A 266,142-nucleotide genomic window follows, 5' to 3' on the forward strand; every position below is an offset into this window, starting at 1 on the left:
TAGCACTGTTTTCATTGTGTCCCATAAATTTGGGTATGTTGTGCCTTCATTTTCATTAAATTCTAAAAAGTCTTTAATTTCTTTCTTTATTTCTTCCTTTACTAAGTTATCATTAAGTAGAGCATTGTTCAAGTTCCACATATATGTGGGCTTTCTGTTGTTTTTGTTGTTATTGAAGTCCAGCCTTAGTCCATGGTGATCAGATAGGATGCATGGGATTATTTTAATTTCTTGTATTTGTTGAGGGTTTGTGACCAAATATATGGTCAATTTTGGAGATGGTACCATGAGGTGCTGAGAAGAAGGTATATTCTTTGTTTTAGGATGAAATGTTCTATAAATATCTGTTAAATCCATTTGGTTCACAACTTGTGTTAGTTCCTCTGTGTCTCTGTTTCCATGATCTGTCCATTGATGAGAATGGGGTGTTGAAGTTCCAACTATTATGGTGTGAGGTGCAATGTGTGCTTTGAGCTTTAGTAAGTTTTTTTTTTTTTTATGAATGTAGGTGCCTTTGCATTTGGAGCATAGATATTCAAGGTTGAGAGTTCAGCTTGGTGGATTTTTTCCTTTAATGAAAATGAAGTATCTTTCCTTATCTTTTTAAATAACTTTTGGTTGAAATTTGATTTTATTTTATGGTTACTCCAGTTTGTTTCTTGGGACCATTTGCTTGAAAAATTGTTTTCAAGCCTTTTACTCTGAGATAGTGTCTTTCTTTGTCACTGAGGTGTGTTTCCTGTATGCAGCAAAATGGTGGGTCCTTCTTATGTATCCAGTCTGTTAGCCTATGTCTTTTTATTGGGGAATTGAGTCCATTGATGTTGAGAGATAATTAGGGACCAATGATTATTGTTTCCTGTTTTTTGTTTTTGTTTTTTGTTTTGTTGTTGTTGTTGTTGTTAGTGGTGGAATTATGTTTGGGTGGCTATCTTCTTTTGGGTTAGTTGAAATTAGATTACTTTCTTGCTTTTTGAAGGGTGTAGTTTCCCTCCTTGTATTGGAGTTTTCTGTTTGTTATCCATTGTAGGGCTGGCTTTGTGGAAATATATTATGTAAATTTGGTTTTTCATTGAATATCTCTGTGTCTCCATCTATGGTAATTGAGAGTTTTGCTGAATATAGCAGCCTGTGCTGGCATCTGTGTTCCCTTATGGTCTGTATGACATCTGCCCAGGATCTTCTGGTTTCCATAGTCTCTGGTGAAAAGTCTGATGTAATTCTGATAGGTCTTCCTTTATATGTTACTTGACCTTTTTCCCTTATTGCTTTTAACATTCTTTCTTTGTTTTGTGCATTTGATATTTTGACTAGTATATGACGGGAGGAATTTCTTTTCTGTTCCATTCTGTTTGGAGTTCTGTACACTTCTTGTATGTTTATGGGCATCTCTTTCTTTAGGTTAGGGAAGTTTCTTGTATAATTGTGTTTAAAATATTTACTGGTCCTTTAACTTGGGAGTCTTCACTCTCCTCTATACCTATTATCCTTAGGTTTGATCTTCTCATTGCTTCCTGGATTTCCTGGATGTTTTGGGTTAGAAGCTTTTTATGTTTTGCATTTTCTTTGACAGTTGTGTTAGTGTTTTCTATGGTATCTTCTGCCCCTGAGATTCTCTCTTCTATCTCTTGTATTCTGTTGGTGATGCTTGCATCTATGTCTCCTGATCTCTTTCCTAGGTTTTCTATCTCCAGGGTTGTCCCCCTATGAGATTTCTTTATTTTTTCTATTTCAATTTTTTGATCCCGGATATTTCGGTTCAATTTTTTCATCTGTTTGGTTGTGTTTTCCTTTAATTCTTTAAGGGATTTTTATGTTTCCTCTTTCAGGGCTTCTACCTGTGTACCTGTGTTGTCCTGTATTTCTTTAAGGGAGTTCTTTATGTCCTTCTTGAAGTCCTCTAACATCATTATGAGTTGTCATTTTAAATCAAAATCTTGTTTTTCCAGTGTTTTGGGGTATTCAGGACTTGCTGTATTGGGGGAACTGGGTTCTGATGATTCCAAGTGACCTTGTTTTCTGTTGCTTAGGTTCTTGCACTTGCCTCTCACCATTTGGTTATCTCTGGTATTAGCTGGTCTTGCTGTCTCTGAGAGTGGCTTGACCCTCCTGTAAGCCTGTGTGTCAGCCTTTCTAAAATACCAGCTCTCTTCCAGTGGGATTTGAGTACGGAGAGCTGTGGCAGAGGGTCAGTTCCAGGTGTAGATGGAAACTGGAAGGATTCTGTCCCAGACTGCTCCTTGATTTCTGTGTCCTCAGGGCTCTAGGTGGTTCCTCTGAGCAGAAGTGGTGGTCTTACCTATGCTCTCAGGTGTGTCAGCACTGCTGGGAGACCAGCTTTCTCCCTGTGGGAAAGGTCAGTTCCAGGCACAGGTGGAAACCAGAAGGATGAATTTTATTTAAAAGTTTTCTCATTTTTCCTTACTGAGGTGGTGATCATTTTTTCCCATCAGTTTTGGTACTACAGAGATTTTGGAAGTGATGACATTTGTACAGTACCTTACAGTTTCTAAAAGCTTTTCTAGGTCCTGTATTAAACAGAACCATATGCTATCCACACTAAATAGTTAAATAAACCTAGGGTCAGAGAAACAATATAACTCCATATGTAAGGGCATAACATCAACAACCTAAGGCTTCTGGTTCATAAAACAACTAGAGGTCTGAGAAGATGCAGAGACTAAGTTTAATATCCTGTGTTCACCATGCCACAGTCTCAGCTGTGTATTGCTGCAATTTAATGCTCCTTATGAAAGAGCATTTCAATCTCCCCTAGGAGCACTCACATATCTGTCTTTTTTTAAAAGATTTATTTATTTTATGCATACGAGTATACTGTAGCTGACTTTGGACGCAACAGAAGAGGGCATTGGATCCCATTACAGATACAGATGGTTGTGAGCCACCATGTGGTTGCTGGGAATTGAACTCAGGACCTCTAGGTTATAAGCAGTCAGTGCTCTTAACCTCTGAGCCATATCCCCAGCCCTCAGTCTTATTTTTTTATACCTCAGTCCCGGCCTCCAAACCCCCCAGGGTGGATTAATTCATACCCACTCTGATGAGATTTCCTTCTCAGACTTTGGAAAATGCCCAGGCTCCCATCCTTTACTGCTTTTAAAAAATTGTGTCTTTTCTACATCTCCTCAAATTCTTGGTTGCCAACAGCATAATCTATTCTAGCTATGTTGAGAAGAAAGGGAAATCTTAGATTGTGTTGGTTGAATCTCAAAATTTCCAGCAGAACCAGATCACTGAGTTGTAGGCCACTTATACAGGAATAGCCAGCATCCTAGCTGCAAGGGAGTCCAGAAAAATGGATTTATGGTTTCCACTTTTACCAGAAGAGACAAACAAATAACAACAACAACATTAAGGTATTTTTGTATAGCCTGACTATTCTGTTACTCAATATGCAAACTAGGCTGGCCTCAAAGACGGTGTGTTTTTCTGTGCTGGTGTTACAGATATGTTTTACCATACCTGACCTAGGAGAGTCTTGGTATGGAAAGAAAGGGTGCATTCACCTATGTGGATGAGCATGTATCTGCATGTGCTTGCAGAGACCAGAAGTCACCCTCAGGTATCTTTCTTTAGGAGCCTTCTACCTTGTTTTTGAGACATCATCTCTCACTGAAATTCATGAATTAAACTAAACTGGCTGTCCAATGAGTCACAGAGATCTTTTTGTATCCACATCCCCAATGCTGGAATTCCAAGCACATACCAAAAGGCCTAGTCTAGAATAAAGCAGTCAGTGCTAGGCTTAAGTTGAACTAACTGCAATGGAGGCTCATGGATGTAGAGAAGTTTTCTACCCTGTTTGACTGCCTAGGAGAAAAGTGTGGGAAACCCTCTAAGGAGCTGTCCTACTTTACTATGCAAAAGAACAAAGGGCTACAGTTCTCATTGAAGACAGGACCAGTACCAGGATGAAGCTATAACAACTGACTTTAATGGAACAGCCCTCATACACCCAGTGTTTTAGTTACTTTTCCATTGTTGTGAGGAGACATAATGACCGAGGCACTTATAAAAGAAAGCATTTAATTTAGGCCTCCATGACCATCATGGCAGGGAGCAAGGCAGCAGGCAGGCAGGTGCTTGAGCACTCAAGTGTTTACATATGATCCAAAAGTATGAGGCAGAGACAGACAGACAGACAGACCGACCTGAAACCTTTAAGTCTACCTCCAGTGACACACATACTCCAACAAGTCACACTTCCACCAACTGGGACCAAACATTGAGCCTATAGAGGGAATTCTTATCCAAAGAGCCACCTTTACATATTTCCATACTTCCTACTAAAAGCCAGTGCCAAAACCAAAATTACTATGAAGTATGTTGGCACACACCTTTAATCCCACCACTTGTGAGGCAGAGGCTGTCCTGTGGCAAAAGTGAGCTGCTGGCAGGGGCCTCACCCACAGTGGGGGATGGGACCTGGGTAGACAGGTATGCAAAGCCAGAGAACCCAGGAAATAAACTGCTCTTGATTTTCAAGTCTTTCTTGAATCTTTCCTGCTGGGTATGAGGGACAGTTTCATTGCTTTATCTCAACACACCCTTCCCTCTCCCTCCCTCCCTTTCTTTTTCTTCAACACACTAACATGCTCAAGTCTCCCTCATCTTAAGACATCTCTCTTTACCCACCCTTGCTCTTCTCCCATACCCACCACCCTACATTCTCCATAGCCCTGGTCATCAATCTTCTATCCATTGGTTTATGGCATGGCTTCCCAGGCCCAAAGTTATTCATGATCTTAACTCAGATATTCAGCCCTCTTTTAGGTTCTCTAATCCTTTGAGTATGCAATAAAAGTGATGGGTTTTCTTTCAAAAAACAAACAAACAACCCCCCCAAAAAAACAAAAAACAAAAAACCCCCTCAAAACTCATTTTTGTCTCCTGAATTTGATTTGTGCTGCTGGCATGAGACATAGGGTGAGGGTGGAAGGGGGATGTTCACTTGGGCAAATGCCAAGGACTACACACCGAAAGGAAGTGACTGCCTTCCAACAGCCATTAACTGCCTATAACTCCAAAGGTCTTCTAACCAGCTTTGATAAAGAGCAGGGGATACGGACCAAATTGTTTATTGTAAATCCAGCCTCCACCTTCCGAGTCACTGGAACTTAACTGCTCTGTACCTGTATTTCCCAGCATATAAGAAGAGAATAACTGTGGAGGGCATGGGAATCTTGTGCTTCCAGATAAGCACTAGCAAAACCAGGAATGTTAAGGACACAAGTTGTCTCTTCAACAGGAAGGATGTAGACCTGTTTAAACCAGAAAGCAGGGAGTGGATGTTGTTATTAGCCTGTATCTGTGCTACCTGTAAGGTTGGGCTACACCTGAATCCCCAGACTTTCCCTGCTAGACCTTCATGTTCAGTTTTGTTTCTCAGTCAATAGAACCAGTACCTAATGAAGATGTCACATAGACTTTGTAGCTTGGTGACCTCTGGGATGACCTAGACCACCCCAGATCCTCCCCTCAGTCCCTAAGCTATAAAACCCATTCTTTTTTTTTTTTTTCTTTTTTTCGGAGCTGGGAACCGAACCCAGGGCTTTGTGCTTGTTAGGCAAGTGCTCTACCGCTGAGCTAAATCCCCAACCATAAAACCCATTCTTATGGAAGAGACTACATGTACTTTGCAAGTGTTTCCATGTAGTCAATCTTAAGCTTGATTGAGATAATTGTCACTGGGAGGACTTTTTCCCCAAAGTTTTGCTGTTCTTTAATATGTCTGGAATAATCTGCCTGGTGGCAGAATCTAGACGTTTGAACTAGCACGGGCTAAGTAAGTTGTATTGAACCGGACTTCCTTGCCTCATCCAGATCATTTCTCTGTTGGTGGTAGTGCTTGCGGAGACCACCCCAAATAATGTCACCCAATCGGTAGGATTATTACAAAACCTGGGTTGATGTGGGTCTCTGTGCAGCATGTGGTGACAGCATTAGCCTCATAGGAGCATCATCCCCTTATTGCTTATGTTAGCTTGGTTGTTTCTTCCTTTTGACCTTAGCAATTCTGGATCTAATATGATTGCACATTAGACTTGCAGATGAGCCTTGTGAGCTACATATTACACCTTTTAGAAGCAAATGCTACTGATAATTCTGTTAGCATTCTTACACTGCTGTGACACAATACCGAATGTGAACAATTTAAAAAGTGAGATGCACGTTAGCTCATGGTTTCAAGGGCTTCAATGCACAGTTCTTGGCTGTCTTGCTTCTGGGCCTGTGGTGAGACAGCACATACAGCATTCAGAGTGTGTGATATTCAGAGTGTGTGCTTGCCTAATGCTGGCGAGGATGTGGAGAAAGAGGAACACTCCTCCATTGTTGGTGGGATTGCAGACTGGTACAACCATTCTGGAAATCAGTCTGGAGGTTTCTCAGAAAATTGGACATTGAACTACCTGAGGATCCAGCTATACCTCTCTTGAGCATAAACCCAAAAGATGCCCCAACATATAACAAAGACACATGCTCCACTATGTTCATAGCAGCCTTATTTATAATAGCCAGAAGCTGGAAAGAACCCAGATGCCCTTCAACAGAGGAATGGATACAGAAAATGTGGTACATCTACACAATGGAATATTACTCAGCTATCAAAAACGATGACTTTATAAAATTCATGGTTGGAACTGGAAAATATCATCCTGAGTGAGGTAACCCAATCACAGAAAAACACACATTGTATGCACTCATTGATAAGTGGCTATTAGCCCAAATGCTTGAATTACCCTAGATGCATAGAACACATGAAACTCAAGACGGATGATCAAAATGTGAATGCTTCACTCCTTCTTTAAAAGGGGAACAAGAATACCCTTGGCAGGGAATAGAGAGGCAAAGATTAAAACAGAGACAGAAGGAACACCCATTCAGAGCCTGCCCCACATGTGGCCCACACATATACAGCCACCAAACTAGACAAGATGGATGAAGCAAAGAAGTGCAGGCAGACAGGAGCCGGATGTAGATCTCTCCTGAGAGACACAGCCAGAATACAGCAAATACAGAGGCGAATGCCAGCAGCAAACCACTTAACTGAGAACAGGACCCCTGTTGAAGGAATCAGAGAAAGAACTGGAAGAGCTTAAAGGGGCTCGAGACCCCATATGTACAACAATGCCAACCAACCAGAGCTTCCAGGGACTAAGCCACTATCTAAAGACTATACATGGACTGACCCTGGACTCTGACCTCATAGGTAGCAATGAATATCCTAGTAAGATCACCAGTGGAAAGGGAAGCCCTTGGTCCTGCTAAGACTGAATCCCCAGTGAACGTGATTGTTGGGGGGAGGGCGGCAATGGGGGGAGGATGGGGAGGGGAACACCCATAAAGAAGGGGAGGAGGAGGGGTTAGGGGGATGTTGGCCTGGAAACCGGGAAAGGGAATAACACTCGAAATGTAAATAAGAAATACTCAAGTTAATAAAAAAAAAAAAAGTGCTTGCCTGGCAAGCATGAGGGCCTGAGTACAATTCCTAAGAACCCACGTTCTCCCAAGCCAACATTGCCTGGAGATGCAGCTCAGTGGTAGAGCATTTACTTAGTATACTTGGGGTCTGGGTTCAATCCCCAATACTGAGATGGGGGAAAGGCCTGGCGTGGGGACAAACTGTTGTAATCCCAGTATAGGGGAGGAGGAGACAGTTGGGTCCTAGTTCAGCAGCCATAAGTCTACCCACTTGGCAAACTGCAGGCCAGTGAGAGACCCTGTCTCAAGAAAAAGGAAAGGTGAAAGACATCGGAGGAAGGACACAAAGGTTATCCCCCAGCCTCCACACAGGTACTCATGCACTCATGAACACACACACTCTCACCATGCAGTCATGGATTCACATACACATGGAGAACTTAATGAACATGACTCATTCTCTTATTGGGTGACCTGGCATTTGCAGGCTTTCACACTGCTCATCATGGCCCAACAGGTTATGTTGTTGTCCTCGCCCCTCCACCGTCTCCCAAGCAAGTCTGTTTTCTTCTCAGTCCGTACTATGGTAGCAAGATAGCTCCAGATAAAATTGTAACAGCAGTCACATTCCTGTTCTTCCTGTCACCAGTGGCCTTTGGTCTCTGGACTCTGTTCAGGCCTCTCTACTTCTGTCTCCTATGTAGAGCTTCCCAAGTCTGCCTAGAAGTTTTAAATCTCCATAGTCTGTGGTCTGTGGTTGGAAACACCTCCATCCAGGCAGGATCAAGCTATTCTAAAGACAGACCTTTATGTCTCTTCCTGTCTATCAGACTACTGAAACAACAGGCTCCAAAATGTTAGACTCACACTGGGAGAAATATAATGCTGGGCTCCCAGTGCTAGCCATAAGGGGAACTTGTCTCTTAGAAAGACACCCCAGAAAGAGATTTCATATTGTTCCAACAACCTTTCAAAACACCTGGAGCCTGATTTGTCAATAATAGCAGGGAGGACTATACCTTGACCAGTACTGCTTAACTATGAAGACATCTAGCCCTGTACTTAATCCTAATCTTCATTCAAGGACTCCAAAGATGGACTTGGGGAATCCTCTGTCCCTCTTCCTGATGTGGTCATATTGAGTAAGCCTTGTCCTCAGCTTCTTGCTGTCACTTGTCTGTGTAGTTGGTCCTATTGAGCACAGTGGCTGACCTTGGCTTGGGGGCAGAGGGCCCAGACTATGACCCAGACAACTCCAAAAACAATATACTGTTCTTTCAGCGCTCAGATTACTTTTCTAACTTTTGTATTTCATTGTGTGGTGGTTTGAATGAGAATGTTCCCCCATAAGCTTACATATTTGAATGCCTGGTCCCCAATTGGTGGAACTATTTGGGAAAGATTAAGGGATATGACCCTGTTGGAAGATATGTGTCACTAGAAGTGTGCTTGGAAATTTCAAAAGCCCAAGCCATTCTGAACTCTCTCTCTCTCTCTCTCTCTCTCTCTCTCTCTCTCTCTCTCTCTCTCCCTCCCTGTGTGTGTGTGTGTGTGTGTGTCTGTCTGTCTGTCTGTCTGTCATTGTCTCAACATATAAGCTTTTAGCTACTGCTCCAAAACCATGCCTGTTTGCTGCCATGTTCTCTGCCATGATGGTCATGGTGTTCTGTCATATTAGAAAACTAACAAAACACTGTGTGTGTGTGTGTGTGTGTGTGTGTGTGTGTGCGTGTATGTACTACGCACATGTGGAGGTCAGAGGACAACTTGAAGAAGTCAATTCTCTCCTTCTACTGTGTAGGTCCCAGAGATCAAACTCAGGTCTTCAGGATTGGCAGTGATTCTCTTTACCCGCTACACCATCTCCCAGGCTCTCGCCTCAGATTGTGTCTGAGTTTAGCATCAAGACCTTTAGAGAAAATGCTTCACTTTCAAGATGTGGCTCTAACAGTGGAAATATCAGGGGGTTTGGCAGGCCAGGGAAGGGGATATTTTTAGATCAAGCCCTGCCAAGCGTCTGTGGCCTTCAGGTCCTGCCAGTCACCTGCCATGCTGAATAGCAACAAGGGATTTTTCATTTCCTATTTGCTGCCATAACACATTACCACATGTTTAGCAACTTAAACCCACACACATTAATGATGTCATATTCCTGGAGGTCAGAAGTCCAGGGACAACAGAGTTACCTGCTCAGAGTCTCATGAGCTTATACTCCTTTGGGGAAGCTCTAGAGATGGCCCGTGTCTGAGGTCCTTGGTTGCAGGCTGAATTCCCTTCAAGCAAGTGTAGGATTGAGGTCCATTTGGCAGCTGAAGGCTGGTTTCCAGGTCTCCTCCATTCTGACAGGCTGCTCCATTGCCTCCCAAGCTTTCCCAGTAAACTCTGCAACAAGAACTCAAGGACTGTCACTCACTCCAAAGCCTCTGACGTTTTCTGCTAACCCCCTCTGGCACCAGTCACAGAATATTCTCTGCTTTGGGGAGGGGGGTTTGTTTTATTTTTAAGAGTGTCTGGGAATGGATCTAAGATCCCATGTGTGCTAAGTAACCACTCTACCACTGACCTACACTCCAGCAAGCATTCTCTGCTTTGCAGGAGTTCCTGTGAGTCTTCTGACCCGGAAGGGTTATCTCCTTAAGACCCGTAACCTTAACCACACTGCAAAATGTTTGCCATGGAATACAACTTCTAGGTTGATTTAAATATGTACATATTTGGGGTACCTCCCCCCACGCCTACCATACCCAGCTAAGAGGCCAAATGTTGGGATAGACTTGCACTGCTGCTCTGTACTGTGACTGTGGGCAAAGCTGTTTACTTGTCTATCTCCACTGATGAGGACTGGGAGGCAGGGCTTCAGAACCTTGTCACCATCCAGTCTTACACTTTGATTGTATATAAACCTAGATGCAGAAAAGAGAGTCATTAGGTTCAATAGACACGGATGTCACTGCTGCTGCTCTGTACCACAGGGTACTTGGAGCACTCAAGTTGTGTACATTCCCTCTCTGCCGCCCTGGAGAATTCTCTAGCAGAAGGAAACAGCTACAGAGAATCTGGCTAGTGACATGGGCTCTGAAGCCAGTTGCTTGGGCTTTATTCCTAATCCCTCTATTTATTTGTGGCCCTGGGCAAATTATTATGCTGCATTTCAGATTCATCCACAAACTGAAGAGTAACGATGTCTGGGGCTGGTGATGTGGCTCAGTTGGTGGAGTGCTTGTCCACCAAGTATCTAGCCCTGGGATCACTCCCATAGCACAGAAAGTGGGTGTTGTGCTCCACACTTATGATCTCAGAGCTTGGAGAAATAGGTAGGAGGATGAGAAATTCAAGGCTACCCTCCATCCACAGCTGCATAGTGAGTTTGAGAAAGCTGTGGTTGGTGAATGAATGAATGAATGAATGAGTGATTGGATAAATAAATCAATATATTAAGAGTGAAGAAGAGGGCTGGAGTGATGGCTCAGCGGTTAAGAGCACTGACTGGTCTCTGCTCCCAGACCTGGTGAGAGAGAGACCCAACTGCCTGGTCAGGTGGGCACTCCTGAGGCTGCAGAGCGGAAGAGACCACCAACTCTGCTCACCCCTGCCCACATCCCTGGCCCAAGAGGAAACTGTATAAGGCCTCTGGGCTCCCGTGGGGGAGGGCCCAGGAGCGGCAGGACCCCTGCCTGAGACACCGCTGGAACCTGAAAGAAACAGACCGGATAAACAGTTCTCTGCACCCAAATCCCGTGGGAGGGAGAGCTAAACCTTCAGAGAGGCAGACAAGCCTGGGAAACCAGAAGAGACTGCTCCCTGCACACACATCTCAGACACCAGAGGAAAAAGCCAAAGACCATCTGGAACCCTGGTGCACTGAAGCTCCCGGAAGGGGCGGCACAGGTCTTCCTGGTTGCTGCCGCTGCAGAGAGCCCGTGGGCAGCACCCCACGAGCGAACCTGAGCCTCGGGACCACAGGTAAGACCAAATTTTCTGCTGCAAGAAAGCTGCCTGGTGAACTCTAGACACAGGCCCACAGGAACAGCTGAAGACCTGTAGAGAGGAAAAACTACACGCCCGAAAGCAGAACACTCTGTCCCCATAACTGACTGAAAGAGAGGAAAACAGGTCTACAGCACTCCTGACACACAGGCTTATAGGACAGTCTAGCCACTGTCAGAAATAGCAGAACAAAGTAACACTAGAGATAATCTGATGGCGAGAAGCAAGCGCAGGAACCCAAGCAACAGAAACCAAGACTACATGGCACCATCGGAGCCCAATTCTCCCATCAAAACAAACATGGAATATCCAAACACACCAGAAAAGCAAGATCTATTTTCAAAATCATATTTCATCATGATGCTGGAGGACTTCAAGAAAGACGTGAAGAACTCCCTTAGAGAACAAGTAGAAGCCTACAGAGAGGAATCGCAAAAATGCCTGAAAGAATCGCAAAAATCCCTGAAAGAATTCCAGGAAAACATAAATAAACAAGTAGAAGCCCATAGAGAGGAGACACAAAAATCCCTGAAAGAATTCCAGGAAAACATAAATAAACAAGTAGAAGCCCATAGAGAGGAGACACAAAAATCCCTGAAAGAATTCCAAGAAAACACAATCAAACAGTTGAAGGAATTAAAAATGGAAATAGAAGCAATCAAGAAAGAACACATGGAAACAACCCTGGATATAGAAAACCAAAAGAAGAGACAAGGAGCTGTAGATACAAGCTTCACCAACAGAATACAAGAGATGGAAGAGAGAATCTCAGGAGCAGAAGATTCCATAGAAATCATTGACTCAACTGTCAAAGATAATGTAAAGCAGAAAAAGCTACTGGTCCAAAACATACAGGAAATCCAGGACTCAATGAGAAGATCAAACCTAAGGATAATAGGTATAGAAGAGAGTGAAGACTCCCAGCTCAAAGGACCAGTAAATATCTTCAACAAAATCATAGAAGAAAACTTCCCTAACCTAAAAAAAGAGATACCCATAGACATACAAGAAGCCTACAGAACTCCAAATAGATTGGACCAGAAAAGAAACACCTCCCGTCACATAATTGTCAAAACACCAAACGCACAAAACAAAGAAAGAATATTAAAAGCAGTAAGGGAAAAAGGTCAAGTAACATATAAAGGGAGACCTATCAGAATCACACCAGACTTCTCGCCAGAAACTATGAAGGCCAGAAGATCCTGGACTGATGTCATACAGACCCTAAGAGAACACAAATGCCAGCCCAGGTTACTGTATCCAGCAAAACTCTCAATTAACATTGATGGAGAAACCACGATATTCCATGACAAAACCAAATTTACACAATATCTTTCTACAAATCCAGCACTACAAAGGATAATAAATGGTAAAGCCCAACATAAGGAGGCAAGCTATACCCTAGAAGAAGCAAGAAACTAATCGTCTTGGCAACAAAACAAAGAGAATGAAAGCACACAAACATAACCTCACATCCAAATATGAATATAAAGGGAAGCAATAATCACTATTCCTTAATATCTCTCAATATCAATGGCCTCAACTCCCCAATAAAAAGACATAGATTAACAAACTGGATACGCAACGAGGACCCTGCATTCTGCTGCCTACAGGAAACACACCTCAGAGACAAAGACAGACACTACCTCAGAGTGAAAGGCTGGAAAACAACTTTCCAAGCAAATGGTCAGAAGAAGCAAGCTGGAGTAGCCATTCTAATATCAAATAAAATCAATTTCCAACTAAAAGTCATCAAAAAAGATAAGGAAGGACACTTCATATTCATAAAAGGAAAAATCCACCAAGATGAACTCTCAATCCTAAATATCTATGCCCCAAATACAAGGGCACCTACATACGTAAAAGAAACCTTACTAAAGCTCAAAACACATATTGCACCTCACACAATAATAGTGGGAGATTTCAACACACCACTCTCATTAATGGACAGATCATGGAAACAGAAATTAAACAGTGATGTCGACAGACTAAGAGAAGTCATGAGCCAAATGGACTTAACGGATATTTATAGAACATTCTATCCTAAAGCAAAAGGATATACCTTCTTCTCAGCTCCTCATGGTACTTTCTCCAAAATTGACCATATAATTGGTCATAAAACAGGCCTCAACAGGTACAGAAAGATAGAAATAATCCCATGCGTGCTATCGGACCACCACGGCCTAAAACTGGTCTTCAATAACAATAAGGGAAGAATGCCCACATATACATGGAAATTGAACAATGCTCTACTCAATGATAACCTGGTCAAGGAAGAAATAAAGAAAGAAATTAAAAACTTTTTAGAATTTAATGAAAATGAAGATACAACATACCCAAACTTATGGGACACAATGAAAGCTGTGCTAAGAGGAAAACTCATAGCACTGAGTGCCTGCAGAAAGAAACAGGAAAGAGCATATGTCAGCAGCTTGACAGCACACCTAAAAGCTCTAGAACAAAAAGAAGCAAATACACCCAGGAGGAGTAGAAGGCAGGAAATAATCAAACTCAGAGCTGAAATCAACCAAGTAGAAACAAAAAGGACCATAGAAAGAATCAACAGAACCAAAAGCTGGTTCTTTGAGAAAATCAACAAGATAGATAAACCCTTAGCCAGACTAACGAGAGGACACAGAGAGTGCGTCCAAATTAACAAAATCAGAAATGAAAAGGGAGACATAACTACAGATTCAGAGGAAATTCAAAAAATCATCAGATCTTACTATAAAAACCTATATTCAACAAAATTTGAAAATCTTCAGGAAATGGACAATTTCCTAGACAGATACCAGGTATCGAAGTTAAATCAGGAACAGATAAACCAGTTAAACAACCCCATAACTCCTAAGGAAATAGAAGCAGTCATTAAAGGTCTCCCAACCAAAAAGAGCCCAGGTCCAGACGGGTTTAGTGCAGAATTCTATCAAACCTTCATAGAAGACCTCATACCAATATTATCCAAACTATTCCACAAAATTGAAACAGATGGAGCACTACCGAATTCCTTCTACGAAGCCACAATTACTCTTATACCTAAACCACACAAAGACACAACAAAGAAAGAGAACTTCAGACCAATTTCCCTTATGAATATCGACGCAAAAATACTCAATAAAATTCTGGCAAACCGAATTCAAGAGCACATTAAAACAATCATCCACCATGATCAAGTAGGCTTCATCCCAGGCATGCAGGGATGGTTTAATATACGGAAAACCATCAACGTGATCCATTATATAAACAAACTGAAAGAACAAAACCACATGATCATTTCATTAGATGCTGAGAAAGCATTTGACAAAATTCAACACCCCTTCATGATAAAAGTCCTGGAAAGAATAGGAATTCAAGGCCCATACCTAAACATAGTAAAAGCCATATACAGCAAACCAGTTGCTAACGTTAAACTAAATGGAGAGAAACTTGAAGCAATCCCACTACAATCAGGGACTAGACAAGGCTGCCCACTCTCTCCCTACTTATTCAATATAGTTCTTGAAGTTCTAGCCAGAGCAATCAGACAACAAAACGAGATCAAGGGGATACAGATCGGAAATGAAGAGGTCAAAATATCACTATTTGCAGATGACATGATAGTATATTTAAGTGATCCCAAAAGTTCCACCAGAGAACTACTAAAGCTGATAAACAACTTCAGCAAAGTGGCTGGGTATAAAATTAACTCAAATAAATCAGTTGCCTTCCTCTATACAAAAGAGAAACAAGCCGAGAAAGAAATTAGGGAAACGACACCCTTCATAATAGACCCAAACAATATAAAGTACCTCGGTGTGACTTTAACCAAGCAAGTAAAAGATCTGTACAATAAGAACTTCAAGACACTGAGGAAAGAAATTGAAGAAGACCTCAGAAGATGGAAAGATCTCCCATGCTCATGGATTGGCAGGATTAATATAGTAAAAATGGCCATTTTACCAAAAGCAATCTACAGATTCAATGCAATTCCCATCAAAATACCAATCCAATTCTTCAAAGAGTTAGACAGAACAATTTGCAAATTCATCTGGAATAACAAAAAACCCAGGATAGCTAAAGCTATCCTCAACAATAAAAGGACTTCAGGGGGAATCACTATCCCTGAACTCAAGCAGTATTACAGAGCAATAGTGATAAAAACTGCATGGTATTGGTACAGAGACAGACAGATAGACCAATGGAATAGAATTGAAGACCCAGAAATGAACCCACACACCTATGGTCACTTGATTTTTGACAAAGGAGCCAAAACCATCCAATGGAAAAAAGATAGCATTTTCAGCAAATGGTGCTGGTTCAACTGGAGGGCAACATGTAGAAGAATGCAGATCGATCCATGCTTATCACCCTGTACAAAGCTTAAGTCCAAGTGGATCAAGGACCTCCACATCAAACCAGACACACTCAAACTAATAGAAGAAAAACTAGGGAAGCATCTGGAACACATAGGCACTGGAAAAAATTTCCTGAACAAAACACCAATGGCTTATGCTCTAAGATCAAGAATCGACAAATGGGATCTCATAAAACTGCAAAGCTTCTGTAAGGCAAAGGACACTGTGGTTAGGACAAAATGGCAACCAACAGATTGGGAAAAGATCTTTACCAATCCTACAACAGATAGAGGCCTTATATCCAAAATATACAAAGAACTCAAGAAGTTAGACCGCAGGGAAACAAATAACCCTATTAAAAAATGGGGTTCAGAGCTAAACAAAGAATTCACAGCTGAGGAATGCCGAATGGCTGAGAAACACCTAAAGAAATGTTCAACATCTTTAGTCATAAGGGAAATGCAAATCAAAACAACCCTGAGATTTCACCTCACACCAGTGAGAATGGCTAAGATCAAAAACTCAGGTGACAGCAGATGCTGGCGAGGATGTGGAGAAAGAGGAACACTCCTCCATTGTTGGTGGGATTGCAGACTGGTAAAACCATTCTGGAAATCAGTCTGGAGGTTCCTCAGAAAATTGGACATTGAACTGCCTGAGGATCCAGCTATACCTCTCTTGGGCATATACCCAAAAGATGCCTCAACATATAAAAGAGACACGTGCTCCACTATGTTCATCGCAGCCTTATTTATAATAGCCAGAAGCCGGAAAGAACCCAGATGCCCTTCAACAGAGGAATGGGTACAGAAAATGTGGTACATCTACACAATGGAATATTACTCAGCTATCAAAAACAACGAGTTTATGAAATTCGTAGGCAAATGGTTGGAACTGGAAAATATCATCCTGAGTGAGCTAACCCACTCACAGAAAGACATACATGGTATGCACTCATTGATAAGTGGCTATTAGCCCAAATGCTTGAATTACCCTAGATCCCTAGAACAAACGAAACTCAAGACGGATGATCAAAATGTGAATGCTTCACTCCTTCTTTAAATGAGGAAAAAGAATACCCTTGGCAGGGAAGGGAGAGGCAAAGATTAAAACAGAGACTGAAGGAACACCCATTCAGAGCCTGCCCCACATGTGGCCCATACATATACAGCCACCCAATTAGACAAGATGGATGAAGCAAAGAAGTGCAGACCGACAGGAGCCGGATGTAGATCGCTCCTGAGAGACACAGCCAGAATACAGCAAATACAGAGGCGAATGCCAGCAGCAAACCACTGAACTGAGAATAGGTCCCCTGTTGAAGGAATCAGAGAAAGAACTGGAAGAGCTTGAAGGGGCTCGAGACCCCAAAAGTACAACAATGCCAAGCAACCAGAGCTTCCAGGGACTAAGCCACTACCTAAAGACTATACATGGACTGACCCTGGACTCTGACCCCATAGGTAGCAATGAATATCCTAGTAAGAGCACCAGTGGAAGGGGAAGCCCTGGGTCCTGCTAAGACTGAACCCCCAGTGAACTAGTCTATGGGGGGAGGGCGGCAATGGGGGGAGGGTTGGGAGGGGAACACCCATAAGGAAGGGGAGGGGGGAGGGGGATGTTTGCCCGGAAACCGGGAAAGGGAATAACACTCGAAATGTATATAAGAAATACTCAAGTTAATAAAAAAAATATTAAAAAAAAAAGAGCACTGACTGCTCTTCCCAAGGTCCTGAGTTCAATTCCCAGCAACCACATGGTGGCTTACAACCATCTGTAATGGGATCTGATGACCTCTTCTGGTGTGTCTGAAGACAGCTACAGTGTACTTATACATGAAATAAATGAATAAATATTTAAAAAAAAAGAGTGAAGAGTAACATCTACTCCATGGGTGTACCTGAGCCTTCACATGTAAAGTGTTTAGAAGTCTGTCTGGCAGCTACTGCAGACACCTTCATCCACCTGACTGTTGACATCTGCACTGTTGCCCCGTGGCCCCTCACAGACCTCCTTACATTAGCAATCGTGACCCCGAACGTCTGGGTTAGCAGGTGTATCTTCCTCCCATGATAGATGAAAAAGTGCTCAGGCTCCTGGGTGGAAAGGCATTGCTTACAACCCACTGTTCATTGCTTAAGTCATGAAAAATTCATTTCATGAGCACATGGACTGGCTGAGGATGAAGGGTGTCTCCTCAGGATGCCACACTCCCTTCCTGCTTGCTCCTTCCCCAGAGGACTGAGGGCTGACCATATCAAGTGTTGCTGTCGGTGTGGAGAAGTGGAAATGCCCAGCCCTGTAAGTGGATATGGCCTCCCCGAGTGCAGTGTGGGCAGGAGCTATTAAAGTCAGGAACGAGCACATCTCCTGACTCAGAAGTCTCACTTCTCTGAACACACTCTCCATGTGTATGTCCAAGAAGTCAGGGAGAAGGAAGGACAGCCATAGCCATGTTCTCCATGAGCACCCTACCACATCAGAGACCAGTGCTCCTCAGGCGTGGTGCAAGAAGCAAATATGGGACTTGTGTCTGTTTTTAATTCCCATGTTTTACATAATTTTATTTGTACTTTACAAGGTGTTAGAAATCTGTGTATGTGAGCAGACTCATGCACACACATGTATGTGTGTGTATGTGTGTTGTGTATGCATATAAGTTTAGTTGCACAGATGGGAATGGAGGTCAGAGGTCGACATCAGGTCTCTTTTCTACCTTGTTTTTAGAGACAGGGTCTTTCGCCCGGAGCTTGCTGCCTAACCTAGACCGACTGGTCAATCAGGGAGCACCAGGGATGTACCTGTCTAGTCCCTCAGCCCTGTTGAAGCATGCTGCTACGCCTGTTTTTTTACACAGATGCAGAGAACCCAAACTTAAGCTCTTTTCCTGTCAAGCCATCTCTATAGCCCCTGCACTTTTCAATTTTTAAAAAGAACAGCAAGTTTGCTATTTTTGTAAGCCCCGTTTTGCATTCTGATGTGGGTACTGTTGTTATCCAAGAGGAAAGTGGTCCACAAAGAAGTTTGGTAACTTTTTCAGAGTCACCCAGTGGCTTTAGAATTTGGACCAGGCAGTCTGAGTTATGTACATGGGGTTAATCAGCTGTTCCTTTTCTGGAATGTTGATGAGATAGCAATGTAAAAGCTCGCGTCTTAACTTGTAAAAATAAAATTCAGGTAACTTGATCACAAAAGTTGTAAGCTGGCTTGGAACAGTGTACAGCTCCATTCCCTTGGCTGTCAACACACTACAGTCCAGCTTGATCTAAGGGAGGCTCAAGAGGTGAACTTCCTTAATCTAAGTGGCCCGTGTGGGCATGTCTGGGAGACATTTTCTTGATTGTTGATTGGCAAGGGAGGGGCCAACCCACTATGGGCAGTGCCACCCCTGGGGCAGGTGGACCCGGCCTGTATGAGAAAGCTGTTTGAGCAAGCCAGGAAGGGGCATGCAGGAAGCAGGCTTCCTCTGTGACTTCTGCTTCCTCTCCTCCCTCAGTGATGGACTGCAACCTGAAAGTGTGAGCCAAATAAACCTTTTTTTCTCAGTTGTTTTTTTTTTTATTTTTGTTTGTTTGTTTTAAGTCAACAAAGAAATGAAGCTGACCTTCACAGTCTTGTCCTTCAATCTCAGTCCCTTTGTGTTCCAGGTCCAGCAGGGAGGCCTTGATAGCCTTCATGTAATGCTTGCCCCAGTCTGACTACAAGTAGGAAAAAGCCCTAAGGTATGTCTTTAGGCTCCTTGCTCCTCCTTGCCAGGCTCTGTGACCACAGGACACTGGCTAGGCAGGTGCAAGAAGCTCAAGTGTCCTAGAGCCGAGATAGAGACCTGTAGAGCTGAGGAACAGAGCTGAGATCCCCAGAAGAGCAACGAGAAACCTTAAACATAAGAAACAATTCCTAGAGCTGACAAATATCACTGGACACCACAAGACACAGGACCAATACACAAAATTCAATCGTGTCCAAGTGATCCGACTTGTAATCAATGAACAATTAAGTCCAAAAGGAAAATTATAATGTCATTTATAATCACTCAAAACCTTAAGGTATAAACCTAGTAAAGCTAATACAGACATTTTTTTTTCTTTCTTTTTTTCGGAGCTGAGGACCGAACCCAGGGCCTTGCACTATTCTAGGCAAGCGCTCTACCACTGAGCTAAATCCCCAACCCCTAATACAGACATTAAAATGAAAACTGTAAACACTGGTGAGACTCAAGGGGCACTAACCAGAGATGAGTGAATACCCTGTTCATGAAGCAAAATAACCCAGCTCCCTACAGACAAAAATATGAAGCTCAAATACAAACCTTGACTCCTAATGAATCACAGATATAAGTGTGAGATATAAAACTATAGAAATTTTTAAGAAAGTGTAAGAGAAAGGCTTTGCGGCTCATGTTAGCTGAAGCTTCCTGAACATAATTTCAAAGCACAGTCCCTAGGGAAGGAAGATGGCAAGGTGGATATCATCAAACTTTAAAACCTACACTTTCTAGAAGGACCAGTTAAGAATCTGGAAATACAGTGCTATCCAGTGATATTCAGTTGAGAAGCTGGAAATAGAGCCTATGAGGAAAACAAAGACAAGCAAACAAAAAATTGGTAACATGTAAAGAACTTTTAAAACTTAAGTGAACCCCCAAATTCCAGGGCCATAGCGATGACCCTGTGGGTAAAGACACTTGCTACTGTACCTAGAGACCTGAGTTTAAGCTCCAGGTCCCACATGGTGGAGGGAGGGGATTGACCTCTGACCTCCACGTGTATACTGTGGCCTACACGCACTCATGCCCGCGCACGTGGGCCTCAAATAAACATACAATTTTTAAAATCCCTTTCTAAAATGGGTCAAAGGTAGAGAGAGGCACATTATAACTAGGTAGGCCTTTGGCTATGAGAGAAATGCCAAAATAAAGCCACAATCATCAACTGTTAGTCTGACTCAAAAAAACTTTCAGATGTAGTAAGTGTTGGCATAATCATGTGTTTCTTCAGAATTGCTGATGGGAATCTAAAAGGATACATCAACTCAGAGCACATTTGGTAGCTTTTCTTTTAGTTTTTTTTTCATTTGATTTTATGTATATGAGTGTTCTGTCTGCCTGCCTGCCTGCCTGCCTGTCTGTATGTATGTAGTACACCACATGCATGGCTAGGTGCCTCAGAAAGTCAGAGGAAGGCATCTTATTCCCTGGAAATAGAGTGACAGGTGGTTGTGAGCTGCCATGTGGGTGCCAGGTTTGGGCCCTCTCCAAGAGCAGCCAGTGTTCTTAATCACTTGACTCTCCAGTCCCTGGTCGCTTCTTACAATGTTAGATACACAGAGACTGCATAGCTGACTCAGCAGGTAAAAGTGCTTGCAGTGTCGTCTGATGGCCTAAGCTCCATTCCTGGAATTCAAGGCTGAAGGCGGAAGGAAAGAGTTGTGCTTGCTGGAACCTCCACACGCACACTGTGCCATGTGCACAGGCACATACAATAACAGTAACAGGAATGAGACTTTTAGAGTGTACATGCTCCCTGAGGCCCAGCCCTTGCTTTCCTGTACATTTCTATTGAACATGAAAGAGAATGTTTGTGCTGAATAGTGTTCATGAACCCTCACAACAGCTTTATTTGTAATAGCTCCAAACCAGAAACAGCCCAAATGACCTTCAAAAGACAAGTGGGTGAATCAGCTTTTATTTGGCCACAAGAAGGAATGAATGCTGATAATATTCACCCACTTGGCCAGCTCTCCAGGACATTATGCCAAGAGAAAAAAATCCAATCAAAAAAGGATAAAGGCTGCATGGTGGCATTTAAAAGAATACCTCAAAATGACAAATGATAGAACTTGTCAACAGGTCAGAAGTACCCAGAGCTTAAGGTTGGGAACAGTGTGACTAGCATGACGGTAAAGGGACCCAATGGGAATGAGGCCACAGGAATACAGTGGTGAAATCTTGGTGGTGGCAGAACAAATCCGAGTCTCAAACATGACAGCATCAGTACTAATGTCTCTGCAGGATACAATTCCAGGGTATGCTCCATTGGAAGAACCACGATTGCATGTGAACACTGGTGCATCTGAGTAAGGTGTGGGTTAGAGATGCTGGTATAGTTTCCTTTGCTTAAAAAGGCTCTACCTTTGTAGGCTGTTTAAGCCCACATGAGCTGGGCAAAGCCACATGGGGACTCTATAATTTCAGGAGCTTCTAGTAAGTCTAAATTTATTTCAAGATACAAGAGCCTTCAAAACTTTAAGGTAGCTTATTTATAAGAGTTTGGGGACAATGACCTAAGTATGGTAATTGAAATGGGCAAGGTGTCTTCATGAACCAGTCTTCCTTACTAGTGCTTACTAGTGTTTCTCCATGCTTATCACCATGCACAGCAAATAGCATGGAACTCATGGATAAATGGAGATCCTGTGTGTGCTGGGGTACAGACAGGATAGAGCAGACGTAGGTGGTGCCTTCTCTAAGCCTGTGACCTTGGGCCCCTGGCTAGGCACGGCTACTGTTTCTTGTCACAGGTAAATGAATGGCAGAGCTGGAAATTCCTAGGAGAGTCCTAAATAGGTGGTGGGGTATCAGGCATGGGCTGGCACTGGCTAGCCCAGGTTTGACAGCTGATAAGATCTTTCCAGGGTTCCATTCTGACCTGGGTTGGATATACAGCCCCTCTGCAAGCTGTTGTGGACTCTGAACTCATTGCCTTCTCAAGAGCCCCTTAGGTTTGAGTTTGGCTGTCTTCCTAGTTGTATGTTTGGGGGACGTCACTTCATCCTATTGGATCTTCTTCGTCTGCCAGAATCTTGTATCATTCAGGTCAAGGGCACATGACATATCTTGCCTTCTTTCTGTGAGGTGCACACCAGGTGCCAGTGAAAGAGCAGGCTCTAGCACTGTGCATGGATTTACTCTCCTTCCCGGTCTTTGGCTGAGTCCTCCTTTGTACCCAGCTTAAGGCAAACCACACCAGGGCCCAGCCTTACAACTGAGGGGTACAAAAACCTGAAAGGGTCATGATCAGGGTGAGATACAGCCCACTGGTAACAAGTCAGGCTTCCAAGGATTGATGTTCTAACTCCGTTCTTTGCCCTCTAAAGAGCCCTTAGCCTGCTCAGTTTGTATAAGCATCTTATTTAAGGTCTATTCTAAAGTGGAGATGAGATTCAGACCCAGTAGGTCTGAAGTCTCCCACTGCTTAGAAAGCTGAGGCAGAAGGATCAGGAGTTCAAGGCCTGTCTGGGCTACAAAGTGAATGCAAGGTAAGTGTTCAAGCAATTTAGCGGAACCTCTCAACATTTAGCAACAAAAAAGATGGGACAATAGCCCTGTGGTAGAGCACTTGCCCAAGCGTGCATGAGTCTCTGAGTTTTACCTCCAAAACAAAGCCCCTTTCTCACAGGACTGAGTATTAAATATGATTATGAGTATTAAATATGATTGTGAATTCCGTGTGAGAATCCCTCAGCATCGTGTTGGGGACACCATCATCATTGTGATGTCTGTACAAGTAGAGAAGGACACAGAGCATTTGCAGATGTTTTTAGCTTCAGGAACTACTTCTGCAATCCCCAGTGCCATCTCTGGGAATCACATTCACATCAGGGTGAGGTGACTGTCCTTGCCTGGGTCCCGTGGGAAGTACCCTCTAGGGACAATGCCAACTGCCTGTCTAGGTTACCTGCAGCCTCACCAGATGCATTCCCTGGAAACTAGGCCTCAGTGACCTAGACCCAGTGGCTTTGTCAGGCCAAGATAACATCCTCTGTGTCCTCAGATGCCCCAAGAGTCGAGTAGATGCCCAGGCGTGGGGGTTGGGGGGAGTGAGCATGCCTGTGATTGGTCAGCAGGTCAACCTCACCTGACATAGAGAGCAAAGGAACTCAGTCTGAGAGGGTAGTTTTCTGTTGCCTTCTGCTCTGCCCAGATTCTGAGTCTCATCAAATACCCAAGACTCCTAAGCTACTAGAAGACACACAAAGCAATTGGTCCAAAGCCCAAAATCTTCTTTAAGGATACTAAAACCTACTACAGTTAGCCAGATCACTGTACAGTCTGTCAACTTCCTGGTGTCCTCTGTCCTTTCTCCCTCCACAGCAGTCAGAGATGTTCAGGTCAAGCTCTGGTTCTGCTAGTTTCTGGTTGTGGGAACTATGTGTTGCCCATGTGTCCCCTCTCTGCCCTCAGTTCATCATCTGTGAACTGGCATAACACAAACTTCCCAGACTGCTTGTAGGATGCCTTAAGGTGGTGCAAGGATAGTGGCTGAACCCAATAGGCAATTCAAAGGAGGGGGCTCAGAGAAGTCAGTCAAGTCGTTTGCCTGCTATAAGCCATAAGCCAGTTATAGGCCTAGTACCCATTAACTCTCAGTACCTTCCCACCAGCCTCTAGAGGTAGAAAGTACCTCCCATCTTTACTTCACAGAAAGGAGATGGCCATAGACTAGCCAAGAAACTCAGATTCAGCAGTCTGGATCCTGAGATGGTAATTTAACTCTTTTTATGAGGAGACCTCAAAGTCACTGAGAAGTCAGTGATCCCCTCAGAGCACCCGATGGCACACGAGCACACACAAGTAATAGTAATAGTTCAAGAGCAGGGTTTCTGTGTGTGGGACCTGGGTCAGGGGTCCTTCACCAGGAATCATCCTAGAAGTGTAACCAACCATATGGGTCTGCCCTTGCCTTCTACCTTGTTTGAGACAGGGTTTCTTGTTTCCCACCACAAAGGCCTGACTTGCTGGCCTGTGAGCTTCTGGGGACTGTCTCTCATCTCTGTAGAGATACTGGGACTACAGATGTACATGACCATGTCTGGCTTTATTGTGGGTTCAAATTCATGTCTTGAATGTTTGTATAGCAGGCACTTTGCCACTGAACCATCTTCCCTGCCCTCAGCTTGGCTATTTGAATATGGGATCAGAGTTTGTGCCATTTTGATTCCAGAGACCCCACTGCTGGTGTATAATGACAGGCAAGTTGCATGCTCAGAACGCACTCAAAGATTCACCCTACCCTCAGAGGCCAGCAGCTCCTTAACTGATAAATTGATGCATTAAGAAACATCCAGGGAGAATCTGGGCAAATGGCTGGCTCAATTGATAAAGTACTTGAACATGATTCTCAAAACCAATGGGAGAGGGCATCTGGATGTGGAGTATGCACTTACAATCCCACTATTGGGGAAGTGGAGACAGGAAGATCCCTGGCTTGCTATATGGCCAGTCTGGACTACTTGGTGAGCTTCAGACCCCTGAGAGATACTAACTCAAAAAAAAGGAAGGGAAGGAGGGAGGGAGAAAGGGAGGGACAGAGAAAGAGAAACAGTAAAAGAAAAACAAGAGGGCACATCACCTGTGGAATGACACTCAAGTCTGTCCACACACATATATACCTGTGCACACATGAGGTCACACACACACACACACAATCTTCTGAGGACAGACCTCCTGTCATCTGTAGACTTCAGGTAAGGCTCATTTATGTAGCTATATACAATAAAAGAATGCGCTTCAATTAGATCCATATTCTCCAAACTTTGGAAAATATTCATCATTTTACTAATAAAGCTTAGTGTGAATTAAACATCATATGCCAGATTCATGATTGAATAAACATTATTTCTCTAAGATATAACCGAAGAAAGTGAAGTTGTCCCTGGTGTCTCTGAAGGGTACTGGTTCCAAGGACCCCCCATAGACACCAAGAACAACTGAGGCTCAAGCCCTTGATGTAAAGTGCTGTGGTTCTTGCGTGTAGCCTACATATCCTCCCATGCACTGCTAACCATCCGTGAGTGCTTATAGCCAACAAAGGGCAAACACTTATAATCACCATAGTGTATTGTTTAAGAAACAATGACCGAGGGCTGGGGATTTAGCTCAGTGGTAGAGCGCTTACCTAGGAAGCACAAGGCCCTGGGTTCGGTCCCCAGCTCCGAAAAAAAGAACCAAAAAAAAAAAAAAAAAAAAAAGAAACAATGACCGAAAAAGAGGGGGCCTGTATAGATAGAACAGATGTAACTAAAATATTTTCAATTGTAGAGTCACAGATGTAGAATGTAAGGAGAAGGCCAGCTGTATTTGCTTGCTTTTTGTTTTTGTAAGTAGACAATATTATCTAATATGACCAATGATAAGTTGGAATGATACTGTAATGATACACATAATATATTTATTTACTAATCAAACATCCATCCATAATCAATTCTTGATTATATACTAAGCAATCATCTATTTATCTAATTATCTGTGTTAATTAGCTCTGTTGATCAAATATCAATATATTTACCTATTGTCAACCAATCACCTGTTCACCTATGTATCATCTTCTAAGTAATGTCTATCAACTTCCTAGCTATCAATCATATATCAGTCACCCATTTATCTCTCATTTATCTATATCTCTAGAAAGTGCCTCTATCTATCTGTCTGTCTGTCTGTCTCGTTCTTCATCTCTTTGTCCTGATTTGACCACCACTCCTAAAAAACTTATACTCTTCCTAAGTGATAAGAATGAAATGATTACATCTACATTTTATTTTATATTTATTAATATTTTATTTATTTACATATTGCCCCTTCTGGTTCCCCCTCCACAGGCCCCCCAACCCATGCTCACTCCCCTCCAACTCTAAGAGGGTTCTACCCCACCCACCCACTCCCACCGCATCCCTCTAGGATGCCCTTTCTCTGGGGCATCAAACTTTCACAAAACCAAGCACATCCCTTCCCACTTAGGCAGGACAAGACAGTCCTCTGCTACATGTATAGTGAGGACCATGGACCAGCCCATGTATGTTCTTTGATTGGTGACTTAATCCCTGGGAGCTATGAGGGGTTCAGTTAGTTGATGCTGTTGTTCTTTCTATAAGGTTGCAATTTTCTTCAGTTCCTTCAGTCCTTCCTATAACTATTCCAAAGGGGTCCCCCAGCTCAGTCCAATGGTTGACTTTAAGTATCTGCATTTGTCTCAGTCAGGTGCTGGTAGAGCCTCTCAGAGGACAGCCGTGCCAGGCTCCTGTCTTCAAGCACATCATCTTGGCATCCACAATAGTGTCAGGGTTTGGTGTCTATGCAAAACATGGATCCTAAAGTGAGGAGCTCTCTGGATGTCCTTTCCTTCAGTCTCGGCTCCATTTTTTTGTGCCTGTGTTTCCATGTTTTGGGTCTGGGTTACCTCACTTAGGATGGTATTTTCTGGTTCCATCCATTTACTTGCAAAATTCATGATGTCCTTGCTTTTAATAGCTGAGTAGAATTTCACTATGTCGAAATGTACAACATTTTTCGTATCCATTCCTCTGTTGAGGTTTCTTTCCAGTTTCTGGCTATTATAAATAAGGCTGCTATGAACATAGTGGAGCATGTGTCCTTGCTATATGTTGGAGCATCTTTTGGGTATATGCCCAGGAGAGGTATAGCTAGGTACTCAGGTAGAACTACTTCAAATTTTCTGAGGAATCACCAGATTGATTTGAAGGAGTTATACTAGTTTTCAATCCCAACAGTAATGGAGGAGTGTACCTCTTTTCCACATCATTGTCAGCATCTATTGTGCTCTGAGCTTTTTTTTTTATTGGATTTTTTTCTTTACATTTCAAATGTTATCCCCTTTCTGGATTTCCCATCCATAAACCTCCTTATTTCCCCTCCCCCTATTTCTTTGAGGGTGTTTCCCCCACCCATTCACCCACTCTTTCTTGCCTCCCCGTCCTGACATTTCCTTCCACTGGGGAAGTCCAGCCTTGGCAGGACCAAAGACTTCTCCTACCATTGGTGCCCAACAAGGCCATCCTCTGCTTCATATGCAGCTGGAGCCATGGTTCAGTCTATATGTACTCATGGATGGTGGTTTAGTCCCTGGGAGCGCTGGTTGTTTGGTATTGGTGTTCTTATGGGGTTGCAAGCTCCTTCAGCTCTTTCAATCATTTCTCTAACTCCTCCAATGGGGACCCTGTTCTCAGCTCAATGGTTGGCTGCAAGCATCCACCTCTATATTTGCCATGCTCTGGCAGAGCTTCTCAGGAGACAGCTATACCAGGTTCCTGTGAATATGCACTTCTTGACATCAGCAATGTTGTCTAGGTTTGGTGACTGTATGTATAAGGGCTGGATCCGCAGGTGGGGCAGTCTCTGGACAGCCTTTCCTTCAGTCTCTGCTCTAAACTTTGTCTCTGTATTTCTTCCTATGGATATTTTTGTTTCCCCTTCTGAGAAGGACTGAAGCATCTTCACTTTGGTCGTTCTTCTTGAACATCATGTGGTCTGTGGATTGTATCTGGGGAAAACCGAGCTTTTTGGATAATATCCACTTATCAGTGATTGCGTACCATACGCGCTTTTTGTGATTGGGTTACCTCACTCGGGATGACATTTTCTAGTTCCATCCATTTGCCGATGAATTTCATGAAGTCATTGTTTTTGTTAGTTGAGTAGTACTCCATTATGTAGATGTACCACATTTTCTGTATCCATTCCTGTTGAGAGACATCTGGGGTGTGTCCAACTTCTGGCTATTACAAATAAGGCTGCTATGAACATAGTGGAGCATGTGCCTTTGTTACATGTTGGAGCATCTTTTGGGTATATGCCCAGGAGAAGTAAAGCTGGGTCCTCAGGTAGTGGAATGTCCAATTTTCTGAGGAACCTCCAGACTGATTTCCAAAGTGGTTGTATCAGCTTGCAATCCCACGAACAATAGAGGAGTGTTCCTCTTTCTCCACATCCTTGCCAACATCTGCTGTCAACTGAGGTTTTGATCTTAGCCATTCTGACTGGTGTGAGATTGAAATTCAGTGTTATTTTGATTTGCATTTTCCTGGTGACTAAGGATGTTGAACATTTCTTTAGGTGCTTCTCAGCCATTCAATATTCCTCAACTGAGAATTCTTTGTTTAGCTCTGTACCCAACTTTTTTTTTTTTTTTTTTTTGAGCTGGGGACTGAACCCAGGGCCTTGCGCTTGCTAGGCAAGCGCTCTACCACTGAGCTAAATCCCCAACCCCTGTACCCAACTTTTTAAACAGGGTTATTTGATAATCTGGAGTCTAATTGCTTGAGTTCTTTGTATATTTTGGATATTAGCCCTCTATCAGATGTGGGATTGGTAAAGATCCTTTTCCAATCTGTTGGTTGCCATTTTGTCCTAATGACAGTGGCCCTTGCTTTACAGAAGCTTTGCAATTTTATGAAGTTCCATTTGTTGATTCTTGATCTTAGAGCATAAGCCATTGGTGTTCTGTTCAGGAAATTTTCCCCAGTGCCCCTGCGTTCGAGACTCTTCCCCACTTTTTCTTGTATTAGTTTGAGTGTTTCTGGTTTTATGTGGAGGACCTTGATCCACTTGGACTTGATTTTTGTCCAGGGTGACAAGAATGGATCAATTTGCATCTTCTACATGCTGACTGCCAGTGAAACCAGCACCATTTGTTGAAAATGCTGTCTTATTCCACTGAATCGTTTTAGCCCCTTTTCAAAGATCAAGTGACCATAGGTGTGTGAGTTCACTTCTGGGTCTTCAATTCTATTCCACTGATCTACCTGCCTGTCTCTGTACCAATACCATGCAGTTTTTATCACTATTGCTCTGCAATGCTGCTTGAGGTCAGGGATGGTGAGGTGATTCTCCCAGAAGTTCTTTTATTGTTGAGGATAGATTTGCTATCCTGGGTTTTTTGTTACTCCACATGAATTTGCAAATTGTTCTTTCTAACTCTATGAAGAATTGAGTTGGAAATTTGATGGGGATTGCAATATGGCCATTTTTACTATATTAATCCTGCCAATCCATGAGCATGGGAGATCTTTACATCTTCTGAGATCTTCAATTTCTTTCTTCAGAGACTTGAAGCTATTGTCATACAGATCTTTCACTTGTTTGGTTAGAGTCACACCAAGGTATACCATATTATTTGTGAATATTATGAAGGGTGTCATTTCCCTAATTTCTTTCTCAGCCTGTTTATCCTTTTTTTTTTTTTTTGTTCTTTTTTTCGGAGCTGGGGACCGAACCCAGGGCCTTGCGCTTCCTAGGTAAGCGCTCTACCACTGAGCTAAATCCCCAGCCCCGTGTTTATCCTTTGAATAGAGGAAGGATACTGATTTGGATGAGATGATTTTTTTATATCTAGCCACTTTGCTGAAGTTGTTTATCAGGTTTAGGAGTGCTCTGGTGGAATTTTTAGGGTCACTTAAGTATACTGTCATATCATTTGCAAATAGTGATATTTTGACTACTTCCTTTCCAGTTTGTATCTCTGTGACCTGCTTTTGTTGTCTAATTGCTCTGGTATAAGTAGGGAGAGAGTGGGCAGCCTTGTCTAGTCCCTGATTTTAGTGGGATTGCTTAATGTTTCTCTCCATTTACTTTAATGTTGACTACTGGTTTGCTGTATATTGCTTTTACTAGGTTTTGGTATGTGCCTTGAATTCCTGATCTTGCCAAGATTTTTACCATGAAGGAGTACTGCATTTTGCCAAATGCTTTCTCAGCATCTAATGAGATGATTGTGTTTTTTTCTTTGAGTTTGTTTACATAGTAATTTACGTTGATTAATTTCTGTATATTGAACCATTCCTGCATCTCTGGGATGAAGCCTACTTGATCATGATGGATGAGTCACTTTGATGAGTCCTTGGGTTCAGTTTGGGAGAATTTTGTTGAGTATTTTTGGGAAAAGGGAAATTGGCCTGAAGTTCTCTTTCTTCATTGGGTTTTTGTGTGGTTTAGGTATAAGCTTAATTGTGCCTTCATAGAAGGAATTGGGTAGTGCTCCTTCTGTTTCTATTTTGTGGAATAGTTTGGACAGTATTGGTATGAGGACTTCTATAAAGGTCAGATTGAATTCTGCACTAAACTCATATGGTCTTGGGCTGTTTTTGGTTGAGAGACTTTGAATATCTGCCTCTAATTTTTAGGGCTTATGAGACCATTTAGATGGTTTATCTGATCCTGATTTAACTTTGGTACCTGGTATCTGTCTAGAAAATTGTCCATTTCATCCAGATTTTCCAGTTTTGTTGAATATAGGCTTTTGTAGTAGGATCTGTATTCTGTTGTTAAGTCTCCCTTTACATTTCTGATTCTGTTAATTTGGAAGCACTCTCTGTGCCCTCTGGTTAGTCTGGCTAAGGGTTTATCTATCTTGTTGATTCTCCCAAAGAACCAATTCCTGGTTTTGTTTATTCTTTGTATAGTCTTTTTGTTTCTACTTGGTTGATTTCAGCCCTGAGTTTGATTATTTCCTGCTGTCCACTCGTGTCTTGGATGTATTTGCTTCTTTTTGCTCTAGAGCTTTTAGGTGTTCGGTCAAGTTGCTACTGTATGCTCTTTCCACTTTCTTTTTGGAGGCACTCAGAGCTATGAGTTTTCCTCTTAGCACTGCTTTCATTGTGTCCCATAAGTTTGGGTATGTTGTGCCTTCATTACATTAAATTCTAAAATGTCTTTAATTTCTTTATTTCTTCCTTGACCAAGTTATCACTGAGTAGAGCGTTGCTCAAAGTCCATGTACAGATGGGCTTTCTGTTGTTTTTGTTGTTATTGCAGACCAGTCTTATTCTGTGATGATCTGATAGGATACACGACATTATTTCTACCTTCCTGTATCTGTTGAGACCTGTTTTTGTGACAAATTGTATGGTCAATTTTGGAGAAGGTACCACCAGATGCTGAGAAGAAGGTATATTCTTTGTTTTAGGATGAAATGTTCTATAAATATCTGTTAAATCCACTTCTAGTTTCTGTTAGTCTGTATTTAGTTTCTGTTTCCATGATCTGTCCATTGATGAGAGTGGTGTGCTGACATCTCCTACTATTATGGTGTGAGATGCAATGTGTACTTTGAGCTTTAGTAAGGTTTCTTTTATGAACGTAGGTGCCTTTGTATTTGTAACACAGTTATTCAAGGTTGAGAGTTCATCATGTTGGATTTTTCTTTCGATGAATATGAACTGTCCTTCCGTATCTTTTTTGATAACTTTTGGTTAAAAGTTGATTTTATTAGATATTTGAATGGCTAATCCAACTTGTTGCTTGGGACCATTTGCTTGGAAAATTGTTTTCCACCTACTCTGAGGTAGTTTCTTTCTTTGTTCTTGAGGAGTGTTTCCTGTATGCAGCAAAATGCTGGATCCTTCTTTTATATCCAATCTGTTAGTCTATGTCTTCTTTCTTTCTTTCTTTCCTTCTTTCTTTCTTTCTTTCTTTCTTTCTTTCTTTCTTTCTTTCTTTCTTTCTTTCTCTCTCTCTCTCTCTCTCTCTCTCTCTCTCTCTCTCTCTCTCTTTCTTTCTTTCTTTCTTTCTTTCTTTCTTTCTTTCTTTCTTTTTTTTTGGAGCTGGGGACCGAACCAGGGCCTTGCACTTGCTAGGTAAGTGCTCTACCACTGAGCTAAATCCCCAGCCCCTTAGTCTATGTCTTTTAATTGGGGGAATTGAGTCCATTGATGTTGAGAGATATTAGGGACCAATGACTGCTGTTTCCTATTGTTTTTTGTTGTTCATGGTGGAATTATGTTTCTGTGGCTATCTTCTTTTGGGTTAGTTGAAATTAGATTACTTTCTTACTTTTTATTACTTTTTATAGGGTAAAGTTTCCCTCCTTGTGTTGGAGTTTTCTATTTCTATTTCTATTTCTATCCCTTGTAGGGCTGGATTTGTGGAAAGACATAGTGTCAATTGATTTTGTCATGGAATATCTTGGTTTCTCCATCTATGTTAATTGAGAGTTTTGCTGGATACAGTAACCTGGGCTGGCATTTGTGCTCTCTTAGGGTCTGTATGTCATCTGTCCAGGATCTTCTGGCTTTCATAGTCTCTGGTGAGAAGTCTGGTGTAATTCTGATAGGTCTGCCTTTATATGTAACTTGACCTTTTTCCCTTACTGGTTTTAATATTCTTTCTTTGTTTTGTGCATTTGGTGTTTTGACTATTATGTGATGGGAGGAGTTTCTGGTCCAATCTATTTGGAGTTCTGTAGGCTTCTTGTATGCTTATGGGCATCTCTTTCTTTAGGTTAGGGAAGTTTTCTTCTATGATTTTGTTGAAGATATTTACTGGTCCTTTGATCTGGGAGTCTTCACTCTCTTCTATATCTATTATCCTTAGGTTTGATCTTCTCATTGTGTCCTGGATTTCCTGTATGTTTTGGGCCAGTAGCTTTTTCCATTTTACATTATCTGTGACAGTTGTGTTGATGATTTCTATGGAATCTTCTGCTCCTGAGATTCTCTCTTCTATCTCTTGTATTCTGTTGGTGATGCTTGTATCTATGGCTCCTTGTCTCTTCCTTTGGTTTTCTATATCCAGGGTTGTCTCCCTTTGTGCTTTCTTTATTGCTTCTATTTCCATTTTTAATTCCTTCACCTGTTTGATTGTGTTTTCCTGTAATTCTTTCAGGGATTTTTGTGATTCCTCTCTATAGGCTTCTACTTGTTTGTTTATGTTTCCTGCATTTCTCTAAGGGAGTTCTTTATGTCTTTCTTGAAGTCCTCCAGCATCATGATCAAATGTGATTTAAAATCAAGATCTTGCTTTTCTGGTGTGTTTGGACATTCAGTGTTTGCTTTGGTGGGAGAATTGGGCTCTGATGATGCCATGTAGTCTTGGTTTCTGTTGCTTGGGTTCCTGTACTTGCCTTTCACCATCAGGTTGTCTGTGGTGTTACCTTGTTCTGCTATTTCTGACAGTGGCTAGACCGTCCTATAGGCCTGTGTGTCAGGAGTGCTGTTTTCCTGTTTTCTTTCAGCCAGTTATGGAAACAGAGTGTTCTGCTTTCAGGCGTGTAGTCTTTCCTGTCTACTGGTCTTCAGGTGTTTCTGTGGGTGTGTGTCCTGAGTCCACCAGGCAGGTCACTTGGAGCAGAAAAGTTAGTCTTACCTCTGGTCCCATGGCTGAAGTTGCTCCTGGGGGGGCTGCTTTTGAGCTCTCTGTGAGGGTGGCAACCAGAAGGGCCTGCCCCGCCTTTTCCCGGGGCTCCGGTGCACTGGGGCCTAGATGGAGTTAGGTGTTTTCCTCTGGAGTCAGAAATGTTGGCAGAGTGTAGTCTCTTCTGGCTTGCCAGGTGTGTCTGCCCCTCTGAAGGTTTAGTTCTCCCTCCCATGGAATTTGGGTGCAGGGAGCTGTTGACCAGGTCTGGGTGGTGTCTGGACTGCCGGGGACCTGCTGCTGAGTCTTGCATTATCTTTGATGGTTGAGTCAATGTTTTCTACGGAATCTTCTGTCCCTGGGATTCTCTCTTCTATCTCTTGTATTCTGTTGGTGATGCTTGCATCTATGACTCCTGATCTCTTTCCTAGGTTTTCTATCTCCAGTGTTGTCTCCCTTTGTGATTTCTTTATTGTCTCTATTTCCTTTTTTCAATCCTGCATGGTTTTGTTCAATTCTTTCACCTGTATGGTTGTATTTTCCTGTGATTCTTTAAGGGATTTTTGTGTTTCCTCTATAAGTGCTTCTACTTGTTTACCTTTGTTGTCCTGTATTTCTTTAAGTGAGTTATTTATGTCCTTCTTAAAGTCCTCTATCATTATCATGAGATGTGATTTTCAATCCAAATCTTGCTTTTCCAGTGTGTTGGAATATCCAATATTTGTTTTCATGGAAGAACTGTGCTCGATCGTGCCAAGTAGTCTTGGTTTCTGTTGCTTAGCTTCCTGTGCTTGACTCTCGCCATCAGGTTGTCTCTGGTTTTAGCTTGTCTTGCTTTCTCTCACAGTGGCTTGACTCTCCTATAAGCTCTGTAACAGCACTCCTATAGACCTGTTTTCTTTCAGCTAGATTTGGGAACAGAGAGCTGCTCCTGGGTTGGTGTCCTAAAGCCTCCAGACAGGTCACTTGGAGCAGAAGAGTTGGTCTTCCCTTTGCTCTCGGTTGTGTCAGTGCTCCAGGTGACTGTCTTTCAGCTTTGGGGTCAGGCAGAAACCAGAAGGTTCCTGCCACTGACTGCTCCTAGGTTCCTGTGTCCAGAGGGCACTTCGCAGGTTCCTCTTGGGCCAGGAGTGTGAGCATAAGTGGCAGTCTTTCCTAAGTTCTCAGGATTGTCCACACTTCTGAGAGTCCAGCTCTCTCCCCCACAGGATTTGCATACAGAGAGCTGTGGGAGTGGTTCAGCTCCAGGCACAGCCAGAGACTGGAAGTCCCAATTTTCTCTAGAAATAGTAATTTACACTCTCACTCTAGTAAGAGTCTCTGTTTCTCCACAACATCACTAGTTGCTGTTGCTATATACTGTAATTTTCACAATCCTTTGTTTTTGTCATTGTTTGTTTTGAAGTCTTTTGGCTTTTGCATTTTTTTTTTTTACTGTTTGGAGATGGTCTGAGGGTTTTGCTGTATAGTCAGGCCTCATTTCAAACTCATAGTCTTCCTGCCTCAAACTCTTGAATTATAGAATTATAAGTATGCACAATGACAACTGGTTCAAGTTTTGACAATTTGATGGGTAGAGAAATGATATTTTATTTTATTTTTTTAGTCAGAGTCTATGTCCTTTTACTCAATAGGTGCCAGAAATGACCTTAAAATTCTGGTTCTCGGGGTTGGGGATTTAGCTCAGTGGTAGAGCAAGGGCCTGGGTTCGGTCCCCAGCTCCGAAAAAAAGAAAAGAAAAAAAAATTCTGGTTCTCCATCACCTGAATGCTAAGATTACAGATATGATTCATCACACCAAGTTTATGCAGTGTTGGAGACAGAACATGCCACTTTGTGAACAAGCAAGCCACCAATTAAATCACACAGCTGGCCTGTAAGTATTTTTAACTATTTTTCAAAAATAACACAGATCTCCCTAAGCCCCCACAGTCAATGCTTTCTGCTGTGTGAGTTCAGCTTTAGAAACTTCACATAAGCAAAATCATGCAATCTATATTCACATTTTGTACCTAGTTAGTTCTTTTTATGCACAATGTCCTCAGACTCCATGTAGGCGGTAGGATGGAACCGGATTTCCTTCTCTGGAGGCACCTGCCACACTTCCTTGATCTGGTATTTGGTTTGTCTCCATGTGTCACCTATTGTACACAACAGTCCCATGAACACAGGTGCTCAGAAGTCTTTCAATTGTTTTGTATACATATATCCAGAAGAGGGTTGCTGGATTATGCAGTAATTCTATTTTTAATTTCTTGGCAACATCCAATACTGTTTTCTACAGCACTGCATTTGTTTATATTCTCATCAACAATGAGACAAGAGTTCTAGTTTCCAGTCTAAGATATAACTCAGTTAGTAGCGAGCCTGCCTAACATTCATGGGTTTGATTCTCAGCATTGCATAAATTGAGTGTGGTGGTTCGCACCTATAACCCCTGCACTCCTGAGGTGGAAGCAGGAGGATCAGAAATTCAAGGACATCCTAGGCTACATAGTTCAGGACCAGCTTGAGATACATGTCTCAGAGAGTTGCAGTTTTTTTCACCTGCTTAATGGTAATCTTTTTCCTCTGTAATTGTTTTTGACAATGGCCAGTCAATACCTGCATTTTATCCCTCCCTACATTCCCGTGAAATTGGGCATCTCTATGCTGCCCCACTTAAATGAGGAAACTTGCAGCTCTGGAAAGTTAAAACCTTCATGCCAAAGCCCAGGGCTATACAGACAGTGGCAGAGCCAATGCAGGGTGGTGTGGTCCAATTAATGGTGCCCTTCCCAACACGTTGTCCTGCCTTAGGGCTTTCTGTGTTTCTTCATGAAGAGAAAGGAGAGAGAGGATACTGGGCCTGCTTCTGAAAGCTACTACACACACTGCAGACAAGTGAGGGATGTGCACGACACTGTTGTTCCTGGACTTGGAGGCCAAGTGGCCTCTGTCTTCAACCAAAAGGAAGCAAGGGACAAGCTAATACCCTGGACGGGAAATGTGTGCCCAGAAGATTATAGCTCCATTGTGTGTGGCTGGATGCCTTCCACTGGCTTTGTTTATAGGACAGATTGTTTTTGCTAAGTTGTTTGCTCCAGTAAGTCTCCAAGCTCTTGAGGCCCCTGGCCATGGAGAGGGTCAAATTTACAGGCAGCACTAGACACAGGCAGGAAAGGTTTACAAAGAAGTTAGGTCCCATGAGAGGCCCCCAGAGCTCCTTGGACAAAACAAAAGCTGCTTTTACTTTATTTTCCAAATGTTGTGCCATGGGTGTTGGTCTTCTTTCCCTCTTGGCTGTGGGAGCTGTGATATTTTTGTGGTATCTTCCACACAAGGACCACTCACCTCCACACACTCCCATTTGTGCTACAGGAATTTTTAGGCATTTTCTTTGGTTTTTCTAATTCTTCCCTCCAGAAGTACCATGACTCAGTAGCCCAAGCTTTCCTACACCATTTGTTCCAAATCAAGGAGAAGACAAAGCCTGTGTAGTGTAAGGTGAACACGCCCCACTCAGAGGCCAGGAGGGGTGTCTCTCCTCGGGTGGTCCTGGCACTGTGTTCTTCTGACAGGGAACACATTGTATCTGGCTTTCAGAACAAATGCTAGCTGCTAACATGCAGTCCTTCACCATTGTTCTATTGTCCCACCCATGGTGACACCTAGACCTTCCCATCTCCCAGCATTTCCCACTCTTCCCAAACCTCAAGAATCTAGGCCAGTCAGTCTAGAAAAGAGAGATGTGGAAACAAGGCAGGAGGATTGAGCATCTCACCTTGGCTGCATGTGCTCAGGGGGCCAACCTGGAGCCTCAGACTGCCAGGAACAGGAACAAATAAAGCACTAAGCATCCTGCTGAGATCCTTGGAGCAAAGAAGAAATGGTTCCCAGGACTGAGGTTTTCATGTCCTTCAAATTCACAAGGTCATGAGTTCAATTCCAGCACAACAACAAAAACAATGTAAGTTTTTTTTCAGTTCATCATATTTGTAAATTTAGATAAAGTATTCTATCATCTATACTAACTTAAAGAAGTTACAATTCTGTGCCTGAATTATGTTGATTTTACCTGTATTACCATCTGAGATCCATCCTTTCAAATCCGTAACATCTTTAATGCTAAACAACAAGTTCGGTTATGGGACTATTACCTGTTTTCAACCCCATCCGAGATCTAAAGAATTAAATATTACCTGAATATGTAGGAGGTAGAAGCCATACCTTCCAAAACTATACAATTTGTAGAAACAGCTGCCTGGAGAGTCCCCTAAGCAAGTAGGACATTGTCGCACAATTTCCTCGAATTGTTGCCGACTGATAGAGTAGCCTTCCTGTAAACATTTACTGTTAACATGGCGTTTTTAAAAATGGAATTCTGAAGCCTCTAGTGTACTTCCTGTCAATAGCTGATCAATTTCATCATTACCTTGGCCTGGCAGACCAGGATTGGATCTTTTTTTTTTCTGGATCTTGTTTGCATATCCAGTCTGATAGCTTATGTATTTTTTTTATTAACTTGAGTATTTCTTATTTACATTTCGAGTGTTATTCCCTTTCCTGGTTTACGGGCCAACATCCCCCAACCCCTCCCCCTCCCCTTCTCTATGGGTGTTCCCCTCCCCATCCTCCCCCCATTGCCGCCCTCCCCCCAACAATCACGTTCACTGGGGGTTCAGTCTTAGCAGGACCCAGGGCTTCCCCTTACACTGGTGATCTTACTAGGATATTCATTGCTACCTATGAGGTCAGAGTCCAGGGTCAGTCCATGTATAGTCTTTAGGTAGTGGCTTAGTCCCTGGAAGCTCTGGTTGGTTGGCATTGTTGTACATATGGGGTCTCGAGCCCCTTCAAGCTCTTCCAGTTCTTTCTCTGATTCCTTCAATGGGGGTCCTGTTCTCAGTTCAGTGGTTTGCTGCTGGCATTCGCCTCTGTATTTGCTGTATTCTGGCTGTGTCTCTCAGGAGAGATCTACATCCAGGTCCTGTCTGCCTGCACGTCTTTGCTTCATCCATCTTCTCTAATTGGGTGACTGTATATGTATGGGCCAATGTAAGTCTTTCTAATTGCCTGAATGCCACCTTCACCCAGACCTTCTGTTTCAGACGATCATACCAGTGTGAACCACAATAAACTGACTATAATTTATTGGTTACAAGGCAGATACCTAGACCCAATTGCGAGCATCAGAAAATGCTTCCTAGAGGAGGGGATGTCTAAATTGAGACTGAAAAAGTGTTTCCTTCTGCTATTTAGGCAATCTCACCAAGAACATTTGGAGTCTTGAGAGTTGCCATTTGTTATCAATGACAAGTGTCTAGGTCCTTATCTATTCCTCTATTCATTCACTCATTCAATCAATCTTCAAAGTGTTGGGATCACCTAGTAACAAGATAAACCTAGGTCCCAGGTGGCTTCAGCTATTTCCCACGACGGTGTCCATGGGAAGACAGTTAAGATGGAGACATGTTCAAAGGTCCTATGCCTAGCAGTTGGCCTTCCTCATGACAGAATCCTAATTGATTCTGATGCTCATCTCTGCCTTTATAAAGCTACAAGATGGATTTTGTTACCATATTAAAGGGAGGGCACTAGTGTGCATGGACTGTGCTGTCAGAATTTGGAACATTGTAATGAACCCCTGAGAGATTTATTTTCACTCAAAGTTTCAGTCAATGGTGTTTGGTTCTACCGAAAGTCATGGAAGGAAGAAGGGGGTGGAAACGAACTAACCTAGTGGCAGGAAACGAAACAGGTTAGAATATAGCCTTGGGCAAGATAGAGTCCCCCAAAGACACACCCCTAGTGACTGCCTGCTTTTTATTCAGCTAGACACCCACCTTCTAATTTTTCCAGAACTTCACAAACTAGGACCAGCATCTAGGAACTAAACAAGCCAGCCAATGGGGTGCGTGTCTTATTCAAGCCATAATGGGGGTGGCGTGTACACTTTCCTTTGTGCTTGTCTGCAAACTCAGAAGTAGGAAGCTTCCACAGGTCAAAGGATGAGTACTTTCTCCCTCTTTGCAGCTTGTGTGAAGCAAAATGGTGCCCCAAACCTGCTTTGACCCCCCTTCTCAGGCTCTACCCATCACTGACCCTTAGCCAAGAGGTATTGGAACTTCACCCAAAGACTCCATCATCTCAGAATCCCACCTACTTCCCATGTCTCACAACACAATGGGAGGATGGATACATATGGAAAGGAGCCTTGTATGTCATGGTACTGCTCTTTTGGGCCCCATGGCTGGGCCTTTTTTGTCCATGGTCACTTTCCCAGAAGACTATAGTTGTTGAGCCTGTAATTTTGGGAGTCTTGAATAGTGACCAGTCAGTTCCAACCACTAGAAGCAGCTCCCCACTGACCAGCCCTGTGGTCGATGCTTTGTTCTCTGAGAACAATCCTTTTTGCCCCAGGTCATCTCTGATTTCTGTCTCAGGGATACACTCATATGCCTCCTACAATGACTCCTATTTAGTCTTACTTCCTACCACCAGCTTTTGTCTCTATCCCTCCACAGGATACATAGAACCTTCCAGAAACTTCTAGATGAATGATCTAAGACAGCCTTCCCCTACCTAAATGTGTTGTTTGCCAGTTTATTTGAGTATTATGTCCTTCCAGAATCTCACACAGGAAATTATGTAAAATCATCTCAGCAGTTGGATCATTCATACCAACAACCCCACCCCAACAAGTTCAGTCCAAGTGGACATCTAAAGGCTGATTGTTTCCAGCCTCTCCTCTCTTCTCCATGCGAGTTCCACCATGCAGTAAAGGCCTAACTTTAAGAGTGGAGAGATAGGTGGGTTAGGGAGATGGCTCCGACAGTAAAATATTTGCCTTGCATTCATGAAGACCTGAGTTTGATCCCAGAACCAAAGGCAGTGCTGCATGCTTGCAATCTCAATGACGGGGAGGCAGAGACAGGTGGATCTCTGAAGCTCGCCACAGCTAGGCTTTCCAATCAGTGAGTTCTACATCATAGAGCAAGTTACTCCTGGAAATGACATGTGGCTATGGTGGCCAGCATCTGAAAACCTAGCCTGCTACCCTAGCGTGCAGCAGGGTGGGGGTAATGGGAGGAGAATTTGCAAGTAGGAAAGACCAGAGGGTTCAGAAGAGGATGGGTTCTGAAATCACTCAACACCTACAGCCAGAAGCTGTGTGACCTTTGGCAACTCAATCTATCTAAACCCCTGTGTACTGAGCTTTAAATTGGGGATGACATTAATCTCTATCTCATGGGACTGTGGGAAGTAGATGAAAACGTGTCACTAGGTCACTAATACCTGCATCTGGATGCTAATAACAGCTGAGTGCCAGCATTATGAGGGCAGTTATGCTTCTTGGCACTTGACAATAAAAGTGAGATTTATTTATTTATTTATTATTTAGTACATGTGTGTGCTTATGTGACATGATGCATGTTTGGTGGTCAGAAGACAATGTTTAGATGTGACTCTCTCACTGTGGATCTGGGGATCAAATTGGGGTCAGCAGACTTGGCAGCAGATACCTTTATCACTGAACCATCTCACTAAATGTGGTCTAAATGTGAAGGACTGTTACTGAGTAGGTGCCCAGCACTTGATCTTAACCAGGGCTGAATGACATCAGCATTGTGTCAACTACTGAGTATGTCCTGGAGAACTGCAGTTATTAACACAATGGGGCCTGAAACCTTGCCTTACTAATGACTTGATTGAAGATTGTGGAGGGAAGACTTAAAGTCCTCAGAATCACCAAAGCATAATGGGTTCTTGTCTTGATTGTTTTAAGACAAGTTCGCATGTATCTCAGGCTCACCTCAAGCTTGCTATGTTTTAGTTAGAGTTTTATTACCTTGAAGAGACACCATGACCTCTCTAAATCATTATAAGAGACTCTTATAATGGAGAACACTTCACTGGGGCTGGCTTACGGTTTCAGAGATTTAGTTCATTATCATCATGGCAGGAAGCATGGTGGCAGGCAGACATGGTGCTGCAGAAGGAGCCAAGAGTTCTGCATCATGATCCACATGCAGCAGGAAGAGATAGAAACAGAGGGCTTGAGCTTCTAAAACCTCAACAACCCTCCCCATGAGACGTTTCCTCCTATAGTGTCACTCCCTAAAGCCTATCAGGGGCCATTTCCATTCAGTGTGCCAACCCACCCAAGGTGATCCTCCTGCCTTCACTTCAGGTGCTGAGATGACAAGCATCTATCACCACACTTGGTTTATGTGTCACAGGGTATCTAACTCAAAACTTCATGTGTGATCTACACTCCAGCCTGGCAGATTATAAGACTTTCTGTCCTGCAAGATTCATCTCTCCAGAGTAGGTAGTAGGTAGTTGATAAATATTTTTTTGAGGCAAAAAGGGTAAGTCTCTTGGGTTCTGGTGAACTTCAGCTTCCCCCACCACTGTGGTGGGACCTCTGAGTGGCTTTCAGGAGCAGCAGTTACAACGAACATGGAGCTCCATCCTTCCCATAGTGCACAGCAGCAAAGGCGAATTTCCTTTCCAGCATTTCTTGGCCTGTACATGAAGTATACCAGGATTTGTGCAATGTCTATCTCTCACCCCATACACCAAAGTGCTAACCTGGCAGTTCTCAAAGCCCAGAGTGAATCTCTATCTACCATAGTCATTTTTCCTAATCTCTATCCTGACTTGTTAGCAGCAAGTAAAGAGAGCTTAGAGCAGAAGATAAGAAGCCAAAGCAAACTGCTGCAAAAGCTTATGAACAACAAACAGATTCTTCCGTCCATGAATGAATCTGATCACAACACCAAGGGCAATAACAATTTCTGAGCAGGGACTACACCCCAGACATGGCTCTAAGTGCCACACATCCATTGACTCCTTTGATCCTTGCACTATTTCAAGGTCCAGTGATGATCCCTAGTTTATACAAGAGGGAAATAGAGAGCAGACAGCCCAGTGGTTATTGGACTTGATCATGAGTCAGTCCCAAACCTAGAGGACTGGACACGGAGTCATGGAGAGAGGATGATTGGTGAATCCAGGGGTGAACTTGGGTGGAGGAATAACTCCTTTTTTGTAACATGTTAAGTAACTGGCTGGCGCTATTTAGTTGTATATTACAAAATAACTAGTGAGAAGGATTTTGAATGTTCTAATACATGATAAAGGTTGGCAGTGATGGGCAGACGTGTAGGCTGATCCTGTCTACGTGCATGTTATGTGCACCTGTTTAAATCACACTGGGCCACGCAAACGTGTTTGTGTTATGTATCAGCAAATATAGACACATGCACGAAGCAAAATTCACACTGCAGTAGAATAAGACCATAGAAGGGAATGCAGCAGCAGATTGCACAGGGGCATTCAAACAGGGATCCAGGTGATAGATGCTTTCTGTTATGGACGGCAGGACACACTCACAATTTAAGAAGTACAGAATACCCAAGATACAGTCCACGGAACTCAAGAAGGTCAGCAAGCTGAAGGGCCCAAGTGAGGTTGCCTCAGTTCCACTTGGGAGGGAGAAGAAAGCAACCACAAAGTGGGGGGTGGGGGAGACAGGGGAGGGAAAGGGGCTGGGGCTGGGGAGAGAGGGGAACATGATTTGGTATTGGGTGGGGGAAAAGGACTGAAGCTCTAAGGTCCAGCAGAAAGAATGGAAACAGGTGACCTCGGGAGGAAGGAGGTTGGAAGGACCCTGTAAAATGTACCAGAGACCTGGGAAGTGCTCAGGACTCAAGGGTGGGGGAGGACCTTAGATGAAAGGCCTTACATTGGGGAGAGGGAACTTATTGAATCACATCCAGCAGAAAGACAGGGCATCAAGTGAGGGATGGGGTTGCTATCTCACAGCCAAAGTTCTGACCCATAATTCTTCCTGTCTGAAAGAAATGCAGTGACAGAAATGGAGAAGAGTCTGAGGAAAAGAAGGTCCAGCAGCAGGCCCAAAGTGGAACCCAGCTCAAGGGAGGCCCCAAGACCTGACACCATTACTGAGGCTATGGGGTGCTCACAAAAAGGGACCTATCATGACCGCCCTCCAAAAGACCAATGAGCAGCTGAAAGAGTCAGATGCAGATATGTGCACCCAACCAATGGACAGAAGCTGCTGACCCCTCTGGTTGAATTAGGGAAAAGCTGGAGGAAGTTGAGGAGGAGTGTGACCCTGTAGGAGGACCAGCAGTCTCAATTAACCTGAACCCCCAAGATCTCTCAGACACTGGATCACCAACCAGGCAGCATACACCACATGAGATGAGGCCCCCCACACCTATACAGCAGAGGACTCCAGGATCTGGGTTCAGTCAGAGAAGATGCACCTAACCCTCAAGAGACTGGAGGCCCCAGGAAGTTTAGAAGTCTGGTGGGGTGGGTGGAGTGGGGATATCCTTGTGGAGAAAAGGGGAGTGGGCAGGGAGGAGGTATGCGATGTGGAACTGTCAGGGGGTAGACCAGGAGAGGAGTAAAATCTGGAGTGTAAAAATAAAAAAAAAGACCCACAGCTCACTGCTCCCAAAGCCTGTGAGAGAGAGAGCTCACCGCCCGGACAGGTGGGCACTCCTGAGTCTGCAGAGCAGAAGAGACCACGAATACTGCCACCCCTGCCCACATCCCTGGCCCAAGAGGAAACTGTATACGGTCTCTGGGATCCAGTAGATAGGGGCACTGGAGCTGCAGGTCCCCTGCGCCCGAGACACTGCAGGAACCTGAAGGGACCGGATCAACAGTTCTCTGCACCCAAATCCCGTGGGAGGGAGAGCTAAAACTTCAGAGAGGCAGACACGCCTGGGAAGCCAGAAGAGACTACACGCTGCCCACATTTCTGACTCCAGAGGAAAACACCAAATGCCATCTGGGACCCTGGTGCACGGGGGCTCCTGGAAAGGGCGGCGCAGGTCTTGCTGGTTGCTGCCCTTGCGGAGAGCTCATAAGCAACACCCTACGAGCAAACTTGAGCCTCGGGACCACAGGTAAGACCAACTTTTCTGTTCCAAGTGACCTTCCTGGTGAACTCAGGACACAGGCCCACAGGAACAGCTAAAGACCTGTAGACAGGAAAAACTACACACCCAAAAGCAGAACTCTCTGTTCCCATAACTGGCTGAAAGAAATGGGAAAACAGGTCTATAGCACTCCTGACACACAGGCCTATAGGACGGTCTAGCCACTGTCAGAAATAGCAGAACAAAGAAACACTAGAGATAATCTGATGGCGAGAGGCAAGAGCAGGAACCCAAGCAACAGAAACCAAGACTACATGGCATCATCAGAGCCCAATTCTCCCACCAAAGCAAACACTGAATATCCAAACACACCAGAAAAGCAAAATCTAGATTTAAAATCATATTTGATCATGATGCTGGAGGACTTCAAGAAAGACATAAAGAACTCCCTTAGAGAAATGCAGGAAACATAAACAAACAAGTAGAAGCCTATAGAGAGGAATCACAAAAATCCCTGAAAGAATTACAGGAAAACACAATCAAACAGTTGAAGGAATTAAAAATGGAAATAGAAGCAATCAAGAAAGCACAAAGGGAGACAACCCTGGATATAGAAAACCAAAGGAAGAGACAAGGAGCCATAGATACAAGCATCACCAACAGAATACAAGAGATAGAAGAGAGAATCTCAGGAGCAGAAGATTCCATAGAAATCATCAACACAACTGTCACAGATAATGTAAAATGGAAAAAGCTACTGGTCCAAAACATACAGGAAATCCAGGACACAATGAGAAGATCAAACCTAAGGATAATAGGTAAAGAAGAGAGTGAAGACTCCCAGCTCAAAGGACCAGTAAATATCTTCAACAAAATCATACAAGAAAACTTCCCGGGATGGAGAGATGGCTCAGCGGTTAAGAGCACCCGACTGCTCTTCCAGAGGTCATGAGTTCAATTCCCAGCAACCACATGGTGGCTCACAACCATCTGTAAAGAGATCTAATGCCCTCTTCTGGTGTATCTGAAGACAGCTACAGTGTACTTATATATAATAAATGAATAAATAAAAAATTAAAAAAAAAAGAAAACTTCCCTAACCTAAAGAAAGAGATGCCCATAAGCATACAAGAAGCCTACAGAACTCCAAATAGATTGGACCAGAAAAGAAACTCCTCCCGTCACATAATAGTCAAAACACCAAATGCACAAAATAAAGAAAGAATGTTAAAAGCAGTAAGGGAAAAAGGTCAAGTTACATATAAAGGCAGACCTATCAGAATCACACCAGACTTCTCACCAGAGACTATGAAAGTCAGAAGATCCTTGACAGACGTCATACCGACCCTGAGAGAACACAAATGCCAGCCCAGGTTACTGTATCCAGCAAAACTCTCAATTAACATAGATGGTGAAACCAAGATATTCCATGACAAAACCAAATTTACACAATATCTTTCTACAAATCCAGCACTACAAAGGATAACAGATGGTAAAGCCCAATGTAAGAGGGCAAGCTACACCCTAGAAAAAGCAAGAAACTAATCATCTTGGCAACAAAACAAAGAGAAGAAAAGCACACAAACATAACCTCACATCGAAATATGAATATAATAGGAAGCAATAATCACTATTCCTTAATATCTCTCAACATCAATGGACTCAACTCCCCAATAAAAAGACATAGATTAACAAACTGGATACGCAATGAGGACCCTGCATTCTGCTGCCTACAGGAAACACACCTCAGACACAAAGACAGACACTACCTCAGAGTGAAAGGCTGGAAAACAGCTTTCCAAGCAAATAAGCGGAAGAAGCAAGCTGGAGTAGCCATTCTAATATCGAATAAAATCAAGTTTCAACTAAAAGTCATCAAAAAAGATAAGGAAGGACACTTCATATTCATCAAAGGAAAAATCCACCAAGATGAACTCTCAATCCTAAATATCTATGCCCCAAATACAAGGGCCCCTACATACATAAAAGAAACCTTAGTAAAGCTCAAAGCACACATTGCACCTCACACAATAATAGTAGGAGATTTCAACACCCCGCTCTCGTCAATGGACAGGTCATGGAAATAGAAATTAAACAGAGACGTAGACAGACTAAGAGAAGTCATGGACCAAATGGACTTAACAGATATTTATAGAACATTCTATGCTAAAGCAAAAGGTTATACATTCTTCTCAGCACCTCATGGTACTTTCTCCAAAACTGACCATATAATTGGTCATAAAACAGGCCTCAACAGATACAGAAAGATAGAAATAATCCCATGCGTCCTATCAGACCACCACAGCCTAAAGCTGGTCTTCAATAACAATAAGGGAAGAAGGCCCACATATACGTGGAAGTTGAACAATGCTCTACTCAACGATAACCAGGTCAAGGAAGAAATAAAGAAAGAAATTAAAGACTTCTTAGAATTTAATGAAAATGAAGGTATAACATACCCAAACTTATGGGACACAATGAAAGCTGTAGTAAGAGGAAAACTCATAGCGCTGAGTACCTGCAGAAAGAAACAGGAGAGAGCATATATCAGCAGCTTGACAGCACACCTAAAAGCTCTAGAACAAAAAGAAGCAAATACACCCAGGAGGAGTAGAAGGCAGGAAATAATCAAACTCAGAGCGGAAATCAACCAAGTAGAAACAAAAAGGACCATAGAAAGAATCAACAGAACCAAAAGTTGGTTCTCTGAGAAAATCAACAAGATAGATAAACCCTTAGCCAGACTAATGAGAGGACACAGAGAGTCTGTCCAAATTAACAAAATCAGAAATGAAAAGCGAGCCATAACCACAGAATCAGAGGAAATTAAAAAAATCATCAGATCCTACTACAAAAGCCTATATTCAACAAAACTTGAAAATCTGCAGGAAATGGACAATTTCCTAGAGAGATACCAGGTACCGAAGTTAAATCAGGAACAGATAAACCATTTAAACAACCCCATAACTCCTAAGGAAATAGAAGCAGTCATTAAAGGTCTCCCAACCAAAAAGAGCCCAGGTCCAGACGGGTTTAGTGCAGAATTCTATCAGACCTTCATAGAAGACCTCATACCAATATTATCCAAACTATTCCACAAAATTGAAACAGATGGAGCACTACCGAATTCCTTCTATGAAGCCACAATTACTCTTATACCTAAACCACAGAAAGACCCAACAAAGAAAGAGAACTTCAGACCAATTTCCCTTATGAATATCAATGCAAAAATACTCAATAAAATTCTGGCAAACTGAATCCAGGAGCACATCAAAACAATCATCCACCATGATCAAGTAGGCTTCATCCCAGGCATGCAGGGATGGTTTAATATATGGAAAACCATCAACGTGATCCATTATATAAACAAACTGAAAGAACAAAACCACATGACCATTTCATTAGATGCTGAGAAAGCATTTGACAAAATTCAACACCCCTTCATGATAAAAGTCCTGGAAAGAATAGGAATTCAAGGCCCATACCCAAACACAGTAAAAGCAATATACAGCAAACCAGTCGCTAACATTAAACTAAATGAAGAGAAACTTGAAGCAATCCCACTAAAATCAGGGACTAGACAAGGCTGCCCACTCTCTCCCTACTTATTCAATATAGTTCTTGAAGTTCTAGCCAGAGCAATCAGACAACAAAAGGAGATCAAGGGGAGACGGATTGGAAAAGAAGAAGTCAAAATATCACTATTTGCAGATGATATGATAGTATATTTAAGTGATCCTAAAAGTTCCACCAGAGAACTACTAAAGCTGATAGACAACTTCAGCAAAGTGGCTGGGTATAAAATTAACTCAAATAAATCAGTAGCCTTCCTCTACACAAAAGAGAAAAAAGCTGAGAAAGACATTAGGGAAACGACACCCTTCATAATAGTCCCAAATAATATAAAAAACCTCGGTGCAACTTTAACCAAGCAAGTGAAAGATCTGTATGATAAGAACTTCAAGCCGCTGAAGAAAGAAATTGAAGATCTCAGAAGATGGAAAGATCTTCCATGCTCATGGATTGGCAGGATTAATATAGTAAAAATGACCATTTTACCAAAAGCGATCTACAGATTCAATGCAATCCCCATCAAAATACCAATCCAATTCTTCAGAGGGTTAGACAGAACAATTTGCAAATTCATCTGGAATAACAAAAAACCCAGGATAGCTAAAACTATCCTCAATCATAAAAGGACTTCCAGGGGAATCACTATCCCTGAACTCAAACAGTATTACAGAGCAATAGTGATAAAAACTGCATGGTATTGGTACTGAGACAGACAGATAGACCAGTGGAATAGAATTGAAGGCCCAGAAATGAACCCACACACCCACGGTCACTTGATTTTTGACAAAGGAGCCAAAACCATCCAATGGAAAAAAGATAGTATTTTCAGCAAATGGTGCTGGTTCAACTGAAGGTCAACATGTAGAAGAATGCAGATCGATCCATGCTTATCACCCTGTACAAAGCTTAAGTCCAAGTGGATCAGGGACCTCCACATCAAACCAAATACACTCAAACTATTAGAAGAAAAAGTGGGGAAGCATCTCGAACACATGGGCATTGGAGAAAATTTCCTGAACAAAACACCAATGGCTTATGCTCTAAGATCAAGAATCAACAAATGGGATCTCATAAAACTGCAAAGCTTCTGTAAGGCAAAGGACACTGTGGTTAGGACAAAATGGCAACCAACAGATTGGGAAAAGATCTTTACCAATCCTACAACTGATAGAGGGCTTATATCCAAAATATGCAAAGAACTCAAGAAGGTAGACCACAGGGAGACAAATAACCCTATTAAAAATGGAGTTCAGAGCTAAACAAAGAATTCACAGCTGAGGAATGCCTAATGGCTGAGAAACACCTAAAGAAATGTTCAACATCTTTAGTCATAAGGGAAATGCAAATCAAAACAACCCTGAGATTTCACCTCACACCAATGAGAATGGCTAAGATCAAAAACTCAGGTGACAGCAGATGCTGGCGAGGATGTGGAGAAAGAGGAACACTCCTCCATTGTTGGTGGGATTGCAGACTGGTACAACCATTCTGGAAATCAGTCTGGAGGTTCCTCAGAAAATTGGACATTGAGCTACCTGAGGACCCAGCTATACCTGTCTTGGGCCTATACCCAAAAGATGCCCCAACATATAACAAAGACACGTGCTCCACTATGTTCATAGCCTTAGTTATAATAGCCAGAAGCCGGAAAGAACCCAGATGTCCTTCAACAGAGAAATGGATACAGAAAATGTGGTACATCTACACAATGGAATACTACTCAGCTACCAAAAACGATGACTTTATGAAATTTATAGGCAAATGGATGGAACTGGAAAATATCATCCTGAGTGAGGTAACCCAATCGCAGAAAAACACACATGGTATGCACTCATTGATAAGTGAATATTAGCCCAAATGCTCAAATTACCCTGGATGCACAGAACACATGAAAGTCAAGAAGGATGACCAAAATGCAAATGCTTCACTCCTTCTTTAAAAGGGGAACAAGAATACCCTTGAGAGGGAATAGGGAGGCAAAGTTTAGAACAGAGGCAGAAGGAACACCCATTCAGAGCCTACCCCACATGTTGCCCCTACATGTATAGCCACCAAACTAGATAAGATGGATGAAGCAAAGAAGTGGAGTCTGACAGGAACCGGATGTAGATCTCTCCTGAGAGACACGGCCAGAATACAGCAAATACAGAGGCGAATGCCAGCAGCAAACCACTGAACTGAGAATAGGACTCCCGTTGAAGAAATCAGAGAAAAGACTGGAAGAGCTTGAAGGGGCTCGAGACCCCATAAGAACAACAATGCCAACCAACCAGAGCTTCCAGGGACTAAGCCACTACCCAAAGACTATACATGGACTGACCCTGGGGCTCTAACCTCATAGGTAGCAATGAATAGCCTAGTAAGAGCACTGGTGGAAGGGGAAGCCCTTGGTCCTGCTAAGACTGAACCACCCCGGGGAAAGTGATTGTTGGGGGGAGGGCGGTAATGGGGGAAGGATGGGGAGGGGAACACCCATATAGAAGGGGAGGGGGAGGGGGCTAGGGGGATGTTGGCCCGGAAACCGGGAAAGGGAATAACATTCTAAATGTAAATAAGAATTACTCAAGTTAATAAAAAAAGAAAAAAAAGAAAAAAAGAAAAAAAGGAAATATATATTCTAAAAATCACCATGTTAAAAAAATTAAAAAATAAAAAATGTTATTGGGGCTGCAGAGTGCTGGGAGGCAAAGTGCTCTGAGAAGTGATTGCAGCTGAAGGTGTAATTCTCCCCACTACCTTCCTTTTGGGTTTTCCCTCTTGGAAACCCTTATTTACTTCCCTCTCCTTTTTATGCCAGGGCAGCTTCTAGAATGCCTGTGTCCTGCTCACCCCAAGACCTTGTGCGGGGCCAGGCTTGATGGAGACACTTGCTAAGCTTGAGCATAGTGCCTGCTCCCACCTGCTGCCACTGGCTCTGCTCATGTTTCTGGCTGGAGCACTGACTCTTGGTGGGTGGTTCTGCTTCCCAGGGGACATTTGGCAATGTTTGAAGACACATTCTGCTGCTGCTGTAATTAGAGAGAAGCAACCATGCTGTTTCTGTTTCCTTGCAGTGCACACGGTGACCCACAGCACAGAATGACCTGGTCCCAAATGCCAGTGGTTCTGAGGCTCAGAAGACCTGCACTGGATCTAAATGTCTGTTGGGACACTCTTTCCCTAATATTTTCCTCTTAATTAATTCCTCTTTTCATTAGCACATATTAATTGTGTCAAATAATGGGTTTCATTGTGACATTTTCATACACCGTGTAATGTACTTGGATTAGCTTCCCCTCCCTCACTCCTCTCCGAAATGCATCTCCGAAAATGAGTTCACTCTTTAAATAACGACCAAAAGAAAGGAAGAAGGAAAGACAGACTGTGGGTATGGTGCTTACCAAGACAAAGTGAACCCCTGTGCTCCATTCCTACCCCTGCAAAAACACACAAATAAAAACAACAAAACATAAAGTAAAATTAAAACTACGACCACTTATGGCTCCCTACCGAACCATAACAAACCAATGTGACTTCTGATAAATAGAAGGAAGACTGCTTGAAGATAAATTCTCATAAAAGAAAAACCAGTTACACACTTGCTGAATGTCAGTTTGACCAGCCTCATGAAGACCTGAGGAATTAGGTTAAAAGAAAAGACAGGTAAATGTAGTATGATTCTGAATCAGAAAAAGTTACGAAAATTACTTAGGTACCCTTGCTGGGACACTGACCAGCTGCACATGTGGACTGTGAGTTAAGTCACTGGGAGGCATTTGCATTGCAGGACCCTGTGGGTCTAGTCAGATGTGTCCTTGCTCTTAGCAAACACAGAAGAATGGAATAAACCACACTGCTGACAAGTCATTGTCAACTCATTTAAAACGTGGTTTAATTGTAGTGTATTATTACTGCTTATGACCAGGGTGTGCAAATGTGGAGGCCAGATTACCCTCCTGGGGAGTTGCTCTCTCCTTTCCCTGAGACCCAGGATCCACCTTAGCTCACTAGGCTTCCAGGCCAGCACTTTTACCTGCTCCAACATCTTGTTGCCCACAGATGCTTTTTTTTTAAAATGGAGATATAGTTGCATAATAAATAAATAAATAAATAAATAAATAAATAAATAAATAAATAAATAAATAAAAAGTAAACATGGGAAGAGAGGCACCCAGAGAAGAGAAATACAGTAAAGTATAAAACTTAGCTATAGGGGCTGGGGATTTAGCTCAGTGGTAGAGCGCTTACCTAGGAAGCACAAGGCCCTGGGTTCGGTCCCCAGCTCCGAAAAAAAGAACCAAAAAAAAAAAAAAAAACAAAAAAAACAAAAAACTTAGCTATAGCACAAAAGAGGAACCGTTGCACTGCTTTCATAACTTTGCTCCTTTTTTATTTTTTATTGTCTTTTGTTGAGGCCGAACCTCAGCCTCAGGTAGAATAGGCTGGCCTAGAACAGATTAGAACTGAGGATGAAGATGACCCAGACTTGTAAACCTTCTGCCCCCGGCCTCTCCAGTACTCAGATGACAGTCATGTACTACCATCCCTGGTTTACACTGTGCAAGGGTGGAAGGCCGGTTTCAGGAATGTGAAATGGGAACTCCACCCAACCCCCACCCCGGGCCTCACATTTATCCAAAATAAAAAGCTAAAGGCAGGGTTGGCGCAAGTTCGAGAAATAGCTCAGGGGGAAAAGTGTTTGCCTTGCAAGTACAAAGACCCAAGGTAGATCCCCAGGCCGTACATTAAAAACAACAACAACAACAACAACACACAAGCGTTTAAATCCTTAATGCTGGGAAAACAGAGACAGTTCCTTGCAGCTTGCTAGCTGCCTAGCCTACCTGACAAACTCCAGACCAGTGAGACAAAAGAAGGAAGGAAGGAAGGGAGGGAGGGAGGAAGGAAGGAAGGAAGGAAGGAAGGAAGGAAGGAAGGAAGGAAGGAACAAAGGAAGAGAAAAGATGGATATTACTAAGGAGTAACACTCAGGGTTGTGCCTTGGCCTCCATATGCTTGTACACATATCCATCTGCCCACCACCTGGAAGCACATATGTGTATGCACACACACACACATGTGTATGCACACACTCATAATCAAGCAAGTAAAAACCTCCTGACTCTGCCTCTCAAATAACAAATGCCCAAGTTTTAGGAGGTCAGGAGAATTAAATGGTTTCTGATGAATTTAATACTTCTATTTTTTCCCAAAAGTTGATAACAAAATCTGAATGTTAATGAACAGAGAAGTGAGGCCTCCATGCTGTCATAGCATCACACATATGTAAATGGGACAGGCAGATCAGCTGCTGGGGGCAGGGTGTGGAGCTAATGTTATGTCAGGAGTCCTGTATGTGGCTCAAGTATGGTGCATCTCTGTGGGAAAGCATGTCCCAGCTTGTGCAGTTTCCTGGAGACACTATAGTGCTGGTGTGAAAGTGTGAGAGACACTCTCCGGACAGAGAGCAACTGGGAAAGAGAGGGGACTCTGTCACTGCCCCTCTGTGTGCTCCAGTCTGCCAGATGCCTCTGCTGGCTCAGCACTCGGCAGCTCCTCTTCAGCTTATGAAGATATTACCTGTGAGAGACAGTCTCCACAGCTGTGAAACGGCGAGGAATCATGCAAGCCGGTGCCAACACGCCCTGAGTTCTCTAGAAAGCACCGACTCTACTTGCCACCCACACCCTGTTCTCAGTCTTGGAGAAATTCCAACAACAACGCAAAGAGGTCATTGGATCCTGAGAGCCTTCCATTCCCAAACAGTGCTCTGTTCCCTCCTATCTAGGTTGACTCCTTGCCCTCCCTCTGGCATGCGCAGAAACTCAGTTATCTTCTCTCTCACTGAGATTCCGAATCTTCAAAGACTTCCAGCATACACACAAAGGCAGAGGCATACAGACATTCTGGACACACACATATACATATATACACACACACGCACACGCACATGCACACACACACACACACACACACCCTCATAGACATAGCAACACACCTACACTCAGAGGGGAAAGACACACACAGAGGCAGACAGATGCACACATGCACACAGAGCTGGGATATTGCTCAGCAGTTGAACACTTGCTTATAACTTGTAAGGCTCTAGGTTCAACCCCTAGTACTAATAAATAAATGGTGGCTTATGTCTGCAATCCTAGGATCTTGAGAGGCTGAGGCAGGTGGACCACTATCAGTTTGGGGCCAGTCTGGGGTACATAGAGAGTTCCGGAACATCTTGCATTATCAAATGAGGTCTTGTCTCAAGTCAAATAAGCAATTTTATGTCTGTCACATGACACTGAACAACCCTGATATTGTCTGATCATCAGAACTAAGCAGTCAGACTTGGTTTGTACTTGGATGGGGGAGATAGAGAGAGTATATTTAGACACAATATACACATGTGTATATGCATAAATACATACATGCAGATGTGTAGACAAACCCCAAATGTGGAACTATGTATAAATACAGACATACTCTCAAAGAGACAAAAACACATGGATACACACACACACACACACACACACACACACACACATGCACACACACATACACATACTCACACCTGAATGTGTGGACAACTTGATGAGGTCTGGAAATCTGGAGTCTTGTGATAAATCAGGTTCATATGCTACTGTAATCCCAGCACTCAGGAGACAGAAGGGACATGGTTACAAGTTCAAGACCAGTCTGTGTTACATTTTCATTGTCTGCCTCAAAAGAAAATAAGTAAAAGAATTGTCAAGGTAAAGTGAAATATTAAGAATCTTCCTTTTAAGCCCCCTGAACATTCTTACTCTCTTGACTTCTACAATGTTTCTCAAAATATCCTCCTTCATTTTTGTTAACATTAAAACTGGTCATTTTTTTTTTTTTACCCTTCTTACTTTGATCCTGCTCTGGATTTCCCTCCGTATGCCTCATGCCCAAGTTCTGCCTGCTCCTATTCTGCTCCCACAAGATTCTGTGAGAGCAGGCAAACAACAGGGAGGCTTATTTCCCGTCGATGAGGCATGCCAGCTCTTAGACTGAAGATAGTGCCATAATCACAATGTTCCTTGTTCCATGTGTTGACGGCCTGTTTCCTTCTCCTATACCTGGAGGGCTCGTTGGAAAGATGTTGGAAATGTGGCAGTACCGGCAAATACGTAAGTCAACTTAAAGCCCATTGTTCATAGTGATGGGCACTACATCTCTTCAAATGCATTGCTGTTTTCGGTAGAGTCTGAGTTTGTCCCCTAAAAGCTCACACCCCAGAAGTTCGGTCCCCAGAAGGGCACTGTTGAGATGGAGGAACCTGTAAGAGGTGGGAGCTAGTGGGAGGAACCTAAGACAATGGCTCTCTCGGGATACTCTGAGGAGAAATGTGTAGTTCTGACAGGAGCCCAGGTTATCCCTGAGAGTGTAAATTGCTATATATAAAAGAGAGCAAGGCTTGAGGTCGAGGGTGGGGCTGGGGAGATGGCTCAGTCAGTAATGTTCTTGTTGTATAAGCATGGAGACCTGAGTCTGGATTCCCAACACCCGGTACCTGTATTTGTAGCACTGAGGAATCAGGAGCTCTGGAGCTTGCTGGCCAGACAGTCCAGCTTCATGAATACTGAGAGACTATATCTCAAAGCTGAGGAAGAGCTGATGTCAACTTCTGGCTTACACACACACACACACACACACACACACACACACACACACACACACACACACACAGACACACACACACACACACACACACACACACACACAGAGAGAGAGAGAGAGAGAGAGAGAGAGAGAGAGAGAGAGAGAGAGAGAGAGCGAGCCGTGACTGGCCTCCATGGTTTCATAGCTTTCTGTCACAACATGTGACCTCCCTCTTCCTACTGAATATAGTCCCATCGAGATGTCCTCCATCACATACGACACACCTAGACAGGCTCTTACAAGAGGCAGAACAAATGGGGCTGCCTGATTCTGAACTTTTAGTCTTCAAAACTGTGAAGCTAAGCAAAATGTTTTACTTTATAAATCTCCCAGATTCTAGCATTCGCTTGTAGCAACAGAAAATGAATTAAGATACACACCTAAGTCTTTCCTGAGAACTGCCCACCTGCCTGGCATTCTCATATTTATCTCTGGGTTGATTCAGCTCATTCCTGTTCAAACGCTCAAGCCTTAGTGTCAGCAGTTCAGAAATTTCCCAGGCCTTCCTGCTGACTTCCTGCATCTGCCGTAGTTCACAGTTCTGGATTTTCTCTACTTAGGTATTTTTTTTAAAAACTGATTTATTTTACGTGTATGGGTGTTTTGTCTGAATGTATATATGTGTGCCACGCGCATGCAGGGGCCGGAAGATGGCATCGGAACCCCTGGAATTGGCGCTGCAGACAGTCGTGAGCCTCCACGTAGGTGCTAGGAACTGAGTCCAGGTTGTCTGGAAAAACAGTCCGAGCTCTTAGCGTCTGAGCATCTCTCTGGTCCCTTCCTTTATTTTCTGAAAGATTCCATTTTTATTTTTGTGTCTATGCATGTCTTTGTATATGTGCACATGTTAATGCTGGTGCCTGCGAAAGTCAAAAGGAACATCATGTCCCCCCTTGATCTGGAGTCACAGCAGTTGTAAGCCACCCAACATCGGTGCTGGGAGCCAAACCTGAAGCTCTGAGAGAGCAACAATCGTGCTCATAAAGACAGAGCCAGCTCTTGAATCCTCGTTCTTCCATTTAGTCCATTTTCCTAGGTGAGTCCTTAGTGAGGATGCCTACGTGTTCAACTTCGTATCTTCAGAGTTTAGCACACCACTACATACATGGTGCTGAATGAAGGTCCCCTTTGAAAGCTTCAGCACAAGGTGTAGATAGTTCCAAAGTGCTTCACTTTATGCTGCTCTGCTGTGATTTGGGGATTTCTTTTCTTCTCTCTCTCTCTCCCTTCCTTCCTCCCTCCCTCCCTCCCTTCCTTCCTCCCTTCCTTCCTCCCTTCCTTTCTTCCTTCTTTCCTTCCTCCCTCCCTCCCTCCCTTCTTTTCTTTCTTTAGACAGTCATACCATGTATGCAGCACATACTCGTTTCAGACTTGCAACCTTCCTGCCTTAGCTCAGGAGTCCTGGGACTCTGGGCCTCTCTACCACATCCCGCTAGTGCCCTCCTTCTATTACCAGCTTTTGAATATTCAATTTTCAGGTTCATAATGTTTTTAGGAAACTGAAGAAATGTGCTTATCAACCATATGGATGGTCAGCAAGGGCTGTAAACTATGCCAAGCATGCAGCCCTGGTATGGCTTATTAGTGGTGATTGTAACCTGAATCACTTGATTAACGTGGTGCCTGTTTGGTTCAAAGGCTTCATTCTTAGAAATTAATGCTGTGGTCAACAGGGACTGTTCTGATTCTTTCGTTTCTTCCTCATTTGCTAATTATAAGTCCTCCTTAAAAAAAAAAAAAGAATCACTTCCTCCCTCCTTCCTGATTCCTATCCATATGGATTGGTGGCATCTGTGGCATTGTATGACTTAGAATCCAACACTACCATTGTTTTGTTGCTGAAACCATCCTAGATTTGGTCATCGTCCTCCTTCCTGGATCCTTTCAAGTGCCTTCTGTCCTCTGGAATCCTTGTTCCTTTCCTGGATAGCATTTAGAAACTGAGATTTGGTGAAATGTATCGTTCAGCATTACAGTTTGGGACCCTGTGTCACTAGGACTTAATGTTTTCTTTCTTTGTAATTGTGAGGTAAAATTTCCTTCCAATTGAAGGAATAATACTTAAATCTTGACAGAGTTGTGAAAAGCATTCCCTCTCCCGCTTCCCCCTTTCTCTCTACTCACCACATGGCTTGACACCAGAGTACACCTTGGAGTGCCAGACCTTGTTGGAAGCTGATGCTTGCTTGTCTTCCTTCTGCAGTGAGCACTGAGCGTGGGTGCAGGAGGGTCAGCAGGGCTCTGGAATGTGAGCCAGGCAAACGGCTCAGATGGAAATGGAGTGCATCTGAGCAGTTCCATGTCAACGCGGTACTGGGAAGGGAGGAGGGGCCTGTTTCCTCCAGGGTCCTTTGAGATCCCTGCAACAGTAGCTTTTCTTTCTGTCTTCCTTCCTTCCTTCCTTCCTTCCTTCCTTTCTTTCTTTCTTCCTTCCCTCTTTCCTCTTTCTTTCTTTCTTTCTTTCTTTCTTTCTTTCTTTCTTTCTTTCTTTCTTTCTTTCTTTCTTTTAAGATATACTTATTTATTATATATAAGTACACTGTGGCTGTCTTCAGACACACCAGAAGAGGGCACTGGATCTCATTACAGATGGTTGTGAGCCACCATGTGGTTGTTGGGATTTGAACTCAGGACCTCTGGAAGAGCAGTCAGTGCTCTTAACTACTGAGCCATCTTTCCAGCTCCCAACAGTAGCTTTTCATTTTGGCCCCTGGCTTCTCTCCTAAAGGCACTTGTCACCACCCCTTATATTATGTCTGCTCTCATCTTCTCCCAGGAGAACAGCTATTTTATTTCCATCCTTATACCTGTGATTTTTCACCTCAGAGTCCCAGTGGCAACCTTTCATAGCTGGGTCCTCCAAAAAATTTCCATCAAGAAAGCCAAGCTTACAATTGTCGTCATCGTTGTCGTTGTTGTTGTTATTGTTGTTGTGTAGGGCTTTGTTGTTCCTCCTCTGAGGTTCCTTGGTTTCTAACACATTGGGCATGTGTGGGGTAGGGGAGAGGTGGTGGTGCTGGGCAGATGGTCTGGCTTCCATCCTTTCATAACAACATAGCTGTATTCAACATGAAACCTCAAAAAATGCTTCCACCAAAAAATCCAAATGGTGCTCACCATATTCCCAGATGTGGGAAAGTTAGGGAAAGCAGCCAGAAGGTGCTTTCTCTCTGATGGCCTACAGCAATGGCTCTCAGCCTTCCTAACGCTGCACCTCTTTAATACAGTTTCTCACGCTGTGGTGACCCCAATCATAAAAGTGTTTCGTTGCTGCTTCATGACTAATTTTGCTACTGTTATGAATCCTGGTATAATCTGTGTTTTCCAAAGGGGTTGAGATCCACGGGTTGAGAACTGCTTGCCTGAAGGTTTTGGTATTGCAGACCAAGAGGCCCACTTCTTTAAGCCTTTACTAGAAATAAGAAGGGAACACCGTGCACTGCTCACTGTCATGTTACCAATGATGCCTGGACCCTGACCCTCCACTTCCACCAGGAATAGACTTCAAACCCCTACCATGCCACAGCCAGATGGCAAGGCACAAAAGAAAGAGACTAGGGTGAGTGAATATTTTCTTAGCTGACTCTAGGAAGTCTGGAGAGAATGTCACCAGGCATAAACTTCCCAAGGACCCGCTGGGACTTCCTGTGAGGGACGGGGTGTCTGAATCATTGCTTGTACCCTGAACTTTCCTGAGACAATGTAGAACTCATGTGGAGAGTTCCAAGAACACTCTCCATCTTTGAAAGGAATGTTTAGCAAAGCTACTTTCAGTTGGCAGGAAGGGACAGAGGATGTGGTGAGTCACATCCAGGGTGATGTCCTCAGGGACATGTGAGCAGTGGTTCCAGCTGAGACAAGGAAGCAGTCATGACGTGAAGGTGGCTGGGATCTCACTGCCTTCTTCGTAGTTTGCAATGTTCTTGAGTTGGTGTCTTCCTGGATTCACACTGTATGAAGCAAGTGCTGTCTTCTAATACCAGTTTACATCAGAGGAACGGAGGTTCAGAGACTACACAGCGGCCACAAAGCCACGGCGGGAAGCCCTGGAAGAAAACTCCGAATGGCCTTTGGTTAATATTCACTGTGACCTGTCTTATTAGAAATGTCTGTCATGTAGGTAGTCAGGCTTAAAAGTGCATTAGTGTCCCGTGTGCATACTAATGTCTGTGCACAGGCGTGAGGGGCCACATGTGGGCATCACGTCTTCCTCATTTGCTTCCCACCTTGTTTTCTGAGACAGACTCTGTCATGAAACTGGAGCTCAGTGTCAATGAGCAGGTACTGGAGGTGTTTCTGCCTGCTGCCTGCTGAGTACTGGGATTATAGATGTGTGCCTCGATGTCCATCTTTTCATATAGTCACTGGGGATCCGAACTCAGGTCCTCATGCTTGCTCAATAACCATTTCATGGAGACCCAAAGCTTTGGTTTCACTGAACCAAGTACTGAGGTAGCCCAGGCTAATGTTCTTAATGTTTGTCACATAACTGAGACATGTGACAAGGCTCTGCTCAGCCCCTACATTTGCAGTCTGATGACTGAAGCACCTAAGTGGCAGGGTCAGGACCACCCAGGGGAGCATGGTCACAGTACTACCCAGCCTTCAAGGATCTGGCCAGGGATTCTGCAGACACACCAGACCGATCCCGGAGTGGGAGCCAAAGTGTGGATGTTGTTCGGTGTAATGTAGGGTTCAAGGAGAAAGCATTAAGTCACTACAGCTAAAGAGATAAGGGCCTAGTGCAAAGTAGCTATGCATCTGGAAAGCAGACACAAATAATACCCCATCTTAGGTTGGTAACCTGTGTGCCTTGTCATCCCTTTGGTAACCGATGTTGCCAGTGACCTTGTCCCACCTGCAAGGCTTTGTCACTTACAAAGTGCCTGTATGCTCCTACTTCATGCTGTGTCTTTCAGATGCTTGCCTTCTTCCTATGTAATTTAATTCTGCATCTCTGTTTACTCAGTCCATGTGGCACTCAAGAGTGGAAACCAGGTTCTAGACTTGCAGGGATGGACCACAGCTGAGTAGGAATCTCAGTTTGACAGTGGTAGGAGGCTGGCCCTAGAAGTTTCAGGGCTTCGGTCTAAGCTTTCATACAGTCCAGCTAGGCAGAACACTTTGAGTCAATGGAAAGAATCACATTGCACGTGACAGTCATTCCTAAAGATCCAGGGCCCCCAGGGATTTCTAAATCATGGATGCTCAAATTGTTTATATAAAAGGCATAAAAGAGCAGGGGAAATTGCTAAGTGGTTAGTGTATCAGCCAGAAGTAAGGACCAGGGTTTAGATCCCCAAAACCTACATAAAAGTGGACACAGGGGCTCCCTAGATCAAGCTGGGCATCAAGACTATACATATCAACCAGCTCTGGGTCTGACTGAGACATTGCCTCAGGCTTCCACGTGCACATGCCCACACATGTACTCACACATATGCAAACACATTCACACACACACACACGTGCATATAACATACACACATGTGCATATAACATACACACATGTGCATATAACATATACACAATGGGATATTAAAAAGCAAGATGACATAATATTTGCACACAATATTTGTAACTTTCAGTAGACTAGGCATTTTTGGATTGCTTTAATACACTACAGAGTAAACGTGATATAAAGAGTTGCCATGCTGCTCACTTAGGTTCTCCCCTCAGTAGAGATGCCATTTAAAACATCATTTCCTCAGTTGAAATGAATTCATAAATACAAGACTAATACCTGTGGAGGAGAAAACAGTCAGTGAGACAGACCAATGCACACTAGGATATCCATCAAGGCCCAGTTCTAGATGGCTTAGAACCAGAGCGCTCATGCTTAACTCATATTGTGTGGGCTAGGGACTCTGCTTGGCAGAGCCACCGCTGTCCAGAGCACTGCTCTGCTGGACAGATAGAACCCTGTCTCATTCTAGCTTTTAATATTTTGTACCAGAAACTGTTGCGTTCTCCCTCTATTCACAATCTTTGAGCAGACCGTGACCTGACCGAGAGAACCAGAAGTTCCATCATGTGTGCACTGACATAGTGGGGAGCCAAACACCTTTGTTAAGCAGCACCGACGATAGTCAGCTTCCAAGAAGGTGGTCCTGTCAACTTCATTTCAGAGTGGGCCTGAAGACTGGTGTGGTGAGCACCTGTAATATACCTACAATCTTAGTACTTGGGAGGTAGAGGCAAAAAGATCAGGAGCTCTCTGAGGTTGGCCTTGGCTACATGAGACCCTGTTTCAAATAAACAAAACACAACAGAAAGTATGATCATGAACAGAGAGTAAGAGACCAAGCTGGATTTGTCCTCTGCAGCAAAGCGAGGGAGCTGGTTCAAAGCTACAGATTCTACTTTGCAATGTAATGAGGTTGGGTAGCAATGCCATTAAACACAGTGGATAAAAGCCTGGAATCTGGGCATCCTTCAGCTTCCCAACTTAGTAGTTGTGTGAATTGAGGCAGGAGATCACTTTGCCCATCAAAGGGCAGGGAGGAACAGGGAGAGGGTATACTTTACAGAATGAAATGTGTGTATCCCAACAGGGTTGATGTGGATAAGGCTGATGGAGAGAACAGATGCATACAGAGCATGCACGGCAGTCAGAGCAGCTTAGGCATGGCTGGGTATGTGTGTGTCTACACCCCAGAAATCATTGCCTTTGTCTCGTACAGTGTGAATGCTTGGGTTGCTGGGGATAGAAACCACATGAGTTGGTTATTAGTTCAGTGATGGGACTGTCCAGGGCTCTGTGGGGCTAGAGCCCTCCCAGCAGTGTGCTGATGTCACCAAGAAGCCAAGGTATTGTGGCTTTTCTGTTCTCTGCCTTGATGCCTCCCATCCCACATAGGCAAAGCACTAGTGAGCACAGAGGCTGCTGACTTCTAAGAGAGGCTCAGTACAGTGGAGAAAGTTGCCTTTGCCCTGCAGTCAACAAGCCAGTCCTCCAAGTCTTCCAGGCTCCAGCTTGCTTTGGTCTCTGTCAGAGTTCTTGAGTAGAAATCCTAGCTGCTTTAAGCTGAAAGGTGAAAGGGTGAAAGATGTTAGGGGCCCACAGAGGCACTGGAGGAGGGGACCTTTCCAGTAAGCTTCTAAGAATAGTGCCCCAGAGCACACTGTAGGTCTGACTCAGTGAACTCACCAACCACCACTGAAAGATGGGCTAGCAGCCCTCTACCATGTCCAAGTCCTGGGTGTCAGGGGCTCACCGTGGCTGCTACCACTGCTGTCGTCAGCATCCAATCAGGGCTGCTGCTCTGCTGGCACCAACGTCAACAGATGAGTTTCATATAGGGGTACAGCCTTTGTGGGACTAGTAGCTGACAGGAGACATCATGTCCTTTGTCCTGGTAGCAAGGAGGTGGACACTTTGCATCTAAAGGTTGACTATGAGATGCCAGAATTGGTCCTGGGACATTTCCTTGCCCACAGATGCAATGTCTGTCTATTACAGGTGACCTGTCTTTGCCAATTGCTTTTTAACTGTCAGCCTAAAATCATCTAAGAAAAGTCTTACTGAGGGATGGCCTGTGGGTTGGTCTGGTGTGTTGTGGGTGTCTTGTCTGTAAATTGAGGTGGGAAGACCCACCCTGAAGGAAGGCAGTAAGTACCATTTCCTGGGACAGACCCTGAGAGATGGAGTGGAGAAATCTAGCTGACAGTGAGCAGGGAGGCAGCATGGGTGTGCTTGCTTCTCTCTGGTACTGACTGTGGAGACGGTGTGATGTTAAGATGCCTGTCCCTAACTTCCTCCACAACAATGGACTCTAAACCAAATAAACATTCCTCTCTGTGATGCATTTTGTCAGAGTATTTTTATCAGAGCACAGAAATAATCAAACCACCTTTGATCAAACCCTTAGGCAGAGATCTAGGGCTCCACAACAATAAGATTGGGCTGACCCGACCTACCTCTGAGGACGTTCCTGATTCAGTCCAGTCTCCTCCTTTCTGGTGTCTCTACATGCTCATGGCAAGTGCAGATCTTTCTGTGGTTGAAGTAGGGTCTGATCTGGCTGTGTAGCTCAAGCTAGCTTAGCACTAAAAACAAAAACAACAACGACAAAAAACCAAACAAAAAACAAAACAAAATCTTCCTGTTTCAGGCTCCCAGTGCTGGGACCAGGTGTGTGTCACCACACTTGCCTGCAAATATGGCTTCTGATACTTCCCAAGGCACAGGTGCCGTCTTCCCAGCCATCCACAGTATTTCTTGCTGATCCTTGTTGTCCCTGTCTAGAATGCTATTCTCTTTCCACCTTGTCTACTACAGGAGTTTAAATAATATTGGCTTCCAAGGGATGGATATATATATATATATATATATATATATATATTATATATTATATATACATATATAATTGCAAGTTTAGTCCCCAGTTGATAGACTATTTGGAACCTTAGGAAATATGTCCTTGTTGAAGAAGGTGTGTCACCAAGAGTGGCTTTGAGGCTTCAGAGGCCCATGCCTGGTTGCTCTCTGTCTTCCACTTGCTGTCAGGATATAAAACTCTCAGCTACTGCTCCATACCCTTCTGCCATACCCCCACCATGATGATCATGGACCAACCCTCTAAACTGTAAGCCCCCCCCCATTAAATTCTTTATTTTATAAGATTTGCCCTGGTCATGGTGTCTCTTCACAGCAAAAGAACAGTAAGTAAGACACCTACTATCTCTGATGTATCCTTAAAAACTCATTTCAATCATGTTTTTCCCCTACCCTTCCAGCTATTAAAAAATTGTGTGTGTGTGTGTGTGTGTGTGTAAAAGAGAGAGAGGGGGGGAAGAGGAGGAGGAGGAGGAGGAGGAAGAAGAGGAAGAGGAGGAGGTGGGGAGAGAAAACCAGGTATGACAGAATAGCTGGTCCTTGAGTTTCCAGCCATTTACTGGTCTCTTCCTCCCATCTGGCTATAAGAGCGCTGGGATTACAAATGTTGGCTACTGTGTCAGACTTTATGTGGATCCTGAGGATTTGAATTCTGGTCCTCACACTGGTACAGGCAAGAGCTCTAACCATTGAGCCATCTATCGCCCCAACCCCTTTTTAGGGGGTTCATTTGTTCTTATCGACCCCTCCTTCCATCCTTCTAGAACACGAAATGATGGTCTCGTTCACAGCTATTTACACAATACTTTTCAATTACTGCTTAAAGTGTTTTTTGGGGGGCCTTAAGCAAACCCTATTACTGGTATTTATAATGTCCCGTGTGCATCAAAAGACATTTTTGATACCTTGCATCTTTAATGATACCATTTACTGTTTAGTATACCAAGGCCCTTTAAGACCACACATGTAGTTGTCACTTCCCATGTCACTTTGTCAAACAAAGATGCCCTTGTTGCTACTTCTTCTGAGGGTCAGTTCAGTAACAGGCTGTTGATGGAAACAAGAGACACAGCTTGTATCAGGATAGAAACCTGAATTTGGTAGTGACAATGTGATAGACAGTCCCTATAAACTATCTCTCTGTTCACATTGTCACCAATGTTAATCCCAGTCCCGCCACAACTTTGTTACAAGTTTCAGCTTTATTAGTCTTTCCTTTGCCCTTGTTTGCTTCCTGCACACGAGTGTGTGTGTGGGTTCTGTGTGTGTGCACACACAAGTGTGTGTCTGCTTTCCCTCTAGTGACTTCTAGAGTAAGATATTTTAAACTGTCTGAGTAGATTTTCCTATATAAGCGGGGGAGAGCCTTAAAAACAAATAAAAACAAAAGACAAAACAAAGAAACAAACACATGGCTCCTCTTATAGGAAGCTGGGAAAGCCCTGGAGAAGGACAGTTTCTTCCATGACCAGGACATATACTGTTCTGGGAGTGCAGGTCAATGGCGGAGCTGTTCCCTACTCTGTATGCAACTCTAGATTCACTCCCAAACATCCCACAAATCAACTGTGGGCACTTAACTCATAATCCCAGCACTCAGTAGGTAGAGGCAGGGGATCATCAAGGTCATTTTCTACTCTGTAGTGGATTCAAGGACGGTCTGGATTATGTGAGACCACTATAGTTTCGTGTTTTTCCCCATTGTGTTAGAAAGTGCTTGTGGTTGCACACCCAAGCACATCCTCCGATATGATTTGGAGTTTACACTGGAAAAAGAGGAATGACACAGATATTACAGAGCTCTTTCCTCATGTAAGAGTGCCCCACTCTGTGTAATGTACTTTTACACATGCACCACATATATTACCTTAGTTCATCCTTCAAAATCTATTTATCCCCTTATTTTCTATGAGACCACTGACAGTATGGTCCACTCAGAAGCATGGAACTTTAGGTTGAAATCTTGATCTCAGGGAATTTGTAGGGTGGGAGGTCAGAGGACAACTTGTGAGGGTCAATTCTCTCCTTCCACCATGTGGATCCCAGCGATAGAACTGGTTGGCTAGTATTGGCAGTACATAGTACATGCCTTTACATACAATAGGCATGTACTATGTGGTAGGAAACCAAAGCGGTTTTGTAGGTTTGGAGTCAGTGACCTAGAATGGGATTCCTAATGGCCACTTACCAATTGTGTGTCCTTAGGCAAGTCCACTCATCTTCTAGACTCTTTCTGTATTCATCTGTGAAAAAGAAACAACACCCACTTCCACTGAGGTGTGTGACAATGTGAGGCAAGCCGGGAACGGATTTGAGTCAGTGGGCTGAGTAAGCCTCAAGAGCTGAAGACAAACTTGTATAGTCCTCTAGAGTCAGAGGCACCAGTCTTCTGGTCTTTACCAGGAGAACTTCAAACATTCTGATTTTCAGACTCTGAGACTTAGGCCAATTCCCTCCCAACCCCTTGCATTTTCTTGGGCCTTCAGCCTAAAACTGAGAGCTATATCCTTAGTAATTCTGGCTCTCAGGTCTTTGGACTTATGTCACAGATTTCCATGGTTGCTAGTCTGCTGGCAGCATATAGTGGGTCTTAGCCTCCATGAAAAATCCTCTCATGCATCTATAGGGTATCTATTGGTTCTTTCCCTGGAGAACCTGCCTCTAGGGGACTCTGGGAAAACTGACCAAGCTAACAGACAATGCTTGAACCAGTGGCGTCCAGTTGGACGGGATCTCCTTTCTTCACCCTATTTTGTTGAGCTGTGTTGTCACATTCAGCATCCATATGCTCAGTCTCTGTAAGAGGAGTCGTTTCCAGGCAGCATAAGTTAGAAAGGTTGATGTGGGCCCACATTTGCTGACCCAAGATTGTCAGGATGGGCTAGCTTAGCAGGCCTCAGTGTAGTTTGCAGGGATGAGCTAGAACCTTCCAGGCTCTTGATTCTGCAGAAGTTGTCACAGAGGGGCCAGCTCACAGGAATATACAAAACAAGACTGAATAAAAATGGCCCCCATAGGCCCACAGGGTGTGGTACTCTTAGGAGGTGTGGCCTTGGAGGAAGTGTGTCATTGAGGTGGGCTTTGAGGTTTCAAAGGCTCAAGCCAGGTTCAGTGGCTTATTCTCTCTTTCTGCTGCTTGAGAATCCAGATGTAGAACTCTTAGCTGTCTTGATAACACCGTGCCTGCCCACACTCTGCCATGCTTCCCATTGTGACTGTACTGGACTAAACCTCTGAACTGTAAGCCAGTTCCAATTAAATGATTTCCTTTATAAGAGTTGCCATGGGCAAGGCCCTGGGTTCGGTCCTCAGCTCTGGAAAAAACAAAACAAAACAAAAGAAAACAAAACAAAAGAGTTGCCATAATTGTCACCACAATAGAAACCCAAACTAAGATAAACACTTTCTCACAAGGCAATGCCAGGTCCTAGACACTAAGACCATATGGGTATTTTCTTCATTGCAGGCTTGGGAGGTGTGATGGTTTGTAAATGTTCAGCCCAGGGAGTGGCACTATTAGAAGGTGTGGCTCTGTTGAAGTAGGTGTGTCACTGTGGGCGTGGGCTTTAAGAGTCTCATCCTAGCTGCCTGGAAGCCAGTCTTCTCCTAGCAGCCTTCAGATGAAGATGTAGAACTCAGCTCCTCCTGCACCATGTCTACCTGGATGCTGCCATGTTCCTGCCTTGATGATAATGGACTGAGCCTCTGAACCTGTAAGCCAGCCCCAATTAAATGTTGTCCTTATAAGAGTTGCCTTGGTCATGGTGTCTGTTCACAGCAGTAAAACCATAACTAAGACAGGAGGTTATGATACCCACTTTGATTTATCCCACTATGCCAGCCTCTCTTCCTTAGAAACAATTACTATAAGTTTTCTTTTGGGAATAAGTAATGCAGTACTTCTCAACCTTTCTAATGCCAGGATCCTTTAATATAGTTCTTCATGTGGTGACCCCCAACCAAAATTAGTTTGCTACTGCTATGAATCTTAACGTGAATGATCTGATGTGTGACCCCTGTGGTAGAGAACCGCTAACCTAAGTCCACGTATGCTTTGGTTCTATGTCCATGATCCATTCTATCCTGGGTTCTCTCACTGTTTTAGCACATATTTTACTTTTAGGGCTCTATGGAGTTGGTGAAAGTGTGAAAAGAATTCTATTGTCTAGTTGCATAAAGCTGGGTTGCAACAGACCACGTGCCAGGGTCACCTCCTCCTTTCTGGAGAACTCTTGAGGGGTGGGGAGTGAGGCAGGGCTCAAGAGGAGGGCATCCTACAGGCGCGGGTGGGGCATCAGAGACGCACCTACTCCACAGGCCGGTCTGCTCGTCCACTGTGATCTCCTTCTGGAATGGGAAGGGGGCAAGAATGCACTTAGTGGGGCAGCATGAACTGTGAACTTGCTAAGGGTTGCAGACGCATCTTACTGTGGGCGCAGCCAGAGCTTAACCAGCAACCAAGGAGCTCCTAGGTCCGCAGCCCGGCTGCGCATGCGCTCCGGGCCAGCCAGGTGAGAGCGCGGTGATAGAGGCCTCGCACCTGGGCTTTCGCTTTTCCGGGTTAGGAGCGCGGGCGGATGCACGGTGAGAAGAGAAGCAGGGTGTAAGCCACCTGGTGTCCGCACGACGGTACCTGGATCTTCCAGGACGGGATCCGCGCCCGCCGCGTTCAGGCGGGAGGGTAAGCACGGGGCGGAGCGAAGTATCGCGAGATCTGGTGGTAGCTGCAGCAGCAGCGGCGGCGGCGGCGGCGGCGGCGGCGGCGGCGGCGGCCGGGGAGGTGAGCGGCGAACCGGCGAGAGGCGTCTGTTGGGGCTGAGGCAGGGGAGGGCTGTGGAGGGCAAGGCCGGGCTCTGGGAGAGGGGCGGACGGAAGGTCCGGGTCCTCGGTGGCCCCTCGAGGCTGCTGCTGCGCCGCCGAGTGCGCGCTGTCCCGGGACTCGCGCGGGGCGGGGCGGGGCGGCCGCGGTCTCCGGGCCACCGACTCCGGGTTTCCCTGGTCGGGGTTCCCTGTGTGCGGCAGCGGCCCGATCTTCCCGGGCAGCCTTGGCTTGGTACCAGGCGCTTTGCTTGCGCGCTCCCACGCTGGAACTGCAGTGAGGTGCAGCGCCCTGGCCGAAGCCACTCGACCGGGACATGGTGGGATGGGGACGGCCCAAGTCCGGGATTCAACTACCATCCTCCTCCCCAGCCAGCCCTGCTCGCGGCTTCTCCTGTGGTCCCTGCGGGGCTGCAGAGGGTGTGTCTGCAAGCCCTCCTGAAATTGCAGGCAGCGTCCCATGTTTCTAGGGAGAAAGTTTTCCACCGCTTTTGTTCTGTCCCTGAAAGTTCCCTAGTTCTCAATGTTCAGAAGCCATCCTTTGGCCCTGTGTGTGAGCAGAGGCCGTATGAGAATGAGGAGGGGGTGCGCTGGGCTTGGGGGGTCTCAGGTCGGGAGGATAGCCCAAGGCTTGCCTTAGGCAAAGACACCGAAAAGTTTGATTCTTGTCTGACGCACGAGATCGCACTCTTCAGATGAATAGTTGTGAAGTTCAAAATCAAGGCCTCTTGCTTCTGTGGCAAATGTTTGTCACCCTGACACGAAGTTCATAAATAATATATCTTCATATACATGATCCAAGGCCAGTGGAGTGCTCTCCTTTATATGTGAAGAAGAAATAAAGGGCAAGATACGTGCTATGACGTTAGTACAGCCCAGACGCTGCCCTGCTAGGTAGGACGTAATGCCACGGACCCTGGGGCTAGTGAGTATGTTTGGTTGAGCGCGCGCGCACACACACACACACACACACACACACACACACACACACGTACGTACGTACGTATGGGCACATGTACTTGTGGGACTGTGTGTCTCAAAGTCAGGAACAAAGATTGGGACTTGAGATAAAACCGTGTTACTTGGGGTAATTGTTGCTAATGACAAAAACAGCATAGGCTGACTAACAGCATAGGCTGACTGACAGCATTCAAGATAAATCACAGCCTGTCTCAGGCTAGGCTCAGATAATACAGCCCTCCAGAGATGCTGTATTCCAGGCTACATTGTAACCAATACAAAGTCTGAGTTCTCAACATTTAAGGGAGTACACTGAATCCCTAATGCTTATCGCTGGCAATAAGGAAATAGAAGATTGAAATTGTTGCACTTGGCAGTAAGGGCTCCATGTGCACCTGGTGGATTCAGGTGTAATGTGCTGTGTGAAAGTTCACACAGTTCCCTTTTCCCTCACCACATTGGCCTACGTAATTGGGGCAGGGTGGTGGGTGTTTCCCAGAGTAACTTGCCAAATGGTTCAATATTGAATCCTAAAGCAATGTTAATCTGTAGTAAACAGCTTATGGGTCAGAGTAGCCTTGATCATCACTTCTACTGCCCATGTGTTAGATGGCTCTAGATCCTGGGCCCAAAACACTGCAGGTGCTTTCCGCTGCCATCTAAGAGTCTCTTCGGTAACTAACAATGTGCCCTGGGGACAGTTCTGCCCTCTTGAGAACCACTATGTAAAGCACATGCTCCACTATCTAGCTAATTATAACAGCAGGATCTAATACACTTTTCACTGGCAAGTAAAAATAAAATTCTCTCTGTAAGTCTGATGCATAAAAAGGCTGCCTCTTTGGCTAGCGACTCTTAAATGGATTATCTCCGGCTCTCAAGAGCCAGGGTTGGTTCCTGTTCATCTGCAGCTGTTTCTCTTTGCTGGGAATCCTTGTTGGAAATGTTGGTCACATTGGAACTGCTAAGCAGTATGAGGTAAGAATGGAGCTGGAAGTGTCTGAAGCCTCATGAATGGTGATAGGTAGCTGGGAGTGTCATTGAGTACCAGTCAGTGTGGCCTGAGGCCTTTTCTACTTAGTGATAGTAGTGCATTTGGAAAATACAGATGTGCTCAAAAGTGAAAACTAAAATTACCTATCTAAGCAGTTCTAGAGGTTGGCTCACAAACAAACTTGCCTTCATTGGAAACTTCTCGATGCTAGAAGAAAAAAACAAATCAAGAAAAGTTCATCTCAGTCCATTTGTAGCTACAGCAGTAAATTTCAAATTTTAAATCTGAAAAAGTTTATTTTTGCCTTTTTTCCTTTAAATATAAGTTGTTTCTTGCTATAGAAGGTTTATTCTGTGTTGCTTGTTACTTTAAAAAGGCACTGTGGAAATTAACATCTAAATAAAGACTTGTGAAAATAGGATGCTACATTTAAAGTTGTCTAGCCATAGATACAATGAATCCCTGTGAGTTGAAAATTCATCTAAATTAAAGTAATTCAGTCTTACTTCGTTAAGCAAACACTATCCAGACCCAGGATAAAAAAAAAAAGGCCAATTGTTTTGGTTGTTTTTATTAATCATTATTTTAAAAAACACTCCTGTTCTAGTTAGGATTTCTCTGTCATGGTAAACATCATGACCAAAAGAAGAAGGGAAGAAGAGGGCTTATTTTGCTTACATTTCCAAATCAGTCCATCATTTTAGAAAGCCAGAGTAGGTACTCAGTGCAGGAATCTGGAAGAAGAGCTGGTGCAGAGGCCTTGAAGGAACACTGCTTACTAGCTTGTTCATCCTGCTTGCTTACAAAGACCAGGACCGCCTTCTAGGGGTGGTACTGCTGGGCCTCCCACAGCAGTCACCAGTCAAGAACATGCAGCCCAGGCTTGTATACAGCTAAACTCAGTTGAGGCTCTCTCTTCTCATATTACTTCAGCTTGGGTCAAGTTGACATAGGACCAGCCAGCATAACCTACCTGTTCTTAAATGAATTAAGTATCAATTATGAATTAAGAGTGTGTCTTGATCATGCCATCTCAGGGAAATAGGGACTATACAAACATATTCACACATTGGTTGATTTCTAACAACAAAAACTGAATCCAAAGAATAACTTGCAAAATGAAGCCTCTCACTTTTCTAGGTCCTTCCATCGTGATTTCTTTATACCGAAGATTTAGAAGTCACAGTCACTCTCAGAACTGTGATTTTCTTTAAAATGTTGATCAGAAAGCCTCATGTTGGGCAGTGGCCTCTGCAGCATTAGGTGAATGAGTTATTTTGATCTGCTGCTTCATTTGCTTTTCCATTCTGCAAAATTTATCCTTTTCTTTATACCTTTCTCACATGGGTCGTGCTTAGATTAATCTCAGTGATTCTCAGTTATTACTGCTTTGTAAGAAATGTGTTTGAAAACACTGACTGTAGGAAGCAGGCCCTGTGTATGGAAAGCTGTCTCTTGGTGTCTGAGCCATGTGACACCAGGGTGGGCTCACAGGAAATCCAACTGCACAACTGCTTGAGCACCTTGTCCCCAGGTGGACTTCATTTCTTTGCTTTTGTATTTGGTGATCCCCAGCTAGCAGCTCTTCATAAGGCCCCGGGGCTCATTTGTCATGCAGACAAATGTGAGCTTAGCCTGGGGAAGTGCCAGATGAGGGACTGTGGAGATGGCTCCATAGTTAGTGCTTAGGACACAAGCCTGAGGACTGGAGGGCCAGGAAAATGCTGGGTGGGTGTGATGGTCCACCTATAATTTCAGCCTTGGAACTCAGAGCTGGCACATGCAGAGCAAGCTGACTAGTGAGACAGGCCATGTCAGTGAGCTCTGGGTTTGATTGAGAGAACCTCCTTGATGAATAAGGTGAAAGAGAAACTATGGATGATTCCTGATGATGCATCTACCTGAGGCTTCTGTATGCATCTGTGCGCGCGCGCACGCACACACACACACACACACACACACACACACACACACACACACATGCATGTATACACAATGCGCATCACATATACATGAAAACAGAAGCAGCAGCAGAGTAAAGCATGTATCCCCAGGACAACTGGCCACCCCTAGAGTCTGGGTATGTAAGGGGACATTTTGCATTTTACCAAGCCATAGCTGTGGCTGCTGCTCCAGAGACTTTTAACATCGTCACATGCTTTGCTGGACTGGGAGGGAGATGCTAACTCTTTGTGATGGTTGTACTAAAATTTCCATTCAATATAGAATTTAAGAAAAATATTTACTAATCATTTAATTTGGACTCTGGCTTATAGGCAGTACTCTTTGTGAGAGTATTGTTTCAACATTTAGAATCCTTTTTATATGAACAAAGTATTCTTCTAACTCAAACACTTAAATAATGTGGGCATGTTCAGAAAGCCAAGTTTCTAATTCTCTTGGCTCCCCCCATAGCCTTTGTCTGTTTCCTATAAATACATTCATCATTTCTCTCTATGGATAAAAGCAAATGTCAGTAGGTTGTAATCTTTCTCTTTGTGGAAAGTGCAGTGTACTGTAGCCTACCTTCCCTGGCTTTCCATTAGTTACATGGGCAATTTACATGCTCATGTATATAAAACACTCTTTAAAAGTTCTATTAATATTTTTATATATGTATGAGTGTTTGGTTGCTTGTTTGTCTGTGTGCCACATGCATGCAGTGACCTCAGAGGGCAGAGGTGGGTATTAAAGAGTCTCTGAGACTGGAGTCACAGTTGGTTGTGAGCCACCCTGAGTGTAAAGAATCAAAACTAGTCCTTTGCAGGAGCAGCCAGTGCTCTTAACCTCTGAGACAACGGTGTCTCCAACCCCAGAAAACATTTTTAAATAGCTAGGCATCCTCTGTCCTGGGTCTGCCTAGCCAGCCCCACTAGGAGACAACCACGTTGTCTTCAGTCTTACAGACCATGACATAGTGAAAACTTGGGTGTTTATGATTTTTATACAGACAAGCATGTTCCTGATGTATTCCCACAAGAGGAGCTGCTGGGCCAGTGAGCTGTGTTTTTATTGTCATAAATATTTCCTTTCTCCATGAGTTATATCACTTTGAACTTAGACGAGTATAGTTGTTCCCCAGTTTCTATAGAGGATTCTGTGTAGATGATGAAATCCAGTTTTGCTTGGGTCTTATACAGTGAGATAGTGTTTCCATTTAACCCAAAAACATACTCCACAGGCTGTGAAATCATCTGTAGATTACATGCTGTGCTGGCTAGGTCTATGTCACAAGCTAAAGTCATCTAACAGGAGGGACCCTCAAATGAGGAAATACCTCCAGTAGATCCGGTTGCAGGCAAGCCTGTAGGGCATTGTCTTAATTAGTGACTGATTTGGGAGTGCCCAGCCCCTGTAGGTAGTACCATCCCTGGGCTGGTGGTCCTGGGTACTATGTGAAAGACTGAGCAAGCCATGAGGAGCAAGCAGGTAAGCAGTATTCCTCCCTGGCCTCTGCATCAGCTTCTACCTCCATGTTCCTGTCCTGTTTGAGTTCCTGTCTGACTTTCTAAATTGAACAGTGATGTGGAAGTGTAGCCAAATCAGTTCTTTTCACTCTAATTTGCTTTCCATCATAGTGTTTCATCACAGCAGTGGTAATCCTAACTAAGACACATGCACTGCCCAAATTTATGTGTGCATTGTGTCACTTTTGTTTGGGGACTGTGCATGTAGAGGTCAAAGGACAACCTTGGGCATCAGTCTTCACCTTCCACTTGAGACAATCTCTGTTTTGCTGCTGTGTACCAGGCTACCTCCAGCAAACTTCCCAGGTATCCTCCTGTCTTAGCTTCCCATCTCACTGTAGAAACATGCATGCTAGATGCAAACCTGGGTCCTCATGCTCACACAGCAAGCCTTTACCTTCTGTACCATCTTGCCAGCTCTGCATTTTTCTATGAACCATGTGTCCGTGCCCTTTGCATTTTTCTTTTCTAGTTTCTAGCACTTCATAGGTTACCAAGGTTAGCCCTGTGTCCCTGTAGTCTCAGTCCTCACCTTGTCCGTGGGTATTCATTCACCTTGGTGCGCTGTGGCAAATAGAAGGCTCACATTTTTTCTTTCCTTCTTAAAAAGATTTTTAAAATTTATTTTATATATGTAAGTGGTTTTGCCTGTATGTATGTATGTATGTATGTATGTATGTATGTATGTATGTATGTATTCCATATGCATGCCTGCAGAGGTCAGAAGAGCATATTGGATCCCTTGGAACTGGAGTAATAGATGGTTGTGAACCACCAAATGGGTGTTGGGAACTGAACCTGGTTCCTCTCCAAGAGCAACAAATGCTCTTAATCATTGAACCAACTCTCCAGCCTCATTATTAAAAAAAGAAAAATAATCTGTAAGAAAACAATTTATTTATGTCTATAGATATTTTGCCTAAATGTGTACCACAGCATACAATATCTGCAGAGGGAAGAAGATGGTGTTGCATCCCCTAGGATGAGTTATAAATAGTTGTGAGCCACCATGTGGGTCCTGGGACTTGAAGTCAGATCTTCTGGAAGAGCTCCAGTGCTCTTAAGCACTGAGCCATTGCTCTGGCTCCTCCTCACCGTTCCCTTAAGGTTTCCATGCTTTCTGTCCGCCTGCTATGGAGCCTGAATTTGGAGGAACTACCTGAAAGGCTTTCTCATTCTATGTCTGTTAAGGTGTCTGTGGGATTACATCTACTCGTCAGTCTTTGGTCTATTTTGGATTTCGCCTTGTATTTGGGGTCACACACTCAGCTTCATCTCTGCAAATAACTGCATTTGCTCCAGAGCCTGGCAGGGAACTCAGTGCTGTGCATATTGAGCCATCTTTGTACTTTGTTTCCTACAAGAAAAGTAAAATCACATTAAAGAAATGACTCCAAAGTCTGTTTAGCCTTTTCCAAGCTGGAATTGGTTTATCTATAAAAGGAGCAACATGGAGGACACTGACAGACATCTTGAGGTTGAGGGGGGCTTACACTTACGTCCTCCACCTTCTTACCACTTCGTTTTCCTACTCCCTGACCTTTGTTTTGTTTTGTGGTTTTGTTCTGTTTTTTTTTTTTTGTTCTTTTTTTTTTCGGAGCTGGGGACCGAACCCAGGGCCTTGCGCTTCCTAGGCAAGCGCTCTACCACTGAGCTAAATCCCCAACCCCTTTTGTTTTGTTTTGTTTTGTTTTTGAGACAGGGTTTCTCTGTGTAACATCCCTGGTTGCCCTGGACTTGCTTTGTAGACTAGGCTGGCCTCAAACTCACAGAGATCCACCTGCCTCTGCCTCTCGAGTACTCTGATCAGGGGCTTGCACCACCACACCCAGCTATCCTTGACATGTTTGAAAGTGAACAAGAGAAAACCCACAGGAATATTAGATCTTAGACTGAGAAGGGTCAACTTTTTAAAAAAAAATTTTTATTAGATATATTTCTTCTTACATTTCAAAGGTTATTCCCCTTCCTAGTTTCCTGTCCATAAGCCTCCATTTCCTCCCCTCCCCCTCCCCCATACAGGTATTCCCTCTATACATCTCCCTTATTCTCCCCCTCCCCCACCCCCATATTCCCCTGCACTGGGAGTCCAACCTTGGCAGGACCAAGGGCTTCCCCTTCCCCTGGTGCCCCAACAAGGCTATTCTCTGCTACATATGCAGTTGGAATTCTGGGTCAGTCCATGTATAGCTTTGGGTAGTGGTTTAGTCCCTGGAAGCTCTGGTTTGTTGGCATTGTTGTCATCAACTTTTTTAAAAAATGACTTTGCTGTAGTGGTGATATAGCCCAGGGTCCCTTGTATGCTAGGGAAGCACATACCACTGTGCTTACAGTTTCAGCTTCTCCCTCCTTTTATTGTTCAATTCTGGAATGTACTCTCACTAAGTTTTTCAGAATGACCTTGAATTCATTGTGTAGTTCAGTTAAGCCTTGAGTTTGTAATCCTCCTGCCTTAGCCTCCCAACCAGCTGGTATTATACAGGCTTGCCCTGGTATACTCACTAATCAGTACATTTGAGAATCGATCACAAAGTGTGGTCTGGCATTCAAGGCTTCCTTCTTGCTTTCTAGCCTTGCATTACTTAGTCCTCTCTTGCATACACTGTGTCCATGATGCTGCTAGACATTTCCCAAAGACCTGGGGTTTCTAGGGTGCTATCTAGAATGTTCTGTTGCCAGTCAAGTATGGCATTCAGTAAAAACAGTGTCATATCCAGTAGCTTGTTCAGCTGGTGATTCATACCTCAATTATGTTGGAAACCAGAGAGATATGACCATCCTATGAAGAATGCCTAGCACCCAAGCAAACACCTGATAGAAGCAAACCAGATGCTAAACAAGTGAGGGAAGACTTAACTCCAGTCTTCCTTTTTGTCTTGCAAGTTAGGAGACTCATCTTCTCTCTTACCTGTTACATTCTTAGCACCTTGAAGACAGTTATAGGAACCATAACAAACATTAGGAAGTATGGTGAGAGGCAAATTCTTCTTTGTAAGAAGCCATAAGAACAAAGCATGAATGTTTGTTCACATGTATGTTCAAGAGACACCAAGGAGTTCCTGGCTGGGTCATATAATGTGACCTTTGACTCTTGTGTCCTTAGTTGTGTGCTGTTGGTAGACAAAAGAAAATGGTTCCAGAAGTGTGATGACTCACTGAGGATGTCCTGATTGGAGCAGGAGCTCTTTACCCAGCCCCTAGACTGCTGCAAAGTTCCCATCATCTGTGGATTCCTGATTTAGAAGCTTTCCCTTCTGTCAGGGTTTTGTTTTTGTGGTGGTCCCTTTTTGATGACTTCAGTGCTCTGTTTGTAATCAATCACCTGCCGGCATGTGGTAGATGGTCAAGAAAAAGTAGTTTGTACTTTTTTTTTTCAGGTTCATAATAAAGGTGCTAAGAAAGAGAATGTAAGAGAGGAAAATACATATTTTTACTGAGGTAAGTCTTTTTATAATTTTAAAAATTTTCTTTGAAAACATTTTAAATTCTTCATAACCTCCCTTTCTCATAATGAGTGGTTGTCTTAAGAGTGTTCATGCTGTGGAAACTAGGGGTTGTTTGGTGTGCAAGGGACCTGCATTTTAAATTTGTGCCATCTCAAGGCGAGAGAGAAACAAAGACAAACACAGAGAGGGAGAGAGTGCACATATTAATATCAGATCACAACTTTTGGGAGTTGATTCTTTCCGTTCATCATGAGATCTAGATTGAAGTTGGGTCTTTAGGCTTCTGGGTTAAGTTCTTCCCCAGCTGAGCCATCTTGTCTACCCTAACAGCTCTTTAAAATACATAGCTCACAGTTCAGCCCAGGTGGACTTGACAGCAGCAGTAGGTTCTGAATGAAGGAGGCTTTTCTGTGCCTCCTCTGATACCCCCCTGGTGTCCTACTGAGAATAATAGAATAACCCCCCTATTTTCTCTTTCAATTGGATCTCCTGTTTTACCGGTCTTGAAAGCAGTTCTGAGTTACCTATGGGAGTGAGGGGTAAATGGATGTCAATGCAAAATCAGTAGCATTGGTGAGGCACTGCAAGCTGACTACAGGGCCCACTTACACAATGGATGTGGAGACACCCATCTCTCCCCATTGCAGGTAGTTTAGGTAGTTAAACTGGCCTGCTCAGGGGTTGCTGGATGGAAAGTTGGGCAGAGGTGGGAAGTTGAGCCTGAGTATTCAGGGTTGCTGACTTTCCAGATGAAGCTGCTTTGCAGTGAGGGAGAGAAGACTGATTGTGTTGGGGGAAATCACCACACCAACTGTTGTGTGGTAACAATAGCTGGTCCCCAGAGTCAGTCCGATTCATTTTCTTCCGTTCTTCTTAGCTTAAGGTAGAGCTTTTAATAGGGGGAGGGGAGAGCAGTAGCCTGGGCCACAAGTTATTTTCTAGGTCCTATATCCCTCAGCTCTGTGTTCCATCCTCCTCCCTGAAAACTGTACTTCCCTGCCAGCCCTGGAAGCTGTGCCTTTTGTGGCATGATGGAAATTCATCTGAAGCTAGACAGAAGAAGACTACAGCAGCAGAGCCTAGCTGCTGACTGGACAGTTCACCTGAGAATACGGTGCAAACTGGCCTTTCATCTATAGCATAGATAGACACAGCTTCACCCACAATCTTTCCTTGTCCTCAGAGAGATGGTGGGGAAGGCTAAGTGTGTATGTTAAACCCAGTAAGTTCAATCAATTCTAATGTGACAATTTCTTTTCAGTCTGAGCTTGTTCTAGCAGCCTTCAGTCAAATGAGAATTGCTGTCAGAGGGAAAGGACACCCTCCCACACCTCCCTCCCTGAGTGCTTGAAGCCATCCCACTTCCTTTTTCTTTTACCTTAAAAACTGACTGCTGACACTTGGGAATTATAATCAGATTGCATCAGTCTTAGGGAAAGGTTACCAATTACTGTTCTGCACAATATGCACTTCAAATGTCTCGGTGCAGTGCTTTTAACTGCCTGTTAGGTGAATGAAGGCTTTGTGTCATGCCCTGATTTAATACAATTGAGAGGCTTTATTGATGGCTTTTTGTCTTCAGTACCATGGCGGGGGGCTGGATAGAGGAGGGAGATCATTCAGTATAAATGATCCTCATGGGGTCTGTCAGTGGTTGTCCCATGAAGATAGGTCCAGGAAGAAGCATGGTTGGTGTCAGCGATGGGAACTGAGGACAAGCTCTGCATGGGGTATAGCACTGAGTAGGAAGATGTTCTGTGGTGGGCCATTCTTTAGCACTGTGCCCTGTTTCTCATACCTTGTTCTGTTCATTCAGCACAGATAGAAGGACACAGTGAGTTGTGATACTTATCCTTGGGCATGTAGCCAGTAGGTTTTCAAAAGCATGGTTGAGCTCCTCTCTTCTGTCTGCATGTGTATGCGCACAGAAGGTTAGGAATGGTTAGAGTGTTTGTGGTAGAGAGCCTGCAGTCTTGAACAGAATGATGGTTAAGCGTTTCTATCCTCCCAGTGCTGTTTTCTCTTGATCCCCTGCATCCTCAACCATTGCCTGTGGAAGTCTCTCAGCCTGCCAGGAGGTCTGGCTATGTTCGGTACAACATAGACTTGTTTAATTTAGCAATGCTCTGAAGTGGAAGGCCCCTAGTGGCCAAATACCAATAGGCCTTCTGCAAGGTGTTGCTGTAGTCAGAGGAGAGAATGCTGCTTGCCTCATTCTACCAGTCCGAGGCTGCAGATGTTCTCCTCCTGAGGCAGAAGGTCAGACGTGTTGAAGTCGCTGCGATCAGCAGGAAGTGAGCTGCACACTCGGAACACTTCTCCTTGTGCAGCTTTGAGTCGGTTCCATCCTGTACCTGCTGGTTAACTACAGATTGTATACACCTTTGTTTTTGCTTCTGTTTACCTTGGATTTGATTTTATGGCTGGTTACTATAGGCATTTATTGGTAGGAAAATAAATCCTTTCCTCATTTGAACAGGTTGTGTGTTCTGAAGATAGATATTCTGTTGTAGGCTGTTTCAAGCAGATCCCTCAGCAGAGGGACTACGATATTCCTCTATGCCATTAATTCTTAAAATAATAGTTTTTCTTATATTTAACTCAATAATACAATGTTCATAAAACTAGTCTTTAACATATTCATAAAGTTCTAAACCAGTCACTACTGTCTTAAGTCCAGAATACTGTGATCACTCCATGAAGAAATGCCCTCTCCCCAAAACTCCGGCCCCCATCGTCCTGTTCCTGGCAGCACTAATCTTTGTCTTCAGGAATTTAGCTAGTCTGGATATGTCATATAAATGTAGTTATTCAGGATATGGCCCTTTTTGTTAGGGTTTCTGTTGCTGTATAAAATACTGTGAACATAAACAACTTGAAGGAAAGCATTTATCTCAGCTTACAACTCTTATGTCACACACCGTTACTCAGTGAGTTCAGGACAGGAACTCAGGCAGGGCAGGAACCTGGAGGAGGCAGGAGCTGATGGAGAGGCCATGAAGGGGTGCTGCTTACTGGCTTGTTACTTAGCCTGCTGCTTTACAGAACCCAGGACAACCTGCCCAGCAGGCAGCACTGCCTACAGCAAGCTGAGCCCTCCTACAGCAATCATTAATCAAGAAAACACACCATAGGCTTCTACAGGCCAATCTGGTGGGGGCATTTTCTCAATGAAGTTTCCCCTTTTCACGTGACTCTGGCTTATGTCAAGTTGTCACAAAACTATCTAGTACAACATGTTATTGAGGTTCATTTACATTGTAGCCTCATTTTTACTCCAGTGTAACATTCTGTTGTGTGGATATACATTATTTTATCATTGGGTGAACATTTAGGTGATTTCTACTTCTTAGCTGTTAAAAATAATGCTTTTGTGAATTTCTGTTTTATTTTGTTTTGGTGGTGGCTTTTTATTTGTGTGTTTGGGTGGGGTCTGGAGGCGCACAGATGCTCAGATGCTAAAGCTAGGTGGGGACAAGAACTTGTCATTATTTCCAGTGACTGACGTTTTTGTCCTTGTTGCTGAGTGTGCTGTACACAGGGCATCTGCTGTCCATGATAGCCTTGGTTAAGCTGTGTGCATAGGGTACTCCACTGACACTTTGTTCTTTGACCAGTTGTAAGTTTCTGTAACCACCATCCACTGCCCAAAGAAATGTTGACGAATCCTGACAGATGCACTAATGTATGGGGAAAAAAACCTGAAATTAGGGAGAAGTTTGATGCTGTGTCCATTTAGCAGATTAACAGTAGTAGGTTCAATGAAGTGCTTAGCCACAAATGGAACCTCTGTATTGTTCCCCAACAAACATCACAGACAAGTAGGAAGAAAAACTGAAAGAGCTAGAGGTTAGCGAGCAATATTGTCTTCTGGGCATGACAGGGACCCCTGAACTCAGGAGCTCACAGAACCTGGGGCTACCTACACAGGATCAAGCCAGTCAACATTTTAGTATGGAGTGGGGAGGGGTCCATGATCTCCCCACCCCAGCTGAGGGGCTTCTGGGGAAGAGAGAGTCTGCTGTTTTAAGAGGAGTGGTAGTTGAACCACTTATGACCCAATACCAGGAATCTATGGGCAGCACAAATTGGACTCTGTCTTATAAAAATAGGAAAAAGAAGACATGAAGTTGGAGGGAATGGGGAGGTGAGGCTGGATCTGGCTAGAGTTAAGCAGAAGAATTGAATGAATATGATCAATACAGGGTGCATACAATTACCAATGAACAAATAAACAAATATTATGCTAAAATAGCTTTTCAGTTAGTCATAGTAAAACGTAGATTTAGATGTAATGACTTTGATGCCTAGGAATAAGCTCAAGGGAAGCCTCTTGGCCTGAGCTTCCTCCCGTTTGCAGGAAAAAAATCTTCCTCCTAGTAATGGGTTCCATATGTTTTGTGGGAGGTCTGAGCTCAAGCTCAGCTCCAGCATAATCCAGTAACACACTCTGCAGCTGTTTGACTGGAGAATATTGATTGTGGGGGGTGGGGGTGGGGGGTTGGCTGTGTCCTGGTGTGCAGTTCACATTTTGTCCTTAGCAGTAGGTGTGGGCATTGAGGTATCTAGCAGAGAAAAAGGGATGAGACAGTCATTGTAGTTACTGTTCTTTAGGACCTGGTGTGAAGATAACCACTGGGCTCTTGCACGGTTGTATCTGAGAGCTGGTGAGATCTGAGCTGGGTGCTAGTGGTACAGTGCTGGAAAAGCAGGAGCTAGTCATGGAGTCTGGCTGCAGAAACAGGAAGCTCAGTCATTACTTAGAAGATCCCTAGAAAAGGTCATACAAACAATACAGTGCTGTAGGAACAGGAGGATTGCAGGTACCCTGGGGAAAAAGCAGTGGGCCAGCTCAGCGGGCAGGGCTGCCAACACTAAAGCCAGAGAGGGATGAACCTTTCCTCCCAGCTGCCATTTCCGGAATCACAGCAGCACTATGGCCTTGAGTTTGTGCCCTATGTGCTGGAGCCTCACTAGCCACAGAGTTCTCAGCAGAAGGGAAGGTGTCCGGGAGGTTCATCTGGTGCACATCACTCTGGAAATGTGAGCTGGCCCAGAATCTGACATGAAAGGGCAGCTCAAGGAGACCTCACAAGTTTGTGGCTTTGGAAACCATTTCTTGCCCAAGAGTAAGGAGGTTCCAGTATGGGCAAAGCAGAATGCAGGATGTCAGCTGAACACTTTTAGACCAGTGTAGTCTAGGTGAGACACTTCTGGATATAACATCTTAATAGTTTAATTGACTTAACTTCTTTCACTGCTAGAAGCTAGAGAATGCTTTCTTCGCAGTGCCTCTCTAGAGCCTGTATCCTGTGCTTGCCACATGCTAGTTGTTTGGAGCAGTTCTTTAGGTTGATCCTCTCTTGGATGGGGAAAGCACACAGAGATTTGGGAGTTACTGCATCAGGCCAGATGGTTGAAAAGCTAAATGGCAAAAGGACATTTCTGGTTCAGATACTTTGTAGTCTGTGATTTCCATGTCCAAGTAATATCATCGTGCCTAGTTTGTTCTTTCTTCATCTTTTTCTTTCCTTTTTGTTTTACCCGATGTTTAATGTCATTAGTTACCTGTTGACAGTCCTGTCAAACTAAAAATATTTTTTTCCCTAAAATTAGACTTAGGGAATAAAGATAATAGAGACAGAGACTTTCCCTTTCAGAATAATTGAGTCAAAGAGTGGAACCCTGGTTGCTTCCAGATCTCTTCTGTAAACTCAAGATGTTTATGAAACACTTGGAATGATACAGATTGCACTTAGAAAACGTGCCGTGATCAACCATGGAGATATGAAATAGGGTTCTTAGTAACTTAGGACCTCCGAATCTGGAAGTTCACTCTAAGGGTGTAGTTAATGGTGATATTTTAGATTTCAATTTTGTATTCTAAATAGCAGATGTTAGCTTCATTTCATCTATTATGTAAAAATAAAGCGACTTGCAGGTTTCAAACCTTGGCATCCTGAAGGCAGACTGTGTCTCTTAATAGCCATTGCACAGCAGTCCAGAGGTGGGGTTGACCTTGATGTTTGCCATTTAATGTGGAAGTGTCTTTGCTTCCAGCTCCATCTTCTCTCCATATCCAAGAAAACCAAACATTGGTAGCTCGGGTGTGCTATTATTTTTAGTATTTAAAATTTATAAAAGCATACTTGTATGTATAATGCATATATAAGCAATATTATGTTTTTACTTGGGCAAAGTGTTTTTGAGGCAAAAATACAGTTGTGTTGCTTTTGAGGAAACCATGTTTGCCCTACCACCCTGCCAATGGCTTGGTATTACTGGTATCTACATATTCAGCCTTCCGTAAATTCCATGGCTGTTGTTTCTAAACACCCTGTAGGTACCAGAATTGAAAGATGTTCAAGGCCCTCCCGTAATGTTTACATCTAACCTATACACATTCTTCTGTTTACTTTAAAGGTTTATTTTTAGTTGTGTGTGAGCCAGGATCTATGCATGAGGCCTAGGTACTCTCCTGGAACTAGAGTTGGTGGCAGTTATAAGTGGTCTGGTGAACTGCTGACCCTTCTCTCCAGCCCCTTCTGTCTACTTTAAAAAAAAATCTCTAGATTACTTACTATACCCAGTATAGTGTAAATGTTGTGTAAATTGTGGTACTGGATAGTTTAGGGGAAAGAGGCCAATGTACAGGATAAATACAGGGTTTGTAAAGATGTCTTGTATATGCACTTGGCTGAATCCATAGCTGCATAGCTGATGGATAAAGAAGGCCAATTGTATTTTTAATGTTGTTGCTTATTGCCGAAAACCTTTTCTTTTTACCTTACAGTAGAGACAAGATCTATTTTTATTTAGTGTTTTGTTCGTTTGACTCTTCACTGTTTTTAAAGTTATTTTTTGTTGTCAGTGCATACCACAGCAGTTTCCACCATCCCACCATTCCGTCAATGGCCCTAGGTCCTGTCCTCCATTTCCCTTCAGAAAGAGCCAGGCCTCACAGGGATGGTTTTGGTTTTGGCTTTGTTTCTTTGTTAGTTTTAAATTTTAACATTGTTTAAATTTTGGCTGCAAATGCAGGCTCTTATCAAGTTGTAATTTTAATAGACATTTCTTGGCAAGAAGTCAGGTTATAGCCTTTTAAATTACTATAAGATATATTCTACACTTGTTTTTAAAATAGCTGATCAATTTTATTTGAACTATAGATAAATGCTTGTTGTGTTAGAGTTTGTATCAGGTGGATTAAGGCCTTGAATAGGCTGAATTTTTACAAAGATACTCAAAGACTTCGAGAAAACAGTACATTCTAGGATAAACTCTAGAGTATATTCTAGAGTAATCTGGGCCAGGAGTGGTGGCTCAGGACTCACCTGTCATCCCAGCACTCAGAGGCAGGACTGCTTTGTGTCCTAGGATACTCTAGGTTACTAAAAGAGTTCCAGGCCAGCCCAGTTACAGAGTGAGACCCCCACCTCAAAAAAGCAAAACTATGAGTTGAGGAGATTACTCATTGGATCAAACACTTGCTGCATAAGTGGGAGCAGAGGAGTTTAGATCCCCAGCACCCATATAGAGCTGTGGTGTCTTTTGTAATCTGCACTGTGGAGAGAGGGACAATCGGGCAAACTGGCAAGTGAGGTAGCTGATCATGGAGCTCTGGCTTTTAATTGAGAGAATAAATAAATTGCTTCAATAAATAGTGACTGAGTAGAACACCAGATATTAACTTTGGGCCTACACACACATGTGCCTGTCTGATAAACTCACATACATGCACACACATACCAACATGCATACATACATGCATGTACTACATACACTGGCAAATTAAATAAATAAATAAATAAATAAATAAATAAATAAATAAATAAATAAATAAATAAAGGTATGGAGTTTGCCATGTAGGTTAAGTAGTCACACAGGAAATCACACTGTAAATCAGCTATGGAACTGCAGTGGAAGATTATTGACTTGAGATACACTTACCAGCTTCTGCAAAAAGTAACCAAAATGTACCTGATACAGTGCAGTTTATTCTTTTTCCAAAGTGATAGTTATCCTTTAAGAAGTAGTTAGTGTTGGTTTTTACTAATTAACTCTTTAAAGGTAGTGTCATTTAAAATAGAACTTTCACAGCCCCAGTGTTGTAAATGAGTTAACATCTCTTATCCAGACATGTTAAGCACAGGCTTTGCTGAAAAGAGCCTTGGCTCGTCAGGGCTGCTCTCTGCTGGGTGCACCTTGTACAGTAAGACCACTCTTCACACGTGCTTGAGAGTTGTTGATTTTTTTATTTTGTTTTATTTTACTTGTAGATTTTTATGTAGATGATATTAAGAGGGTGTGTGTGTGTGTGTGTGTGTGTGTGTGTGTGTGTGTACATGTGTGTGCATTCCTATGCTCTGGCATATGAGTGGAGGACAGCTTTGCGGAGTCCTTTCTCTCCACCTTTACATGAGTTCTGGAGACTCAACATAGGCCATGGGTATTAGTCAGGGTTCAGCAGAGGAACAGAAGCAGTGGTGTGAATACTTATTTTTTATGTTATATTTATTAAGTCAGCTTCTGTTAAAATAGTAGCATTTGTCCCACAGCTAAGAGAATAAGAACCTGGTAATTTTTTGATCCTTTAGGTGGGCACCTCAGCAGTTGGAGGCATCCCATAGTAGCTGTCTGTCACTGCAGAGGCTGACTACCCAGTAGCCAGCTGACCAGTTCATAAGGCTAGGTGCTTCACCAAACCCAGTTTGCTGCCCAAATGGAAGATTCTTGATGGCCCCTGGTCCTCAGCCCTCAGTGGGAGTCTGGGAACTCTGGTTCTGATATCATTGAAGGAAGCAGCAGCAACCACAAAGCAGATCACCTCAGTATCAAGAGGAAAAAGGCTAATGACTTACCCTGTGCTGTAATCTTTCATTGGGGTTGCTACTAGAATGTGCCAACCATAATTGGGGTGGACCTCCCACCCCATGTCCATTAAGGTAATCAGGATGGTTCTTCAGGCGAGGCACCTTGTTAACAAGCATGTAGGAGTTAAGTTGGGGGGCTGCAGGAATACAGGGATATGGAATAATATAGTCCCTGCACTTGGGAGATAAGGAAGGGGAGTTAGGGATTCAGTACCTGAGTTCACATAAGATTGCACTTCAAAAATACAAAAAAGAAAAGACACAGAAGAAAAGTTAGGCTGTTGGGTAGCTAATCTTATGTCAGTTTGACATACAAACTAGCGTTATCTGAGGGAACCGTAACTGAGAAAATCCTCCCATAAAATTGGACTGTAGGCAAAGCTGTACAGCATTTTCTTAATTAGTGACTGATGGAGGAGGACCCAGCCCAGAGTGGGGTGGTGCCATCCCTGGGCTGGTGGTCCTGGGTTCTAGAAAGCAGATTGAGTAAGCCACGAGGAACAAGCCCTTAGGCAGCACCCCTCTATGGCCTCTGCATCAGCTCCTGCCTCCAGGTTCCTGCCCTACATGAATAGCAATGTGGAAGTGTAAGACAGATAAACTCTTTACTCCCCAAGTTGGTTTTTGGTTATGGTGTTTCATTGTAGCAATAGAAATCCTAACTAAAACAGACTATAGCACCCATAAGCGGGAGGTGACAAGAGGAAGGGAAGGAGGGTATGTATGTAAACACACATTTCTCAAGCACATCACTTGTAGCTGCTATAGCTTTATCCATAACAGGTCATGTTCATGCTGTCTGGACTTTTCCCATGAACATAGGGGCTATAGTGCTGTTCAGGTCCTTCTTACTCCTGGGCAGTAAGGTCTGAATTTCTATTTTTGTCTTCATCTCAAAGACAGCAGAAGTCTTAAAAGGTTGGGAACTGCTAGCTCCTTTTCTGGATGCAGTTGCTTGTGACCCAGACCTCTGCAAAAAGCAGTGAATGCTCTTTACCCTAGAGCCACCTTTCCAGCTCCGTGCTCAGCTGATTTTTTGTAGGAAGGAGGTATACAGGGAGGTGGGGGAGGTACTTGAATCAAAGTTAAGGCTTCATGCTTTTATAGCAAACACTGTATCCATTGAGCCATCTTACCAGAAAGACCTGGCTTCATTACATATAGTCGTACAGGCTGTGTGCTTTCCTTAGAACATGCAGTGAGGTATACATTCAGCCCTGCTGTCATATTACATGTCTTCTATGCTAAGAGTAAGGCAAATTACAGAATATTGACTCCACTGAGAACAACTAAACTGTAGGTGTACATGGTGAGGTGAGTCCACATTTTCAGCACACAGTACACACACAGTACAGGTGTCCTGTGAGCTGTTAGTAATGAGAAGTAGCTCTGTGCTTATGACATGGTTACCATCATCAGAGCGCTCCCTAGCATAGTGAGGTTGATGGGACTGTGGTGCGTGAAGGGCCGTATGATTAGTAGCTGGCAGCAGAGGTTGGGCCATGCCATGGAGCAGTGTTTCCTTTGGAAGTAAAATGTCATTAGGATTGTATTTGACAGTGGAGATGTCATGTGGAAGCACAGATCACTCTGGAACTTAAATGGCACTCACATAGCAGCCGTCTTTGTACCACCGTGACAGAAGTCAGGACAACATAAGAAGTGAAAGTCTAGATCTTTCATATGTTGTATGCTTCTCCTTTTCGGAAAATGTTTTGTTGTTGTTACTGTTTTATGTAATACAGAATAGTTTCATTTTAAAATCGAAACAAAACCAAAAAAAATCAAATGAGTTTCTAGGTCCTGTTGTTTCCATGTTAGTTGTTTGTTTGACGGCTGCCACTGCTCCCCAGAACAGAGTCTGTACTCCAGACTGTCATTTTTCCTGAACACTGACAGGTGAGCAGGAAGATGATGTGGGGGCTAGCTTAGGGCATGGTGCATGTGGCATGCTGCAGAGAATCCTTCTGTTGGGCAAAGCCACTGAAAGCCTGCTGTTTGTAAAGTTGTTCCTTTGAGACGTTAGAGCATGGTATTTCCGAGGTAACTGAAAACATTTACTTATGAGAACCTTGCCCAAGGGAACCTGAAGCTTGCTAGTAGCACATTCCTATCTCCAGGAATACATTCTTTTTTTTTTTTTTTTTGTTCTTTTTTTCGGAGCTGAGGACCGAACCCAGGGCCTTGCGCTTCCTAGGCAAGTGCTCTACCACTGAGCTAAATCCCCAACCCTTCCAGGAATACATTCTTACTGGTTCTGTCTTCAGTGTGCTTTTAGAGAAAAAGCTTAAAACATTATCACTATAAAGAACAGAAAAGAGTAGTTTTCAAATGGATGCTCTTGGTCAGTTGAAAGATATATGTCTTCTGGACTTTACTGAATATTAAATAAAGCACATGTACCTTCTGTATAATACAATTATTGTACTAGATCCAGAGCATAGAATTCTCTAAAACCAGGAATAGAGAATTTTTTTTTAAGTCCAAGGTGGCACATATCTGTAATCCTAGCACTCAGAAGGCTAAGAGGCCGTCAACTGCTCTTCCGTGTCAGCCTAGGCTGCATTGTGAGTACCAGCCCAGCCAGGGCAAAAGCCTCTCTGAAACCAGAAAATTCACAAATATACCCCCTGAAAACAGAAATGAAAATGTATGGTATAGAATATTATCTTTGATGTAATCTCTAAGAACTTAATCGAAAATGTCAGTAATTACTAGTTTCCAAGCCTTGGGTCTAGTCACTGTTAGCCTACTGTAGTCAAAGTAGGAAGGACCTCTTTAGAGCCTTCTAGCTCCATTACAAGAGTAGCTGGCCTGGGCTGGCTACTGTGCATTTTCCCACTGCCTTCTTTCACTGTGTGCTTAGTACAGTAGCTAAGTCCATCTAATAGAAGATGCAAAACAGCTCTGTAATGTGATCCTGGGCCTGCGGCATGAAGTCCAGCACTTCAACAATGTCAGACACAGAGAGCATGTGTAGTGAATGCTTACCTGAATTAATGAACTGCTAGAGGGTGGGTCGTAGTAAACAGAGCAGTGTTCATGGCTGAGCTAAACATTCAGGCTTTCTTCAAAGCCAGTCAGCAGACCACTGCACAATCCAGGGAGACCAATTAGTTCACTTTTTTACCCAATAGTCATTTACTTTTACAGTTGTGCATATGTAAAGGTCAAAAGGAAAGGTGTGTTGAAGGTAGTAACATTAGTACTTTGCCACAGCAAAAGTCTAAGTGTGCTGGTAAAAGCTGCAGAACTCAGGCAGCTGCTCTTTCCTTTCCTTTCCTTTCCTTTCCTTTCCTTTCCTTTCCTTTCCTTTCCTTTCCTTTCCTTTCCTTTCCTTTCCTTTCCTTTCCTTTCCTTTCCTTTCCTTTCCTACTTTTTCCTTCCTTCCTTCCTTCCTTCCTTCCTTCCTTCCTTCCTTCCTTCCTTCCTTCCTTCCTTCCCTGTGATGGGGTTAATGTACAGCTTTGGCTGGCTTGGAACTTGCTTTGCAGACCGGGCTGGCCTCATGCTAGGATTAAGGGTGTGCACCTCTTTATTTTTAATAGTAGTTGGTATGTGACAGGGCCTCCTGTTGCTAGGCAGGCCCTTCCCACTGAACTCCAGTGTACCCTTACCTTCTGTTTTACCAGTTGTGATAAAACACTGACCAAAACCAACTTGAGAGAGGAAGGGTTTTGTTTTTGTTTGTTTTTAAGTTTGTACTGTATACCCCCTCCTTGAGGGAAGCTAGGGTAGGGACTAAGGGACGAACAGAGGAGGGACACTGCTTACAGGTTTGCTTTCCAAGGTTTGCACACCCTACTTTCTTACACAACTCAGGACACCTGCGCAGGAGTGGGCTGGCCACAGTGAGTGGGCCCAACTAATCAGTCGCAGTCAGGAAAGTGTCCCACAGATTGCCCACAGTCTAACCAGTTGTGTCAAGTTGACAAAACTACTGAGCACACCAACTAACTCATAATGCTTTTAAATTTACTTTTTATATTTTTAAAAATAGTGATGGGGGTTGAACCCAGGGCTTCACATTGTGCTGGTCTCTACCACTGAGCCTCTTCTTGAAGTGAATTGACCATGTCAAACGTGCAGTTTAATCAGTTCCAATACACTTATATGCCGATGACACCATCAATAGATAAGGAGAATGAATGTATCTGTCCTCCCCTAAGGCTTTTGGTCCCACTCAACAGTCTACCCTCATTGTGCTTTGCCTGTCTCTAGGCAACGGCTGATGTCATTTCTATAACTTTAGATGTGTTTGCATGTATGTACATTGCCCCATATGTGCGTACAGGTTTACATAACAGAATCCTGTGTGCTGCCTTCACGAGATGCTCTGAGATTATGGGTGTGTCGGTGCTTTCCCCTTCAGTGTCATCGTGCTATGTGGGTATCCCAGCTTTGTGTGCCTGCTGGCTGCACACTACTGTTCAGATGTATCCGAGTTTGGCTCTGATTAACACTTGACCATCTGAACACTTGTATACTATGAGCACATGCTCTTTTCTTAACATACCTGGGAGGGAAGTGGTGGGCCCTGTTTCTTGCAGCTGCTTGCTTTTAAATTCTGACCACCAAGTGCATAAGAACTAAGCTGTTGTAAGTGTCTGTCAGTCAGCACCTTGCTAGGAGCAGTTCTTTTTCCTTTTAGTCATTATTACACAATGATCCTCCATTGTGGTTTTAGTTTGTATTTTTCCAGTGACTAAAGGTTGAACGTATTTTCTTGTGTTTGTCATTCTTTGATAAAGTGTCATATAATTTTATGTGTTTACTTATTTGGATAGTTCTCTTGTTTTTTGTTTTGTTTTTTTTTTTCCCTTGGTTCTTTTTTTTTTTTTCGGAGCTGGGGACCGAACCCAGGGCCTTGCGCTTCCTAGGCAAGCGCTCTACCACTGAGCTAAATCCCCAACCCCAGTTCTCTTAGTTTTGAGAATTGTAGAAACAGGTTTTTAATCAGAATCATGATTTGAAATATTTTATCCCAATCTGACTTGTCTTTATATTGTCTTAGCAAGAATAGATGTTCTGATATCAGTGAAGTAAAGTTTATCAATTTATTTTTTTAAGTCTTGTGCTTTGGGTGTCATATCTAAGACCTGTTTACCAAGCCCAAGGTCACAGAGGTTACCTCCTATAGTTCCCTGGAGAAGCTTTATAGCTTGAAGTGTTTCACCTAGTGTGGCTATAGGTAGTTTGGTGGTTGATGTCTGTGGTGCTATGTTTCATATGTATTAAGCAGGTGTTCTGACTCTGACTATAGCCCCAGCCCATAGTTAGTATTGTATCCAGGACAAGATGTGAATCAAAGTTTATGTGTTTTAGGGAATATGGATATTTAGCTGTCCCAGCATCATTTATTAAAATGGCCAATTTCCCATACTGAATTACCTCTGTGCACTGTCCCTGTGTGTGCACTGCCCCTGTATGCACTGCCTCTGTGTATGTACTGCCTCTGTGTGTGCACTGCCTCTGTGTGTGCACTGCCTCTGTGTGTGCACTGCCTCTGTGTGTGCATTGCTTGTGTGTGTGTTCCTGTGTGTGTGGGGGGGGGGTTCCTGTGTGTTCGTGTATTTGTGTGTTTGTGTGTTTGTGTGTGTGTATGTTTGTGTATGTGTGTGTGTGTTTGTGTATGTGTGTGTGTGTGTGTGTGTGTGTGTGTGTGTGTATGTGTATGTGTATGTATGTGCTTTGTATTTGTTTTCCATTTCCTTTGTTTTTCACTGGATTTTACTCTGTAGCCCAGACAGGCCCCATAATTGGTAATCCTCCTGCCTCAGCCTTCAGAGTGTTCTGATTACAGGTCTGAGCCACTACATCCAACTTGATGTTCTTAGAAGTTCTTAGCATAGTTCTTCATGTCCTTCTAGGTTCTAGGTCCTGTGCACTAAGCTTTAGTTCAGCTTCAGGATTTGCTCAGACTCCTGGGATCTTAATTTGAAATAATGAATCTGAAGCAGTTTGAAGAAAGCTTACGTACTGCTGAGGACTCTGAACATATTTCTCTTCCTTTTGTATAGAGTATCTTTAGTTTCTTTGAGCAGTCTCATAAAGTGTAAATATTGGACAGCTTTTTATTTTCAGATACTGTACTAAATTTTCACTTTTAAATGTTTTTTTTTTAAATAATTTCAACTGTGTTTACACATTGCTAGCATGAAGATTGGGCTCCATGCTGTACCCAGTTCTAATATCTGGCAGCCTTACTGAACTCACTTCAGAGTTGCACACTTGTCTGCTTCACTGTGGTTTTTTTTGCTGCTACGGGGACTCCAGCCTAGGACCTTGCTACACATCTGCCCTTCACTAGCTTTTGTATCTAGACATTGTTGTAAGGCACCACCCTCCTAGACACACTGCCACCATCTTTTTTTTTTACTACTTTTTTTTTTTATTAACTTAAGTATTTCTTATTTACATTTCGAGTGTTATTCCCTTTCCCAGTTTCTGGGCCAACATCTCCCTAAACCCTCCCTCTCCCCTTCTTTATGGGTGTTCCCCTCCCCATCCTCCCCCCATTGCCGCCCTCCCCCCAACAATCACGTTCACTGGGGGTTCAGTCTTACACTGCCACCATCTTTATGAAGTCAGCTTTGCGTGTTTGATAAATTGAGTCACCACAGGGCCTGTGCACTTCAGACATTCCCTCTGAGGACAAGGAATTGAGAGGGTCAGTAGACTCTCCTCATTGGTCACTTCTCCCAGCCAACTGGATGTAACTCTGCTATGGTTTCGTGTGACCTCTGGGTGGGGATGGGGGTGGGGTGGGGTCTAGAGTTTGTAGGATGTGGAAAACAAGGAGAAGGGGGCTTCCTTTGTGTGGCTATGGGGAAACCATCATTCAATCTGCCTTGGAGTCATTTGTCTGTGCCTCTCTGTAAGCAAGCATGGTAAACTAATTACCATGACTGACCTTTGGTGGAATTGTATTTTGGTTTGTCATTGGACCATTAAGAGAAGGAGGTAGATGTTGTTTACATCTCTCCAAGGGAAGAAATTCTTCAGATATCACCTCTACCCTCCCAACCACTCCCCCACCTCCCTGTTAAAAACTAAGTGAGCATAACTCTTAACTTGACTGTGGTACTGAATTGAGCAGAACTACTGGTGTAATGTTGGATAGAACTGAGTGTGGACATCTTTGCCTTTTCCTCAATCTAAAGGAAGCATCCTGCATAGGTGTGGTGTGAACAGTGGGGTTCTATGGATCTGTTTATCAAGTTGAGTCCTCTCACATTCTTGCTGTGCATTGCTTTTAGCTAATGTTAGATTACATGGTAGATCAATCATCTCTGCATCTGCTGAGATCATCATATGGTTGGGTTTTATTTGTTTTTTTCTTTGTTTGCTTTTCTGAGCTTGTTAGTGTTGTGAATTATATCAGCTTCCAACTGTAACCATTCTTAGCATCAGCCCTATTTGGCCATGATGTATTATCTTTTTAACATGATATTGGGTTTACTTTGTTAAAATTCTGTTTAGGAGGGGTTGTTTTGTTTTGTTTTTAATTTTATTTATTTTATATCCTATCTGAAGTTTCTCCTCCCTCTTCTCCTCCTAGGCCTTGCCTTCCAACTCCCCACAACCCCAACGCCATCCACTCCTCCTTTTCTCTTCAGAAAGTGCAGGCCTCTATGCTCATCCACCAGCCATGACGTATCATGTTCTAGTAAGACTAGGCACATCCTCTCAAGTGGAAACTTCTGGTTTCTTTGGGTAGTCAGTTATGTCCAATGATGTTTTGCTGGGGCACACAGGTAAAAGGATGTCTTGCTAAAGTAGACATGTGAAAGACTGTTTTCCTGAAGCAGACACAGGTGAAAGGATGTTTTACTAAAGCAGACACATGGAAGGACTCTTGATGAAGGAATATGAATATGACCCCACAGACAGTGGGAGATGGAACATTCGTTTCCTTTGCTCCACTTTGCTGTCTTTGCTAACAACATGCATGTATAGGTTTGCCTTACATTGAGTTGCTAAGCTCCGCTTGTGGTGATGCCAGAGAGAAACTCACCAAAGAACTTCTTGTGAGGTTCCTGAGGCTTCCCAGCCGTATCTTGGACCGGTTGGTGAGCCTTGTGGTTTCTTCACGATTGAACTAGACCTGCTGGTTTGTGTGTGGTGTCTGTCTGCCAAGAAGACTGGACTGAAGCTGCTGCTGATTGTATTTGATGTTTGCTACAGGTCTGAACTGCTGACAAAGAAGATTGAGCTCTCCTGTCAAAGAACTATTGCTAAATAGGTCCACTTCCCCCACAGCCTAATAACTTTTCTCTTCTACTACTTCTAATAGGTGGTGGGCTAGAGGAGAGGTTGAACCCTTATTAAAGTAGGTTGAGAAAAATGTATGCCTACATTCCTTTTTATTAAGGCTAGACAAGGCAACCTAGCAGGGGGAAAGAGTCCCAAAGGCTAGCAGCATAGTAAGAGTCAGCTCCTGTTCCAGCGGTATAGGAGTCCCATAAGAAGACCATGCTATACAACTGTAACATGTGTTCAGAGAGTCTAGCTCAGTCCCATGCAGGCTTCCTGATTGGCAGTTCAGTCTCTGTGAGCCCTTATGGGCTCAGATTAGTTGATTCTGTGGGTTTTCTTCTGGTGTCCTTGACTTCTGTGACTCCTACAGTTTTTTTCCCCTATTGTGCAGGATTCCCCAAGCTCCTACTAGTGTTTGGCTTTGGGTGTCTGTATCTGTTTCCATCAGTTGCTGGATAAAGCCTCCCTGTTGACAATAGGGCTAGATGCAAGTCTATGAGTACAGCAGAATATCATTAGAAATCAATTTCACTGACTCTTTTGGGGGGAGCCACTCATTTTTGGTTCTATCAGGGGTCTCTGGCCTACCCTGCCTCTTAACAGCTGGTGCCCTGACCTGAGGAGTTGGATCCCCTACCCAGCCACATGGGAATTGGTGACCACTCCTTTTCCCTATCCTTCTCTCCACTGGATACAACCAACACCACACTCTAGCTGTAGCCTAATCTTCTAGGTCAGGACTCTTAGGGCTTTCTCAGCAGGACCCTTCTCTGCTGAGTCATGGACATGCCAGAGCAAAGACCAGGCCTTTGTTCTGGTGGAGACTTTGATACCTAGACATCTTATCTGAGGTTACTGCCCCACAAAAACTGTTGATCCCAGACTTTTGGGTGGTGACAGCATTCTTATAGTTTCAGGATCTCTGGAAAAGTCTGGGAAGATGGGTGCTGCTGGATCTAAAATTGACCCAGATGCCTCTTAGATGTCTGCTGCAAAAATTACCCCAAGTACATACCACGTTTGTCTTTCTGGGTCTGGGTTACTTCACTCAGGATGATCTTTTCCATCTCTATCTACTTGCCTGCAAATTTCATAATGCCATTGTTTTTATTGCTGAGTAATACTCTATTATGTGAGTGTACCACATTTTCTTTATACATTGATCAGTTGAGGGGCATCTAGGTTGTTTCCAGTTTCTAGCTATTACAAATAAAGTTGCTATGAACATAATCGAGCAAGTGTCTTTGTGGTAGGATGGAGTATCCTTTGGGTATATGCCCAGGAGTAGTATAGCTGGGTCTTGAGGTCGATGGATTCCTAATTTTCTGAGAAACTGCCATATCGATTCCCTCAGTAGCTGCACAAGTGTGCACTCCCACCAGCAGTAGAGAAGTGTTCCCTTTTCTCCTCATCCTCACCAGGGTGAGCTGCCACTGGAGATTGGATCCTAGCTATCCTGCAGGTATGAGAAGGAATTTCAGACTCATTTTGATTTGCATTTCCCTGATGGCTAAGGGTGTTGAACATTTCTTTTAAGTGCTTTCGGCCATTAGAGTTCCCTCTATTGAGAACTCTCCATTTTGATCTGTAATCCCCTTTTTAATTGGATTATTTGGTTTGTTGGTGTCTAGTTTTACATTATTCTACATGCAGACATAAGGGAGACCAGCACCATTGTTAAAGATGCTTTCTTTTTTTCCAGTGCGTAGTTCTGGCTTCTTTATTAAAAAACAAACAAACAAACAAACAAACAAACAAACAAACAAACCCAAAATGGGTGTCCACAGGTATGTGGATTTCCTTCTGTTTTCTTTGTTTGTTGGTTTTATTCCATTCCATTGATCAGCCTGCTTTTATGCCAATACCATGCAGTTTGTTTTGTTTGTTTGTTACTATTTCTCTGTAGTATAGCTGGAAATCAGGGATGGAGATGTCTCCAGATGGTCTCTTATTACTATCATTTTATTAACTATCCTGAGCTATTTGGTTTTTCCATATGGAGTATGGTTTTTTCAAGGACTGTAAAGAACTGTTTTAATGGGGATTACATTGAATCTGTAGATTGCTTTTGGTAGGATGACCCTTCTTAGGATGTTAATCCTACCAAGCCGTATGAGTTCCCTGGTAGAATTTTTGGAGTCACTTATGTGTACTATCATATCATTTGCAAATGGTGATGCTTTGACTTTATCCTTTTCAATTGGTATCCCCTTCATCTCCTTGTACTAAATTGAATAGATACAGATGTTGTTGTAAAAATAAAAAAAAATAAAAAAAGTAAGGTGTCTTTTATCCCGCTAGGTCCAGCACCTCAGTGCCCCAAGATATCTTGGCAGAAACACATCCCAAATCCTCGGTGGCCCAGTGTCTCCTGCCGCCACACACTTTCTTACACTCAAACTGTCACATAAAAGACACACAACACAATAACCTTAGATTCAATTGATAAGATATAATTGCCCACCTAAACATATAAGGCCCAGTACTATCCATCCCTTAGGAACTTTAATAACAACCTGTAAATACACAGAGCGGAATCTTTACATTAGCCTCCATCGTCCTGCCACGGCTTCTCTCTCTCTCCTCTCTCCTCTCCCTCCTGTCTCTTCCTTTCTCTTCTAGTCTCCTCCTCTTCCTTCAAACTTCTCCCGCCCATCCTTCCTTCTCATCCAATGACAGGCCTCCTTCTATTTTGTGCCTGCCTCACCTGTGACATCATCCTACATACAGAAAGAGTGGGCAGCCTTGTCTTGTCCTTGATTTTAGTGGGATTAAAGTTTCTCTCCATTTAATTTGATGTTGTCTATCAGCTTGCTGGAGACTGCTTTTATTATGTTTAGGTATGTACCTTGTATCCTGATCTCTGTAAGACTTTTCCTGAAGGGGTGTTAGGTTTGTCAAAGGCTAATTCAGAATCAAATGAGATGATAATGCAATTTTTTTCTTTGTTTATTTATATGGTAGATTACATTGACAGATTTTTATATGTTGAACCATCACTGTATCTCTGGGATGATGCTTACTTCATTATAGTGGATGATCTTTTTGATGTGCTCTCATATTCTGTTTGTGAGTATTTTATTGAGCATTTATGCATACATGTTCTAAAGGAAATTAGTCTGAAATTCTTTGTTGGGTCTTTGTGTGGTAAAGGTATCAGGGTGATTGTGGCCTCAAAATTAATTTGGCAAAGTGCCTTATGTTTCTATTTCGTGGAATAATTTGAGGAGTATTGATATTAGCCCATTGAAAGTCTGATAGACTTCTGGGCTGAAACCATCTAGCCATGAGCTTTTTTGCTTGGGACACTTTTGATGACTGCTTCTGTTTTCTTAGGGTTGTGGGGTAATTTGGATTTTTATCTGCTCTTTGGGTTTTCTCTTCTTGGTGGCATCTTTTTAGGATTTGTCCTTTTCTGTCTGGTTGTTGTATTTATTGGCATCAAGTTTTACCAATATTATCTTAATCCCTTTCTTGTTTATTGTGTCTGTGATGATTTCACCTTTGTCATTGTCTTACAGTAGCCACCCACCTTTCCTGATTACTCTGATTGGAAATTTATCAATATCATTAACCTTTTCAGGAACTTTCTTTTTCCATCCCCTTTCTACCTCCCTCCTTTTCTCTTTTCTGTACGTTTTTATCTTCCCCTTTCCCTGTCCATCCTCGTTCCTTTCCATTTTCTTCCCCTCTTCTGCCTCCCTCCAACCCCCACTTGGATCTTGGAGTTAAAGCCAGCACCGTATGCACATACCTCAGCCAAAGAACCAGCTTTTAATTTTTTATGTTTTCCGTTTCATTAATCTTTCTGCTTCTGTTCTCTTTCCCCTGTTTACTGAATGACTATGTCATTTTAATAATTTCTCTTTTACTAAATTTTTTTTAATTTTAAGAGTAAAGTATGGTTCTTTAAATTTTTTTTTCTTTTTTTTCGGAGCTGGGGACCAAACCCAGGGCCTTGCGCTTGCTAGGCAAGCGCTCTACCACTGAGCTAAATCCCCAACCCCCTTTAATTTTTTTTTAAGTTAAACTGTTAACCTCCTTAATATAACGGTTTTGAGGTTCAGAGAAGTCATGGCAGACAGCTGAGGTGTATCCCACTGTCCCATGGCCACTGTGCTTTGATTGTTATGGTGAGCAAGCCCTTGAATCTTTACCTAGTGAGGAGCAGATGTCAAGACCTTTGGAGAAGCAAAGATCCAAGGCCTTGTTGGTCTGAGAGTTAATCTATTGCCAAATCCAATATTAGTTGTTTGAGTTTATTTTACCTTGGCTACAGGCCTTTCTCTTAATATGTTGTATAATGAAAATTAATTAGAATATGCCAAGAGTACTTCTGCATACAGCCAATGTTTCCTCTGTTCTGAGGGGCAAAGCTACTTTTTATTTTTGTTGAGACTGTTAGTAGTAATCATGGTGTAGTGGTTTAAATAAGAATGGCCCCATAGGGGCCTATGAATTTGTAGTCGCCAGGGAATGGAAGAAGGATAGGATTAGAAGAATTAGGAGACCTTTTTGGAGGAAGTGTGTCATTAGGGGGTGGGCATTGAAGTTTCAAGAGCTCATGCAACCAGTCTGAGTTTGAGTCTGGAGTCTGATTCTGAGTCTGAGTCTGCGTCTGCCTCTCTGCCTCTTTGCCTCTTTGCATGCTGATCAGGATGTAAAGCTCTCATTTACTGCCCCAGTATCTGCCTGCATGTTGCCATGCTTCCTGTCATGATGATAATGGACTAAACCTCTGAAACTGTAAGCTAGCCCCATGACTTTCCTTTATAAACTTGCCTTGGTTATGGTGTCTCTTTGCAGTAATAGAACAATGACCAAGACACATGGTAGCTGTGTTGGAAACAGTACTTAGCTGTGTGGCTGGCAAGATATTGAATAGGAGGAATTGTTTTGTTGTTTTTGTTTTTTTATAAGGACTTCTTTCAGCATAGCACCAGGGACATCTCAGTTAGTATTGACTCTAACAAGTTATTTCTTGTCCAGTAGAAATTCTTAGTTCAAAAACTAAAAAATATCTTCGTCATTAAAAGGACTCATTTCAGATTATTTTATAGGCAAAGTAATACCAGAATTACTTTAACACCATCTTCTCATGTTCCTTTCAGAAGGCCAGATCCCTCTGCATTCTCAAGGTACTGTATTTAGGACTTCTAAAATATATGTAAAAGCCATTTTCAGAGAGGCACTAAAATAACCCCTGGTCAATACAAAGGAAGAACAGGAGGAAAACCTAGAGGATTTATTTTCGATGGTCATAAAGGCAAGGAGTGTATTGTTATTTTAGCTTGTCTTTTAAAGAGGAAAAACGATTTGAGTCTTATTCAAGAAAAAGCTGCTCTCTTGACAGTTTGAGTCTCAGAATGAAAAAAATTCAAACCTGATGTTTGTTTCTGTAGAGACTGGTTCTCCTGTTACCCAGGGTGCTTGCAGAACCTGAGTCCTTACAGGTGTGAGCCATTCCTAGTTTGTGTTCTTAGTCCTGACAAGGGACTCATGTGTGCTGGGCAAATACTCTTCCAACTGAGCCCATATCCTCATCTCTCAAGCTCGTAATTTTTTTTTTTTTTTTTTTTTTTTTTTTTTTTTTTTTTTTTTTTTTAAGAACTGGGCAGCAGTGGGAACAGTGGTAGGAAGCTGGCCGGCAATGGTGGCAGGACCAGGTCCCCAGTCTCTGGAGTTAGTAAACCCCGATTTGGCCATTCTTCTATTAGAGGATGGCAGCATTCTGCTCCTGTTCTTTGTAAGTACCACTCAGTAGATGCTAATTCTGTTTGGGGGCAGAGCCATTTTCTCTATCAAGGACTTGAGGAAATAATCAAGGGTCATATGCAGATAAGACATTGCTTAGAATTTTTGTGTCTCAAAAGTGAGACCAGTTCACTCATTCTGTCTACTTTTAGAATTACAAGTGTATTTTTAATTAAACAAATGCAGCCACATTTCATGCATTTATAATCACTTTTCAAATTGGTAGGTCTTACATATTAGCAATTGGATTTCATTTCATTTGGTCATGAACTTTGTAATGTTTCTAATTAAACATTGTGTGCTAAAAGAAATATTGCTGTCTTTCATAGCAAGTGACTGAAACCATGTGTGCTGCTCACTCTTCCATCACTTGACAGGTATTTTAGAGTGTAACATTTTTCCTTTGTTGGAGCTTCCTGTTACTTGAGCTTTGAGGATAGTGAGATGGTGAATGCTCTTCCTCTCCCAGTGTCCTCTCCTCCTACTCTTCTTTGTCCTTTAACCACCCTTTTCCTCAGGACTAACCCATCCTGAGCCTACCTGCTCTCCTAGCAGGTGCTCTCTTGCATTCCTTGCACACTGTGTCAGTTTGCCTGTACACTGTGTTACACTTTCCTCCCACACTGTCAGTTTCCTTGCACACTGTGTTACAGTCATAAACATAAGTTTTAAAGTGTTTAATAGAAAAGGCTTAACAGTGTTTCCTGCAATGGTAAGATTAGAGAAAAATGGTTAATAGCTTTGAGAACTTGATGTAAGTTTTAGTTGAGACCTCTTTCTGTAAGATTTAACTCTCCTCCACTTCGTGATCCTGTAGTCTGTGGCCTGCTCCTTACCTACTGGTTCTCCTTGGCTATGATCGTTGTTCACATTGCAGAACCGTAAGGGAATGTGGTAGTGACTCAGGCATTCGCACCTCCGCCTGGAGCTTCAGGATGCTGTCAGTATAGTTAGGGGTAAAAAGATAGTTAGGGGTAAAAAGAGTAGATGGAAAGAACGAACCCACCTCTTTTAAAATATGTACCGATGTGTAGAAATTAAAAATGTATATTATAGGAGTCAGTAAGTACTCCCAACCAACTTCAAAATGAAAAATTAGTCACAAGTAGCTGCCGCCACATCATTTGTGGCTGAGGCAGGAGGATTCCAAGCTAGCCTGGGTCACAGAGTGAGATTCCATCTCAAGAAATCAAATACCAAAAGGCTGAAAATCCATATTTTCTCTGTGTTATGCTTGTTGAGTTAGTACAGCAGTCTCTTTTGCCTGTTCGTGTCATGCTTAAAATGAGCCCTGAGAGCTCTCTTTTCCCATCTCTCCCTGAGGGAACTTCTGGGGCTGTCTTCTTTAATAAAAGGTCAGTTTTCAGAAGTAAGCGATGCTCATTTAAAAGTAAAATGCCATGATGAGCGGTATTTGTTTGGGTTTTTTTGGCAGGATCTGAAATACAGTAGTCATATATACTTTAATACCATGAGACTCTATCCTTTATTTAATGGATGCCCTAGTTAGTGTTTGTTTGAAAGTGGACATTTTATTGTTATTACTAGTTAGTTCTTAAAGAGGTTGTTAGAGAAAGACAACTGCTGCAGTCTCTTGCTTCACTCATAGGAACAAAAGCTAATGATTGTGAAGTATTTTAGTGGGTGGAACCCACTCAAGGTAGGGCTTGCCTTCCCCACTATTATAAGGTGCACTTGACCCAGTTGCTATGGAAACATATTTAAAGTACTGAAAGTTAGGATGTAGATTTTGATACTGGCTTATGAACGATAGATACCGAATACCAAGGATCTAAATGCTACCCCAACAGCTACTTTGGGGCCAGGCGTTGACTGCACTTGCTATGCCATCACAGTAAAGAAGGGTCTTGGCCTCAAGTGTTCAGCTTCTTGTGGGAGTGGGAAGCAGGTAGGTAGGCAGGACAGCAAGTGCAGAGGCAGCTGGAGGATTGCGGTCGGAAAGTCGGGAAGGCCACATCACAGGTGCTTCTAGTATGGGCAGAAAGGAGAAGGAAGGTTCATCTAAATCAGGTCTTTGAAATCACATCTATAGCCACGCAACTGAAAGGTTTGGTGGGATCTTAAGTATCTGAGTTCATTAGCTTGGATCACCTGCCAGTGGGCCACTAGAGCATGCATCTCTGTTGTTTGACTTCTAAGACTCCTAGTGTTGCTGTGTGCTTAAGAGGGGCAGTTCGTAAGCGCCATATGCTCTTACAGCAGCAGTGGGCCTGTCCCTGCACACTAGCTCCTCGGAGGTGTTTTTCTAACAAACAGAACTAGAGCTTGTTTATAGTTAGCTGTTGGATGCCGGCCTTGTGCTAAGTATTGGGCTGGGATTCAGTGAGGGGAGGTATACTTAGTGTCTGTACTTGTTCAGCTTTCAGCCAAGTTGAGAGTGAATGTGAGCAGATGTGAGATAGTGTTGGACATCAGAGTGTGGATGGCCATGCACGCAAGTATTGAACGTGCTGAGTGAGGAGCACTCTCGTACAGTTTGTGTATTGTCTTCAAGGAAGCCTTGGCATGGTCGCCAAAGAGGACTGTGCACTGAAATGGCAGTCTGAGGGGACGGGTGAACTTTTCCTGTATGGTGGGCCTGCCAGCCTGGTGGGGGGCAGTTATACCCATGGCATGATGAGGGGCTGGTCATCCAAAGAGCACCACTTCAAAGGGCAGCTATATACCGGGAAAGAAAAAAAGAAAGCTCAGCCCTGCCTTGTCTGACTGGTTTTTCACCAGAGTTGAGATACTGAATAGGAGGTGAATCCAGTTGGGACTGGTAATGGTAGTCAGTGACAGACTTCATATTATTCTCTAACAAGCATGTCAAAAACATGTCAAAAGGCCGTCCTGTGCCAGCTGCTGTGCTGAGTTAGGAATAGAAGCACAGGTGAGGTCAGTGGCTTCCTTTACAGGCAGAAGGAAAGATGGAAGCAAGTGTGTGAGACACACCAGGCAGCACGTGTGTGAGACACACCAGGCAGCAAGTGTGTGAGACACACCAGGCAGCAAGTGTGTGAGACACACCAGGCAGCACGTGTGTGAGACACACCAGGCAGCAAGTGTGTGAGACACACCAGGCAGCACGTGTGTGAGACACACCAGGCAGCACGTGTGTGAGACACACCAGGCAGCACGTGTGTGAGACACACCAGGCAGCACGTGTGTGAGACACACCAGGCAGCAAGTGTGTGAGACACACCAGGCAGCACGTGTGTGAGACACACCAGGCAGCAAGTGTGTGAGACACACCAGGCAGCAAGTGTGTGAGACACACCAGGCAGCACGTGTGTGAGACACACCAGGCAGCACGTGTGTGAGACACACCAGGCAGCACGTGTGTGAGACACACCAGGCGAATGTTACAGAGGGGGCAGAGAGAGCAGGGCACAGGTGCAAGGTCCTGAGGAGAAGGCACTTGGGAGCTAAGGGAGTGTAGGAGACTTGCGTAACTTCTAGAGTAGCTTTCTGTCTTCTCCAACTGTCCAATCCAGAGAACAGGAAACAATGACCCCATTCCAGATATTAGCTACCATTGTCTTCTTTCCTACCATTGCCTCTGCTGGGGTGTCTTTTGCTTAGATGACAGGGATGGACTGTTTCTTCCAGATCTGGAGCACTCAGTAGTTGAACTGCTGTGCCAGGTGCTAGAGGCAATGGAAGAGTAGGGTTGATGTGGGTTGAACAGCATCCAGGAGATAGAATAGTTGGTAGTTTTGCATGCATATTGCTTTTTCCTAAACATTCAGTTCTAGAATTCTCTTCCACACATAAGTCCTTCATATTTAGAGGTGACCTTGTAGTGTTCAGGAAAGACTACTGTGAGAACTCAAGGTTGGATTTTAATAGTAAGATTGAGTTCAGTTAACAACCCTGATAGAGGATTTCTAAGTGTGTGGCTGTAATGTTCTGAAGCACGCAAAGCTATTCGTGCTAGTAGACAGACTACTTGTCTTTCTGGCCCTGCACCTATTAGCTGGAGTGAGGCTGTGAGAGCCAGCTGGTCCAGAACTTGCTCACTCTGTAGGAAGCTGGAAGAAGACGTTTAATTCAGGACTTCAAGGGTGTTACCTCTCTTTCCATTCAGATTCAGAATCCTGATTTTTTTTTAACCTTTATTTTTAAAGATGCATTTGTTTTTGTTTTTTTAAAGAAACAATTAAATATTGCTGGAGTTAAAGTCTAAAAAGCTGTGTTTAACAGAGATTTCGGTCTATGTATGCTTATATTTTGATCAAAACAGTTTCATGACAATAAGAACAGCTATGCTAACAAAGAAAACCTTGTTATTATTGCCCTATCAAGAATGGCACGTCAGGGGGTTGGGATTTAGCTCAGCGGTAGAGCACTTGCCTAGCAAGCGCAAGGCCCTGGGTTTGGTCCCCAGCTCCGGGGGGTGGGGGGTGGGGAGGGTGGCACGTCAGTATTTGGGACATTTAAAACCCAAAGTATGAATGTTTATTTCCAGGAAGAAAATGTGAGCTCTTCTAGATAGTAATCTAAAAATTGTATAATCCATTTAAAGTTTTGTACTACATTTCTGTTTTACTAGTTTCTCTTTCTGTTCCTGACAATTAGAAGAAATTATTCTTTAAAAGGACTTGAAGCAGCTAATGGATTACGTGTCTATCTTTATTGTTTCTTAGTATTCTGTTTAAAAAAACACAGAAATTCTTTTTATCCAGGAAGCTGAAAAAGCAGCTTGTTCTAGAGGAAACTGGTGTATGATTCCTTCCTGTTCAAACTCTAAACTGTATGCTTTTCCTTGGCTTTAAGTTCCAGGATACAGTTTATGTGAGTGAAAACAAACACTGCTAAGCAAACATACACTCAGGTTAGGGTTTTGAGGTGCTTCATGCATGTGTGGTGAGAACATCAAATGCCAGCATGAATTGTATGAGGAAGTAAAGTAAGATGAGAACAAACCCACAGTTGAGTCTGTTATCTGAATTGGGTCTGTTCAACTGCACTGGCTGCCATCATTATGGGCTGGTACTTTAAAAAATTTTGTATGGAAACACAGAATTGGCAAGTTGCTCAGAGGAGTTCATGTTTTTTACTTCTTTTTCTTTATGCGTTTTGTTATGGTTTGGGAGATTAGCAAGAAGACAAACAACAAATAGTTCTTGATAATTTAGCTATAAAAGGATTCAGCACTGTGGACTTGACCCAGCCAGCTGCTAAGTTCAAACCATTTCAACCTGACCTAGGCCTGTCTGCTCTCAGCACCTGTTCTAGTGTAGCCTATTTGCTGGGGTCTGTGGAACCTCACATATGCCCTTGTTTGAGATGGCCATGTTCTAGAAGAGACTATAAAAGAGTAGGAGGCATCAGGAGATGGTTCTTGTTCCTGCTGTGTCACAGCCAGTGACACAGGTGACAAATCACTTCTGGGCCTTTGCCTCTCTGTTAGACTCAGGAGAGCTGAAACCTGCACCCTCAGCCTTAGAAGTGCTGTGCCTCAGTGTCCCGTGTAGCATTGTGCCCTCTCTGTGTGGAATTGGCATGTAGGGTTAACTCCTCCATCAGGGCTGCTAGTCTCTGCTAGTCTCCATCTAGGCTTGCTGTGATTTCCCCTTGTGAATGACTTGTCTCTCTGTCCTTGCCTTCTCATGTCCTACATCTTTCCAGCTGTTGTGTTTTCAGGATACTTACATTATGTACCTGCCTTTCCTTAACTTGTCACATTACCAGTGTACATCCCCATCCTCTCCTGCCTCCTTCCAGCCCTCTCTGTCTTTTGCTTTCCTATCCTGTCCAGCTCCAAACTTTGTGTCTTACACTGATCCGGTCATGAGCATGTTCTCACTCAGAAACCATCTCTATACTCTGGCTTTCAAGACCTTCTGTGAGTGAGCCTGTCCCACCCATCCTGCTGGAGTCACACTGCCCACATGGGCTTTGCCTTATCATCACAGATACCATTTTCTTACTGCTTTAATGCTTTCATTTTCTATGTGTGGTATATGCATGTATGAGTATACACATGTGGTACTTGCCTTTGTGTGTGTGGGAGATGGAGATGGAGAGGGAGTGTGAGTGTAGGCCAGAAGTTGACTAAAGGGGTCTTACTCTATCATTCCCCAGTATGTTTTTTGAAACTGAAAGTGGGTCTTCCAGTTCTACTGGACTCTCCAACCAGTGAACCCCTTACCACCATAGAGTACAGATGTGGATCTACATGCCCAGCTTTGGTATGGGTGCTAGGGGTCTGAATTCAGGCCCTCATGCTTGTATAAGAAGTACTTCAGTTACTCAAACATCTCCTACACCCAGCTGCTCTCCTCCTCCTCTTCTTCCTCCTCCTCCTCCTCCTCCTCCTCCTCCTCCTCTTCCTCCTCTTCCTCTTCTTCTTCCTCCTCCTCTTCTTTTTCTTCTTGTTCTTGTATAATATCTCTCCATGAAACCCTCAAATTAATCAAGAAATGAAAAGTGGATAGGATAACTGAATAGAGCCCCGAAGAGAAGGCAGAGACGGTAGAGGCACCATAGAAAGTTGCAAAGAGCATTGGGAGCCACTAGGTAAGGGCAGGTAGATAGATATTAACTGCAGGATTTTGAGTCAGATAGAAGAAGTTTTAAGACTCATGATCACCCCCAAATACATTTTTTTAAGTAGAGTAAAAGCCAAATCCATTAGTTCTGAAGGGTGAGATATGGTACTAGAGCATGAGAGAAGTGGCAATCCCCCATTCCTGTAGTAGGCCTCACTTGCATGTGCATACAAGATCTTCTGAGCAGGCATAGAGAATCAAGTTGCAGCTCATTGGCGTAGGTTTGTGGTAGAGTCATTTTTTCAGTTCAGTGTTTGTCTTCATGGATCTGGTTGGAGAACTGCCAGAGAGTGGCTGTATCCTTTCCACAAGCACACCAGGTTCTAGACTGGGTAAAGTTGTGTGTGAAAGTGGAGCGGGCTGGTTACCTAAGGGGAAGGAGTTGTTAAGACTTCAGAGTCGGTCCTTTTTCCTTCATTCCCCACTCACTTCCTCCTGTGTCTCAGTCCTTGACTCATTCACTTCAGGACTCTGCCCACACTCCAGTTACCATACATCATATGTGTCAGTGCCTGCCCCTGGGTCCTGTTCTTCACCAGATCTGCCTAGTGGGAGCAACAGCAAGGAGAAATGGGGTTATCTCGGAAAGAAGGAAGGACTGGTCAGTGTATTCCCTTTAGAGGGGAACGGCCCATTGGGTAGACTCAGCTGCCATCTGAGGCACTCCTTGTACATGGCTGCCTTCCTCTTACCTAATGGTACAGTTTTACTGACTTGTGTCCTTCTGCCCTGTTTTCTTCCTGCTCAGGGGTGGGTATGGAGCAGGGTACAGTGTGGTTTAATCTGTGCGGAGGTTCTGCTGGGCAGGCCCAAAGAAACTGTATCATTTGAGTGACCATGAACCAGAAGGAGAGACCATATGAGGGACAGGGGAAAGAGAGAGGGAATAGGATGTGACATATGGAGGTGCCAGAAGGTTGCAGTCGCTGAGACCTGGAGAAAAGGAGAACAGGTAGACCAGGGTGTGGCAGGGTCAGGACAGGATAGGTTTGTAAATTTGGAATGGTAAAAGTGCTTTTGTTGAGGGACTTACCCTGTAGTGAGTAACTGAAGGATGGGGATAAACTTGTGGAGAAGGCTCCAGGGGGAGGAAGGGGTATGCAGGGCAGTGAAGGCCATGGTGTGAGGGTGGGAGGCTCAACTGATAGATGGTCACTGGGTTAGTAAACTATGCGGAGGTTTGTGAAAAGAAAATGCTTCCCACTTGGAAGGGCTGCAAACGTAGCAGTGTCTTCAAGGTGAGCACAGGACTCCTGGCTTGCACTTACTCCACAGCAGCCCCATCTTAACTCAGCAGCATCAGGCTTGCTCTGCAGGAGTCCTGTGCTTCCGTTCTTATCTCCCTTGGAATGGTGGGTAGGCTCCCTCACTGCCACTGGTCCAGGCTGCTGCATTGCTTGGTCTGCACCAGAGCACTGCCTTCAGGACTTGTGTGGTCCACTCTTTCTTCATGTTTGTAGTTAGCTCCTCTCCACATTCATATATCTCTTCAAGGGGCATAGGGGAGCCCATCATTTACTAAGCACTCTTAGACCCATTGAGAGCTCTGCTGTGTGTGTTTGTGTTTTCTTAAGATCTTACTTGATCACTGTTTGACTGCATGCCCTTTATTGAATTGCCAATTGATCTAGCAAAGAAGGGCAGAGATTTCTGTTGTTATTTTTTTTTTCTTTTTTCTTTTTTTCGGAGCTGGGGACCGAACCCAGGGCCTTGCGCTCGCTAGGCAAGCGCTCTACCGCTGAGCTAAATCCCCAACCCCCTTCTGTTGTTATTTTTAATGGTATACTTTCCCTGCACCTATTATAGAACAAGGCAGATTGCAGATGCTCATAAATGTTAGTGGCGTGCCGAGTACACACAACCAGAGAGAGGAAGAGAGGAATGGGTGGGCTAGCAAACAGTTGGGAAGAAAAGATGTGCTCACCCATGAACCCTCCGAGTTCAGGATGCAGCAGGCATGGAGGTGGGTTATTACTTTGGGTCTTTGTGATGTACCAGCATTTGCTTTCAAACTGTCACAGTTCAAAATACAGAGTACAATTTATGCTGCTAGAGCTGTGGTTGGAAACTTGAACACTGCCAGATTTTCCCATTGACATCTGAATAGCTCAAATTATGCTTCTGGTAAATTTGTTGTTGCAAAGTGTCTTGCCAGACTGTCTTGCTTTACAGCAGCAGCACATTGCACCAACCTCAATTGCTACTCAGACTCCTGAGCTCCCTAGATGCTGCAGTGGTGTTCCTCCTATCCACTCGAAGTACAAATTAGGTATGCTTTGGGGCACAGGAGGACTCTCTTCACAGCAGAGTAAGATTTCAGCCTTTCATGTTCAAGTTCCTATCTGTATCGTGTTTTTAGGGTGAAGCATCTTCCAGGACCTCAGAAATAGAAACTAGTTTTAAACAGGATTTCCTTGGGGTGACTGCCATCTCCTGCCAGCACTGGTGGCCTTGGCTTCTGTGCCTTATCCCATCCTGCTTTCTGCAGTTACTTTTCACTCTTCTGCTTTGCTTGTGTCCAGTTTCTTCCTCTCATTCATGTTCCCTTGAGCTGAGAAGTGCTGTTATGCTTTTAGCTCCCAGCTTTACCTACTTAGGGAGGCTTTTGTAAAGTTGTTTGGATGCTGGTTCCCTCTCCCATGTACTGTCATCCCAGACTTCTTCACCACAGCTGACTATAGGCTTCTATCATCATAGACCCCCACATCCCCACATCCCCACATCTATCTACTGTTAGCATTGGCAGCCCCCAAGGGACCATCTTGATGGTCTTACTAGTTACCATGTTTTCAGTACTGAAGATAAAGAAAAAGTACCGAGGATAAAGAAAAATAGTCCCCCCACCCTGCCCCCTGGAAAGCTCTTCCCAGATACTTTTGAATAAAAGAGCAATGAGAGAGGCCTATGTCCGTCCTCTGAAGCCATGGTTATAACCACTATCACTTGACACAAGTGCAGAAAGGATCTGGTCTCCCTGCTGACAACCGAGTCAGGTTGAATGATGTGCAAACAGTGGTTTGGAGAATGAAATTTACATCTTCTTCATGTTCCAGGCAGCAGCTGCATCCAGATTTAGCCCAATGGCAAGGGCTCTCTGTCTTCTGGGCAGCTATCTGAGAAGGAATTAGGAAGGAAATGAGGAAACCTCTGCACAAATCATCTGAATCCCACTAATCACTGGGAACTTATTGCCATATTGCCATGATTTTAAGGAACAAGTCCATATGTGCTATGGTGGGGTGGGGAGTTTCACACTGTTCATGTCAACAACGATGAGCACACGAATTATCCATTCTCCTATTTATTCAACTTAATTAATTTAGCAAACATTCACTCTTCTTGTGTAGCTTTATTGTTATTGAACCTTGCACCCAGTGCATGTCAGAATATATGTCTTTCATTGGCACATGTTAACTATATGAAGCAACAGGTCTTGGGTCTTGTTACGATTTTCCCTACATGCACATAAAGAATTGAGCTTACCATTATTGCCCTCTTGACCCTCCTGCCACTACTGCTGTTCCTTCTGTTCCAGATAGTTTCCCTTTTACCTTCATGTCTCTTCTTATGACTCTAGACTCTACATGAGAGAAAACATGCAGTACTTATATGAGTTAGTCTTATTTTGCTTAATATGATTTTTTCAGTTTTAAACATCATCACTATCACCATCATCATTATTATTACCATGTGATCCAGGTTGGTCTTGAACTTTTTACCCTCCTAAATGCTGAGATTACAAATGTGAACTATCTACTCACTACTGAGACCTGGGTTACAAATGTGAGCTTACAGCTGTCTTAAGTTCTAAGGAGATAGTATAATTCCTAGTAAGTCTGGAACAGAACCTATAGCAGCACTACAAATTAACCAAGGTTCATACAGCCCTAAGACAGGCAGGTTCTGATTCTGTTCTCACATAGTTCTGATAAGTTTGGGCTACAGATGAATCACAAGAAGTGTAGGTTTTGCCTTCTGGGATTAGTACGTTCATTCCTTCACTGGTATTGAAGCCTGCTTCTTCAGGATTCCAGCATATCCAAAAGACCAGCCTTGTGGGACTGAGCAACCACTAGATTTGGACTTCTTATTCACAGCTGGCCATTGTGGGGTTAGTTGGACTGTAGCCCATAAGTCATTCCAATAAATTCTTTAGATAGATAAGACAAGATAAGATAGCTAGGGAGATATATTTGTCCTATAAGTTCTGTGACTCTAAAAACACTAAAAAAGTTAATAAAGTGTCATACTATGTTTTTGGTTTTTGTCTTTTTTTTTTTTTGGTTCTTTTTTTCGGAGCTGGGGACCGAACCCAGGGCCTTGCGCTTCCTAGGTAAGCGCTCTACCACTGAGCTAAATCCCCAGCCCCTATGTCTTTTTTTTTTTTTAAAGGTTATTCTGCTTTTCAGTATTAGTTTGACCACCGGTAGTTCATGTCTGTGTTGGAACATAAGATGGGGAATGAGATAGGGAGCAAGTGTCCATGTAAACACCCTAGTGACATGAGCCAGCCTCACATTGTGTAGTCCATTCTCCCAGAGTACAATGCTACTTTGTCATTTGCTTGGGTCACTCAGCATGCATGGTCTCTGCTTCATTGGGCTTCATTGGGTACAGTCCTGCTACCTTTCACCTTGCCCTTGTCGTCATGTGTACATGTGTGTACATGGCTTCATGGATACATTCCAGGAGGTCCTACTGTGATGGGATTAGTCAGTGACTGTGCTATGGAAGCTGGTAGGGTTGATATTTCTGAGGGCTTTGAGGCATACATTAGCTCAGATCATTCTCTGGCACCCAGTGGGTCACTGGCAGTCATCCAGTGGTGGATACAGCAGTCAGGACTGGAACCTCGACCTTTAGCTATAGTCGTGGGGCAGAGAGCCCCTGCACTTTGTCCCTCCCTGTCCCCATTCCCAGCATGTGCCTACTGTCTATGTGGAGCTCTCTTAACTGACTCCTTTTTAAACTCTGGCCCTCCTAAAAAGCTTTTCACAGTAACCAAGCTTGTTCTCCGATGAGAAAGCTGAAGCCGATCACCATGAGGATTACCAGAACCCACCATCTCCATCTGAAAGTGGCCTCCTGCTCTTACCATTCTCCTGGTCTTTCTTCTTCTGTTTTTAAGCTTTTTAGTTTAGCTTAAGTATATTTTTTCCTCTTTACTTTGTATTGAATTGAGTTGAATAAAAAAGAATGCTGTATTTAAATGTCATTGTTCTTCTAAAGAAAAGCTTCAGTTTAAAATGTCTGTTTAACTGCAGGGGTTTCTGTCAGCTGCCCTGCTTCTCCTGAACATGGGTAATACAGCCTCTTTAGATTTCGGGAGCAGCAGCACATCATCCTATTCCAGATAGAGCTGTCTAGTCTGGACTCTCAAGTTGGTGAGAAGCAGCGTGGAGAAAACTGGCTGCTGTAGAGGTTATTAAGGGCTTAAGAAGCCTTTGTTGCTTTTGTAGTGGTAGGAAAAGAATAATTAAAGAAATACCAAATGAGGAGAAAAAACTCAGTCTGTTTCTTTTCAAACTGAGAATGTCTTCATACACTTTATAGACTATAGATGTACTGCTCAGTCAGTGCAAACCCAGCAATGTCTGGAGATACAGAACAGCCTTGCCTGGGCAGGGCCTCAACCTCTTGATGTGGAGGCCATCAGCACTTGGAATGTGACTATAGCTATGGAGCTCCTTTGTCTTCCATTTCACTGTAGTTAAATTTAGCACTAAAGCAGGTTGTGGTAGAATGGGCTGAGGCGAAAGATCTATGTGAGTTCAAGGCTAGCCCAGACTAAATAGTCAATAATAATAATAATAATAATAATAATAAATAACAATAAATAATAATAACATAATTAAGTTGACTCAAGGGGTAAGCATTGACTAAGATACCCCATGACCATTTAGCTTTCTCATTCCCAAGTCTGCCTCTGCCACCTTCTGCCCCTACTTCCCTTGCTGCACTTTCTCTGTTTCTTTGGCATACAGGCTCATAGTCCGTTTGTTTTCCTTAGTGACAAATAAATGCTATCTTTAAAGTACATAAGGATCCATCTATTATGGTGTAATTTTAGTGGAGTGAGTGTACCAATGTTTGTTTTTAATCTTGGTTTTTTTCTGCTTTTCTGTGTTAATGCTTTTAAGAAGTGTGTTCTCCTGCTTCATGTTTTGCTTCTATGCTGACTGCATTGCAGGTTGTCCACAACTGGTTACTCTGTCTTTGCATTTGTATTTTGATAGCTGTTAGGCTTTCCATGTAGTTGCAAATAAAATCTGTCAGAATGTTTGCCTGTATTTGAGGACTGTGTTGCTACTGACTGACTTCCACAGTGCTCTGCCATTCAGTGTGCAAGGGAGGAGCCCCAAACATTACACTGCAGTGAATGCTTGCTGATGGCCCCAGGCAGCTGCCTTAGCTTTGCTTGAGGCCCCAGTGGTGAGGTGGATGTAAGGGCAGAGCCAGGGACTTTGCTGCCTCTTCTCTGGGAGGAGCCTGCTTCATCCTCAGTTCCACTGAGACTGACTCTATCACACTTCAGATTCCTTTTGGGTTTAAAAGGAAATGGAATTATAGCTCATGGTTTAATGGTCATCCAGCCTGGCTAAGAGAACATTCATGCCAGACAAGGAGGCAGATAGGAGGTGCCTTAAGTGTAGGCACAGCTTAGGGAGTGATGAGGGCAAGCCAGAAGAATTCTTCTCTAGCCAATACTCCAGTTTTATCCAGTTAGTAATTTTTACGTGATCCTTTGTAATTTTTCCAAAAATATCCTGTTGCCAGTCTTTTGATGAAGACTCTTTTCCTTTTAAAATCATAAAATAACAGATTGTTCAGTGCACTTGGCTGCTGTAGCATCCCCTCACACTCAGCAAGTGAATTCCATACATTAGGCCCATGTAGAAGGGCCATAATATTCTGAGGTCATTCCAAGTCGTGATTAAAGGTTTTAAATTGTCACGTAAAAGTATTTTTCTTAAGGACTCTGATATATTTATAGGAAATAGTTAAAATAATGGTGCTTGAAAACAAAGGATTTGCTAACACAGAGACCCAGGCTGTCTTTCCTTCTCTGGTACAGAAATGGTTGATAGAACCACAACTTGATTCCGGACAGACCAGGTCAGTGCAGTTCCATGTAGGTTTATTGTGGGGGAGGGGCAATGGTGACAAAAGGGGGAAGAGAGAGAAGAGGAGGCGAAGGTTTAAACTGTGACATAACTGCCAAATAGACCCTGGGAATGTGTGGCCATTGCCATGGCAACAGATGTGTTAGTCCCTGTCACCTATGGGTGATGTCATCACTCTTTTTGGAGGTGAAAGCGGGTTCCTGATACCAACAATGGTAACTGAATAACTGATTTCAGGAACTAAATTCAAAATCCCAAGCTTCCCTGGCACCTGATAAAAGTACAGAGCTAACAGTGTAATGAAGGATTAATCACTACATGGAAAGAGGCTTATACTGGTTGAAATAAAAATAAAAATTTGGTAAGAACTTTGAGTCTGCAAGACTGAATGACTAATGTTACGTAGCTTCAGGGATAATACATAGTTAAAAAACTACTTACTTTTTCTTTAAAGAAAAAAAAAATCGTAGTTTAGCCATATAGCCATGTTATGTTACCAAATATCTTGAAACCTAAATGTTTATTATACCCTAAAGATTGAAAAATTATGCAAAAAGTAACTGTAATTCCCTCTTCCATTATTTTTAGAACTAGCCTTTCCCCAGTGATGAACATAATATTACTATTTTGCTAAACATTCAAGCTTCCCTCTAAATATCTCTATGACCATAGATTACCACAACTCTACACCTTATCAAAGAAGGTGGTTAACACAGAGATTCACAGCCAATCAGAGTGCAGAAAATCAGTGTCTGTAGTGTATGTGGCTCCAGATGAGACATCTGTCTTACCCAGGCTCAGGGACTGTCTTAGAAGACAGAGAAAAGACTTCAAGAGTGAGGCAGAGGTCAGGAAGAACTAGATTGAAAGCCTCTTCTGTATGACACTGTACTGAGGAACTCAGCAGCTGTACTTGAACAAGACCCATACAAGATTAAGCCAGTCAACATCCCAGCATGAAGAGGGTAAGAGATCAGGAGACTCCACTGGAGACCTATGGTCCTGTCTTCTGGGGAAGGGAGTGTCAGTAGTCTCTTGGTAGATAGGCTATACTTCGGTGGATGGCCACACACACAGGAGTATCTGGGCAGCACATTGGACTTGGTGTGTTATTTAAAAAAAAATAGTGAAAAAAGGACACAGTGTTGGAAGGGGATGGAGATGTGGTAGATATGGGAGGAGTTGGGGATAAATATGACCAAAGTACATTGTATGACATTCTTAAAGAACTAATAAAAATATTGTATAAAAATTGACTAGTGTAGTGTGCTAGGTTTTAGAACTATGAAAATTTAAAAACCTTATTGTCATTATTCATCAGAGGAACAACTCCCACCCACAGTTTGGAAGTTTGAAATACAATTTAAGACAAGCTAAAATGAAGTTTGACATGTAGTTTGAAATTTTTTAAATATAATTACTGCACTTTTTGTGTTATTTCACAGAATAGATGCCGAAAACGGGGAATGTGGCAGACAAAATAATAACACTAATTGCTCACATTATTGATGTGAATTGATGTATTCAAATCTCTGCTGTATGCCACAAATCTGTTACTGTTTCTTTATCCTGGCCAAGGAAACAGCGACCTCACTTTTAGTAAGCTCCTGTGGCTCGGAAGACACCAGTGGCTGTCCTGGAAGGCTTCAGGGCTGGATTAGATGCATCCTGGCCCACCTGGTAGCCGAATTTCACCGTCACTGGTCCAGTGGAGGGCCTCTGAGTGTGGATCCTCACTGGTTATGGCTCAGTGTCCATAGCTCACTCTCCGTCAGTTCTTGTGGACCACTCTTCTGACTCCACCTACAGCTGAAGGCTTGGCCGCTGGTATGGTTGTAGTCCTATAGAAGCTGGAGCTACAATAGTAAGGGAAAGATAGCTGAAGTAATTGGGAGCTGATTGGGTATCTTGGTTACTACATGTTATCTCACAACTGCTCTATATTGGTGGCTTCCTCATGTGGTGGCACCCTCAGGGCATTCAGCTGGCTTACAGGGTATCTCATCCACTCCCAAAGATGAGTATCCCAAGAGACTTTGGCAGACCTATTGTCTTAGTTAGGATTTCTATTGTTGTGATGTAACATTACAGCCAAAAGCAACTTAGGGAGTAAGGGGTTTGGCTTACATATTCTGAACATTAGTCCAGTGCAAGGAGCTAAGGCAGGAACTCAAAAGTGGGTACGAACCTAGAGACAGGGGCTGATGCAGAGGTCATGGAGGAGACCTGCTTATTAGCTTGCTCTAATAGTTTGTTCAGCCTGTTTTCATATAGATCCCAGCACAATCAACTCAGAGGTACCACCACATTGGGCCAGGTTCTCTTCTACCAGTTCCAGGCCAGAGTGAGACCCAGTCAGTTGTGGAGAAATAAAATTAATTAATTAATTAAGCAAACAAACAAACAAACATATAGAAACAGCCAAGTCTTTTCTACAAATGGTTCTGGGATGACTGGATCAGAATAATGAGGTTGTGTTCCTTCTCCATGCTCCATACAATATTAAGTCCAAATGGATAGAAGAGAACTACACTTGAAGGGAAACATGGGTACAGGCTTTATATATTTGGAATTGGTTCTAGGTAATAAAACAGGCAACCAAAGCAAAGAATGGGTAAATCACACTTAATCAGAATTAAAAATTTATGTATTAAAGCTCACTGTTAAGACGGGGGAAAGTTAATCTGTACCTAAATCCTGTGGGGCAGAGAGCTGGACTCAGAAGTGGGGACAATCCTGAGAGCTCACGGGAGAGCACCACTTCTGCTCACATTTCTGGCCCAAGAGGAACCTACTTAGAGCCCTCAAGACACAGGAACCCAGGAGCAGTCTGGGAAAGGAACCTTCTGGTTTCTGCCTGTTCCTGGAGCTGACCTGGTCCCACAGCTCTCTGTGCACATATCCCACTGGGAGAAAGCCAGTGTCTAGGAGTACCAACACACAGACTTACAGGAGGGTCAAGCCACTATCAGAAACAGAAAGACCAGATAACACAAGAGAGAACTAGATGGCAAGAGGCAAGCACAGGAACCTAAGCAGCAGAAACAGGACTACACGGCAACATCAGAGCCCAGTTCTCCCACCAAAGCAAATACTGGATATCCCAACATGCCAGAAAAACAAGATTTGGCTTTAAAATCATATCTCATGATGATGATGATGAGGAGGAGGACTTTCAGAAGGACATAAATAACTTCCTTAAAGAAGTACAGGACAACACAGGTAAAAAGGAGGAGCCCTTGAAGAGGAAACATAAAAATCCCTTAAAGAATTACAGGAAAACACAACCAAAAAGGTGAAGGAATTGAACAAAACCATCCAGGATTTAAAAATGGAAATAGAAACAATAAAGAAATCACAGAGGGAGACAACCTTGGAGATAGAAAACGTAGGAAAGAGATCAGGAGTCATAGATGCAATCATCAACAACAGAATACAAGAGATAGAAGAGAGAATTTTAGGGGTAAAATATACCATAGAAAACTGACACAACCATCAAAAAGTTCCTACCCCAAAACATACAGGAAATCCAGGACACAATGAGAAGATCAAACCTAAGGATAGTAGGTATAGAAGAGAGTGAAGACTCCCAGCTCAAAGGACTAGTAAATATCTTCAACAAAATCATAGAAGAAAACTTCCCTAACCTAAAGAAAGAGATGCCCATAAACATATAAGAAGCCTACAGAACTCCAAACAGAATGGAACAGAAAAGAAACTCCTCCCATCACATAATAGTCAAAACACCAAATGCACAAAACAAAGAAAGTATATTAAAACCAGTAAGGGAAAAAGTTCAAGTAACATATAAAGGAAGACCTATCAGAATTATAACAGACTTTTCACCAGAGACTATGAAAGCCAGAAGATCCTGGACAGATGTCATACAGACCCTAAGAGAACACAAATGCCGGCCTAGGCTACTATATACAGCAAAGCTCTCAATTACTATAGATGGAGAAACCAAGATATTCCATGACAAAACCAAATTTACACAATATTTTTCCACAGATGCAGCTGTACAAAGGATAATAGATGGAACACAAGGAGGGAAACTACACCTTAAAAAAAGTAAGAAAGTAATCTTCTTGCAACAAACCCAAAAGAAGATAGCCACACAAACATAATTGCACCAAAAACAACAGGAAAGAGCAATCATTATTGCTTAATATCTTTTAACATCAATGGACTCAACACTACCTCAGAGTAAAAGGCTGGAAAACAATTTTCCAAGCAAATCCCAAGAAACAAGCTGGAGTAGCCATTCAAACATTCAATAAAATCAACTTTCAACCAAAAGTTATCCAAAAAGACTCTCAATCCTGAATACCTATGTTCCAAATGCAAGGGCACCTACATTCATAAAAGAAACCTTACTAAAGCTTAAAGCATACATTGTACCTCACACAATAATGGTGGGAGACTTCAACATCCCATTTTCAACAATGGACAGACCATGGAAATAGAGACTAAATAGAGACATAGAGAAACTAACAGTAGTTATTTATTTATTTATTTATTTATTTATTTATTTATTTATTTATTTATTTTTTGGTTCTTTTTTTCGGAGCTGGGGACCGAACCCAGGGCCTTGCGCTTCCTAGGTAAGCGCTCTACCACTGAGCTAAATCCCCAGCTCCCTAACAGTAGTTATTTATGAACCAAATGCATTTAACAGATATCTATAGAACATTTCATCCTAAAACAAAAGATTATACCTTCTTTTCAGCACCTCATGGTACCTTCTCCAAAATTGACCATATACTTACAAAACAGGTCTCAACAGATACAAGAATATTGAAATAATCCCATGCATCCTATCTGATCACCATGACTAAGGCTGGTCTTCATTAACAACAATAATGACAGCCCACATACACATGGAACCTGAACAATGCTCTACTCAGTTATTACTTGGTCAAGGAAGAAATAAAGAAATTAAAGACTTTTCAGAATTTAGTGAAAATAAAGGTACAACATACCCAAAATTATGGGACACAATGAAAGCAGTACTAAGAGGAAAACTCATAGCTCTGAATGCCTCCAAAAAGAAAGTGGAGAGAGCATACATCAGCAGCTTGTACAGCACACTGAAAAGCTCTAGAACAAAAAGAAGCAAATACACCTAAGAGGAGTGGACAGCAGGAAATAGTCAAACTCAAGGTTGGAATCAACCAAGTAAAAACAAAAAGGACTATACAAAGTATCAACAAAGCCAGGAGCTGGTTCTTTGTGAAAATCCACAAGATAGATAAACCCTTAGCCAGACAAACCAAAGGGCACAGAGAGTGTATCTAAATTAGCAAAATCAGAAATGAAAAGGAAGACATAACAGAATCTGAGGAAATAAAAAAAAAAAATCATCGGATCCTACTACAACGGCCTATATTCAACAAAACTGGAAAATTGGATGAAAGGGACAACTTTCTAGACAGATACCAGGTACCAAAGTTAAATCAGGATCAGATAAATCATCTAAATGGTTTCATAACCTCTAAAGAAATAAAAGCAGTTATTAAACGTATCCCAACCATAGACAGCCCAGGACCAGATGAGTTTAGTGCAGAATTCTATCAGACCTTCATAGAAGACCTAATACCTATACTGTACAAAGTAATGCACAAATAGAAACAGAAGGAAGACTACCCAATTCTTTCTTGAAGGCACAATTAAGCTTATGCCTAAACCACACAAAGACCCAACAAAGAAAGAGAACTTCAGACTAGTTTCCCTTAAGAATATCAATGTAAAAATACTCAATAAAATTCTCATAAACTTAATCCAAGAACATATCAAAATGGTCATCCATCATGATCAAGTAGGCTTCATCCGAGGGATATAGGGATCATTCAATATATGGAAATCTATCAACTTAATCCACTATATAAACAAACTCAAGGAAAAACCACATGATTATCTCATTAGATGCTGAAAAAGTATTTGACAAGATTCACCACCTCTTCATGTTAAAAGTCTTGGAAAGATCAGGAATTCAAGGCCCATACCAAAACATAGTAAAAGCAATATACAGCAAACCAGCAGCCAACATCCAACTAAATGGAGAGAAACTTGAAACAATCTCACTAAAATCAGGGACTAGACAAGGCTGTCCACTGTCTCTCTACCTATTCAATATAGTACTTGAAATTCTAGCCAGAGCAATTAGTCAACAATAGTAGGTCAAAAAAGATACAATTTGGAAAGGAAGAAGTCAAAATATCACTATTTGCAGATGATATGACAGTATACTTAAGTGACTCCAAAATTTCCACTAAGCCTGATAAACAACTTCATCAATGTGGTGGGATATAAAATTAACTCATACAAATCAATACCCTTTCTCAACTCAAAGGATAAACAGGCTGAGAAAGAAATTAGGGAAATGACACCCTTCACAATCGTCACAAATAATATAAAATACCTCAGTGTGACTCTAACCAAGCAAATGAAATATCTGTATGACAAGAACTTCAAGTCTCTGAAGAAAGAAATTGAAGATGATCTAAGAAGAGGGAAAGATCTCCCATGCTCATGGATTGGCAGGATTAATATTGTAAAAATGGCCGTCTTGCTGAAAGCATTCTTCAGATTCAATGCAATCCCCATCAAAATTCCAACACAATTCTTCATAGAGGTAGAAAGAGCAATTTGCAAATTCATTTGGAATAACAAAAGCCTAGGATAGCAAAAACTATCTTCAACAATAAAAGAACTGGGGGAATCACCATCCCTGACCTCCAGCTATACTACAGAGCAGTAGTGATTTAAAAAAAAAAAAAAGTGTGGTATTGATACAGAGACAGGCAGGTAGATCAATGGAATAGAATTGAAGACCCAGAAATGAACCCACACACCTATGGTCATTTGATCTTTGATAAAGGAGCTAAAACCATCTAGTGGAAAAAAAGATAGCATTTTCAACAAATGGTGCTGGTTCAACTGGCAATCAGCATGTAGAAGATGCAAATTGATCCATTCTTATCCTCCTAGTCCAAGTGGATCAAGGACCTCCACATAAAACCAGATACACTCAAACTAATAGAAGAGAAAGTCGGGAAGAGCCTGGAACACATGGGCCAGGGCTTATCCTCTAAGATCAAGAGAAGACAAATCGGATCTTATAAAATTGCAAAGGCTCTGTAAGGCAGTGGACACTGTCATAAGGACAAGATGGCAGCCAACAGATTGGGAAAAGATCTTTACCAATCCTATATCTGATAGAGGGCTAATATCCAAAATATACAAAGAACTCAAGAACTTAGACTCCAGAGAATCAGTAACCCTATTTAAAAATGGGATATAGAGCTAAACAAAGAATTCTCAACTGAGGAATATTGAATGGCCAAGAAGTACCTAAAGAAATGTTTAACATCCTTAGTCATCAGGGAATGCAAATCAAAACAACCCTGAGATTCCACCTCCCACCAGTCAGAATGGTTAAGATCAGAAACTCAGGACGATAGCAGATGCTGGCGAGGATGTAGAGAAGGAGGAACACTCCTCCATTGTTGGTGGGTTGCAAGCTCGTGCAACCACTCTGGAAACCAGTCTGGAGGTTCTTCAAATAATTGGACATAATATTACCTGAAGACCCAGCTATACTACTCTTGGACATATACCCAAATGGTGCTACAACATATAACAAGCACACATGCTCAATTCTGTTCATGGCAACCTTATTTATAATAGCCAGAAACTAGAAAGAATCTAGATATCCCTCAACAGAAGAATGGATACAGAAAACGTGGTACATTTACAGAGCAGACTACTACTCAGCTATTAAAAACAATGACTTCATGAAATTCATTGGCAATTGGATGGAACTAGAAAATAGCATCCTGAGTGAGGCAATCCAATCACAAAAATCTACACATGGCATGCACTCACTGATAAGTGCATATTATCCCAAAAGCTCAGAATATTCAAGAAACAATTCACAGACCACATGAAGTTCAAGAAGAACAACTAAAGTGCAAATGCTTAGTCCTTCTTAAAAGGGGGAGCAAAAATATTCATAGAAGGAGTATGGAAACAAAGTTTGGAGCAGAGACTGAAGAAATGACCATCCATAGACTGCCGCACCTGGTGATCCAGCCCATATACAGCCACCAAACCAGACATTATTGAGGATGCCAAGAAGTGTATGCTGACAGGAGCCTGATATAGCTGTCTCCTGAGAGGCTTGGCCAGAGCATGACAAATACAGAGGTGGATGCTTGCAGCCAACAATGGAGCTGAGAATGGGGTCCTCATTGGAAGAGTTAGAGAAAGGATTGAAGGAGCTGTAGGGGTTTGCAACCCCATGAGAACAACAGTGCTAACCAACCAGAGACCTAGGCACTAAACCACCATCCAAAGAGTACACATGAATAGACCCATGGCTCCAGCTCCAAATGTAGCAGAGGATGGCCTTCTTGAGCACCAGTGGTAGGAGAAGCCCTGCCAAGACTCGACCCCAAAGTATAGGGGATGTCAGAATGGGGAGGTGAGAAGGGTTGGTTGGATAAGTAGGGGGAATATCCTCTTAGAAGTAGGAGGAGGGGGGATGGGATAGGGGGTTTATGCATGGGAAACGGGATAATATTTAAAATGTAAATTTAAAATCCAATTTTTTTAAAAAAGGAGGAAAGTTAGTAGAATAGGATACAATATTAGCAGATCTAATTTTTAGACAGATTGTTAAATTTATTTTTATAAGAAGAAAAGAAAACAATTGCACAATTCAGTATCATTAGAACACACAAAAATGAAGAGGTTTTAATTGGCCATCACAGAGGTCAATATAGATACAGATGCTTGGATATCTTAACATATATTACTCAGTGAACTTTATTAGCAGTAATCATGTAATTGTGTTTCTTATATTATGGAAATAAATAACAACATCAAATATTTCATACTGGCACCAATCTACTAGCCTGAAAATGATCATACTTCTTGAATTTTTGTGAACCCTGTGAATAGTACATATTTCATGTCAGAACAACTCTGGCAGTGTCGTTCCAAATCCTTGGGATTACAGTATTAGCTTTTACATTGTACTGGCTGACAGTGGCTTTGGTTTTTGTGGCAGGTGTTGCCTCTGATATTAAGATGTAGTATTAGTTACGTTTAATGTCTAGTACAGGTTTAAATAGAAATAACTATTACAATTCAATAATAAAAATACATTTCTCTAGAGTACATACAAAATCTAATACAAAAAAAAGGTTTTTCACTATCATTAGGTGTTAGTGGCATGCAAATTAAAACTACAACTAGATATCAGTTTACCTCTGCTAGGGTAGCTGTCATTTTTTAATGGTTTGTGGGTGCTAGGTGTGTGTGGCTCGGTTGGTGTGGTGCTTGCTGAGCGTGTAGGAAGCCCTGCATTCAGTCCCTAGTACCACACACACTTGGCATGATGGTACAAGCAGATAGTCCAGAACTCAGGTGTTAAAGCAAGAAGATCAGAAGTTCAAGGTGATTGTCTACTACATAGAGCATTTAAGGTGAACCTGGGCTATATGAGACTCTGTCTAAAATAAAGAAGTGTGTGTGGAAATTGGAGAAGTAACATTTTGCTTCCTTGTATACAGCAGTTAGGCATTTCTTCAAACAGCTAAGAATAGTTACTCTGAGACCCTGCAATTCCACATCTATCTATATTCCCAAGGGATCAAAGGCATATGTATGTTCACTTGAGACTTGTATAATGTTTACCACAACATAATTCATAATACCAAATTGAATCATGCCTAGAATGGGGACACAAAATATAGTAAATCCACACAGTGAATTGTTCAACTATGAAATGCATAGAATGCTGATCCTCGTGACAATATGAGTCTGGAAAGTATGTTAAGTAAAAAAAGCTACCCACAAAAGCCATGCAGTGTGTGGCTGTTGCTAATGAAATGTGTGTAGCAGGCAAGTCTAGGACACAACAGGAGATTAGTGATTGCCAGACACTGAGAGACAAGATGAGGAAACAAATAGGCATGAGTTCATAGTAGTCAAGAAAATATCTTATCTACAACAGCGTTAAAGAGATAAGTATTTAAGGATGAGTATTTCTTATCCACAATTGTAGAACAAGTGATAAGATGTTCACAGGTGATTCAAACTGTTATTTCACACATGAGAGTGAGGTTGATGCCAACAACTCCGGAGTGTGTGAGTAACTGATCAGACCAGGTAAATTATGTCAGATGCTTATTGAGAGTATTCTTTACAACCCTAAAGATGAGCTTTGAGGCATTGTCTACCAGTACAAACAAATACATTTGCAGGGAGTATTGAAAGAATATTTGCATTGTAATTTATGTTAATAGAGTCCAGATTTCTGATTAGAGATGACTTTAGCACCAGCCGTGGCTTTCTGTGTGCTTGGTGGTGACCAAAAGATGCTACAGGAGTTTGGTAATGCATTTCTAGTCTTACCAGTGGAGTCTACTAACTAGAAGTCAACTACATTCACTTCTAATCTGCTTAGATTGCTGTAGTAACTAAAATGCCATAAACAGATACAGCCATAGTACAAAATACTTGATCTTTAGACCCACAAAAGCATGCTGCATAAATTCTTCTGAACTAGATGAAAATCTGAGAAAAAAGAGGATTAAAAATTTGAAAATTTATACTCAATTGAATTTTTTTCTACTTTCTGCAAGCAGAAACTGCAGATCACAAGAATTATGTATGAGATGGCTCTCTGTCAGAATGCTGGCAATAAATGGTCATTGCACACTTTTATTAAGAGAGTGTTTTAAGGTTTGTCCATTCTGTCGTGTTCTCTTTTAGCTAGCATTTCAGTTTACTAATCAGTCAAACAAGAGTGTTTTTCTCTGGTTAAATATTGGAGAACTGAATTACAAATCAGAAGCCCTGTGTTTCTCATCCCACTGTGTCCTGCTTAAGTAAATCAGAGTGAGCTTTTTTTTTCATGTATTGTAAATTTTTAAAATATTTTTTATTGATTCTTTGTGAATTTCACATCATGCACCCCAAATCCCACTCATCTCCTCATCCCTTCATATCCACTGTTGGCTCCTGCAATCTCTTCCCAAAAGAAAACAAAAAACTAAACAACAACAAAAACCATTTTGCAGCCGTGAAAGCTACAGTGTGTCACACCACACCCTGTTGCCCAAACAGCTTTACTTGCAGTTGTCATTGCAGCAAGTCATAGGTCTGGTTAAGGCTTCTGATTTCTACTACACTATCAATACTGGCCCTTATACTCCTCTCAGACATCCTGTTGTTTCTCCATGTCTTGGATCTGCAGGACCAGCGCCTTCACTGTGCCCTAGCAGGCCATAGATGGGGTGAATGTTGGGGTAGGCCAACTCAGAGCCTTGGGTCTGGGCTGGGTAGAAGCTGAGTAGGTCAGCCTACCAGCTTTCCTGTAACCAGAACCACCAGGGCCACTTGCCCCACTTTGCCCAGGCCAGGGGTGGGGCCAACTGGGTACACCTGCCACAGGTGAGGGGTGAAATGGGGAGACATCTTGAGGCTATATCACTGCATGGCAGACAAGAAGCTAGGCTGGTTCATGTTCACAGTCTTGGGCGGCTCACCCCATATACACACATACCAGGGCTAGCTCTACGAGCTCAGGGGAGGTATAAGGACCACTCTTCTGAATACTGCAGCCAGTGAGGGGCAAGATCAAGTCTCCTGCTCTCCCATTCTTGGGGTTAGCTTACCTGCCTGCTACAGGTGGCAGAGTAGGGTGGGAAGTGGAGGGGTGTGTGTGTGTGTGTGTGTGTGTGTGTGTGTGAGGAGGTGGGGTGGACAGCTCTTTCTTGCTTACACTCTTGGGGAAGCTCACCCTGGTCTCCACCTTGTGTATTGCAAATTTAAATTTTGTTGTTTGCTAATGTCAAAAAGAGCAAACATCAGGCAGCGGGAGGTGGGAGGAGAGAGACTTCCATCTGTTTACTCACCCCTTTCTAGCTCTTTCTTACTCATTTTTTCCTGGTAAATAGTGTTTGCAAATGAGAATGTAATGTGTGTTTTTGTTTTAAAGCTGATAAACACTTAGAACATGTGGCTCAGTGGTACAGCAATGACAGACCTGTCCCAAAGCCCTGGGTTCAGCACTGCACAAAAATAAGCAAATGAATATTTAATCTGTTTAAAAATATTTACTACTTAGCCAGTTTTGGTTCAAAACTCACCAGTTGCTTTAAATGCAGTGTTTACTAAATGTGAAAATCATTCTAAATTAAAATCTGCCGTCTAATCAACTCTTACTCTTTAAGATTCATTCACTATGAATAAAACTTTTAAAATAGATATTTAAGATAAAAGGGAGCATTTTGCCTATTTTACTTAGTGATTGGCATTAATTCTGTCTTTTAAATATATAATATAAGTTGAAGAGCCACATGTATTCTATGCTTTCACTGGTCTGCTTATAGATCACGTGGACTATGTGCTTAGATTATTGTTGTGTTCATCAGAACTGCATTGTTGATAGAACAGCCTGCAGATTGCTCCAGGTCAGGTTGCAAACAAATAGTTGGCATTTCCAGATCTGTAACCTTGTCTACAGAGAAGGGTTGGTATGTAAGTTTTTCTATTCAGTATTGTCAGTATTTGGCATGTTTGTTCTGCATTTAATGGCTACATACAAAGTCCAGCTGTTACAAATAGCAGCACTATTTAGAGGAGTTTATTTGAACAAATTGTAAACTGGTGCCCTGCTTATATATCAAGTCTGCAGCTTTCATTTCTTGGTATCTGGTGTTCAATTCAGTGGATTTGCCTAAAATCAGCTATCTCTGTTCCCAGACATACCTGTCTTTCATATTCTTGCCTGGGAGTCTACAGTTTTCTCCCAGTGGTGTTCCTCTGTTTCTCACTGCCTTGTCCTCAGTGTGAGGTGTGGCACCTGCCTTCTAACTGCCCATCTGGAAGCATCTACCCACCTCAGTTCTTTGGGCTTCTGCATGGTCCAGCCTTGACCAAGCTTTGGAATTATGTCTCAAAAATGCAATTTGAATTTAGTTTCATTGGCATAGCCACTGACTAGTTCCTTACATTTCACTCTCTGCCACAGTTACCATGTCAAAATCAAAATCTGGGATGTGAACACTATTTGGAGATGTGGCCTTGTTGGGATAGGTGTAGCTTTGTTGGAGGAAGTGTGTCAGTGTGGGGGTAGGCTTTGAGGTCCTATGCTCAAGCTCTGCCCAGTACAGAAGAGACCCCTCCTGGCTGCCTTAGGATCAAGATGTAGAATACTCAGCTTCTTCTAGAACACTATGTCTGCCTGGACACTGCCATGCTTCCCGCCATGATGATAATGGACTGAACCTCTGAAAGTGTAAGCTAGCCCCAGTTAAATGTTGTCCTTCATTAGAGTGGCCATGGTCATAGTGTCTCTTCACAGCAGTGAAACCTTAACTAAGACAGGCTGATTGTTACACTGGAGAGAGAGGGAGAGGGAGAGGAAGAAGAAGAGGGAGAAATACATTCTATGTTACAATACCCACAGTGATCTCCGTTTTCTCTTCCACCTCATTGTTGAAGCTGCAGGTAGTAATCTGGAAGACAGAGGGTTGGGGGGATGGAGGAGAAGGGAGGGATGGGGGAGGAGAGGCTGGCTGACTTTTACCAGACATTGATTCTAAGATAGCTGAATTGAAATACCTTTTTCTGTCTTTATTTTGATCCATTTAAACAACTGTGAAGTAACTTTTAAAATATAAACAGATTTGGTCATGGATTCTTGATTGTATATGGTTAACTTTGTCTTTAAACTTCTTTGTTCAAGTCTGCTGCCTTAACTTTAGTTTTACCTTAATGTTTGAGAGTCACAAGAACTTGAAGTGTAGAGACATAACTTTGCTATGGCTGGGGTGTTTTTGGCTGTGTGTAGTGGGTAACCCACCAGTCTGCATTTGACTAGTTGTGTATCAAATTTCTGAACTTTAGAAGCTCCTCTTAGACATGGTTTGAGTACCTTCGTATTCAGCTTTTTCTGTATGTAGCTGTGACTGTTGGCTATAATGTGTCACAGAACATCGCTATTATAAGCAGGGAGGTGTAATGGAAAGAAAGACGGCTTTGTACACTTAGATGGAAACAAATGTTAACATTGAATTAAGGACTAACTTAACTCAATAATCTAGTGTTTAGAAATATCATTATTTGTGGTATTATCTTGATTCCATTTTTTAAAAAAAGGTTGGGTGAATGAAGAAGTAAAAAAAGAATGTCCACTCTTCTTTTTCCATATTTTTGTAGCACTCCCCAGAATTAAATAATAAAATTTTAAATTTTTTGTCATTTTGTTTTTAGTGACCTTTTAAAATTTTTTTAACTTATTTTTTGTTTTGTTTTGTTTTTTCAAGACAAGATTCCTCTGTGTAGCTCTGGCTATCCTAGAACTTGCTCTGTAGACCAGGCAGGCCTTGAACTCAAGTGATCTGCCTGCTTCTGCCTCGCAAGTGCTGGGAGAAAAGGCATGTGTTACCACTACCTGCCTGATTTTTAAAAAAAAATTATAATACAATTACATAATTTCTCTTTTCCTTTTCCTCCCTCCAAACTCTTCCATGTGACCCCTTGCTCACTTTCAGATTCATGACCTCTTTTTCTTTAATTCTTGTTACATATATTTGTATATTCTTAATACATAAATGAGACTTGTTCCTCTGTATAATGTTACTTGTCTATATGTGGCCTGATAATTTGGTTGAATAACTAATTGGTGTGTATTCCCTAAGAAAGACTATGTCTCCCATTCTCAGCATTCTTTAGTGTCCTCAAGGTCTATGGTTAAGACCCTGTCCACATTAGCATTGCCTCTGGGTGTTGTATTTACCTCATACTTAGGCAGCAAACTCTGGTTCTCTGGCTCCTAGGCTCTTTCAGTCTCCTCTTTGCAGCATTCGCTGAGCCTTCGGAGCAGTGGCCTTGCTGTAGATGTGTCAGTTGGAGCTGGGCTCCACAGCTGTACATGTTGAGTTATTGCAGGTTCTGTAGCTGTTGCAAAGAGGCATTTCCTGGATGAGGGGTGAAAACTACTCTTAACCAGCTAGTCCCTGGAGAATGGTGTCGGATTTGTTTTAAAACAAGGTGCATCCTAGGTTGATGCTACAGTATTCTTTGTATTCACTTCCTACCAGATGAGTGCTGGATGTTTCATTTTGGAATGTTTCTGTTACTAAGTTCTGTACTGAGTAAACTCCCTAGTCATTTCTTTTGCCAGTTCCAGACAGTCACAGTTTTGTCACTCACCCTACTTCAAACTGAGTAATATTTTACCTGACAGCTTAGTTTTGACCCCAGTGAGGCAATCCATTCTAATACAGTTTCTTTTAACATTTTCACAATGGCTGTTTGTAACATCTCAACTAGGGACTTCTACATATAGTGCTGCTTATAATAGATGTTGGATTTAATATTGTAAAGAAATTGTCAAGCACTTAAGTAGAGTTTAAGATGATGTTCTGAAAATTTCAGAATATATTCTATGCTCTGTCAAAGATGTTCACAGATACTAAGTTAATTTTTTTAACTTACTCTTTTCCCTTTGCTATGTTTTGTAAAGATTTACTTAGCTTATAATTTTCTCCATTTGGAAGTGTGTGGGAGTTTAAAGTGAGTACAATGTCAAGGCATACATTGAAAAAAGATGTTTTAGGATTAAAACAGGTAATACTGTTTAAAGGACCCTCTATATCATTACCATTGATGTTCAGAGTTTGTACATATTGCCATTATAAGGGCATTATAGTACTTGTAACTTCAAAAAATTTGGCATGGACAGATTTTATTTTGTAGGAATAATTAATTCAAAATGAAAATTCAGTTTTGAAAAATCTGAGTTATAGTTTAATGTTCCTTAGTAAAATAAATAATTTTGCCTACAAATTCATCTACCTAATAGAGCCTTTTGAAGTCAACATTATTTGATAGCAGTATGAAGTCTTCACCCTCTCCTTGGCTTCCTGCTAGTATTCATTACCTCTACCAGAATCATGTTTTTTTAAAAAGAAGCAAACATTGTCAACCTCTCTTTCAACTGGAGCTTTTAGCCCTTACAATGCATCATAATCATTGGAAGATTGATTACTGTCTTATTGCTTACTATCCTACCACTTGTCTAGTTCTGTCTTATCTCTTCATCACCCTTCTTTTCATTTGGGAGATAATTGAGTAATTTTTGAATATTATTTAAAATCCCCTATCAGTATCTCAGCTAAGATTGTGTTGTTGTGAAGTTATTTAGGAATTTCTATATTCTACCTTAACTTCCCAGGCTTTTTAAAGCTTTTACTTACAATCTATAGAAATGTAAAAGTGCTGCTTGCGTTAGCTGCCTTCATCCATTATGTCTGCCATGTGAATTTCCCTTGCAAAGACCATGCCAAGGCCTTCAGCTTTTGCATTGAATTTAATATTGAAGAATTAAGAAGGAAAACAGGTTTTAGTTCTTCCCTTGCGTATTAGCACTGTGGTGCACCTCATTCCTGAGACTTCAGTCTGCTGCACCTTTTCTTTGTCCCACATGAGTCCTCTAGTAGTGCAGTCTGCAGCTGAATTATTGCTGTCTTTATTGTGAGGTGTTTTCAATGACAATGGAGTTGGGGTTGGCAGCTGCAGAGGCTCTAGGTTTTAAGTATTTCTTCTGTTTTGTTTTCCAGGAAAGTTCAGCCTGGCCTCACTTGTTTGTGCCACTCTGCCTTCCACATTTTGGGCAGCCTAGCACATGTCAGTGTAGCTGTTATCACCATAGCGCACTACACAGTCCTTCCTGCACATGGATTACTTGGGCATTTCCCAAAGATAGGTAGGTAGGTGGGTGGGTAGGTAGGTAGGTAGGTGGGTAGGTAGGTAGGTAGGTAGGTGGGTAGGTAGGTAGGTAGGTAGGTGGGTAGGTAGGTAGGTGGGTGGGTAGGTAGGTAGGTGGGTGGATGGATGGATGGATGGATGGATGGATGGATGGATGGATGGATATTTCTCCCTTTTTGAAGAACTAAGTAGAAAGTCAGAGGACACATCTGCATTCTGCAGGTCATCTGACCGTCAACAAAGATGCAAAGACAATTCAGTAGAGAAGGTGATCTTTTCACAAGTGATGCTGTAGCTGTCAGCCATTCTTAAGTCACAGTGTTGATTCAGATCTCATTGCATATATAAAACTTTGCATCTTAGACTTAGATATTTCTGTGTGAAGAAGGAAACATAGGAGTTACCTTTGTGACCATGGGCTAGTGTATGACTTTTTAGCTACAACAAAAGTATGATGCGTAAAAGAAAGTATTTATAATTAGACCTTACCAAATCAAAAAATCTCATTTTTACAAAATACTAACAAACACAAAAATGGAAGAAAATGGTTGCCAGAAGCATAATGACAAAGTGCTATGTCCAGAATGTGTCAAAGACCCAAGACTCAATTGTAAAACACCAACTGCATACTATGAAAAATTAGCAGATTTCATCAGTACTTAATCCAAAAAGATAAAGAGATGGACAATAATACAGAAAAAGATGTCTAGCATCGTTAGTCACTAGGAAAACAATGGAAAACTACCATGAAATATCCTGTGTCCACTAAAATGTCTAAAATGAAAAGAATTGACAAAAGGATTGGCAAGGATATGGACCAACTGGGATCTGGTGCCCACCACTAGGGGTGGGGAATTCATAGCCAGTTTCTTAAAAATCTATATATCCTGCTGCCCTGTTACCTGGTCATTCCACTCCTGGTATGCAGACAGAGAAATGGAAGCATGTATCTAGACTCCTATATAGAGAATTCCTGTGATGTAAGAGTCAAAACGGCAAATCACCCACCCACTAGGTAGTTGAAGTCTGTATGTAGAGAATGCTACTGTGGAAGGAAGATGCAGTTTGAACAGACTTGTTCTACTGCACAGCGTGGGTGCACTGCTATCCCCTGGCTTCCAGTTCAGCACCTCACTTGTGTCACATGTTTAGGGCTCTTGTTGAGTCTTTGATTTTGCTGTTAATAGCTTCTCAGTAGTACCATCCAAGTTACACTGTGGTAACAAGCAACTCCAAGTCTCAGTGACATAAAATATACCTTTTTTTCCTTATGAACTGCATTTTCTTTGTTCCGCCTTTGTTCATTCTGAGACCTGGGCTGCTGAAGGAGTCTGTGAGGTACTGCTGGTTGCTGTGAGTGCTGATTAATTTAGAATTCCCCAAAATATAGGCACTGGGGTGGATCTTCAAGGCAGCCTTTGCCTGCGTTTTCATTCGTGTTTGTTGACTTTCTTCTCATCTAGCATATGTTGAAGTCTTTAAATGACAGTGATAGCTATAATTTTTATAATCCTTAATACAAAATATATGTAAAGTGTCTTAGGTTCTATTTACTGTCTAAATGCCTTTTAGATAGGAGCCATCTCCCTGGAGTGGGTAAAGGAGCCTGAGATGCAGAGAGAAGGAGTCAGCAATGGGTGCACGGACAGAAGGACAGAATGGAGCTGTGGACCCAAGAGCCTGTCTTAATACTTTTGTGTTAACTGGAGAAAACTTAAGGTACTATTTCATTTACCTTTGTAAACATTTTGTCACTCTCTTCCACAGGCTGCGTGAAAGAGGTGTTTCATACTTTCTATTGCTAGTGGCTGGAACAACACAATGGATCACAGGGGAGCCTTAGATACAGAGGAAGAGCTGGGGCCTCTAGCCCACCTTGCGCCAAGCCCTCAAAGTGAGGCTGTGGCTCACGAATTCCAGGAACTGTCTCTACAGTCCAGCCAGCACTTACCCACTCTGAACGAAAGGAAAAATGGTGAGTCTAGCTACATGTGGTACTTTGATTTAGATGGTCACCCTTTTCAGTAGGTGTAGATAATTCCAGTTTGGAACTCTGATCAGTTATACTTGGCAAGCCCAGTAAGTGATGTTCCTCTTGAGAAGGGGCATGATTTCACTTCTCCTGCATTTCTTTGACTATGTTACCAGCAACTGTCTTTCTTCCCAATACCTTTAGAAGTCAGCCTTAGATTAGTCCATCTTGGACTGGGAAGATCTTTTGGTGAAAAGGCATTGTGAAGTTGCTGATACCAGAGAAGTGGGTGTTGACCCACTGCCTTCTTCCTTTTACCATCGCCATTGTGTTGGACCTTAGTTTAAGAGTGGTATGAGTTAACCCACTCAGTAAAAGCAAGATCTTCTTGAGTGATTTTATACTAATGGGCACAAAATGAACTCGATTCTTTTTGGAGTTACATTCTTATATACAAAGTGAATATTTTCTAACTCGTCCTTTTCAGTATGGTAGACTCTCATTGATGACATCCCAGAGTCCCCAAAACACAAACCAATGAGCAAAGACAGACAGGTACTTAGTTCTGATACAGTGTAGTATACTTCAGATATAAACACAGCATGGTGTTCAAAGAGCACATTGACCATACTCAAGGAGAACCCAGAACTTTACATGGGGTTGCCTTGTTGTCAGAGGCCTCCTGCCTTTACCTTTACAAATAACATGACTTTCCTTTAGAATGCTTGCCATTAGCTGTTAGGTCTCTAAGACTGGAATGTGCCCCAGAGCCTGGGGTCTCCTCACCAAGAACAGAGTACTGTGTAGTCCTTCAGGACAGTGTTTTGCATGAACTTCCTGTGCCTTCTTTTAAGAGTTATGTAGCTTTGTATCCTAAATCTTACTGTTAAGTTCTGCCCTTGACCCTCTTAGCTTAAGCAACACACGTAGACTCAGTTCTGTAAGGTGGCTTTTAGGCAGTCTGTCTCCAAGAGCCTGGCTTTACTGTGGACAGTGGCTGAGACAAATATATTAACTCAGAAATGAGTTGCAATGAACCCCTGGACCAGTTTCATGTCCCAGGGACTTGAGCTGTATTTGGTATAAAATCAGAAGTTCAAACTTTTCACAAACTGGCAATGTGTAGCAGAGAAGGCAATACACACAAAGTGGAAATACCATGGACATGTAGTCCATGTAGATACCTTGTTCTCTTACAGATGCTTGTGTACATGTCTGGGTGTATGATGGATACATGGATAGAACAGTCTCCCCTTAGACAATCATTTTGTTATTTTGGTGCTAGGGACTGAACCCAGGACCTTATCTAGGGTGGGCAAACACTGCCACTGAAGTCATCTCCTTCCTGCACATGCTTTTATGAAGGTAGATGAAAGGTAAAAGGTTTAACTTGCTTAGATAGCTATATTTTATGAAATAATGCAATCATTTGTAGAAATATTGCTGTTTCTATTCTCATCATTACTAAACCACAGCGTTCATCAGCCAGCATTCATCTCTCGTGCTGTGATTTCTAGAGTTCGTCTTTGTTTCTGTCACTCTGAATTTCATCAGCTTTTACTTACATGTGCCATCTGACACTGAAGTTTTCATGCTAGGTCTTAAGCACCACTCATGCAGTAGTAGGATTGTTTTCTCTAACCGTTGTCTCTAACCATGGTCTTTGTGACATAAGGATTTATGTTTGATTTGTCACTATTTGTAGTCTTCCATAGCTGTGGACTTGTTTTAGAATAAAGCCACTTTATGTTCTCTTTCCAAGACATATGCATATTGTTTAGCTGTTCTGAGTGCACAGGAGCATATGCTGGCTTCCAGTCTGTCTTATGCTTGCCTGCTTGTTTCCCAGATCAGCTACTTTTACTAGCGTCCTTTGTGAGAGAAAAATGTTTGACTATTTTAAAGAATAGTTTTGAAACACTTTTTAGTAGCAACAATATTGTACTTTATAGCTTGGAAATAAGTAATTTATTGACTTTTTTCGATTATCATTATAGTGATTTTATAAATACAAATTTATTTTGAATGAAATTGGCCTTTTAGCCAATGTGTTTTCCCCAAGAGTAATTTCTGTTCAGTGTTAAGCCATTGGAAGATCATCTCACAGTGAAGTACCATCTAAGGATTCAAACAGGAGGTAACTCCCTTTTCTTTTTTAAGATGACTGCAGGAAATTTGAAACATCTGCCTGTTTTACATACACATTCTAAGGTGTGAAAGTGATCCTTGTGTACAAGCACCAGAAATCTAGGTTTTTAGGGAAATACTGGTCAGGCAATAAGAGCCTTAGTCAGTAAAAATGAGTTAGAGAGGTGTACTAACTGTGGATAATGACATATTGGCATTCCTGGACAGTTGTGAGAGTCGAATCTGTGTCTTCTTCTCAAACGCAGTGTGATTCAAGGCTTTACTTAGCCACCCCATCGAGTGTGCATGTTTCGTTTACACATAGATAGTATAACTACCATTTTGTCCAATTAAGACAAATTAAAATGTTAAATAAAAAGAAATCTGGATTTTGATATATTTATATCAAAATAAGAAAGATAGGTGATAGACCTGACTTGCTTTCTTTAATGTATGTTACTCATATTTTTAGCTCTTCTTAATCTCTTGTTTAAGTTTTATCAAAATGTAGATATTAGTCTCAAAACCACTTACAAAGTATTGTGTAACAAAAAATTGTGTGCTTCACATACCCTGCTTGTGTGTTTTGTTGTAACCCCTACTGGTTCTGCATTCTTTTCTGTTGAGTACATTGTAGGTGTTTAAGTCTCACTTGTCCCTGCTTGTGTGTTTTGTTGTAACCCCTAGGCAGTTGAACTTTTCTTACTGTTGCTGCATTCTTTTCTGCTGGATACATTGTAGGTGTTTAAATCTGTGATCATGAGTAGAAGGATTGCATCATTGTAGCCTATGTTGCTAAAATTATACCCAGTAACATCTCAATAAGGCAGTCACTTAGGCAGTCAGCTTTTCAGATGGGCCTTATAAAAGATATAATATGCAGTTTCTTTGTGAAAACAGTCTATCCACAGGGACATTGTGCTTCATTCTGGCATAGTACACAGTCCTTAGCTGCATCTTATTTCCATATTTATGTTGGCCTTTAGTATTCAAAGGGAAAAGCTCAGGTGGAGGACAGTATAGGTAGATGTCACATTTCCAAAAGAGCTGCAGCCAGCCCTTCCTGCATCCACATTCAGGGAGAGCTCTACTCTGGCAGACACTACTATGAGGTAGTTTGCAGGAAGGGAAAGCAGGACAGATGCAAAACTGTCAGGCATTGCCAGCATTCCTACAAAGAAGCCAGTGTAGCTGCTATGATAAAGAGTGCTTGGTGTCTCACATTCTCCAGAGCATCTTGGGTATTTCAGGGTGAGTGAGACTCATCTGACTTCACACAGCCTCAACCTCACCATCGGTAATATCTATCCAGTGGTAGTGAAGTCAGTACCTGCCACCTGCCTATCCTGAAAGGCTTTTGACTGTGGCCTCCCACCTCTGTTTGAGTCACCTGATCTCATCAGAAACATTTACTGTGAAATGGCATGTGTGGGGTCCCAGTAAGGACACATTTCTTTTCAAATATTCATATTACTGGTTACCATGGTTAGGAACTTGAGCCTACAGCCTCACAGCCTCATCTGAATTTTTTTCTGAGATTTTTTTTTCCCCTTGCATTGCATTTATGCAGTGAACAACTTAGACTCTCTCTTGCCTTGTCATTAATGAGGTTTCCAAGAGAGGAAATGGTGTACTCAAGAATTGGTTGCCCACAAGGAAATGAGAGTCCTTGGCTTTGGACTCAGCACAGGGCTTTATCTAGCCACATACTGTCAGGGAACTTTCCAAACTGTTGCCCAGCGCCAAGGACAGACACCTTAGTGAATAACAGCTTCTGTTCACAGCTGCTCTGCTCTTTGCATTTTCTGAGAGCATTTCCACACCCCTCACTAGCCTGTTAGTTCACGTGTTTGAAATGTGCAAACATAATAAACATTGTTCTTGGGCAAAACTACTACTTGGACTGCACATGAGCTGGCACAGTGGAATGGAGAGGCCAGTTTTGTTTCTGGAGCCAGAAGCCACAACACTCTGAAAGTATCCCAGAGACAGTGAACAGGTGCTAAGTGCAAATGTAGAGACAGCTCCTCCCCTCTCCCTTTCTACACTAGAGTAACAGCAGTGGACTCCCTCACTTGCTCTCTTGTTGGCATTTGGGTATAAATGCTTGTTATGACTCTTCAGGGCATCGCTAAACACTGTAACAAGGTTTGATCATTTTTCTTTGGAAGTTGGACTAAGAAAAGAAATTGTGTATATACCATATTCCATATTCAAGTTTTTAATTTTTGCAATTGCCTCTTAAGACTAAGACTAAAGTTCAAAAACAAATTCTGGATTAACACCTACAAATGAAATTCTTCACTGGCTGTGGCAGAAGATTGAACAGTTTATCTCCTGACTCCTTCAGAATGAAAATGAAGCCTTTTAAGCCCCTAGGGCTAAGGCACTCCCATTCATTATGGCTTTGTAGTCTCCTATTGAATAACTTGTTTTGTATCACAATGCCTATAATTACCTATTATCTGTCTGCCCTCTTCTTTTCTGCTCTGGGTTTCTTATTCTTAGCAGTTGTTAGTTAGATTGTTTCAGTGGGGAGCAGGAGGGTGCCCTCTTCCACACCTCTCAGTTGGGTATGAATCTGATCTGGTGCAGCAGGTAGATGGCCATAATGCTCATAATACTCATACATATGTGCTTTATAGCCATAAACTTGCTGAGACCCACAGTTACAACGGTGCATCCTCAGAGCCAACCCCGACCCCAGCATCTCATATAGAGTCGTTTGTTTGGAATTTTAAACGGTGTCTCTTAAAGAAATGCCCTTAGAACACAAGCAATTACTATATGTACTGAAAAGGTGACTTGGAGAATAGTATAATTAGCAGTTTAGTTTAAGCTGGCATTGAAATTATATCATGATAACATATACAAATGCCTAACCTGAATACTTTAAATGACTTGTTTTCTAGGTACTAGATTAAAAAATATTTTTTTACAAAAATGAGAAGGTTTTCTTAAAATTAGAATCTACTATATGTTTTATTAGACATTGGACTGGTGAATAATGAACTAATTTGCAAAGGAGGAGTTGCAGTCCCTCAGAGAGCATCAAGAAAGAGAAAAGAGACATTAGAAATGTGTACTCTGCCCTACCTGTAAAGAGTCTGTTGAATAGAGGGAGGTTGTTGGGAAACACTAGTGTTTTGTTCAGTGTCATTTAGCTTATACTTTAAGTCAATAAAGTAGTACTGTATAACAGAAAGCAGCAAGATGAGTAAGGACAACAATGGATCGGATGTTTCTTTCTTTCATTTTTTTGGTTTGTAGTTGTTTATCACATAAACTAAGAAGCAGTTGTACCCAGTGTTTTCTAACTCCTTTAACCATACTCTTGGCTCTCCTGCCTCACTGCTGCCCTCACTGTTATTAACAGGAAGTATAGTCTTTGGGGAGTCAGGACTGCAGCTTCCTCTGCCGGCTCAGTCTGTGAGCACAGGTAAGTCTGAGAAGCAGTCTGTCACAGCACACCCATCCCAGTGTCTGTCTGCAGCTTCAGCCTTTGTTCCCTCTGGCTGCCTTTCTCATCACATCATATACTCTCTACCTCATTCTCACTGCTGTCTTGTGTTCCTCATTAGGCAGCACAGCTGTCAGTATGCTCCCACGATAGCCAGCTGATGAATTTTCCATAGATCCAGAGTAGTCACGTGTCGTGTTATTAAACATACATATTGCTCTCTGTTGTCAAATGCTCCTCTTGGTCAAAAGGAAAGAGAAATTGACTTGATGGATATTATTCTTAATATACTGGGTCTACCTGAGAACACATAGTATTCTTTTCCTGAGGTTCTCAGAGGTCAGCAGGTATGTGTTATTGTGCTGGTGGTGGCATCATATCAAGTTTAAAAGGTACTATTTCACCTCTTTTTAAAAATTCAAATGATCAATGTTTTTTATTGTCATGTATATTGTTGTTTTCATTGAGAATGCTAATATTTGTATTTACCATCTTAAGATGTTGCTGTGGGATCCTCGTGTTTAATAGGATATAATAAGAAAAGCAAGAAGTCTCATTTGCTACTAGTCTTTGGTTCCTCCAGGCTGCATTTAGCCCTAGGATGTTCTTTTTTTTTTTTTTTTTTTCTTTTCTTTTTGGAGCTAGGGACCGAACCCAGGGCCTTGCTCTACCACTGAGCTAAATCCCCAACCCCCAAAATGTGTAGCCCAGACTGGCCTCGAACTCGTGATCCTCCTGCCTCTGCCTCCTTCAGCAAATCCTACCGGCGTGTGCCACCACAACCGGCGCATTTAGAATCTGCCAGGTGTTTGGATGGTTGACAAGCTGCAGACTGGGAAGTTGATAGCAATAAAATTAGAACACTACCTGGAATAGAAGCCTCCTCCTGATAGGGCAATTGTGATGCTGACAGTGCTGCTTGACCAACCTCTCATAGAATACTGTATTTAAAAAAAGTTAGCCAACATCTCTCATGGTGTTGAAAATTGGCACTTCGAGAATAAAAATACTTTTTTTATTTTTACATTTATTTATTTTTTTGTGTTATCAGTGTGTACACACATATGCTTATGCCATGTAAAGGCAGCGTGCTTCTTTCCCTCCACCATCTCTACCATATGGGTTCTGAGGATTGAACTCAGGCCATCAGACTTGGCAGCAAGTGCCTTGACTAGCTGAGCCATCTCACTGGCCACTGAAAGAAATTTTTATAAAGTATTATTAGCTAACAGTATTGAGATGACTGTTGTGTGCCTTGCCCTAAAATAATTCTTAGATTTCCAGCCTCTAACACAAGGCCAGCAATTCAGAATGCAGCGTATTTCTGTGAAATTGTTAGACATATAGTTCTCTGAAAGCAGTCCCTCTGACCATATACAAACAAACAGTGTAGAGATGATTCTTGCCGGACACACAGGGTACATTGTAAGCACTCAGTATTTCATGATTGATGAATTAGCAGGAACCTCTGCAGAGCAGCACACAGGTGGTTAAGAACAGCAGCTCTGCCACCAGCCAGGGCTAGCCCCTACCTAGGTGGACCTTTATTTACTGCCTGTGCATTTTCCTCCCTCTGCTTGCTTCCCTCCTACAGACTGGGGGCCATACCTAGTTCCTACCCTGTAGATCAGTTTGACAGGAGAGTAGGTAACTTAACTCTGTAGTGTTTAGAACAGTGCAGAATGAGTGGATACTTAGAGAATCTGCTATCTTTGTCCATGACAAAGGCATATTGTTTTTATAGGTTTCCATGTTGTATATGATGGGTTTGTTTTGTTTTTTAGTAGTCCCAGTAATTTTGCTTCCTGTTTCCGTAATGACTTCTTTTTATAGAAACTAAAATGGCACCCACCTTCTTCCTGCCACTCATTCACCTTCACAACACTGACAGGTTGCTTATCTTTTGGTCCCTGAACGGGCAAAAACAGTGGGCACAGGTTTCCCAGGAAGCTATCTCTGGCAGTTCCTACCAATTCCCACACAGTCTTAGCATTCCCTAGGCATCAGTCAGTGCCTACACAAAGGACTTTCAGATGGTAAAGCATGTGAAAATACAAACAGGTCAACATTCGGGCTCTCTAGGGACCCTACCCTCCAGAACAGACTCCAAGCTGACATTTTCACATGCTACTTGTAGGAGTTCCAGTAGGGTGGGTTCAGTTGTCAGGCTCCTGAACAGACCCCTCCATTACCTAGGGCTGGAGTACATCTTCCTCCCATGTTCTTATTCTGAGGAGATTAAATTAATAGATGTGGCTAATGAGATACTAAAGGCCTGTGATGTGAATGATAACTACTGGGCAGAAGACATTCAGTATTTTAAAGTATTAAAATAGCTGTTGGTAATGTTTGAGGAGGTTTCTTCTAGGTCATCACTTATTTTTCCTTCAATTACAGGAAATCTCTGGCATAATCACATCTCTATTGTTTTTATTATGACGATTTCTTTTTTTCTATTTAACAAAGAAATTAGGTTAGGTTCAGAAATGACTCACTTAAAAATAAACGTGGATATTAAAAACACGTTTATGTTGTATGACTTGTTTCCCGTTAATTTTAAAATGCACAAAAGTAGAAATACTTGCAGTGACTTGGAATGTTCTTCTGAGACATCTTTCAGGGATGGTGCCTGTTTTGCCTGATGCTTTAGGTTCAGGGGATGGAGCTGTAAATTGGTTTTATTTGGGTCCCTTTCAATAGTTTATTGTGTACTAATATTTGTTTCCTTTTTAGCATTTTATTTGTATATGTTTCTATATAAAATAACTTTACAGACACATAAAACTAAAGATAAATGTGAAGGACAGAATCCAAGTGATTTGGAGGCTAGATTATTAAAGAAATAGGTAATTAGGATTGATTGGGTTTATAGTTAGCTCTAAATGCTAAAAGTCCTGGGGTTTTCCCACTGGAAGCCTAAGTGGCATGTCTAAAATTCCAAAGGAGGGGCGGGAGATGTTCTTAGAGGTTTCTTTATGTGTCTTCCTGTTTCTTTTCAATGAGTTAACCCTTAGATGAGTCCACAGAATTCGGCTGTTAAGAGTCCTACACAACTGGAAATTTCCATATCCATTTCTGTTATAGGACTGTAATATGTTTTGAGTAATTTTTAAGGGGCATGAGCAAGTAGATGTGTGTTCTCAACCAAGCCCCTTCAGGTTGGCAGTAGGAATAAAATATATTTTATCATATTCTGTTGGAAACCCAGTATAGTTTAGATGTCCTAGTTTTAAAGGAAAAAAGAAGTGAGGAAACTAAAGTGAAGTAACAAATCAGTCACAAGTAGTTACCAAATTGTGTGGCTCCTGATCAGTGTGTAAGATATAAATTCTGAAAGGGATATATAGATGAGTGCTTTTCTCAAGCCAGGATTACACTTGTGTGTAACTAGATATAATCCTGATGTCACCTCCACCCTTGGGTGTCTGACCCCCTAGCCCTGTGTGTATGTATGCATTAACCTCCATTGTCTTTGGAAGAGCTGGAATGTGATGATGAGCTAATGAGCTCTGCTTGTTTACCTGTGCCTGCATCTTTGTAGCAGACACTTCCCACACAAACACAGTATATGTGGTGTGAGTTGTTTGTCTGTTGCCTTGATAAAATACCATGACCAGAAGCAATTCTTTGGGCTTATGGCTCCAGAGGGAGAGTCCATAAAGTCAATGAAAGCCTTGCAGCAGGTTGCTCTAGCAGACTAAGAAAGCACATTCAACCACAAACATATAGGGTAAGGAACACACTTTAAGTGGAGTGAGACCCAAGTCCAGTGACAGACCTTCTCTAGCTAGGCCACACCCCCATAACCCACCCTAGTAGCACCACTAACCAGGGACCAAGTGTTCAAATAGGAGCCTAAGGGAGCATTTCTCATTCAAACCATCACACTAACACCTTGAGAGTATAGAAATTTTTCTTGGATGTACAGATGTCATAATTTTGAGGATTTTCAAGATAAGGAATTTGACCTTATACTAATGAAATCAAGTTCAGATTCAAATATCGACAATTAAATAATTTGGGAATTGTAACTCAAGGCCAGTAAGGTTTTAGAAAGTGTTTTGGTTTTTCTTTTCTTCAATAATGGCATTAACATTCTCTAAAATATGCTTTCTTGTGGAAATGTATGCATTGTATAAGCAACTAATTCTCTCATGCATCCTTGATGGTAGAACGTTGTGTCTCTGTCAGAGTCCACTTATGAAACGCTGCCTGCAGTCACTAATGATCTGTTCACTCACTCACCATATATTCAGAAACTTAAAACTACCAGTTATCTTTGTGGATTTGTTTCTTATGTATAATTGTGTGTATGTGCACCCGTGTGTGTGCATGTAAGACCTGTAAGAGTAGTAAGAGTCTCTGTATGCATGTGTGAACATACATGTATGTAAAGGACAAACAAAGGCTGATGGTTGTAACCTTGTAACTGTTCCCAAGCTGAGTATCTGGGCTTGACTTTGCTGTCTTCATTTAAAAATCACTAGGTTTTGGCTTTGGTAGGCATTGAGTAACTTTTAGGTCACCTCAAGCCTTTTGTAAATTTTGACTGTCAAGATCTAGGGGTACATTTTTTTAACTTTTCATTGATTCTTTGTGACTTTCACATCATGTACCCCAGTCCCACCCTTGCAAACTTCCTCCCTCCACCAAAATAATAAAAACCACACAAACAAAACAAAATAAAACATAGCAAACATCTTGTCATGGAAGCTGTAGTGTGTCACAGTGTGTCCCACAGCATACCTCTCTATCCACATATCTTCACTTGTGAATGTTCATTGCAGTGAGTCACTAGTCTGCTTTAAGGTCTCTGGGTTCTGTGACACCATCAATACTGGCTCCTCACAGGGCCTGGCTATCCTTTTGTTGCCCTGTGTCATGGAGATGCTGCAGTTTTGAATCAGCAGGACTGACCCTCAATGGTTCATAGATAATGCAGATTTTGAGGTGGGCCAAATCAAAGCTCTGGATCTGGGTGTGGGTGGTAGCTAAGCTAGTCAGCCTACTGGCTCTCCCTTCTGTGTACCACCAGTGCTCTTCAGCACTGGTCTGGCTAGGCTACCCGGTGCTAACTTCAGAGGGAGGGAGGCAGGGTCAGCTCTCCCTCACTTTGACCCTCTGACCAGCTCACACAAACCCCAGCCCCTCTGGGAGGGCCAGCTCTCCTGTTCTGCTTGCTCCACCCTGTGGCAGCTCTTGGACTGTGCTGGGGACAGGGCTTTCCTCTCCTTTGGCATCTCCGCTGGTATACCCTGCCATGTGTCCTAGAGAGAACTTTCCACTCAGGTTGTTTGGAGCATGTGTGCTGTGAGGATACTTCAGCTGGTCATTTCTTACCCAGTCTTGCTAGGTTGAGTCCATCACATAGAGCACGTTCCTCAGCAGAGACATCAGGTACTTTGCTTTTGTGTGTAGGCCAAAAGAATGTGTTCAGTCTTCTGAGGCTGGAATGGGAGGCAGTTGTGAGACACTGGTCAAGCAGGCAAGTCCTCCTTTTTAGAAACTTAACCTGCAATGTCTGAGCTGACTCACTCTCCTCAGCTCTGAATCCTGACACACAGTCCATTTCCTAGTGTGTGTGAGCAAATGCCTCATGCTTGTCGGGTTTCCTGGTTTCTCATGGCAGGAAGCGAGGCCCAGTGCTTGTGACTTCATTGTGGCCAAATCTGTGGGGTCTGGAATTGGCATTTTAGTGTGAGATTTGTGTGTCTTCTGTGGTGTGTGGGACTGGACTTTCTGATCAGACTATAGTAGTACCGTCATCTCTGTGCTGGGTTTTGGTGCCTTGGAGCAATAAGTGAAGGAACAATAGGGAGAGCGGCTTTCCACATCTCAGCTGACAGGAACAGCCTGAAGGATTACAGGACACTTCTCAGCCTCCTCCTCCTCCTTGCCTCCTGGAGCCAGTGACAGAATTACGAACTTCTAGAAGTTCATTTTCCCTCCGTCCATAAACATCTGAGAGGAAAGGTTTCTCAGACTGGTAGAGTCTCTCTGTTCCACATGAATAAAGAACTAATTATTTACTGTTTTCTCTGTTAAAAAAATACTGAAATTAAAAAAAAAAAACACTTTGCCTCAATATTTGAATTAGATTCAACTTGGCAAAAGAGTCATCCCATAAGGATAACCAGTGGGTACACTTCTCGTCTCACAGGTGTATCAGATGGGAACTTTGTTGTCAGAAACATCTAGATTCCACTAAGAGAAAAACAAGGAATACAATTATAAATTTATTATGAATGTACACTTTCCCACCATCCCCCATCCTGACCCACAGGAAAACCTCCACCAAAGCCTGCTTCTGGGAGAAAGCCAGGGGTGTAGTAGCAAGTTGTACTCTCAGTTGGCAACAGGCACACTGGTCTCCTCCACCCTCCGCTCTCCCCTGGTGCCCTCTCCATCCTTGCTCCCTTTAGCCCTCTTTGTTCCCTAGGCATTTCCTCATTCAGGGTTGTGTGCATCTATGTAGTCTGGGACCGATCATTGAGAGAAGGGTAACAGTATTTGTCAGTCTGAAACAGGCTTCATTTGTTTAACACGTCATCTCCAGTCACATCCATTTCCCTTGGACGTGTTTCATTCTTTATCAGTCTGTTTGATCCTTGTGCCTCAATTTCCCAAGTTCTGAGATGACAGAGATGCTCCATCATGCACAGTTCCTTCCTTTGTTATAGTATATATTCCTCCTCATGTACACATAGTGCTATTTGTGACGGTTTGTATATGCTTGGCCCAGGGAGTGGCACTATTAGGAGGTATGGTCATCTTTGAACAAGATGATAGTGAAGTAGGGTATTACCGTGATCACCTGGAAACACTGCTCAACCCCCTCTCTCACCATAACCCTGGAAACACTGACAGACTTTCTGTGCTCTTCTCTGCAAAGGCTGTGCCCAGTTTTGTTATTGGGTTGTTGGTTTAAGGGCCACACCTAAGCTCTAGAACTATCATCACTGCCTACATGCGCTATTGTAAGCCCATCTCACAGGGAACCAGAGAGGTTGAGAGACCATAGAGTGTGTCTAGTAGCAGACTGAGTTAACTAGGCACTGTGTCAAAATGCACGAGCAATGAAGAGGAGCCACCTGGACAGTTGAACAGCTCCATCAGGGAGCTAGTGAGTCCGAGTGGTGCTCGGTAGGTCCAGGAGCCTCCTGCGCATGCAGAACACCAAGTATGAGCAGACTGAAATTAGAATCAACTCTTGATTGATTCTTGGTACTGTTGAATTGTCAGACTGAGATTTTATCAATGGAGTTTCATAATTCTAATTTATTAACCCACATTCTATGTATGTGGGTTTGGTTTTGGTTTTATTTGTAACTTGTTTTGAGACAAGGTCTTGGCTATGGAGTCCAGGCTGGCCTAGAACTAGACATCCCGCTCCTTCCCCCTTCTTCCCCCTCCCTATGCTGGCACTGCAGTCAGGCCACTGCCACTCACAGCTGATCATTTAAATTAAGGGCTGGTTGCTGTAATATGCTAATGTAGGGTATTTTCATCTCCATACTGTGTCCCTTCAGAAGCCACTGTTCCCTTGCTCCTTTCTAAGGTGCGCAGTCAGATAATACCTAGCACTTAGCTTTGAGCTTCTTAGTCACTGTGCCACTCATAAAACCGAGCCATCTTTTTTTTCCTCCACTCCCTTTACTAATAATACAGCCAATGACACCTACAAACAAGCTGTTGTGTCAGTTTTCTCTGTGGTGCTGCATTTTGCACATTCTTCCTCTTTGCTACACCATAGGCCTAAATCCCATGAGGACACCACCACATACAGCCCTGAGTTCTGCAGAGGAAGAGGTTTTCTTCCTCAAAGAGGCAAAGCATTGCACTTGTGAGATAGGCTGTGACTTTCCCTGCAAGGAGGCTAAATAAGGCAGAGTGGCTGCTCAGAAATAGCTGCCCCCAGAGGTTATAAAGAAGGCTACAAAGCAGAAAAGATTGCTTTTAGACAAAAGCTAAAGCCATCTTTAAGGTGGGTGTCCTCTTCTTTTTACATAAAGTTGCTTGGAAAAGTGTAAAGGTGGCCATTTATAAAGCCAGACAAGGCTAAAGATTTTACAAAGCAGAACTTCTCCTGAGGATGGAAACACTGTCCTGCCAACTGCTGGCCTTGTTGATTTTACCTTCTGTTTCAGTTTAGCCAACAAGTATTGCACATGCTATCTTACTTACTTCTTAGTTGCTGTGCTAAAGCACCATGACCAATAGAACTTAGAGAAGAAAGAGCTTGTATGGTTCAGGGGTATACGGATCCATAATGGTTGAGCAGAGGCATTGATTGGAAGCTGGACGCTCACACTCTGAGCCAGACATGAGGCAAGGGAGCAAAGTGCCCACCACCAGGACATACTTCCTCCAGCAGACCACACCACCAAACTAGGCCAACAGCTGGACCAAGCACTTAGACTGTGGAGGACGTTCCTGATTCAAGCTACTACAAACACCATGCTGTTCGTAAGAACATCCATGGAAACAGAAGCTCACTGCCACTTGCAGTCCTCTCCTCTTGTGCCTTTGTGCATTCCCATCCATATGCTCACCACCTCGAGACATTACTTACTGCCTGAGGAAGAGTGACTTCACAGCCAAGCACTGTGGCAGGTTTGTCTTTTCACCCTAACCCAGTACTTCTGAAGGTTCTCTGTGAAATGAATGAAGACATTTTAAGACTTCCTCTAGTAAAAAATGTTCCAATAGTCGTTTGATTCTTTTTAATCTTTAAAGAATTAATTTGTTTGTCTAACGGTGTATGTGTGCGTGTGCACACGCGTGCGTGTTTGCTTTCTCCTGTACCATTACACTCATGTGGTGGTCAGAGGACAGCTTGCAGGAGCTTGCCCTTCTTTTCCACTGTAAATCCTGGGGATTGAACTGGGATCATCACACTTGGTGGCAAGTACCTTTATCAGTCACGGGCCCTCTCACTCATCCATTAAACAAGAAAGAGAAGAGCCCAAATAGACCTCTCTTCTGGCAGTTTATTTTATAATAAACTATCGACATTTAACGACTGAAATTAAGGCTTGTACTAGCTTATAACTCAGCTGTCTTTTCTACAGATTGAAGATGCTTCCATGAAAGATGATAGAGCAGCCGTTTTACATGTTCTCTTAACTGTCGGAGTCAGCGTAGGTTATTAGCCCCCAGGACCACACATGTGTAAGCTGCAGGCATGCCCATGTTTACTAGCACACTTTCATACTTGTCATTGAGAGTTAACGTGTGAGTGGTGGCAGTGTTTGAGTTGTAACCCATGCACGAGAATGATCTCGTGCTTTAGCTGGAGGACTTTTAACTTCTCCTAATGCAGTGCAGTTCTTCCCTGCCTTTTGCAACGTGGCAGTTTGGAGTATCTAATCAGTTATTTGCAGAATGGCACCATTTTTATTTGCCTGTTTGGGTTGTTGTGGGAAGTTTGGTTGAGAGTATGACATGGGAGCTCTGTCCTCAGTAAGCTGCATCAAGAGGACAATGATTGATTGACCTATTACTGGATGAGATTAAGGGCACTCCTGTGGGTTTTCTCTGTCTATCTGTATGTAAAAGTATCCTTATTCTCTGTAATTATCCAGTAAGTAGTATGTGGCATATGACCTTAAGACGTCTATATCTCAGCCATCTTCACCCATTGTTTGGATGACGTCGATGTCATCTAATCATTTTCATCTAATCATTATAAAGTTACTTGCAGAGTCTGACATTCTTTCTGGAATTCTGAGAGGTTCACTCTTCTCTAAGGGAACAAGCAACTGTAGATTCAAAGGTTCTTTGTGCATAACTGTCACTGTTGTTTTTACATGTATTTATTGTGTATGTGAATATGTGTGGGCATGTTTGGGCCACAGCATGTGTGTTGAGGTTCAAAGACAACTTTTTGGAATTAGTTCTCTCATTTCACTCTGTCAGTTCCAAGGATCCATCTCAGGCTGTCAGACTTGGTGGCCTTTACTTGCTGAGCCTCTCTTCCTTTTTTAACTTGAATAATTAAATCCCTTTGTGACACATACTCTTCCTTTGTGTGCTTTTGATTTTTCTCCTGTTCACTACCTTTAAACATTCTTTGACCTGATCTTAGAATGACTGTGCCTCTGAGAATCTCTATTTCCTTCAGTGGGGAATAGTATTAGACGTGGTCAGGATCAGGTGGGGTTCACTGAGTCCACTCTTTTTAGTAGGTTAGCTAGGACATTTCTTTTAGAGCTATCTCTGGGCCAAGATTAGAGCCAGAGGACTGAGGAGCAGTCAACCGGGGGAACAGCAGCATGCAGCCATCTGCTCCATTTTGGAATGAGCCATAGGGAAACAGTAGTCTTCTAAAAAGAAAGTTCTAGATTTGTTAACTATCCAGTGGAAAGACATTTACCTTTTACTCATTCCATACACAAACATCCAACTGTGGTGGACCAAACCATTGCAGGGTGATATTTCCATGACCTTGGAATGGCAGAAAATGTTAAACTGGACTGATAGTTTATGCTGTATTTAGATTATGAGCACTTATACATCAGCATATCACTGAGAGATATAGAAGCTCCACAGAATACAAAGAAATAAGTCTCACTAGATTCATTTACTAAAAGACTGAGTCTGTTAGAAAAGAATCCTCACAAGCCAGTCTAATCTATGGCCAGTCAGTCATGCGGCTGGTTCAAAGAAGAATGCTTAAATACTTTGTCTCCAGTCATTTGAAGATTTGGGAAAGGTTTAAGACAACCTAGGGGTGGGGGTGGGGTTGGAGTTGTTAAATGACCTTTTCACAGGGGTCACCTGAGACCATCAGAAAACACACATGCTTACATTATGATTCATAACAGTAACAAAATTACAGTTATCAAGCGGCAACAAAATAATGTTATAGTTTGGGGTCAGCACAACAGGAGGAACTGTTTTAAGAGGTTGCAGTATTAGGAAGCTTGTGACCTGGTTGAATGAGGTATGTTACTGAAGGTGGGCTTTGAGGTTTCAAAAGCTCATGGAGGGGCTGGGGATTTAGCTCAGTGGTAGAGCGCTTACCTAGGAAGCGCAAGGTCCTGGGTTCAGTCCCCAGCTCTGAAAAAAAGAACAACAACAACAACAACAACAACAAAAAGCTCATGGCATTCTTAGTTAAGTTGCGAGCTCTCTGTCTCTGTCTCTGTCTCTGTCTCTGTCTCTGTCTCCCCCTCTCTCTCCCTCTTTCTCCCCGCCCGCCTGCCCGCCTGCCTGCCTTCCTTCCTGCTGGAGGCTCAGGTGTAAATGCTCCACATTGCTCCAGCACTCTATCTCCTTGCTGCTGTGTTCCACACCTGATGGTCATTGACTCTAATCCTGTGGAGTTGTAAGTCTCCTTGGTCATGGTGTCACATTGTAGCAGTAGAAGAATTGACAGCTTAGACAGTTGATAATGGATGTCCTGGATGCCAGTGCCTGTGGATAAGGTTACTTTGTCCTCAGTCATCAGAGCAGTGGAACATGGCAGACCATCAGAGGATTCAAGGTGGGTGGGTGAGCTTGTATAACTTAAAAAAAAAAAAAAACTGTCATTCACACCCAGCATTTGAGTTCCACTACTAGGGCTGGAGAGATGGCTCAGCGGTTAAGAGCACTGACTGCTGTTCCAGAGGTCCTGAGCTCAATTCCCAGCAACCACATGGTGGCTCACAACTATCTGTAATGGGGTCTGATGCTCTCTTCTGGTGTGTCTGAAGACAGCGACAGTGTACTCACATACATAAAAAAAAAATAAATAAATTTTTAAAAAAGGGAAAGAATTCCACTACTAACCAAATACTCAGTGGAAATTCATACATACATTGTGCTTACCCCAAGGTGAGATTTTAATTGGAATGCTACCAGTTGCTTCCTTGTACTCACTGTCAACAGTGTCTAATCTTCAGTCTCCTAAAGACAGGAGTTCCCAGATGCCAGTCTATAACTAAAATGGTGAAAACAGTATTAGCAGTGAGCAGTCAGGGCTAGTGAAGTAGCTGAGTAAGTCAGATGCTTGTCACCAACTCTGAGGAACTGACTCCCATCCCCAGAACCTACATGGTAGAAAGATAGAATTGACTCCCATGACATTGTTATTAATACATCAAATAAATACATGTAAAGAAAAATTATCGCTGAGCAAGGAACCCACTGAGCAAGTCCATTAACTATGTAGTCAAGGTTTATCCTGAGTCTCTGATCCTCCTTCACCTCTCAAGTGCTAGGATTATAGATATGGCCTACCACACCAAGAACACAGAGCTTATAAAGAGGCTCGTTTTTTATTTTATAAATGAATGTGTGGATTTACAAATGTCAGATTTACAAATGGAGGTCAGAGAGATCTTCAGATCCCCTGTAGCTGGAGCTCCAGATTTTTTCAAGAGCAGTCTGCACTCATAACCACTGAACCATATTTCCAGACCCAACATTACACTTTTAAAAACAAACCTTATCTCTTCATTTCTTTTCTCCTTTTCACTAGAAAATCAAGTACCAGGAGGACCCAGAAGAGCCCTGTCCTTACTGACTGACAGCCCTCTAAGCCTGGTACTTTCCATCACTGTCCCAGGCCTCCTCCCAGGCACTCTGTGGCAGTGGAGTACCACTGTCCTTGGGTTCTGAAGTTTGAGAGATCCACAACATCGCAGGCTACCTGTAGGTCCGAAAGTGAGCAAGGTCTAGGGCACGTGTTCATGATTCCATGTTCAGTGATAAGCATGTCTCCTTTCTCTTACTGAGATTAGGGCTGATTCTGAGTAAAACGTTAAGGGGACGAAACTGAAGGCAAAACAAAATAAAGTTACCAGGTGGTGTTTGGCTTGAGATGTTAGCACATCCTTCTATGTGAAGGGGGCAGATGCAGGGTGCTCCTGGTTCCCAGAAACAGTTTTCAGTATGACCTTTGTCACTGGAACTTCCTCTAAGCCAGGAGTGTGTCTCACAATAAGGTTTACTTATCCTGGTGTATGGTTTCAAAGTCCTGGCTGCTCTGAAGGTGAGTCTTCTGGCTGAGCATGTACATCCAGGCTGCTCCTCCCTACTTGCCACCGATTTGTTTTACTCCTCTGCAGCCTGGAGCATCAAGTGTGCTTCCCGCTGCGTCTGTGTGCATATTTTCTCTGAAAAAAAAAAAGATAGGTATCAGGAGAAGCAAGAAGAGTCCTGTCCTTGCCCTGGATCACTGTCCTTCCTGGCCATCCCCCCAAGTAGGTGCCATTCCTGTCCACATGCTTCCATGGTTTCAGTTTGCCTTCAGCAAAAGACCAAACACCTTACCCTCCCGAGCTGCAAGTGCCATCATGAGCTGCACACAGCTCTCCAGCCCTCCATCATGCTGAGCTGTGCCTCTCCTTTATATCTGAATTTGTGATCACTTCTCTGTTTCTTTATTATTTGCTACAGAAATACTTATCATTCTCTGTTTCTCAGAATGATTTTCTGATTTAATGTCCACTGAATATTTATTTGAAGAATGAGTCATTTTTCTGCAATTAGAACTATGTTTTTCTGTGTCTTCTTCCCCACAGATAAAAGTAGGACATAGTGACTTTTAGGAAGAAATTTACTCTAATATTGTCTTTCTTTACAAAGTACAGGATCCACTTCCAAGTGTACGTGTCAGTCTTGTCCACAAGAATAGAGCAAGGCCTGGTGGCACACAGCTTTAATCCTAGCACTGGAGAGACAGAGGCCAAAGAATCTCTTAATTTTGAGGCCATTCTGGTGTACAGAGTGAGTTCAAGGTTAGTGAGGACTCTCCAAAGAAACCCTGTCTTGGAAAACCAAAAAACTAAACTAGGAAGAGTAGGATGGCACAGTAGTAAGTACTGTTGAGATAGGTATTTTAACCCAACCACATACAGTTAACTTCCACATAATAAACACCGAGGTTCTGTAATGACCAACTGTCAGCCTTGTTTACTGCGTAGGCATCTTTGCTTTGCTTATCATTCCATCACCTATTTAGTGAACTTCAAAAAGGCTGCCATCTGCAGTGTACCTCTCAGTAGTTTGTAAAATTCAGTAGCAGTTTGTGTTTTCACAGTAGGGTATACTGTATGTGCATCATTGCACGTGTGATATGTGCATTGTAGTACACACATCTAATGCATGTCGTTGAGTAAATTTTGACACATGCATACATGTACAGGTCCTAAACCCTTATCAGTCAAGATGCAAGGCACTGGTGTCACCCAGAAAGACCTGTCCTATGTGGAATTGATCCTTCTCTCTAAAACAGTGGTCCTCAACCTTCCTAACACTGTGGCCCAATAATATAGTTCCACAGGTTGATCCCCCAGCCATAAAATGATTTTCATTGCTGCTTCATACTATAACTTTGCTCCTATTAAGAATTATAATGTAAGTATCTGATACGCCAGAGGGGTTGCAACCCACAGGTTGAGAACTGCTACTCTAGAGTATTTGTGAATAGAACCACGCAGCATGTGGTCTTGGTGGAACTCCATGTTTATCACAGTGCTCGTGATCCATTCAGGCATTGCTCACCAGCATCCCAGTGTATGAACACATCACAATTTACCCATGCCCTGTTAGTAAATACCTTATTTCTACTTGAAATCTAATGGGCATAACACAGTCTTGTTAGTCTTACACATCTTTTGGTATATGGGTTAGAAAGGTCTTGCTAATTGTATATTTAGTTGTTTAAATTTGCACATCCTTTCAGAAGCAACTAAATCATTTTGTACTCCTGAAAATGAATGGGGAAATGTTATGCTCTCTTTAGCAAAGTCTCCTTTCAATGTGTGTTGCTGTCTTATAGTTTGAATGTGCATCTTTTATGATGTCTGGAGATTTCATGTACTAATATATAGTTGCATAAGAGTTTTTCATATTCTGAACTTTTTATTATAGTAATTTTTAGGCATACAGCACAGGTTGAAGAATATTTTGCAGTGAGCATCCATGTCTCAGCATAGGTTCCACCAGTAATATTGTATCATGCTTCTTCAATCTCCTGTGCTCACCTACCCTTGTTAAAAACCACGTTTCAGGTTAGCTTGTAGACACCTGTACAGAACCCCACATGCTTACACGCTTCCATTTAAACATCCTGCTGGGCACATTGGCATTGCTCTGGGGCCTTTTCTGGTTCTGTGCTCAGTCTCACTCAGGTCTCATTCTGAATATGCTCTCCTCTCCTCTCCTCATCTTCATGCTGATTTTTCCTTGTTATTAAATATTCCCCTGACATCAGTTCATTGTTCTAGTTCTTTGCTTATAATGAAGCGTTCAGTAATTTTCCGGTTTTGAAGCCATGATTACACATGATTTTCACATGATTATAAGACAGGTATAAAGCTTGTACACAGAATCCCCACTGTTACGTTATCTGGTTCTTCCCATGTCTAAATCTGGCTCTTGCTCCTAACTATGTGAAAGTCGGTTCTTGGTGTTATGTTTTTAGTGCTAGATACTTAGGTATATGCTTACTAAAAAGACAAATACCCTCTTATGTAGCCACAATGTTAAAATGAGAGTGTGTCATTAATTCACTGCTGTTAACAGTGAATCCTAAGACACCATTGGGTCCCCAAGTTGATGAGTCACAGCCTTTGTAGAAGAAGAGATAATGATACCTGTCTTGTGCCCTGCTCCATGGCCACAGTCTAGTGTCTGATCTCTGCTTCTCCTTTAAGATGGAGCCTTTCTATAGCCATGCTTCTTGATTTCTCTGTCACTTTAATGCCAACCGCTGGCATCCTGGGCTTACAGACTTCCCTCAGCCTTTCCCATCTGTGTCTGTACTTACTGCTCTGACAAGCACAGGTATCTCCCATCACCAAATAACTACACAATAGTTTACTTATTTTTTCATTTTTTAAATTTATTAATTGTACAAAATAATGGATTTCATTGCATTTCATACATGTATATATTTTGATTATCTTCAATCTTTTCTTCCCCGTCCCTTCCTTCTTTCTCTGTCTCCAAGCCTTGCTAATACTTTCATGATTATCTGTTTTCTTTACTTTTACTGTTGCATATATACATAGAAGTAAGTGTAGGGGGGGGGCAAAATTTGTCAGTCATCAATTGAATTTGCATCTTGGGTCAGGCTTTGTAAACCGTTTTTAATGTCCAGGGCCTAGAAAACCCTGACCCTCACTCATGGCGCTCATATGATTAGAATTTTCTTTTATTTACATCTGTGGGCGTCTCAGGTTTCTGTTCATTATTTTGGGGTGTGTGTGTGCGCGCATATGCACGCATACTTGAGACCATGACTGTAGTTGTCCATAAGAGCTAGAGGCATTAGATCCTCTGGAGCTTGAGCTGTGTGAGCCCCCCAGTGTGGGTGCTGGGAATGGAGCCAGATCTTCTCACGAGCAGTCAGTGATCCGACTGTCAAGTGCTCTGCAGATCCAGAGCTGGTGTCGTCCCCTTTCCATACAGGACATTCATTTTGAATGTTTTCTTGCCTCTCAGGGTGTTTTTTGTTTTTGTTTTCTCATATAAACATAACTGTCAAGTTGTCTTTATTGAAAAGCTGCTGGGTATTTTTGAGATCACACTAAATTTGTAGATTAACTTAGAAATCTTTATGATTCTCTGTTGTCTTACCTGTGTAGGAGGCCTGTCTGTTCAGACCCAACTTCTGTATAGTCAAGAGCTTCATACATTTCTTAGATTATTAGTAGGAACCTTTCCCCCACACACACACACTTCTGTTGTTGATACCTAATATGTTTTTTGTCATTGCTGTTTATTTTCATTGGCTTTCTGAGACACAGTCACACTGTGTGGTCTAAGCTGGCCTGGAGCTCCTGAGAGTACCAGGCTGCAGTGCTCTCTGGCTGCTTCCTCTTTGTGCTTCTGGAAACCCTTCCATCTGTACACATGAGTCTACCCCACTGAACATGTGGACGTTTCCTAAGTTTATGGTTTCCGTCTAGTTAAAGTTTCAGGGATTAGTTTTGCAAATGTTTTTCTGATCCATTGTCTGTCTGCTCCAGTTTTATGGCTCCAGTTGCATACAAAATAACCCTTTACACTTGTTTGCTTGTATGTATAGATGTATAAGTCCTTGGGGACAGCTCTTAAGAGTCAGCTCCCTCCTTCTACCCTGCGGGACAGGTGTGGAACTTGTGTTGTCAGACTTCTGCAGCAAGCATTTTTACCCACATGCAACAGTTTCTACTTTAATCTGGGTGTCCTGCTCTTAGCATCACTACTCTTCTCCCACCCAACCCCCACTCTTGCAGCATACTAATCTGTATTGACAGGGCTGTTAGCCCTGCTCCCTAAGAAAACCTTCCTCAGCCACACTTTTCATCCCTACCTTTGTCATGACTCCTAAGATGCTCCTCGAAGGCGATGTGTGACTCACTAGGATGGTACTGCAGAAGTTGTGCCTTGACTTGTGAGCCACTCTTTCCCAGAGTCCCATGGTGGAGCAGTCCCCAGGTTAAGTAAGACAGAGATCTTTAAGAACACTTTGTAGATGATTTCATTCTTACTGGTGTAAAGTTGCTGAGTTACACATAACCGAGAGTGGCACTTATGTGGATACAAACCAGAGCTCCTTGCATACTGACTCCAAACCCCACAGCAAGAATGAGGGCAGGGTCCTCCTGATTTACCTTCCTTATAGCTTCCTGCTGGGCCAGCTCAGATGAAAGTGTCATTTTCTGTAGATGTTACTGTTGTTACTTTTTTTTCCTACCTGGTACTACCTGGTTATAAAATAGCTGTCCAGGTCACTACAGAGATTTTACCCCCTAAGCTTAAAAAATGAAAACACAGTTTAAAAAATATTTTTTCATAATGGAGCTGGATCAAAGGCTTAGTGGTTAGGAGCACTGACCATTCTTGCAGAGGACCCACCCAGGTTCAATACCCAGCACCATATCTAACTCCAGTTCCAGGGAATCTAATGCCGTCTTCTGGACTCTGAGGGTACTGCCTCTTCATGCATGTGGTATACAGTCATATATACAGGCAAAAGGAGGAAGAGGAGGAGGAGGAGGAAGAAGGAGAAGGGAGGAAGAAGAGGGAGGAAGGAAGAAGAAGAGAAAAAAGAAAGAAAAAGCTCATACATTCAAAATAATAAAATAATTTTAATTAATTTATTTAATTCATTGATTTAGCTAGAGAGATGATTAAGCAATTAAGAGCCTCTACTGCTCTTCCAGAAGATTTAAGTTCAGTTTCTACCCCCATGCTGGGGGGCTCAGAATTAACTCCAGATCCTGGGAATTGAGCACTAGCTTCTGTCCTTGTGAATACCTCTTTGCTTATGAGCCGACACATGAATAAAAAATAAACCTTAAAAATAAGTATCAAGTACTGAACAACAACATCAAAAACCCCCATTAAAAGTCCTTAACTGGGCTGCTGTAGCCTTAGGGGATAGGATGGGAAAACAAAGGGTGTGTGTATGTACCCTAGCTGGGATGCACATCTGCATGCATGTGGAGACCTGCCAGAGAAGCCCCAAGCACAGCCATGTAGGATGACAGAAAGAAACTCTCAGCATGTTAGGAGTTAGGTGCACAGTGACTCTGAGCTGAGAGCTGCTACTAATGCCGAATCCTCTAGTGACACACGGATATCCAGCTGTCCGGGTCTCACAGCTAAGTTCTCTTCAACTCTAAAGTCCTACCCCTGCCCCAGAACCGTCTGGCCCCTAACCTTTATCAGTCTACTAGTGATGCCCCTTAAAACAGAGTACCATTTAAAAACACCCGTCTTTGCAAGTCACTGAGTTAGTGAAAGGAAAAAGTGAACTCGTGCTTGCGTTTAGTGAAAGGCATGTCAGAGTCGGAATACTGCGATTGAAGATCTGCACTTACTAAGAACTGACTTATAATTGCATCATTTTATATCAAAACTTTCTTTTTAAGTAACTGAATCACACATGCATCATGTGCTGGGTTTCTCTGTTTTCCTTCATTGCATATGTTTAGTTTATCTTGAATTTCATCTATGTTGCTGAATATAATTTTTAATTAGAGATTAATGCTCTATGACTATCACTATTATCACTATTAATGAATATTGATTCTTTGTTCATTAATAATGTTGCCACATATTATTACATTTGACTCAACATCTTGGGTGCTAAGGATGAAAAGATGCTAAAAGATTTCTAGTGATCTCAAAGCCATGGTTATGGATGATGAACATTTTGATGTTTTCTTATTGAGGGCTTCATTTATACAATTTACTCTAATGCTGCTGGGGTTTCTCAACCTAAGAGGCGTTGGCTTCCCTTTTATAGAAAGAAGTTTTTATGGGAGGAGGAGGGCTAGAAAGATAACTCAGTGGTTAAGGTATCACTGCTCTTGCAGAGGACCCAAATCTGGCTCCTAGGACTCACGGTCAGACAGCTCACAATTACTTGTAATTCAGGATCCAGGGGTCCTAGTGCCTTTTCTGATCTCTCTGGATATCTGCACACACACACACACACACACACACACACACACACACACAGACACTCACACACAATTAAAATAGATTTTAAAAAAAGACTGTGCTGCAGGGGTGAGAATCAGTGCATGAGGTCTGAGTGTAAAATGACCCACTTCACATGTACATCCACACGCATGTTTGTTCTCATGCCTTACGATGCTACATCTTCATGAAACATGACTAGGAAAGAATTGAGAATGGGGCATTGGGATGAAGAGGGTCACTCAAACTGTCACTTCCTTATTATTCCAGCCGCCATGCCAACATCACTGATGTAATAACCAGCCATCCTATCTGCAGGGATTTGGTCCACTTCACTTTTCTGACATCTTCTACATCTTTGCTAGGGTTTCAGAGGCGTGTCATTTCATTCTCTTCTCTATGGCTGTGATTGTCTTCTGAGACCTCATAGTACTAGCTAGAAGAGAATTGAAGGGGAGCTCTTAGTTATGAATCTTTTGTAACCAGATATCTGTTTATTTAATTGTAAAGCTTAGAAACAGGGAAAGAATTCAAACGGATTCTTTAAACTTATGCGAGTGCTCTGTTATCTCTTGATTACGTATACCATCATTTAAAGGAAGATATAACATGGCATGAAACATTCATGTGGAGTCAGTTTTGCCAGGGAGCAGTAAAAGCCTCTGTAATGAGAGCATTGAGGCCTGAGAGTGAATCATGGGGAATCCTAGGTCATGTGCTAGTCTTCACCCTGCTCCACCAGTCTGAACCACCAGAGGGGTTTTGTTGTTACTGTTTTATTTTTGTTTTTAATCTCACACTATAGTCCAGGCTGGCCTTGAAACTAACTGCTATCCAGTTGTTTCAGTTTCCACATGCTGAGATTACAGAAATTTTATCATCCTTGACAAAAATGTATTGTTTAAATGATAAGAATGAAGACTTTTAGGGGCTGGGGATTTAGCTCAGTGGTAGAGCGCTTACCTAGGAAGCACAAGGCCCTGCGTTCGGTCCCCAGCTCCGAAAAAAAAAGAACCAAAAAAAAAAAAAAAAAAGAATGAAGACTTTTAAAGATCTTATCTCAGTGATAGTGCTATTTATTTTAATTTCCTTTCCTAAAAAGTTGGAAGTTACCCTATTTATTTAGTCATGGTTTCCAATTTTAGACTAGTATTTATAGTGTTAAAGAGGAAAGAAATAAGGATTAAAATAAGACTTATAGAAACATGATTCCCTTAGAAGAAAACTTGAATGTTTCTTCTATGAATATACCCAAATGGTGTGCAAGAAGCCACCAAATTCACCTCTCCCCAAAGAGCAGCAGCTGAGGATCTGTGACAAACCAACACACTGTGGAGGTGACAAGAAAGGCCACATTCTCTCCATTTCCAAGTCAGAATGCTAAGAAAGTATCATCAATCCCAGCAGCCTCTTTGCGTTATAACTTTTGAAGAATTAGTGTCAGTGGATCAACCTTGTTAAGAACATTCCCTGTTCTTTCTAGATATGACATCATCCCAGCAGGAATCTTCTCAGGACTTTTGTGGGCCTCCCTTGGCTCTGCCAGGCTTCTGTGTGGATCCCTTTAGCCATGTTTGTTTATATTTGATCCCTGAAGCCTTTCTTGAAACACTGCTACTCTAAGCCACACAGTTTTTCTCACGAGTACTAAATATCTTCATTTAGTGCTGAAGAAACTGGCTAGATTTCTGGCAGCCTTTGTCAGGGTTAAAGAATTCTTTGAGTATGCATACACACAAAAACTGACAATGCAAGTTTATCTTAAATAGAAGTGACTTTAATCATATATCATTTGAAGTTAAATGCTGCTCATGACAAAGAACCAAATGACAATAAAGGTATGTAGTGCATGTGGAAGAAAGAAGGGCAGACCCCTGCAGAGCAGTTCCTGTGGTCCTGTGGGCACACCGCATGACACCGAGATCAGTCATGAGAGCAGCAATGAGAAAATGAGCATTAACTTAGGTGCTGGTCTGGAAACTAGAAGTGTTGGGGTGAATCTGTGCTCTCTGCTATGTATAAATAAATACATATATATACATACACACACACACAGAGCTACACACTCACACAAATAAAATATATTTGCTATCTCTTCATATATAGAGATGAAAACATGTGTGTTAAATGTAAACATGTAAACTCATGCAACACGTCTGTGTTCAGAAGGCCTGGAAGAGTGGCCACACCTCACGTTCAAACCCTAGTTCCTGAATGGGGCAGGAGTTCAAGGTAGACTTGAAAGTTCTTGTCAGATGATAATGCCAAACTAGGAGTCCTGACTCTGATAGGGACAGTCCTACCATCAAAGAAATGACAGTCATAGATACAACCCCTTGAACAGAGCAGGAGGCCTTGAGACCATGCTGCAAACTGGTGATATATACCAGCTATTCATTTCTTTACTGTTGGCTGTACCTCTAATACAGATGGTCCACAATCTATTATTCTGCTTATGAGTTTCTAATGTACAGGGCTGTAAAAGCAGTGCATGTAGCACAGACGTTATGCTTTGGGTTTTGATCTTTTCCTGAGCTGACGATATGCAGTCCAGTTCTCCTGTGCAGAGTTAGGCAGAAGCTAAGTATCACCACTTCCAGTCGGCCCCAGGATTACCAGGAGCCAGTGGATGTGCTGTAGTGCTGTGCCACTGCGGTGCTTTGTATGCTGAGGTATTGCTTAATGAACTTTGAACTTAACAGTACTTTTTATTATTTAAAATTAAATTATCAGGACATAAATTGAGAGACATCTGTAACTGTAGACAGGATGATTGTCTTCCTACCAACTGTGTCACCCAGTCTTATCCCAAGGATGCAGTCCCAAACCCAAACCACAGATCATTGTATAAGAGTCACATGAGACCTAACATTGGATCTCTTTTGCTATTTGGACAATTTGGAACTTGGATGGAATTTGTGGGTTTATGGCAGTAGCTTATCAGCCTCGATCTCCCAATACTGACTCTTGGTTGAGGATTTAGCTCAGTGGTAGAGAGCTTGCCTAGCAAGCACAAGGCCCTGGGTTCGGTCCCCAGCTCCTAGGGAAAAAAAAACCTGGTAATACTGACTCTTATGCTATGGTTCTTTGGTAAAAAGGTAGCCTATAGGTAAGAACATGCTCAACAGTGTTCTTGAAGAGATGGTATCAGAAAATCTCACAAAGTTTGAGGAAAATGCTCTGTGAATTTGAAACTATTTAAAATCTTTTGAAATACAGCAAAAACGTTTTTTAGATATATCCATTACTAGAGAATTATTTCCTTCCAAAACTACAAAGCTGAGACTTCAATGTAACCCTGCAGCAGGTGGTGCTTCACTGTTGGAATGCTGATGGTTGCCAGGAGAGACAATATGCCTGCAGAGTTTTCTTCAGAGAGACTCTGACAGTGTTTTGATTTTAAAGTGATGAGTATAACTTGAAATATACTCATATTTTTGAACCTGTAGACTGAAAACAATTGAGCAGCACCATAGAAAAGTACATGCCCCTGTTTTTACTTTCTTTTGCAAAGTGCTATAATGTAAGTCCTAGAGCCAAGTTTATTTTATGAGAATCCATGGCCTTCACTTATGATATATGCTATCTCTAACAAAGTATTTAATTTTCCTAGGCCTCAGTTTTCCCATCTGTAAATTGAGTTGATAATGTTGATTTTGCAAGTCTATCAACAGAATATCTGATAGATAGATAAATAGACTGATAAAGTGTCACTACTTCATAAAAAGTTAAAATACTTTTATAAATTAGTGCCTTGTGATCACTCCCCAAAGAGCAGGGATATCATAAACTCATGACTTGCGCTGTTATGTCTCTCTAGCCAAAGCCTGGAACTAGGGCCTATTGTAGAAGAAACCAGGAAGTACAGTGCAATAAAAAGACCTTCAGGTTTGGAGAATGGCAACTCTGGTTCAGTTCCAAGCCTTTGTGACCATGGTCTTATTCTTCAATGTCTGTGATGTTCGAATCACCCTGGAGCTCAGCAGGACTGCTAGGATACGTGTGATCATATGTGCGGAATACTTGATGAAATACTCAGTAAACAGCAGTTGGTCCCTGTGACTCCTTTGGAAAGACAGGAATGTTGTATCTGGAAACTAGGTTCAGAGACAGGGGACAGCAGCAGAAGTTTGCTCCAGGGCAGTGCGATAGATGTCCGTGTGTTCTGAGGCTTAGACTGCCCTGGAAGACTTCTGTTGCTTCAAAAGGAGTCTCAGTTGACAAAAAACATGTCCTGTGTTGTGTAATTCCATTCTCCAGAGATGCGGAAGAAGACTAGATAGCAATCTTAGTAGTGTGGTTTGACTGCACACTAGCCTTGGAACCAGAGGCAAAGGACAGGATGCTTCATCCAGACCCGTCTGTGTCAGGGGGAGAAATACTGCTTTTCCTGGGTGCAGGATATAACCCTTTCTTCAGTCCACCAAGTGCCTAATAAATCTGCATTTCTCTTCAGACATACACGTCCTTTAGAGACTTCTTTCTTTATCTTCTGTCGCTGGTGCCTGCTCACTGGTCAGGGACAATGCTGTCAACTATTTTCTCATGTAATTTTCCAGCTTAGTCTCGTCCCTTGGTTGTGTACAAGTAAAATTACTCGTGTGACAAGACTCCTCATGGAGCACAGCTCTGTGTTTCCACCCTTCGTGTGATGGGTGGATGAGAGCTCTATGTAAAGGCACAGAGTTTGCACCTTAAAAATGAGTGTCTGCTTATATGTGTTTGGTATATATGGAAACAAACTTGTTTCCACATTGCCTGGAATTTCCATTCGTAGACATTTCCTGCCAGAGTGCCCCTTACATTTGTAAGCAGCAACCTATACCTTGCAGGAAAGGCATTCCTGTTGTGAAATGAAACTCTAGCCCATCGCTGATTAAATCTTTTAGGAACAAAATCTCAGAGGCATTGCTTTGTACTTGGGAGAACAATTCTCCTTTAAAAAAAAAAAAAAAATCCTAGTGATGTTAGCTCTCTTGGCCGACTAGTGGCACAAAGGCAAACTGCTGGTCCACGAGTTCTGAATGGCCAAGGAAGCAGCTGGACTTGCAGCACATTCCTGGCTACAAAGCTCTGCCAGGGATAAGCCCTGTATAGCAAAAGGCTCCCACAAAGGAACGTGGGAGTGAAGGGATGCTTTCCACCCAGATGTGCCAGTAGCGTGTTTATTTAGTGTGGTGCCTCTGCAGAGATAAAACTGCTTCCTTTGGGTGTCCTCTTCTGTCGTTTGTTTAGCTGGAGAACTTCATGAGTAATGCATGGACTCATCTGGCCAGTGTAAAGTATTTCACAGCCCAAGGCTTTGCTTATAGAGAGCACGGGAGCAACTGCAGACAGCCGTTCATCTTCCTGTTATCAGCAAAGGTTTCTCTTTAACAGCTAGAGATTTTATTTTTAACTGCTTGACTCAGTGCTCGTCAGATGATTGGGACCATCTAGCTGCAGATTGAAGCAGCCAGTGCGGGGGTGGGTTGGGGGAGGGGGCTGGAATGGCAATGGGAAAGGGGATGGCTGGGAAAGGGGGAGGGATCTTAAGAGTCGTGCCTCTCAGCCTCTGCCTCCCTCCCAGTGTGGAAGAGTTCAGCACTCCCACCCGCTGGAGTGTGTCTGTCTGCAGGTCAAGCTGGGAACTCTGAAAGAATGGCTGCCTTATGTCACTTAAAGATTATTGCCCTGTGATTAGTGTGCTGTGAGGAGGAGCAGGACCTGAATATTCATTCTGTGCTCTCCACTGTCCTGTGCACTGAGCTTCTCTCCCGCTGGATGCTGCCTGTTTCTACAAGTCTTCACCATGATCGATAGCTCCAAGAAGCAGCCACAAGGCTTCCCAGAGATTTTAACTGCTGAGGATTTCGAACCTCTCAAAGAAAAGGAATGCTTTGAGGGGAGCAACCAGAAAAGTCTCAAGGAAGGTCAGTCTGTCTCTGAACAGAGAAGGATGGCCACATGCCTGTCACCTTGCTGGCCAGCATATCTGTCTGCCACTGTCTGTGTATCCCTCTGTTTGCTGTTGCCCTTCCTATGAGTTCTATATGGAGAATGTCTGATGCTTGCAGAGAGGCAGAGCTGACAGGACATGAGTAGTTTGCAATAATTGCTACTGATAAGGACAGTTAGGAAGCCGGTCCTGGTTTTAGTTGAATTCGTCCAGATTTGTTTGTGTGTTTTTCCCAGTTTGGGATTCTCCTCTAAACCTCGTGGGTTTTGGGAGACTGTTCCATTCTTATTATTAATCAGAGCACTGCTTTATTTGTATTTACAATTACATAGTTTCAGGAAAGATATTTTTCCGATTAACATGTTGGGTGTTTGTTGTTGTCTCCTTGCTAGATTCCTGAAATGACGAGCCGGCTGAGTGTGCATTATCTGCATGTTGTTTTTAGAGTCTGCTGCATAGTTTGATTATTTTTTTTAAAAAAGCAAGCAAATACCTTGAGAATGCCTACCGGTGGTTATAATTGTCAGTAAACACTACACTAATTAGGAAAATGGCCAGAGACCTTGGAATCGCTGTTCCTGTTTGCACAGCACGACTCTCTGTTACAGCTGAGAGCACGGACTGTGGGTGAAGAAGCACAGAGTCTGAGCAGAGTGACATTTGAAACCTGAGTGTCACTGATTCCAGTGCCCACTCAGTCCTCTCCGGGAGGCTTTTCCTTCCCCAGCCTCAGCTCTGTCTGCAAACCCCTCTTGTCCTGCCCAGCTCCTATTCCTCCTACAGACAGACAGCCTGTAAGGAGCCCTGTTGCCTGAGTATCAAGTGCTTCCATCCTTTTCTCTCAGATACCAGGGCTGTAGGCATGCGATGAGGGAGTGTCAGAGATTGCCGTAGACTGCCAGAGTTGAACTGCCTTTGGGAATGGATAGGAAAAACACTTAGGTCACAGCAGATAGCGCAGAGTGAAATGTAAGTTACTGCTGCTGGGAACTGAACAATGGGTGTGCTTTGCCTGTGCACAGCATTTGTTACTGTAGATTGTGAGGATAGTCAGTGCCGAGTGCGTTTTTAGGACACATAGAGACTTGTGGTCCGGGTCAGAGGGGCTTAAAGTTTTTAAATCGTTCATTGATAAACAGTTTAAGAATTCCTCTTGCAGGGGCTGGGGATTTAGCTCAGTGGTAGAGCGCTTACCTAGGAAGCGCAAGGCCCTGGGTTAGGTCCCCAGCTCCGGAAAAAAGAACCAAAAAAAAAAAAAAAATTCCTCTTGCAGTGTTTAAGTTAAGACATTTAAATGTCAGTTCCTCTTAATGCCATGTATTTAAAACAGCTTAGTGTGCTTGTGAAATCAGGCAAAGAGCGGAATGTGATGTGGGCATACACATAAGAGTACCAGGTTCAATTCCTAACACTATGCATTCATACATACATACATACATCCTGCACACATGTGTTCATGGTTGAAGGGTCGTGAGCTGATTGATTACATAATTAGAATCCTGAGCCTTATGCAGTGCAGTACACAGTGCATCATTGAAAGAGCAAAGATGGGCTGTGAGTGACAGGGCTTTAGGCTCAAGCCCAGGTGCTGCATTACTTCTGTGTCCCCGGATGGACGTGTTCACTGCTCTGCACTTTGGTTTCCTTGTCCGGACAATGAAGAGGAATAGTACCCACGTCCTTCTATTTACATGGGAGGCTGGGTACAAGATACTTCAGAGATATGACTGATAATGAGATCCGCCTCTCACCAGAACTGTCTGGAACTGAGTTTGACATGTTTAGTTCACATAGTTAACACATTGTGTATTTTTACTCATTTTCAATAATAGGGAATGAGAGTAAAATGATATAGCTAAGTATCAAGTCAAGGGTGATCTCCTGCCTCATATCTAGATTTAATCAGACCAGAAAAATAACTGTTTAGGAAGACTCCCTTGTTCGAGTTGTATGAAAATAAGTTGGGGTTGGGGATTTAGCTCAGGGGTAGAGCGCTTAAGGCCATTGGTTTGGTCCCCAGCTCCGAAAAAAGAAAAGGAAAAAAAAAATAAGTTGTCCCTATGAAAAACTGAACCCTGAAATTCAGTGTGCCCTGGTACCAACTGCAGATGCATAAGGTGAGTGAAGCATGTGGCTGACCGTGACCTGGGCCAGCACCGCCTCTTGTCCAGCCGCTATGTTGCTTCAGGAGAAACAGGGTTACTCAAATGTCTTAGATTGACTTGTTATTAAAAGTGCCTTCGAGTCTAAGTAGATCCCATGACATTTGGTAAAAGATAGATATATAAATGACTATTAGTAATGCCAATCCTTGTGTATTAAGAGGCACTTGTTAAAGGTACTTATTATATTTCACTGTTGTTTTTACTGTTAAGAAAGTTGTATTTGTTTCTTTGAAGACCACCCTATAGAATTTTTTTAAAACACCTGAATCATAAAATCATAAGTTTAGAAACTTATGAATTGTTCTTCTGATTCTAGTCACATAGATACCAGCCTGGTCCCTCTAGTGTTACTTGCTAACTTGTGTCTGCTTTAAGGGCTAGAATTTCTCTGCCTCAAGTGACAACTCTCTTGTTTACTTATACTGAAGTCTTCTCCAATCCCAATAATTTTTGAGAGGGCTGTTGGCTAAAATTAATATTAATAAATGTTAGTAAATATTAAAGTAATATAACAGTAATCAGGTAGGGTTCAGATTTTACAAGCAAATAATCATAGGAATTAGGGGTTTTGTTTGTTGCCTTGTTTGTTTATATGGAGAAAGCAAGATGGCCAGTGGGTAAAATTGCGTGCCATTGAGCTTGACCATATGAGTTCAATCTCTGGGACGCAAATGATAGCAGGAGAGAACTGACCCCAAAAGCTGTTTTCTGGCCTCTATACTCATGCTATAACACACACATGTACACACATCACATACCACACACACCATGCATGCACACATACAAACACAACTATACATAATTTTTGTAGTACATCAAGGAAATTTAGTAATATGTCACAGGTACGGCTGTCCCTCTGTCTTACCCAGGGTCTTAAACATGCATAGTAGGTGTTCTACCAGTGACTCACACGCCAACCCAAGGAAAATGTCCTTCATGAGTATTTGCTCTACATACCAGGGAACCAGCGATCCTGGATTCCTTTTCTGATCTCATCTGTCACCAAGTCTGTCAGTCCTTCCTCAGAAATGCACTCTTTCCCCCACAGCATTGCAGCACTGTGGCCCAGCCTTCTGAGTAATCCATTAAGGTAGAGGCAGATGCAGAGCTGACCTCTCTACCCTCCCAACAGTCCTGAGTCTGTGACGGTATTAAAAGCCACCACGGTGACTTGCAGGCTTGCTCAGCCATGCACACTGGAATAAAACTAATCCTCTAGTGTTGAGGGCCTACCCTGCCTGCAGGACTTCTCTGAGAAACCCTGTGTTGGCCCCTGGTCTAAGCCACCACAGCACAGCTTCCCTTCCCTAGCCCCTAGTTTTATTCCAGATGCAGGAAAGTGCTGCAAGGACCTGTGTGTCAGCAATGTTCCTATTTACAAAACTAAACTAAAGTAAACTAAACCACCCCTTGTAGATTCCAGGGTCTCAGAGGGAAGGGGCTGTGTGAGTTCTCTGTATTTCAAACCCCAGGGCCTGAGCCTCTTCCTCAACTTAAAGCTGTTCAAGAGCAGGTACCGTCTCTGAGATGAGTCAGCTGAGAAGTATGCACAGACTTCTGAGGTTGCCCTGACTCCTCACCTGGAAAAAGAAAAGTGCATGCTAACATGCCAGGTTAGTGTAACACCAGTCTCCTTGAAAAACTTTAAGAAAATGTAGATGTGGTCAAAGCTTTGGGCTCCAGCCGTTTTCTAACGATTGCTTTTTAGCAGGAGCTCTGAGTGACTAAGAAGGCTCATCTTAGAGTTTGTGGCATCCAAGTTCACACTGAATGTCTTCAATGACAACCTTCTTTGCCTACCCCTCTGCAGGCCAGAAGCCTGAGGCTGAGCATCTGCTGAGGGCTCTCTTCTTGTCCTGAAGCTTTGCCAAGGGGTTACACAGCCTTTCCCCAAAATCGCAGGGAGAGGAGTAGCAAGCAAGCCCACTTAACGTTACCTACTAAAGGTCCTTTCTCTAGAGTCACTGCCTGCAACACAGTGAATTCTTACTAGCATGTATAGTTCTGATTAGACAAGACTTCCTATACACAGAATGATTAGCAGCACTTTTTTTTTCAGTTACTACTGTACTTTATTGTGTTCAACCAAATCACCATGTTACAAAAATAGCAAGCTGCCATAATAAAAAATAAGGCTCCTCTATCCAGCACCAGATAGCATCATTTTACTTTCAAGCCTAGAAATTGCACTTTTGTATATAAACCAACCGAAGATGAGGATTGAGAGTTCATCTTGGTGGATTTTTCCTTTGATGAATATGAAGTGTCCTTCCTTATCTTTTTTGATGACTTTTAATTGAAAATTGATTTTATTTGATATTAGAATGGCTACTCCAGCTTGCTTCTTCTGACCATTTGCTTGGAAAGTTTTTTTCCAGCCTTTCACTCTGAGGTAGTGTCTGTCTTTGTCTCTGAGGTATGTTTCCTGTAGGCAGCAGAATGCAGGGTCCTCATTGCGTATCCAGTTTGTTAATCTATGTCTTTTTACTGGGGAGTTGAGGCCATTGATGTTGAGAGATATTAAGGAATAGTGATTATTGCTTCCTGTTATATTCATATTTCGATGTGAGGTTATGTTTGTGTGCTTTTCTTCTCTTTGTTTTGTTGCCAAGATGATTAGTTTCTTGCTTCTTCTAGGGTATAGCTTGCCTCCTTATGTTGGGCTTTACCCTTTATTATCCTTTGTAGTGCTGGATTTGTAGAAAGATATTGTGTAAATTTGGTTTTGTCATGGAATATCTTGGTTTCTCCATCTATGTTAATTGAGAGTTTTGCAGGATACAGTAACCTGGGCTGGCATTTGTGTTCTCTTAGGGTCTGTATGACATCTGTCCAGGATCTTCTGGCCTTCATAGTTTCTGGCGAAAAGTCTGGTGTGATTCTGATAGGTCTGCCTTTATATGTTACTTGACCTTTTTCCCTTACTGCTTTTAATATTCTTTCTTTATTTTGTGCGTTTGGTGTTTTGACAATTATGTGACGGGAGGTGTTTCTTTTCTGGTCCAATCTATTTGGAGTTCTGTAGGCTTCTTGTATGCCTATGGGTATCTCTTTTTTTAGGTTAGGGAAGTTTTCTTCTATGATTTTGTTGAAGATATTTACTGGTCCTTTGAGCTGGGAGTCTTCACTCTCCTCTATACCTATTATCCTTAGGTTTGATCTTCTCATTGAGTCCTGGATTTCCTGTATGTTTTGGACCAGTAGCTTTTTCTGCTTTACATTATCTTTGACAGTTGAGTCAATGATTTCTATGGAATCTTCTGCTCCCGAGATTCTCTCTTCCATCTCTTGTATTCTGTTGGTGAAGCTTGTATCTACAGCTCCTTGTCTTTTCTTTTGATTTTCTATGTCCAGGGTTATTTCCATGTGTTCTTTCTTGATTGCTTCTATTTCCATTTTTAATTCCTTCAACTGTTTGATTGTGTTTTCCTGGAATTCTTTCAGGGATTTTTGCGATTCCTCTCTGTAGGCTTCTACTTGTTCTCTAAGGGAGTTCTTTATGACTTTCTTGAAGTCCTCCAGCATCATGATCAAATATGATTTTGAAACTAGATCTTGCTTTTCTGGTGTGTTTGGATATTCTGTGTTTGCTTTGGTGGGAGAATTGGGCTCCGATGATGCCATGTAGTCTTGGTTTCTGTTGCTTGGGTTCCTGCGCTTGCCTCTCGCCATCAGATTATCTCTAGTGTTACTTTGTTCTGCTATTTCTGACCGTGGCTAGACTGTCCTATAAGCCTGTGTGTCAGGAGTGCTGTAGACCTGTTTTCCTGTTTTCTTTCAGCCAGTTATGGGGACAGAGTGTTCTGCTTTCAGGCGTGTAGTTTTTCCTCTCTACAGGTCTTCAGCTGTTCCTGTGGGCCTGTGTCTTGAGTTCACCAGGCAGGTTTCTTGCAGGGGAAAAGTTGGTCCTACCTGTGGTTCCAAGGCTCAAGTTTGCTCGTGGGGTGCTGCCTAAGTCCTCTCCGCTGTGGCAGCAACCGGGAAGATCTGCCCCGCTCTTTCCGGGAGCCTCCGTGCACCAGGGTTCCAGATGACGTTTGGTGTTTTCCTCTGGTGTCTGGATGTGCACAGAGTGCAGTCTCTTCTGGTTTCCCAGGCGCGTCCGCCTCTCTGAAGGTTTAGCTCTCCCTCCCCCGGGATTTGGGTGCAGAGAACTGTTTATCCGGTCTGTTTCCTTCAGGTTCCGGCGGTGTCTCTAGCAGCACTTTCAATGGAGGTCAGCACTATAGCAAAAGCAGAACACTAATATTTAGTAAACATTTATCAGTTAAAATTTCATTAAGGAAAATTACCACAGCAATTTCTGGCTTAATTCTACTTCAGTTTCTTGCTAGTTACATACAATAGTGTATATTTATTGTATGTAATTGTACTGTAAGTATTTAATTTCTCTGAAAAAAAATGAATATTGTTACCCACCTCATGGTGCTGCTGGGATGAGACACGGGTGTTGACAGGGAAGCTCCTGGTGGAGCCTGCTGAGTGAAAGTCCTCCCTGGCAGCATAGTACCAGGAGCTTGGAGCAGAGCCACACTGCTGTCTAAGCTACTGAAGCAAGAGAACACAGAGGCAGGCAGTCTCTATCTGTCTACCATGTCTGGGTGATAAACCTTCTGGTTAGTTGATATAAATTCATTTCATATCTAGATATTTATGGATGTGGTAAGTTCCAGCATCCTTGTTCAATGGCTCAGATTGCATGTTTTCTTACTTATTTACTGGAAAGAGCACAACCAGTCAATAGTCCATCATTTAATCTAAACCTCAGTCACCAGTCTTTCTCTTTGTGCATGCCATGCCATTATAATCCCAGAAATGCGATGAACAGTTGTGTAAAGGACAGCTGGGTGACCCTTGTGGCCGGCCACATAGAGCTGCTCGATCATTGTGAGTAGTTGCAGTGCTGTTAGCATAGTGTAAATCGTAACAGTATTAGGTGTCTTTTATGCTTCGTGTACATTGTACATATATGAACGTGGATAGATCAATGAGTCTACATATTTAAGTATATGCATGTATACGTTTATATGAGTCAGAGGGCTCTCTGCCAGTTCTGTGCTATCTTTCTTACAAGGAAACTACTAGATGAAGGCCTCACCTCACCACATTCCTGACCCCAATAAAGGAGAAAAGCGTGGGCAGGTAGGGAGCCTGAACCAAGCTACTTCCCTGGAGCAGCTGGCACTGACTGTTCTGGAGCAGTGAATAAAACTGTTTTCCTGTGTAGTTTCTAGTTGGTTCTTGTTCAGAGCACCTACCTTAAATGTTTATGCTAAAAAAATTATAGAATCTTCTAAACAACTGCACACTGTGTCATTGCAGAAAGATTAAGAAGTGAATGAAAGTTTACCAAGAACCTACCATAAGAGACCTCCACTGCTGTTCTACTATAGCACTAGAATGCTGGGTTTTCATTACACCCAAAGCAAGAAAAATAAGCATTCTGTACCCTTGGAGCCATATGGATAAGGAATCTTCACGTAAAGAGTCTCATGATTCTGCTAGTCAAAAAATAGAGGAAAAAAAAAATCAAACCCTGTTCTAACTTCCTGGTCTCTCTTGCGTCAGGCAAGTGTGCGAACATGTCTGCTTCTTCAGAGCTTGTTAGACTTTTTTTCTGATTGCCTTTTTACCAATTGAGACAATGGGTATGTCTTTCTGGAATTTTGCTTTGGCTAGTGTGGTCTCTGCCCTTCCACCCCTTTGATCACATTGTCATGCAATTCCTTGCAGACATTCCTTGCAACTTCTGCAAAAAGGGGTGAAGAATCTGTGTGATGGTATGCTTAGTTTAAAGAAACATGCCCCATTTTTAGCAGTCTGTTTCCATGGCAACAGAAGCAGCAGCCAAACAGAGTTCTCAAAGCTCCTGTAAATTTCCAGGGCTGAGTAGTGAAAACATTGTCTTCCTGCCCCCAGTACTGCAGATAAGTGCAGGGAACCAGTGGCACCTAGGAGCCCCATTTCAGCTTGGTTGCTGTGGACTGACTCCCTCAGCCAAGTGTGCCTGTACCGATGCAGCACAGGGCATCCACTGCCACACTGAAGAGGAAGGCATTCCTTTCCGCTCCACCCATAGGCAGCTTTCTTTGGAAACTAATCTGCACAGCATTTTGTTAATCTGGTGGTGTTGCTCCTGTTTTAGTCAGAAAAGAGTCATAAAAATTCTGGTCTAGATGCTGTTTGTTCTTGCTCATGGCTGAGCCTTGAGTCTGTTGTCCCCCTGTACAGAAGCCTTTGTTCCAGACAGGAAGTGGAGGTAAAAGTGTGCTCAGTCAGTACAAACAGCACAGCTTTCAGGGCACGCTGCTGCTGTTTGGCTTGGTTTGGTTTGGTTTGGTTTGGTTTAGTTTGGTTTGGTTTGGTTGCTTATTGGTTGGTTGGTTGGTTGGTTGGTTGGTTGGTTGGTTGGTTGGTATGGTTTCCTTTGGTTTGGGGGATTGTTTTTTCTTTCCTTTTTGTTTGTTTGTTTTGTTTTCATCTCTTTGCCTTACTTTTAAAACAATTACTGAAGAACCTTATTTTACTGTGAGCAAACCAGATCCTGAAAATGTAACCTTTGATGGCTTCTTGAGCATCCGAGGATCTGTGGGTTCACATGGATTTGACATTCAGTGTTAGTGGAGTAAGAGCAGGATCCACCATGCATGTCAGCCTCACACCCTTGCTCAGAGCCTGTCCTTCTTTGTCTCCTTTATCGTCCACAGCAACACAGTTACATTTGTGTCTGTGCCTACCAATGTCAACTCAAAAGGCAGCACCAAGGCTGATGAGATAGATGGCTCCCTGAGTATTGCCCCAAGGTGGGGGCAGTACATTTCCACTGCTGCTTGGACTGTGCCCCACACAGTAAACTAATAAAATGCAAATAAAATCATTAATTTTTTGAAAAAACAAAAAACACAGACTCCAAGATTCACACAGTAAGATGAAACAATTCGCCCTAGGATAATTACTGACCCATAGAAAATCTTTCTAATATTATTGTTCTTAAATATGGCATCATACTCTTTTCTTAGAAGACTTAGCTAATTATATATTCTAACTACCCATGTGAACTGAAAAAAAATGCTGGTTTTAAATAAGAATTGTAGAAGATGCTAGTAACACAAAGAAAAGGTGCGCTTTTTGGGAAATGTACAGTCATCTATGTGGTAGGAAATAGAAAATTACCTATTTTGGTTACAGATCACCCCATTAATGGTTAATGGAATTGTGTTGGTGGGAAGGGGACAAACCAGGAGGGGGTAGGAAACTGGAATTTGAATCCTGAGAAATTAGTTTTTTAGTGTATTTTATGTTTCTCTATTTTTAAAAATGTGTTAAGGTAAAATTCACTTAACATTAACATTCAACCATTTTAAAGGATGGCAGTCTGTACTGTTTTGTACAGTTAGCATGTTACACAGTATAAGCACAATAGGATAGTCATCACTTCCAAATGCAGCATCAAACCGTCAGCAGCTGCCATGCCCTCCCCATGGACCCTGGAGCCAGAAGTACCATCTCTAGATCGCTGTTCTGCATATTTCCTATATGTGAAATAATGTCGCATGTGTGTCTGGCTCCTTTCATATAACATGTTTTCCAGGTTCATCCACATTTAGAGATGGGGAAGGAAAGCAGGAAGAGGAAGAGAGTGAGCACAGGTACCTGCAGAGATACAGGTTACTGTGGACATGGATGCTAGGAACTAAACTGGGGTCTTCTGCAAGAGCAGCAAATGCTCCTGACTACTGAGTTCTCTCTTCAGTGCTCGCGCTCTCTCTCTCTCTCTCTCTCTCTCTCTCTCTCTCTCTCTCTCTCTCTCTCTCTCTCTCTCTCCCTCTCTCTCTCCCACACATGGTCTGTATCAATACATAATTCCTTTCTATAGCTGAATAGTACTCCATATTTAGTTTAGACTTTCCAGATGCTTGTAACACTTAAGCTGTTGTGGGTATAGTTGCTGTGAATGTGTGTGCATATATTTGTGTCTGCATACCTGAGCTCTTTGCATTTCACTTAAGAATAGAATTGTAAGGATGCACCTGTGTTTTTTAACAAAGGTGCCATATACAGAACTTTTGAAAGACCCTACGTGTTCTGATTTTGTGTCCTGCAGTCTTTTTGGGGGTAGGGGGCTGATAAAAATGGCATAGTTCAGGGCCAATGACTGACTTATAACCTTAGCTGCTGCCTTATTCTCTGGAGTAACACATGGCAATGTTTCAAGTTTCCCAGTTGTGCTGTGAGTATTCTATGCCTTCTCCACTGACCTCCCAGCTAGCCATCATCCTCACTTTCAACACTGTACCTTTCTTGCTACTTCTCGGAGAAAATATAAGCCATCTCTTCAGAACTTCCTAACTCTATCAGACCAAAACCCTGAGCACCCTGTAAGAGAGTTCCCCTCACAAAGCTTTCCTTGGGTGTCAGCTCAACCCCAGCCTCCAGGACACACTCCTTGCCTGTTTCTTGCTACTTCTCCTTCCTGTGGCCTAACATCCGCAGAGTATCTCCTGTGTGCGTGGAGACAGTAGCACTCTGTCTCCCACTTTGTCCTTCCTCTGACAGCCGTGCTCTCTTCTCTCTGAATCTGACCCCCAAGTGCACATTTAATTGTTGGTTTTCTTGACAGCTGAGCTCTGAACTCCTTTGCTTTCTGTTTATGTCTCTGCCTCAGCAAATGCCTGTGGCCTCAAACAATACATTGTCCCCAGTCTCTGAGACCTGGACACACAAGGCCAATTGTCATCTGACATTTCTGCTTCCATATCAAATATGAGCTTTCTAAGGTCCAGCCTGAGCAACTCACATCTGTGTAACTGGTCTACCAAATACTCAGACTTAAAACTCACACCTAACATCATTTCAAAATACCTCTTAAGGCATTAGGGAAAGTTAGTACTGTCAGAGTTTCTGCCCTGGACCATTGAGATGACACCCCAAGATTCCCTGAACTTCTCCACTACATCACAGCCCAGCCCTGCCGTCCCAGGACTCTTGCTGTCTTCCTATCACTCAATGAATGTTTATATTATTTAACATGAGGTCACCAGTGTAGTTAGGTAGATGAAGACAGTTTTTGTTTTTTAATTTATTAAAACATGGTGGTGCATATCATGGAGCATGGTGGGGACAGGATCTTATATTTCTGACAGTGTATATTGGTACCATCTTTAGATGGCAATGTGATTCTGTGTGGATGCTGAATCCACTATTAGAAAGTTAGATGCTACCAAACTGAATAAGGCTCTTACCTATACCTGTTTTTAGTAACCAGAAGCCTTGTACAAGTACAAGTCCTAAGGTTTTAAGAAGAAAAAGAGCTAGATTTCACTTTTCAAAGCCAACTCAGAAACTACATGACTAATGCAGCCCTGTCCTGTGTGTTTCTTTGCATACTTTGTATGTGCTATTAACAATATTCAGAGGATATTTTCGAACGGCTTGAGGCTCTCACAGTGGTGACGGGACAGGAAGTCTGGGTAAAATGGAATGAATTTCACATTCTTCCTACTACCCACTATGCGCATCTTCACTTTAATTTCAACAAATAAGTAGGAAACTCTTATATAAAAATGTGACACATCAAGGTACTGGCATCACAGTCTTCTCCTGAGGCCTGGGCTCAGAGGAAAGCCCCGAAGTAATTTCTTGCCACACACTGCATACCAGGGGACCTGAAGGCAGTGCTCAGGGCTATCCCACACACTGCACACCAGAGGACCTGAAGCCAGTGCTCCTAGCACCCATGTTGTTCGGCTCAACATGGGTGCCTGTAATCTAGGACCAGAGATCCAACACCCATGACCTCCACAGAAACAGTACACATGTATACCTGCTCACAGACAGATACATAATTTGAAATTAAAAACATAAAACAAATGTGGAAATCTCTGAGGAAGGCTTTTTTCTAGTTTTATACAGTTTCATGATTGAAGGAATAGTGTAAATAAAAATATTAATAGTTGGGGTTGGGGATTTAGCTCAGTGGTAGAGCGCTTGCCTAGCAAGTGCAAGGCCCTGGGTTCGGTCCCCGGCTCCGAAAAAAAGAAAAGAAAAAAAAATATTAATAGTTATCACGATTTTAAACATTTGTTTTGAAGGAAAGTAGAATAATTTATCACTTTACCTCTTCAATATAAATGTTTCATGCTATGATTTGCCTGTAACAAATCACATTTGGCCACTGAGCTGCTTGATAGACAAATATTAGACATGGGTCAACTTGGCCCTCCATACCCAGCTGCAGGAGATGGTGTCTCTGTGGGTGTCTTGCTTTGTAGAATTGGCCTCACTTCCACCTGCTCAAATAATGCATGACACATTCCTGCCGGAGTCCGACCACCTCACTCTCAACTAATCCAATGCCCTTTGGGAAAAGCTGAAGCCAAGATCTGCTTACTGCCCTGCAGTCTCTCCCATCAGTATATCATCAGTTCTGAGGTGTGATCTCATTTCCATCTGCCCTTACCCCAGCTCACCCAGCCTGTATGAAACTGCTTGGCTTTGGGTTTTGGTTTTTAGGTTCTCCGCTCCCCCTGTCCTCTTACACCCAGCACTGTAGCTTGATTGGTCAGCATCATCAGGCCCCTGGCTACATGCCGTCCTGTTCCCCAGACAGTGTCCTTTCTCCTTGTTCTGTAACACACATTGCTCAGTGTTCCTCATGGTAAGCCAAAGCTGTGCTTCGTGTTGGCTTGCTCAGCTCATGCTAACTATTGGTTGTGATTAATACACTTTTAAAGTGAATTTTTAATTCTGGTCATTTTAATTTGAAAAACTGAAATTTTATATAAGTATTATGTAAGTTATTATATGTAAGATCTTCTGCGTTGGATATTAATCTTAATTTTTTTACCTTCAACTATTCAGGAAGCAAGGGAAAGTAACTAAGATACTTTTAATACCAAAACATTTGCTATGTTCACCAGACACAAGGTGAATCATTAGATGACCTACCCTCTTTCATAGTAGCAATTAAGATAGACACTTTTTATTTGATGAAAATAGAGCAAGTTCAAAACACTTATATTGACATAATTTGGGTTTGGGGTTTTTTAACAAGAAGTTTTAAATTAGAATTTCAAAATCATTCTCCTTGTAGAAATTAATAGGAAAGATCATGAATGTTAGCCCTGAGAGAGCATGAGACACAGTACCTCAGAAAGAGTCAATAATAAATCTTTCACCGTGATGGAGGGAACAGAAAGTTATTCATGGTCTCACATACCTGTTGCAACATCAAACCATGATGCCGTGCATACACACAGAATAATCCTTTTACCTTGCAGTCATGCTGGGTGCAGAGACCATCAAGGTACCCTCCTGTCTAGAAATTTAAATTTAGTGAATGAGGAATTAACTTTATGCACAAAACCCCACCAGAATATTGTTATGCAAACGTTGGAAACAAGCAGGTGATAAATGATGGGTACTGAGAGCTATTTGACACCATTAGCAGATACAACCTGCAGCTGAGACTACATCATAGTCTCCTCACAGTGTAGAATATAAGACAGCAGAGCGCAAAGCACAGAAGCAGAGGCTGTGCCAGAGGCAGCCATTGTTCCGCCCCTTTGGTTCTCTTTCTTTCTCATTTTCTTTTTTTTTTTTAAATATATTCCATTTCATTTTTATTTCATCAGTTTTTTCTTAAGATTTATTCATTTATTATATATAAGTACACTGTAGCTATCTTCAGACATACCAGAAGAGGGCATCGGATCTCTTTACAGATGGTTGTGAGCCACCATGTGGTTGCTGGGAATTGAACTCAGGACCTCTGGAAGAGCAGTCGGTGCTCTTAACCGCTGAGCCATCTCTCTAGCCCTCTTTCTCATTTTCTTGTTTAATGTGACTCAGGGCTCAGACTAATTAGAGAAGGATGTGAACTGTGCATGAGCAGATGGACTGCACCTTCATCTGCTACCATCGACAGAGTCTGTGCACAGCCCTTTAGTGTTGTACATTTGGACATGCACAGTATTTGGGATTCACGCACTGAGATTGAGGCTTTCAAAGAGGATACAGTGCTGCTTGTATATACTTTAGCGTGTCAGCACTTCCCGTTACTTTTAGGAGAAAACAGGTTTAAGCCCTGTTCTGCGTTTAAGGATTTCTCAAGGGACAGTGTAATAAATTGCTTTAGTTCCTTGTTTCCAAAAATAAAGGCAACCTCTGCAACTATTCAAATGTGAATTTGATTTTACTTCCTTACATCTTGTGAAAGATGTGAGCATACAGTTAGTGTGCGTAGTGTGCTTTCTCACCAGAACTCCATGTCACATGTATTCTTCTGCCTTCAGGCATTTGCACTCAGTGTCAGTCAGCTTACTACCAGCATGCAGGCTGAATGTTAGGAGCCCATTAGTGCAGTTCGACGTCTCAGAGAGGAACAGGATATGACTCTGAGGCACACTATCTAGACATGAAGCCCTGGACAGGAAAACAGGCCTCTCACACACCTGTGCCATCCATCATAGGACAATATGCCAGGCTGGTATGCAGTCTAGGATCACAGCGAAGGGTACAGGACTTCAAGGGGACAAGTAAAATCCAGTGCTCTGGGACTTTTTCCTCCATGTGGATGGAACAGCCTTGGAGACTCTAGAGAGAGGAAGGCAACCTTTCCTGACAAGATACCTCATCCATAGCCACAGAAACTTCCGCAGTCAGAAGGTCAGTCACACCACCGTCTTAACAATCCTTGTTCCCTTCCACAATCCCTGAGAAACACAATAAACAAATCCTGCCCTACCTCTGCCTCCCAGTGTGCTGCAGCTGCCCACAGTCATTTATTCTTTGTTGGCAAGTGGAGTACTAAAAGGAAATTTGCTATTTTCTAAAATTATTAGTCTGTACTAAGTGTACTTTATAACTAGTTCTATCAAGTTGTTCCTTCTTGGTTGTGTTTAATATGAGCAAATACCATAGTTGTATTTTAAAATTCACCAAGCTTTGCAATGTACTGAGGCACCTCATGTCTACCTGAGTTTGTGTTAGATACTGTGTATCCCATACTGTTCACATTCTGGTACAGACAGAGGATAAAAGAGCTAGCAACCAACAGACAGAATGTAACACATTACTCTCAAGTCTGCCTCTTCTCCAGTCTTGTCCTTTCTAATGTCTTTGCTTCAAAATAGTTGTCGTATTATCAACTATACTGATGCTTTTCTAGCAATCCCGTGCAGATTTTTCTAGCAGCCTCATGCAGATGCCTTAGAGGAGCTCTACATGGTCTTCTTTGGAGGAAAGTTATACAAGGAATTTTAAGAGTTAAATCATTCTGTTCCCTTCAGTCAAAATGACCTAGGTTGTGGAGGAGGTTGCTTATTTATAGGAAACTGGATGAAAAACACATGGGAGTTATGTGTAGTTTTTGTTTTAGCAGTTGGTGGTTGGTGCTTCTGCTGTGTGGTATGAGACATGTCTGTCTGCTCTCTGCCTCTGGTTCCTGGCACACAGCTCCAAATATGCTTTCCTAGGTGATGGGGTTGGGGGCTGAGCAAGCATCTTATGCGAGCCTTGATCTTAGCCCTCATGCACAGACTGCTCAGTGTTGCCAGTGATGAAAACATTTGGAGTATGCTACATGACAGATAGCTAAGGGCCCTAGATGGCTTCTGGGTGCCTTTAGTTTCAGGAAGGCACAGATAAAGTCAGAGAAAGGACAGAAGCCCAATGAGGGACCCCAGCCCCAACCCAGTGCACCTCTTTCATTGGTCTCTTCCTGAGTTGTGGCCTTCATAATAAAGCAGCAGTCATAAAGTGTCAAATATGAGGAGATCCTATAGTAGCCTAGGCTAGTGGGTAGTATTTGAAAGTTAGGGACTCTAGAAGTCTGACCTTCACTCTGAGTATATAGGATCAAATTTGATTGGAATTGTTAGATACCCAGTTGTTATCTCAGATAAGAAGATGGGGAGATATGGGGAAAGACTGTAAATTTACAGTCAGGAGTGTTGGTGTAAGGAACCCAGGAACAATATTCATTCATTCATTCATTCATTCATTCATTCATTCATTCATTCAATGTGGTAACCTCACAGCAGGTGCATCACACATGTCAACACGAGTGAGTTTCAATCTTGAAGGACCCAGGACTGCATTCCTGCACTTGTGGGCTCTTGAAGCAACCAGTGTCCACTCAGAAGGGCCTCTGAGGTGCACAAGCTGTTGTCATGGTATTGGCTTGCAGACGGAGTAACTGGTAATCACCATCCACAAAAGTCATTGTGCAGAAAGTGTTCTCTGTTCAAAACATGCCTCACACCGGCCTGTCACACGGTGCAGTTTGGGTTTTCCGTTGTTGTTGTTGTTGTTGTTGTTGTTGTTGTGGTTGTTGTGGTTGTTGTTGTTGTGGTGGTTGTTGTTGTTGTTGTTGTTGTTGTTGTTGTTGTTGTTGTGGTTGTTGTGGTTATTGTGGTTATTGTGGTTGTTGTTGTTGTTGTTGTGGTTGTTGTTGTTGTTGTGGTTGTGGTTGTGGTTGTTGTTGTTGTTGTTGTGGTTGTTGTGGTTGTGGTTTTTTGTTGGTTAGCTTGTTGGGTTGGGTTTGTGTGTGTGTGTGTGTGTTTGTTTGAGACAGGTTTTCTCTGTGGAAGCCCTGTCTGTCTTAGAACTCACTCTGTAGACCAGGATGGCCTTGAACTCAGATCTGCCTGCCTCTGCCTCTTTGTGTGTGTGTGTGTGTGTGTGTGTGTGTGTGTATGTGTGTGTGTGTGTGTGTGTGTGTTTCTGTTTCTGGGGGGCATTGGTGTTTCTAAGACCTTTCTTTGAGGATCCCTGGGGAGCAGAGAAAGACAATTTTGCTGGAGCTTCTCCCTAACATTGATTCTTTGAACTGGAGTAACAAACACCCTGTCCCTTTGTCCCCTCATTGCTTTCCTAGGGACTCTCCTTGCTGTGACAACCTTAAGTACTACCCAACATTAGCTTCTGTATTTCTTTAAGAAGAAGAGGAGGAGGAGGAAGAGGAAGTGGAGGAGGAAGAAGGGGAGAGGGGGAGGAGGAGGAGGAGAAGAAAGACAATGACCAGTGTTAGAAATCGGTGTACTTGCTGTTTAAGCTGCTTTTACTCGGCTATCGCTCTCTGTAACAGTTTTATATCAACTGTTTCAATTCTAAATTCAGTATCAGTGAAACTCTGTGGTCCAAAAACAAAACCCCAAGTCACATTTCTGTGTTCAGTCCTCATATCTTGATAAGTTGTTTGTATGAGCCACAGCACAGTTCCGGGCTCTGTAGCATAAGAAAGGACCCTGCTCTGTGGTATTCACAGGACCTCCAGCAGTCAGGACTGTGGCGGCTGAGGTACATGAGGGTCTCCTGGAAATGGGGGGGATCAGTGTGTTGCACCCCAAGCCTTCCATTCCACCTCCATCTCCATGTTGCCCAGCTGCCTTCTCTCCCTGCTGTTGAGAAGCACACGTGGGTGACTTTAGCATGTTGCTGTCTTCTCTCCCTGCCTTTGAGAAATACAAACAGGTGATTTTAGCATGTTGCTGACTTCTATACAGACTCTGAATCATCCTAATCATAATTTGAAAATGATAGCAAAATAGCTTAAAATAACTAGGGAAAAGTTTTCAGTTTCATTTGATATGTTATTTTTTAGATAGACTTGGTTTGTTTTTTTTTTTTAATTGAATATCTAGAAAATCTAGAGAAAAGGAATCTCCTTGAAAAATCGGGGGGGGGGGTGGCAAGTTAATTTTTATTTGACAAGCTAGATATCTACATTTCCTAATGTAGGCCTTGTTTCTACCAATTCTCACAGTTTCCTATGTATTAAACAGCGATGCCAGTTAGTTGCAGGTTTCTTAGACTTGTAGGGTGAAATTTGGTGTATGATTATACAAACACTGCCTTAAATTCAAAACTTAGAAGTTTCTCTCTGACCTAGTTTGTATGCACTCAAACACCACTAAAGCTCCTCCTTTTAAATTATTTCCTTGTCGAGAAGAATTATTTCCTTCTAACAAGCCAGTCTTTTCTTAAAGTAAATTGTTATTATTAACATAGGAAACTGTCGGGGAATGTTGTCCTTGCTCTGAATGAGGTCTCCTTTGAACAAGTCAGAGTGTGTAAGCCTTATTTGCTCGAGCACTATGTTAAATAGGAAAATACCTAGCATTTGTCATTTAACTAAACAAGAGAATGGCTGAGTAAATTTAGAATTGATCAACAAGCAAAATCACTAAGTTTTTTACAACTTAGTGCCAAGTAATATCTTCTCCCTCCTTAAGATAAGGTCTCACCTGTAGTTCAGAATGTCCTGAAACTCAATGCAACCTGTCTTAACCCTCCTGCCTTGGCCCCTTGAGAGCTGAGGTTACAGATGTGGCCACCACACTCAGTTGCATAGCTGATTTCCTTCTCATTGGATAGTGAAGTGGGTGTTTAATAATGACTCAGAGTGTCCTTTAGAGCTGTGGGCATTGGGTTCTGTGATTGTTAATAAACTCCAGCTCTTTCCCTCTACAGTGCTCCAGCTGAAGCTGCAACAGAGGAGGACAAGAGAGCAGCTAGTGGACCAGGGCATCATGCCACGTAAGAACAAGTTGCTGTTGTCTCTGGTGTGCTGGGACAGGATGGGCATTCCTGAGGAGAGCTTATCCTGCCTCCTTCAGCCCTTGAGGTCTTTTTGCAGGTGTATCAGGAAAGACAGGGGTCAGCATGGCCCGCACTGGAGAACCCATAGAATACATTTTAAAAACACATGCAGCTTATAAAATGAGCTTGAATTTTATACTAGTAAAGAATGCCTCTAAGGCATTGTGAACTGTGAATTTTAATGTCTGTTTAAGTCTTAAAATTGTTGAATTGATAATACCATTGATACATCTGAGATCAGACTTGTAAGAGTAATGGGGTACAATTAATTCGTGACTTCGTTCTACTTAAACTTAATCCGTGGGCATTCTCCTTGATAGTAGGCCATGCTCTACCTAAGTACATGTTTGTCTGTTGAAAGTAACAGAATGCTGTCTACTACAGTTAGTGCAATATTTCTGGCCTAAATACAGTTGTTTCCTTCAATAGCCTTTTTTCCTTACCTTTAACCACCAACTCTGGAAGTTTTAGAGGGGAGAATGGTTGTTTTTATATACCGTAGAATTATACATCTGGATTATCTGTTATTATTTATCTATTATTTAGTGTTTAAAAATTAACTTTAAAACACTAAAAATTACAAAGCAAGCATGTTTCCAGTCCTGTAACTCATTGCTAGCCCAGAAAACTTTTTTTTTTCTTTTTTTCGGAGCTGGGGACCAAACCCAGGGCCTTGTGCTTGCTAGGCAAGCGCTCTACCGCTGAGCTAAATCCCCAACCCTTAGTGAAGCTTTTTTTTTTTTTTTTTTTGGAGCTGAGGACCGAACCCAGGGCCTTGAGCTTGCTAGGCAAGCGCTCTACCACTGAGCTAAATCCCCAACCCCCTTAGTGAAGCTTTTATAGACTACTTATTATCTGTCTTCTAAATATCTTGAATCCAGCTGTGGTACCCCAAAGACACTTTGGTAATTTGCCAGGTGTTTCCACTGCCACACTCCTCTCCCAGGCAGCATCAGATAATGGTGCTTAAGGTATTACTGCTAGATCAGCCCTGACTGGCTGTGGAGAGCTGGTCTGTCTCCCATCTACTGACCTAAGTCCATGGTTCTAATGTACCTGCTATTACAAGGCAATGCTGGATCAAGAGTTTTCAAAGATGACATACGGAAATGTAAGCCCCACTTCCCCTTATGCTGAGATTCTAAAGGAGAATACTGATGACTAACTAAAGGGTCATATTTTGTGTGTCGCTCTGTAGTGTGCTACAAAGAACATGACACTTTAAATTTAGAGTATAAGATGTAAATCCCTCTTGTTGACCAACATTTAACTATATGACCTCAGGGACTCACACACTCTGAACTGGGGTTCCTACCTACCTTTCAGGTTATTCAGGAAACCAGCAAGACTCTTAACTGTGCTTCACCACAGCCAGTTATGAGTTCTGAATAAATGGCACCTCAGATCTATGAGACATGAGTGCTGTGTGTCCCCTTGTTCAAGTTTCAAGATCACATGGACTTTGTTTAGTAGCACATATGGGCACAAAGAACAAAGACCTGTGACAGTTCCTGGGCCACAAATTGTATGCCCTGGCACTTACAGTTATTATATGGCAGTTCTGTTTGAAATGGCCACTTGTTTTATTTATAAAGGATGTAAGTGGAGTGGGTAGTGTTGGAGAGTGCAGGTGTGTCGGTGTCTTATAAAGGAGCTGGTAAGCAAGCGTCAGCACGGGTGTGCACTGAGGATTAGCAGAGTGATGAGCTAACATGGAAGCCCTGTCTGTGCTTTTTCCCCAACAGCTCTGAAGAGTCCAGCAGCATTCCATGAGCAGATCAAAAGCCTGGAGCGAGCCAGAGTGAGTGATCTTACTTTAAAGCCCTCATTTCCCTGCCGCATCCCAGGCACTCGTACGCTAAATAGATCACTGCAGAACATACACGGTGTCGCCAAGATGCCTGATACAGATAGCATGTGTTCTGGGGTAGTTCCTTAGAGACTTTCAGAAAGTGTAAGACAGTTAAGTTTTGTTCCTTTAAAATCAGGAACTCTGCCAGAAGTGATGACTCAGTCAGTAAAGTGTTTGACATAACATGGGGGCTAAGTTTAATTCCCAGCACCCATATAAAATAAGTCTGGACCTGCCAGTACACTTAGGGGCCTAAGGCATCATTTGCTAGCTAGCCAGTGTAACCAACTTGGTAAGCTCTAGTTTCAGAAAGAAACCCTAGCATACAACCCCCAAAGAGTGGAGAGAAGTTGAAAAACCGACACCTGTCATCAGCCTCTGTCCTCTCTATGCACACACTCACAAGTACACATACACATGCATTACCCCACATACACGCACATAAATAAAAAACAAAACGGTAACAAGTTTTGTTCATGTGTTTTCAGGGCTGCACTGACTAGCTTTTCATCAGCTTGACAAAAGCTAGAATCATCTGAGAAGAGGGATCAATCGAGAAAATGCCCCACCACATTGCAAGGCTATAGGGCATTCTCTTGTCTGATGGCTGACTTAGCAGAGCCCACCCCATTGTGGATGGGGCAATCCCTGGCTGGTGGTCCTGAGTTGTATAAGAAAGCAGTATAGGGCATGAACATATAAAACAGGCAACAGCCTCTGCTGTGTATTAATCTTGTAGAGGGACAAGGAAACCACATGCTTCTGAAGGTCCTTGGCTGATTTCCCCGTGGGTCTGTGCCACTGTACATTTGCCCAAAGACTGAGAGCACAGCTAAGTAAGCATGGTGCACTCAAATGTGTTCTTGAAGTGGCTCCTCTGCACTCACACATCATGTGCGTGCCTAGTCCCATTATGCACAACCATTCTTTCTGTTTTCCCTGGGGGGGACAACAAGTCCTGTTATGCAGTATGGAAATACAAATACTATTTAAATTCCTTAAGACTATCCCCAGAATGCAGTAACAAATAAGACCTGTTGCTTGAGAATTGAATACAGGATAAAGTACCTGAGAATATGAACACAAATAAAGTATTATTTTTAAGAATTTTAATATTTAAATAAGTTTCTACTTTTCTAAAGTATTACCTTTATGTAAAGGGATTAAACCTTATATTTATTTAAAGTTTTTCTTAAAATTTTGAGCTTTTCTCAGTTTAACTATAAAACTCTATAAAATACTTACTTTATAATAATGTACTGCAAACCCCTGGGTGATTTTGGAAGGCTACACTATAAACGATGTGCTAGATGACAGTTCTCCTCAGTACTAATTTCTAGTCATTCTCTTAAAGATACAACAGGGTATGTAATTTACTTTTAAAGAAAATCTAAAACTACAATGAATTGTGAACAATACTTTTCTTTTTCAGACTGAAAACTTTCTGAAACACAAGATCCGGAGCCGCCCAGATCGTTCTGAGCTGGTCAGGATGCACATTTTAGAAGGTAAGGGGGTTGTGTCTGTTGAAGAACAGTGAGGTACCTATTATTTTTCTTTATTCCCATTTTAATAATGCTTTACCCCACAGGCTTACATCCTCAAATTGGATATCACCAAGAAGACTCAAAACTGAAGCTCTGTGTAGGATACCTGGGGAGCATTTGACCTCCAGGGAGTCACTTGATTAACCAGAGGTTCTGCCAGCTGCCTCCCAGGTCCACCAGTACTGTCCTTAGGACATTTCTGGTACAAAAGACTTGTCTGTCATCTTCTCTGTCTAGCTTAGATCTCATTGATATCTAGTGAAGGTGGTGTCCACACTTGTTTCTATTCCTCTTAAATACATCAGTCATGACATGATCTGGACTGTCTCCGATCACCTCTGGGTGATCTAGTCTTAGCCCCTGGAGGCAAGACAACTTCATTCTATTTCTGCAGAATACGTGACTCACATGTCTGTTCTCTCTGAGTCAGCCATCTTGATAGCCAGCTTCTCTGGCTTCTACTTCCCTTATCATTCTGCTTTTATAACTAATTTTCTAAGCAAAAGTCAAAACAAAACAAAGAAAAAGAAAGAAAAAAAGCTTGATCCTTGGACAGTCTCATGCTTTAAGAAGAATCTAGAAACCTCTCAGACACTTGGAGACAGTTGTGAGGCAGAGTCTCTTTTCTCTGAGTCTAGTGACAAAAGTCAAATGATCTTCACATGCAGGATGGTAGTTCAGACACAGCCAAAGATGCAGTTCTTGAAGAGCAATAGGTAACTGTTAGAAAGCTGTGCATCCCCTTGCTGGATGCTTGGAACCAAGGGCCTAATAATGAGCAAGACAAAACTACCTGCCTTCCTGTATCCCTAAAGCTGTGCTTTAGGAGCAGAGGCAAACGGGGACAAACAGGTAGCTGTGGCTGAGAAAGACACAGGCTGATAACTGCAGTAGAAAATGCTCTAAAGGAGTATGAAGTACCGCACTGGCCTCCATAAGCCGAAAGAACATGTGCTTCTATGTGTCCTTGACCTGAACAGGAGGTGCGATGGGTGCCTTTCTCCACTCTGGTTTGTGTTTTCAGAAGTCGTCTGAGCTGAAAAGCTTATCAGAGCAGTGTTGGAGTAGAGCACTGCAGCCATCAGGGATCAGTGACTGCAGCAAGCCCTCCACTAACACAGCAAGGAACAATAACGCGCGTAAGCACTCACAAAATGCTGTCGAGAGTCAGAAGGCAATTCTGACACTAAAAGATGTCATTAATAGAATTAAATTAAAAATATCTACTCCAAATTCTCATTTATGAAAATAAAAGAAAGGCCAAAGGGCTGGAGAGGTGGCTCGGCATTTAAAAGCATGTTGTATTGTTCTTTCAGAGGACACTGTTTGGTTGAATACCGAGGTCAAACAGCTGACAACCTCCTGTAACTCCAGCTCCAAGGGATCCACTGCTCTTTTCTAACTTCCCTGGATACCAGGCACTCAAATGGGGCACGTACACCGTGCGGGAAACACTCATACACCTATTTTTTTTATTATGAGTATATATTGAAACATGAATTCTTGAGCTGAGATTTGAAAAATGAAAAAGACTATATCATCATTAACTTTTGAATTACCTTAAAACCACAGCCATATTTTGGCATTAACCTAATTTGATTGAATTGGGTGTTTGGTAGGGTCGAGTCTAAATTATTTTCTGAAGTTCAACAGCAAAAATTGAGCCTTGGCTTCATGGAGGTATAGGGGACGTGAGACAGACAGAAACACACTGACCTGCTCTGCTCTGCTCCTACTGTGAAAGGTTTTCTTTGCTGCCTTCACTTAGATGGTGTGACAGTTAGAAGGGAGACAAACAGAAGGTTCTCCTACTGCGAGCTTCACAGAAGCATTGAAAACATCAATGTGACTGGCTTCTCCTGTCTCCTGTATATAGTGTACCTTCCTATACAGCTCAATCTATGTGCTTCACCTCATAAGAGCTCAGAATCAACTCAGAATTTGGGGTGTTAATTTCCCACTTCCTTTTAAAACAGCATAAACATAGCTCAAGACAAGGGGAGGATATGTTAATGAATTAATACCTGCTCCAGAACTGACAGAATGAAGCAGAAAATTTGGAAGAGTTAGGGTGGCTTTGTGTCTGTTGTAGCAACTCCATCATTTTTAAGTATATGAGATGAGTATATGAGTATATGTCAGTTAAGTATGATAACTGACCCTGAGACGCACACATAGACGGATCAATCCAGGAATATGAATCATAGCTCTCCCCAAAATAAACTTCTATACTAAGATTTCACGCTTCCTCCCTTTCTAGGAACTGCCTTTCCAGTGGAGCCAAATGAGATCTCTGGGCCACATTGGCTGTGTCTCCCTGATAACAAGTATTGTAACAAATGTGACCTCCTACTGTAGGGGCATGGTGCCAGTTTCCATTACCAGCCTCAGTTTGTGACTCTTGTGTGTTCCACAGACAGGTAGCTGGCCCACTCTGAGACACCACATGTACCGAGCACTCTCGACCATCACTCTAGCCTCCTTGAGTCTAACCCTGTTCAAGCAATTTAATTCAATTACCTGGCCATGCTTCCTCTTCCAGAAACATTTGCAGAGCCATCTCTTCAAGCCACACAGATGAAGTTGAAGAGAGCTCGGTTGGCAGATGACCTGAATGAGAAGATTGCTCAAAGGCCTGGTCCCATGGAGCTGGTGGAGAAGAACATCCTTCCTGTAGATTCGAGTGTCAAGGAAGCGATTATAGGCAAGAGTACCACTTTGGGTCTTCTGGGAAAGCACAGGAGATGGAGATAAAACAGATCTGACTAAAGATGCTAACATCAATCAAGGATGTTGTTTTCTGAGTCAGCTAGAAGCTGATGGTCATCTAGTGGTTCTTTGTTATAGACTAGGAAATGGCCTCCACTGCAGTGAGTATGGCCTCCCATTGTAAGCCAAAGGACATCTCATGCCATTATTACATTTCTAAGGTAAATTACTGTACTGTACTGTTTCATTTCTACTCTTTTAGATTGGTAGACTGCATTATGTCTATTAGAAAGCTAATTAGCAAGGAGAGTGGACCATGGCTTCACTGTACTCTTAAAGGGAAGTGGCATCTGTCTGTTTAACCCACTCTGAACATGTACCTGCTGCTGCCCATCCTGTTCTGGGAAGTTGAACAAGCCTGCATATGCAGCACTCTCTAGCTCTGAGCCTTGCCCGTGTCACCATTGCACTGTTTGTTTCTATCATAGTTAAAGCAGGAAAAATGAATAGTGGGACCTCAGTCAGCAGGTTTGAAGTTTTTATACTGAGAAACTAGTTAGTATGGCTCTCGTAGCCCTGAGGACTTCTACTAAGATAGTGTGAGTTTAAACCATAAGCAGTTTGTAATCAGAAAATTCTTTTTTTTTTTTTTTTTTTTTCGGAGCTGGGGACCGAACCGAGGGCCTTGCGCTTCCTAGGCAAGCGCTCTACCACTGAGCTAAATCCCCAACCCCTTAATCAGAAAATTCTTAATAGAGTCCACTCTGATCCCAAATATCTGGGAAGAGAGCCACCAGTAGTGAGGCATGAGTGTAGTTAAGTATGCTGTTCTTTGAAATGGAAACTGATTTGCAGAGGCCCTGTAACACTCCCACTTTCTCCTCTGCTTCCTGCATTTTAACATTTGGGTTCCAGGTCAGGGTTTAAAAAAATAAAGTTTGCATCTCTTAAGTATTACTCTGTTGAGAAGAGGTTCTTCTCTTTCCACATTTGCCCTGCTGCTTATATTTTGAAGAGGAGGCTGTATTGCCCCCTACTGTGATATTCTCCAGTGTCATCAAGAAGCCTCCCCCTCAAGCAGGGTTAGGGTGGTGCTGGTGCTCTGGCCTCTTGGCTAGCATGTACAGAGCTCTGGGCTCATGCACCACACAGAACAAAAGCAACAACCAAGCACTCCAGTCTCCTCTTCTTCTTGCAGCAGGTAGCTGTATCCAAAGGTTTGATCTGACTGGAAGAACATCAAACCCCAAAGAGTACATGACAGCAGTGTGACTCCCATTGGGAAGGGCCTCCATTTCTACAGTAGTTTAGAAAGGCCCAGCTTTAAACTACCTCCTTAAACACTACTGTCTTGGTCAGCCTCGGGATTTCGGAGCCCCTGAGTTACCTGTGGTTCTCTCTGCAGGTGTGGTGAAGGAGGACTATCCTCACACTCATGGTGAGTTCTCATTTGATGAAGATAGCAGTGATGCTTTGTCTCCAGATCAGCCAGCGAGCCAAGAGTCCCAGGGCTCAGCTGCATCCCCCAGTGAGCCAAAAGTCAGTGCCTCACCACCTCCTGTCACTGCAAGCACTCCAGTCCAGGTAAGACCTTCCTAACATTCTTACAAACTGTGTCAAGACAGTATTTTCCCAAGAAGAAAAATCCAAAAGTACTGACACTTCCTATTTGAGAGCCAAACACTGTAAAACTTCACGGCTGGTTCTCACTTAGTCGTTCTGATATACATACACACACATTGTTTTAATCTTCTGCCTTAGGCTCTTAGTGGTGTGAAGAGACAACCATGATTGCAGCAACTATTATAAAGGAAAACATTTATGACAGGACATATGATGGCATCTAGGCAGGCATGGTACTAGAGGAGGAACTGAGAATTCTACACCTTGATTTGCAGGCAGCAGGAAAAGACTGCTGCACTTGCCATAGCTGGGAGCATCTAAGACCTCCAAGCCCAGCCCCAGTGACACACTTCCTCCAACAAAGCCACATCTACTCCAACAAGGCCACATCTCCTAACAGTGCCACTCCCTGGGACCCAAGCGTTCAGATCTATGAGTCTATGGGGGCCATCTTTATTCAAACGACCACATCTTAGAACATTGACAGACATAATATAATGTAATTAACCTGTTTTCTATCATCTGAACCATTTTTAAGGGGTCAAATATATTCACACAGTCTTGCAACAGATTTCCACAACCTCTTCACCTAGCAACACTGAAATACCATAGCCTTTGATACCTCCTTCCCTCCTGTCTATCCAGCTGCCAGGCACCTGTCCTACTCCCTGTCTCTCTGCGGTTGACTCTTTAGGTAGCTCTTAAAAGTGGGATCAGATGATGTGTGTCTTTGGCTGACTGGTTTCTTTCACTTAGTATAATACGCACGGTTTCAGCCATGCTGTGTCTGGGCCATACAGAGAAACCATGTCTTGAAAACAAAGACTGTGTTGTCATAGACATAGAAAACAAAGACTGTGTTGAGCAGCTTCATCATCCAGTTTTTACAGTAAGATGCCTTGTCTTTACTTGTGCTTGCTGGTTACATTTTTGGCACTTACCTGATTGTTTCTTTGGCTAACTTGACAGATATTAAAGTGGGTCTTGGTGTAAAGCCAGCCTGAGTTGACAGGCTGTGAAGACCTCAGAGACTGACAGTGCGTTTTTCTTCCGTCCTTGTCTTGTGATCATATTCTTGTTAGGGATTTGTCTTGAAGCATTATTTCTTCATTACACTCGTTGCTGTAGTACAAATGTATGTTCTGCTTGTATGTTGTCTTCAGTGAGAATAAAGAACTCTTGAGTATGAAGGATAGACTACATACGGTTGGAGGCTGGCAACTTTGAGGGATAGCAGACAACTTAGTGCATGTATCTGTGGAGGGACTTTGTGTGCTATATATATGCATGCACCCAAAGGTTTTCAATAAGGGCTGACGTCACTAAACTCTAAATGACTGACTGGAAAATCTATAGACCTTTGTATTCTTATATTTAAAAGTGGTCCCATCAGAGATGGTATGGGTGGTGACAGCCCAGATCTTCTGTCCGGACTCACAAAACAGCAGTGTCTGTGGCCCCCAGTATTGCTGGAATGTGGCCTGAGGGAAACAGGGTTAAGGAGCAGCACACACTGAGGTCTGAGCAGATAGAGAGGAGAGACAGACCCACCCTACTGTGTTCTCACATACTTGCTTTACCCTGGCTTAGGCTTTAAAAATAGGTCTAAAAAGAATGTCAAGAATGTTAAGTAAATAAACTTTAGAAAAACATTTTACTTAGTCATTTGGGTTCCTTTTCTGCTTTTGTCTGAGCAGGTCAAGTTGTGAGACACTAGGCTATAGCTATAGCTTTAGTAACAGAATTATCACCTCAGGTCTCTGAAATTTGTTTAAGGCGATGTTGGTTGATCCTTTTTACCAACTTCATGAGATTTGGAATCAGGTAGGAGAAACAAGCAAGAGTATGTCTGTGAAGGTGCTTCTCAGAGAGGCTTAATTGAAGAGAGGAACCCAGGGTGCTACTGCTCCTCGGGACAGATCCCACTGAATAAATCAAGAAAAAGGAGGAAGCCAGGCAAGCTCAGCCTTTGTCTCTTCTGCTGCCAGATACGTGCACGTGGCCACCTGCTGCCAGGCCCTTTCCACCCATGATGAACTGTGTGTCAGCCTGTGAGCCACAGTGCCCTTCCTCCTCGGAGCTCTAGATAGGTGTCCAGTCACAGCAACAGGCGGCAGTGTCTGTGCCACAGAGGCCTGCAGACCACAGAGACTCTGTCCTCCCTCTCGTTGCCAGGCTTTGACTTTGCTCATGAAACTTGGTCAGAGGCTGACATCGCAGAGCCCTTTGAGAAAAAATATGAATGGTGATGTTTCTCAGAAAATGCATGCAGATTGCCAAACGCGTGCAGACCGAGCCTCCGCTTACTCCTGAACTGAGGCACTGGTCTTCAGTGTGGCTGCAGCACTGCGTATACCTACTCCACCAACATGGTCCCCACTCCCTGTCCCCAGCAACTAGACCAGTGGCAAAAGACCTACTCTGGGGAATGAAAACAGTCCCATGGACAGGGAACGATGGCCCCACTGCAGCGTCACCTCTCAGGCACTTTCTAGCCTATATGTATCTGTCATGGGTTAAATGTGTTAAATGTTGTGTCTATGTTCAGTAAGGGACCTGATGATGCTTACACTTCTACCCATGTGCTACATGACCCTGGCAGCCCACATCCCTGATACCTGAGAACAGGAGACCATAAATAGGACTGTAGTAACACTGCCCGGGTTCTGTTCTGCTTTCATTTTCAAGGGCGTTCAGAGGCAAGGATTTTTATATCACCTAGAATTGATAACTTTTATTTTAGCAATTTTTTAACTTTATCATATCTATCCAGGTTTCTTAATTCTTTTATTAGTTAAATTTCTCGTAACTTGCTGTGAGCAAGTACCTGGCAAGAAGCAGCTTAAAGATAAAGATGCTGTGAGGATGAAGTGTATCATGGCAGGACAGGCATGGCAGCAGGAAAAGCGGCTCTTCATATTGCATCTGCAGCCTGGAAAACAATGAGTAGAGAGAGAGCCAAGCTATAAAACCAGAACCCCAGTCCCAGTAACCCACTTCCAAGGCATTTCCTCTTAAAGGTTCCATTACCTTTTAAACCCCCACCCCCACCGTGGGACTAAGCACTAGGAGCCTGTGGAGGGCATCTCACATTCAAATGGCAATGCTTGATTCATGTATAAAATTTGTTACGGTACCTACCTTACTATAATTACTCCTACATTTCCCTCGAGGGAAAGGGTCTTAACATACTGCCCTCATCAGATACCGAGTTCTGAAGCAATGAAATATTCACTCATTTGATCATAGAACTACAGAATATACAAGCCAAACACACAGCACAGTGACTTACTGAATAAAGCACCTTAGGAGAGCACTGTGGCATGCACAGGCTGCCAGCTGGAAGACCTGAGAGGTGAGTGGTCCTGAGGCACGGAGCTCACCAGTGGAATATGCCTTCAGAAGTTCATAGCCTAATGGACTATGAGGGGACTCAGAGCCTGACTCTCCCAGCTTCTCTCCTCCTTTCAGCACCATACTTCTGCCTTACCATCAGCCTAAAGCAGCATAGTCATTGAAACCACAGATTATAACACAGATTACAAATAAACTAGGTATTTTTCTCAGCTTTAGAACTCATTTTATCCCCAAGATATTGCAAAGGAAGCAGAACTCGTTTCATGCTTAGGCAGCCCATGAACACTGGGGACCTGTAGAAAATCAGTTTGTCCATGTGGGTTCCTGCTCTCTTCCATCTGCAGACTCTTAGGAATTTCTTAAGCCCTTTAATTAATTTATTATTTTTAAACACCATGATGGTCAACCATAAACCTGGTCTGATTCTGTAAATTCCCAAAGCCTGGAACTTCAAGAAAGAACTTTGTGGGCCAGCTGCTCTAGTGAGCGGCTTTTCTGAGTCTTTTTGCCCTCTCCACTTTCTCCCCTGCTTCCAGGATGGACTTGTGCCAAAGTAACAGAGCCTATGAGGCCTGTGAAACCACTAGCTAAATAAACTTGTCCCTGAACTAAATTGATTATTTCAGACAATTTGTCATAGTAAAAGCAAGCTAATTAATTCAATAATATATGGACAAATAAAAAACTATTGCAATCTTGATTTATAGTTTCATTTTTACACAGACTTTAAAATCATAAACCTGTGGTAATGACTATGGTTTACAACAGTGTGTACTCTTACTAGCATAGAAGAGAGCTGTATTCCCTCTATATTCCCAACACTCCAGAAGCCAAGACAGGAGGTTGGTGCCTTCAGGTCTGCCTGGCAGACACAGGAATGCCGTAAAGCAGATCTCGGTATGTGACTGGAGCTGATGTCAAGAATGGCTCTCAATGTTGTACATAATTGCCATAGTAACCAAAGACAGTGCATTGAGAAAGTATGCAAAGAGAGAGAAGGGAGTCAGGTTACCACTATGGAAATGTCAGCTGAGCATAGAAAGACAACTTGTGTTCATGGAAGGCTTTTGTTAAGACATCGTGACCTAAACCAATTCACAGATTCAGTGCAAACCCTAGCAAATTTCAGCAATGATTTCTACTGAAATAACCTGGTAAGGGGCCCTGAAAACCAAAACCATCATGAACTTAAAAGAATACAATATTGTCAGCCCCACCCTTTCTATATTTTTAAACTTGTTATTAATTAATTAAATTATTCTTTGACAATTTCACAGGTATTTATAATGCATTGGTTTTAAAACTTATTATGAAGCCATAGAAAACAAACTAATATGGCGCTAACATAAAAACAAGCACATAGCTGAGTGTAATCTATCAGAGCCCAGTGAAATAAGAGCCTAGCGACTGGGACAGACTTAGGAGAGAGCATAGGGGAGTCAGTCATCTTCACCTTATGTTTGCCCTGTTTTCTTGAACACAAGACCCAGGCAACAAGAGTAAAGATAGATAATTAGGTCCCATCAAAATTAAAAAGGGTTGAACAAAGAATCTTATCAGCAGAATAAAAAGCCAACCCACAAAAAGTCAAATAATAATAAATAAATAAAGCCAAGCCACAGAATGAAAGTATTTGAAGAATTATCTTTGATATATCTGAAGGACACTTATAAGAAAACACTACTCAAAAACAGGTGCACGACTTGAGTGACATTTCTCCAAAGGAGATATGTCAACTTGACACAAGCTAAAGACATCTGAGAAGAGGGACCCTTAGTTAAGAAAACAACTCCATAAGACCAAACTATAGAAGCTAGCCTGTAGATTGTTTTCTTAGTTAGTGACTGATAGGGAAGGCCCAGCCCACTGTGGGTGGGGCCATCCCTGGGCAGGTTCTATAAGAAATCAGGCTGAGCAAGCCCAGAAACAGCCTCTTCCCTGGCCTCTGCATTTGCTCCTATCATTCCTGTTATGACTTTCAGTGATGAACAACAGTATGTGAGCCTCTATAAGTTACTTTAGTGTTGGGGTTCTGTCACAGCCATAGAAATGCTAAATAAGGTAGAATACAAGGGGCCAGCAAGATCTGATAGCCTTTGGTGTAGCGTAGCTGTTACATAAACAGCACACATAGCATAAAACAATCATTAAGGAAACGTAAAGCCACAAAATGCTTATCACTTACCCAGAAAACATCAAGTTCTGGCAAGTGTGTAGAGAAATTAGAATTCTTGTGCATTATTACAATAGTAATGTATAACTACATAGTAACTATAGAAAATGCTGTCTTAAAAATACAATTTTATGGGCTACAGAAATGGTTCAGTGCTGCTCTTCCAAAGTTCAATCCCCAGCAACCACAGTGTCTCACAACCATCTCTAATGGGATTTGATGCCCTGTCCTGGTCTATCCCAAGACAGTGACAGTGTACTCACATACATAAAATAAATTCATTTTTAAAAAAATATAACAATTTTACTGGGCCAGAAACATGGCTCAAGTAAGTAAAGGTATTTGCTGCCAAGTCTGTGATGTAAGTTCAGACCCTGTAACCTGCATAGTAGAATAAATAAACTGACACACAAATGTTGCCTCCATCCTCCACTGACCGCGTGCCCACACCCTTACACAGAGGAACTACGTAACAAATGTTTAACATAGAACTTAACCAGTTACCCAGCAGGAGGTGGGATGTTGTGTGGTATGTACGCACCTATAATCTAGTACTTTGCAAACTGACACAGGAGGATTGCTCTAAATTCAAACCCAGGGCCTTATAATAAAATAAGACCCTTAAAAACAAACAACCAAAAAGTTGAAACAGAATCAGAACATATATTTTCTCTTTAACATACATACCAAGCATCCGTGCCTGTTCCTAAGAACAGCAAGCATCTCATGGCAAACAGAAAAGGAGCCCTAGTGTCACCGTGTCTGAAGCAGAAACAAAAGCTGCCCTAGGAGAGGAAGGGGTTCTGCACCAACCTCTGCATGAATGAACGTGAATATCAGACTGAAGGAACAAGCCAATCACAAAGGGACAGACATGAACTATGTCAAGTCATTGGATTCATAGACAGCAAGTAGAATAGTATGCTATGGGAAGAGAATGGAGCTCATAGAAGAGTCCAGGAGACATCAGGGGTGGTGTTAAATGTGATTAGTCTTACTGATTATGTGCATGTATCTGTGGGGAGCTGCCTCTCTAGAACTAGTTACAGTCAGTTATAACCCACTCAATCATGCTGAGAACCAAACTCAGATCCTCTGCAAGAACTGTTTAGGCTCTTAACCACTCAATTGTCTCTCCAGCCTCACTTTCTATTTGTATTTTAATACACACACACACACACACACACACACACACACACTTTTTAAAGTAGCACTGTATACATGTACCCACACTTGCCATGGGTACATGTATAAAGGAAGCACTGGCCCAGAACCCACCAAAGCTGGGGCTGGTGTCTTTGTGCACATCTAATGTTCTCCTAGTTGGTCTAAAACTGAAGTGTATGTCATGCAAGGTTGTTGGGGGTAAAACAAAATAATGTAAAGATTCCAGATAGAGGATAGTAGATGATATTTCCCTCTCTCAAAACAAACTCAAGGGATTAAGCTTGTAAGTATATACTCTAGACAGACTTCACCAAATGAGAATTCTACATGCTGTATTCAACATAAAAAAAACAGGTCTGGGCTTGCATTCAGTTCACTCATTGTTTATTGTATCTGTGTGGGAATTGAAATATATAAACAGTAGTCAAAGAACAGTCACAGTTTGAATTCATTTGCATGTTGCCATCTTCAGCAAGTTCTCTTCTGCATCCTGAATTAAAAGCACACTTACTGAGATTGAAAAGCTACAACATAAGAAAGGAAGAGCTTCCCAAATAGCAACACTTGGAACTTCATGTACAGACAACAGTATTTAGGGGAGGCAACCAGAGCTTGCATCATCAGGGGACTGAGGAGCTGATTCACTCCAGCTCTTTTCTTTTCCACAGAGACAGAAATTTCCTGTAGCAATTTCTAGTAAGAGAAAAATAAGTTTTGGTATATACCGGGAGCTGACCATGTACCACAGCTCTCTGTACCCAATTCTCACCAGGAGACAGCTGGCCTCCCAGGAGTGCTGTCACATCTGACAGCACAGGTGAGACCACGACTTCTGCCTTAATACCTGGCCCAAGAGGAATCTGCCCGGAACCCTGAGGACATAGGAACCTAGGAACAGACTGGGATAGGATCCTACTGATTTCCATCTGCACCAAGAGCTGACCCTGTGCCACAACTGTCTGTACCCATATCCCGTGGGAAAAGAACAGGTCTCACAGAAGTGCTAACAGACCTGAAAACACAGGAAAGATTACCACTTCTGCTCCCAGGGACCCGCCTGGAACACTCAGGACACAAACACTGAAGAGCAGTTTGGGACAGGATACTTCCAGTTTCCATCTGTGCCACAGCTCGCTGTACCCAGATCCTGCCAGGAGAGAGCAGGTCTCCCAGGAGTACTGACACACAGATTTACAGGAAGGTCAAGCCACTGTCAGAGACAGCAAGATCAGCTACCACCAGAGATAACCAGATGTCAAGAGGCAAGTGCAAGAACCTAAGCAATAGAAACCAAGGCCACTTGGCATCTTCAGAATCCAGTTCTTCCACCACAGCAAGTCCTAGATACCCCAACACAGCAGAAAAGCAAGATTCTGATTTAAAATCATATCTCATCATGATGATGATACAGGACTTTAAGAAGGACATAAATAACTCCCTTAAAGAAATGTAGGACAATACAGGAAAGGCTTAAACAGATAGAAGGCTTAAAGAGGAAATACAAAAAAATCCCATAAAGAATTAAAGGAAAATACAACCAAACAGGTGAAGGAATTGAACAAAACCATCCAGAATATAAAAATGGGAATAGAAACAATAAAGAAATCACAAAGGGAGACAGCCCTAGAGATAGAAAACCTAGGGAAGAGATCAGAAGTCATAGATGCAAGCATCACCAACAGAATACAAGAGACAGAAGAGAGAATCTCAGGGGCAGAAGATAACAGAAAACATTGACCCAGCAACCAAAGAAAATCCAAAACACAAAAGAATGCTAACTGAAAACATTCGAGAAATCAAGGATACAATGAGAAGATTAAACCTTAGTATAATTTGTATAGAAGAGAATGAGGATTCCCACCTTAAAGGGCCAGTAAATATGGTCAGTAAAATTATAGAAGAAAATTTCCCTGACCTAAAGAAAGAGATGCCTATAAACAAACAAGCCTACAGAACTCCAAATAGACTGGACCAGAAAAGAAATCCCTCCTGTCACATAATAGTCAAGACAGCAAATGCACAAAGCAAAGAAAGAATATTAAAAGCAGTACAGAAAAACAAGTCAAGTAACATATAAAGGCAGACCTATCAGAATTACACCAGACTTCTCAGCAGAGACTATGAAAGCTAGAAGATCCTGGGCAGATGTCATACAGACCCTAAGAAAGCACAAATGGCCAACCCAAGCTACCATAGGCAGCAAAGCTCTCAATTACCCTAGATGGAGAAACCAAGATATTCTATGACAAATCCAAATTTACATAATATATTTCCACAAATCCAGCCCTACAAAGGATAATAGATGGAAAACTCTCAACAAAAGGAGAAAACTACACCCAAGAAAAAGCAAGAAAATAATCTTCCAAGTAACCCAAAGGAAGATAGCCACACAAACATAATTCCACCTCTAACAACAAAAAGAATAGGAAACAACCCTAGTAATCGGTAATATCTCTCAACATCAGTGGACTTAATTCCTCAATAAAAAGACAGACTACCAGCCTAGATACATAAAATAGACCCAGCATTTTGCCATATACAGGAAACACACCTCAGTGCCAAAGATAGACACTTCCTCAGAGATAAAGGCTGGAAAAAAAATTCCAAGTAAATGATCCCAAGAAACAAGCTAGAGTAGCCATTCTAATAACAAATAAAATTTACTTTCATCCACAAAAAAAGATAAGGAAGGAGACTTCATATTCATCAAATGAAAAATCCACCAAGATGAACTCTCACTTTTGAATATCTATGCTCCAAATGCAAGGGCACCCGTGTTCATAAAAGAAACCTTACTAAAGCTCAAATCACACATTTCACCTCACACAATAATAGTAGGAGATTTCAATACCCCACTCTCACGAATGGACAGACCATGGAAACAGAAACTAAACAGAGACACAATGAAACTAATAGAAGTTATGAACCAACTGGACTTAACAGACATCTATAGAACGTTTCATCCTAAAACAAAAGAATATACCTTCTCAGCACCTCATGGTACCTTCTCCCAAAATTGACCATATAATTGGTCACAAAACAGGCCTCAACCGATACAAGAAGATAGAAATAATCCCATGCGTCCTATCAGATCACCATGGACTAAAGCTGGTTCTTACTGAGAACAAAAATGACAGAAAGCCCACATACACATGGAAGCTGAGCATTGCTCTACTCCATGATAATTTGGTCAAAGAAGAAATAAAGAAATTAAAAACATTTTAGATTTAATGAAAAAGAAGGCACAACATACCCAAACTTATGGGACATAATGAAAGCAATGCTAAGAGGAAAACTCACAGCTCTGAGTGCCTCCAAAAAGAAAGTGGAGAGAGCATACACTAGCAGCTTGTACAGCACACTGAAAAGCTCTAGAACAAAAAGAATCAAATACACCCAAGATGAGTAGACAAAGGAAATAATCAAGCTCAGGGCTGAAATCAACCATAGAAACAAAAAAAAAATTATACAAAGAATAAAACTAACTAACTAAAATAAAATAAAATAAAAATAATAAATAAGACAGGAGCAAGTTCTTGGAGAAAATCAACAGATAGATAAACCCTTAGCCAGACTAACCAGAGGGTGCAAAAACAGTATCCAAATTAACAAAATCAGAAATGAAAAGGAAGACTAACAACAGAAACTGAGAAAATCCAAAAAAAGCATCAGATCTACTACAAAAACCAATATTCAACAAAACTGGAAAATCTGGATGAAATGGACAATTTTCTAGACAGATACCAGGTACTAAAGTTAAATCAGGATCAGATAAACCATCTAAACAGTCCCATAACCCCTAAAAAATTAGAAACAGTCATTAAAAGTTTTCCCAACCGAAAAAACTTTTACTGCAGATTCTGTCAGTTCTTCATAGAAGACCTAATACCAATGCTCTCCAAACTGTTCCACAAAGTAGAAACAGAAGGAATACTACCCAATTCATTCTATGAAGCCACAATTATGCTTACACATAAACCACAACAAAGAAAGAAAGCTTCAAACTAATTTTCCTTATGAATATCAGTGCCAAAATACTCAATGATCTCAGTGAATCCAAGAACACATCAAAATGATCATCCATCATGATCAAGTAGGCTTCATCCCAGGGGATCAACGTATTCCACTATATAAACAAACTCAAAGAAGAGAACCACATTATCATCTCATTAGGTGCTGAGAAAGCGTTTGACAAAATTCAATATCCCTTCATGGTAAAAGATCAGGAATTCAAGGCCCATACCTAAACATAGTAAAAGCAATATACAGCAAACCAGTAGCCAACATCAAACTAAATGGAGAGAAACTTGAAGCAATCCCACTAAAATCAGGAACTAAACAAGGCTGCCTACTCTCTCCCTACCTATTCAATAAAGTACTCTAAGTCCTAGCCAGAGCAATTAGACAACAAAAAGAGGTCAAAATGTCACTATTTTCAGATGATATGATAGTATACTTAAGTGACCCCAAAAATTCCACTAGAGAACTCCTTCAACTAATAAACAACTTCAGCAAAGTGGCTGTATATAAAATAAACTCAAACAAATCAGTAGCTTTCCTCTACTCAAAGGATAAACAGGCTGAGAAAGAAATTAGGGAAACAATACCCTTCACAATAGTCACAAATAATATAAAATACCTCGGTGTGACTTTAGCCAAGCAAGTGAAAGATCTGTATGACGAGAACTTCAAGTCTCTGAAGAAAGAAATTGAAGAAGATCTCAGAAGATGGAAAGATCTCCCATGCTCATGGATTGGCAGGATTAATATCGTAAAAAAATGGCCATTTTGCCAAAAGCAATCCACAGATTCAATGCAATCCCCATCAAAATTCCAAGTCAATTCTTCGTAGAGTTAGAAATTGCAATTTGCAAATTCATCTGGAATAACAAAAAACCCAGGATAGCTAAAGCTATCCTCAACAATAAAAGAACTTTTGGTGTAATCACCATCCCTAACCTCTTGCTGTATTATAGAACAATAGTGATAAAAACTGCATGGTATTGGTACAAACAGGCAGATAGACCAGTGGAATAGAATTGAAGACCCAGAAATGAACCCACACACCTATGGTCACTTGATATTTGACAGAAGAGCTAAAACCATCCAGTGGAAAAAAGATAGCATTTTCAACAAATGGTGCTGGTTCAACTGGTGATCAGCATGTAGAAGATGCAAATTGATCCATTTTTTTTCTCCTTGTACAAAGCTCAAGTCCAAGTGGATCCACATCAAACCAGATACACTCAAACAAATAAAGAGGAAGGTGGGGAAGAGCCTGGAACACGTGGGCACTGGGGAAAATTTCCTGAACAGAACACCAATGGCTTATGCTCTAAGATCAAGAATTGACAAATGGGACCTCATAAAACTCCAAAGCTTCTATAAGACAAAGGACACTGTCATTAGGACAAAATGACAAACAGTTGGGAACAGATCTCTACCAATCCTTCAACTGATCATAGGCTAATATTCAATATATACAAAGAATTCAAGATGTTAGACTCCAGAGAATCAAATAACCCTATTAACAATGGACTACAGAGCTAAACAAAGAATTCACAGTTGAGGAATATCAAATGGCTGTGAAGCACCTAAAGAAATGTTCAACATCCTTAGTCATCAGGGAAATGCAAATCAAAACAATCCTGAGATTTCACCTCACACCAGTGAGAATGGCTAAGATCAAAAACTCAAGTGACAGCAGATACTGGCAAGGATGTGGAGAAAGGGGAACACTCCTCCATTGTTGGTGGGATTGTAAGCTGGTACAACCATTCTGGAAATCAGTCTGGAGGTTCCTCAGAAAATTGGACATTCCACCACCTGAGGACCCAGCTATACCACGCCTGCTCATATACCCAAAAGATGCTCCAGCATTTAACAAGGACACATGCTCCACTATGTTCATAGCAGGCTTACTTATAATAGCCAGAAGCTGGAAAGGATCCTTCTACAGGGAAATGGGTACAGAAAATGTGGTACATTTACCCAATGGAGTACTACTCAGCTATTAAAAACAATGAATTTATGAAATTCATAGGCAATCACAAAAGAACACATATGATTTGCACTCATTCATAAGTGGATATTAGCCTAAAAGCTCAGAATACCCAAGATACAATTCACAAACCACATGAAGCTCAAGAAGGAAGAAGACCAAAGAGTATGGATGGTTCAGTCCTTCTTAGTAGGCGAGTACTCACAGGAGGAAATTTGAAGACAAAGTATGGAGCAGAGACTAAAGGAAAGGTCATCCAGAGACTGCCCCATCTAAGGGATCTATCCTATACACAAACACCAAACCCAGACATATTGCTGTTGCCAAAAAGTGCATGCTGACAGCCTGATATAGCTGTCTCCTGAGAGGCTCTGCTAGAGCCTGACAAATACAGAGGTGGATGCTGTCAGCCAACCATTGAACTGAGAATGGGGACCCCAATGGAGGAGTTAGAGAAAGGACTAAAGTAGCTGAAGGGGTTTGCAACCCCATAAGAAGAACAACAATATCAACCAACCAGACCCCCCTGAGCTCCCAGGGACTAACCTACCATCCCAAGAGTACACAGGCATGGACCCATGGCCTCAGCAGCATATGTAGCAGAAGATGGCCTTGTCAGGCCTCCATGGGAGGAGAGGCCCTTAGTCCTGTCAAGGGTGGGTGGGTAGGGGAGCATCCTTATAGAAGCAGGGGGAGGAGAGATGGGATAGTGTGTTTCTGGAGGGGAAAACAGGAAAGGGGATAACATTTTACATGTAAATAAAAATATCCAATAAAAAGAAGAAAAAGAAAAGTTCTAAGGTTAAAAGTCTCTTTTTTGAACTTATTTTCAAAGTATGCCATATTTAATATTTTTCTGACATTTTTCTTTGAATAATGTGTTGTATGTACATTTTGGGTTTGTGCACACATATGTGGAAGCCAGAAATTAATGTCGAGTATTGCACATGTTGTATATGTTCATGAGAGTGTGTGCATGTATGTGTGTATGTCTGTGTGTGTATGTGTGTGTGTATGCTAGAGATTAACTTTAGGGTCTTCCTCAAATCACTTCCTTCCTAATTTTTGAGATAAGGTCACTCACTAAGCCTGCAGCTCCCACCTGTCTTCCCAGTGCTGGGATGCTCACTGTCAGATCACTTTGGCATGAATACTAGGGTTCCAGAGTCAGGTCTTCATGCTTACATGGCAAGCAGTACCTAGCCCTGGTGACTTCTTCAATGGTGTTAGGATGAAAGTGAAGGCACTAGCAATTATGATCCTATACCTGTGGTCGGAATATTCACCTGGGGGATGGGAAGTCAGGTCTGCAACTTCTGTTTCCTCTTTAGGGAAATAATTTTGAATCACTGAAGTTAGAGATGCACAGAATGAGTGCAGGTTTTGGTGTCAGTTTAAATGCACACTTAGCATTTTTTCTAAGGTGATGGTATATTTCTCAGTCAACTATAGAACAGAGAAAGTGTCCTTTGTGACCTAGATATTTTCTACCCTTTTAGAACATGGTTATTTCAGTACTCTGGCACCTGGGTTCTTTGTAGAGTTTACCAAATTGAAGCCTAACACCTAGACATGATCTAGGTGCCAGTTGGGGAGGATATTGTGGATCCTGCTGAAGACCTGCTACAAAGCCTGACAGAATGCCTGGGAACTCTGGATCTCTCCTTCCAACTTGCTTATCTTCTCATTGGGTGCAGTGAACAACCACTGTGTGTCAGTGGAATTAGTCTTATAGTTTTTCTGGATAGCGGTCACATTGAAGTAGAGAAAATCAGAAAACAGTATCTGCTTTAGAGGCTAGAGGAGGCACAGCGTAGGGATGTAGACCAGAAGACATCCTAACGAGCATCCCCATGCTCTGATGACCATTCAAGTTGTAAACACTTCACTCAAACGTAACATGACTGCTTGTGCTGGTCAGCGCACCAGGCCGAATGTTTGTAAGAACATAACTGTCCAATTCAAAATTTAAGCATTTGATTCTATTTCATAGACCAATTATACAAGAGCCAAAAACTGTGCTCACTATGAGACCACCCAGAGATACTTCTTTTCTAGATAATAACTAATAACATAAGGCCATGTCCTTTAAGGAAGTGCCACCTTTTACTTGGCTGGCCACAGGTTTGTCAAGGAGCCAGACATATCCTTAGTGTTGAAGAACACAGAATGGGTCCCTAGCTGCCATTTCTGGATGAAATGGAACTGACCACAGCTATCTTTACAGAGTCCCTTATGGTGTCTAATGTTAATAATCACAAGCTGAAATGAATAGCAGTAGCTGGCCTTAAGGAGAGAGCCATGGACTTATGCAGTCATGCACTTGCTCACATAGGCACAGCTGGGCTTGAAGGGCAACTACTGAGGAAAAGCCACACAGTGACATTCATCAATTAAACAGATGTTTATTGCTAATAGCACTGCAGGTTTTCAAGTTGTTTCTTTTAAGAAAGAAACCACTTGCTGTTTTAAATACTTCCGTAAGAGAACTGATTTTGATTGTTGCTATAATGCATTTGAAGGTTGTTCAAGGAACTGAAAGGGCAGGGCAGGGGATGTTGTTCCTGAAGACAAGGCCACAGCACATGAGGCACTGACATCACTGGGGTGACGATGTGTCACATATGTGGAGTAAAGTACTAGCGAGAAGGAGTTAGACCTTCTGTAGCTCCTTCTGACTTCCACCCCACCCCAACTAGTGCTCACTAGGGAGGGCAAAGCCTAGCATCTGTGAGACAAGCTCCAGGATGCAGTGCGACAGTCTCCTGGGAATACGTTATTCAGCTTCTCTTTTGAACGACACAGGGTCAGGTCAGTTAGCATCAGCTCTGAGGCAGAAGTCTGAGGGGTGCAGCACATTGCAGGCCCTGGGAGTGACGCAAACCTTCACTGAGGTGCTGCCAGCTACAGGGAGGGTGGGGCATGTTCATTCTATGAGGGGCCCAACCCTACATGTAAATGAGCCAGGATTAGCATGACCTGTCTATCAAGAAAACTTTAGAAATACCCATGTATTGTTTTGGGTGTTTTTATGTGTCTTGAGGTTGTTTTTCCAAAAATGAGGATGATTCTCGTTGCTGTAAAGTTATAAATGATGACACTCGTCCTGGTTCCTGCGAGTTCCCACTCCTGAGGATCCGTGCACTCTAGCTGTTTCTCTGTTACCGCTTTCACACATCGTCCCCTTGGCGGTTGTTACCACACCTGAGACCCACATAGTGTTCCGAGGGCCCTACACAATGCTAGCCCCAAGCATTCTATAGACTAGCACAGCTTCCTGTCATGGACTCTGCTCACACTCCCAACAACCCAGTGAAATTATTACTCAGCAAACTGGATCCCAACAACCAAGATTTATGTGTTAAATGCTTAATGTACAATACGTCCACACAATTAACTTACAACCAATTGATAATCTATAATTGCACACCTAGACACACAAAGCCCTGTGCACATCCATCCCCTAAGAATATTCATAACAACCTGTAAAGGTGCAGAGAGGAATCTTAACATCCGCCTCCATGTTCTCTCTGCTGCTTCTCCAGCCTCATTTGGGTCTCCTCCTCTCCCTAACACTTTTCTCCTGCCCATCCTTCCTTCTCGCCCAATGACAGGCCCCATTCTATCTTGTACCTGTCTCACCTGTATGACATCCTACAGATTCTGACTATATTTTTGAGGGGAAAAAACTAAAAACATTACCATATATCAGCCTAATCTTAGTTTCAGCTATCCATTGCTACAGAGGTAGCTGGTAAATAACCAGCTGTACTGGCTGGCTTTGTGTGTCAACTTGACACAAGCTGGAGTTATCACAGAGAAAGGAGCCTCAGTTGAGGAAATGCCTCCATGAGACCCAGCTGTAAGGCATTTTCTCAACTAGTGATCAAGGGGGAAGGACCCAGCCCATTGTGGGTGATGCCGTCCCTGGGCTGGTGGTCTTGGGTTCTGTAAGAGAGAAAGCTGAGCAAGCCAGTAAGAAACACCCTTCCATGGCCTCTGCATCAGCTCCTGCTCCCTGACCTGCTTGAGTTCCTGTCCTGACTTCCTTTGGTGATGGACAGCAGTGTGGAAGTGTAAGCTGAATAAACCCTTTCCTCCCCAACTTGCTTCTTGGTCATGATGTTTGTGCAGGAATCGGAACCCTGACTGAGACATCCGCTTCATCAAGATTAAAGTCTGTGATTCCTTTGGGCCCTAGGCACAATAGTTTATTTTTCTTTGTTTCATTTTGTAGACATTTTTATTTTCTATATTTGTAAGTTTTTATACATTTTTTAATTAAAATAGAAGTATATCACTTACCCCTCCCTTTCCTCCTTTGAGCCCCTCCCAGAGCTCTCCTTCCAATCCCTCCCATGTCCCCCAATTCACAAATTGATAGCCTCTTATACTTTATCAGTATTACTTATATTTATATGTGTATGTAGATATGTACAAACATAAAACCAACCTGCTGAGTCCATTTCTGTTGTTTATATGAATATAGTTTGAGGCTGACCACTTTGTACTGGATAATCAGTAAGGGGCATTTTGTAATTCCAGTCCTCTTACAGTCACTGATCTCATGGCCTTGTCTTTTTCTGCCTTTCCCAACAGTTTACCTCAGTGTCCCCAGCAGTTCCTGAATTCTTGAAAAGCCCTGTGGACCAGCCTCCCACGAGGTCTACAGCTTCTGTCCTCCCCACGAACACTGTGTCCTCAGCAAAGTCTGGCCCAACACTGGTGAAGGTGGGTACCCAGGACTCCACTCACTGACTCTGTCTCAAACCCATGGACACTAAACAGAGGCACGTGTCTGGACCTACCCCCTGCTTTTTAACCCAAACCTTGAAAACTAAACCGTAGTGCTTGTTAGGCTCAGACATGTCAACACATGACCTGTACTCATGGTAACAGAAAAATTATATAGATCTTGGCTCGTACGAAGTGCTGTGCTATGAGGCATGCTTCAGGAGTCCTCCGTCAGCAGCCCTGCCCAACTAAGCACACTCAGATGACTTGCTGCAGCACAGCACTAGAGGTGTAGCCGCACTCAGGTGTCTTTTGTGACAGCCAGCTTTGGGGATAATTTATGCTCAAAATGAAGAAGCTCTGTGGTATCCAGTTGAGAGTGTATGCTGCTCAGAAGATCTGGAGAGGTTTTTAGTTTAGCCATTTTGGCCAGAAGCAGCTTGGTGTGATCTCAGATAAGCCCAGTTCATGGCACTGTTTCCCCAAAGTGGACATGGTTGAAATAATTCAGTTAAAATAAATCTCAAAGGAGGGAAAAAAACCCTTAAATATATAGTACATTTGAAAAGTTCTTAATGTCCTATAATAAAATGGTATGAGAGCAAAGAATAATTTAATCATTTCATAGGTGGCTCTTCCTAAACTGGGCACTATACATGTCTCAGAGTGTCTCAGAGCTCTTGAACTACATAGGACATTAATGTTAGCTAATCTTGCCATCATGCAGAGACTGACCCTCAAATAAGTTAAGAAGTGGGGTGGCCAGAAAGGTCCAATCTCCCAGACTCCAGCCTTTTCTGCCCTGATGGTCAGGCATCACTCAGTTATAAGGAGAGCATGCCTCTCAGGTGATTATAATCTTACCATCAAGGTTGTCTGAGGCAGTAGGACTCCAACTCCAGGACACCTTTCCCTAGCTTAGTACTGGAACCAGGAATATCAACAAAGTCACATCCTAACAAATGTTGCAGTATTGCCTCCACCATCTTGTACCCTCAAAAAGGGTCAGGATGCCAGCCTGTCCTTGTCAACTCTCTCCTCGTCTCCTTCCCTAGTATCTCCTTTTAGAAAGTGTTTTGACTCTGAGGAGGAAGCACCAAGGATGAGGGTACAGTCTCAGGGAATCCGAGGGAGGGTACATCAAGGACTTTTGCAGGAAGCACAAGCTCCAGCAACAGTCCCATTTCACAGGTCTTCCGTGCAAATGCTGAAAGTAGCTAATTGGACTATCACTTGAGTGCTATACTGGAAGGTGTGTAGTAACTCAGCACACTGAAAGTCAAGTTAAAACTTTGCCAGTTTCTACAGTGTACCGACTCCCACTAGAGCCATGAGCTTCAAGTGCTCTGTGTGATGTCCTGGGTGCAGATTTATGGAAAAGATGTACACTAAGCTCTTGTGAATCAGTCATGAGCCTGTTTGCATTGACTGTTTATAACCCTGCTATAAAAGTCATGCTCCACTCTCTCATGACATGTCGTCTGTGCAGGGAGAGGAAGGCACCTTCCCCAGGCAAGGGCATCCCTGTGCCACTTTACACTGGCATTCAACAGGAACGATGTCCCGAGTGTGTTAATAGCTTCAGTGTCTGTCTAAATCTTCTTTGGTTATGACATATATGTTGTTTATTCAGAAGCTCTAGTCACATCTGTGACTAAAGCAGCTTAGGAATGAAATCCTCCTTTGTCTGGAGTTTTTCATTACTTATTTGTATAAGTATTTGTCTTCATGTATATATGTGTACCATGTGGGTGCCCCAAACCCAGATGTTCTGCAAGAGCAGCCAGTACTCTTATAGCTGAGCCACCTCTCCAGCCTACTGTTTTGTTTCATCTTATTCTTTGTCTTGTTGTGTTTTATTCTTTCTTTTATTGAAAATAGATGTTTTTCAAACAATATATTCTGATCAAAGTTTTCCCTCTCCCAACTTCTCAAAGATTCTCCCCATCCTTCCTCCTTACACTCTTTCTGCCTCTAGAAAACAAACAGGTATCTGAAGAATAATAAGATAAGATAAAACAAAAGTAGACCAGAATAGAAAAAGCCAAACAAACTTGCTCTGTTTTTCACTGTTTTTCTTTTCAGATGAAGTTGTAGTGTGAATACCAAAAGACAGAGAATGGTCTGATGACTTTGAAACTGAAAAGAACAACTCAGGACAAAGTTGCCTTGTCAGTCCTAAGAGAGGGCAAATGCACACTCTCACCATCCGTCCCCGCCTCTAGGGCTAGTGTGCCCCCACCATTCTCCACCAACTTACAAATGAGTGAGACTCAGACACTGGTTATGTTATTTGGCTTTGACAACTAGAGGTATCCCCTAATCTACTCTTCTAACTGCTGGCCTGGCTACTCCCCAGCATTATACCCCAGAATCTTGCTTTCTCCTGGCCATGTGCTCATAGTCCATCTTCCCTCATGGCACCCTCTCCTCCCCTCACTCTTCCTTCTTCTCCTCAATTCTCTCTCCCACAACCAGGTCACTTCAACCCCAAATCCCTCCAGTAACTGGCTGTAGCCAAGTTTATTTAACCAACAGTTTTAAACCAAGGAACAAGGTTTGCACAATAAAAGCTTATGTAAACTTGAGAAGTCACTCATAGGCAAAGGCCTTCTTATATACAATTTAACATTACAATACATAGCAACAGACCAAACCTCAGTACTTAGTATTTTGAATTCTTTCTTTTCCTTAAAACTACTTATGTAGTCTCTTATTCTCACTAGAAAGAAGCACTTACTTATTTTTCCATAGCCATATTTTTGTTCGTTTGCGTTTGTTGTTATGGTTGGTTGATTGGTTGGTTGGTTGGTTGGTTGGTTGGTTGGTTTTGGTATTTGTTTTTTCCAGACAGGGTTTCACTGTCCTGGAACTCACTCCAAGACTAGACTGGCCTTGAACTCACACAGATCTGCCTGCGTCTGCCTCCCAAGTGCTGGGATTAAAAGCATGTGCTCATAGCTATATTTTCTTAATGTTACACTGTAATGGTGACATAATCCTTAACTTATTACACACATAGTACATAGCCTGCTTTTCGGTAGGAAATACTAGGCCAGCATTTTGTCTCCTCAGGAAGCCCAGAGTGGATGTCTGTTATTTGTCTTGGCAGTGCCAGGCCAAGCAGCTTGGCTGTAAAAGGGAGCAATGTAGAATGAAAATCTATAAATCAAACTAAGTCTGCAGTTGTCTTTGTGATTCTTTGTTTTTGACACAGGGTCTTATGTAACCTCAGCTGGCCTCAGACTCTGTAGCCAAGGCTGACCTTGAACTCCTGATCCTCCTATTCCTACTTCTTGAATGCTGGAATTACAGGCCTAGGTCAGTGGTTCCTGAAATGCATTTCATGTATTCCTCACCAAGACCACTGAGGACTGTAAGGCACACTGCTGTTTTACTTGTGAATCACTAAGGCACATGCGATCGTGTATGTTTCATCCTCATAGACTGACAGCTCTCTCTCTCTCTCTCTCTCTCTCTCTCTCTCTCTCTCTCTCTCTCTCTTCCTCCCTCCTCCCCTCCTTCCCTCCCTCTCTACTTCTCTCTCTCTCTCTCTCTCTCTCTCTCTTCCTCCCTTCTTCCCTCCTTTCCTCCCTCCCTCTCTGTCTCTCTCTCTCTTCCTCCCTTCTTCCCTCCTTTCCTCCCTCCCTGTCTCTCTCTCTCTGTCTCTCTCTCTTCCTCCTCCCCCCTTCTTCCCTCCTTTCCTCCCTCCCTCTCTGTCCCTCTCTGTCTCTGTCTCTCTCTCTCTCTCCATGAATGGACGGATTTGGGATCCTTCCAAAATTTAGCAGAGGGTTTGAAACTCTTGCTTTAAGCAAGGGTACTACAGTAATTATATCAGGAACAGACATTTTCTACACTGTCAAATATATAAAAGTTCCTTTGCACTTTCAACACTGATCAACAAGCTGATTGAGTCCATGTTACTCTGACATCTCTTAAAATGTTCTCCTTTTTATTATTTCCTCAAAAATTAGCAAAGCCATCCCAAGAATCCAAACGACAAACACCGTAACAAAAAATGCAAAGACCCGAAACCCCGAGTGAAGAAGCTCAAGTACCACCAGTACATTCCGCCCAACCAAAAAGGGGAGAAGAGCGAGCCACACATGGACTCCAACTATGCCCGCCTGCTCCAGCAGCAGCAGCTCTTCCTACAGCTGCAGATCCTGAGCCAGCAGCAGCAGCAGCAACAGCAGCAGCACTACAACTACCAGACCATCCTGCCCGCACCTGTCAAGTAAGCCTGTGCTTGGGGGTTCATCCTGGCATGACTTGTGCCCTGGCTTTGGGAGGAACCCCAAGTTATGGTAGGTTGGGGATGGCCAAGTTCTTTGCTCAGGGACCACCCTCACTTGGCTGTGGTCCAAGCTTACCACACACAGTGTCTAAAATCCCACAGTGAATGTGACTTGCTATCTAGTCCACCATTTGCCCTCCAGTAGTCTCTGAGCCTTTTACAATTATTCAGGATCCATCAGTATCAACTGCTGTGAGAAAACCCTCTGGGTGCACACTCACCTGCAGGGAAGAAGCAAGGGCAGAAAGGCAGAAGTAAGGGAAAGGTTTGGGGAAAGTTCCCACATGGAAGGCTCTTCCAAGCAGGGAAAGAGGAAGGGCATACAGTGGTGCTGAGACAGCTGCCTGGTCAGTTCCTAAGATAGACGAAAGGCAAGAAGTAAGGACAGCTGTCTGCAGTAGACCATTCCACGTGGCAGACAGTGTGGTATCTTAGACAGTGGAAACCAGGTAAGACTGAGTCATTAAAGACAACAGTTGGATGTTCAAGGGCAAAGGAGCCATGACGAGGTAGTGACAGGATGGGTCAAAGGTGACACACAGGAAATGGTCTGAATGCCCAGGGCCAGAGAAGGATGGCATCTGCACACCTTGGAACCTGTCCTTAGGCCTAGAATAGGCAAGTTTATACCCTCAACTCATTGACTGAAAATGCTTTAAATATTTATCCCAATATGCTTTTTCTGAATAGAAACCCCATCTTTAACTTCCCACATACCCAGCTCTGGAGAGGAGACTAGGAAAAGACAGAAAGTTTGTCATTAGAAAAAAAACTTTGAGTGTACCATTCTGTAAAACTGGACCCCCACCGTCCCTGCAGGTCTGGGCCACTTTTCTAGGAAACCTACTAAAAGATACTGTTACAAAATAATAGCTCCCCATAGGGGAATGATTGTCAATTTGCTTCTTCTAAGATATGATGAAGACTAAATCTGTTGGTAATTCCAACCATACTATGAAGCACATGCTTTAAACATCAGAGTATGGAGAGGGGAAAGCATTTCTGTAACATGTTATTATTTAAGAGCTAACACACCCAAATGAGCTGTTACAAGGGATCCAGGATGGCCACAGAGAGTTGATATGGGTCCCGTGCAGCCGTCACTGCATTTTACTGCTGTCTAAGCCCTGGGTGGCATCCTGCAGCGCTGCCTCTTTGGGTGACTGTGGCTCCACGTGTGACCCACAGTGTGCTCACAGTTCATGCCACCATCACCCTGCAGGCCGGTGAGATTGCTCCTTTTTATTCCATTCCCAGTGAGGAGACTGGGACTGGAAATTCCACAAAAAGACTTTCCCATGACATGTGCCTGGGAATCATCCTTTTAAAGGTGTAAGTGACATACATGCAGGCACAGCACCCACTCACATAAAATAAAGCTTTAAACAAGTTTTAAAGCTTACTGTTTTGTTTGTATGCGTGTTCTACCTGCATGTGTCTGTGTGAACCATGTGTATGACTAGTGCCTGAGGAGGTCAGAAAGGGCATCAGATCCCCAGGACTAGAGTGACAGATAGTTGTAAACTGCCATGTGGGGCTGAGAATGAAACTCAGGTCCTTAAGTGCGCTTAAGTGCTGAACCCACTCTTCGGCCCCAAAATAAAAAATTATGCAGCTTACCTCTTTACCTGAGGAGAGGACATCTAAGGCATAGGGAGGACACCAGACTCCACATACCCTGGCATTCCCTGAGGCTTCAGTTCCTCACTCTTCCATAGCGTCACTTGCTACCACAACCAAAGAGCCATCTAGTGCCATGTGTCATTTAACCACAGGAAGGCTGAACTCAAGTTTTGGTCAGTTCCCAGATCTGAAAAATGAGAGTTTTGTTTTCCAACACACTGATAATCTTTACCAGAGATCCATCACAAACAAACAAACAAAGCTACAGCCAATTCTAGCCAGCACTGCATAGTCCCAACATGAGAGAAGGGAAGGCTGTAGGCTGTACATTCAAGTCTAGCCTAGGCCATATCACAAGACCCTATCTAGAAAACAAGACAAAAGCCGACACTCTGAGGGAAGGGTCTCTGCAGATATCTGTGCCTCCTTATTACCACAGGAGCAAACCTGCAGAAGCCCACCTCAGGACTCAGAACCTCAATATTCTCATGATTTAGGTGAAAAGAGAATTCAACTTTTAAAATAACAAAAGGGCTGGAGAGAGGCTCAGTGGTTAACAGCACTGACTGCTCTTCCAGAGGTCCTGAGTTCAATTCCCAGCAACCACATGGTGGTTCACAACCACCTGTAATGGGATCCGATGCCCTAATTCTGGTGTGTCTGATAACAGCTACACAGTGTACTTATATAAATGCAATAATTAATTAATTAATAAAATAACAGAAATAAGTTACAGTGGACCATAAGCACAAGTATAGAATTTCAACCAAAAAGTAGCATAAAGTATTTTATGTGTGCACGTGTGGCTGTCAGAGTCAGTATCAGGTGGATTCTCTGTCATTCTTCACCTTATTAGGCAAGATAGTATCTCTCGATGAACCTAGAGCCCACTCATTAGTAGCCTGTGAGCTTGGCCAGCAAGCCCCAGGACCCTTCTGTCTCCACCTTCCCATGCTGAGATTACAAACTCAGACCTCTGTGCCCAGCTTTATGTAGGTGGGGATCTAGACACAGGTTCTCAAGTTTGCAGGGCACTTTACCAACTGTACTATCTACCTAGCCCCATACTAATACTTAGCTGTATATTCTCCAGAGACCAATATAACTAAACAAGAAACAAAAGGTGGCCTGGGAATAGGACATCAAATAATAAAGCACAGTATGGCTGTTATTCAAACTTCATGGCAAGATTGACTCAAAACATACCCATCAATGTTCTTGTGGCAACAATGTTGAATGGCAGTAAAACCAAATGCATGGATTGAGTTCTTACAACTCTAAGATGAGACATTAGACTCTCATCATTTCACCCAGACCTCAAAGAACTTTATTTTTAAGACTAGGGTTTTAACTGCATCATATCAGGCAAGTGCTGAAAGGTGCCCATGTAACTGTGGTAGTGCTCATGGGTACACACAGGCACCAGAGCTAGTGCAGTCTTATAGCTTTCCTTGCAAGGACACTGAGCCAATCCCAGTCCTTTGCACCTTCTGCATCAAGCATAGAGTGGCCTTCTGTGTGTCCTCCATACAAACAGACGGAGCCTCTAGGGTTTTGAATGGAGGAAGATGATGCATTTGACATTTCCACAATACTGAGTTTTCCTGTCTGTGTCCACAATCAATTCTCCTTATAAGATGACAGATTGTTAATAGACCCAAACCTAGAGCGAGCTTGTTGTAAGCTCTGATTTCTTTTTTTCTTGAAGAACTGACAAGAACAGCAGCAGCAGCAGCAGCAGCAGCAGCAGCAGCAGCACAGGTGTGCCGGCGAGGAGGCCAGGACCCCTGCCTTCTAGCTTGGATGACTTAAAGGTGATGACTCCACCTCCAGCTCTTCACCTCTGAGTACCGTCCTTACACACGAGCAGATGGCCAGGTTTGCCTGTCAAGTGCCCAGTTGTCTGAACGACTTTAGCAAAACACTAGCACCCTTTATGGGACTGCTTTCTTTTTATTCCACTAGGTGTTAGATGTCAAATAGCTGATCTAATTCTCGTTTACTGACCACATGCCTTATTTGAGCACCATGAGAAGAGACCACTTCTCTGTAGCAATTACTACAATATCACCCATTTTCTAATTACTGCTCACAGGCTCTGTGTCTCCTCTGTAGACTTAAGTTTCTCACAGTGTGCACAGATGGAAAAAGTCTGTTTATATGCCAGTTTCAGACATCTACAGGCAGTATCAGCATCCCTCTGTGGGCAACAAAGGGATGCTCTGGTGTTTATGTGTGGGAGACTCATAAAACCAAGCCTCTGATCTGCTTTTGCCTCCAGGTGTCAGAGCTGAAAACAGAACTCAAACTGAGGGGTCTGCCAGTGTCAGGAACTAAACCAGACCTCATTGAACGCCTGAAACCCTACCAGGAAGTGACCAGTAATAACCTTGCCACTGGCAGTATTGTGGCAGTGTCATCAGCAGCTATTGTCACCAGTAACCCAGAGGTCACAGTGACACTGCCAGTCACAACACTGCATAATGCTGTAACCAACTCTGTGTCCACTTTCAAGGCAGACTTGCCACCTTCTGGATCCAGCAGTGTGCCCCATGTCGAAAATGCCCATTCCCCTTTGCCCATCTCGCCATCACCCTCCGAGCAGTCCAGTCTCAGTACCGATGACACAAACATGACAGACACCTTCACGGAGATCATGACCATGATGTCACCTTCCCAGTTCTTGTGTTCATCTCCCCTGAGGGTGGCAAGCCATGAGGACAGCCTGAGCCCCACCAGTAGCACCCTGTCAACCCTAGAACTGGATGCCGCTGAGAAGGACCGCAAGCTTCAGGAGAAGGAGAAGCAGATTGAAGAGCTGAAGAGGAAACTGGAACAGGAACAGAAGCTGGTGGAAGTCCTCAAGATGCAGCTGGAGGAGGAAAAACGTGGGCAGCAGCGACCCCCAGGTCCTCAGCCCAATGGTTCCACACATCCCTTTACATCAGATCTGAAACTTGGCAATGTCCGGTCCTCCGTCAAAGATGAGACCTCACTCCCTGACTGCTCCAGCCCCCAGCAGTCCATCCCAGTGCCTGGCCATTCTGTAGGCCAGCCCATCTCCACAGGTAGCCAGACCCTTGTTGCCAAAAAGGCTGTGGTCGTCAAGCAGGAGGTCCCCATGGCCCAAACAGAGCAGCAGAATGTTGTCTCGCAGTTCTACCTGAGCTCCCAGGGACAGCCACCTGCCTTTGTTGCTCAGCCTCAGGCCTTACTGACCACACAGACAACCCAGCTACTGTTACCGGTGTCCATCCAGGGTTCAAATGTTACTTCAGTGCAACTCCCAGTAGGCAGCCTCCAACTCCAGGTACGAAGTGTGTCTCACAGTGTTGCCATATAGCGAATACTGCAGCCAACCTTGAGCTGCTGTGTTGTGAGCTAGAGTTTCAGAAGGCGTGGTGTGGGTGTGGGGCAGGGTTGGTCTGGCTTCACTTACTGCGTTTATATCATAAAAACCAGCAGAGTGGTCTCCTGCTCTGTCCTTGAGAGAGCGCATGTTGCTCTCAGAGCAGACTCAGGTTCATTCCTAGCATCAGCATCGGGCAGCCACAGCTACCTGTGACTTCAGTTCCAGGATATCCTGTGCCCTCTGATTTCCTTGGGGACCTATACATATGTGCACATAAACTTGCAAAGGCACACAGACATAAAAATACATATTTAAAGATTAATGGCATTAGCATAGGCTGTGTGCCTTGAACACTTCACACTCTGCCCTGGTTCTAAGTAACAGTCCATTTCTAGGAGCCTGAGGACAGCTCTGACAGGAAAATCCATTTCTTCTGCCTAAGGTTGGTGGCAGGGGCCATATCTGTTCTTGGGACATTTATATAAGAATGCTTGAGCTGAGGAAAGCATGGAGTGGGCTGGTTCTGATGCAGAGACCTGCAGGTTGGGTATCTTGCTGTATAGTGCTTTTCTGGTGGACCTTATCCAGATGTGGCCATAAAGAAAACAAGAAGCCATGTGAGCCAGTGCTTCAGCTTTAATCTACCCAGTACCTGTGGCAGAAATAAGCTCACATCTTAGATCAGGAGGCAGTACTCAAACACCTCAGCAAGTATAAAGCAGTCGAACACCCCTGCTTGGTGTGCAGAGGTGTGCAGGGCACCTGTGAGTTAGAAATCCATTCGGTAACGTATATTAGGAGGACAATGGATACAAATCTTTTGTTATAGTTGATGCAAAAACAGAGCCTTTTTCTAGTGGGCCTGTGTACAGCTGTATGTCCAGCATCTCTGGCTGTTCCCAGGCTGTGTATGGTACAAGCTTCAAAGCAGTACTGTAGGCTGTTGGGTACCTATCGGAGGTACTTCTACATGGGTTACAGACCTCTAATGTGCAGAGCTGTCTTGTTTCCATTTTCTGCCTTCAAACTTTTCAACTAAAATCTTAGCCACATTAAGGAACAGTAAGGTCATAAAGACAGCTGTCTGGCATTTTGTCACTGCCTTAGGATTGTCATCAAGCTCACTCAGGGGAAGTTGACAGAAGTCCAGCATGTTGTTCACTGGGTGACTGTACATAATGAAGTACTGTGTTTCTCAGGAAGCTAGACAATTTTGAACTCTCAGTCCCCATCTCCAGGGAAGTAGGGAGGGGTGACAAAAAGGAAGAAATTACTAAAGATCAGATATATACAGAGAACCAAAGTAAGTGACTATAGTCATTGTGTGTTACGTCATCTTAGCTATGAATCCCAAAGCAAAGTTACACTGCATTATAAACTCAATTCCAGATGTGCTTCTTGACGCTAAGATTAATTCTTGTTTACTCCCTAGACACCAGCACAAGGAGGCGTCCAGGCTCAGCCTCAGGTAGCTGCAGCCACACAGGTCCCAGCAGCAGCCCTGCCCTCAGCCTTGGCCTCAGCCCTGCCTCAGAAGCAGGAGGCCTTCCCACAGCATGTGTTGGTCCAGCCTCAACCAGTCAGAAAGGTAGGATGCTTACAAAGACAGACTGAAACTATGCTTTCTGTCACATCTCCCCTGCCAGTGGCATCATCCCCAAAGCCTATTATTTTGGAAGGAAGGCTGTAGTCCTCAGTCATAGAACAGACCTTGGATCCACAGATACTTTGTCTAGGATGAGGGGAAGTCTCTAGTGTGAAAGATGGTTGAATAGTCCAAGCCTTTTCCAAGTAAGTTCCCAGAGCATGTTTTTATAATTCCAGTATAGTAGATTTATTGAATTTTGAGGTATATTTCTTTTCTAATTAAGTGTGCTGTTCCCTAGGGAAAGGTAATTGAAGATAAAAAGATACTTCTGGGATTTCTCTCTCAAGTTAGAATTTGTATGTGTTTCTCTGTAAGAGTCTGTGCCATATCATGAGGCAGAGCTGGGAGGTCAGGTATCACTCACCTGTGATTCCATCACAGGGAGTCCGAGGGCAGCCTGGGCTACATAGCCGGACCCTTTCTCTGAAAGTGGAAGAAAAGGCCACAAAAACAGTCGTTCTTAGCTAGGCTTAGAGCTTTGATCTGAACAGGTAATTAGGCACTGCAGTCTGATAAACTCAGGTAATCCTGAACCATGGGTAGTGAGACACTTGAAGTTAAACAGAGGCCCCACTTATCAACAGCACCATTGACATGAGTGAAAAGGGAAAAGTCATTCATGACCAAGCGAGAAGCCGCAGTACCACTTAATGTAGTCTGTAAGTTTAAAGGAGGCCCAGCTTTCTTTGGTCTAGGGAAGAGAGGCCGCAATGATAGGCAGTATAAATTAGGGTTCTCACTTCATCTCGGAATCCTAGGATTAGGAGTCGTTATTTCCATAAAGTGGCGTTTGCCACATAGAAGGAGACTCACAAATACTAAGTGCATTGGAGAGAGACTTGTGTACTCACTCATGTCCTCTCATAGTAAAAAGTGTTTGCACTGGGGCTGCAGAAATGCCTGAGTGATTCAGAACACCATGTCCTCTTCAGCTTCCATTCACACTCACCAGGCAGGCACATGGTACACAGATACACATGCAAGGCAAAATACTCACACACATAACAGAGAAACCAATCTATCTGTCCATGGTGACATAAGAGAGAAGCCACTTTGTTTGAAGACATTGGTGGTATAAAGTCATTTTGGTGATGAAGCCAAGCCCTGTAAGACACAGTACTGTGTAAGTAATGTGGCCCTTAGTTTATAAAAGTCATCCACACTTGAGCCTCTTCATGGAGTCATAAGAAACACTTCAGAGTTCCATGGAAACTGGTTTCCCTTTGGCCTGCTGACACAGAAAGTGGTTCTTTAGAAGAGGTGAGACATGACTGCTACCCCTATGACAGCTTGTCGCTGGGAGGGCTTGAGTAGCACCCCTCCCCGGGGTGGCAGCAAAGGAGGTCCAGGATAATGAACTGGGAAATGCTGAGGGAAGAAGTCTGCAGGTGGTTCCGTGGGTCCAAGTATAAAGAAGGCCACACTGAGTACAGAGCCACAGAGGCCACCCTCTGTGGAGCACTGATGAGGCGAAGAGCAGGTTTGAACATCCAGACCAAAGGATGCTGTGCATGGGTGGGAGGCAGAACCCTATGTCCAGGAAGGGAGGGGACCAGATCACTTCAGTGAGCAAGAAAAACTGCTTGAGCAGTTTTCCTCACATAAGGTACTGCCTGCACGGTACCCACACCCCACCAGTGTCTGCAGTCCTGTTGGCAGCTGCCTTCTTGTCTCCCACTGTCCACTGTCCAAAGTGCCTTCATGCTCCTGACAAAGCTTCCAGCAGAGGGCCTGTGGCCCACAAACCTAGAAGGTGGATTTGTTAGCCTCTGCTCTAAAACATGGGTTTTCTTAAATTCACTGTCACAGGTCTTCACAAACTCGGCACCAAACACAGTTCTTCAGTACCAGAGACAGCCTGGCCCAGCGACCCCGCAGCCCTTTGTCAGTAAGACCTCTAACCCTGCTGTTCAATCTAGAAGCACCCCACTTGTACCCCTGCAAAATGGACCTGGCCCAGCCAGCAAGGTAAGCCATAGTGACAATAGCAGTAAAGCACTGCAGTCATGCTGGCATCTGGAGTGTATGGTGACCAGCACTGGCTCTGCAGGGTGAACAGTGACTTACGTTCCTGCTTGCCCACCAGTTGTCAACTGTATAGTGCTTGGGATCACTGCAGGATCCCCTGGCTGGCCCAGAACTAACAAGTATTTCTCTCTTGTTTGATGCAGCCTAGCTCACCACCCCCACCTCAGCAATTTGTTGTCCAGCACTCTTTGTTTGCGACCCCAGTCACAAAGACAAAAGATCCACCTCGGTATGAGGAAGCCATCAAGCAGACACGCAGCACCCAGTCAGCCCTTCCAGAGGTGAGTATGGTGGTCACAGTCATACCCCAGTCATATTTCAGGGCTTCCTCAGATTATGCCTAGTCCTCTGTTAAAACACAGACTAACAGCGAGGAACTTTATATTTTATCTGGCTGGTTTTAATTGACCTGTGAAGACTCTAAGCCACTTGCCTACAGCAAGTGTTGGGAGCAGCCGTGATAGTGGGGCCTCAGGTGCGGGTTGTGTCTCCTTGGAGCCCCCCTGGGTCCAGTGAGCAGAGTGAGAGCTCTCAGTTACAAAAAGCATCTAGACTCTATTCACCTAAACTCATCCAAGCCCTGCCTCTCCAAAGTTCCCTTTCACAACTGAGGGCTTTCTTGTGAGAAAGGATTGCAGCCTCCCAGAGGACCTGAGTGCTGGACCTGACAGTAGAACACAGTGGATCCAAGCAAGAACTCACAGCAACTGGCCAGAACTGTGTGCAGCCCCATGCCCCATGTTCTATGGAGCACTTCTCAGGGACACATGGTGTCTTGCTGTATTTGCTGTCTAAAACATGAAGGGTGAAGAAATGCACAGTGAGCATCTGCTGTAGTTTACAGGACGCAGAGGAAAGACAGCCTTCCTAATTGTGAGCATCCCAAAATCAATAGAAACTTCACCTATGAGGAAAATGATAGATTTAAAAAAAAAAAAAAAACAAAAAAAAACCCTTAAACCCTACAATAAGAGTCAAACAAATAGATACTAGCCTGCCCTTCCCCAGTCCATTTGGAAGTGGGATCTCTTCCCCAGGGAATAAAATAAACTACCAGGTGGTCTTAGTAACAGCAAGCAGGCAGGCAGCCCTCACCGTGGAGCACGCCTGTCGAGTGCAGACTCACTGGCACTTCCTAGCTCATGTACATAGCAACAGAAGCCAGGGGTCGTCCCGGGGTTGCATGTCACCGGCTTAGCTCCTAGGCTAAGACTGCATCAGCACCTCTCAGTCTCACTGGGAAAGACTTCAGCTCCACCAATGACGGAGTCGGGCCCTGCCGATTCTGCCTTCCCAGGGCAACAGCTATAAACTGGTCATCATATGGAAGCCGAGACAGTGTGCTCAGCACTGTGGTGTAAGCCCACACTCAGCAGAGAACAACCCAGCCCAAGGTCTCTCTTTCGGCTACATTTGCAGGGAGTCGGGGTTTCTGGTAGAAAGTGATAGTCACTATGGCCTGCAAACCACAGGAACAAGCTGTGAGCTACTGATGAGAAAATCAAGAGAAGTTCTAAATTCTGAATCCACAGCCCCAGCTGAGCCCCAGCCACAGAGCCTTGGCGTAAATGCCTAGCAGCCCAGCCGAAAGCAGAAGACAGACAGAATGAGAGCTGTCTGCCCCAGAAGCATTTCAGACCATTCCTCTGAGCAGGCAACCAAACTAGCATCTTCTGATAGTCAGGAGGATGGAGAAGCCACCAGTGAGGTGAACCCCAAGCTGAGAAAACAAGGCTCACCCTGTGTTTCCATCCTTTATAAATGTAAACAGATAGAGGATTTTTTTTTTTTTAAAAAAATACCAAATGGAAATTCTAAAACTAAGAAAAATACAATACTTGGGAAAAAATCATGCCAAGCAGTGGTGCACACCTTTTTTTTTTTTTTTAATTTCACAGAGCTTTATTGGGTAGGACAGAGGGCCACATTTCTACCTGTTTAGCCACCAAACATTTAAACTGCTATTGCTCTGAGATCCCTGGTGATCTTCATGATCTCCATTGGAGCTTGAAGAGAGTATGACCAGGAAAGCCCAAAGCTTCCTTCCTTAAGCACAGGCAATATTATTTACAGTTCGCCTTCACACTGGAAGTGAAAATCATACTGGAATTTATCACTAAACCAAATTTACTTTTCCTTCTTAAATGTCTTTGCTACACAGTTTCACTTTTCTGGTGACTTCTTGTTCTTAATTTCTTGGTGTATACAATGTCTTCATCCTTCTTCAGAGTTTTTGCATCTCTCTTGGCCCCTCGAGTTACTCTTGGCTTACGTTCATTGTCCAAAGTGACTCTAGTTTGTCTGGATCTCAGACACCTAACATCTGAATCTCCAGAGACTCCTTTCTCTTGCTGGGTCTTTATCGAGATTTCTGCACCTGATCTGCTTGTTTTCTCTTCTGCTTCATGAGGCTGGGGAATCTCCGTCTGTCCTCCAGACCTCAAACATGTTCTTTTCCCACTGACTTTGCCCAGAGATGAAGACTTCTTGGTTCCATTATCTGGATTCTGCGGCTCTGTCTCCTGGGAGATCTTCATTGTTTTCTCATTTTTCTCTATCCCAACCTTCTCTGCAGACGAATCAAACTTGGGGCTTGGCTGTTTTTCAGTTTTCTTTCTGTACCTAGAGCTCTGGGGTATTTTTTGATCTGGAATGGCTGGGTTCTCTCTTTTGGCTTCCATTTCTTCTGTTTGCATAATGGTGCTAATGTGCTCTTCCACAGATTCACGTTTATTTGACACACTTCTCAGGTGTTTCACCTTCACCGGCTCAGGTGATACATGCCTCTTGGTAGAAGCAGCCCTTTGTTTCTTATGTACAGGTTTCTTATCTGTTGCTTCCTGCTTTGGGGTTACAGAGCACAAAGCCCTGGTTCTCAAAATTCTTCCATCTCTTGCAGACTTCCTGTTGGGGGACAGGTAAAGGTTGCTTTTGCTTTGTAATACTGGTGCACACCTTTAATCCCAGCACTTGGGAGGCAGAGACAGGTGGACCTGACTTTAAAGACAGCCTGGTCTACAGAGCGAGCTCCAGGACAGCCCGGGAAAAACAGAGAAATCCTGTCTCTAAAAAATGGAAGGAAGGAAAGAAGGAAGGGAGGGAGGGGGGGAGGGAGGACAAAATTGTAGATAAACTTAGCAGAGGGAAGGGGAAAGAGGGAAAGTCATCCTGAGTTAGCCCATTCCATTGTGCTATTATTTGATGTCACTTAACCTTTAATTAGAATAAAAGCCTACACACATACACACACACACACACACACACACACACACACACACACACACACCCCAGTGACTAGAACCTGAAGAGCTTGTGTAATGGTTTCCCACAGTGTAACTCAAAAGCCATAGAAAGAGAAGCAAGACAGTGGGAAAGCTAAGTACTTGACAAGACAATAGCTCGTGTGTTCAGCTTTGAGGTGTTTAGGATTCCTGTTACATCGTAGCATTCACGTTACATCATAGCATTCCACGTTACATCGTAGCATTCCACGTTACATCGTAGCATTCACGTTACATCGTAGCATTCCACGTTCCTTCACAGTCCCGTTATCAGAAGTGGGGAGAAAAGCAGTCCATCGCATAAGGGGAAAACCACTATGTGACTAATGTCAGGTATTTCATCAATGATGGAAAAAGACTGCCAAGCTAGCTAAGTGACCTTGCTATCTGAGCCAGATGAACCAAGTTTCATCCACAGGACTCACGTAGTGAAAAGAGAGAACCCTCTCCTGCAAACTTTCTTCTGACCTCTACCATGCATTACGGTACACATGTAACAATATGTATGTGGACAAGCACACTCACAAAATAAATGTATTTTTTTTAAAGTAATGGAAACCAGAGAAAGTGGAGCAGCATTGTTTTAAGTCCTTAGTGAGGAGGGTTCTCAGAGACTACTAACCAGGTCCGATGTCAGGTAAGCCTATCCTTTAAAGTAGACTCCAAAGAACTTCAGGTAAACAACACATAATCTGTCAAACACGAAGACATGGATTTTAAGTCAAAGATTGGGCAAAACACACTATTCAAACAAGAAACTTACTAGATCTGCTTGTAGCAAAAGACTTAAACATATATATTACTAAGGATGGTAAGTAGCTAGTGCACAGACCCTCAGCAGTCACCAGTCGCCAGGTAAATGCAGTAGACCCGCATCTTCATCCCACAGCCATCTCAGGAGGTGCAGTGGGGATGCAGAGCACCTGCTGTTGGGAACACAGGTAATCCTGGGAACCAGTTTGGCAATTGTCCAAGATGTTAAGTGCACACCCACTCTGAAAGCCATTCATTCTACTTCTCAGTACTTACCAAGAGAAGGCAGGGCATGGTTGTGCAGAGTTGTGCACAGATTTCTGTAGCAGCCTTAACAGCCCAAAAGTGGGACGTCTACCAGCAAGTGAGTGAGCGAGCAAGCAGACATTCCCATACATGGAATACTGATGAGCAGAAAAATCAGTAAACTATCTGTAAGCTGCATACTGCATCATGGCCACAGCTCAGAGTAATGACACTGCATAAGAGTGCACCTCCCATACCTTAAGAACATGTCTGAGGCACTTGATGCATTCTGAAGGACAGTGGGTCCTGGAGGTGAGGGGCTTCCCAGTTAACAAATGTTGATCTTGTTGATGAGTTCCTAGACACATACACATCAGAACATTAAACTCCATGATCTGAGCTGTCTTAGTTAGGGTTCTGTTACTGTGAACAAATACCATGACCACAGCAACTCTTATAAAGAAAAGCCAGAAGCATGGCAGCAAAGGCAGACATGGTGCTGGAGAAGTAGCCAAGAGTTCTACATCTGGATTTCCAGGCAGTAGCAAAAGAGAATGAGCCCCTGTTCCTAGCTTGAGCTTCTAAAATTCCAACCCCCCTCCCCCAGTAACACCTACTCCTCAGGTCCTAGTCTTTTCAGGTGCCACTCCCTGTGGGCCAGTGGAGATGGTTTTCATTCACACCACCCCGCACGGTAAGTGTCACTTAAGTGTCAAGTAGACCACAAAGATGACGGTGTGCAGAGTATGCTTATCTTTAAGTAAATCAATTCTTGTTAAATGCAGATTAATTCAGACACTCTTAGAATAAACAATTAGAAATCTCCCAAAGTGCCATTCAGTGAAAATAAGGCACATATGGAAGTCACAGAGTTGACTTCTTCCTTGGCTTAGTTGACCTATCAGGCTGTGTTATTTTGACTTAAGTATCTCCATTTCCCAGGCAACTCAGCTGTTGTCTAGACTCTCAAACGTTAGAGTAAAGCCAAGGCTCAGTGAACCCCTCAGTGCAATACAGAGGCTGCCCCTGGTGCAGGTGGCTAACTCTGCTGTCCTTGGCTGCAGGTTTCCAGTGTGCACAGTCAGCAGATGGATGACCTCTTCGACATCCTCATAAAGAGTGGAGGTAGGTCAAAGGCTGGACACAAGCCTCATACCACAGGCCCAGGACAGCCTTTCTCTAAAGCTGCATGTTGTCCTGGAAACTGGAAAACATCCAGTTCTAACAATGGGCAGTTCTAAACCTGTGCAAGCTAGGCCATTAAACCACATAACAAAGGACATAAAGCCCTTCAGTTCCACATTGAAGGATGGCCTGATGTTAGATCCCCATAGCTGTCGCCTGGAACAAAGTAAAGACTTCTCGCACAGCAGAGCTGAGCCAGCTCTGACCTCTGCTGATAACCACAAACCATGTTCTGTGCGCCAGTCTCATCATGGGTGAGAACTTTCCAGTACCTTAGCTTGGACTCCCTCTGTTATTCTATTAAAATTCAGAGTACGTCTACATATACGTTATCGGGGTAGTAAGATTACTCAATGGATAAGGTGCTCACTGCCAAGCTTAATGACCTGACTTTGATACCCACAATCCACATCATGGAGGAAAACTAACCCCAAGTTGTTCTCTGACCTCTACACACGTTCTGTGGTAGCATGCATATATATATATATGCATATATGTACATATATGCATATATGTATATATATATGTAATAAACTGTAGTTAAAAATAAAGTTTACAGTGTGTTGTCTTTAAGTCAGACATTAGCTCCCCCCACCACACCCCCTGCAAAAAAAAACAAAAACAAAAACTGCCCGTCTTAGGATTTTATTGCTATGAACAGACACCATGACCAGCATGAGTTTTATAAAGGACAGCATTTAATTGGGGCTGGCTTACAGGTTCAGAGGTTCAGTCCATTATCATCAAGACAGGAGTATGTTAGCATCACAGCATCCAGGCAGGCATGGTGCAGGAGGAGCTGAGTTCTACATCTTCACCCGAAGGAAGCCAGGAACAGACTGAGCACCCTCAGGCAGCTAGGAGGAGGGTCGCTAAGCCCACCCCACAGTGACACACTTCCACCAACAAAGGCCACACCTTCTAATAGTGCCACTCCCTGGGCCAAGCATATGCAAACCATCACACTGCCTCAGCTCCTGTGTCTTTAAAAGTAAGCATAGAATCAGTTTTTCAGAAACTTCTTGGAATGGTTGCAGTCCAGTGGCAGAGCACACACACACACACACACACACACACACACACACACACACACACATACGTGCATGTGTGCACACACACAGGTCGCATAATGCCATACTAAAGTCCTCTGGTAAAATAAATCCTAGAGTTTGAAGTAGTAATTAATGTTTTTCTATCTGTTTTGAACACATATGAGCAGATGCTGATACCCTGGGCAGAATCTGTGGCATAGTGAAGGACATTGCCATCTGCATGTGGGTCACATAAATAAGTGGAATTCTGCAAAGAACTATATTGGTCTTTTAAAATATATTAAAGTCATGGTTAACATAAACTGAAAACTTGGGAGTTAAAAAATAAATGTGTATTTAAAAATCAGAACATACAATTTTTGCTCAATCTGATAAAGATAAGTTTTTTTTTCCTCAGTGGTTAATAATAATACTTGTGGGACTGAAGGGATGGTTCAGTGGTTCATTGGCTGCTTTCCCAGAGGATTCAGGTTCAATTCCCAGTGTCACATGGAGACTCACAACCATTTGTAACTCCAGTCCTAGGGGGAAATCCAATGCCCTCTTGTGGCCTCCATGGGCACTGCACACACATGGTCTACAGACACACAGGCAGACAAAATACCCAGACACACTGAGCTTTTAAGTCTATGGTTCATTAAGTCTTTCCCCTACACTATATTCTCAGAGAAATGAGAACTGGACATTTAATCCTAGGACTCAAGAGGCAGAGATAGGCAGATCTCTCCCAAGTTCCAAACAGCCTGGTCCACATATTAAGTTCCAAATCGCCAAGGCTACACATAACCAGAACCTTTCTCAAAACAACAGGGGAGGAAATTATTAAAAATCATCTAAGTGAGCACTAGTGTGTCTATAACAGAAGGTCTGTTAGTTTTCCAGTTGCCCTGTTAAGGAGTCAATATGATCACGTAGGGAGATGACTCCATCATTGTGTGTCATGCAAGCCTGAGGACCTGAGTTTGGTTCCCCCAGAACCCATCAAAACACAAAAGTAGACACAGTGGCCTATGCCTCTAATCCTGGTGTTGGGAAGGGAAGAATGAGTGGATCTTTGGGGCTTGCTGGCCAGCCAGCCACTCGGGCTGAGCAGACGAGCCCAGTGCAGAGATGACCCCATCCCAAACATAGGGCTAGTTAGATTTGAGGAAGACATTTGCATCTATTTCTGGCTTACACACAGAGAACCAAAAATAGATAGATAGATAGATAGATAGATAGATAGATAGATAGATAGATAGATAGATAGATAGATAGACAGACAGACAGACAGACAGACAGACAGACAGGGACTGGAAAGATGGCTCAACACATAAGAACACTTTCTGCTCCTTTAAAAGCACTTTCTGCTCTTGCAAAGGGCTAGAATTTGGTTCTCACCACCCATGTTGGATTCATAAGTGCCTGTAACTTCAGCTCAGGGGATCAGACACCTCTTCTGGCCTCCATGGACTCCTACAGGAGCACATTCACATGTATGCATACCTAAGTAAAAATTAATTTTTTAAGAATAAATTAAATAAATAATGAATCCTTACTAAGCTATTTACCTATTTAATTGTCCAAAGTTTAGTTAACTCAGAATAAGAACTCTAGAGCAGTGACTGACCTGCCTCACCTTAAGGAAGGGAGGGCAAAGGCCATGATGTCATCTTTGAGTTATTGATAAGGTGTATTGCATCTGTTTTATAACTTTCTAGACTATATTGACAAACTGGAGTACTGTCCAACTATAATGACTTTTTGTAAATTTAAAAAGAATTAGAAGGAGCACGTTTCTCCTAATATGTAAGAAAGGGTGATAGAATAGTCACTAATACAGTCAATGGCAGCAAATGCTAACACCATCAATTCTTCTGCAGAGATTTCCTTCCCGATAAAAGAAAAGCCTTCTCCAATTTCCAAGATGAAACCAGTGACAGCCAGCATCACTACAATGCCAGTCAATACAGTGGTGTCTCGGCCTCCGCCGCAGGTCCAAATAGCACCGCCTGTATCCTTAGAACCTGTGAACAGTTTATCTGCCAGCCTAGAGAACCAGCTGGAAGCCTTCTTGGATGGAGCTCTGCCCTCAGCCAATGACATTGCCCCACTACAGGGCAGCAGTGAGGACAGAGAGCCTTTGTCTCTGATCGAGGATCTCCAGAACGACTTGCTGAGTCACTCCAGCATGCTGTACCAGTCTCACTCTCCCATGGAGACCTCTGAGGCCCAGTTTGTGTCAGGGACGCCCTGTCTGTCTCTTGACCTGTCAGACCCCAACCTGGACAACATGGAGTGGCTCGACATCACCATGCCCACCACATCCTCTGGGCTCACTCCACTGAGCACCACTTCACCAAGCATGTTCTCTACTGATTTTCTGGACCCACAGGACCTGCCACTGCCATGGGACTAAGGTCACAGGTCACTTGTCTCAGAGCTCATAAGATTTGGAAACATGAAAACAATCCTGAGGCCAGTGCTTAGAGCTGGAGCCATAACTGCACTGTGAAAGTTAAAATAAATCGTCACAGAAAAAAAGGAAGGCCACAGCCTGGAAGCCAAGTGTGAGAGACTCCACAGAGACAGTCCTTGTGAAATGCCTTAGATAAAGCCAAAGGCCAGGCTCCATCCGCAGGAAGTGGCTCTGGTCACCAGCCACATTTCATCAGCGCTGCTCTCCTCATGGGCCTAAGAAGAGGCAAGCAGTTCCACTTGAAACACCAGGCTACCATGAGGGAGGGAGGGAGGGAGGGAGGGAGGGAGGGAGGGAGGGAGGGAGGGAGGGAGGGAGGGGAAGAGCAAGCGTACATGTGCTCCTTAGAGTGGCCTAAGCCAGGTCAATAGCAGAGTCAGGCATCTGAACACTCTGGGCAGCTGGCGGCAGCTTCCAGCCAGAGGCTCTGAGTCCCACTTTGAAATCTGTGTGCCTGCGTGATGTCACAGGTCATTTTGTTAGTTTGGGAATCAAAATGAACAACCTTTCACTATAAACATGTCTACAAAATGCTGAAACACAAGAGCCTGGTCTACAGAGTTCAGATACATTGATAGTGCTGCAGCTTCCCCATTGACCTTGGCAAATGAGGTTGGTTCTCCTGTGACGTTAGACATTGACATGTGTTTTGACCTTGTGACCTCTACAATCTTTGGTAGAGTAAAAAGATGGCCATTTAGGGTCCTACTTGGAATAAGTCAGATATCTCTAGAGTACTGAGCCACAGTGTCTCCATCTTTGAAGACTTGCTGACAGACTCTCTCAGGTGACCATACCCATCTCAAAGAACCAAAACAGGCTTCAGCATGGAATTCTTTTCAACGTAATGAGTTAGAAGAATGGAAGGTGTAGGCTGTCTGTCAGACTCTAGGACAGTCCCACCTTGAGCACAGATTAGACCAACCTCCTGTCACCAGCTCCCTGGTTCTCATTGCATAGGCTTATAACTGGATGCCCTGCCTGCTCTCAGTTGTTCTCAAGCCTAAAAACTGAAGGTCTTATTCCTTTTTTTTTTCCTTGATCCTTAACAAAAAGGTTATATTTGTCAAGTGATTTAAGAATTTTCTAAAATGCCTACTGCCACAGGATTTCCACAACTCTTAATCTAGTGAGCTAGTTATTGACAGATTGTAAATAACTGACCAGAGTATTGAACGACAGCTCTTGTCCTATCCCCTTCCCATCCCCTTTAACCTGAGCCAGGTGGGCTTCCTAAATCAATGCCTCTTCCACAGCACAGGGAAATATCCTGACCCATCATCTAGAGAGAACCTTATTCATTTCTGAGGAGGTCTTGCCCCAAACTGATCAGAATGGCCCCTTTCCTGGCTTTAACCTCTGGTGAATAGCACTCTCACCTGAAGCTTGGCATTCTGGTGGGCAGGAGCCACTGAGTTCTGGTAATCCTCTTGTTCAGAATCTGGTAGTCAGTATTGGGAGCCATCACCCTGGTAGCTGGATGCTGTCGTCTGACCAAGCCTCCTGAGGGCACTCTCACGGGACAGTGTGTGACAGTTGGCCCTGCTGCACAGCTGCTTGTGCCCCAGACAGCCCCAGCTGAGGACCTGGGAAGGCATGTTTCCCAGGGGAATTTCAGCTCTAGGTTTTGGTGGAGAGCTTTAGTCCTTTCTCTCCAGCTTTGAGTGTCCAATTTAAAGTAGTATCAAGTATCAGTGGGTTTCTGGAAGCCCATAATTACTACTAGTGTGTTTCTTCCTGTAGAAAAACTTCAACTTCTATAATCCTGAGTTGTGAGTAGAAACAACATTCTGGCCCTCAAGTCCCTTTTTAAGTTATTTTGAAGCTTGCCACAGGACAGACAATCTCCAAACACAGTGGAAACAGAAGGAGGTCATCTCAGTTGTTGGTGTACCTAGCCCATACAGCCTTCAGTCCATCAGGGTCCCATTTCTTAAATGGCAGGAGGCCTCCAGCCACTGGCTTCACTAGCAGCCTGCTCCCTCATAGCACCCCTTGCCCTACTCTCCTGGTTCAAGCATCCTGTAGGTACATGTGACACTAGTAACATGAGAGCCACTTGCTAGGCCTTTCCCACATGTTCTGGACAAGAGTGGGCATCCTTCCCATCAGCTTACATAAAAGTGTCATGACCAAAGGCCACTCTATAGAAAGGCCTCTTGACCAGCCCCAGCCCTCAGTGAATGCATTGAAAAAGGTGTGTGTCTGAAGATGAATTTGTTGTTTAAAGCTAGTTTCAGGCCAGCAAGATAACTCAGCAGGTAAGGGTGTCTGCCAACAATCCTGAGTGAGGGACCGAGCTTGAGCCCCAGAACCCATGTGGCAGAAAGACAGAGCTGACCCCCACAAGTTGTCCTCTGACAGAAGTGTGAAGTTATTTCACAGCCATTAAAGCACATTAAACCCCACAGTGCGTGTGCATGGTAGACGTGTAGTGTAGGCTTCTATTTGTATCCTGTTGCCAAGAAACTTCCTCCTAGAAGCCTGGAGTGCCGCAGTAGTGGCTTCCCCAGCCTCACTGCTTTGCCTAGTCCCACAGTTTAGTGGTGTCAACAACTTTCTGAGGCACAGATCTCCAGCCTTACTGTGGTGGGATGAGTGGGAAGAATTACACTGTGGCTTCTAGAAAGCTGATGTGTCTGTGGCCTTGTACATTTCAGCAAGGTGTCTCTAGGAAGCCTCTAAGGTTGTTGCACTACTCACTCAGGCATCCAGTCACCACATGAATGCCCTGAATTCATGGAACTTTTCTCTCAAATATCATCTCTGTTCATTTCACACAGATATTTAAATACGACTTAACACTTTCCATTCAAAAGCTCCATGGTTCTTTGACCACATGCTATGCCTTACTTCAGAAAGCCAGCTCCGAGCTGCAGAGTCTGGGAAATATGGCACTGTTGTCAGCCTGCACTCTCAGTCAGCCAACGCTGAGGGGGGTGTGAGAGGAGTGTCCACTTTGTCACCAGAGTGGACCTGAGCTTCCTGAAGTGTTTCTCCATGCAGCAAGGCTGTTCTCATAGTTACTGTAGTACTCTGTGCAGTAACAGCTGAGGAGGCAGCTGTCCCTCCAGTCAGGGCAGCCACTTTACTATCCACAGCAGACCTGACTCAGGGAAGTCGCCAAGAGGAGACCCCATCTTATTTCCACTCTTAGTTGTTGCTCAGTGGCCAGTCTCAGAAGCTCTTTCTGGTAGAAGGCTGGGGGCTCCATTACCACCAGGATTGGCAGAGAAAGCTGAGTGGCTATTCAGTTCTGCCAGCAGAGCAACCAAGTCAGGGCCAGCAAAGTCTTAACATCGTCGCTTGCCTCTGTCCATCACAACACACAGAACACTGAGGATATCAAATACAAAGGGCCCCTCCACCCCGGAGGACCATTAGCCCCAGGTTATCCCAGCACACTAACTGGAAGGCTAGCTTTATCAGGGAACACTGCTCATGCTCACAGAAGGTGTGTTTGGAGAGCATCATCCTGAACGTTCAGCTAATTGTAAAAGATTTTCGTCAAAACTGGAAAGTAGCAGTTCTGATATGTCATTTTTGTTTCCTAGTTCAAACCTTCAATCTCTTTTTCATTTAACAGTCTCTGGGCTATATTTTTATTTGTCCAGTGACTGGGAGTGAGGAGATTGTTTTTTCCATCACTCACTCTGACAGTACCTGAGGTGTCCCTGTGGAGTGGAGGTGTCCCAGGCTTGTGACAGCAGCTTAACAATCTCAGATCTACTAAGTGCTGTCTGGAATCCTCAGAGACACCAGCAGTAAAAGGAGAGCTTTTTGCCAACACCCAAGACAAAGCTTTAGTGAGTGGACAGACTGACTGGGAAGCAGCCCATCTGTCTTACCTCTGCTTTCTGCTGTGAGGAACCCACCCACCAACGGGAGAGGAAGATTTAAAAAAAGGGTTCAATATCTATCAAAAGTACTTGACCTCAAGAAACCAATAGTAACCCAAAATGCTTAAAGGAACCAAAGGCATCGCCAGGTATTTGCCAAAAGCAGCCACTTTGAAAGTTTGAGACCAATGTGATCTCAAGTCAGTCCCCAAACTGTTCCATTTAAGGTTATAATTTTCAGAGATGTAGATATTTCTTGTTTTCCTGTAAAATAGCATAGAGCTGTTTTGTTGGTTTAAGAATAATATACTTGGTAGTAATGCAGAATTATTTTCTTGTATGTCAAGTTTAGTTTTCTGTTGCTTGCAATGGACATGCAGGTGTTTCTCTTCTTTTCATCTTCACATAATGTCTTAGCATCTCACTTCCTGAAAAGAAAGGAGGAAACACCAGTGGGCAGCACCATGCTTGTTGAAGCACTTGTTTAATGAACAGAAAATCATGGCAATCGGGGGTCCATTCGTTTGTTGCCTTTATGTTGTTTTTAAAAGACAAACCATGATGCCTTTGTACTTGCTGTTTGCACCCCTGACTCAATTCTGTACTGTGTCTGAATGCCATACGTTTGCACTTGTACCATACATAGGCGATGCAGACTGTATTTTTATATGTGTGTGCATTTATCATTGGATCTTTTGTACATAGTGGCAGTATTGTAGCTGATCGGGAAATGTTTGATATCAGCAATTTTGCATTTTTGTGTCTCAAATAAAAAACATTTTGATGTACCATGATGTTGTGTATACACAGAAATACACTGTGGGGTGCTGTAGACTTGTGAGATGGGACAGTCTCTGGCAGGACAGCATCTTCAGAATAGCTCCTAGCCAAGCGCAAGCAGGCTAACAGAAAGTAGGCTGCCCACCCCCTGTCCACATACACCAGAAGCTCATAGGTACTCACTAACCTCGGCCAGACCATCAAGATGTGTTCTGCCCTCAGAATCAGGAACCACTGAGCAAAAGGCATTAAAGTATGTGGTCCTTGCCACAGCATGGGCACAGAATGTCCACAGTAAGAACTGGCTCCTCTCTGATGGCAACAACCGCACCAACAAAATGTCCAACCACCCAGAGCTGTGCCCAGCTTCAGTTCAGCGAAGTCTCAAAAGCAACTACTTAAATACAAGTACTTTGTGACCCATATAGAATGATATTTAGAAGTTAGTAAGTGGAGGGAGACATTTCAGCCAAAAGCCCATGGTTAAATTTGATGTAATGTTTTGTTGTGTAAATTTGCTCTGGGACTGGGCCACGCTACCATCCCCCACCCAGTTTCCCTTGAATCCACAGATAAAAGACACACACACAGAGAGTTTGTTCCTTTTCAACGTGCCTTCTTGGCACAATTGCTGGACATTACTATCTCCTGCCTGGAGAAGTGTGCCCTTATCAATACTCTTAGCTCCACACCTCCCACCTGCCTTGAACTTCAATGGTTAGTCCCATCCAGCCCCTGCCAAACATACTGACCATCCAGCTGTAGTAGTGGCCATGGGCCCCATCTCCTCCAGAGACCTTCTCATGCCAAAGCCTGGCAAAACTCCTCTCCTTCCTTTTCCTCCAGGGACCTGGAAGTTCCAGCTGTACCTTCCCCCAGCAATTGACCCGTGGCTTGCTTTACTGACAGATCAAGAACCAACTGGAGAACAGGACCTTAGCGTCAAGAATACCCTTACAATGTTGTATTCCCCTCTTGGATTAGAAGAAACCAAACAGTGGTTAGCTTAATTGACAGTGAAAATCAATGTGACTATGACAATCAGAGAAGGCTAGTCAACAGTTGCAGAAGACAGATATCTGTGTATTTTGGGTGCAAGAGAGCACACAACAGACTAATAAGTGGACTGTCTGCAGTGTCCCTCTTATTACAGACAGATCTGCCTGCCTATAGGATGATACTTCACATGAAACAAAACTGGGACACTAGGGTGGGTGTCAGGAGGAAACTCTTGGATGAGGGCAGAATCCCTGGAGACCAACTGTGCCCTGCCCTTCTCTTTTGCCCTTGCAAAGCAGCAAGTTCAACACTGGCTTTGGTCTGTGGGAAGGGATCCACAAAGGAAGTACCCAGAAATTGGGGTTGGGCCAGTAGGAGACCACAGGCTGCAAGGCTACTGGCCTGGGGCATTAGAATCCCCCACAAATCTCTGGGGTTTTGCTTGCTTGTTTTCTGGTAGTACTGAGCTTTAGAAAGTCTTTAAGGTATTGGGCAAAGTCTTTTGAATGTGTTAGGAGTCTTCGATGCCAAAGCTTTACACTTGGTGATGGCTGCTAATGGGTGATGGCTACATTGTTGCAGATGGGTGATTACTAGTGTGGTGGTTTGTATATGCTTGGCCCAGGTAGTTGCATTATTAGGAGGCATGGCCTTATTTGAGTGAGTAGGTGTAAGCTTGTTGGAGGAAGTGTGTCACTGTGGGAGTGGGCTTTGAGATCCTCCTCCTAGGCATGTGAGAGTAAGTCTGCTGCTGGCTTCCTTTGGGTGAAGATGTAGGACTCCAGCACCATGCCTGTAGGATACTGCCATGTTTCCTGGCTTGATGATAGTAGACTGAGCCTCAGAACCTGTAAGCCAGCCCCAACTAAATGTTGTCCTTTATAAGTGTTCTTGCTCGTGCTGTTGATTCACAGCAGTAAAGCCCTAACTAAGACAGCTAGTCCACGTGATATCCCAGCAGCATGGAATAGACAGGAGGTTCATCAAGATGCTTGAACACCAGAGGTTATTAACAGTTTCGGTTTCGCCTGGTCCCATAATTTTGGGGTTTCCCATTCTCTCTCTCCTCCTAGAGTAGCAGCTGTACTGCCTCCTCCTCTCCACCCCCCTGAGCCCCAGAGTTCTGTGTGTCTGCCTTTTCCCCTTTGCCCCCCCCCATGTGTGTGTGTGTGTGTGTGTGTGTGTGTGTGTGTGTGTGTGTCTGATGCCTAGCTGTCTATCTCTGAGGGTCTCTTTCCTCTGCCTATCTCTCTCTGAGTGTCTGTCTCTCTCTGCCTATTTCTCTCTGTCTCTGAGTGTCTCTCTGCCTATCTCTGCTATCCTCTCACCCTTCTTCTCCTCCCTCTCTTCTTCCTCAAGTAGTCATGTAAGGGTCTAAAAATGGCCGAAGGAAGACCCCAAACTCAGATAGTATGCAAAGACAAAGAGCATTTGTTCTGCAGAAACAACCAGCATGTGGGGGCCAACCATTCATCAAAACAGTGACCCCAAACAAAAGTGTACAGGCCTTCTTATAGGAACTGGGGGAGCTCTCTAGAAGGATTAGGTAACCTAAAACTTCACTGGTGGGTACTAGGGTGTCATAGGTGGCCAGTGGTCTGCATTCCTATGTCATGAATGTTTAATCATGGGATGGGATAGGGCGGCCCAGCACAGATGGGCTATTCTGAGATAAGATATTTCCCTGTTTTTGTGGTTATCCCTAGGCTGTTCTTTGGGAGGGGGGTTTTATGACCTTGTTTCTGGGTTTTATGGTCTGTTCCTGGAGCTGGTGCCTATGGTTTTCTTTTCTAAATCAGGCCTGGTCTTTCAGTGGAGACAGATGTGGTTTATGTCATCCTTTCTGTTACATGTGATTTAATTCTACTAGGTTCACCTGAGTGCCAGGATTACAGCCATATATCACTGCACCCAAAATATGTAATACTGGAGATACTAGGCAAGCACCTTACTAGCTGAGCTACATCCACCCCTTCTTGCTGTTTTCAGACAGGGTCTCACTAAGTTGACCTGACTGGTCCTACATTCATTCTGTATACAAGGCTGGCCTTGAACCTCCTGAGTAGCAGGAGGTTCCAGGCCACCTGGGATGCCAGTCAGGCCCTGAGGGCTCTGCTGGATGCCAGTTAATATTCATATGACTCAGAAGACGAGTCACCACAGCATAGCTTTTCATTTATGTGACAAGAAAATATGCAAATGAGAAAAGAAGCATCTGCTGAGTTCATCAGTTGCTGAAGGCCCCGACTGATGGGCATGCATGCCTCAGAGCCTTCTGTAGTAATCAGTGAGGACACAGACCTTTTCTCCTTCTGTGGGAATCAGTGAATGGTACCTCTTAGTATTACCAAACTGGCCTCAAACTCATGGAGACCCACAAGCCTCGGCCATCTGAGTGCTGGAATCAAATGTCATGCCCAGAAAGAAGGGGCCTTTAATCTAGGTTAACCACTTAGACATATGGGTTTCAGCACACAAGACTGCACAGTGCGGCCAGGGTTGACAATTTAAGTTCAATTCCCCAGGACTCATATGGAGAAAGGGAACCCATTCACAAAATAAATATAAACTTAAAAAGTTGATACTTTGCACATAGAACTGACTATAGCTCAATAAACTATTCCAATAATGTGGCCCATCTCAGCCCTGATTAGCCTCCAGCCTTTTTGCTGCTGCCTCAGTCTCACATACACACATTTAATGAATGGATAGATAGATAGATAGATAGATAGATAGATAGATAGATAGATAGATAGATAGATAATATAAATATAAAAATTTTGATGACCAAGATGGTTCACTTGCTCCCAAGCCTGAAAACCTGAGTTCAGTCTCCAGGACCTGCATGGTGGGAGTAGAGGACCAGCTCCCACAGGTTGTCTTCCGACATCCACATGTGAATGACGGCACACACACCCATATAAACACAATTTTAAATATTAGAAAAACCCATAAGATATAACTTTCTTCCCTGCCAGACCACATCTCATTGGCAAAATTGACCAAAAGCAAAAGGTGGGAAGCCACACCAAGCACAGAGTGGAAGAAACATCAGAAGTGCCACGCTGTGCTTGCAGAAGCAAGCTACAACCAAGTCGTCCATCAGAAGAGATCAGTGGGAAGGCTTTGCCTTGAAAGCACCTGAGGCGACTCGTATAATGAAGGAGAGAACCGACTCTTGAAAATTGTCCTCTGCTCTCTACCAGTGAGCCACAGCAGCATGTGCATCCCACATATATCCACCACACACATCTAAAAAAAAGTACTAGAATTGTTTTAATTCACTAAATTAAACAATTTAATTTAGTCACAGGGAACAAGACACTAAGAAAATGTGAGGATAGTAATTATTATATGACAAGCACTGATACACCCAATTTCACTAAAAAAAGAAAACAAAACTACTGAAAATAAATGGAAACGAAGTAAAAAGGAGATCAGGTGTGCACAGAGGTGGGTGTGCAAGACCCAACTCTCAGTAGATCAAATCAAATCACCATTACCTCCCCCCCAAACATACACAAGAACTTTAGAATGAATAATCTCAGCAGCCTGTCCACAAAGCAAGTCCTAAACATGGAAAAGGAAGGAAGGAAGGAAGGAGGAAGGAAGGGAGGAAGGAGGGAAGGAAGGGAGGAAGGAAGGAAGGAAGGACTTCTCGTATCTTATCAGATCATAGTGCAAACACTCTAGAATCTGAAATTCAGAAAAAAAACCTACAAACATGAGAGCATTGAACCATACACATTTTGTTTGCAGAGCTGAAGATAAAGCCAGGCCCTTGTCCATGAGACGCAAGCACTCTGCCCTACCACTGAGCTACATCTCCAGCTGTTGAACACTATATGCTTGAGTGATGAGACTGTCATTGAAGAAATGAGGGAGGGAGTTTTAAAATGTCATAGAATCAAATAAAAATAAAAAACGTAGCGTACCTGAATCTCTAGACTAGTTCTAACAGGAAAGATTGTGGGTCTGAGAGACTGCCTCAGAAAGTCAGAAATCCAGCACTCAGGAGGCAGAGGCAGGCTGATCTCCGTGAGTTCAAGGATAGCCTGGTCTAAATAGGGAGTTCCAGGACAAGCCAGGATTACACAGACAGGACTACCCTGTCTGAAAAACAGAAAGCTATATAGCAAATAAGTAGCCTAACAGTGCACCCCAAGTCTCAGGAAAACAGGGGCAAGCTAAACACTAAACTATTGGAATGCAAGAGTTACTGAAGAAGCCATGAAAAGCCGACATAAAGCGTCAGCAGAACACTGAACAGGATCTTTGAAGAGATGAAGATTAACACACCCTTAGCCACAGCAAACAAGAAAAAGACAAGATGACAAAATCAGCCCCGCAAGGTCTCTCTACAAATAGAGGTGAAACTCCTCAGAGTGCCCTTTGACAACATCTAAGAACTTGAAAAAATCTAGAATTTTCTAGACATGCGAAACCTGTCAAAACCAAGAAAATGTAAGTCTGTAAGAACAGATCTACAACTAGCAACATGAGTGAATTAGTAATAAAAGGCTCTCAAGGCTCTGCTTGGTCCTTAAAATGCTTGCAGCTCAAGCATGAGGACCTAAATTTATCCCCAGAACCGATGTAAGAGTTTAGTATACACACTTGTAACCCCAGGGGCAGCAACAAGAGTTTAACAAGCCAGTTTAACTTAATCAATGGTTCCAGAACTCCTGAGGAGGAATGGTACCTGAGGCTGACCTCTGGCCTACACACACACACACACACACACACACACACACACACACACACTTACTTTGCATATGTGCACATGTCTCTTAACAATGCCCAAGAGTGGACTGGGTCACTTGTTGAATTCCACTAGACCTTTAAAAAGGAACTCATGGCAGTATGCCTTGAATTGTTCTATAAACAAGGAAGGAGAGCCACTGCAAAACTCATGATATAAGCCTACTTGTGGAGCAAGGAACTGGAAGAGGAAAAGAGGGAGGAAGGAAGAGAGAAAGGGAGGAGAGAAGTAGGGAAGGAAGAAGGGAGGGAGGGAAGGAGAGAGGGAAGAAGAAGAGGGAGGGAGGGTAGGTCTGGGGGAGCATGAGTGCACACATGGATCCTTTCCCTGAGGAACACAGTATGTATAAAACATTTGCCACACTAGATCCAAAGACCCAAGAAGAGTCATACAAATCAAGCTGCTTTCATTGCAAAGACACAGGGAAGGCTCAAGACGCCCAAGCCAGACTGTGGAACATAACACACATACAGCATCAAGGATAGAAACACACAAGCATCTCAACAGATGTGGGAAACTACTCTAAGCATCATTTCATAATAAGGGCCCTAAAGAACATACTCCAACCTAATAAAGGTTTATGTGACAAACTCAGCTTATATGATACCAGACGGGAAGAGCTGAAAAGCAGTTCCCCTGACACTGGGAATGAGAGAGAGGTGTCTGTTCTCTCCACTCCTACTCAGCAGAGAGCTCAAAGTCCAAGCCAGAGCCACAGAGTAGAGAAAAGAAGGAACACACATAAGATAGGAAGACAACAGGTTGCCCTATTCTCAGATATGATCCAATGTTATACTATGTTTAAAAGACCCTAAAACCCAAACAACTAATATACGGGAAATCAGAAAAGCAATTCCACTCTCTGTTCACCAAGATAAAATACCTAGGAATAAACCTAAACAAGGAAATACAAGAATCCTACAATTTAAAAAAAAAATACTGACTAAAGAAATGTCTTTAGAGACTAAAATAGAAAAAACACCTCAAGTTCATAAGTTGGAGAATTAATATTGTAAAAATGTAAAATTAATATTGTTTTTAAAAAGCACTAACAAGGGTTGGGGATTTGGCTCAGTGGTAGAGCGCTTGCCTAGGAAGCGCAAGGCCCTGGGTTCGATCCCCAGCTCCGGAAAAAAAAAAAAAAAAAAAAAAAGCACTAACAAAATGAGCTGTAAAGTCATGCAATCTTCGAGATTCATATATGGAGTCAGAGCCAGAAGAGCTAATAACCTACCAGCCCTGAGCAGAAGAGCATTGCTGGAGGCATCGCAGTGTCTGACTTCAAATAATACCACTGAGCCATGTGGCAAAACAGAGACAGAGACCATGGAACAGGACAGAGGGGCCACAGAGCAACCTGAAGCCACAGACAAAGATTCTTCGTAAGATGCCAAGAAGGGAGCACACACTCTTCCGCTCCCTCTCTCTCCTTCCCTCTCCTTCCCTCTCCTTCCCTCTCCTTCCCTCTCCTTCCCTCTCCTTCCCTCTCCTTCCCTCTCCTTCCCTCTCCTTCCCTCTCCCCCTCCCGACCTCCCCCATCTCCCCAAGCATCAAATCTGATCGGAATAAAATCTGAAACTTTGACTATACCACAGGATTCATACGGAAAACGTGTCAAGTACAGACTCAGGCAAGGACTTTCTCAGAAGGGTTCTAACAGCACAGGAAAGAATAGCAAGTGCTGTCAACTGAGATGCTTGCCAATCGAAAATCTCCACAGCATGGGAAGTGACCAGCAGTGTGAACACATACCCCACAGCTGCTTGTCTGATAGGATAATGTGCAGAATGCAGAGGGAACAACCACAACAAACACAGTTAATAAGTGGGCAAACACACTGGATAGCCAGCTGTCAAAAGAAGTATAAGTGTGTAATAAACACAGGCAACAACTTTCAACATCCACAGCAGTTAGGGAAACACTGTTGAGGTTTGGTCTGTTGCTATGGATTATAAAGCTAAATTCTGTACCAGAAGGTCTAACCTACCAGTGAATTCTCACATTTACCAGTTTTTGTTGTGCAAACCTTGTTCGTTAATTTAAAACTATTGGTTAAATAAAATAGATTATAGCCGATTACTGGAGGGATTAGGGGTAGTGGGTTTTGCGTTAACCTGATTAAGAGTAGAGAAGTGAGAAGAGAGACCATGAGGAGGAAAGAGGAAGAAGCTGCCACGAGGGGAGTGGACTATGCGCACATGGCCAGGAGAAACAGCAAGTATCTAGGGTACACCACTGGGGAGGTAGGCAGGCCAGCAGTTAGAAGAGTAGACTAGAGGTTGCCCCAGTAACTGTGAGAGCCAAATAAAATAACCAGAGTCTTAGTCCCATTTCTTTATAAACTCCTTTTTAGTTAATTTGTTTGTCTTAATTTTGGATTCATGTTCTGTGTTTGGGTGTTTTGTCTGAATGTGTATCTGTGTACCACATATGTTTGGTGTTTTTGGAAGTCAGAAAAGGGCATAATATCTCCTAGAATTGAAGTTACATATAACTGTGAACCAAGTAGATTCTTGGAACCAAATCCAGGTCCTCTGTAAGAGCCACAAGTGTTTTTAACTTGTTTAACAGTTAAACTTGTTTAACTAAGCCATTCCCCTAGGCCTAAGAAATACAAACTTTAACTGCATTGTCTATCTTAACCTTATTAAGATAGTGTGATTTCTACTCTTGGTTGTTAACTTGACTATGTCTGGAGGGCACACCAGTTTGTTTGTTTGGTTGGTTGGTTTGGTTTTGGTTTTTTGTTTTGTTTTGTTTTTGTTTTTTGTTTTTTGCTTAATTTGAAATAGGTACATCCACTTCTAATCCAGATGTTTGAAGCAAGAAGACACACCTTTAATCTGGGCCACACCTTCTGCTGGAAGCCTATATAACTCTCAACTATCCTATTACTGTGAGCCTTTAATGCAGTTCTTCATGTTGTGATGATTCCCAACCATAAGATTATTTTTGTTGCTGCTTCATAACTGTGATTTGCTAGTTATGAATCATTATCTAAATATCTGATATACAGCATATCTGATATGCAGCTCCTGTGAAAGGGCCATTCCACCACCAAATGGCTTGTGACTCACAAGTTGAGAACTGCTCCTGTATTGAAAGATAAAAGTTTTAAAGTTGCCCCCCTAGACACAAAGTTTAGAGCAAAAAAAAAAAAAAAAAACAGGTTAGGCCCCAGAATTATATGTTCCAAAAAGCCTCTCCTAGGGCTATAGAATGGATAATTACATTGGCCAGCTCAACAGCTTTCTCCCAGAAACTAGCTGACCATAAATCTTAGAGAACAATCTTGAGAAGCAGGAAACAACTTCTCCTAGGAACTAGCGGACCATGAAGTTGAACAATCTGAGAAGTAGGAGACAGCTTCTCCTAAGAAACAATCTTGGGGGACAGAGTTCTTCCTTGTGATTTTTCACTGTTATTCTATGACGCCATCCCTGCCCCCTCGGGTTGTGGTTTCTCCCTTTAAATACCTCTTCTCCCAGCCTCTTGGGGTCAAACTCCACTGCCCCTGCGTGGGATACGAGTCTCGACCCCAGTGCACTGGTTGCTATCGACAAACCTCATGTGATTACAACAAGGACAGTCTTGTGTGAGTTCTTGGGGGGTTGCGTCATCCCGAGACTTGAGTGAGGGTCTCCCCACTCCGGGGGTCTTTCAGTATAATGACATAAAAGAAGGAAACAAGTCCATCCTTCACTGCTGTAGAGCAATGTCTTCAGGACTCCAGTGTCCACTGAAGACCAGCTGAGACATTCAGCCTTGTGGACTGAGCAGTTACTAGATTCTTGGATTTTCTGTTCACAGCCAGTCATTGTTGCACTGGAGGGACTGCAGCCTGTAAGTTACTCCAATATGTCTTAGTCAGTGCTCTCTTACTTTGAAGAGACACCATGACCACAGCAACTCTTATAAAAGAAAGCATTTGATGGGGCTGGGGATTTAGCTCAGTGGTAGAGCGCTTACCTAGGAAGCGCAAGGCCCTGGGTTCGGTCCCCAGCTCCGGAAAAAAAGAAAAGAAAAAAAAAAAAAAGAAAGAAAGCATTTGGGGATCACTTAGTTTCAGAGGTTCAGTCCATTATCATCATGATTGGGAGCATGGCAGCACAAAGGCAAACATGGTGCTGGAGAAGGGCTAAGAGTTCTACATCCAGATCTGCAGGCAGCAGGGAGAGAGTGACTCTGGGCCTTTGAAACCTTGAAGTCCACTCCCAAGGATACACTTCCTCTAACAAGGCCACACCTCCTAATCCCTTCAGATAGAGCCACTCCCTAAGCATTCAAATATATGAGCCTAAAGGGGCAATCATTGAAACTAGCACGGTTATTTTAATTAATTAATTAGTTAGTTAGTTAGTTAATTAATTAATTAATTAATTAATTAATTAAAAAGCAGGGCCAGTGATGCAATTCTGTGGGTAAAGCACCTGCTGTAGAAACCTGAGGACCTGAGTTCATATCCCCAGAGCCCATGCAAAGCAGAACATGATAACACTTATCTGTAATCCCAGCACTCCTACATGTGGTAGGACTCTGTCAGGACACTCCTGGAAGCTCTTGTATTAGCTATCCTGGCATAGACAGCAAGGACCAAGAGTTACAATCTCAGACAAGGTAGAAGGAAATGACCAACACCCAAGATGAGCCTCTGACCTCTACACACATGCCACGGTATATATGTGCACCTGCACTCTCAGACACAAACATACACACACATGACGGCAAATGATGGCAAGGATTCTGTGAGGAAGCCGGAATCCTTATCTGCTGTTTGCAGGAATGTAAATTATAGCAACATGGAGGGTCCTCAAAAATGCAAAATAGGACTACCAGAGGGTCTAGCTATATCCCTCCTACTATAACCTAAAGGCATTCAAATCAGCAGCCCACAGAGACACCTACCACATCTGTGTTAGCTGCTGCATGTGTCACATCAACTGAGTTATGGAATTATCCTCAGTGTCCACCAACAAATAAGTGGACTAGGAATAAATAAATGCATACTTCAGTCAATAAAATGACATCGTACTGCTTGGGAACACACAAAAGAAGTGCATTCTAAGTCCTACCATTTCATTTTCCAACTCCATTTAATCATGGGGAGAAACTAAATTCAAGGTCCCAGGCCCTAGAGGATCTGTGGACTTCCCAATAACTAAAATAACTAAACAACTTCTGTTGTCAGGAAACAGCCCTCTAAGTCCAGACATCTCAAGGACAACTTTCCCATCTTGCTGGTGGGATCAAACTAAGTTCCTATTCCCAGGCTCAGGAAACCACTCCTATTCTGATTGATAGAAACTCCCGCAACCCCTTAAGTCAAATATGATTGGACAGTGCTACACAAGCTAAAAAACAGATCCTGAGACAAAACAGCCACAAGACACCACATGTGCCTACGACTGACTCCCAGCAAAGCAAAGTGGTAAAGGTGATTCAGTGAAGATGATGCAGGAGCATTATCACGAGTGAGGAAGTCAGCCTGGGCTACAGTATAAGATCTTGTCTCAACAATAAAGACTACATTGAGGTCTGTTTTGTCAACTTGGCACAAGAGTCATCTGGGAAACGAAGCCTCAAGTGAGAAAATGCCTCTTTCAGATGATCTGTACTAGATTCTGGGGGACATTCTGTTGACAAATGATTGACTTACAAAGGCCCAGCTCACTGCGGATGGTGCCACCCCTGAAGAGGTGGTCCTGGGTGCTATAAGACAACAGGACGAGGGAGCCACTGGATCAAACCATGATCATCATCCCTCCATCGTCTCTTTAGTTCCCACCTCCAGGGTCCAGTCTTCTGCCCTGACTTCCTTCCTGATGAACTGTGAGACAGTACTCTAGGTGAAATAAACTTTCCCAACCCTCCCCCCTGTTGCTTTTGGTGTTTATCACAGCACAGAAACTCTCCTTCCCCTTCTACTTGAATGGCTGTCACCAAGGAAAGAACAGAAGCTGAAAGGGACCTTAGTCACGGCAGTAGGAATGTGAACGGATGCATCCAGTATAGAATTCAGAGTGGAAGTTCCAGACAAACAACAGACAGAGCTAGCACATGGCCCAGGCCCACCACTGCATGGCGTAGCTTGAAGGATCCAAGGCTTGCACAAGGCTCACCAGCACTGCAGCATACTCACATGCAGTAGAGTCAGCTGGGATGGGGTCAACAGACAAATGAAGGAGATCTTACAGGGTGTGTGCCTGTGTTGGATTTGCCCATCGTGAAAGAGGAGATTGTGTCATTTGGAGGAACATGGCCACAACTGTGACATAACTATGTGTGGTGTTTGAGTGGAAACAGCGCCTACAGGCTCATGTATTTGAACACTTGTCCCCAGCTGGTGGCTGTTTTGGGGAATGTTAAGGCCTAGATAAAATGTCAAGGCCTAGGTAACAGTTACCTGATCAGCCTGCCACCGTAAGGAAACTTCCTCATAAGTTTCTGCTGTTACTAGGAAACTTTCTAATGCCAAGATTGATTGCATATTCTGTTATGTTCTGTGCCCTTGGAAAGCAATCAGGATAGAAGTCAGTAGAACTGCTTTGTGTAGTGACCCAGCAGCACTTCCTGAACCTTCGTATAAACTTTTATAGTCTAAACTGCCCCTGGGATGGACCCCAATGTAAGAGAGAAACCTGCACTAATATAAAAAACTATTTGTAATAAAACTTCCATTTTGAGTATGGGTTGAATAAAATTTACCTTCCCACGACCTCCCTGGGAACTGACATCCTACTTGGCAGAAAGAAACATGTACATGAGTAATTGACATTCTGGTTGGCAAATTAAAACACGAATGCTAGACAAGTCCCATCTTGGTAGACGAGTTAAGACATGAATGTTAGACAAAGCAAGTCCCCTGCCACAGTTGAATACCCCAACCCATGGGAGCAGGATAAATGTACAACAAAGACATGTTCCTAAGGAAATCCCTTATCCCTAAATCCTGATTGATGAAATAACTTGGAACTGATATTTGTAGCTCTCAGGCTTATAAAGCCCTGTACGACCTTAACTTGAGGTCACAGTTCAGTTCCCGAATCTGGACCCGAATCTGGTCCTGGCTGATAGGTCCCTGGGCATGTGCTCAGTAAACTATCCTGTCTGACTGAGATCAGTGTTTGTGTGGTTTGTAAGGAGATTTCTGGACTCCAACAGGGACATTTAGGGGATATGTCCTTACTAAGTAAGACACATCACTCTGGGCAGGCTTGAAAAGTTTAAAGACTCAGCCATTTCCAGTTCTCATTTTCTTTGTGCTTATGGTTCAAAGTGTGAGTTGTCAGCGTCCTGTCCCACCCACCTGCTCCCAACCACCACCACTCTAATCCTCTGGGATCATAAGACCAAATAAACTCTCCCCTAAGTTCCCTTGGTTGGGTTGTTAACACAGCAACAAAGGGATGAACACATCACATTAAGTGAAAAGAGCTCAGTTCAGACACACGGGGCTCTCTCATATGAAGAGTCTACAGTTAACTCTTGATTTTACATGTGTGTATACATGTGTATAAGTAGATAAATATATGCATAAATGTGTATATAGAGCATACACATACTCAAATGGCATGAAATCACAAAGGGGACTGTTTGGGCAAAGGAAGGGGTGGAACAGTAAGAACTAGGGAGAACAATAGGGCAGATGGTAAAAATGTCTTAAACCTGTCCTTTTGCATGCTAAAATTTACAATTTTTTAAAAGAAAAAACAAAACTCATCATGGGTTGCAACAACGGATTTACCGTGGTTTTATTCATGGGCTTGTGTGAAATGTAGATTTCATTTGTAAATTTTTTTCTTATTTATTTTTTGTGAACACTCATGTACATATCCCTATGGTAAGGTACACATGTGTGTGTTCATGTGTGTGCAGATGTATAGAAAACAAGGAACAGCTTTGGGTGTCATCCATTCCTTTGAGACAGGGTCTCTCACTGACAGGCCCCAGGGTTCCTCTTCCCTCTCTACCTCGCTATCACGGGAACTATAAGCACATAGCATCTTCACATGGGTCTGGTGATTAAACTCAGGTTTCCACGGTTGCAAGCTATCATCTCAGCCCCTGCTCTTGTGGCTTTCAACATTTTATCAGAGTGAATGTATTCTGCATGGGGACCTCAGAGGGCAACATCGTGGTGCTGCTTTTTGCCTTCCATCTCTGTTGGTACCAAAAATCAAACCCTGGTCACAAGACACGTGGCAAAGCTCCTCTATTCATTGAACCGCATTGCTGGCCTTATTTGTGTTATTTTTGAAGCTAGCTGAAGACTGGGAGCACTTGTCAACATACCTTGGTGACTGCTAAAGCACCCAGGTGAGCACCAGAGATAAAAACCTTCAAGATTCAGGACAGTAAGGACAGTAGCCAGTGCCCTATGAAGACATGGGGGCAGCCTTTTACGAGCCACAAAACTACATGGCTTCTCATAAAACCTTATTTTGACTTCCACAGGAAAATTCTAATGTATCTATAACATGATGAAGAGAAAGGAAGTGGGACACATTTAGTATTTGACATTTTCTTCTTAAATTTAGTGTGTGCAATCACAGCAGCGCATGTGTGTGCTGAGGCACAGGTACAGAGTTCAGAGTTCAGAGTTCAGAGCACAGCGTTAGGAACCTGATTCCCTCCTCCCACTGTGGGTCCTGTAAACTAAACTCAGGTCATCAGAGTTGGCAGCAAGTGCCTGCTGAGCCATCCGCCTAAGCCAGTGTTTGACTTTCTCACATCTCAGTTGTACCTAAGGCTCGTGGCCTCCCTGCATTGAGGTCAAAGCTACAAGGGGGAAAGCAAACAGTAGGATTTGGTTCTGAATAAACCCACTGGAACATTCTGTTTCTATTTCCTTCCATCCTTTTTGTCTTTTCAAGTTGCTAAGAACAACCTGGGAATAATCACCTCCCACACCAAGTACCAGGGAGGATGTGGTAATTGGTGTCAGATGGCAGGAGGTGACACTTTTAAACAATCATCTTAAACATAGTCACCCATTTCATCTTTAATCCTATTTCTTCCACTCTAGACATTTTTTTGAAATGGTCTTGTATAGCCTAGGTTGGCCTCAAATTCACCCTGTACTCAAGCATGACCTTGAACTTCTGACCCTCCTGTCTGTACCTCCCCTGCCACTGAGAGCTGGGATTATAGGCCTGTGTTACCATACGTGGTCCCAGAGGTGCTGGGGAATCCAGTTGTGAATCACCTGGCCTTTACCAACAGTGCTGCACGCTTAGCTTGCAAACTCTAGATTTTAGTCCAGAGTAGTAAATATGAACATGGAAGATGGCCCAACGGAAAGTGCAAATTCACAAAAAAATCGGTGGCACGCGTGCGTGTGTGCGTGTGTGCCTGTGTGTGTGTGCGTGCGTGTGTGTGTGTGCGTGTGTGTGTGTGCGTGTGTGTGTGCGTGTGTGTGTGCGTGTGTGTGTGTGCGTGTGCGTGCGTGCGTGCGTGTGTGTGTGTGCGTGTGTGTGTGTGCGTGTGTGCGTGTGTGTGTGCGTGCGTGCGTGTGTGTGTGCGTGTGTGTGCGTGTGTGTGTGCGTGCGTGCGTGCGTGTGTGTGTGCGTGTGTGTGTGTGCGTGTGCGCGTGTGTGTGTGTGCGTGCGTGCGTGCGTGTGTGTGTGTGTGCGTGTGTGCGTGTGTGTGTGCGTGTGTGCGTGTGTGTGCGTGCGTGCGTGCGTGTGTGTGTGCGTGTGCATGTGTGCGTGTGTGTGTGCGTGTGTGCGTGTGTGTGTGTGTGTGCGTGTGTGTGCGTGTGTGTGTGTGCGTGCGTGCATGCGTGTGTGTGCGTGTGCGTGTGTGTGTGTGCGTGTGTGTGTGTGCGTGTGTGCGTGTGTGTGCGTGCGTGCGTGCGTGCGTGTGTGTGTGCGTGTGTGTGTGCGTGTGTGCGTGTGTGTGTGCGTGTGTGCGTGTGTGTGTGTGCGTGTGTGTGTGTGCGCGTGTGTGTGCGTAACATCCCCAGACTGGGGAGATGCTCAGTGGTTAGATGCTTTTAGCATAATCATGAAGACCCGAGTTCAGAGCCCCAGAAGCCATCTAAATACAGAATGGGTATGTCTGCCCGCACAGAGCTTCAGTCTTGGAAGACACAGGCAGCTGTCTGCACAGAAGCCAGACTGGTAAGCTGTGGGTTTGATTAGAGGCCCTGGCTCAATGGTAAGTGCATCGACCCTGCTTCTCCACACCCATCCTTGCGTATACAGAGCACACAAACACATAGGAAAGGTTTTTCTAACCTTCCTGAACAGTATAATTCTGAGGATGTGAAACCTTATGTATTGATGGATCTAAATGAAAATTAAAACGTACTTTCCTTTATGCAGAAGTGCACCGTCCATCACTCAAGGCACCTTGTAAAATAATGACAACCTACAGGGCACTGAATGAACTCTGAACACTCACGAACTGCTTCTTACGTTCAGTATTCTAAGAAGATCCCAAGACATTTGTTTGGTTTAATCTAGTACACGAAACCCTTAACATACATGTCCACTTTGGCTACATTGTCATATAAAGTGTGGAGCTGGTTGTTTCTCTCTGTTCTGTAGCCCCACACAATCCAGAGCAAATGTCAGTCTTGCTGTGTGGTTATGGTGTGGTGTGGAGGGGCAGCTGTGGTGTGGAGGGGCAGCTGTGGTGTGGAGGGGCAGCTGTGGTGTGGAGGGGCAGCTGTGGTGTGGAGGGGCAGCTGTGGTGTGGAGGGGCAGCTGTGGTGTGGAGGGGCAGCTGTGGTGAGGAGGGGCAGCTGTGGTGTGGAGGGGCAGCTGTGGTGAGGAGGGGCAGCTGTGGTGTGGAGGGGCAGCTGTGGTGTGGAGGGGCAGCTGTGGTGTGGAGGGGCAGCTGTGGTGTGGAGGGGCAGCTGTGGTGTGGAGGGGCAGCTGTGGTGTGGAGGGGCAGCTGTGGTGTGGAGGGGCAGCTGTGGTGTGGAGGGGCAGCTGTGGTGTGGAGGGGCAGCTGTGGTGTGGAGGGGCAGCTGTGGTGTGGAGGGGCAGCTGTGGTGTGCAGGGGCAGCTGTGGTGTGCAGGGGCAGCTGTGGTGTGCAGGGGCAGCTGTGGTGTGGAGGGGCAGCTGTGGTGTGGAGGGGCAGCTGTGGTGTGGAGGGGCAGCTGTGGTGAGGAGCAGCTGGCCATGTAACTTACCAGAACTGCTACTACGACATTACTAGAAGTAATGAAAATTTACCTCAGGAAACCAATGTGCCTGTGCCTGTGCCTGGCTTGAGAACCCACCATACATGCTCCAGGGCATGTGCCAGTTCTGCAATGAAGAAAAAAATGGGAGCAGCCTAGGTGGCCAGCAATAAGGGGATTGCTAAAAGCTTACAGTGGGGCTGGTAGATTTGCAACACCAGATGACGAATAAACTAGGACCAAAGGCTGGACTGCTGTCACAGCTGCAGTGTGATCTGGTCCCCACATTGTCCTCAGCTGCTACACTGAGGTGTGGCCTTCTGTGCCAATAACCTATTTAGCAAAGGTGGATTGCTAAGGGTGCATGTGGAAGGTGATAGATACCTGCTTTTGGTTATCTTTGTTCTTTTGACAGGGTCTCACTGTGTAGCACTGGCCAGCCTGGAGCCCTCTGTGTAGTCCAGGTTTGCCTCAAACTCAGGGGTTCACTTGCCTCTGCCACCTCTGTTTTTATGTCACTGTTGGAACATTTGTTTACTTTCTGAGACAAGGCCTCCCAGGCTGCTGCTGAAGCTGCTATAGAAATAAGGATGACCTTGGACTGATAACCCTCCTGCCTGCACCTCTGCAATGCTAAGATTACAAACACGACCACTGTACTGAGTGTGTGCAGTGCTGAGAATCAACCCAGGGCTTATGTGCCAGGCAAGCACCCTACCAAACGAGCTGCTTCCCCATCCAGCTTCTGTTTCCTGTCTGAACTGTGCTTCGTAAGACCCCCCCAAGATGTAAACAGCTGCTACTTCAGGCACTTGTACCTATAAACTGAGCTTCAACACCCACCAGGTCTTTCTGGCTATGACAGGTTGTGTCCCCTGAAACCATGATTATTTTGTCAGCCATTTTGTAAGTGGTAGGAAGGTACATAATCCACAGAGCCAACCTGGCTGTTCCTCCAGTGTTCCATGCAATTAAAAGATGGCAGAAACACCATGATGGTGTTTGTGAGGAAAATTTTATTCTTGGGGAGAAATAAAGGTCAGCACAAAAGCAAAGGCATGCACTGAAATAAAATCAGTGCCTGAGGCTGAAGAGATGGCTCGATGAAAATGTACGCCTGATGTTCTCTCAGAGCAACCACGTTCAGTTCCCTGAGCCCATGCTGGGAAACTCACACTGCCTGCAATTACAGCTCCAGAGATCAGAGGCCCACACCTTCCACATACATATTCACATAAATAAAACTAAAATAAAGTCAATAAAAGTTGGCTTGTAGCAACTGTGTCCTTGGATAGCTGAAGGAGACACTCTTCGCCACATCAGTTGTGGTGGGAGCAGCAGCTGCACTCTGTTGTTCTCCCTCTACCTCTTCCTACACAGGTTCTTGACAGCAACCTGATGTCAACACCCCACACTGATGATGTACCTCAAGTAACCTGCTTGTCCTTTTAAGAGCTCATCGCTACCAGGGTGACCTTGCTCAGGTTCTGGAACGAACTAGCTTCAGTGGATTCTTCCTGGGTGGGGCTTCAGAGTGACTAGATGAGGTGATCTCACATAGGTGCCCATCCTGTGCAGGTAAAAGCAGTGCTTACACATCTTTACATTTGAGGGTGGTCGCCAGGATTTGTTAAGGGTCTGAGGCTGTCATTGTCACCCAAGCTTTGGATCTTCATTTACTCAGAGAACACATGTGTGCAGTAATCTGCAGATGGCACACAATTCAAAATGAGATGGAGGCGTGATTTACTGAAATGGAATGTTAAAAGGAAAACATTTTCTTCCTGAGAGTCGCAGGAAACTCACATTATGAGATAGCAATGAAGTACATTTAGAAACAAAGACTTGAAAGAAGGGAAGGGAAGAAGAGGAGGAGAAAAGAGGAGGGGGAGGGGAGAAAAACTAGGCGTGATGGTTATAAACCCCTGCACTGAGGAACTGGAGGCAGGAGAATCAAGAGTCCTTAGCAGGCTTGAGACCATCCTGTGCTATGTAAGAGTGGCTCCAAAAGTGAGGAAGAAATAGGAAGGAAGTCTGTGAGGAGTGTGCCCAGAGTGGTGAGCTCTGAGTGAATGTGTTAACATGAGCCAGAATGTGAAGAACTTACCCTCAGACCCATGGGAAAACAACAAAGGCCCTCCTCTGCATGGGGCTGGGCTCAGAAAGATGTTAAAGCCTTCTAGACCATGAGTTGCTGTTGAGAGTGTGTACAGTGTCCACCACAGAGTCGGACCACCAGATATTTACAGCCTGAAGACTGCTCCCCTACAGATCAGCTCCTACTGTCATTAGGTAAACATGCCTCTCTGATCATCTGTGTATCATAAACCCTGCCTCCTTGTTTATCTATATGTAATAACCCTGCTGTTTGCAATAACCCGCCTCTGTTCAATTCTATACAATAAACATGCTGAGCTTTTTGTGCATAATGGGGGTGTGCTGGAGGGACATCATGTTAACTCATTGACCTTTCCCAGTTCAACCATGGATCCAACAAAACTCCAGACAAAACCCCAGCTAGCATTTTTGTAGACCTTCATGAGCTGAATCTAAAAGTTATATGGGAAGGCAAGAGGCAACAGCCATTAAAAAGAGCAAAGTCGGAGGACCCTAACAAGTTCTGTCCTCATTTGAAGACAGAACAAGCTGGGTGGGAACAGCCTGAGAAGGCCACACAAAACTGCAAAATAGACACCCAGATACATCGAAGTGGTTCCTTTTCCTGGGAGTAATTCCTGAACCTGAGGAAGCTAACCGACGGCAGATTCTTTTTGGCTCCTAGCTTCAGAGGCTTCTGTCCACAGCCCCTTGCTCTGAGTGGGTGTGAGGCCCAGGGGAAGGCTGAGGCCACACCGCTGTTCCCTGGGAAGCAGTGTTCTAAGCACAGGGTTTGCCCTTCAAAGGCCTCTTCTCCACCTCGGTCAGCTGAAGCTTCTGTCACCTCCTGGAAATGCTGCCCAGCTATGGATCTGTCAGGAGGTTAACCTAGTGATCAGGTCAAAGCCCTATCCCGATAGTTCCCCCAAAGCGCTGCTGGTAGTTGGGGATCATAACACAGAAGCCTTTGGAGAAGGCTCTGCACCCCATAATACAACCGTAACAAGGCTTTTGGCTGGAGGGGCATGGTCATTCTATAAAATGGGAATGCAACTAAATCTGCATGTAAGGACAAAGAAGACCAAGCTGGACCTCAGCACACACAACACGTGACCTCAGCCAAAGGTTAAAGAGCACACTCAAAGTTAACCCACTCTAGGTCAGAAGGGCTGAGGGGCTGGCCCAGGAAGTAAGCTGCTTGCTGGCCAAGCTGGAAGTCTTGAGTGCAGTGTTCCAGGCAAAAGTCAGACATGGGGGCTGCAGAAATGTCTCTGCAGTTAAGAGTGCATGTTGCTCTTGCAGAAAACCAGAGTTTGGTATCCAGCTCCAACATCAGGTGGCCAAAGCTGTCACTCCAGGTGTCCTAACATCCTTCTGGCCTGAATGTGTCGCACACACTCATGGACACATACACGTACGTAAAAATAAATCTCCAAAAGTCAGCCATGGCTATGCACATCTGTGGCTCCAGCACTGAGGGTAGAGAAAGGCAGACAGCACCAGACAGCAAAAATCCTCATTCCAGGTTCAAGGAAACCTTACTTGAAAAAAAGAAAGGAAGAAAAGAGGTTAGACAGGCCATTGAGATGTCACAGCATGTAACAGGGCTTGCTGCATGAGCCCAATGACAAGAGTACAGTTCCCCCAACCCACATAAAGGCAGAAGGAGAGAACCAGCTCCACAAATGTGTCCTCTGACTTCTCCACACATGCTGTGGTACAGATGCACACATATGCCACATACACACAATAAGTAAAACCACATCTTCATGTACAAGGTGGAGAAGCAGTTGGAGAGATGTCTGATATTTACCTCTCACTTTCATACATGCTCTACACACAAACGCACACATATCATAAACCTAAAGATAAAGCTAACGTGATAACAAAATACAGGATAATAGGAAAATACAGGAAGAATTTTTGTAAACTTAGTGTACAATGTTTTTCTTTTTTCTTATCTGGTAGGTTTAGAGTTGTGGTCGGATTCAAGATCTCATACAGCTTCTGCTGGCACCCTTCCACTGAGCTGCACAGCCCAGTCCAGGGGTTTCTGCATAAGGACACAAAAAAGAATGAAGCTCTGATGAAGAGCGACTATCAAGTAGACTTCCTCAAGATTTTAACCTTCCATTCTTCAAAAGGCACTGCTAAGCAAATGAGACAGCAGCAGACAGAGAGTCCTCGGGGTGTAAATTGCTTGCTGGGCAAGCCTAAGGCCAAGTGTGGATCCTAGCACACGTGCATACATGCACATGCACACACATGCACACACATACATGCACATACACAAGCATGCACACATATGCACACACACATCACGCACACACACATCTCTCTCTCTCTCTCTCTCTCCCACACACACACACACACAATGCAAGATCTGGAAAATTTTCCCAAAACATAACCTTACAAAACCTGCACCCACAATATACAAAGAACATGTATGATTCAATATGATAATAAGTCATGAATACGGGCAAAAGTTTTGAGTCAAAATTTCATGAAAGAAGATAGGACACATAGCTAACAAACACAGGAAAGAGCATTTAACTTAATTTCACTGATCATCAGGATAATAAAAATCAAAACAATACAATATGCTACCACCTGACCACTAGGCTGGCTAATAGTGAAGGCAGAATGTGGAAGCTGTCAAGTGCTTGGGAGGCCTTACCCGGTGGAACTAACTATAAAGCAGCAAACATCACGTGATCCCTATCCTCCTGACTCCCTAAACCAGACAACTCACAAGTACGTTTCATGCCAGGTCTTTGAGATGCCTAGCCTAAGTAAAACACCCATCTGGGTCTGGAATCGAAGCTGTCCATCATTCTCAATGCTGACCCACTTCCTCCCCCAAGAGTTGGGCAGAGAGTCCATGAACAGCACGAAATGACGTAAAGTACTTAGGGTATTAGGGAAAAGCCCGTTGCCATCAAGTGGCCTAAACTTGGAGGCCTGCGGGTTTTCCCACTCCACATGCAAGTAAACAGATTTCTTCAGGAATCCTGCAAGGCACTTGATGGGGCTCTCCAAGCAAGGTGCAGAGCCGGCAGCAAGAGTATCTCTTAGGAGGGTATCAATGCAGAACCCAGAATCTGCCACACTCGCTGTGGGCCTTTAGCAAGGTTTAAGGGAGGCCTGCACTGTATCAAGCAAAGGTTTAGCCCAGTCACTGTGGAAAAATCACAGGTGAGCGCATCCCCACGGCCTTTGCCAGACCCTTGGTGCCCATCCTAGTTCATGGGGGCTAAAGATGGAGGTTCAGGGAGCCCAACTGAAGGAGCCAACTGAAGAATGTGTCCTCCTCAGAGACATTATTACCATAGTAGCCATAAACCTAGCCATGGGTAGAGCGCTTACCTAGGAAGCGCAAGGCCCTGGGTTCGGTCCCCAGCTCCGAAAAAAAAGAACCAAAAAAAAAAAAAACCTAGCCATGGTAGGTCTCCCATGGTAGACAGCTCCCTTGGTGCCTCTACCACCTACACGTAGCACCCATGTTCACCAAATATACCACAGGAGAAGGGAAACTCCTGGCACCTGCTGGAGAGTATTTTGTGCCTCATCGAACTGGGGTGCAGCTCCTCCAAGAGCTTTTGTCTAGAATAGCCTTAGCCAAGCTTCCACTTCCAACACTGTAAAATAAAGTAACATGTTTCCAGAATTGTGTTTGTGTGTGTGCCACACCATACGCCATGCGCGCGCGCACACACACACACACACACACACACACACACACACACACACACATGTCTATACCTAGAGAGCACAGAGGTCAAAAGAGACTTTGGACTCCTTGGAGCTGGATTTAGGTGATGAGAGGGGTCCAACATGAGTGACGGGATTAAGACCCATCAAGCAACTATGACCCCTGAGCCATCTCTCCAGCCCCATAAGTAAAAACAAACAAAACAAAAAAGAAAAAACAAAACAAACAAAAACCTACTTTAGATATAGGCACTAGGACAGAAGTACAGGGAGAAAACAGAAAATCATGTATAGTTTTTCTAAAATGGATGGGGAAGGGGGGAGGTGCCTCTTTAACACAAAGGAAATGTAGAAGCTTAGAAATTGCTCAAACTTCAGCAACTCAACCACATAGACAAAACAAGACAAAAAGAAAGGAAAGCCTGCAGGTTGAGAGGCCCTTGTACTGTTAGCTGTGGCTGTTCTCTAAACCATAAGGTCATACAGACTTGCCACTTATACAGGGGTCCGCTTCTCTGGTGCTGGCTTTACAGGCTGATGGATATTTTAAAGATTTAATTTACATTTTAAATGCCGGGTATTTTCCCATGCCATAGGAAGCTATGCCCTTGCCCAAATGCTTTCCTCCGAGCTATGTGATAAACTTGATCTCAATGTTTGTTTCTTGTGACAAGGTCTCAATTTTGTAGCCCAGGCCTGGAGCTCACTATGTATCTTAGACTGAATTTCAACTCAGGCATTCCTCCTGCCTCAACTTCTCAAAGGACTGAGAGGACAGACATAAACCATCCTGACTTGTTAAATTAAGGTTCTGGTACTTGCCTCTGCTACACAGGCTGGGCTGTGGATACATGGCCTACTGGCAGAGACACACATAGTAGATCCCATGTGGAGAGAGAGAGAGAGAGAGAGAGAGAGAGAGAGAGAGAGAGAGAGAGAGAGAGAGAGAGAGAGAGAGAGAGAGAGAGAGAGAGAGAGAGAGAGAGAGAGGCCTCCCAATGGCTAACTCCCAGTCACAGATTCAATCAATCTCGTGAAAACTTTACACGGTGGGAAAAGGCGCTTTTAATAAGGCAGAGTAGAAAACCCATCCATTCACAACGATGTGATTATGGTACTTGTTTATCACGCACAACTCATTCAGTAGTAATGTGCATTATGCAAATGAGCAGTAGACATTAGTATTTTCCAAACCATAGGCTAGCAATAATTGCGGTGATTATACTGTCTCATCTATTACAAGACACCGAATAAGGCAAAGTGCAGTGCACTTACAGAAAAATAAAGACCTTTTAAATCCATGAACAGGAACGTATAGATTAGCGTTCCAAACCTCTGCAGCTCAGATCCGGGCATCTGAGTCCTTTGACGGTGATGTAAACCCAAACCGAGCAGCCCCAGCACAAATCGCATTTCTAGCAAATGTTTCTGATATTGATACTGATATCCAAGATAGTCCCCATGCCAGATAGAAGCAGTCTAAGAGTTAGTTGGGACTTTTTATTTTCCAAAATCAACGCACTGATTCACAACACCAAGCCTGGCAGCTGAGGCCGCACTAATGATGACAACTGGCTACCAACCATACTTCTGTTTCCTGAGGGGAGGGAGAAATAACACTCCTCCGAAGGGGAAACGGAGGCTAAGAGAACTAAGGCACAAGTGAACTAATCCAAAGACGATACTGGAATTCGAACTACGGACACAGAGACGGCAGGCAAGCCCAGCTACGGTTGTGCCGACCGGCCTCCGCGCCTGTCTGCGGAAACTCCGAGCGGCGCAGAGCCCGGGAGTCCGCAGGAGCGGGCGCGCGCCCGAGCCAAGCGTTCCGGCTGCGATGGGCGGGGCGGCTGCGCTAGGCTTGTACATGTACTCGCGCCCGTCACGGGAGTAGCGCCAGCATAGAAGTTTATGCGGCCAACTCCTTAACGCAGGCGCGGTGGCCAAGTGGTAAGGCGTCGGTCTCGTAAACCGAAGATCACGGGTTCGAACCCCGTCCGTGCCTGCAGCTGCTTTCTTTCTGTGATTTTAAGAGACTTTTTGTATGAGACTCTTTTTCAAGAGTGACCATGAAAGATCCCACACTTTGAGTTAAGCTTTAAATTACAACTCTTTCCCAGTACAACTGGCTGGGCAAACTGTTTTCTTTCTGCTTGGTTTCAAACTAACGCCTTTTCCATTCCTCCCTCCCGCAAGGTGACCATGGGTGGTCCAACCTCGATCCTTTAGCGCCCCCTGTCGGGTCATGTTCACCTCTGGAAGAAGTTTTCGAAGTTCGCCTGGTGAACAGAAGTCGCAGTCTGGAAGGGTCACCTGCACATCTTGCGGTTGGAGCTTCTTAGCTGAATGGCACCTGGCTGGTTTCAGGCACTTCACGTTTTTCTGATCACTAAAATCCAACGTTATCCACCCTAAAGAAAGAACCGCTGTTGTTCCACACCGACTCCACACCCAGAGTCAGCTAGAGTCCTCGTTTGCAGTTTTTAAAAGGAAATCCGCAGAAGTGGGCCTTCGAGAGAGGGGAAGCCCTACCCTGACTTGGAACGATTATGATTTGAAAACGTAAGCCTCTGGCACGGAGCTTCCTTTCGCCCCTAGCTAAAACGGGTCACATGGCCCAGAGGCAGCATTGGTGAGAATGCAGCCAGATGGCATGCCAGCCACATTACATCATAGAAGTTTGGTTTGCATTCTCAAAAGGATGTACCAGATGGTGCTCAAAGTGCCTTTGAAGAGGTCATTGTCTGACTCCAACTCCAGGACCAACATCTTGTGGAATTGGGCATACACCTTTAACTCCTTTGTGGAAACCTGAGACTGAAGCAAGCCCCAGATCGAGTAAGGGACCAATCAAACCAGAGCAGACTCTCCTAACTGTAAGGGAGAAGGGAAGAAGAGAGTTGCAGGCTGGGGATGGTTCAGATTCCTGACTGGACAGTAGTGAGTCTCACAAGTGTGGCTATGTAGTGGTTAAAGCACAGCTACTACACCCCATATCCTCTGGGATAGGGCCTTGTCATTTGTGTTTCTAACAAGATTTAGGAAGACGTGTTTCAAGTTCCCAGGCCACATTCTAAGAATGGCAGCCCTGCTCAGAGTCATATCACAAAGCCGCATTGCCGACCCAGGAAGAGAATGTGCTCTACAACTTGGAAGATAGCCCTCCTTGGCAAAGAAGTGACTAGAGGAGCTGGGAATGTGGCTCAGCCAGAAAAGTTCTTGCTGGTCAAACGTGAAGACCTGAGTTCAGACTCCCAGCACCGACATTTCGGGGGTGGGAGGCCCGGAGGGGCATGGTAATGCAGGTCTGTAATCCTATAGATGGGGAAGGGACAAGAAGCTCCTTCATCTACCCGTCTAGTTGAATTAAGGAGCTTGTCTCAAACAATAGAATGTAAGACTGGTAGTGGTGGCCCCAGCATTCAGGAGGCAGAGGCAAGCGGATCCCTGAGTTAAGGCCAGCCTGGTCTACAAACTGAATTCCAGGACAGCCGAGGCTGCACAGAGAAAACCTGTCTCAAAATATCTAGATAGATAGATAGATAGATAGATAGATAGATAGATAGATAGATAGAATTTTAAAATAGCTATTAAGGAGACACCCATGTCAATTCTGGCTTTCCTGTGCGTGTCACACACACACACACACACACACACACACGCACGCACACGGATATCCATGTTTGTGACATTAAAATGCAGATCTGACTCCCAAGGCATTTCTAGTATACAGCATCACCAGGCAACAGAAGGCGATGAGGAGTTCAGCGATGGCTTTTCGGAACAGAATAGTGGGGAAGCTGTCGGAAGGACTGTTTCCACTCATATGCTGCACACTGTTTGCATTTTCTGTAAGATGATGGTGTTAATATGCGAAGTCTTATTTTTAATGGAATCACACCCACAAAAGAAAGAAGCAGGGAAAGGGAGGGAAGAGAGGAAGGCTGCAAGGATGGGTTCTTAGAACACAGGCAGATGCCAGCAGCAGAGTGCAGACGGTCAGAGCATGGTGGCCATCCAGCAGGCAGGACGTCCACCCCTTTGGTTGTATTTTATGCTGTTTCTGCTATTCATTTCCTTTCAAAGAGCTACCAAAGAGCAAGTCTCCCATTAAAAAAGTGTTTCCAAGCCAGGCTTAGTGGTACTTGCCTGTAAAACCAGCATTTGGGGAGGCTGAGGCAGGAGGATGGGAGTTCAGAGTCAACCTGGCTACATATAAGACCCTATTTCAAAAACAATACTGCAACAACAAAAACAAATCTAGTTTTGGCAGAGCACTTGCATTCACAAAACCCTGAGGCTTCATCACCAACACACACGCACTCACGCACGCACACATGCGCACACGCGCACACATACACACACAGAACAAGAGGAGGGGAGAGAATATAAGAGCACAGATTCCCTTATGCGGTGTTTTCTGTTTTAAAACCCCTCTCGTGTCTGTGTCTGTACATATCTATGTGTGTGCACACATTGCATGTAGTAGAGGCTAAGGGTCAATTTTGGGTGGCCTCCTCTACTCTCCACTTTATGGGAGCTCCCTGGTTGTGCTCCACTCTCTTGCCAGCAGTCTCCAGGGACTTATCTGTCCCCCTAGCCCCAACACACACCAATGCAGGGGTAACTGCCACGAAGCGCATCTCCCCATGCAGCCTTTTCCCTGTGCTGGGATCCAAACTCAGGCCCCTGTCAGAGCAAGCACATTACCAACTGAGCAGTCTCCAAGTGTGACTAGTGTGTGAGAGAAGGGTATGTGGAGGTGTGAAACAGATGTGCTGTGTGCTGTCAGGTTGGAAGCTAGTGACCCAAAGCCTGGATTCAGTTTGTTTACACTTTCATAAGCAAAGCTGGTCATGTGTGTGAATGACACAGACAATCTGTTGGTTTAATCCATTTGTGTTCATGAACATAGAAAGCCACGTTTGGATTTCTAGAGCTTTTACAGGGATTTCATGTCAGCGGTTGCCCTGAAAGCTGATACCTTTGCGAAGAATCACACACAGGTCTTCTTCAGATGTGGGAAGGGAAGGTAAGAAGGTGAGTGATGCTGGGGGGAGGGGAGGGAGGGTTTGAACTGGACCCTAACATGGAAATGACCACCAGGGAGAGGAACATTTCCGTGGCAAGTCTGTGACCCTCTGGTAAGAAGAAATTAAGTACTTCTCACAAACCTCCTATTTTTGAATAAACAGTGGCAGCAAAGGCTTTAACAGGCTTCCTCAAGCAAAAGAAAGTGCCTAGGTTCTGGGACAGAGACCAGCAATCTCCTAAGATCAAAGGAAGAACTGTTTGTCAACAGTTCCAGAGACCGTGCAGGTGCAAGCTGCAACAGCGTCACCTCATGGCAGCATGAAGCAAAACGCAATCATGCATTCGACCCTGCCTTGTAGGGAAGAGCCTGGACCTGTCTATTTTACTCACCATTCGTGGTCTCCTCCACTGGAAAATCAGAGTGACACACAGAACTTATTTCCCTCCATTCCTGGGGGCAGAGAGGATTGCGGGGCCTTGGGTGTGCTAGCACTCTACCATGGAATCACAGCCGCCTTTTTATTTAACTTAGAAACGGGGTCTCAGTAAGTTATCCAGGCCTCAAGTTCTTGATTCTCCTGACTCAGTGACTGCAGGTTTACACCATCACATTTGTCTCTGTCATGGCCTCCTGACAACCAGCCGGGACAGTTCTACAAAAGATACTTCATGACATCACAACTGGTCACTGAAGAAACTACTTAGTATCCAGAGGGCTGACAACAACCATGGTTGACTCGGAAAGTTTTGTTCTGGATTGTTTTAAGATATAGTTTAATGTTTTTGTTATCAGGCTCTGGCGATGTGCATGCACACTTTGTGCTAAAATTCCTTCCTAGGTCCCCCTAAGGTCCAATTGAAACAGAATTCCACCAAAGTTCACTCTGGGGAACCAACGAGTTTCCTTCAACAGATGGAGGGTGTGGTGCTCCTCCCTCACGGAGCACAGCTGAGGAGTGTGGTGCTCCTGCTTCAAAGAGCTGCACTGGAAAGTCTTTACCCAGCAGAGGAATAGCTTTCCATGGCCACACCGATGGAGAACCCAGTTTATATACTGCAGCCCCCCCGCCCCCACTTAGGACACTCTTGTATACAACAAGTGGTAGAAAATGCTGGATACTCAGGTGAAGTCCTCTGAGCCTTCCATTCCTCTGCAAGGGACTGTACCAGTCAACAAGCCCAGCCGACACGTGTGCCCCAGTACTTGTACCTACTGGCACACTTGTTTACACAAAAACAGATCAAGTAAAGGTCTATTAAAGTCACAATTATTCAAGAGCAACCAATGCCAGAGGTTAGTGGTTATAAGTGAATACTCCAAGATGATCGTTGTCTTGGAGGACACTCTCACAAACAAATACAAATGCCCCCCTCTCATACACACACACATTCGTGCACTGGTGTGTAGCCACATGCTAGAGTACTGCTTAGCATAAAGTCTGGGTTTCATTCCCAGCACCATGCACACACATACACAAAACAACTACACACATTTAATTTAAACAATTTGATGGCGTGGGGATCAATGCACCATTGATATCAAGGAGTATGCATATACATTTCCCCCTAAAGCTCCCTCCCTTGTGTCTCTTTGACATCCAGTTATTATTTGAGTGTGGCAAGTACTTAGCACATGAGCTCCTCTCCCTGGAATCTTCCAGTACCCACTGGCATTATGTTGGGAGCAGAGCCTTACATTGGTTGCTCTTTAATAATTGTAACTTTGCTAGAACTTTAGTTGATGTTTGTGTGTGTGTGTGTGTGTGTGTGTGTGTGTGTGTGTGTGTGTGTGTGTGTGTGTGTGAAGAACTGTGTCAGTAGGCATGAGTAGCAGTGTGGGCAAAACTGAACCCATCAATCACTACATGCAAGATCTACAAGAGACCTCTTTCTCCTCTCCCTTCCCTCTTTCTCCTCTGTTTTATCTCTTCCTCCTACTGCTCCCCCTCCTGTTCTTCCTCCACCACCCCCAGCAGCTCCCCCTCCTCTCCTTCTCCTTCTCCTCCCTTTTTATCTTTTCAGACAGTTTCTCACTATCTACCCTGACTAGCCTGGAGCTGGCACATAGAACAGGTTTGCCGCAGGCTCCTAGAGGTCCACCATGCTGGGATAAACACCTGGAGCTGCCACCACCACGTCCAACTCAGTTGCTGATCTTCCTTCCTTGTTTATTTTTTGTTCTTGTATGTGCTGTTCTTTATTCATATGTGTTCTCGGTGGGTGTGATTCCCTGTGTGTGCTCCTGTGGGTGCGTGCGTGCAGGTAGAGGCTGCAGATAGCCGCCAGCATCTTCCTCAATGGCTTTTCACTTTGTATTGAGCCACATCTCTCACTAAAACTGGAGCGTGCCCATTCAGTTAGACGAACAGCAAGGCCCAAGGATTCTCCCATCTCTGCCTCCGGAGGCGTGACTTGCCACACCTTGCTTTCCCTGTGGGTGTTGAGCCAAATGTAGGGTTCCATGTTGCAGAGCAAACAGTTTACCAACTGAACAACCTCTTCAGCCCTGGTATGTTTTTGACAGACATGGCATCCTTTGAACAGGAGGTCCTCATTGTAGCCAAGGCTAGTCTTGAACCCTCATCCTTCTGCTTCTGCTTCTCAAGCATTGGGAGTATATACCAACAAGCCTGGCTTCCTCTAGTGTGCTGACATACTCTGGCAACATGTCTGAAACTTTAAGCGTTCAGTGCTCTTTCTCCCAGTGTCCAGGTGCAGGCTAGTCAGGTCAAGCTCGCTCACCCACCCACATACAAAGTCTTCTTCTGCTTTGGCTCCAGTGAGTTTGGAAGTTGTCTTAGGGTTTTACTGCTGTGAACAGACACCATGACCAAAGCAGTTCATATAAGGACAACATTTAATTGGGGCTGACTTACAGGCTCAGTACTTTTTTATCAGGGCAGGAGCATGGTAGACATGGGGCTGGAGGAGCTTAGAGTTCCACCTCTTGTTCCGAAAGTAGCTAGAAGACTGGCTTCCAGGCAGCTAGGAAAAGGGTCTTAAAGCCCACACCCACAGTGACACACCTACTCCAACAGAACCACACCTCCTAACCATGCCACTGCCTGGGCCAAGCGTATTCAAACCACTGCAGAAGTGGGCTGTTGTGGATGCCAGGGACAGCTCCATCCTTTCCAGAAGGGAGCCTCCTTCACACTTTACAGCATACACTGGCATACCTACTTCATATCACATGTGGGTACTCACGACCATTGCTATAATTTATTGAACACGTACTTTGTGCTTGATCTCTGCACGGATCCCTGGGGATCACACAATTTGATCCTTTTACATCCCTAACAGTGCCACCATGGGAACTGAAACTCAAGAGGACCAGAACTCTGCATTCACTGTGACTGGATCTCTAGTTTCTTTTTATTGTAAAGCCATGCTCTCTGCTGGCCTCCCAGCTTGTTCATCACCCCCTAGCAGGTGGCAATCATTGCCTCAGCTACCAGAAGCCACAGGCCAGAATCTCATCAAGTGGTAGATGGTCTGTCTACACAGGGCCTAGAGTTCTAACCTTCTGGAAACTGACATTGCCACAAATGAGAGATCATCTTGACCTCACCCAGTCAGTCTCTCTCTTCCAGTGCCTTCCTCCCTTCTGCTCATTTTCTTAAGCAAAAATAGTTGAAACTCCATTGTGTGCCAGGTGGGGCAAGGTGCCAGGGCTCCAGAGCTGTCCCCAAAGGCTCACAGAAGAATGGGATGGGGATGCTGATACAAGGATACAATGTAATGAGAGAGGAACAGGACCTCAAGGCTGAAGCAAAGAGAAGGAGAAAGCAAGGAGTAGGTGCCAGGTCAGAAGCCAGGAAAGGTGGACCAGGAAAGGTGGACCAAACATCCAGTGGACCAAGCACCCACAGCCTGGAGGAGTC

At 43.3% G+C, this 266,142-nt stretch overlaps 1 protein-coding gene, 2 long non-coding RNA genes, 1 other non-coding gene and 1 pseudogene across 7 annotated transcripts; 3 read left to right on the forward strand and 2 right to left on the reverse strand.

The window, feature by feature from the left end:
- Positions 1 to 37,332: 37,332 nt before the first annotated feature.
- On the forward strand, positions 37,333 to 51,897 carry LOC148002733 (uncharacterized). The gene is made up of 3 exons (XR_015631134.1): positions 37,333 to 37,573; positions 43,474 to 44,555; positions 51,155 to 51,897. It is a non-coding gene; the product is annotated as an uncharacterized LOC148002733 (long non-coding RNA).
- Positions 51,898 to 61,363: 9,466 nt separating this feature from the next.
- On the reverse strand, positions 61,364 to 63,769 carry LOC148002734 (uncharacterized). The gene is made up of 4 exons (XR_015631393.1): positions 63,687 to 63,769; positions 62,984 to 63,121; positions 61,831 to 62,793; positions 61,364 to 61,509 (listed from the first exon to the last, which is right to left on the reverse strand). It is a non-coding gene; the product is annotated as an uncharacterized LOC148002734 (long non-coding RNA).
- Positions 63,770 to 68,430: 4,661 nt separating this feature from the next.
- On the reverse strand, positions 68,431 to 71,408 carry LOC148002735 (uncharacterized; annotated as a pseudogene). Its single transcript, XR_015631377.1, has one exon. The product of XR_015631377.1 is annotated as an uncharacterized LOC148002735 (transcript).
- Mrtfb (myocardin related transcription factor B) lies at positions 68,814 to 234,537 on the forward strand. Of its 3 annotated transcripts, XM_087569215.1 has the most exons (18): positions 68,824 to 68,884; positions 77,721 to 77,781; positions 132,912 to 133,119; positions 138,620 to 138,682; positions 182,687 to 182,752; positions 184,561 to 184,616; positions 186,100 to 186,175; positions 188,757 to 188,918; positions 190,329 to 190,507; positions 207,844 to 207,975; positions 211,956 to 212,218; positions 215,610 to 215,715; positions 216,183 to 217,211; positions 218,686 to 218,841; positions 220,711 to 220,869; positions 221,073 to 221,210; positions 226,274 to 226,334; positions 229,309 to 234,531. In XM_087569215.1, exons 3-18 carry the CDS (start codon positions 132,966 to 132,968, stop codon positions 229,842 to 229,844), a joined length of 3,336 nt encoding a protein of 1,111 aa, XP_087425341.1. In that variant the 5' UTR covers positions 68,824 to 68,884; positions 77,721 to 77,781; positions 132,912 to 132,965; the 3' UTR covers positions 229,845 to 234,531. The 3 variants fall into 3 exon arrangements, with proteins under 3 accessions (NP_001414553.1, XP_087425341.1, XP_087425342.1); NM_001427624.1 differs by lacking the exon at positions 138,620 to 138,682 and having other exon boundaries at positions 68,814 to 68,884; positions 229,309 to 234,537; XM_087569216.1 differs by lacking the exons at positions 68,824 to 68,884; positions 77,721 to 77,781; positions 132,912 to 133,119; positions 138,620 to 138,682 and adding an exon at positions 163,667 to 164,022.
- A 24,620-nt stretch (positions 234,538 to 259,157) lies between these two features.
- On the forward strand, positions 259,158 to 259,229 carry Trnat-cgu2 (transfer RNA threonine (anticodon CGU) 2). The gene has a single exon. It is a non-coding gene; the product is annotated as a tRNA-Thr (tRNA).
- The last annotated feature ends 6,913 nt before the right edge of the window (positions 259,230 to 266,142 follow it).

The sequence above is a fragment of the Rattus norvegicus genome, chromosome 10 (assembly GCF_021556685.1).
Source record: "Rattus norvegicus strain SHRSP/BbbUtx chromosome 10, alternate assembly SHRSP_T2T, whole genome shotgun sequence".
Taxonomy (NCBI): Eukaryota; Metazoa; Chordata; class Mammalia; order Rodentia; family Muridae; genus Rattus; species Rattus norvegicus.

Coding starts and splice junctions, on each gene's coding strand:
- Mrtfb (XM_087569215.1), top strand. CDS start 132,966: ATGGATCACAGGGGAGCCTTAGATACAGAGGAAGAGCTGGGGCCTCTA. Junction 138,683..182,686: donor GGCTCAGTCTGTGAGCACAG/GTAAGTCTGAGA, acceptor TTCCCTCTACAG/TGCTCCAGCTGAAGCTGCAA. Junction 212,219..215,609: donor ATCCTGCCCGCACCTGTCAA/GTAAGCCTGTGC, acceptor TTTTTCTTGAAG/AACTGACAAGAACAGCAGCA.